The sequence below is a fragment of the Canis aureus genome, chromosome 1 (assembly GCF_053574225.1).
Source record: "Canis aureus isolate CA01 chromosome 1, VMU_Caureus_v.1.0, whole genome shotgun sequence".
Taxonomy (NCBI): domain Eukaryota; kingdom Metazoa; phylum Chordata; class Mammalia; order Carnivora; family Canidae; genus Canis; species Canis aureus.
Window position 1 is genome coordinate 38,259,590 of NC_135611.1, and position 201,969 is coordinate 38,461,558.

The 201,969-nt window shown below is 36.8% G+C and overlaps 1 protein-coding gene and 1 pseudogene across 3 annotated transcripts; both read left to right on the plus strand.

Annotated features, from left to right (window-relative positions):
- The first annotated feature begins 275 nt into the window (after positions 1 to 275).
- ADGB (androglobin) lies at positions 276 to 161,488 on the plus strand. Of its 3 annotated transcripts, none has more exons than XM_077896293.1 (36): positions 276 to 432; positions 24,554 to 24,698; positions 29,381 to 29,473; positions 31,935 to 32,006; positions 34,019 to 34,228; positions 44,865 to 45,004; positions 47,681 to 47,767; positions 54,195 to 54,424; positions 56,502 to 56,642; positions 58,181 to 58,275; positions 66,365 to 66,539; positions 69,483 to 69,573; positions 74,264 to 74,393; positions 81,596 to 81,629; positions 82,504 to 82,687; positions 83,449 to 83,512; positions 85,589 to 85,691; positions 88,484 to 88,625; positions 91,450 to 91,564; positions 95,067 to 95,234; positions 100,243 to 100,378; positions 101,000 to 101,137; positions 102,848 to 102,941; positions 113,929 to 114,063; positions 114,596 to 114,749; positions 118,392 to 118,579; positions 123,693 to 123,877; positions 131,687 to 131,886; positions 133,442 to 133,553; positions 141,572 to 141,741; positions 147,665 to 147,841; positions 148,574 to 148,676; positions 151,327 to 151,536; positions 155,247 to 155,337; positions 156,024 to 156,210; positions 161,045 to 161,487. In XM_077896293.1, exons 1-36 carry the CDS (start codon positions 359 to 361, stop codon positions 161,228 to 161,230), a joined length of 4,959 nt encoding a protein of 1,652 aa, XP_077752419.1. In that variant the 5' UTR covers positions 276 to 358; the 3' UTR covers positions 161,231 to 161,487. The 3 variants fall into 3 exon arrangements, with proteins under 3 accessions (XP_077752419.1, XP_077752415.1, XP_077752425.1); XM_077896289.1 differs by having other exon boundaries at positions 24,551 to 24,698; positions 161,045 to 161,486; XM_077896299.1 differs by lacking the exon at positions 151,327 to 151,536 and having other exon boundaries at positions 24,551 to 24,698; positions 161,045 to 161,488.
- On the plus strand, positions 142,218 to 145,470 carry LOC144294166 (calcium-independent phospholipase A2-gamma-like; annotated as a pseudogene).
- Positions 161,489 to 201,969: the final 40,481 nt, after the last annotated feature.

A 201,969-nucleotide genomic window follows, 5' to 3' on the forward strand; every position in this document is an offset into this window, starting at 1 on the left:
GGGAGAGGCGACATCGCCTAACAAACAGCTTCAAACACTTGTACCCTGTTCAGACAATTGAAAATCCAAGAGAGCATAATAGTATGCCAGCGGTTCCGAAGAGCAACGCCAGGTAGAGTGGACCTGATAGAGCTGCAGCTTACCAGAGCTGCCCATCAATCCTAGGGCCACGCTCCTGCCTGGCCCCGATCCCTCCCCAGACACCCAGCCCCCAGGCCGCCGCGGGGGACCCGCCCCCAGCCCCGCCGCGCCCGGCCGCGGTCTCCTAGCAACAGCCGACGCGGAGCGGGTCCGCAGCCCTCCTAGCTCAGAGCTCAGCCCCGCCTGGGTCCGCCAGAGCCCTGGGTCAGCCTCTACCATGACCTCCAAACAAACCAAAAAGAAAGAGGTGCATCGTATCAACTCAGCGCACAGTTCGGATAAATCCAAAGAGTAAGCGACCCCTGCCTGCCCACCCGACCCCTGGCCTAACCCCTGCCGCTGCTTCCCTGCAGCAAGCTCTGCCAGGGAGGCGTGGGGCTGGCCTCCTCGCAGTTTCTCTACCTTCTCTGGGATCCCAGACCCCCGGAGAGTCTTGCTCCCATTTCTTCCCCATGTCTGGCTCCATCCGCCCCCGTCCCAGAGCCCCTGCTTTGCCTGCCCTCACCTGCCCATCTGCACCTCTTCTGGTGTCTGCCCGTTTGTCTCCCACTCTGCCCTTCTCCATAGCCCACCCAGGCACCTTCTGGGGTGCAGGTGCCTGAAGACAGAGGCATGGCTCAGAGGATGGCCACTAAGGGTCACATCTTGCTGGCCCCAGTAATGACAGAGAAAGACAGAGACAGAGATAGAGGGGCGGAAAGAGAACTTTGACCTTAATGCTTAAGGCCAAATGGTGATTCCCTAGTTACTGTCTGCCCCAGTTCAACAACTAAAGACCTTTCATCAGATGACATCAGACGTAAAATGGTTTTAAAAAATTAAACTATATAAATTTAGTTTATATAAAGTTTAGTAGTTCATGTTACTAATATAACTTCTTTCCTACCTGCATCCCTGTGTTCCTGATTCTCTAGTTCCCAGTTCTGTCTTTGCTCATCAACAGGCTTCCTGCTACCTATAGATAATCCATTCATTTTATTAACTTAAATTTCAGGTACTATATTACATAAGTGATTTTAACAAGTCTTGTAAGTCAGGTCATTTCAACATTTACTAATGACTTCTATTCTTATAGGGCCAAGTCTACAAAGCCCTATGGGATCAGACTCTTATTACCTTTTAACTTTATCACTCTTTTGTTCATATACTAGTCTCCTCTCTACTCCCTAGAACACCCTTGTGTTGTTCCTACCTCAGGACCTTTGTACTTGCTATGTCTGCTGCTGGAAAACTCTTCCCCTCAGGTTTTTATATGGTTTTCTTTCTCACCTCCTTTAGGTGTGTACCTAAATGTCATTTCTTCATGTCAGTTTCTTTGGCCAACTGGTTTAAAATCACAACCCCCATTTTCCTGCTAAAACCAAAAAAAGCCCTTCCTATTTAACTTTGCTGCTTTATTTTTCTTGAAATTTTTGTTCATTTAATGTACCATATATTTTACTTTTTAAAAATCATGTTTATTTATATATCTTCCTGATAGAATGTAACTTCCATAAGGGCAGAGCTTTTTCTTTTTCTGTTTTATACACTATTGCCTCGTTAGTACTTAGAGTGATTCCTGGATCACATAGCAGACACTCAAAAATGCTTATTCAATAAATGAATGACAGTGATTAAATAAGAGATTATAACAGAGTTGTGAAAGAATTTCTGAATATATATTTTTTAAAAAGCCCTTAGTCAATGATAGTTATAAATAATACACGTTGAAGGCTCACAACTCTTAAGGAGCTTTGGGGAAAATCCTTGACTTTAAAGAGTTTATATCCTGAAAGAGAAGAGACTGTTAACTCCCCTGGGGGGTGGGGGGGACGATCAAACCAGGTACCATAAATTGTAGTACATGGTCTGGGCCAGTGATGATTGTATCGCACGAGAGACAAGATGCTTGCTGGTAAGATGTTAACTCTTTCCTTGCCAATGCTTCCTTTTTTTTTTTCTTTTTGATGATAATGTTATTTCTAGCATGTTTATTTTTTTCCAGAAAATATTTGAGTTGAATTATATCAATAAAACTGTATGCATATATTCATGAGCATAGAAGAGTCAAGGCAAATAGTCATACAAAATTTAGACTTTGCTAGAAACTATCTGTTGAGCATTAAATATCAAATCATTAGATTTTGCTGTAGCATTATATGATAAAATGTGAAGTTTATTATAAATCAAGTCTGTCCTCCAAGTTTTACTCAAAATCCAATTACAGATGCCAGGCCAAATCATCATTAAAAGATAAGTTGTCACCCAGCATGAGGTCTAGGGATCAAAGTCTATCAAGGTTTCAGTGTAATTGTCATTTGAAATGTGCTAGGAGCATTAACAGCAAGTTTTTATATATCATTTTACCATATTTTGTGGTTGCACATCTAGTAAATGCAACCAACTCAAACATTGTCCTAGATATGGAAATGAGAGAAAAGGATTTCAGAGCCTTGAAAATAACAATCTCCAGCATACCTCTTTTGTTCCCTAAAATTGTGTGTCATAATGCAGGCAAAGATCATGTCTGGCTCTTGCTTAGAGTTGTGGCTAGTACTGAGCACTACCACTTGATTAAATGAGCTCATAGTTTAGTGACCTAGCTTGGTTTCCATTCCTTCTGGATTGTATTAAAGCCCAGTTCCCCCTCCCTTTCTAATCTGACCTGCTGTTGGCAAAGTGCAAAAACGGAGATATTACAACTGAGAAAACAGTCATCTATGTCCAGCTCTGACCAAATTCACATGTAAATATGACATTGAATCACCAAGAAAAGTTATGCCAAGTAACTGAGTTGTTAGTCTTTACATTAGATTCACTTATTATCACTTAATCTATTTTCCTGGGATGCCTGGGTTCCTCAGTGGTTGAGCTCCTGCCTTTGGCTCAGGTTGATCCTGGACCGAGTCCCATAATGGGCTCCCTGCGAGGAGCCTGCTTCTCCCTCTACCTATTGTCTCTGCCTTTCTCTCTGTGTCTCTCATGAATAAATAAATAAAATCTTTAAAAAATATATTTTCCTGTATCAGGAAGAATAGAATCTTTGTTATAGGATTCATCTGGCACTATTTTTTTGGTGGCTTTGGACATGTCATTTTTATATTCTGACATTCAGTATTTTTCTTCTTTAAATGAAGAACCACCTAATTAAAATTACTCCTGATCCAACACACTCTGTCCCTACTTCTCTGCTTTATTTTTCCTTCCAGCTCTAAACTTCCATTACTTCATCAGATTAAAACAAAACAAAACAAAACAAAACAAAAAAACAAACTCCACTGTGTCCATAATGGGTGAGGGAATTTCATTACAGTTAAGTGTTTAAAACTTTGATTTATTTCATTTTTAGTAGAAGTTATCTTTTTAAAATTCTGTTTTCAGGAACAATAATTGTCATAACAACTGTCACAAATTATAACTTTCATTATCAAATATCTAATGATAATTAGAAAGTATGAACCAATCTAACTTAATTTGAAAACTAACAGGCATGGCAAAGATACTTTCATTAGTCAGATGCTATGAGAAGGATTTGCAATGACACCAAGTCAAAATTTAATTTTCTTGGAAGTACTAAATATAAGCCTTTGTATAGATCATGGCTAACTTGAAAGAAAGAAAATAAAATATACATTTTAAGTATTAGTGGTTATTAGAAGTGTTAAAGCTTACACTTTTAAACACCACACTATTTGGAACTTTTTTTTAAGATTTAATTTATTTATTCATGAAAGACACAGAGAAAGAGGCAGAGATATAGGCAGAGGGAGAAGTAGGCTCCCCATGGGAACTCGATCCCCGACTCTGGGATCATGACCTGAACCAAAGGCAGATGAGATGCTCAACCACTGAGCCATCCAGGTGCCCCTATTTGGAACTTTAATGGACAGTTGAGATAGGGACTGTATAGTGTTTATAGTCAACAAAATTTTGTTTCACTTCCAAAATAGTGCATTCAAACTAAGCTCAAACAGATAATCTGTAAACTCACAAGAATTATACAACCTTCTAGATTCTTAATGATGATGAAATATCATTAAACCTCTTTCCAAAACAGAATGATATCTATTTCAGAGTGCTCAATAATCTAACCTTACCTACTGAAATGCACATCTAAATTTTGTAGACTTTCAGTCCTTACGAAAATTTGAAAACAGGACTATTACAAAATCCAAACTGTGATCAGTGTTATGAAAGCAACATAAGATAGAAGAATAAAATATCTTACTGATGGTTAAATTAAGTGGGTTCTTGGTTCAAGAGGGAGAGCAGATTAAATGAAAGCATGCAATAGAGGTTGGTAGAGAATATGTTCCTCCACTTTCAGAGATCAGGGAAGAAATTCCCCATAAGAGAGTGGGAAGGTACCCCATAGTGCCACCATGTTCAGTCATCACAGCTCCACAGAGGAAATCAGAGGTAAGAGGGCCAGCTGAGGATGAAACAACTCATGGCTCATACTGAGTTTTGTGATTTCCCTGGATGACCTCTGTGGAGCCCCAACAACTAAGGTCAATTAATTAATTTAAAGGTCAGCTGACAGAAGCTTCCGTGGAGGAAAGCTTATTCTTTATGTCCATTTCTCAACTCTTCAATGGCATGTTTCATGCCCAAGTCACTGGTAGGTCTGGGAGAACAAGGAATTGTGAAACATGGTATCTTCTCTCCAGTGATATATGATCTGAAAAAAATCCCCTAAGATTAACACAGAAGTAACTAGGAAGTATGTGGTCAGGAGGTATGTGTTGGAAATAATGGAAGGAGCTATATGTTGGCATGGAATTAGATGAGAGCCATCATGAGATTCCTACAATGAGGGCTCCATGAGGGAGAGGAGAGGAAGATCACTTCCAAATGGAGCGGGTCTGTCCTTACTCTTCTACCAGCCAATGCCCAATTCAAAAGGCACAGGTGAGCGAGACAATCAGTGCAGGCAATGGGGGTGTGTAAGGCAGATAGTCATCCAGATGGCTGGTGTAGAGAGTCTGTGTCTGAATGGACTGGCCCATAAAACATCTACAATAAATATGCAGCAGGGACAGATTCAGGGGTTTAAACTTTATTAAGGGATTTAAACTGTGAGGGAAAATACAGATGTTTTTCTATGTTAAAATGATATATGAGGAATGATTTGGCAATTGTCTGTGTGGACTTTATGCTGGATTAAAAATCTTAGTAGTAAGAAATGAGTGCTAGTCTGAGGTAATGGGGAATGCTTGATTTGAAGAAATCTGGATGTAGTGAGGGACATTTTTATTATTTTATTTAATTTTTGAAATTATTTATTTACTTGAGAGAGAGAGAGAGAGAGATCACAAGCAGAGAGGAAGGGTAGAGGGAGAAGCAGGCTCCCTGCAAGACTCAATCCAAGGACTATGAGCCAAAAGGCAGATGCTTAACCAACTGAGCCATCCAGGTGCCCCGTGAGGGACATTTTTAAAGGGGAACTCTCCATGATAGTGAGGGACATTTTTTTTTATTAGTTTCAGAGGTAGAATTTAGTGATTCATCAGTTGCATATAACACACAGTGCTCATTACATCAAGTGACCTCCTTAATGCTCATCACCCAGTTACCACTTCCCCCTACCCACCTCCCTCCAGCAACTAGTGAGGGGCATTTTTAAAGATGGGTGCAGAGCTGATCTATAAGGTGATTGTGGTCAAAGACTATAAAGGTCAAATTTCTGATCTTCAGTTGCAGTGGTAATATTTGTGATGTCCAGGTAACGATGCCACCCTGTCTGAAAAGACAAAGAGAAAAGTGTAAATAAAATTCAATGTCAATTTCTGAAGGCCTTGGCTGGTTTATCTTTGCATTCTCTCAGGGCCTGGTACAATGTGTGTTTTTAACAAATGTGTGTATACTTTACTTGAGTTGAACTGGAACCCTGGTGTGGCTTTTTGGCCATTAAACCCTCTGGGTCAGAACCAGGGTGAAACTGTGAGAGTCCAGAGGGAAGAGGGCCTGTCAGTCATCCCCAGAATGCAGGGTAACACTTGGCACACACTAGGGCATTATATAAATGTCTGTTGCATATTTTTAAATATAAAACCTCAGCCCCAAAGTTCTGCTTAATGAGTATAGAAGTACAGCATTCATCTTGATGGGGTCTTCCATCAGTGCTCCCTTTAAAAGAAACCTAATCTGAACATTTAATAATTTTTTAAGACTTGATATGGTTTAAGAATCATCTCTGGCAATGAAATCTTTTTTTTTTTTTTTTTACATCACCTAATTTTTGCTTGTTTGGTTAGAAATGGTTCCCTCTAAAGTTGATTCAGTAACATTATTAGAGAAGTAGAAGTTACCTTAAAAAGATTTAAATTTATAAACTCATGGAATTTGAAGGTTTTTTTTTTCTAAGATTTTATTTATTTATTCACAAGAGACACACAGAGAGAGGCAGAGACATAGGCAGAGGGAGAAGCAGGCTCCCTGGGGGAGCCTGATTCAGGAGTCAATCCCAGGACCCTGGGATCATGACCTGAGCTGAAGGCAGATGCTCAACCACTGAGCCACCCAGGGTGCCCCAAACTCATGGAATTTGTATTTCATTGTTCCTTAAAAACATAATCAAATGTGTACTTTGAAACCAGTAGTATTGTTGCTAATGCTTCTAGATGTGCAAACTAATATTGCCTTTATCAAAAAATTATTTAAAAATATTTTGACTTTAATTTTTCTTTGACATTTCCAGGTCACAGCTTATTTACTTCAAAGGATTAAATAATCTATAAACTGATTATTCTACTTGGTTTGAGATAAAATGACTAAAAAGTGTATCTAAGACTGATTAAAAAGAAGTCTTTGATATAAGTTGTACACTTTGGTATGATTTGTATACTGTGAAAGATTGATAGAAATATGTCTAATATTTCTCACTTTCACACCCCCCCCCCCCCGCCGCTTTCACTTTCAACAATGAAGATTCGCATATGTTGTCATAAGAAGTATCCTACTAGGTGCTTTGAAATGGTATTAACATTCCTTCCCAGGAGGATAGGTCCAGGCTAATTAATTCCAAGTTCTGGGATTACAAATCTGCTAATTCATAGGGCTGAATTAACATATGTTATATGTTTAAAGCAAACATATACTTCTATTTTGAATGGTTTTGTTTTGTTTTGTCTTTGTGTTTGCTGATGTCAGCACAAATGCGGTGGTCCAAATATTTTGTAATTATATTCATACCAACCTTCTGATATAACGAATATCAGAATTACATATATTACTCCAGTTGAAGCTCTGAAAATAATTACTGTGCCCTTTCTGCCCTCATTTCCTCGGGGTGCGTGGCTGCCATCCACAGCCTCAGTGGAGACTCTCAGAGGCCCTGTCAGCTCAGAGCTTCTCTGTTCTCTTCACTGTCAGACCTTCTACAGCATTTGTTTCTGAGTAGGACTGCTTAGGAGGGCATTCAGAGGAGCTCTCTACTGAATCAGAGAGGAGGATGTATCAAGGTTAGTTATAAATTAGTGGGAAAGCCTCCAGCTCATAGAATCTTGTAGGTACAGAGGCAAAAGGAGAGGAAGCAGGAACTCTGAGGTGTTTTGCTTGCTTTGTCCCAGATGAACCAGAAGCACAGTTTAGTCAGGTAAGTCAAGGTCAAAGATGAAGGCTGTACTGCACACACTGCCAACAGGGCCCTTTCTACATACTATTATAATGAATGAATTAGAAATTAGAGACAAAGCCTCATTGTTTGCTTCACCTTGGGTCAAAGTCTAGGAGGAATTTAGGACTGGTTTGCACCATAGATGAAGAATGAGGTCATGAGGTAAATAGCTGGAGTTGCAGCTAAAAAAAAAAGTCATCTGGAACCTGTGCATGTAAAAGCCTGTGGGTCCTGCACACCTGTTATTTGCTTATTTTTTTAAAAGATTTTATTTATTTATTCATGAGAGACACACAGAGAGAGGCAGAGACACAGGCAGAGGGAGAAGCAGGCTCCCTCCGGGAAGCCCATTGCAGAACTCCCTCCCAAGACCCCCTCCCAGGACTCCGGGATCACGACCTGAGCCTGAGGCAGACGCTCAACCACTGAGCCACCCAGGTGCCCTCCAGCTTTCTTTATGTGCAGTACTATTAGTCATCACCTTTTTTTTTTTTTAATTAGTTATCTTCTTTTTTAAAAAATAAATTTATTTTTTATTGGTGTTCAATCTTCTTAACGCACTACTCTACTAGTGGGATGTTTCTGCTTTACAAAAGAAAGCAAGAAGGAAGTGGGGAAGGAAGAGAGAGAGAGAAAGAGAGAGAGAGCTAGTCGATGGGGCCACAGCCAGCTGCAACTCCCTCTTCTTCCAAACCCTAACATACGATGTCCATTCTTCCTCTGTGCCTTCCCCATCCTCTTGTCTCTGCTTATAGTTGCTTTTACCCCAGCCCTACTATTCTATGAATATCTTAAGGCCTACTTTTCTGTGCAGCCATCATTTAAAAAAAAATAATTTAAATTCAATTTGCCAACAAGTAGTATAACACCTAGTGATCATCCCCATCAAGTGCCCTTAAGTGCCGGTCACCCAGTCTCACCGCATCCCCCTACCCTCCTTCCTTTCTGCGACCTTTTGTTCATTTTCCAGTTAGGAGTCTCTCATGGTTTGTCTTCCATCATTGATCTGCTAAGTCGGAAACCATTCCATCCCCTCTTCTGTGCTGATAAAGCTTTTAACTTTTTTAAAAACCCTTTCACTTTTGCCTTTGTAGCTTTCTTACTGTGTGTATTGATTCTCACTAATTTTAAGTTATTTGGGAACAGAAACCAAGTCTTACCAAACTTCGTATTTACTCAAGCGCAATGTATTGAAAAAAAGGATAAATGTTGAACTCTTAAAATTCAGTGTCCAATTAAATAATTTTACTAAAACCAAGAGAATAAAAGGGCAGCATGACAACCTGGCCTTAACTATTTTTAATTGAAATTTTTTTTAAGATTGCAATTTATTTCCTTACATATTTGATATTTTTGAAGAGTACAGCTCAGAATGCCCCAACCCAAATTAAGTCAATTGTGTAAATCTGTTCATATTCTGATTCCTTCCGGGTATTAGCTGACACAATTTAAGAAGGCGTGCTGATTGCACAGTGGACGAATAAACTGCCTTCCACTATGAATAAAATCGTGTCTTTACTCTGACCAGCATACTTGAAGAAAACAATGGCAAAATTCCAGACCCTCATTTTATTGAAGTTTTAATCCCTTGGGTGAAAAATAATCTAATTAAAGCACATATAGGACTATGTATATGTAAATCAGGTTCTGAATTTTTTTTTTTTTTTTGCTTAGTCTCTAATGATTTTGTACTAGCTAAAGTTTTCTTTGAACGTTTTCAGCTCTTACACATTTTCTATTGTATTATTTAATCTTCTTAATTGATTTAAGAATTTTCAAGAAATCATTTTGTCATCTTTGCAAGGTATGTGATTATTTGTTTTTAAGTTTTAAAAAATTATTTTATTCATGTTGTATTAATAATTGGATTATAAAATACATTTTAATACAATTATGGACTTCCTTTATTAAATATAAAGATGGTTTTGACTTCTTCCCAACTCCAAATTATTCAGGGTATTTAATTTATCAGGAATACGTATACATGAAAGAATATGTAGACAAAAGATGTTTTATTGCATATGACTCAGTAATCAAATATATCATACAATGTGGATTGAATTTTACTATATATTATCACTCTAGGAACAATGATATTGTTATTACAGTATGTTGTTTGGAATTTCCTTAATTTGTCTTTTATAATCCCTGGGCTTGTTTTGTTTCTTTTTCTGAGATCAGGCCCTGAGCCAAGAGCAACCTTAATGCACTGAGCCACCAGGAAGCCCTCTTTTTCTTTATTTTTTGCAAATGTGTTTACTTTTAAAATTTTTAAAAAAGATTTTATTTATTTAGGGGAGAGATAAAGAGAGAGTGAGTGCACAAGGGGGGGAGGTAGAGGCAGAGAAAGAGAAAGAAACAGACTCCCCACTGAGCAGGGAGCCTGAAGCAGGGCTGATTCCAGGACCCACAGATCATGACCCGAGCCAAAGGCAGACGCTTAACTGACTGAGCCACCCAGGTGCCCCTAAAAACAGATATGTTGGTGTAAATGTGACATACAGTAAATTACATGTATTTTACGGATATGTTTCAATGAGATCTACAGTACATCAACGCACATGAAAAAAAGACCACACACACACACACACACACACGAAAACATCAACATGAATGAAGACCACAAGCAGATTTATTATTCAAGAAGATTTCTGTGATTTCTTGGTGATCCCCCACTTTCTGTCCCTTCCTCACCTGTCTCTGGACAACCACTCTTTTGTGTTCTGTCACCATAGATTAGTTTTCATTTTCCTAGAGTTTTATATAAATGGACTCATGTATACCTTTTGTGTGGCTTCTTTCATTCATTTAAATTATTTTCATATTCTTCCGTGTTGTTGCTAGCAGGTGGTATAGAATTGGCGTTATTTCTTCCTTGAGTAGTAGACTTCACCAATGAAGCCATCTGGACCTGGACTTTTCTTCATAGGGAAGTCTTTAATGATAAATTGATTTTCTTTAATAGATACAGGGATATTCAGTATCTCCAGTCCAACCTATCTCTTCTTTTTTTTTTTTTTTAATTTTATTTATTTATGATAGTCACATAGAGAGAGAGAGAGAGAGAGGCAGAGACATAGGCAGAGGGAGAAGCAGGCTCCATGCACCGGGAGCCTGACGTGGGATTCGATCCGGGGTCTCCAGGATCGCGCCCTGGGCCAAAGGCAGGCGCCAAACCGCTGCGCCACCCAGGGATCCCCAACCTATCTCTTCTTTATGAGTTATTCTTTGTTTATGTCCTTTAAGGAGTTGTTCCATTGCATCTAAGTTATTGAATATATGGACTTAGAGTTGTTTGTAATATTTCTTTATTATCTTTTTAATGTCTAGAATCAGTAGTGATATCCTCATACTGGTAGTTTCTGTCTTCTTAGATCAAGCTGACTAGACTGATTAATTTTGATGATCTCGAAGAACTGGATTTTTTGATTCATTGCTTTTTCTCTATCATTTTTCCATTTTCTATTTCTGTTGATCTGATTTAATCTTAATTTCCTTACTTTATTTCCTTTAGATTTTACTAATTTAAGGTAGAAACTGAATATGTTGTTTGAGACTCTCTTTCCTAATATAGGTGTTTTGTGCTATAAAATTTCTCCTATATATTGCTTTAGTAGCAATAAATTCTAGTGTTTTTTTTTTTCATTTTTATTCAGTTCAAACACTCTAACCTCCATTTTTATTTCTTCTTTAACATATTGGTTAGTCATAAGTATTTTGTTTAGATTCTAAATATCTTAGAATTTTTCAGATTTTTTTCTTAGTGATGTCTAGTGTAATTCCATTGGTCAGAGAAGATACTTTTTTATAATCTGAATTCTTTTAACTACAACATTGCTGAAAGAAATTAAAGGCATAAGAGAATGGAAACACATCTCATGTCCATGGATTGAAAGACTTCATGACTTTTTAATGCCATTACTACCCAAAACAATCTACAGGTTAAATCCAATTCCTACTAAAATATCAGTGATTTTTTTTTTTTGCAGAAATGGAAAAATTCATCCTAAAATATATGTGAAATGGATGACCCTCTGAAGATCTCAGTAGTTCATTCTTTGAGGCTTTCTGTTCTAGTCTCTGTCCTGCAAGGCCTAGCTGTTTTGGTGTCCCCTAGACTCTGACCTCCTGCTCCTCTACCCAAGGAAACTGCTGAGATATGCCTGGATTACTTCTCCTTGCATTGCAGCCCCAAACTCTCACAGCCCAAAAGCCGAGGCAGTAATAGGGCTCACCTCATTTGGTTCCTATCTTTTCAGAATCACCATCCTTTATCACTTGATGTCTGTCTTGAAGACCAGTTTCATGTGTTTTGCTCATTTTTTTGGTTGCCCTAGGGGGAGGATACATTTGGTCCCTGCTGCTTCAACTGAAAGAACATGCTATCTCTTAGGTTTCTTTTACCTAAATTTTGCATTTTATTTCTAAATATTAAGATGGGAGGGTTTAAAGCAGTATTTACAAATATATGCCCACAAATAATATATGCAAGTATGGATACAATTCATTCCTTAAAAATGAAATCCCAAATCACATGTAATTGCCAGTATATATTATCTTCTTAAATATTGGTTTTTGATGTAGTAGAGACATCTTGTTATAAGCATTTTAATTAAAAGAATGCAACTCACAGATATGATGATTACCTTAAATCATTTTCATAATTATTATCATTGTGCTCATTTTTGAATTGTATTGAAAATTCAGTATTCCTCAAGCATCCAGTTTTTTGAGTTTTTCTTTTAAAGATTTTATTTATTTATTAATGAAAGACACAGAGAGAGCGAGAGGCCGAGACATAGGCAGAGGGAGAAGCAGCCTCCATGCAGGAACCCCAATGTGGGACTCTGGGATCACGCCCTGAGCCAAAGGCAGACGCTCAATCACTGAGCCACCCAGGCATCCCAAGCTTCTAGTTTTAAACCAATAGTCCATTATGGGATGATCCATAATATATATATCATATATATATGAATATATGAATATATCATATATTCATGAATATATGATATATTCATATATATATGATATATATATGAATAAAATGATCATCTTTATACAATGGGCAAAGTCAATACTATCTAGAAAATAAAGTCCAAGCTCAACAGCAAGACCCTCAGTGGGGAGCTGGCTGCCTGCTTGCCTTGTATTTCTTTCTAACCTAATTTCCTCACTGGTTTATACTATATGCTCATGCAGTTCTGAAAAGCTCATAGTTTTCTGTACTCTGCTATATCTTGCCTCTGTACGGTCTCTTCTGCCATTCTCTTTTCTTACTGATGCCCTTTCTGCCTTTACAACCTGGAAAATTTCTCATTATCTTTCAGAACAGCTCAGATGCTATTTATCGCAGGAAGTTTTTCCTAATTGCCTTACATTGGGCACAATGCCATCTGTGAATACTTCCATCTCTGCATATACTACATTATATTGAAATCATCTGTTTACCTGTTTGAGTTCCAAAATAAACTCAAGAGCAGAGACATGTATTTATGAGCCTGTAACCCTATCATCTAGCACAGCGCTTGTCACAGAGCAGGTGTTCAATAAATGTTAGTTAAAAATAAGTGAACTGTTGGTTGAGTGAAATTCCTTTCTCATTCTGAAACAGTATTTTTCTAAAATGTCTTAGTCTCCAGACAGATTGGTTGATTTGATCTTACTTAAAAGAATTCTGCATTCTCAATTCCCTGTCTACCTAAGGCAGAGTTTACACTGAGTTATTCCCTAACGTCAGATCCGTTCTTTCTAAGTTCGGAAGTTTTATATTTTATTTCTTGAAGTATCTTTGCAATGAATTGAATGTTTGCTTACCCTAGAAGTTGCATATAGAAACCCTAATCCAAATGTCACGGTGTTGGATATGGGGCATTTAAGAGGTAATGAGGTCATGAATGTGATGCTTTCATGAGTGGGATTGGCATCCTTTTATGAAGAGGACTGAGAGAGGGGCACCTGGGTGGCTCAGTTGGTTAAGAATATGACTCTTGGTTTCGGCTCAGGTCATGATCTCATGGGTTATGGGATTGAGCCCCATATGGGGTTCCATGCTCAGCGGGGAATCTGAAGATTTTTCTCTCTCTACCCATCCCCCCACTCGTGTGCACACCCTCTTTCAAATAAATAAATAGATCTTTTTAAAAAACAGAAGAAGACAACAGAACTATCTAGCCCTCTTTCTACCATGTGATGATACACAGAGAAGACTTGGACATATGCAACCCAGAAGATGTCTCTTATCAGAATCTGACCATGCTGACACCTTGATGTCAGATTTCTGGGCTCCAGAACTATGAGGAATAAGTTTCCGTTGTTTATAAGCCACATAGTCCCTGGCCCAAACTGACTAAGACAATCTTTACTTTTAAAACACATTTATCTTCAGATACTTTCCTATGTAGTCAGTCTACAGTTACTCAACATTATTCCTAAAGCAAAACCAGGCACCTTAATGTCCGTCAGAACTCCCTTTCCGACTTCATTTATTTTTGATAGCTTTTAAAAACATAAAGTTATTATCATTATTTGCTAGTGGGAAATACTTTTTAGAATTTTACCAAATGTTATATTGACACATTTGTTTACCATTGCTACTTGTAGCCCACACTTTCAATCTGGGTTCATTTCCTGTTTTTCTGAGAGAAATCCTTCAGTAAGTATTTTTATAGGAATCTATTATGGGAAACTCACAATTTTAAATGTTTTTATTTAATTCAAGATAAATGTTTCTACCTCATTTTAAAATAAGAGTTTAATTGGATCTTAATTTCAAGATTAACAGTTATTTTACATCATCAACTTTGATGACATCATTTCCTTGCTTTGCCATGACTGTTATTGCTGTCAATTTGATTGTTTTTATATTTAGGTAATTTGTCATTTCTTTATGTATAGATTTTCATCTTTATCATTTATCCATAATTTTCAGTTGATGTGTCTAGATGTAGATTTCTACCCCTTGACCTCCCTTTTATCCTTTGTTATTGCTTGATGTACTTTTTTCCATCTGAAGACGTGCCTTTCAATTCTGAATATTATTCAGCAGTCATATTTCCAGATATTTCTCCTCATCCTCATTCTAGCTATTTTATCTGTCTGGGCCTCCTCATAGGCATACACTAGAGTTTTTCAATCTATCCACTTGTGTAGTTCACATTTTCTATCTTTTAATGCAAACACTTGATTTTATTTTTTTAAGCTTTTATTTAAATTCTAGTTAGATAACATATAGAGTGATATTAGTTTCAGGAGTGCAGTATAGTGAATGATTCAGCACTTCCATGCATCACCTGGTGCTCATCACAAGTGCCTTCCTTCATCTGCATCACCTATTTAATCTCTCTCCCCCCACCCCCATCACCTCAATTAGGTCTCTGTAGTTAAGAGTCTGTTTCAAACACTTGATTTTAAACATTCTACCTTCTAAATCATTAGTCCTCTCCTTTCTTTGGCCTTATTTAGTCTATTCTTTCAATAGCTGAACTGTCACTGATAAAATTTCCCAATCAATATCTCTTTGTTCACATTGATCTCATTTTTTGTTTGATTGCTTAATATCTTTCTGTGCTTGTTGCAAAGTAGAACTTTCCCTCCTTTATCTTTTTGGTGATTCTAAACATATTTAAATACCTTTTTGTAGATATCTGCAAAATATGAACTAAAAACATTAAAAAGAAAAAAATTAAAATTATGAAGAACTATCAGTAAATAAATTACAAAAAAAGAAATCACACCCAAGAAAAGAGAAATAAAGTAGCAAACTTACCAAGTATTTAAATATGTTTAGAAACACCCTTTCTAGTATAGCAAACTCTATATCCTTTTATATTGCTTCATTTTTCTGGCACTTGGCAGTTGTCTCACTAATCTTTCCGTGTTTGTCTGCTTCCACAGGTAGGCTTTGTAAATTCCATGGGTAGGATCACAGAAACAGTGCCTGGATAACATAAGAAATCTGTCTCCCTGTCTCTCTGTCATCTCTTTACATGAAGTAAAGGGATGAATGCTCTTATGTATATGTCTATCATTTCTAATTAGAACTGTTTCAAGGTTTTACGCATAGGTAGAGATTGATCAGATGGCTCACCAGTCCTGTTTTCCATTTCTTATGTTTCCCATGTTTCCCATACTCCTTTGCAATTTGGCTAGTACTTTGTGGTGGTGTTTTGGACAATAGCATCTGGGAAGATGTGTTGTATCCCACCTTTAGGCTTATAAAACATCCTGTGAGGCACTTGTCAGCATGGCTCAAGCCTTCAGAGAAGATCTTAGAAAATGGTAAAGCCACAAGATGGAAGGAGCCAAGAATGCTTATTTAGCACATACAGAGCCACTACAAAACTCCTGATCATACCCTAGTATACATGAGAAATATCCTTTATTGTGTGATTGGGGGTTTTGTGATATTGTAGCTAGCATTGATTACTTCCTACTTGCTTCTTTGATATTGTAGCTAGCTTTGATTGTTAATGTTGACAAATATAAAGGGTATAATTCTTCTTTCAGGGATTGAATTTCTTCTTTTATATCATTATAAGCATATACATGGTAAATTACTTATAGATTATTTCTCTACTATCTTAAATTTTTGACGCTCGATTCTTTTTTGTTGTGATTTCTGAATATTTTTGTATATTCTTGCCTTTTAGGACACTTTTATTATGAGCCCATCCTTCTCAGGGTATTTTTTTCCTCCAATCCCCTCTCCCCAAGGTAATCCTGTATTGAAAGATTGTTTTTTCAATGTAATATGGAATTTTCTTCGTTCAGGTATCTCATGTAAATAAGCCATCCAGAAACCCATATGACTTTAAAGTCAGATCTCAAACCTACGTAAGTTTTAGTCCAAAGGTTTCCATTTCTCAAGGAAGATTTTTTTTATTTCCTTTTTCAGCCAAACACTAAGCATAGAAAATCTAGCTTTCTTATCATCTAAGATTATAGGGCAGATTTTTTTATTCACCTTTTTACAAAGAATTAAACTGGGGAACCTGGGTGGCTCAGTTGTTGAGCATCTGCCGTTAGCTCAGATGGTGAATCCTGGGTCCTGGGATCGAGTTCCGCATTGGGCTCCCTGCAGGGAGCCTGCTTCTCCCTCTGCCTACGTTTCTGCATCTGTCTTTTTGTCTCTAATGAAAACAAAAACAAAACAAAACAAAAAAATCCCACCACCAACAACAAAAACAACTTTGAAAAAAATAAACAAAAATAATTAAACTTTTGGAAAGTCGTGCCTTTATCTAAGGTTGGAGCACTCCCTTTCCTCGTTTGTCCTATGTATGTTAAAACAAAAGACTCTACATTCATAAGACTGCTAAGACTTCCCCAGGGAAGCTACAGCTTCAGCTTAGAGTTACAACATTCTGACTTTCAGTTCCCTCTTCATTTCTGGATCCTGAAGATTTTTATTTCTTTATGTAGGCATTTGTAGGTAATATTTTTTTATCTTAATCCACTCTGCTGGAAAAGAAAGTCTAAAGACATATACATTTAAAGGAGGATTTCTATATAGCATGTAAAACAAACTGAGAAAAAGAAGACTAGAATAGTTTTCAGGAAGGAAGGGACATTTTTCATAATATTAATAGAAAAATCAAGGCATAAAATAGTACATTATAGGACCTCTGTTTTATGGAGTGTTCCTACAACCATACAGATAAAAAGAAGTTGGTGACTTTGTATCCATCAAAATCATGGTAAAATTTAACTCATTTGGGAAGTTCCATATCTTAAAAGCTATTTTTGTAAAAGGAGTATCTAATTTCTTAAAAACATAAAGAGTCTGCTAAGATTATATTTTGCTTCCCTCTTCATTCTGTCAAGTGTAAGTAAATGTGCTGGCTCCTTCCCTTAAGCTATTAAGCTTTATCACTAATTGGCCTACTTTCCTTGTAACATGTCAAATTTGATTCCATCTATATTGAAGATCACTTAAAAAAAGACTCATTTGAGGTAACTTATACCAGCCCAATAGCTCACCTACAGTGTTAAACACAATATAAACAATAGTCAAATATAGCCCAATGTCAAATATACTGTAGACTTCAAAAGATCATGCACAAATATGTTGCATTTGAAACTGTCAGCGCAGTATGCCTTTGATGTTGACTGAGAGAATGTGTCTACTGCTGTCGTACAGCCGATACCCTTAAATACGCAAAGCACATGACTCCTGGTCTCATCAATTCTGAGAGCAAGCTAATCTTTAAACACAGAAGCAATTCAAGACTTTTGAAGATTTAGGAACTGGTAATACCAGGAAATAAATGTTCCCAAATTCTAGAAAATTATATAGGCCAAGAAATCAAACTTGACACACTGAAAAATCAGGGGGATACACTATTTTATTCATATAGCAATATATTCAAGGACTAGTAAATGATTCAATACATTAAAATTAAAAATTGCATAAGATTTGAAATATAAATATATCCTCAAAATATATGGCTAAATACTCCCTTCTACACAGTGAGTCTAAATACGCTATTGAGACAGGGGAAATGGCACTGACACTTTTAAAAGAGGCTATAAATTTGTAAATAAAATATATTAATGGAAATTTATTGTTTTTTAAAAACTTAACACAGTCAATGCGGAGTGCTTATAATACACATCCTGTATATCATACACATTCTGGTATCAAAATGCCAAATGATATTCTAAAGGAAACTGATATTTGGAGAGAGAAAAAAGTTCTGCATAACCAGACAATAGGCTGATTTCCAGAGTAGAAATATAAAATATAAAGGTGCTCCTGGGGAAAAGAGAAGCAGCAGCACAAGCAAATTTATAACAGCAGGCCAAGTTGGACAGAAGAGTCTGACACGAAAATGATATATTAAGTAAGCAACAATACAAAGGTGTTAAGATGATTATATATATATATATATATATATATGTAACTAACATAGATATATAAATAAATATACTGTGTATATTATATATTTGTGACTGGAATGAATTTATCATGATTAAAAGCCTTTGAAAAATGTGAATGAGTGTTTGCCAGAGGCAGGAGTTAGGCAAAAATGGGTGAAGGTGGTCAAAAGGTATAAACTTCCAGTTATAAAATAACTAAGTCATGAGGATGTAATGTACAGCATAATGACTATAGTTAATAATACTATATTGCATATTTGAAAATTGCTAAGAGAGTAGACTTTTAAAATTCTCATAAGAAAAAGATTTTGTAGCTATGTGTGGTGATGAATGTTAACTAGCTACAATACCAAAGAAGCAAGTAGGAAGCTAATCAACACTAGCTACAATATCACACAACCCCCCAGTCACACAATAAAGGATATTTCTCGTGTATACTAGGGTATGATCAGGAGTTTTGTAGTGGCTCTGTATGTGCTAAATAAGCCATGCTGACAAGTGCCTCACAGATGTTTTATAAGCCTAAAGGTGGGATACAACACATCTTCCCAGATGCTATTGTCCAAAACACCACCACAAAGTACTAGCCAAATTGCAAAGGAGTATGGGAAACATAAGAAATGGAAAACAGGACTGGTGAGCCATCTGATCAATCTCTACCTATGCGTAAAACCTTGAAACAGTTCTAATTAGAAATGATAGACATATACATAAGAGCATTCATCCCTTTACTTCATGTAAAGAGATGACAGAGAGCCAGGGAGACAGATTTCCTATGTTATCCAGGCACTGTTTCTGTGATCCTACCCATGGAACTTAAAAAGCCTACCTTGAAAAAAAAAAAAAAAAAAGCCTACTTTGGAGGCACACAAACACGGAAAGATTAGTGAGACAACTGCCAAGTGCCAGAAAAATGAAACAATATAAAAGAATATAGAGAGTTTGCTATACTAGATAGGGTGTTCCAGAAAGTCCCTCCCACCCCAGCCCCAAAAAGTGAAACCAGGAAAGACCTTTAACCTTCTTGTTTATTTTTTCATATTTCAATTGTTGATCTACTACCAGCATTTAGATCTGTTGTGCATTTTTTTACTTTAAAAAATGTTTTACTTGGCACCCAAGGTAAAACCCTCTACTGTTTTATTCCTACCACTGTTTCTCAATGCTGTCATAATAAAATACCACAAACTTAGTGGCTTAAACAATATAAAACTGTTATTGTGCAATTCCAGAGGTCAAAAGTCCAAAATGGGTCTCACTGAGCTAACATTAAGGCACTGGCAGGGCTGCATTCCTTTCTGGAGGCTCACAGAGAGAATCCATATCCTTGCCTTTTGCACCTTCCAGATACCACACCCTCTTTTTGGCATGTGGCCTCCTCCTTTTGTCTTCAGAACCAGCAGTTTTGCATTTTTCTATTCATGCTTCCAGAATCAAATCTCCTTCTGACTACTTCTGTCTCCTTTCACTTTTGAGAACACCTGTGATTACATTGAGCCCATGCAGATAGACCAGGATAACCTCCCATCTCAAATACTTAAAGTTGTCTACACACTCTCTCTTGCCATGGAAGGTAACAGATCCCCCAGTTCTGGAGATTAGGGTGTGGATGTGTTGGTGGGGCCAGGGGTGGGGGGGCGGGGAGAGAGGATGCATTATTCTGCCCACCACTCATGGACTGCTTTTCTGTTTTCTTCCTACTCTTTCTGACTTTTCATGTGGAGTATCAGGGCAAGTAGACAGCTGTATTGATAGACTATTGAAATATTTTAATATTGATTATTGAGTAGCCTTACCAATAACCTTACTAATAACCAGGAGCCCCAGACATTTCTGCCTCTTTCCTAGAGTCCCTGACCTACCCTGAGGTCCTTACATCCCTGATCCCATTATTAAAGTAAATAATGTCTGGCATATCTGGAGGCTTTGAGGGTTGGTCAATGCTCATTCCTTACCAGTTGTTAGGTGTTTTGATTAGCCTTCCTGGGAGTGCCTGTTCCTTAGGTATAGGCACTTTGTTGGTGATTTAACCCAGTCTTAAGACTTTAAACATCATCTAAATGCTGATGGTTCAAATTTTCACTTTTAGAAAAATCCTTTCTCCTAAAGTCTCAGAATCCTATGTCTAACTAACTACTCAACATCTCCACAAACATGTGATAAACATTTAAAACACAATCATTGAAAAGTGAAATGCTGCTTACTCTTAATCTCAGGTTTGCCCTATCCCATAGTCTTCTGTTTTGCAGGAAATATCAACTCAATCTATTGGCTTTATCTTAAAAACAGGGGACTCTCTTCCCTCCTCTACTGTTAGCAACCTGGTCCAAATCACCATTAGCTCTCACCTGTTATTTCAGTGCCTTCTATTTATTTATTCATGACAAACACACAGAGAGAGGCAGAGACATAGGCAGAGGGAGGGCGAGGGAGGCGCCCCTCAGTGCCCTCTAAATTCTCTGTCTTGTTTCCTTTGGCCTCTTCTCAATAGAGCAGCAAGAATGATTACAAAATTTCCTGCTTGGGGCACCTGGGTGGCTCAGTCTGTTAAGCTTTTGTCTTCGGCTCAGGTCATGAGTCCTCTTGTCAGGCTTCCTGCTCGGTGGCGGGTCTGCTTCTACTTCTGCCTCTGCCCCTGCTCGTGCCTGTGCTCTCTCTCTCTCTCGTTTACTCTCTCTGTCTTTCAAATAAATAAAATCTTTAAAAAAAGACCCAAAACAACAATAAAACCCCACAAAATTTCCTGCTCAAAACTCTCCGTTGGCTTCCCTTCTCACCTAGGGAAACCCATGTCTTTTCTCTGGCTTAGATCACCTTCATAATCTCTGCATCTCCTGTTACCTCTCTGAAAGTATCTCCTTTTACGTTCCTTCAACCACACTGAATTTTTATTCTTCAAGTAAGCCAGGATGCTTTCTGCATCTAGAAGGTTCTGCATTGCTGTTTGTACTTGCTGTTTCCCGTATCCAGAACAGTTTTCCCACAGATCCACACAGCTTAATCCTTTATGTTCTTTTTTTTTTTTAAGATTTTATTTATTTATTTATTTGAGAGAGAGAGAGAGAGAGAGTGATTGAGACAGACCGAACATGAGGAGGGAGGGGGGTAAAGGCAGAGGGAGAAGCAGACCCCCTGCTGAGCAGGCAGCCAGATGCAGACTAGATCTCAGGAACCTGGGATCATGACCTGAGCTGAAGGCAGACACTTAAACAACTGAGCCATCTGGTGCCTCAATCCTTTATGTTCTTTCACTATTGACTTACCCTGTATTACCCTGTAATACTTACCTGTATTACCCTATTATGGAGTGCTTTCTTTAACCACTGTATTAAAAATTGTGTATCAACTCTTCAGTTCTCCTTCCTATTTTATATTTCTGTTTAGTATTTTTTGCTTTCTAATATACTATATATTTTACTTATTTTATGCTGTGATTTTGTGTCTCCACCCACTAGCATATGAACTCTATGATGGGAGAACACAGGGCTAGCTGAGGACAAGACCCGAGCGTGGGGCAGCACATCGACAAGTCCTTGAAATAGGCAGAGGGACATTCCCCTATGGACTCAACTGCCTCAATGTTCATACTTTGCTAAGGGCAAAAGACAATCTTAGCCCAACCCCCAGGAGCCTGTAAGCCTACTTTAACATATAAAAATTCCTTTAGAGATTTCCTTTATCTCTAAACCCCCAAGATACATGTTGGCAATCATCCCCCAAGCACATGGTACATCTGAAGGGTCTCATGACTCAGGTTTTATTAGACAGTAATAAGTGACCTTTTCCCAACAATAGCTAGCCCTCCCAAGGTTCTGGAAACCTTGCTTCCAAAATTCCTTGGAGAGTACACTATCCTCAAACTCCTCCCAACTCCCAGGTATATAATCAGCCACCCCTCACAGGCCCAGGGCAGCACCTCTCCCTGCCTATGGGTCCTGTCCCCGTGCTTTAATAAAACCACCACTTTGCACCAAAGATGTCTCAAGAATTCTTTCTTGGTCGTCAGCTCCAGACCTCACCTATTTCCCAAAACTTCATCACTCTAGAAGGGTAGATATTTTAGTTGTTTGCTCACTGCTTATCCCAGGGTCTGGAGTAGGGTTCCAGGCTCACTCATAGTTAAAACTTGAAAAATTAAACAAGGCACATATTTTAGACTTTAAAACTTACAATAATAAAAAAGTAGGGACAGGGATCCCTGGGTGGCTTTAGCGCCTGCCTTCCACCCAGGGTGTGATCCTGGAGTCCCGGGATCAAGTCCCACATCAGGCTCCCTGCATGGAGCCTGCTTCTCCCTCTGCCAGTGTCTCTGCCTCTCCCTCTCTCTCTCTCATAAATAAATAAATAAATAAATAAATAAATAAATAAATAAATAAAATCTTAAAAAAAATAAGGATGCCTGGGTGGCTTAGTGGTTGAACGTTTGCCTTTGGCTCAGGGCATGATCCTGGGGTCTGGGGATTGAGTCCCACATTGGGCTCCCTGAGAGGAGCCTGCTTCTCCCTCTGCTATTGTCTCTGCCTCTCTCTGTGTGTCTCTCATGAATAAATAAATAAAATCTTAAAAATAAATAAATTTTAAAAGTTTAATTTTTAAATTTTTTAAAAAGTCAAAGTTTAAAGATATGAAATTGTAACATTTTGATAATAAGTGTATAAAACAAGTCCAACCTCTCTGTAGTTAATTAGTAAAAAAAAAATCACAAACTTTAAATATGTATATATTTGGGCACTGTAAATCTTCTTACTAAAATCTATCCTAAGAAAAGAAATAATAATATATGCAAAGATTTGGCAATAAGGATAGCCATCAAAGTCTTGTTTATGATAGTGAAAAATATTTTAAATCAAAACCTTCAAGTTTTTAAATATAGAAACTTAATTAAATGAGAGGCAGTATATTTATACAATGGAACAGTCTACAATAATTAAATTTGTATTTTATAAATTCTCATTGACAGAAGAACTATTTGCAATATGCTGATAAATTGAAAGAAACAGTTTATAAGAAGAATATGCTGAATGATATTATTTTTGAAAAAGAAATATATATCCTTCCACATTAGTCTGAAAGGATGGACAGTGGTTTAAGAATGTGGTTTATAAATGGAGTGGGCCTGTCTTTCTTACTTACCTAATTTTTTAAGAAGATTACTTTTTTATTTTATTTTTGAAGATTTTATTTATTTATTCATGAGAGGCACAGAGAGGCAGAGACAGGCAAAAGGAGAAGCAGCTCCCTGCAGGGAGCCTCATGCGGGACTGGATCCCAGGACGTTAGGATCATGACCTGAGCCAAAGGCAGATGTTCAACCACTGAGCCACACAGGCACCCCTAAACATTTTTATTTATTAATTTATTTATTATTTATCTTTTTATGATGAGAGAGAGAGAGGCAGAGACACAGGCAGAGGGAGAAGACAGCTCCCCACAGGGAGCCCAATGGGAGACTTGATCCCAGATCCCAGAATCACACCCTGAGCTGAAGGCAGAGGCCCAACCACCGAGCCACCCAGGTATCCCAAAGTTTAGTTTAAAATAATGATCACATAATACTCTCATACTGGCAAAAATCAAAATTCTATTTGTACGGATCTTCAAAAAGCCATTAATAACATACACGTAAAGGATTTTAAGTGTGAGTTGTATATAAATGTTCCCCTTTATGGCATTTTATGTATTTATGATGAGGATCCTGAATTAGTAAGTAGGGGCTAAGGCTCAGAATTTGTATATGGAATATTCTCTCTGGGTATTTTAGTTTTTTAACCCTAGCCTGTAGAAGCTGTCTGACTACAGGTAAGACTATCGAAAAAGGTCTTTTGCATGACCACTGACAAGATCACTTACTTTATACCATGCAATGAATCCAGTATTTTGCCTCAGAGATTTAACTTAAAACTAAACTAACCCACCTCCCTGCTCTATCTCTAGTAGTAATATACAACCCAGTTCCGTTGAGCAGAAGAAGGGGAAGTTCCCGATCTGGCCAGAATGGAGTGAGGCTGACATAAATGCTGAGAAGTGGGATGCTGGCAAAGGTGCAAAAGAAAAGGACAAAGCAGGAAAAAGCCCTATATTTGTAAGTTCACTTGACTATGACTGGAGTTCATTTGAGTCTTAAATTTTAGAATAATATTTGTTAACACAGGAATATACTCATTCTTCTCCAGAGCCTCCATTCAAAAGAGAAATTTTCAATTTTGTCTTGGTCCATCTGTCTCCCTCCTTCCTGCCTGTCTTTCCCAGCTGTGGACCTGAACTTTGCTAATCACATTTGAATAAGCAGAAGGAGAGACATAATGAAATTAAGGGGAAATTGATAGAACAGGTTAGATAGTAGATTTTGGACAGAATTGGGAACCAGGCATTTAGAGAGAGGCCCCAGCACACCTGTGAGCTATAATCTGGAGATTATAGGAGACTTATTTTTAAACAATGTTACTGTGAGATTAAAAGATTGAATCTTTCTTAATATCCCCCCACCCCCAAGATCTATTTGGTAAAAATCTCAGGTACTCTTTGTTTATCGATGGACATTTAAACATAATAGGCCCCTGAGATTGGAGCTGAGAATGATGTTCCTACATTTTCCAACGATATGATTTTAGTTTCTCTTGCCCATTTAAAAATATTCACTCTATTTCTAAGGACTTCTTTGTTGAAGATATGAATCTGGGTTGCATTTTAAATAGGACCCATTTATTTGGTGCAGTGATTCATTCAATAAAAATGTTTATAGAACACAATACAGTTTCAAAACACTAACAAAATTGCCAGAATGACCGTGTTGAACTCTGGTGTCTTTATTTGCATAGAGAATTCTAGAATGGTACTTATTAGCAATTACATTTTGTTCACAAAATGAAGAATTGTAAACTGCATGATTCATAACATAAATTTGTTTGCAAAAGATAATAAATGTAACTAATTGCTGATTCTGTTAGTACTTGAACAATTTCAAAATAGGAACCTGTGAGGGAATACATTCTTTGTACCATACCGAGAATATTGTGGAAGTTTTAGATGAAAAGGGATTTTGAACTCTCTGGGTTCAAATGAAAATGGTCATATGCTATGTATTGTTAATAGAAGTTTACAACTAATGGGGGTTGAGTGTGAATTTACATCAGAAAGATAGATGCTGCAAATCCTCAGTTAAGCATTGAGCTCTAGAAAAGACCTAAAGAGGAGTCACTCCAAAGTGTAAAGTAATATCAGGGAAGAAAAGAGCAGAAGTGCCTGAAAACTTTGGAATGGGAAATAAGATATAACCTGTAATATGTTGGGGACCCTTGGAGAGCAAGTAAGCCTTTATTAGATGACTATGAAAAAATCTTGCAGATCTCTGGAAGGTTAGGCATCAAATTCTGGAACTTATCAATGTTACTGAAACAAGGCCAAGTCTGTTGGAAGAACATTTATTGGAGGAAAACCACTGAGACTGGAGCAGAAACCTGTGTGCTGGTTACTCGATGCCCATTTCATTTGGGGGCAACATATAGGAACATTGCTAGCTGAACATCAGACCCCAAAATTGATTTTGTGGCCCTTGGACTATGGAGATGTATAAAACTGCATGATTAGGGAAGCACCAGCTCTCCTCCTGGTGAATCAGGGCTATTCCAATCGAGTGGGATACATGAGAACCTTGGTCAACACTCCGTTCTGCCTCTGCCATCTTCATAAGGTAGAAGAGCAGCAGGTCAAACCCTGGTTATTACAGCAGTGCGAAGGTACCTTCTGGGATGCAACCTTGCTTCCCACACTCAGTTCTGTTCTACAACACCATTCATGGCTCAGGTAGCAACAGTCCTTCACAGGAGTGAGTGGTGGATACCCCAAACCTGGTGATCACACTTCTGTGATGTAGCAGCATGGTAGATCTTAGCCATGATTTGCAACATCCATGTTTTACCAGGATTAATTACCTTAAGCATCCAACCTTTAGCAAGTAGCCTTGGAACTTTCGAGAAAGTCTCTTCCTTAGATGTGAGGCTAATGATCAGGGAATCAGCATCAGATAAGCTAACCCATTCCTGTAATTCCAGAATCAGGTCTCATTTCTTTAGCTAAGTGACAACAACAAACAGACATGATGGGTAAACCAAAATGAGATATATTTAATGAAGCACTGTAAGGTGGATATAAGAAATACAACTAAGGCAAAATGATATGGAAAGATTACCATTAATGTAGCAATAGGAGAAAAGGGAATCATACCAGATTATGATATGATGATTACCTTTTTTTTTCTTCTCAAAGACATTTAATAATTCAAGGTGTGAAAATTAAAGGCCAAGCAGAAAGTAATAGCCTTAGGGCTTATGTCAGTTTCTCTGGGCTGGAGAGAGAGAAGATATTGTCTGGGACTGCAAAAGCAGCCAAAACTTGAAATCCCAGAGTTAACTACAGAAACACAATCTGAAAGTTTTGCATATAATTTTACTTCGAGACATTTACCCAAATCCTAAGCTATATGTGTGAGGATTTTGCTGCTGAGAAAATGAGTAAAAAAGCAGTAGCTTGGAAGCTAAATAACTTAGAAATGGTGCTATGGCAAGAGTTTGGAATTTAGCGTATACCAAGGTGAAGGGACTTGGACACTTCAACCTTTCAGTTAGTGCCCCAACATAGCTATAGCATTCTGTGTTAAGTAAGGGAAAACCAAAACTACACCAGCCCTACCAAATGCTGAGGCTCAGTGTTGATGGGGTAAAGTTCATTTTGTACTTCATCTGTCAGAAAGGAATAAAGTCCTCCTCTTTGGAGGAAGACATCATTACTTAGTGCTCATATACATTTTTATATGTGATGTATATCATACAACCAAAATTTACCACACATGAACAGAAACAGAACTAAGTGGCTGAAAAATAAGAGGAAAAATTAAGTAATAGAAATAGATCCACGGGTAGCTCTGATTTTGGAACTGTCAGATAAGGAACTTTAAAATAACTGGATTAATAATTTGTAAGGGGAAAAAAAACGACACGAAGCAACCCCAGAATTCTACTGTGACTCTTGGAAACTTCAGCCTATTTTTCAAGGACTCATTCTTTGATCGTTTTGACTAGATGTTGGGATTACCTTTGTCTTCATCCAAAGTGTTCCAGTCTCTTAAATATGCTCCAGATACATATAGACACTCTGTAAAGCTCAGACAATACCCTCAAATATAAACTATTTCTCAGGTTACACTAGCATTAGGATAAAAATATGACTACCATAAAAAATCACAAAATGGTATTTATCTGCTCATGTCACTATTAAGTCAGGTGAAATTTAGTTGTCTCTTTTTTCAATAGCATTGTTTTTGTACTCCCAGCACTTTCTCTTTTTTTGTAAGGACCACCCCCACAACCTGACTACCTTATGAGCTGTGAGAACTTTTACATAGTAGCTACTTAAAGTCTAATGTACTATATTGCTGGCATCTGAGAGTAGACATTTGGATATTATTCTTCCTCCAGAGCTCACTAATTGACCCACATTAGGGTCTCAAAAATTAATAAATTAATTGCATACCTGGGCATTTATCTCGGAGAAATGGAAACTTATGTTCATATAAAAACCTGTAAACTGTATGCAACAATTTATAGCAGCTTTATAAGTAATAGCCCCAGATAGGACAGATGGTAAACAAACAAATATCTGTATCATGAAATATTATTCAGCAGTAAATAAGAACGAACTATTGATACATGCAACAGCTTGAGTAAATTGAATATCCATGGAATTAGGCAGAGAGGGAAAAAAGCCAACCCGCAAGGTTACGTGCTATGTGATTCCATTTGTATACCATTATTATTTTTCTGAAGATTTAGTTATTCACTTGAGAGAATGTGTGAGAGAGCAGGAGAAGGGGCAGAGGGAGAGGGAGAGAGAGAATCTCAAGCAGACTCCATGCTGAGAATGGAACCCAACACAGGGCTGGATCTCACGACCCTGAGATCATAACCTGAGCTGAAACCAAGAGTCGGATTAACTGGCTGAGCCACCCAGGTGCCCCTCATATTACATTATTGAAATGATAAAATTAATGAAAGAGAGACCAGATAAATGATTGCCAGGTGGTAGGGATAAAACAGGTGGTAAGGAAGTTGGAGGGTGGGTATGCCATAAAAGCGCCTGGGAAGGATCCTTGTGCTGCTGAACTGTTCTATATCGTGACTATGTCAATGTCGGTATCCTGGTTGTGACATTGCACTATAGTTTTGTAAGATTTTACCATGGGAGAAACTGACTAAAGAGAACACAGGAAATCTATTATTTCACATATGATGTGGTGAATCTATAATTATGTCCCAATGATGTTTAATTTTAAAAATTAATAAATGAAAGTCAGATCAAAAGTACAAATTTCATTGGCATAATATCATATTTATGATTCTTAAAAAAATCTTTTTATTCAGGTAAACAAAAGAAATCACAATATTTTTAGTGCAAAATATGTCCATATCTGGCTCATCCAAATTGTCTTCCTACTATACCTACTTCACATTTCGAAGCAGCTCATGCTTGTTTGGACTATTTCTTCTGCAATAAAATGTTACTCAACAAAGTTTCTCATTAAATACAGTATGATTAACTTCAGTATTCACCAAATACTCCACGAACTAGCTCTGAGAGCAAACACACAAATTGCTCTAAAATGCTTATTTACTGATCGAATCTATGTGCTTACTAATTTTTATTAGGATTAAGCTGCTTTCATTTTAATAAAACCGTATGGAGAAAAAAATCAATATATTTTTTATATAGCATTTTTTTGAAGACCCTGAAGGAAAGATTGAATTACCACCATCACTGAAAATTTATTACTGGAAACGTCCACAGGAGTTTTTAATTAATCAGGTAAGAAATATCTTCACTATCAAATAAAATACATATTAACTATGGGCTATAATATCTTAGTTGTGAAAATTCTCATTTTAAAAACAATTCAGGGTAAATTTTTCACATGGTATTCAGTAAGAAAAAGGAATTACTTCTTGGTATTTAACAGAAATAAATGTTTGTCAGCATAGTTTAATATTTCTTCTACTGGCTCCCAAGAGAATATTGAAATTTTTGTTTAGGGTCTTGAATTTTCCTTTTCTACGTGATATCAAAGCATAGCTTAAAATGTTTGGGAAGTTATTCCTTAATTTCTGACAGACTTTCCCTTTAAAGTAATTTTATTCTTTAAAAGTTTTAGCCTTCATAAGCACTGCTACTAATGCAATTTATCCACCGTATTTCCAATTACAGCTACTAGTTGAGTCTAATAATCTGAAATTCAAAGATATTCGGGAAAATGAGAAAATGAGAAGATATATTTATTGAATGCCTACTTGTAAGACATTTTAAATAATATAAATCGAATGTACATGAACCATGCCTTTAAATTACTTGTAACGTTAGATTATATTGACATGAAGAATATAAATTCTATGGTGTTAATAAAGTGCACTTAGTAATAATGTATTATTAATAATATTCAGGCTCTGTGCAATGGAAGTTGAGAGTTTACATTCCATGAAAATAAAGGATATTAATTCCCTGCAGTGAGAGTGTTTCAAATGTGAATAAGTGGCAAAGTTTTATACCATCTCTTTTTCTTTTTAACATATCTTAGTTCTGAGAGATACACTTATATTATAAATTCATCCATGTTGTTAATGGCACCTCTCTCTACATTTATCATAATGCTTCTGCCCATCTCAGCACCTCTGCACTCCTGCACTCTTTATTCTTTTTCTTGATCCTGTGCACAGACTTCTCTTGGGCTATGGACCAGAACAGTCACAACCAAAAGTCTAGCTAACTAGGAAAACCTCAGAATAGTGTTTTTCAAGTTCTAATGTCCAGATTAATGGTGGTAAATACGTTTTACATTGAAACTCTCTAAATGTGGGCATATATAAAGGTTAGATAAAAATTTAGCAAAACAATAATGACCTTTCTGTGTGAGATTTACTCTATTCTACTCTAAGCAAAAGATGAAGTCTTTTGTGAAATCAAGTGGACATGATTTAAGTCAGAGAGAAGCTAAATTATGAAAAAACTAAAAAGCCTGGATTTAGGATAACCAAAATCAACATGGACTATTCCAACTGAGGAGGTTAACAAGCCCTGACCACTAAGGGAATGATCAGATTTATTTCTGAGAATCCGGTATTGATTGCTCAGGCCCTTGAACGTTGATTATATTGAACAGACGTAAGATGTCCAAAGATGTATTCTGTCTCGGGTACAGGCATAGGGAATAGAGACCTCCATAGAGACTTCTACTTAATATTTGCTGTTTTTTACACACCGTCAGTTTCTACTTTACATTTGTTGGTAGGCAACTATTAAGTTTCACTCCTCAAATTTTAGTTATTCAACATTTATTTAATCTATACTCAATTTTAATGTTGCCAAAGAGTATGGGCATTTTAGAAGTGCAATTAGCCAAACTGGAATTTAAATATGTATTTTTGTATAAAATATTTTATGCAATTTATATATATGTAATATATATATGTAATCATGAATTATAAACATAAGATTCAATTCAAGCCTTCAAGGTAGTTTTGGGTTAATTTTTTGGACATAAAATATTTTACTGAGTTTTCAAGATGCTACTTACCATATGTGATTGAGAGTAGTTGGTGGTATTAGTTTCCATGAAAATGTTTTATTAATCAAAACCAGATTTATGTTAATTTTATATGTTAAGTATATAAGCTTGATATGAATTTTAATGAATTTTAAAAACCTGTTGTGAATCATATTTTCCCTTATTATGTTTATTCCTTAGTGGTCTAAATACATAAAATCATCTTTAGGTATGTACCACTTAAATAATGACCATCAAATGATATTTTTTAAATATAAGAGGATTTGAAATTGGCCAAGATTTTAAAAACCTGTCATACCTAATATTTTTATCAAAGGGATGAAGATATCTTTCCTGCTAGCATGTATTAACTAAGCTTCAGGTTTAATTTGAAAGGTTAATTTAAATATCAATTCATTTTTTAAACTCTGAGATTGTGTGTGTATGCATGCTGAGATTATCTGCATATATTATATCTTACGACATTTCATTTGTATATGAAAATGCTGTGTTTGATAGGCATTACCTTATTAAGTGAATGTCACCTGTAGCTCCAACAGGGTTATTTTATGGAATAATGAGCTTTTTTTTTCTTTTAATTCTTCTGGTTGTGAGGAATTAAATCAGGTTTGACTTGTTTATATCACATGAAACTCTTATTTCATTCAGCTACATTTCCTTTATTTTTCCTAAGAAGTAATATTCCTTTTTATATATATATTTTAATTTCAGGCTCCAGTAGTTGTGAAAAATGAAATCCTGTTTGACTTGTTTTCAGCAAATGAACATTTACTCTGCAGTGAGGTATGTAGGGAAGTTTTAACTGAAGGTAATTGCAGAATAACTCACAGGCCTGCTTCAAACAATTCCGACGGTCAATTTCAATTCCTTTGCTCACCTCTAAGTTTTGATATAACTCAGGATTTTATACACTAGATTTTCAAAGAGGAAGAGAAGCCTCTTCAATTGAGTTTAATGGAGGGAAAATGTTAGTATTAGCATTGCTGTGCCCTATTCTCCTTCCCACAGACCTATGGTAGCTGGGATCTCATAATCTGAGAGCACTTCTGCTCTTGTTTTACATGCCTAACAATTGACAAGTTGCTGTGGAACTTGCTCTGTACTGTGCTCAAGAGCAGGTTTTCCTGATGTTGTTTGGGTTGCTAATGCAGGGAAAATCTCCCCTAAACATCTCTCCACTCTGGATTTTACCCATCAGAAACAGACCTGTTCCACTCCCCTAAGGCGGTTATATCAGAAGCAGGGCAATTTTTAAAAAATTATTTTCTCCCAGAAAAAAATTCGTCCTCTTTTTTAAAAAAAGATTTATTTATTTATTCATGAGAAACAGAAAGAGAGAGAGAGAGAGAGAGAGATAGAGAGATGCAGAGACACAGGGAGAGGGAGAAGCAGGCTCCTCACATGGAGCCCTATGCGGGCCTCAATCCTGGATCCCAGGATCACTCCCTGAGCCGAAGGCAGATGCTCAACCGCTAAGCCACCCAGGCGTCCTCCAGAAAAAAATTCTGACCCAGTCAGAATAGTCATTATTGATTCAAACATTTTGTTTTTCTTATCTTAAATATCTTGACCAGTATTAAGGTCAAAACATTGATTTCTTTAAAAACAAAAACAATTGATTTCTTCAACTTGTATGGGTTAGTGTAATGTTATCTCTAAATTGTTTTATACTTTATATTTTAGGCTAAAATATGCTCATCTGATGATCCAAAGCATGCATAGACTTTAGCTTTTCATTTTTTTAAGGAAGTATAAAATATTCAATAGCAAAATTCCCAGATATACATACAAGAAGATATTTGATTTACCTTTTTCAACTAAACTAAACTTGAAGAAATGTCCTAGATAATGTAAATTAAGGAAAACATGAATCTTATAAGGTTAGTCTCAAGTATTTAATCTTCTTATCAACCAGGCAATTAAACATGAGATGATTATTTCAGAAAATCCGATACTACTAAGGGTAATATCTTACTTAACACCCACTGTGACGCAGAGATTTTTAATGCATTATTTCTATTACCTATAAAATGCTGAAAAATAGATAGTATAATCTGCATTTTACAGACTGCACTACATAAACTGCAATTTAGAGACAGTGAAATGACATGCCCCAGAGCAGAAGGATATGAAGAAAGATCCAAATTCTGGTCTCTGTTTCTGCTCTGAAGCTCAGCTCCCCACTGTGCCTTGCTGCCTGTTGAAAACTCTGCAAGTGGGAGTTTTACTTAGAGCATTTCTGTATGTACAGATTGGCATATGAAATATGAGACTTAGGGAATATTTAAATGTGTGTGCAATTTTAATTCTTTCTCATATCTCATTCATTGTCGAGCTGATCCTATCAACATAAAAGAGATAATTTTCTTCTCAAACTTCTCAACATTTACAGATGAGTAACTTAATCATTTATAAAAAGTTAATTCCAAAATAAAATTATGACAACTTTCAGAAGCATTCAGTCTCCCCGCCCCACCCCACCCCCCTCAAAGCTGAAATGAAAATCAATGTCAAAAGGAGGTCAATGTCAAATTGCTGATAGTTTACTCTGGATAACAGCTCTTCCCTAAGAGTGTATTTAGCGTTAAGTCTTTTTCACTTGTACTGTGACTATATTTCCTGACAACAAAGGCAATAGATACAACTTTATTCTGTAAGTCAGAAATCAAAATATGGAGCATGTTATGTGCAGAATTTAATATTACCATTGGAAGTAGATTTTTGACTGGTTCCCTCCTAGATTACATACCAACAACTGAAAACACTTGATTAACATTAGTGGCTTTTGTCTCTAGCTGATGAGATGGATTATCAGCGAAATCTATGCAGTGTGGAAGATCTTCAATGGAACTACTTTGAACAATTATTTTAAAGGGACTGCAGCAGAACCTCCTCTTCTTACCTGGAAGCCCTGGGAACACATCTACTCTCTGTGCAAGGCTGTGAAAGGTCATGTGCCTTTATTCAATAGCTATGGAAAGTATATTGTGAAACTTTACTGGATGGTAAGTAAGTTCACATTCATGTGCATTAAAATGTGTCCTTCATATTGACATATATTTGTCTTACACGCTGTTTCCTAGGCTAATACAAGATCGTGCAGTTTATACAGGACATCAATTGTGCAGTTACTTGGAAGACGTGCCCTACATATGTAATTTGGGACCAATAACAAACATCGTTGTTTGTCTTGTGACACCCACATGCTCTTTACATTGGTGTATCTTGGAACATGGAGGGGTGGTCCTCTGCATTCTTTGTCCTCCCAGGCAGGTGGGCTGGGGAGGTAGGTGATGCACAGGGCTCTCTTCTTTCCTCCTCTCTCTGTGATGTGATATGAACTCTTGAACAGAGGGAGTGTTCGAGCATGGTCTGTTCTTTCTTTCCTGGTATTTGCTGCTACTCAGAGGCCTGGTCCCACCCAATCTTTGCCCTGAACTTGAGATTTCTTCTCATGCTAACAAATCTTACCATGACAAAAAGTTTTTGCTTCTGCCTGAAAGGGAGCAAAAGGAATAATAGAAATAGAGAATTAAAAATCCCCTAGTTAATAAGGCAAGTAGGCTCACACCACGTTTAGCAACACTCGACTATGAAACACCTTTGAGTTTTTGTTGATGGAGTGGTCTTTCTAAAGGCCCAGACTCAGAGGCAGGGACAGCTATATTATTTGCAGGGCTCCTTGTTAAAAAATTATTAGATGATAGCAACACTTAAAAAAACGGGCTCCTTCTTAGTGTGATGTTCCTTGTAACTATACAGGTTGTATACCCATGAAGCTGATCTTGGTCACTAAAGAAGAATGCTTTTGAACATTTGAGGATGTGGGGGAGTATGAAAAGTTAATCATTCCATTCTATATATCTAAGAGCATGACTTTTCCCCCAGTGAGCCAGAGCCATTCACTTTTCTTGGGATGGGGAATACTAAAAAGCCAATGCTTAGGAATTGATGGGCTCATTACAACAGAAAGGTAAAAGTAAAGAAGGTAATATTAGCCTCTGATCTCTAAAATAGGACTTTTGGTGTTTTGATGTTCACTGCAAGATAATAGACTTTGAAAGTCAAAACTTTATGAGGAGAGAAAATGATTTCCTAAATGCCTTTATCTTCCGTATTTACCAATCAGAAGGCAGATTTGTCAGACAAGAGTTCAAAGTTTTAATGTGCACTAAGGGGTGAGAGAGAGGATAGGGTATTAGAAGGTGGATGCACTGTGGATAAGGTTGAGAGATTACAGAGTGAAGGCAAATGTGGGAAGAATGAGGAGCTCACATGCCTGGGTATTTGCTTCCCATTCTCCCCTTCCACACATTTGCTTACACTTGAGATGGGAGTGAGTTCAAAACCATTAAGAATTACAAAGCAGCATCAGTAGACTATTAAACCAACCCCGTTAGTTACTTTCTCTGTTTCTTGACATCCTTCCTTCTTTGCAAATTTCCTTTTGGACAGAGGCCAACATTTATTAACGCTGCATTCCATTTTACAAGGAAACTGTGATTGATTTCTCTTTGTACTGATTCCTCATAAGCCCAAACCCACTTGGATTCAGAATTTTAAAAAATATTTTAATACAATTTGAAATTTCATTCTGAACCAACCATTTAAGGAGTCTAGATAAGGTAGTCCTTGGGAGAAGAGGCGCCTGATGTCCAGTGGCTTCTTCTGGTTGCTCACTCATCTCACCTGAGGAATGGCTTGTGGGAGCTGCCACTAAGCTGTTGAGCACTGAGATACAACTTGTTACATGTGGATTATTTTTGTGAGCAATTTGTTGGTGCTGGTGGCTGAAGTGCCAGACCATATTCCTGCTCAGTGATACTAAAAAAAGAAAAAGCTTGACTGGCTCTCAGCATTTCTAAATCTACTTGTTGGTCCACAGACCCTTTAGGATCCATTGCACACAGAGGCAAAGGGACCACATCACTCAAGATAATAGACACCAAATATGACATGGAATGAATACAGATGAAAATAAAATATGGTGACCATGTAGAAGAATCTAGAGAAAGTTCTGACAAAGAGTACATTCTCAACACTATTAGTGTCCTCTCATTCATTTATTCCTTCCTTCCCTCTTTCCCATTGCTACTGCCTTCCTCTCTGAAAGCCAAAGGAACAGATCCTTCCTCTCTCTGCCTCTTACTAGCACCAGGGGAAAAGCACCTGATCAATGCACTGGGTGCTTCCTGCCCAGCAACTATTCTTACGTGAAGGTGTGAAGATGAAGGGACATATAGAGATGGTGGCAATGCTGTGTCCCACTGCTCCTGCAACATGGCCCTGCTGTGTGTCCTTTGCTCAAACTTGCTTGATTCCTACCAAGTTCTGATGCACAGTCCTCCAGTATCACGTCAAATCTGTATATCCCTTATACACCTCTTGAATTGCCTATGTTGTGCCTACTTATAAAACAGGTTAAGGTTTTGTTAACACTTACAGTTGCAAGTGTTCTTTTATATGTTGCAGATAATCACATAATGTGGGTGTAGAAGAAGTGCTTTGAAATTTCTTTTAACCTTACATCTTCCATCCAAATTGAGTTTTGTAATTTTTATCTAGTCAATTATGTCATTATTTTTCTTTATTGAGTGTAGGATATTTATGTGATTTAAAGTAAGATATCACTGGGGGCCTGGGTGGCTCAGCCGGTTAAGCATCTGCCTTTGGCTCAGGTGCTAATCCTGGGATCCTGGCATAGATCCCCCCCCTCCCATGGGGCTCCCTACTCAGTGAGGAGTCTGCTTCACTTCTTCTCCCTCTGCCCCTCCTCCCTACCCATGTACTCTCTCTCAAATAAATTTTAGAAATTAATAAAGTAATATATCACTATCTCAAGAATATAAAAATATTTCCCCTTATTTATCTATTATTTTAAGCTATGTTTTAAAATTGGTCCTTTGATTTGTTTATCTACTGCAAGACCTGGTTTATTTTTTACTTGAAGTCTCAGCTAATTGCCCCAGGATTATATATTGAACGGTTTACCGTTTATCTCCTAATTTAAAAAACCACTTGATCATACATTACATTACAATATGGACTTGTGTTTCTTTCTGGATTCTATTTTCTTCTATTGTTCTTGTCCTTTTTTGTTTTTTGGGAGAGTGAGGGGGATTATGGGACAGGAGGGGTAGGAGAAGAGAGAGAGAGAGAGAGAGAGAGAATCCCAAGCAGGCTCCACACCCAGTGCAGAGCCTGATGTGGGGCTCAGTCCCACAACTGTGGGATCATGACCTGAGCAGAAATCAAGAGTTTGACCCTCAACCAATTTAGCAATCCAAGCACTCTTTTCTTAATTGTTATGAATTTATCGTTTGTTTTGATTTTTTAGAACAAGATCCACCTAATATTCTTTTGCTTTAATATTTCCTTGGCATATATGCTTTTTGAATAAACATTTTTATTGGTATTTATCTTTGAACACATTTATAATTATGTATCCTTTATTCTCTATAAAAAAGGGTTTAGTGCTTATTATCCTGCTACACCTTCTCCTCTCTTGAGTATTTTATTTTGATTCATTTTTAATTCAGCTGGAATATGCAATCTAGAATTTTATTTATATAGGATATATATATGCTGTATATTTTGGGTAATTTTAAATATTGAGGTCTATTTTCTTTTGTTATATGAATGATAATTTGCTTACATATGGAGTACTTAGATAATACTTTTTTGTTTTAGAACACAACAGACAATACCTGAGTATCTTTTGGTTGTAACGTTAAAAACACTCATTTTGAGGCCTTTACTCTACACCATATCTGAAACCCTGACAGTTTATTCTCACCTGTCCTTGCTTCATTTTTCTCTAGAGTCCTGAGATTGGAGCATCCCATGCCCCATCCTCTTAGGAAATTCATTAGTGTATGTAAAAAAATGTAAGAAGCTATAGTCCTCTAAATGCTTTCTTCAGGCATTTTGCTTAAAGGTACATTTCTTATATTCATATATTGGTCCAATCTACAGGTTTTTAAAAGGTTATTGAAGTATAGATGACACACAAGTTACATTAGTTTCAGGTATGTAAGATAGCAGCAATTCAATAAGTTTATACATTATGCTCTGCTCACCACAAGTGTAGCTACCATTTGTCACCTTAAATGTTGTTACAATATCATTGACTATATTCCCTGTACTATTTTTGTCTACCCACATGACTTATTCATTCCATAACTAGAAGCCCGTATCTCCCACTCCCCTTCACCCATTTTTCTCGTCCTTCCACTTCCTCCCCTCTGGTAACCACCAGTTTGTCCTCTGTATTTATGGGTCTCTTTCTACTCTATTTATTTGTTTGTTTATTTGTTTTGTTTTTTAGATTCCATGTATTAGTGAGATCATATGGAATCTTTCTTATTTCATTTAGCATAATATCCTCTAGGTCTATCTATGTTGCCACAAATGCCAAGATCTCATTCTTTTTTATGGCTGAGTAATATTCCACTCTGTGTGTGTGTGTGTGTGTGTGTGTGTGTGTGTATTCCACATCTTCTTTATCTATTCATATATTGATGGACATACTTTGTTTGCATATCTTGTCTATTGTAAATAATGCTGCAATAAACATAGGGGTGCATATATCTTTTCAAATTAGTGTTTGTTTTCTTTGTTTTTCTAGTAGTGGTATTACTGGATCATGTTGCATTTCTATTTTTAATTTTTTAACCTCCATACTATTTTCCACAGAGGCAGCACCAATTTACATTCCCACCAACAGTGCACAGGGGTTTCTTTTTCTCCTCTCCAACACATCTTATTTCTTGTCTTTTTTATCCTAGGTATTCTTTCACATGTAAAGTGATATCTCATTGTGGTCTTGGTTTGCATTTTCCTGGTGATTAGTGATGTTGAGCACCTTTTTCTATGTCTGTTGACCTGTATGTCTTCTTTGGAAAAATATCTATTTAGAGTCCCTGTCAAATTTTCAATTGGAATATTTATTTTTTGTTATTGACTTTTATAAATTCTTTGTATATTTTGGATATTAACTCCTTATTGTATATATCATTTGTAATTATCTTCTCTCATTCAGTATGTTGCCTTTTTTTTTTTTTATAGTTTTGTCTGCTGTGGAAAGCTTTTTATTTTGGTATAGTCCCATAGTTTGTTTTTGCTTTTGTTTCCCTTACCTTGGGAGATATATCCAGAAAATGTTTCTATAGCTGAAGTAAAAAAAATGACTGCCTATATTTTCCTCTGGGAGTTTTATAAATTCAAGTCTCACATTTAATCCATTTTGAGGTCTTTCATCCATTTAGAATTTTTTTGTGTGTATGATGTAAGAAAGTCATCCTATGTCATTCTTTCACATGTAACTGTCCAGTTTTCCCAGCACTATTTATTTAAGACACTATCCTTTCCCCATTATATAGTTTTGCCTCCTCTTTTCTCATAGGTTAACTGACTATATAAGCATGGGTTTACTTTTGGGCTTTCTATTCCACTTCATTGATCTATGTGTCTATTTTTGTGCCAGTGCCATACTGTTTTGACTTCCATAGATTGCAGTCTACTGAAATCTGGGATTGTGATACCTCCAGCTTTGTTGTTCGTTTTCTTTCTTTCTTTCTTTCTTTCTTTCTTTCTTTCTTTCTTTCTTTCTTTCTTTTTTTTTTAAGATTTTACTTATTTATTCATGAGAGACACAGAGACACAGGCAGAGGGAGAAGCAGGCTCCATGCAGAGAGCCCGACGTGGGACTCGATCACACCCTGGGCTGAAGGCAGCGCTAAACCACTGAGCCACCCGGGCTGCCCTGTTGTTCTTTCTTAAGATTGCATTCGCTATTTGGGGTCTTCTGTGGTTCCATACAAATTTTACTATTATTTATTTATTCTAGTTCTGTGAAAAGCATTGTTGGTATTTTGATAGGGGTTGCGTTGAATCTGTAGATTGCCATGAGTAGCATGGACGTTTTAACAAAATTAATTCTTCTAATCCACGAGCATGGAATATCTTTCCATTTGTTTGAGTCATCTTCAATTTCTTTCATCAATGTTTTATAATTTTCAGAGTAGAGGTCTTTTGTTTTCTAGAGGTTGCACTAGGGATTAAAATATACATGCTTAGCTTATCATAAACCAGTAATAGCAGCATTTTCCACTTAAATTGGAATATAGACACTCTTCCATGATTTGAGGCCCTTTCTTTCCCTTTCTTTATAGCATAGCTATCTAGATATTTTCATTATACATATTCAGAACCTGCTCATAAATGTTGCTTTTAAATGTGAAATGTAATTTTTAAAGCTCAAAAGCCGAAGAATACTTTATTGTATTTAGTCATATGTGTTTATATTTTTCTTTGCTCTTTCTTCATTCTTGATGTCCTAAGATTTATTGCATTTCTTTCTTTTTTTTTTTAATTTCTTTTCACCATCTTTTTTGGTACTGGTCTCTTGGTGATAAATTATCTTAACTATTTTGTCCAAAAATGTCTTTTTTCTTTAACTTATTTATTTCAGTGAGAAAGAGTGCAGGGGAGAAAGGCTGTGGAAGAAGGAGGGAGGAACTCAAGCAGACTCCATGCTGAGCAAAGAGCATGACATGGGGCTCAATCTCACAACCCTCAGATCAGACCTGAGCCGAAACCAAGAGTCAGATGCTTAACTGAATGAGCCACCCAAGCATTTCCTTGTCTAAAAATGTTTTATTTCATAACACTTGATATAGTGTTGTGGGTTGGCAGGCCTTTTTCTCAGCATTGACAACTAGTTGGATCCTTCTGGCTTCTGTGGTTTCTGAAGAGCAATCCAGTGTTCTTTTTCTCACTAGCTGAATTTTAAGGCATTTTTCTTTGTCCTGAGTTTTCAGAAGTTTGAATTTCATGTGTCTGGGTGTAGATTTCTTTGAGATTATCCTCTTTGGGATGTTCTGAGCTTCCTTGAAACTGTAGTCATATCTTATGACAAATTTGGAAAGTTTTCAGCCATTATTCATTTAAATATATTTTCAGCTCCACATTCTTTTTTCCTCATTTTTGGGGACCCCGATGACATGCATGTTATATCTTCTTTCATTGTCTCACAGATCTTTGAGGTTCATATCATTTTTAAAAATCTATTTTTCCTTGTTGCTCATAATTTCTATTAAAATAACTTTCAGTTCTCTAATTTCTTTGCCATTTATATCCTGCTATTGTTCTTTCCCTATGAAGGTTTTGTTTGTTTAAGTTCAAAATTTCTGGTTATTTCCTCTTTTACATTTTTTATTTCTTTGCTGAGATATTCTATTTTTTATTTTTTTCAAGAGTAGTCATAATTACTTCCTGGAGCATGTTTATGACATCAGCTTTAAATTTCTTAACTAAAAATTCCACATTCCCTGTCCTTTTGGCATTGCACTATGTTGATTGTATTTGCTCATTGAAATTTAGATTTTCCTGGTTTTTGCATGATGAGTAATTTTGAACAGTTTCCTGGACATTTTTAGTGTTCTATTTTATGACTAGTTTCTAATTAAATTTTTTATTTTAGCACGTAGTCAACCTGTTTAGATTCAGAGTACACATCCTGGCTCATTCTGTGGGCTGTGTTTCAAATGTTAATTTAGTTTATAAAGCCTGTGCTTTGCTACTTCTCTCTGCCACTCTTGTTTGTTATCCAGATGATAAGACTCAATCCTGCAGTATCCTGAGCACCACCAGGGGAGGAGGTGGTATACTGCTTCATTCCTGCCTGGGTAGAGTGTAGAAATCAGAGTTCCTCCAACAGTTTCTACAAATTTTACAGTTTCTAATGCAGAAAGCACTTCCTCTTTACTGCAGGAGAAAGATAGAGGTCATAATTCTGCCCACTGACTCCCCTGGGGAGGGAAACTGCCTTGTTTACTTCAGGAAGTCACAGAGGTCAGAGTTCCACCTTCGGGCCCATATGGGAGGGGCACCACCTGTTACTGCGGAAATGGTGGAAGTACAGTCAGGGTTCTGTCTACATAATTATGCTCATTTATGTATTTGCTCAAATCACTGTCCTTGATCCTTTGTAATTGTGATTGATGCTGTTACTTAAAAAAAACATTTTTTATTATCCCTTCAGCATGGTTGTGGGAGGGAGAGGATATAAATTTATGTGGCCATTTAGTTATCTTGATCTAGAATTCAGGTGTGGAAGATATTAAAGTTTGAACATGACTATATTCTAGAGTAACTTGGTAATTTATATTTATTTTATTTTATTTTATTTTTTAAATAAATTTTTTATTTATTTATGATAGTCACACAGAGAGAGAGAGAGAGGCAGAGACACAGGCAGAGGGAGAAGCAGGCTCCATGCACCGGGAGCCCGACGTGGGACTCAATCCCGGGTCTCCAGGATCGCGCCCTGGGCCAAAGGCAGGCACCAAACCACTGCGCCACCCAGGGATCCCCCTATACTTATTTTAATAATAGAGGTGTCCTTTTTCATAAGCATGCTAAGTAATTAGTCATTTAAAATTATGTCGTGTTAACACAGTAAACTCAATAGAAACTGCCCGATGTACATCATTTACATGTAGTTTAAAAAAAAAGTATACAAATGTTTTCAGTGTTCTATGATAAGGTCTCAAATAAACTCAGTGTTCTATGATGGCATCTCATATATATATATAATATTTATGTTATACATATATTTTAAAGATATTATTTATTTGAGAGATAAAGAGAAGGAGCACACACATGAGTCAGGGAAGGTCAGAGGGAGAGGGAGAAGTAGACTCCCCACTGAGCAGGAAGCCCGAATCAGACTCTATCCCAGGACCTGGCAATCATGACCTGAGCTGAAGGCTGACCCTTAACCGAATGAGCCACCCACGTGCCCCTATATATATAATATTTAATTTCTTCATAAGCTTTAAGGAAGCACCCCAACCAATATACTAATATTAAAGAATAAAAAAGTCCTAAGAACGTTATTATGTCCAGTTAAATTATGTTTTAGATATGTAATATTGAACACTTATCCCTTTGTATTTTTCACAATAGCGGTTTTGAGATGCAATCATATGCCATGCAATTCATCTATGTAGACTTATAGTTCAATGGTAATTAGTAATCAAAGCATTCTCTTTTTTTTTCCAAAGCATTCTCAATTGAAATATGTTATTGATCAGATGGAAGCAGATGATACTCATTGAACTGGTTTAACTTAAGTTCTTATAGCAGCTTAAAACTTTTCCTTCATAGGGATCCAGTTGGTTCCTTCAAAAATTTTTTTTGAAAATTAAAATAAAGAAAGGGTACTGCTATTATCACTTTTTTATTGTGGTAAAATATGCATAATGTAATATTTAGCATTTGACCACTATAAATGTACAATTCAAAGGCATTAAATATTTTTACAATGTTGTACAGCCATCACCACTATTTCTTTCTACAACTTTTTCATCATCCCAAACACAAACTATACCTGTTAAATCTATTAAACAATAATTTCTCAATCCCCTCTTCTCTCAGCCCCTGGTAACCTCTATTATGCCTTTTGTCTCTGTAAGTTCACTTTTTTCCGTATATGTCATATAGGTAGAATTATAAAATGTTTGTCCTTTTGTGTCTGACTTATTTCACTGTGTATTCCTTTGGGTCATATCATTTGAAATTAGAAGAGAGAGTGGCCAAACACCTGTGCTTCAACCCTGTCTTGCCCTATATCATCTCTTAGGGAAGAAAGAAAGACACTGCAACCAGGAAAGAAGGCGTATCAACTCACAGTTATACATGCCATACAAAGAAACCATGTTTCACCCTATTGTTCCTATCTACTTGGGAACTGTAGACTGTTTTTTGAATCTGTAGTTCAGATGTTACCTTCTTGTGAAGCTTTCCACCAGCAATATTTGTCACACTTTCTTTTCTGGTCCTAGAGCACTTTGAACACATTATATTTCATATTGTTTGCATATAGGTCTTCCCTCACTAGATTCTTTGCAAGTCAATGGTTTAGGCCATGTGTTGTGCAGGTCTTTAGGTTCACAATGTCTGTATCACTACTGAAAATATTTCTTGCTCAAAAGAATAAATCTATGATAAAATTTTGCATGTAAAACCAAAATTAAAAAATATATAGTTTTTGACATAATTATTAATATTATCATTTGTCTTTTTAAACTTCTAATTGTGAAGTAATATGTATACAGATAAATATATAATGATTTTATTAAATAAAGTATTAACTTCATCAGATCAAAATTAGATCTTTAATTAGGAGTAGAAGGAATCTGGCAATTGGAAGTTTAATATCACTTAGTCTAGCAGGATAAATAATTACTTATATTTGGAGAATTTGTGTTATGACTATATGGAGTTATTAATTACAGCCAAAATTATCCATGGCAGTATAATGTTTTGGTTCTGCTATTTGAAACACTTTAACAATAACACATTACTGCATGATGCAGGTGGGGCACCCAAAAATGTGTTTGCAAGAACACATAAATAGTGATGCTATTGATATAGTTACGGATGTGCTGATATTAAATAAAATGGTCAACAAAAATTCTCAGCTTCAGTAGAACTGAAAACCAGTATGCCAGGCTTTAGATGTAAGAAGATAAAGTAAAATTTAAAAAGCAGTAAAGAGTAACATCAGTGGTGTACAATAATGGATGAGAAAAAAGAATGTAAATCACTGACATATTCATTTTTTCTTATGTTTAGGGTTGCTGGAGAAAGATAACTATTGATGATTTTCTGCCTTTTGATGAAGACAACAATCTATTGCTTCCAGCCACAACCTATGAATCTGAACTCTGGCCAATGCTTTTGTGTAAAGCTATCATTAAGCTGGCAAATGTTGAGTATGTAGAAGGAAGAATGATCACTCGTATAAAAACAAAAAGACAAACAGCAAACAACTATACAGCTATATTACATAGCTTTATTTTTTAAAAAAAAATCAATTTAAAAGAGCTTTCCAAACAACATGAATATTCTAATATAAAAATGAATATGCCAAAACCACTAATTTGAAATATTGGGTTAGCCAGCAAAAAGACAAAATTCTCTCAAGAGACAATACTCAAAAATTATTCTATATCCAATGCTTTCTTATGATGAATAGCAAGTAATCATGAAAAATAATGTTTCAGCTTAATGTGAGAAAGAAGCTGTTTTGTAGGAGATAATATTGGTTCATCTAAATACTGAATAATACATCCCAGAATCCAGTTCAAGGTTTAGCTTCTGCATATGCAGCAAAAATTTACTAATATTGAAAACCTGAACTCTTCTGAGGGATGTCAGTTGCTCCTCATGTAACATTGGTTCCTTTTAATACATTTGTGATGAAAACTACTCATATTTGCTTCAATGCTCTTGTGAAATTTGCTTGTGTCTTCCATTCCTGTAGGTCTTGTGCACCAACATAGAGGCCATGTCTGCCATGCTTATTCTCTTGGCTTCCATCTAGAGACCCTAGGTCAATCCATCCCCACCCTAACCATGCAAAAATAGCTTAGATGCTTAACTTGCCAAAGCATGGCAACTTTGTATCATTGCTGACTGGGAGAATTTTCACATCCAGCTTGCATTTGATGACTTTTGCCCTCCTGCAGGGTGTGGGAGCATCTCATTCTCAACTGAACACCCACATGCTCTAACAGAGACTACTTTGCTCAAAGCTCAGCCTTCTCCCCTTCAGTAAACAGAGCCTTGTCCATCAGAAGCCTGCTCAGGTTTTCATGGATTTTCCTTCCCCCCCCCCCCCCCCCCCCCCCCCCGAAGGCTACACAACAAAACCAGCCACTCCTACTGCTATCCTTGTCATCTCTGTTTTCTATGTCAACCCTTGATTTCTCTGTTTGGAATTTGTTTCACCTAGTTCACAGCTCTTAATTTCAATGATTTTTTAAAAGAACTCAGCCCAGATCTTTTAGGTAGCTGAATTGTACTAAGTATTCACACTGGTGACAGGTATGTTTGTTTGTTTTGAAAGAACATAATGTTTCTCATGTTCCTAATTCTCAGACCTAACTTGAAGTTCTGAGAATTAGAGCTGAATTAACATCAGTGAAGTGTTAAACATGTGACCTGGAAAGTTGGGAGTGGCATTGTGTCTTTCTTAAAGAGATAGTTGCATAGAATTTTATAGCAACCTAAGAAATAGAATTATTTTTATTTAAAAAAAAAAACCAGATGAATCCAGCATGAAAATAAAGGACCACACTAAATGTAAGACATTTCTGAAGCTTTCTAGTGGACACCTGTATTGTGTTGTACAATTTGCATCTGTCTGTGTATTTATTTTTCACAGATTTTATAGTCCATAGTAATTATTTTCATATGAGTTTTAGCTTTCTACATTAAAAAATTAACATGTAGTAATTATGTCAATATCATTGTGAGCTATGAAAAGGACAGAATATTATCTTTATGAGGTTTGCATAGTTGTTCCTAAATATGATTTTCCACAGAGGAGTTTAGACTAGACTGTGAAATGCCCCAAGAGATTTTTGTTATCTCTGATATATTATAGACACATCAAAATTCATAATCTATAAACAATGAACCTATGCAAATTTATAAATTATAGAACATGTGACTATGGTAATAAGATTTCTTTCTGAAAAAGCACATGTATGGTCAATACCACCAATCACCACTATTGCTACATGATGGACTGAAGTTGTGACCCCTGGCCAGAATGAGCACATTTATATGTAAATAGATTAATCACTTCAGAAAACAGGAGGACTCAAATGGAAAGAGTGATATTTGGTCATTCACAATTTTATTTGACCTTATGCTATGATGGCATATCTACTCTTTTGTATAGGATAGAACAGATGTTTCTGGTCTCTCTGAAATTATCTAAGAATTTATTTAGGGATATCTGATGCCTATCTTGACCTGCCAGGTATGAGACTGATTTAATATAGAGCCTCAAAGGCATCTTAAAATAACTGATATCAGAAAGATAAAAGACACTGTTTTATTTTTTAAAGACCATGTTAATATATTGAATATAAAAATATATATAATCTAAATTCATATATTTTATAATATATTTGTGAATGTTTTGTGTATATGACATGATTATTAATTTGTATCTCTTAAAAATAAGGCTTATAGCATATCTTTTTTAAATTATTAACTCATGAGAGAGACAGAGAGAGGCAGAAACATAGGCAGAGGGAGAAGCAGGCTCTTCACAGGAGCCCTATGTGGTACTCAATCCTGGATCCCAGGATCATGACCTGAGCCGAAGGCAGCTGCCTAAACACTGAGCCACCCAGGCATCCCTATAGCATATTTTTATAATAAATATGAAATTCTATCTTTGAATCTCCTTAAGTGCTTTAACAAAACAAATCTGTTTTGTTAGAATAGTATTTTCTTATATTTTAATATGTAATAACCAATGTTACATTTTTTATCATCATATCATATCACTGTTTATTAAAGATTCTTAGTCCTTATACCTCTCTGTGTTTCTTTTCAAATGTTAGTAACTATACTTTTGTTTGCTTTTTTAGTATCCATGTAGCAGAAAGGAGAGAACTAGGGGAGTTCACTGTTATCCATGCACTTACAGGATGGTTACCAGAGGTGATTTCTCTCCAGTAAGTTTTACTGTTAAGTTCTTCATATTTGTTTTTCCTTCGTCTCCAGTAATGTTTGCTTAACTAAGATATTCTTAATCTTTAACTAAGATATTCTTAGTCTTTAAGAAAATGTCAAGAAATGACACATACTACAGAATGTTTGTGAAAATAATATTTTATAGTATTATATATAATTTCTGGAGAATTTCAGAATAAATTCTGTTTTCTTAAAAAGACTATGCATTTAATTAATCTTTAAATATCTGAATTACAAATATTAAAACAATGTTAATTTTTTATTATGGTAAAATATTTATATGCATCCCTTTATACTTACACAGTTGCTACAGAAACATAAAGGCAACTTTTAATTAACTACACATACTAGGAAATAATAATAATGAAACACCTATTAGGCATTAGACACTTTAATGTATCATTTCTAATTAAAAAACACAGTCCTGAAAATATCCTTTAATCATTCATGTGATCTCATCAGCTGGGTATGTGTCATTACAAATGAGGACAGCGAAGCCCAGAGCTTTTGGTTTGGTTTTTATAAGATCAAATCTATAGCACAGTTATCAACTTGGATCATCTCTGATCTTTGATTCATTTTAGGAAGCTACCATTCCCAAAAGGTTCAGGTTAGAGGAGATTGAATTCAGTCCCCAGCAATTTGGATCCTACCATCTGAAGCATCTTTTCAGCAGGATAAACTGGCTGTTGCTTGGTTCAAATGAACATATCTGCGGGGGAAGAAAAATGGAAGGGGAGATCCCTTCCTCCAAGGACTGCTTTCCTGAAGGGAGAGCTGATCTTATGTTTTTATTGTAGGAGAAGGTCTAGATAACACCCTTTTCAGTCTTGTCATGGAAAATCCTTTTCTGATATCGAAGAGAAGAGAATATTTCTTGACATAATATGGGCAATGTTAATGGAGGGAAGTAGAAATGTAGTGAGGTTTAAAAGTATGGACTTTTCTAAATTTTTATCTCTATCTAGAGTTTATGGAATGCTTATAATCTTGCCTTAATTTTTCCTGTGTGATAATGAATAAAGAAAGCAGAGATGTGAAAGTCCATTGGGCAATGGTAAAGAAATAGATCAAAATAATTCACAACTAGAAAATCGGTCGATTAGAAATTGTGAATCGTCTCTTGACAGAATCAGACACTGAAATCATAGATGATAATGGAAAAATGTTCATATACTTTCATAATTATAAGGAGGCCACCTTAAAATCAATAATAAAAATTTTGAGCAGTTTTAGATATTCAATTTGCATGAATTTGTGGTTGCTTATGAGATTTATGAAAATAATATAAGGGGAGAAAGCTTGAGCTTTGGAGTTAGCACCATAGCTAGATTTATGTTCTGACACTTCCAGTTTCAAGCTATGTGAATTTTGCAAATTATGTAACTTCTCTAGGTAGGCCCCCTTTTCTTCGTATGTACAATGGGGATAAAATAACCAATTCTATATAGTTGTTCTGAAGATAAGTGAGCAGGTGATAGAAAAAGTAGCTACTGTATGGTGGTACAGATATAATTACTATAAGTTTCTTTCCTTTTCTAGTGACTATCACTAGATTATTTAATATTATCTAGATATATGTGTAATAGTAATCAACCTTTGAAAATAGGGAAAAGTCTAAAGATGAATAAGTGAGACTAATACAAACATTCAAATTTCTCAATTTTCTCCTAAATACAACTAAAAAGGAAAAAATACACATTTTGATCTATGCATGTCATGATTTGTAGAGTTTTTTCCTATGAACGTTTTACATTATTCATATACTTTTAAATTACAATTATACTTTAAAATTACAAAGTTAATTTGTGCATACATATGCAATATTAACTGTAAAGGCTGTCATGAAATAGTGTATAGATGATTGTCAAGAAACATTTAAGTTGAAATATGGAAGCTATCTTTATCAGCCAAGGTTGCAGGCAGGGGTCAGGTAGGGGTTCATGGAGATGTTCCTACTTGGTCTGAGCCTTTATTGTTGACTGATTTTGTTTGAAGGAAGGAAGGAGCCATCTAGTGAAAGCAGGAGAAGGATATTTCCAGAGACACATGGTATGTTCGGAGTAGGATGTTTCTGTTACCAAGAAGGATGAGAATGTAAAGAGAAAGCCTCTTAGGGATCTGTAGTTGTGTTCATGGTTTTACAGGAGTCAAGGAGATTTAGAGTGCTGAAGTTTCAAACTCATGTTGGTTATTAGAACTTTTTTCCATGTTCAGTTAGGACTAAATCAGTTGGGACTAAAGTGTTCTGTGGCATTTCCAACAGACACCTTCCCTTCCACTCTCCTGTGGGAGTACCAAAGGGAAGCACTGGTCTACGTGCAGTTCTTGACCTCATCTCTTGTGTGTTCCTTCAATTAGTGCAGTTGTACTGTTTGAAAAGGAAAAGAAAAAAACTCTTGACTCTCTATATAATAGAAGCACAATCAATGATATGTCTGCATGGATATAAAAAGACAATTTTAAATGAAGAGATGATTAGTTTCTAGGCACATTTCTCTGATGTTGGTATAGTTCATCTGGAATAGAGAGCACTTTGCCACCTTGCCTTTTTAAACTGAAATATAATTGACATACCATATCCTATTAGTTTTAGGCATACCTCATGGCGATTCAACATTTTCATATGTTACTAGATAATCTCGGTGACTATCTGTTACAATATAGTTATGACAATATTGTTGACTATACTCTCTATACTGTACACTCCATCACCATGACTTATTTTATAACTGGAGATCTGTACCTCTTAATCCCTTCATCTACTTTACCTGATCCTTAATTTCTCCCCCTCTGATACCCAAAAGTTTATTTCTTGTATCTATATGTCTGTTTCTATTTTGTTTTTGTTTTGTTTTGTTTTTTTAAATATTTATTTCTTTATTTATGATACACACAGAGAGAGAGGCAGAGACACAGGCAGAGGGAGAAGCAGGCTCCATGCCGGGAGCCGGATGCGGGACTCCAGGATCGCGCCCTGGGACAAAGGCAGGCGCCAAACCGCTGAGCCACCCAGGGATCCCCTCTATTTTGTTTTGTTTTGTCTTTTACATTCTACATATAAGTGAAATAATATAGTATTTGTCTTTCTCTGTCTGACTTTTTACATCTGGCATTTTACCCTCTAGATCCATCCATGTTGATACAAATGGAAAGATTTCAATCTTTTTTATGACTGAGTAATATTATACACACACACACACACACACACACACACACACACCCCACACCCGACACCTTCCTTATCCATATCTTGGCTCTTGTAAATAAATCTGCAGTAAGCACAGTTGTGCACATACCTCCTCATATTGGTGTTTTCCTTTTATTCAAATAACACAGAATTGGAATTGCTGGATCATATGGTAGTTTTTTTTTTTTAAATTTTTAAAAGAACTTCCATACTGTTTTCCCTAGTGGCTGCACCAATTTACAATCCCACTAACAATGCATAAAGATTCTTCTTCCACATCCTTGCTATATTTGTTATTTCTTGTTTTTTTTTGTTTGTTTGCTTGTTTGTTTTTGATAACAGCCATTCCAACAGTTATGAAGTAAAATCCAATTGTAGTTTTGACTTGCATTTCCCTGATGATTAGTGATGCTTAATACCTTTTCATGTACCTTTGGTTATCTGTATGCTTTTTGTTTTGTTTTGTTTTTTTGAAAATTATCTGTTCAGATCCTCTACCCATTTATTAATTGGAGAGTTTGGGTTTTATTGTTGTTGTTGTTTGTTTTGTTTGCTATTGAGTTGTATGAGTACTTTATATATTTTTAATTCCCTATAACATATATGATTTGTAAATATTTTCTCTCATTCAGTAGGCTGCTTTTTTATTTTGTTGATGATTTTTTTTGCTGTGCAGAAGCTTTTTACTTTGATATCATCCTACTTTTTATTTGCCCTTGCCTTTAGAGTCAAATCCAAAACAAACAAACAAACAAACAACAACAACAACAACAAAAAAACCAGTATCAAGACCAATGTCAAGAAGCCTTTTTTTTTTTTTAGGAGTTTTATGGTCAAACAGTATAATGAGCTTTAATCCATTCAAGTATTTAATCCATTATGATCTGATTTTTGTGTATAGTGTCAGATAATGTTCCAGTTTCAATCTTTTGCATGTGACTGTCCAGTTCTTCCAACATCATTTCTTGAAAAGGCTTTTTCACATTGTGTATCCTTGACTCTGTTGTTTTAAGTTGATTGACTATATATGGGTGGGTTTATTTCTTACCTCTCTATTGTTTTCCATTGATCTAAGTGTCTGTATGTCAATAGTATATTGTTTGATCATTATAGATTCCTAACATAGTTTGAAATCAAGAAGTGTTGCCTCCAGCTTTGTTTTTCTCATAATAGCTTTGGCTATTAAGAGATTTTTGTGGTTCAATACAAATCTTATTATTGTTTTTCCTATTTCTGTGAAAAATGTCATTAGAATTTTGTAGGGATTGCATTCAACCTGTAGATGACTTTGGGAAGTATGGATATTTTTACAATATTAATTCTTCCAATAAATGAGCACAGAATGTCTTTCCATTTATTTGTGTTGTCTTCAATTTCTTTTATTAATGTCCTATAGTTTTCAGTGTTCAAGTCTTTCACCTCTTGGGTTAAATTTATTACTGGGTATTTTATTCCTTTTGATACGAGTTTAAATGTGATATTTTTCTTTATTTGTGTTTCTGATGATTCATTTAGTGTGTAGAATGCAACAGATTTTCGTATATTGATTTTGTATCCCGCAACCTAACTGAATTCATTTATTAGTTTAACAGTTTTTGGTGGCATCTTTTGGGTTTTCTTCAAATAGTGACAATTTTTTTTCTTCCTATCTGATTTGGAATATCTCTTATTTCTCTTTCTTATCTACTTGCTTTGGTTAAGACCTGCAATACTATTGAATGAAAATGATGAGAGTTGGCATCCTTGTCTTTTTCCTGATATCGAGGAAAAGATTTTAGGTTTTCACAGTTGAGTATGATGCTTGCTATGGACTTGTCATATATAGCCACTGTTATGTTGATGTATGTTCTCTCTATACCCACTTTGTTGAGAGTTTTTATCATAAATGGATGTTAAATTTTGTCAAGTGTTTTTTCTCCATCTATTGAGATGACTTTGTGATTTTTATCATTCACTTTATTAATGTGATGTATCACATAGATTTGCAAATGTTGAACCATACTTACTTGCATCCCTGGAATCAATCCCCTTTGTTCATAGTGTATTATCCTTTTAATGTATTGTTGAATTCTATTTGCTAATATTTTGTTGAAGCTTTTTGCATCTATGTTCATTAGAGATTTTGGTCAGTAATTTCCTTTACTTGTGGTGTCCTTGTCTGGTTTTGTTATCAAAATGATGATGGCCTTGTAAAAGAATGTATTCCTTCAGTTTTTTTCAAAAAATTTGAGGATTGGTGTTAATTACCTTTTAATTGTTTGGTAGAATTCACCAGTGAAGCCCTATCATTCTGGAGTATTGTTTGTTGGGATTGTTTTTATTGCTGAGTCAATCTCCTTGCTAGTAATTGGTCTATTCAGATTTTCTATTTCTTCATGATTCAATCATGGTATGTTTCTAATTTATGTTTCTTCTGTCTGATTTGTCGTCATACAATTGTTCATAGATTGTATTGTGATCCTTTGCATTTCTATAGTATTAGTTTTAATGTCTCCTCTTTCATTTTTGATTTTGAGTTTTCTCTATGTCTTTCTTAGTGAGTCTAGCTAAAGATTCATCAATTTTGTTCATTTGTTCTTTGAACAAATGTTTTGCTTAGAAATGTTCTGTTTCATTGATTTTTTTCTATTGTATTGTCAGCTCCACTTCATTGATTTCTACCCTGATCTTTGTTATTTACTTCTTTCTGATAGTTTTGGGTTTTATTTGCTCTCCTTTCCTAGTCCTTGAGGTGTTAAATTGTTTGAGATATTTCATGTTTCTCGATATAGGCATTTATCACTATGAACTTCCCTTTTCAGGAAGCTTTTGCTGCATCAGTGTGGGTTTGTTTTTGTTTTTTGTTTTTCTCATTTCCAGATACGTAGAAGCTACTCAGCTAGTTATAGGCTTGTTTGTTGGAGAAAGTTATTCCATATGTAGCTCTAGACTCCATGTGCCATGGGAATTGTTAAGCTCAGAACCCTATACCACCATCTTGAAGCAGAGCTCTGTGTTTGGTCTCTTTCCATCAGCAAGGCCCAGCACACAGTAGACATTCAATCAAAGCTTATTGAATAGATAAATGTATAACGGTGTTTTTAACTAAAATTTGAAGTAACTGTTGAAATTAGTCTCATGGAATAGAAAATTGATTTTTCTGTCAATAATTTCTTGATGTTCGATAGTGGTGTTAAAAAATGTAATTTGGAAGTTAATGTGGTTGTGTTCTATCTAAGCCCAGGATATGTGGACAAAGTATGGGAGCTCTTGAAAGAAATATTGCCTGAATTTAAGCTGTCAGTTGAGTCCAGCTCTGAAAGCAAAATAACTGTGATAGATAGCAAATTAAAAGAACCAGGGAAAGAAGTGAAGGATGGTAAAGAAGTAAAGGATGGGAAAGAGTTCAAACCTGAAGGTTCATCGACAGCATTAAAGTTACCTGAGAAAAGTGACAAAGCTCCAAAGGGTAAGACATTTTATATTACAATGTAATTCATATGTTTAATATGGATATAGTATATAAATGCTCTATAATCATTGCTGAATTTAATGATTATATATTGTGATTATCATTTAGTAAGTGTTGTGAAAATAATTAAGATCCTATCTTTCTAGGATTTTAGAACTAGTAATGTTATTTACTAGATGTTAGTTATTAATATTTTACTGTCTTTTTAAAAAAGATTTTATTTATTTATTTAACAGAGAGATAGCACAAGTAAGGAGAACAGCAGGCAGAGGGAGAGGCAGGGAGCAGGCAACCCACTGTAGGGCTTGATCTCAGGGCTCTGGAATCATGACCCTAACCAAAGGCAGATACTTAACCCACTGAGTCACCAAGGCACTCCATATTTTGCTGTCTTTAAAAATCAAGGGCAATTATATATTTTGATGATACTGAAGTAGTATAGTATTAATATAGGAAGAGACATTAAGCTTTCAATTTCCATCAAACACACTTCCTTATGTTATATGTAGAGTGGGATGGAGCAAAACTGAAAAGGGGAAATTTGTCTTGTTTTTTTGTCTTTTTTTTCTCCCTACCAAGGAAATGTGAAATAGACACAGATTGGATTATGATTTGTTGACTACTTATTGTAAGGTGGAAGTTCAAATTTGGAAATAAAATAACTTCAAGTTATTTTACAAAGTGTAGGATCTTGTAGTGACAAACATTGAATAATTATTTTATATTTTCTAAAGTATTTCACATAGCTATGCATATGAATTATAATGTTTTTATAGTAAAGTAGAATTAAATATACTCAGCTTTTTTATATACCTTGAGAGCATCTATAATCATCTTTCAAATATCTGTTTTATTTTTTTTAAGATTTTATTTATTTATTCATGAGAGACAGAGAGGCAGAGATACAGGAAAAGGGAGAATCAGGTTCCATGTAGGGAGCCCGATGTGGGACTTGATCTCTGGACTCCAGTATCAAGCCCTGAGCCAAAGGCAGACGCTTAACCACTGAGCCACCCAGGCGTCCTGTCAAATATCTGTTTTAGAAAATATTGATATTTTGTCCCAATTTTTCCTTATCAAGATCTTACCTACCAGCATTTGAAACACAGAAATTATTACTCTAAATGTTCCTCAAGAATTCACCAAGATCAAGTGTATGAGTGATATCTGCCTATCATAAGCTCTTCTTTAAATGACCTGATGTGCATTAGTTTACGAAAGAAAACAAAACAAGAAGGCTGATTAAATTTGTTTTACCTAGCATATCTCAAATTAATTGGAACTTAAAAGGCTTTTTTCATGTATCACAAATTAACATCTGTTCATCCATCCATTCAGATGTAGTACTTGCTGGGTTGAATACCAATAAATGTTCCAGGAATTAGCGATAACCTGGTGAACAAAATCTGATGTGGAACTTATCTCCTGGTGCTTATGATCTAGTGTGAGAGAGGAACATTAATTTTAATTTTAAAAGCCATAACCATATACTAAGACATGAGATTTGAAGGAAAATACAATAAACTATGGGAGTTCATACTTAGTCTAGGTCATCAGAGAAGAATTCCCTAAAGAATTTTGAGCTATGTTTGCAAAGACAAGAGATTTCTTGAGGAAGATGAGCGATTTTGGAAAGAGCATTTTATGGGAGAAAACAGCAGATATAAACCTAGTGATGCAGTAGGAGGAATGAGAAAAATAGCCTAATTCTAAATGGAAAAATTAGCCTAAAGTTATATATAATATATAAAGTTATATATTAATATATAATGTAAATTATATTCAAATGAATATAATGAATATGCAATTATATCCATCTCCATTTAACAAAAAATGTGTAGTCAATAATCAATTCTTCATGTCTTTGACAGTACATTGTCAATTTTCTAAGTTTTCTCTTGCTTTATTTTGATGTTTCTAATTAGAGGGGAGTAGTGTTTTGGGAAATTTGTGGCTATTGTTTTTCATTTAAATAACTATTGTTTTGGCCTTCTTTGAATATAATACTGAATAAATAATATAGCTTGAAGTTCATAGTTCAAAGATTTATCATATATATTTTTTAATATGTTAGAAAAAGCAGATGCAAAAGACATTGGGAAGAAGAAGAGTAAAAATGGAGAAAAAGAAAAGGAAAAAGAAAAATTCAAATGGTCACTTCACACTTCAAGACCCTCATCAGATGTCCAGTACTCTCTGCAGTCTCTGTCAGATTGTAAGCTTCCAGTATCCTAGAATAATAACTATTTTAGCTGTTTCCTAAAATGTTGGGAAACTTTGGAGTTTATAAAATTGGAATGCAGCTTTGGGACACAATAGTGTATTTCCTATTTTGGCATACGTAAATAAACTTGCTCAAGTTTGCCCATAATTTTTAAACTCTCAAGGTGATATTCATATGGGGGCAAAGTCTTACATATGAAACAGAAGTCTGGGTTGTCCAAGTTCTTATGGTACAACAGTCACAGAAGTGTTTGCAGGGAGGAGGATATATACTAGTAAATGTATATATTATGTATTAGTGAGTGTATCACAAATAATATATTATATATTGTTATTATAGTATAATATAGAAAACATACTACATAAAATACAATAGATATATGATATATAGTATAACATCCATAAATATTAATATGTAATCATATAAACTATATAAATAAAAAGTAGAATTACATATTAGTGTATATAAATATATATTAGTATATGTCTTACTCCAAATAAACTATATACATAAATATACTATATATATGTGTGTGTATATATATATATTATATATATTATGTATATGTATATATATAAAATTAGCCTAGATTCAGGTCTGATGCTCCATGAAAAATATACAAAGTTTAATTTTTAAATGTAAAAATATGTTTTCCTACGTTTGGTATATTTTACATCTTAATCTATTCTAGAGACAACCTGGGTTCGCATCTAACTTATATTTTGTAGCTCTAAAATATTATTCTTTAATAAATATCTAATATAGTTCAATATTAGTGCTTGGATTTGTAAAGGGATTAAACAAATTTGTAATTAAAAATAAAAACAATAGAAGAAAATTAATTAATCCATTTTAGCCAGAATCTTTAAAGAACAAAAGCATACTGAATCAAATATAGTAATTTCAGGTCTGTTAAGAAACATGTGAAAAACTAAGTGATACTCAGAAGCACTAAATATTAAATAATCCATATTATATACCTGAAACTAAAAGAACACTGTATGCTAACTATACTGGAAAGGAATAAATACATTCACACATAGGAACTTCCTGGCCTAATATGTATGTATACATGTATATGGCAATTGAAATTAAGTTACTTAGTTTTCTTTCTTCATGGAAGGATTATTTTGTTTATGTTTTCTTTCTTCTGGAAATAACATAGAAAGTTCTGGACTTCTTTAAATTCAAAATAAGTTTTTATCTATGAAAGCTAAAATATTTCAATTTTAAACTATTTTAAGTGACATTGACTGATAGCTAGAGTTTTTGTGATAACTTTTTTTTATAGTGACATAAATAATTCTTAAGCAATTAGATGGTATTATAATGAAGGTAAAAACTAAGGTGTTCTATAAAACAGATGCATATGTGAGATTTAACATTTGTTAAATACATGTAGTCATTTACCTATTTTTCACCAGCAAAAATATGTTCATTAAGGAATTTAAACAATCTGAAATGATTTACTGATAGACCCATTTGGCTAGAATGATATATGACATGATATATGTTTTTTTTTTTTACAGGTTCTTCAGCAACACAGTCTCCTCACATGGTTGTATATGCTACCTTTACTCCTCTCTATTTGTTTGAAAAGAAAATCTTTTCATTAGAAAAAATGGTAAGCATTCAAGGCCGGGAAACACAGTACCATTTATGGGGTGTTCGTGTGTGTATGTATATGAGTATGTGTGTGTGTGTGTGTGTGCGCGCGCGTGAGAGAGAGAGAGAGAAAGGGAGAGAGAGAGAGAGAGATTATTTGTTGTAGAAGGTATATCAGAATTTAACTAAAATTCTATTGCTGGATTTCAGTCTACTTATCTTTAAAAAATTAGATACTTGAACACAGGCACCTAAAACATTCAAAATTATCTTAAATGATTGCAAAAAGTTCCTCGTTTAAAAAATGTAGGGATCCCTGGGTGGCGCAGTGGTTTAGCGCCTGCCTTTGGCCCAGGGCGCGGTCCTGGAGACCCGGGATCGAATCCCACATTGGGCTCCTGGTGCATGGAGCCTGCTTCTCCCTCTGCCTGTGTCTCTGTCTGTCTGTCTCTCTCTCTGTGACTATCATAAATAAATAAATAAATAATAAATAAATAAATAAATAAATAAATGTAGACTCATGTATTAGTATCATTTTTTCCATTCTAAGCAAAAGAAAGGCATATGAGTTACATATTTCAGTAAGAATCATGTAAATGTACCTAAATGATAATAAATTACCTTTCCATAAACAGATCATATCAGATCATGTTTTTTTTTTTTTTTTTTTTTCAGATCATGTTTTCTTAACATGAGATGATTTAAGTGAACTCAGATCCACAGTTGGTTAAACTATTCTTATAACCTCCTTGTATCTTTAGACAATACACACAAAAATTGTTAATTGATTTTTCTAATAAATATAACAGCTTAGAAAAAATTTAGAAAATGTACACAAAGACATTGAAATTAAAATATTCATAGTACAAATACCTAGACATAGGCAATGCTAACATTTTGGCACCTATCCTTTTATTTTTTTCTTCTGTGCACATATTTTGTGTATATATGTATGTACTTTTTTTACACAATGGAATTAAAATTTATGAATTTATTAAATTTTGGAAGCCAGCTTTTTCACTTGATACTATATCATTAATTTTTTTCCATGATGTTAAATATTTAACATAATATTTCATACTGGCATGGCATGTATAGATTTCTCATAATTTAAAATTATGGGAATTTTTATTTATGTATATATATATATATATATATATGTAAATTTATACCTCTTTTACCCATTTCTCCTACCCCCCACCATCTGCCTCTAACAATTCTACCAATCTGTTCCCTTTCTCTGGGCTTGTTTTGTCTTAGATTCCCACATCTGAGAGATCAGATGGCATTTGTCTTTCTCTGACTTATTTCACTCTACATAATGCCCTTGAGGTCCATCCATGTTGCCATAAATGGAAAGACTTCATTCTTTTTATGGCTAAGTAACATCCCATCATTCTGTTTTCTTTTTTGCTGCTCTAATAGGGTGAGTTCCACTGCCTTGTCTCTGTGTTAGTTGATCCTTTCTTCTGTTTCATCTAGTCTGCCATTGGACTTTTCTAGAGTATTTTTCAGTTTTGGTACTGTATTATTCAGCTCTTTGACTGTTGTTGCGTACTTTCTTATGTTTCCAACTCCTTGTTGAAGTTTTCACTGTGTTCATACATTTTTATCCCCTGTTCAGTGAACATTTTTATGACCATTACCTTGAACTTTTTACCAAACTGATTACTTAGCTCTCTTTTATTAAGATTTTCCTCTGAGTTTTTATCTTGTTCTCTGTGTGTGTGTGGGTTTTTAAACATATTCCTCTGTTCTTCATCTTGCTTAATTATCTGGGTTAGTTTCTATATAGTTGACAAAACAATCATCTCTCCCAGGGTTGAAGGAGTGGCTCCATGTAGTTGATGAACCCAGTCTCGGTTCTGATTGTCTCTTAAATCTTGTGCTTGTCCAGGCAGTCCATTATATTTTTAATAGCTTCCCATCAGTGAGGATGTGCTAAGACCTGTCAGCATCTCTAAGGAGAGGATCTTAGCACTTGGATTCAGGCAGTTTGGAAGCCAGATCTATAAGCAGCAGCTTTAAAATTATGCAAATATATACTGTTCTAGGGCATACAAATGTCCAGACTATCTGGTGGTATCCCCTGATTGCAGACACAAAAAGTTGGGGTTCCAGATAGTAAAAAAGCTATTTTCTGAACTCCTGGTGAGCTGCAATAAGTCAGAGGTAGAGTGCCAAGATAGTGTCCACAGCTTGCACTTCTTGAGAGCATCTCCATAGTTCACTAAGTGTGTGCCAAGCCTGAAGTCCACCTCAGACTGCAGCTCCAGGACAAGCCAAGAGTCCTCCTTAACAAAAAGACTGGGGATATGGCTCAATTTGCTATCTGTGCAGTACGCTGGGAGTGGCAGCCAGCCAAGGACTGTCTTACCAATTGCCACAGTCCTGTGGCACCCAGAAATGCAAGCTCCCCCTTGCTACCAGAGCCAGACAATCAAAAGACTTCCTCTGAGCTGTAGCTGCAAAATTCAGAGTGCCAGACATAAAACCAGGGCACCAGCCATGTATAAATCTCCCCTCCAGAAGACCTGCTATTCTCGAGTGTGATAGAGGGAAAGCACAAAGATAATGCTTGCTCTCTGAGGTCTCTGGAAAGGATCACAGGCAGACCCATGATTGTGTTTAATTAGAAATCTGTCCCTCAGGCTACAGCCATGAGGATTACTTAATAGGCCTCCTCCACAGAAAGACTGAACTCCTGGATCTGTTGCCTCTTGTGCCCTGGGGGTGGTAGTGATGGTAGCTGTTAATGACTCTCCATTGGTTACAGTCTGGTGGGACCCACAAGCGGAAGCTCCACTGGCTGCCAGAGCCTGGTGAGGCAGAGGTGTCCCCTGACAGCAGTCACAAAATCAGGGCACCAGACAGGAGCTCCTTGCTGGGTATCACTAATTGTTATAATCCCATAGGACCAGGAATGCAAGTTTCCTAGGACTCTTGGCAGTCAAGAGGCATTCCCTGGGTGGCAGCTCCAAAGATCAGGCATTAGAGGCTTATAAAAAGCTTCCTTCTGGGAGATACTGGTGTTCTGGAGCAGGGCAAAAAGAGAGTGCAAAGCTGGCTTCCTCTGGTCTCTGTTCTGGGAGAGTGTTCCAGCAGGCACCTATCTGTGTGTGTGAAATAAGATGCCAGGCCCTCAGGACGAGGCTTTAATATAAGCAGGTTAGCCTCTTTCACTTTGCCTGGGTGCATTCAGCCAGACTTTGGGTATAAAAAACACTTTTCTCTTTCCCCTATAAAGGGTAAAGTCCACCAGATTACTTACTTTTCACTCTACTTAGAGAAACACAATTTTGCATTTGGAACTTATCAAATCCTAACCCTTTGGGGACACTTAGCCATCTAGCACTTTAGTTATAGAATTTCATATGCTTTGAAATCACTGCATTTAAAATATGAGAAGACTCTAGTCTTCTTCTAGTAATATAATTACACATAAGTGTTCAGTGGGTTAGTTAAAAACAGCTGGGTATTAAAAATTCAATGAAAATTTGGTTGAAGTGTAAATGATCCAATTGGATGCTTATTGCACTTTACAGTATATTTTTCTTCTAGATAACCTGCCCAAGCAGCATAACATTATCACTCCTTCTCTCTCCCTCCTCCTTCCTTCGGTCCCTCCTCCTAGGCCTCTTCCTCCCTTTCCTCTTCCTTCTTTGTCCTTTTTTAATAGAAACCATTTCTTCATATGAAAGTCTGCCATTTACCAGGGGTAATATTGTCAGGGTGACAAGGCATAATGTGCCATTGTGAATGTAGAGATAGTGGCAGTTTTTCTGATTTTAATTCAAAGTTAAATAACTTTAGTCATTGACTAAATCCAAGTGTGCTTCCTTGGCCTCCCACCAGTTTAAATTTCTTTTTTTTTTTTTTTTTCAGTTTAAATTTCTGATTAAGATTTGAGCTGGTCGTCTATCTCAGCCCTGAGTTTTGTTTAAAATGTTTTATGTGGCACTGCCCTAGCTGCAGTCTTAAATATTCCAAAGATCAAATGCTCTAACACCATGGATTTAAAAATGACCTGAGCTGTGCTTTGTTGAATGCCATGATCTCATCATGGGAAGTACTTAAACACTTTTTATAACTACAAAATATGAGAATGGGATGAATACATCATACACACATACACAACACACAAAATAATCCTTCTGAACACGTGGCTGTCCTACTTAGAAATTAATATTTAAACACAAAGTTAGTTTTGAATTTAAAGGACAAAAAAGGTCACCTATGTTTGTTGTTAATTCAACATGTTTATTGGTTATCTATTATGTGCTAAACAATGATTGAGACTTTGAGGAGCTTGTAATGAGCAAGACTAACAAAACTCCCTCCTTAGAAAACTCAGAGTCTAATGAAGAAGACAAACAAGGCAACAATAGTAATAAAGTTAGAAAACTGGTGTAACAGAGATCATACAAGGTATTTGGCTGGTAGAAACAGTGTTCAAATAATGTGTGTTGAATGAGTAACCAAATGAATGAATGAATAAGTATAAAAATGGATATGGCACACGTAGCAGCAACACATCTTTCTAATGGTTGACTAAGGAAGTCTTCTCAAAGGAAGAAGTGTTTAAGTGATGGCCTTAGAAGTTAGCTTAATAAATGGGAAAAAGTATGCTCAAAGCAGAGGGACACTTTTATTGGAAAGTCTGGAGGTGAAGGAGACCTTGCTGGGTTCAGAAAAGAACCCAGAAAAGAAGTTGAGCAAGTAGTAAGGGGAGAAGTCTCAGAGGCAGTTTGAGATGTGGGAGGGAGTCAGCACATACAGAGTGTTATAAATCCTTCCTCTGGGGCATGAAAATGGCTTATGAGACCAGAGGTTCAGGAATTAGCCCAAAGTCTGTAACAGCAATTAAATAAACTATTTCACCCATCTCTCCACCCACCTCCCATCTAGTAACCATCAGTTTGTTCTCTATAGTTAAGAGTCTGTTTCTTGGGTGAAATAGGCAATAGGGATTAAGAAGCACACTTATTGTGATGAGCACTGGATGAACTACTGTAATTCAAGTAATATACTGGAATATATTACTTTGACTATAGTACAAATTACTGTATTGTACACCTGAAACATGTAAAAAAATAAATGAACTTCAAGGCTATAATGAGCTGGCTATAGCCTCATGTTCTCCCTAGTTTACTTGCTAATTCTTTTACATTAGTTATTAGGTTAATCTAGTTCTCCTGCTCAAATCAGAATATCAAGAGATACAATGTTTTAAAGATAAATCAAGAGAAAAAATTTGTATTCAAATGGAATTTTGTTAAATGCTATACATTTAGCAATATATACTGCTAAAAATTATAGACCCAAAGACAATGAGGCCAATATGTAAAATAAAGTCAATACCTTACATTTCTTGTTCTTGGACCTTCTAAATAGTTTTAGTTTTATTTAAATAAGCAATCTGCAAGTTCTAAGAAAGCCATTCACTTGCTCAAACTACTACTCTTAGACTGTTAGAGGCATGTCTGGCTGGCCCAGTGGATAGAGCACTTGACTTTTGATCTCAGAGTTGTGAGTTCCAGCCCCACCTTGGGAGTAGAGTTTATTTTTAAAAAGAAGAAGAAAAAGAAGAAAGGAGAAGGAGAAGGAGAAGGAGAAGGAGAAGGAGAAGGAGAATGTATAAGTTGGGATGGGGCAGAGAGTAAAAGACTCTTCTGGGCAAGGAGCCTTCTAATAGAAGTCTATTTTGAATCATTCAAAAATATTTCTTGAGTGCCTACTCAGGGTTTCACCTGAGTGAAATTTTACTATTCTAAATCTCTCTTTGCCCCAACTCTAATGTAAGAAAACTTGAGGTCCTTTTTTCTCAACATCAAACTGCAACTATTATTAAAAGCATTAGTTTACATCATTCAGAAGTATCCTAGGGTAGGCGAAATAAAATGATGAATGAGAAATCAGCTTACTTACCTTAAATCCAGCAAGTACTTATGTGGATTATTCAAACAATACAATAGGTGTTAATATCATACTTAGTTACGTGACACAAAACCTTACATTTTCAAACGCTTGAAATCATTTTATTTTCTGATACTCTGAGGATCCAAAAAGAGTAAAGAATCTATATATATTTGGTTGCAATTATAAGAAGGATTTGAGATATGTAGACCAAATTTGATGAATAATAAACCATCTGGAAATGACTCAATTTATAAATATTACTTTGGTCATGGCTTCTATTTTGAAGAGGAAGTATAAATTTTATAATGTACTTTTTTGGTTACTATATTGAGGCATTGTCTTATTGAATAATATCAATAAATTCTCCCATAAATTTCCATTTTGAGTGATGGGAGATTTCAACTTGGCAGGGTCAAAGTTGTTTAGACTTTAGAACATCTATGAGAAAACATTTATTAAGTCATTATAAGGCATAATACCAGAGGTTTCCAATTTTTTTTCAAGAAATTGCTAACATCCACCAAAGGGGTTAAGAGGGTATAACCATTTCCTCTGCTTTTTTAAAATGTGGGTTCTGATCCCAGTGTGGAGCCCAACACAGGCTTGAACTCACATCCCTAAAATCAAAGCCTGAGCTGAGATCAAGAGGGAGATGCCTAACGAACTAAGCCACCTGGGCCCCCTTCCTCTGCTTTTTAATTAGGCTTCCCCCACTCCTTGAACATTGAATCACTTTCCTTTTTATTTTGCATATTTATAACACTTTTGGTGGCTTTTCTGGTCTCAGTACACTGATTAGTTCCTTCCAATTATTGATTAATTGTTACAATCATTAGTTAATCCCTGTTTTCAGAAACAACTGTTTTATCTTACAGACACCCCCACCTATTTGGCACCTTCCAGAAGTATAGATTGAGCTGTAGAGAAACAGTCACGAGAGCAAGACATGTTCTGGCAGAGGCAATAATTTAGAATAGGCTAATAAGTGGGTTTCTGGTCCTAATTTAAATGACTTTTATAAATTTACATTTTCAAGCATTGCTATTTGCACAGAAATCAATGATCCAAAATCACTAGGAAGAAAAAATAGTTACTGGCAAATCTGACCTAAATGTAGTTATTTTGTTTTAATTTAAATGTTTCAGCATTTAAGCTGTGAATGCCAGCATTTGACTATGGAATATATTACTTTGACTCTCACAGACTTTTTGATTTCTTATGGCATATTTCAGCCAGCAGTTAGTAACTGAAGTGCTCCTCAAACAGGATTCTGAATTGTCCCAAAACAGTGTGGCTTCAGGAGATCTGAAGGGTCGCCTAAGGGAAGCATCTTCCTGGAGAATTACTTGATTTGGCAGGATTTAGGGCAGCCTCTCCTCTGCCCTTCTCTGACTGGTTCCATTGTCCAGAGAGATCATGGGGATTTCCTGTGGGACAGCCTCTGTTTGACGGTGAGGGCATAAGCTACAGACAAGACAACCACTTATTGCCACATTGACCTGACCTACTAAATGCATTGGATTTTTTCCTTTCTTTATTTTTATTTTATTTTTTAAATATTTTATTTATTTATTTATTTATTTATTTATTTATTTATTTATTTATTTATTTATGAGAGACACACAGAGAGAGGCAGAGACATAGGCAGAGGGAGAAGTAGGCTCCCTGTGAGGATCCCAATGGGGGACTCCATCCCAGGACCGCAGGATCACGCCCTGGGCCGAAGGCAAATACCCAACCACTGAACTGCCCAGGCGTCCCTGGATTTTTTTCTTTAATATTACATAGCAATTGCTGGTGACTAAACAAAGAAACAAAAACTTCAGATGTTAAGCACTTTTATCAAAGATTTAGCTTATAGTAATAATAATGATTGATTTTTGGACCAAAACTGATATGTTGAGATTTTTTTTAAATCTCAGTGGATCTGAAACTTTTAGAGCTGAAAAATGGCTTCTAGTTCTAGTCTCTCATTTTGTAAATAAGTAAATGGGGGCCTCAAGAAAATAAAAACAGGAAGCAAAATACAAATTGTAATGGAGCTTATGGTAGGAGGTGGAAATATGGGTTATTTTTCATTTATTACCACTTTATTGTGGTAACCATATTTTTATAATGACAAGAAGTGGTTTATTTAAATTCACAAGGCAATGGCATGTGTCCTTTTAAATGAGCCTTCCACTCTTTAGGCTGATTCTGCAGAGAAGCTGAGAGAATATGGCCTTTCCCACATCTGTAGCCATCCTGTGCTGGTAACCAGGACCAGGTCTTGCCCCCTCATAGCACCTTCAAAACCACCTCCCGTACCTGCCTGGAAACTCTTTCGTCAAAAACAGGAAACTGTGATAACAGATGAAGCTCAAGGTATGGTTCGTGTGTTGTCTGAAAATCTTTCTAATGAGCATTTCTCTATATGAAGGCCTAATAGTTTCATTTGTGATGAGAGATGTGTATCAAGGCAAACCCCCCAGCAGCATGCCTAAAGTCTACATTTAATTTTATGTCTAAATTTTACTTCTTTATAGGAAGAATTCTCCACATTTCAGAAACTAAGCAGTTTGGTTTACATCTAAACTGACCATTCTTTGGTTGAGGGTATCATTGTCATTGTGATAGAAAATAGTTTGTAGTAAATGATAGAAAAAAAGATTTAAATAGTATATCTAAGTGAAATCACTCTAGAGTGCCCTGTGGCACATAGTCTTTGAAGTAACTGATTTATATTTAGAATAGAAACTGACCTTTACTTAGAATATAAGAATGGAACTTCTACCCTGGACTGGCTCCTGTGTGAACATTGTCATAAGCCACCATGAATGGCTGTTGTGCCAGAAATACAGAAGTTCCCTTGGGCTGAGGGTGGGGTGGAGGACTGTGCTTGCCTGGCTCTTATTCTTAGTTCACTTCTAACTTCCTCACAATCTTCATCTCATCCTTCACTCCTTCACTGTTCTTTCTCTCCAAGTCTCCAGTCTTAACTCCATTTTTTCATGAGCACCAAGTTTGAATGGCAAAAGAAATGAGTGAGGGCATTAATAATAAAAAAAAAAAATAACACAGATGTATGAATCTGAGGAGACAGGATTAAAAGAAAAAAAAAAAAACAATACTTTAAAAATTATGGCCCAGCAGAATAACACACGATTTTTGTTCAGGCAACATCTGCAGTGTTTCTGAGGCTAATTTAGGCCTTATGGAGATATATGCTTGCGTGCGTGCGGGTATATATATATATATTTCTCATTCCAAAAAACTTAAATTGTCTTTGTTCAAAAATGTTTTTTTTAAGTCCTTTGTGTTTGCTTGCTTTTGAATTTTCTCCCTTTGTCTTTGCTGATTGCTCATTGTTTTCTAATCATATTCATCCAGCCACAGTAGTTCTAGGGGTTATTGCATTAGAGGCTTGTGTTCATGGGCCTGTTACCTGAATGAACAATGAAGGCAAAGCCACAATGAACATAGCTAGGCCGATTTACTGATGGCATTGCTGTGAAGCTTCTAAGTATGCTTTAAGCGTTTGGTCCCATGCAGCAAGTCTTATCCCCCTCTGGATGGTGCTTGCTGCAGCTCCTGCTACTGAATCAAGTCATCCATGGTGACCTGAGAACCTTGTCTTTGTCACAATGTGATATGTAAGTCTCAGTGGTACTCAGGATCCTAAAACAGCAATGGCCACATAGATGGGAATATTTACCTGGTTCCTGCCTCCTTCTTCCAACCATAATTTACATGTTTTTAAAATACAAATTACAACTGTTAACCATGTAATTTTCCTTACATTTGTTTTCTACGTACATGATACAACCAGTCCAGCTGGTAGTAAAGGTTTTCTAGCACAACATGTTAGATCTTTGCCAGAAAAGAACAAAGATTAAAGAAATATCTGATTTGGATGGAAAGAAGAAATGGTCAATTCGTTTTTTTTTTTTTTTAATTAGCCTATCTACATCTCTCTCCTGCTTGATTATTTCATTTCTTTATATCCTCTGAGCTTCTGTAGTAAGCTGTTGGTGCCAAATGCTGCTTTATAGGAACTGTCCAGTTTTTATTCTTCCCTCCCTTCCTTCTATTGTCTTTCCTGTTCTGTCTTTCTGAACCAACGATCAGCATTCACAGATGCTGGAAAGGAAATCTTTTGCTTTTAAATGCTGTATTTTAATTCAATGTGTAGAGCCACACTTAAAATGGTTGTTCATTCAGAGCATCAAATAATAGTCGAATGAAGGGGAAAAATATTGAACATACAGGCCTTTGCTGATTTCACTACCCATTGTAGTGTAATCCTAGGTAAGTGATGGCTCTAGTTGTTTGTTTGTTTGTTTTTTTGGTTTTTAGTTTCTTTCTTTCTTTCTTTCTTTCTTTCTTTCTTTCTTTCTTTCTTTCTTTCTTTTTTTCATGTTGGCTCTAGTTTAAGCTGGGTTAGAAAACCTGAAATTGGTGGGATTCCATAACTGTGGTGTACCACCTGCAGGCTCACCCTGTAATTATCTTTCTTCTTTCTATTTGGCTTAATATTTAAGGTGAAAATTAACAGGAATTAGCAGGACAATTAACAGGGAGGGGAAGAGAGAGAGAGAGAGAGAGAGAGAGAAAGAGATTATTTTAGAGGTTACTGTGGAAAAAGCAGAGAAAAGTATGTATTTGTGTCAAAGCTTCACTTTTTTCTCTCCCAATAGTTATCCTTCCTACTGTTGGAGGAACTTTTGTTAAAACAATCATCTCTATGTGAGTGCTTGGGCTCTGTGCCATATCCATGGAGAATTTCTTCCTCCTCGATCAATTTCAGACTCCTTTAGAAGGATCCACAGAGTATTCACTCCTGTAGGAGTGGATCCTTTCTTGATTCATTGCTTTCTTTTCTACCTCTAACCTCTACTTTGTTATATTTTTCTGTTCTTTTACTACCATCTCCAGGTAATAGTCTGCATTTCTTCTTCATGTTTCAGCAATTGTGTTGCAGAAGTTAACTCAAAGAATGCAGATTTTAATGAAAAACTTTTAAAGAAGTAGCAGTAAATGTCCAGCAAGGAGACATAGCTAACTTCTTCCTTGAGACTTCATTGTTTCACATCATGAGTCTGGAAAGCAACGGAGAAGCAGACTTTAAAAATCTAATATCGTCAGGATCTATATGGCCTTTCAATAAAAAAAAATATATATATTTATCCTAGTATAGTCCTAGTTACTTCTTTTGAGATTTGCTGGATAAACAGCTAATCTAATCAGCACTACAATAGATGTTAAGTTATGTGTTTAATCTTGGAAGATTAAAAAACAAAAGAACATCATACCACTTGTTTCTTTTAGAACTAATAATAAAGAAGCCTGAACAATTTCTTGAAATTTCAAGTCCATTTTTGAATTATAGAATGACTCCATTTACAATTCCAACAGAAACGTAAGTATGTTAACATTCTTTCCCACAAATACATCTTGCTGACAAATGAAGTATTTTGTGAATTGTGTGGTTAAAAATTTATGCCTTGGTCACAGGTAGACTAAAGCTTGTATCACTGCAATGATTATAGGAAAACAGTATTCTTAGATTCTTTTTCACAGTAATAAATAGCTAAGATAAATTCTGAATACATTAAAATAAAGCTTAACTATGCCTGGCTCTACAGCTTTGGCTACTGTTTTAGAACAGTAAAGTCTTTTGTTTTATGTAAACATTAGCACTAACAAATGCTTTTGGTTATTAATTGATACTGAAATTATAAGAGCAGATGATTGCCATAGAAACCAGGGAGATGAAGTGTGTTACTCTTAGGGGGGAAAAACAACTTAAATAGAACAACAAGGATAATCAAGAAGTAAAAGGAGGAAGTGGAGGAGAAGGAATCCAAATATACTAATGTTTGACTATGACAAAAGAGTTAGAAAGCAAGACTGTTGTCTTGGATTTAAAATTTCTAATGAGTTCAGAGAAGCAAACAGAAGTCTGCAAGTAGCAATAATGAAAAGAAAGAGTGAGTGACATCAGTGGAGGATATGATTATTACCACTAAAGTTATGGTAATTTGTTACACAGCCATAGGCAACTGATACATGGGCATATACATGTGTCAAAGATTACTAAATTTATACTTTGAATTTATACTGTTAACTGTACATCAATAACACTGTAATACATAAAAACTAATAATAATATGTAAATATGTAAATGGTTTTAAAAAATCGAATAGGGATTCTAGGAATTCAAGAGTTCACAGAATACAATAATAGCTGAAAATAAGAATTCAGCGGATGTGTTTCATCAGACACTAGATACAGCAAAAAAGACAACTAGCAAAATGGAAAAATAGATCAGAAACAATATCCAGACTGAAGGATGAGACCAAACATAAATCAATAAATGAGTACAAATGCAGTAAAAACAAATGGGACAAGTTGAAAAAGACCAACATACTAGCAAGTGAATCTCAGAAATAAAAGACGGAGAGATGGGGGAATAATCACAAACTAAAAATATAATGGGAAAATATCCCCCCTCCCCCCAAAAAAAATCAGGTCAAGATTCAGGCAGTTCTGAAATCAAGCAATTTAAGTACAAAGAAAACTGCAACTAGACACAGAGTAAAACCGAAGACAGATACGGTACAGTGGTCTGTAGGTATAAAGTGAAAGGAGTTCTGTCTTACAAACTAACATGCATGAATGTCACACACACAAATATGAGACCCCAGAAGTCTGGTGTGAAAAGTACACAGTTGCTTTTAATTATTCTACTAACAGACACTATGCAAAGAATAAAAAGCAATCCATGGTATTGGAAGTCATGATGGTGATTGTGGTGAGGAGGACTGTCCATGCTTGGGACACACAAGGTAGGAGGAGGGGGTGCTGACACATTAGCATCCATGATCTGAATAATGGTGACATGGCCATGCTTACTTTGAGATTTTTCAGCTAGTTTTACATTTATGTTTTGGTCCTTTTTTTGAATGTCTTTTAAACATAAGTAAAATTTTATGACACATTTTGAAGGGCTTAGATGAGAGTGACCATTAGCTATGGGTTAGCCTTCCTTGAAGGTGTTGAGATCCATGCCAGGAATGTCAACTGATGAAAAAAAGCAGTCAAAATTGAGATCAGTTCATTGTATTGTTTTACTTTTAGATCCTCTTGACATCACAACCAGTTAAGTTACATTTTATGAACTCTAAGTTGAAAATATTAGAGATTCTTCAAATCGTTTGCCTTCAAGGCTCTTGTCAGTTCTATGCACCAACAAGTGACTGCTGAGAAGTGGGTTAGGAGGGACCTCTAGGCAACAATGTGACCGGATGGCTGGCAGTTAGCAACCTCAAGTTTTGAGGGACAGCTTTATCAATCAAAAAGACAGTTTGCTGCTACTTTGACTTCCAAAATTTGTTACTGTTACTAATTTGTAGATCTACTTTTCCTCAAACTTCTGTTTGAATTTTTCATAAAATCTTATTTTATACCTAGAGCTACTAATTTCCATTAAAATCTTAAATAAATTTAGTTTTGCCAAATTTAAACATTTTAAATGGCATTTACTACAACACTGTTTTGTTATCTCCCTAAGTACTTTAAAAGCCAAAAATCATAGCAAATAAAATCTTGCCTAGTATTTAAATCCTTATAGAAGTTTAAATAATCAAGCATAAGTATTTTGAGAACCTTAGTTTTTCTTATGTATGTTATTAGTTTTTACAAACCAAAATTTTCTTGTACCTTGTAATTTAATCATGAAGCTAAAATTAAACATGCTATACGTTGAAAGCCTAATTTGCTCTGAGCCACCCAAGTGTCCCTAAATGATTTTTCCATTCCCACTGAGTTTTAATTATTATCTTGCAACTGATTGAGATTGCATACTAATCAGAGATTTTGTGGATTTTGAGAACCAGAGCTGCAGACCACCAGGACAAATTTTCTCATGATCCAAAATGCCATACCCAGACTTCTAGAATTTCTGTGCCAGTAGGCACCACAAATGGATTGGTTTCATAGTCCGAATTCCCTGAGGTATTCCCTTTCTTGATTTCCTTAGGTCTTATTTCAGCTTTATTATCCGGTCAAGGTGAAAGGAAGTCTACAATCCAGATGTAGGTTATAGACTTTGACACCTGATTGGATTCAACTAATTTATTTTTTTTTTTATTTTTTTTTTTTTTAAATTTTTTTTTTTTTTTAATTTTTATTTATTTATGATAGTCAGAGAGAGAGAGAGAGAGAGAGAGAGAGGCAGAGACACAGGCAGAGGGAGAAGCAGGCTCCATGCACCGGGAGCCTGACGTGGGATTCGATCCCGGGTCTCCAGGATCGCGCCCTGGGCCAAAGGCAGGCGCTAAACCACTGCGCCACCCAGGGATCCCGGATTCAACTAATTTAGTTACAATTTGAATCTGTAATGAATTTCCTAGCTTATTTATTCAATCTAGCAGAGCCAAAAACAAAAATATGTGAATGACATTTCATCCTACACAAAAGAAAGGTCCCTTATCCTGCTTTGCTGTGCAATCAGAGTTCTCAGGTCAACATGAGTGCAAGCTCTTTTTTTTTGGCAAGTCTTTGGGAGTGACTGTATCACAAGTGCTTTTCCCTGGAACACTGTCTCTGTAGCAACATGCCAAATCTGCCCCTTCCTGGCTCCTGGCCTAAAGGGAATCCAAGCTCACAAATATGTTTGTGCTACCCTCTAGTGGCAGTTTCAGGTAAACCAGAGATGCTTAGCTTGAGGTGAATTGAGAACTATGAACACTAGAAGGGGAAAAAAAAAGAGAAAGTTTAGGAAGTCTGTATACATGAAACTTAATTTTATCTTTGAAAAATACTTAACCTAAAATGTATTTACTATAACAAATGTCTTTTTATTGTGCCTATAAACTTTTAGGTATGACAATGGCAATTCAAAAGGTCATATCAAACAATTAACTTGAAAGGAAATACTGTACACTTCAGTAGCTAGTATGAAGGTCACAGTTAAAAAGTGCTCAAGACTCATAATTAAATTTCTGACTCTGAGCCTCATTTCACAGATACATTACTCAGATGTTGAATTAAGTCAAGTCCAAATGTCAAATCTGATTGCCAACATTTAAAAATGACCACCATAGTTTTAAAAGCATATCCCAGAAAGTTTTTACACCAGTGCGATGACTGACAGAGATATTTCTTCAGTAGTGTAGAAAGCAAGTACATTTTTTTAAAGATTTATTTATTTATTTATTTATTTATTTATTTATTTATTTATGTATGAGAGAGAGAAAGAGAGAGAGAGAGAGGCAGAGACACAGGCAGAGGGAGAAGCAGGCTCCATGCAGGGAGCCTGACAGGGGACTCGATCCCGGGACCCCAGAATTGCGCCCTGGGCCAAAGGCAGGCCCCAAACTGCTGAGCCACCCAGGGATCTCCCCAAGTCCATGTTTTTAACATGAAATAAAAATTTGTTGTTGGATGTAAAAGGAGGAGATGATACAATGAAAAAAATCAGAATTTTCCACTGTTGACACAATCGTTGCTACTGGATATACAATGCATTATCATTCAGCCATAAAAAAGAAGGAAATCTTGCCATTTGTGATAACATGCATGGACTTTGAGGGTATCCTGCTAAGTAAAATAAGTGAGACAGAGAAAGATGATTACCATGTGATCTCACTTATATGTGGAATCTAAAGAATCAAAAACAAAAGCAAACACCCAGGATACAGAGAACAGATTGATGGTTGCCAGAGGAAGAGGGTGGGTGAAATGGGCAAAGTGGGGTCAAAAGATAGAAACTTCTAGTTATAAAATAAATAAATCATGAGGTCCAATGTACAGCATGATGCCTGTAGTTAACAATGCTGTATTGTATGTTAGAAAGTTGCTAAGATAGTAGATCTTAAGAGTTCTCATCACAAGGAAAAAAACCCTACAACTATGTGTGATGATGGATGTTAACGAGACTTGTGTCATCTTACACTATATACGAGTATCCAATTACCATGTTGTACACCTGAAACTAATACAATCTTATATGGCAATTATACCTCTATAAAAACTGCAATTATTTATTAGTAACTTTAAATAAGAAATTAAGGTAACAGAAGTTTTGTTTTTTTTTTTTCCATTAGTCATTTTGTACAATCTTTTATTAAGAAAGGTGTGCCTTCAGGGTTTGGTTTATCATCCCTGACTGAAAATGATGAAACCACCATCATTAGCCAGCCAGACATAAGCCAATTGACAGGAACAGTATCTCAGGTAACTATGTTACTCTTATTATTGATCCAATTATTTATTTTTTTAAGAGAAGATTTTATTTATCCATTTGAGAGTGATTGAGAGAGAGAGAGCACAAGTCATGGGGAGAGGCAGAGGGAGAGGGAGAAGCAGGTTTCCTGCTGAGCAGAGAGCCACATGGGGCTCGATTCCAGAACCCCGGGATCATGATCTGAGCTGAAGGCAGACGCTTTATAGACTGAGCCACCCAGGTGCCCCATTAGTAAAATTCTTAATTATAAAATATTTTTTCTTAAATTATGAAATATACACAAAAGACTGTATAATATGCATCTGGACAGAATAAAGAAAACTATGAAAATAAACTTTTTAATTAGAAAGTGGCATATTCATTCCTTACAGAAGTCCCCTGTGTCTCTTCCAGATTGTATCTCCTAACTACTATTCAGAGTTTGGTGTTAATCAAGTCCATACTCTTCTAATTTTGCCAATTATGTTTATATTTATAAACAATATAACCTTAGTTTAATTGTTAAATAATTTTATTTAAATGGACTCTTATATTAATACTTCTGGGGCTTCCTTTACTTAACATTGTTTACGAGATTTGCCTTTTGTTGTGTGTCATGGTTTATTCATTTGACTGGTTGAAGGAATTTAATATACAACCAACCTACTTTTTTCTTAATCTTTCACACTGTTAATGAATGACTACATTCATTGTTTCTTGTTTCTTTTTTCCTCTTTCAAATTTAAATTCTAGTTAGTTAACGTAAAGTGTAATGGTTTCAGGAGTAGAGTTTAGTGATTCATCACTTGTATGCAACACCCAGTGCTCATCACAAGTGCCCTCCTTAATGCACTTGTGATGCATTCAACATTGCATTGATGCATCACCCATCTAGTCTGTTTCCCACCCACATCCTTCCATCAACCCTCAGTTTGTTCTCTATTAAGCATCTCCTATAGTTTGCTTCCCTCTCTCTTTTTTTCCTTTTCCCATATATTTATCTGTTTTGTTTCTCAAATTCCACATATGAGTGAAATCATATGGTATGTCTCTCTGACTGACTTATTTTGCTTAGCACATAATACCTCTAGCTCCATCCATGTTGTTGAAAGTGGCAAGATTTTGTTGTTTTCACTGGCTGAGTAATAGTCTATGGTGTGTGTGTGTATGTGTATAGTGAGTGTATCTGATAGATAGATAGATAGATAGATAGATAGATAGATAGATACCTATCTATCTATGTATCTCACATCTTCTTTATCCATTCATCTGTTGATGGGCAGCTTGTCTCTTTCCGTAGTTTGACTATTGTTGATGCTGCTGCTATAAACATTGGGAGATTCTTGTTTCTTACTCCTATGAGCAGTAATACCACAACTATTCTGGCATGTCCCTGTACACATGTCTCAGAGAGTTGCCTTAGTTCCAGGGTTTGTGAACTTCTTTGTATCATGACTCCCTTTGCCAATTTTGTAGAACATTAACACACAATGAAGACAGTGCATCTGTGTCTGTATATTAGTTGATTATTGATGATAGGGAACAGTGGAAAGCAAAATAGCTGTTTGGGTTAGCACCATGAGAACACATAACTTCACTGTTTGGTACTGAAATGACCACTAAGTATAGTTGCCAAATGGTTGGCCAGCTACAGGTCACAGGATTATCTGTAGCAAGTAACACATGACTACTTGAAACCTAACAACAGGCCTCATAACTGCAATTTCAGAGTAGTGATCAACACATGTGACATTTTAAGACGTTTGCAACAACTGTAATAATATGTAAGATACTGTGATTTCTTTCATAAGTAAGGCCACAGTTATTACTAATAACATTGTGACTATTTACCTGGATTGATAAATTGAGGACTGAAGAAAATACTGAACTTGAACTGAAGATGAATTTTTTTCAACCATCCATTTTCCTGAATTCCTGAAATCTTAACCATGGGCCCCAAGGGACACACTAGACAAGGAAACCCTCTCCAGGATATAAATCTGGGAGCATGATCGATGAATCATAGGGCATTCAGCAATTTAACATGCCAAACAATTTTCTAATACAGGTGTATCAATATTTACTTCTGTCAGCCCTGGATAAGAATTTTCTTTGCACCACATCCTGGCCAACGCTGATAATGCCTGATATTTCAACTTTTGCTAGTGTGGTGGGTGTAAAAGGGTGTTTGTTTTTTAATAGGTAATATGTTCACATATTCAAAAATAAAAATATAAGGGGTGCCTGGGTGGCACAGTCAATTAAGTGTCCAACTCTTGATTTCAGCTCAGGTCATCATCTCAAGCTCATGAAATCAATCCCTGCTTGGACTCCATGCTCAGCAGAGAGTCTGCTTGGGATTCTCTCTCCCATTTCCTCGGCCACTCTTGCTCATGCAGTCTGTCTCTCAAATAAATAAATCTTTAAAAAAATTTTAAAAATAAAAATATAAGGCATACATGAAGAAGTCTTGTTTCCATTAATATACTTCTCCATTTTCACTGCTGTGGGCTCTGTAGGACACTTTCTGGGTTTTATTATGTAAATTCAGAGAAACACACATGCAATATTCCTTAACCTCCCATTTTCTATTCAAAATTTAACAAAGGAGTTTTTACTTAATACATACTGGAGATAATTTCATATCTATACATAAAGAGTGTCTTTATTCTTAAAGTTGCATAATGTTTCATTATGTGAATGAACCATAGTTTATTTTGCTAACTTCTCTAGATGGCATAAGATACCCTGGGTGGCGCAGTGGTTGGCGCCTGCCTTTGGCCCAGGGCGCGATCCTGGAGACCTAGGATCGAGTCCCACATCGGGCTCCCGGTGCATGGAGCCTGCTTCTGTCTCTGCCTCTCTCTCCCTCTCTCTCTCTCTCTCTGTGTGACTACCATAAAAAAAAAAAAAAAAAAGATACCTTGCAGGGCGTGCCATTGCATACAAGTAAACAAATTTTTTTTTTAGTATTAGTTGAAAAGCAGATTAACAAATGATAATTCTGGTAAGAAGAATTAATAGATTTTAACATTTTTAAATTTTTTCTTTGGTTTTAAGCTATTCCATGAAATCATTTTTAAAAGTCAAAAACATTATTAAAAATAATAAATCTGTCTTATCCCTCCTCAATATTGGCCTTAGTCTTCCCCCCTAGAGAGTCAATTACTTTTATTTTTTTGTATTTCTTCTGGTATGTATCTATTTGTAAATAGTAGGCCTTATGAAGACAGAGATGATGATTTTATCATCATCACACTGTTTTTCTCTCAACACTGGCGAATATGCCTAGCATATGGCAGACACCATTACATATTTACTGAATGATGAGGTTCTTTTATTTCTTGATCTGTCAATTTAGATATTATCCATTGCAGAAGATGAGGATTTAGCACTCCTGTCCTCACTCACCATGGCAAATCTCCACTTCCTTCTGTCTTCCAGATTTATTTGTTGAATCAATATTCTAGCTATGTAAGGATTATTACTGTGGAGGCAAATACAATGGCATTTCTTATACAGCCTTTGTACAAGCTAATTACTGCATTTTTCCATTTGATTACTTTTCTATGAAACATTAGTAAACCTTCCCAAATATGAAAGAGAGAAAGAAAGAAAGAAAGAAAGAAAGAAAGAAAGAAAGAAAGAAAGAAAGAAAACTAATTAATTTCCTCTAACCAAAAAAAAATAATAATAATTTCCTCTAAAGACTGCTGGGCACACACAAACACTAGGTGTTCTATAAATGCCAGTGTGTTCCTGGAGACAAACCCCTTCACCCCAGAATCCTTTGCTGTCTTGCTCCAGTTCAAATGAATGCAACCTTATATCTGTCATCTTGAGACCTTCTTTTGTCTCTCCCTGATGGATTTCTTATTTCCTGAAAACTATGTTCTTCTTCTAGATTATAACCTAATTTTCAAGAGGTGTATTTTCCAAAACTTCTGGAGAAAAGATGTGTAGAAAATGGAAATAATGAGAATTTATATGCTTGTAGTAGTCTATAATCCACCTTCCACCTGATTTATATTTTGGTGGGATATAGATTCTAGTTCAGAAGTCATTTCTTTCAGAATTTTGAAGTTCTTCCTTAACCCCTTGTTCTAACTTCAAGCATTGCTTTCCTTTTTTTCTTCTTTTTTAAAACTTTACTGAATATCACCACACACACACACACACACACACACACACACACAAAGTAGAATAGGTTAACTATGTTAGGTGATGAGTTTGTAAATTATCTTTTTTTTTTTTTAAGAGTTAGGGGAGGAGCAGAGGGAGAGGGAGAGAGAATCCTAAACAAGCTCCATGCACAGTGTGGAGCCCAATGTGGGGCTCAATCTCACCATCTGAGCCAATATCAAGAGTTGGATGCCTAACCAACTGAGCTACTTAGGCACCTCAAAATTTAAATTATCTTGATCTTGGTATCATTCTACAATATTTATATACAGCATGTAAGAATTGCTCTTGAGAATACAAATAACATTGGGATTCTTAATCATTTATATGTGACTTTGTTGTCTTGGAAATTTTTAGGACCTTCTTTTCATTGGAATAAACTTTGCAGTGGTTGGCCTTGGCATGAATCTTAACTTTGCTGAGTGTTCCATGAGCCCACTCAACCTGGAAACTCATGTTGTTCAGTTCTGGTAATTTCTCTTAATACTCTTTCCTGAAGGATTTCTTCAGTTTTGGATGATTTTTCTTAATTCTGTTTCCTGGAGAATTCCTTCTTCTCAGTACAATTTTAACTACATTCACATTGTCAGGCAACCAATCTCCAGATCTTATTTCATTTTACAAAATGAAAACTCTATGCTCAATAAAGAGTTGCCTATTCCTCCTTTCTTAGTCCCTTAGAATCACCATCCCACTGTTGTCTCTATGAATTTGACTACTCTAGGTACTTTGTGTAAGTGGAATCTACAGTATTTTTGTGTATTTTTGTGACTGACTTATTTTACTTAGTATAATGTTCTCACAGTTCATCCCATATTGAAGTGTGTGTCAGAATTTCTTCCTTTAAGGCTGAATAATATGCACAATATATTATACTATATAATATATGAATATTATATATTCATAATAATATATTCATAATATTATGCAGCCTTAAAGGAAAGAAATTCCTCTATCTATGTATCTATCTATGTATCTATCTATCCTTCACATTTTGTTTATTCATTCATCCAGCAATGGATGTTTGGTGAATAATGCTGCTATAACCACAGGTGTACAAATATCTCCCTGAGATACTGCTTTCAATTCTGTTGTGTTTATATCCACATGTGGAATTGTTGGATCACATGGTAAGTGTACTTTAATTTTTCAGGAGCTACCATGCTGTTTTTCATTTTATGTTCTCACTAAAACTGCACAAGACTTCCAATTTCTCCATATCCTCACCAACATTAACTCCTGCTTTTATTTTATAAGAGTAGCCATCGTAACGGGTATGAAATTATATCTCATTATACTTTTGATCTTCATGTCCCTAATGATTAGTGATGTTGAGCATCTTTTCATATGCTTGTTGGTCACCTGTATATCTTCTTTGGATAAATATCTAAGACCTTTGCACATTTTTAAATTGGTTTATTTGGTTTTTGTTGTTCCTATTGTTGATGCTACCCTTTTATCAGATACATGATTTACAAATATTTTCTCCTATGCTGTAGGTGGCATTTTCACTGTATTAGATTTGTCCTTTGATGCACAGAATTTTTTTATTTTGATGTAGTCCAATTTATCTATTTTTACATTTGTTGTTGTTGTTGTTTAGTGTCATATCCAACAAATCACTGCCAAATCAAAGTCATGAAGCTTTCTCCAATGTTTTCTTTTAAAATATTTATAGATTTAATATCTTTGTCTTTTGTGTCAACTTTGTCATCCAGACTTTCTGTTGAGTTTATTTCACTTTCCTGTTTTTAGTTTCTAAGAGCTCTCATTAAGACTCCATCCTTCATTGTCTGGTGATACTTTGTTACACATATATATCTAAGGAATTCATGGCATTAAAGAGCTGCTGATTGGAAGTGGCTTTATAGAAATGATAAGCTTGTCAGCTGGCAGGATAATTAATTTAGGATAATTGGGGATAAATGAGCTTCATCTGGGGGTAGGATTAGCTCCAAATGTAGATTCCTTGAGGTTTTTCCCTGGCTTTGGTCAGTTTCTCCAGTTAGGAGTCCTCTAATCTCCCTCCTGGGGTAGAATGGGTCACAGAGTTTGGTATACATTTATCCATCAGTGTTACAGAAGCCAAGCAGCACAGAGGAGCTGAAAGTCTCAAAGTTTAGCATGTGGACTTTCACTTAATTCCTCTCCTCTCTGCATAGTAGCTTTTTTTGTTTCCCACGGTACCTGTGAACCCAGATCTGGAGAATTCTCATTTAATTTCTCCTCATGAAGCAATTTCTAGTGTTCTGTTTAGGCAGAAGAAGGCTAGATGCTAAACCAGAAAGGATTAGGGCAAAGTAGGGATTTATCTGTTCCTTAATCATTCCTATATTTTGATATGGGTCCATGTATCATTCTCTTCTTCTCAGATGCCTGCTAATTATTTCTGGGGCCCTAAGTCATGGATGGGCTTGCTTCTCACTTGCTTCTCAGTTAGCTTTGCTCTGTTATCACCTACCTTTACATCACCCAAAATATTGTTGCTATCATCAATCATTTGTCTGTATGAGTTTGTACATTTTACTTTTACACATATTTTAATTGTGTTCCAGAGAAAGCAGAGTTGCACAAAGCAAAATCAACTTAATTTCCCTGTTAAAATTTGGAAGAGCCATTTTTATAATTTGAAATCCACCTTTCTAGATTCTGTATATTACTTGCTAATTATAATCTCATTATATTCAGTCCATAACAATGCCGGGTGCTTCATACCAAGTAGAATAACTACTTAAGGATACTATTGTTTTAGTTTAACTTTTAAGACTCAATCGTTTAATAAACTCTCATGTTCTAATGTTTTAATGTCACAACTTTAAACCCTCAGCCAATTATTTAATTAAATTCACATCGTTGAACTTTAAGGTTAAAAACAAATTTCTGCTTTATCATGTTTTAGTAACATTTGCAGAAATCTGTTTCTTCAATGATTAAAAGAAAGTATTGACTTAAAAACATTGGTGCTTTAGATAGCTAACATATTTTGCTGAATTTATAAATGGTTTCTTAATGTGTTCCTTTCACTTCACAGAGTAATATTCTTTCACAAGTTATCCTTGGAAAAGGTAAATTAATAATCTTCTCATGACTTCTATTAACATCAAAGCACAAAGGGACCTCTGCTTCTTGACAGCTCTTAGCTCTCCCTTCTCTTGGCTCTCAGGGGCCTCCTCTGATGTGTTAAATTTAATCTACTCTGGGCTAGAAAAATCAGATAATCTCACTTGTCAAATTCATGCTTAAAGTCCAAATAAAAGATGATCTGATTAAGGGCTCACAAGTACAGTTCGTGTGTTTTAATACATGCATGTGATGATCAAAGCATGGAAACCATTGCCAATTCCCCAGTTCCTAAACAAAGATTTGGCCAATCCTCAAATCCAAAAAAACGAGTTTTGTGGCATGTGCACATGTAACATTATAATTCAAGAAGCCTCTAAGACCTTCATGACATTATTTGATCAACCTAAGATAAAATGCAGAATCACTAACCGTGGGGAGCAGTTCAATGGCTTCTTGAAATATATTTATTGCAATAGCTCTCCAAGGTTCTACCTTCTTCTGGTGCATGAGCCATTCCCTCTTATACGAATATGTCTGCCTAGAGCAGGTGTTAAGTACCTAACCTAGCTAATTTCTGCTAGAACTTTATAATCTGTAAAGAATTGGGACGCAAATTTGTGAGAGCGATTTCAAATTTTGAACACTATGCCATTTAAGTTAGGATTAAATTCTTCCAAGTGTATGAAAATGTGTCTCTGCATGGATCTCCCCATATATGAGGCTTGGATGTAAAGGATTGCCTCAGGAAGCTTTTTTTTTCTTTTTTCAAAAATAGACTTCACTATGCAAGCTCTGCTCTATAATTTCCCATATCTCAGGAACTCCCTATTTAACAACATAGGTGAAATTGACATTTTTGTTTTCTGCTACGCACAGACGAACTGATGGAACTTGGGCTGAATGACGGAGCCCATCAGGGTGAAGGATATAGTTTGGAAAGAGATTTGGTCAGCCAGACAACAGCAACACAGGAGAAATCACAGGAGGAGTTTGCAACAATAAATAATAGTGTTTCTAAAGAAATATGGTTGGATTTTGAAGACTTTTGTGTATGCTTTCAGTGAGTATAAATATTTTGTGTCCATTAGTTATAGTGGATATGTAAACCATTAATTTTTAGCTATCATTCAAAAGAGTTAAAGCAATATTAGTCTGGTGTTGATCTAATATCAAACAAAAATGTTAGAAAAATAGGTGAGTTGATTGTCCACAGAATATTAAGAGCCAGATCTCAGGCCAGTTTCAGCTCACCCTCAGACACTTATTTGTTGATCAGAATAAAGATAGTTTATTCACTGAGAGGGATCATGTTTGTCTCTTTTGGACAACTAATTCAATGCAGTTTTTATTATTTTTTGCCCAGCTTAACTGACATAATTTATAAATAAAAATATAAAATATTTAAAATGTACATGGTGATGAAATGATATACATTGTGAAAGATTCTCCCCATTGAGTTAACACATCCAACACCTCACACATTTACCAATTTGGAGGGTGGAGGCAGACACACGTAAGTTCTACTCTCTGTAAATTTCAGTGATACAATCCAGTATTAAGTATAGTCACCCTGCTATCCATTAGATCCTTGGAACTTATTCAGCTTATAACTGGACATTTGCACCCATTTACCAGTGTCTTCCCATTTCCCCCACTCCCAGCCCTTGGCAACCACTTTTCTTCTAGGTTGTTACTATTTTTAAAATTTTTCGTCTGTCTTTACCTCTGCCTGTAATTATTTGATTCTAAGAAACTTATTAACATATAGTACTGGTCTGTTGCATATGACAATGGTAACCTGTTATAAATAATGTTTTTCAGGAACATATATATTTTTCACAAGCCAAGTTCATATTGCTTTAACTTTCAAAAAACAGAATTCAAGGTAAATATATTATGATCTCTTCTCTTTTCCTTCTTTTATGTAAATTTTTTATTAAATCATGCCAGTGGAAAACACCTTCAAATCTATCAAGCATTTCTAAATTCGTAATTATATTAAACAAAACAAAATCAATTCTTTTTTTTTTTTATGATAGTCACACACACAGAGAGAGAGAGAGAGAGGCAGAGACATAGGCAGAAGGAGAAGCAGGCTCCATGCACCAGGAGCCCGACGTGGGATTCGATCTCGGGTCTCCAGGATAACGCCCTGGGCCAAAGGCAGGCGCTAAACCATTGTGCCACCCATGGATCCCCCAAAATCAATTCTTAATTCCTTACACAGCCAATAAGCAAAATTCTGCTACCTCATATCTCCAAGTGTGATTCATCTGATTATGTTCAATCCTGAGCTTCATTGTATAAATTCACATTAAAAATGTTTGATTTATGAATAACTGAAGCACAAATAAATTCATTATATTTGATTTCAATTAGCATCTATTGAATTACATGCTATTCCTAAGACAAAAGCACATTTCTATGCTCTCTACCCCTTTCTGCTCCATTGGTGCTCAGTATGTAGGTGGGGCAGGGGACACCCAGAGGTGCCCTGTGCAGACACTAGACCAGGGTACCTCCCTGTGACCTCCAGGGTCATACTGTCCCCAAATTCTCAGACTCTCAAAAATAGCAGCAGATGAGCTCTGTGCAGAAACTCCTCCTCTGGCACGCACACTGGGCTGGCAACCCTCAGCTTCCTTCATAATTTTAGAGAGTGAATACTTGAGTGCTTGAAACAACCATCTTTATAACCAACATGTGGCAGCTAAAAGGAAACAAAAAAGATAAATGACAAATGCTTACTATTGAAAAATATTGGGGGAAGCAATCATTTAAAACATATTTATGTTGTCTGGAGCATTTCTAGCAATCTTGTCATACTTGATTAAATAACAAGGTTGCATTTTTCACAGTATCACTAGAGGTTTTTGTATCATATTTTAATTGTTTATTTAAATATTGTGTAAAATGATATGAAAGCTCTTAATGTATAATAGCAATGAAATTAATTTAACACACTTACCCTTTGCCATCAGTCATTGAAACAGCAAGCAGTTGAGAGACAATAAAAGTACAATAGTTTCAAAGACCAGCCCTGTTGCTGGCCAATAGACAGACCTACTTTTGAGTCTCAGCTTTGCTACTTGCAAGCTCTGTGACCTTTCGCAGATTACTTATTCTCTTTGTGTTTCAGTTTCTTCATCCATGATTATAGATGTTAACAGTACCCATACAGGATGGATTGAGTTCATGTTCATGTAACCCTTATGTGGCTGTCCTTTAAGGGTAGTTCTGGTTTTACTCAGTACTCTCCTGCACCTTCAAAACAAAAATCCAGTCTGGTGCATTAATGTGCAATGGCTAGGGCAGCCACGGTGGCTCGGCAGTTTAGCGCCGCCTTCAGCACAGGGTGTGATACTGGAGACCCAGGATCCAGTCCCACGTTGGGCTCCCTGCATGGAGCCTGCTTCTCCCTCTGCCTGTGCCTGTGCCTCTCTCTCTCTCTCTCTCTCTCTCTCTCGATTAAATAAATAAAATCTTTAAACAAATGTGCAATGGCTATATTTCTGAAGATCTTGTAAAAAAAGGGAAGAAAGTGTTTATATCACATACTGCCCTATAAAATACCTTAATACAACCCCATTAGACATTTCCATTCTCTGCCAAAGTTATCAGGAACCTGCATTCTCAGAGCACTGCTCAGCCATCAGCCCAGTCTCCTCCATTTGTTATTTCTGGAACAAGCATACTCCTTTACTTTGTTCATGAAGAGTTTTGACTCTCTCTGACAGAGCAGTCAGTTTCACACAGATCCTATAGACCCAGCTTCCATAGACTATTGCCAACATTTACCCAGCATGATTTTCTTTATATCATTAAAACTGTAAAGTACTTATTGTGGTGTCTAGAGCACAGTAGGTCCTCTATAAACGAGGTATTGTATTATTATTAAAGTGGCAAATACAGCATTGATAGACTAAATATTAAGTTCAATGATTCACCTGATTTCTTGCAGTTCTCAGATGAACGTGTATCCTACTATTTATTTGTGGATAGTCTAAAACCTATTGAACTACTGGTTTCCTTTTCTGCATTGGTACGATGGGGAGAATCTGGAGGTAAGTGAGATATGAAAAAATTATAGTCTTAAGCCCAGCTTACTTTCATTCAGTCTAGGGGAAATACAAGATTTTTTTTTTTTTTTGAAATACAAGATTTTAAAGCTCTGGATAGGAAACTATTTCCTCTCCAGAGTCTCTACAAGAGTCACCCTTATACCACCTTCTATGATGCTCTTGCTTCTCAGATATCATTGGTGATGCTCCCTCTTGCCACCTCTGCCTCTCCTTGTTCAGTCCTGTGTTTATGTCTCTGGCATGACTAGTCTCTCTGTGTTTCTTTCTACCTCTATACGTCATCATCTTGGGTCTTTTAAAATCTATTGAAAAACATACATTCTTTCTTACCTGTGCATACATACACCTTACCTGTGTGCATCAGAGTAGCTGAATGCAACTGGAGGAAAAATAATCCTGTCAGCTAGCCCCACTTTCAACTGAGGGCTACACATTTCAAAGGGGCCCCTAAGTATGGCCATGCACATGGTTCCCTGGTTCATGCACTGCCCGCTCTTGTCCTCATGGATGACTATCTCAAACCTCCAGATTTCCCCAACCGTTGCTCTCATCCTCTTGCATTTTCAGGGGATGACCTTACTGCTATCTTCACTGGACAGATAGACAAAAATCAGGAATGACCCACCTCATCTTCCCATAAGGAGCTCTTCACAATTCTAGTCACCTTCCCTCTTGCTCTCATGGATGGACTGTTCTTGCTTCTCTCTGAGACCAGCCCCTTGAACATATGCATAAAACACCATTCTCTGGCCTGTTTTGTTAAAGTTAAATCTGTTTATTTATTTATTTATTTATTTATTTATTTATTTTTAATTTTTTAAATTTTTATTTATTTATGATAGTCACAGAGAGAGAGAGAGAGAGAGAGAGAGAGAGAGAGGCAGAGACACAGGCAGAGGGAGAAGCAGGCTCCATGCACCGGGAGCCCAATGTGGGATTCGATCCCGGGTCTCCAGGATCGTGCCCTGGGCCAACGGCAGGCGCCAAACTGCTGCGCCACCCAGGGATCCCAAATCTGTTTATTTAAAAACAGATCAAGAAACATTTTTTTCTTATCAGTCTATAGTTTTACCTATGGTTTGTTTTCAATCTTACCTGTAGTTTTATTTTTAATTAAGATAAACTTGGCTAAACAGATCACATTATCCATTTTAAAGAAAATATGGGGCAGCCCGGGTGACTCAGCAGCTTAGGCCACCTTCATCCCAGGGTGTGATCCTGAAGACCCGGGATCAAGTCCCACATCGGGCTTCCTGCATGGAGCCTGCTTCTCCCTCTGCCTGTGTCTCTGCCTCTCTCTCTCTCTGTGTCTCTCATGAATAAATAAATAAAATCTTTAAAAATATGCATAATTGAAAAGTTTTCTTTATTTTTGGTAAATAAAATTCAAAATATTACCTCCTATTTTAGATGAAATAAATATTTTTACTGGATTTCCCAAGATCAATCATGTTTATCCTATGTGATCAAAGAAAAGCTATGGCTCTTATAGAAAAAGCAAAGCGTAAACAGCAAAATCCAATTATCTATAATTCAAATTTATATTACCTGGCACTGTGGAGGTACCATAAATATTTGCTGAATGCTTACTATTAAACGTACTACCAACTTTGATCACAGGGACTATGATTTTCCACCCAGTTATAGCCAATGTTTTGAATGGTATCTAGTGTATAGTAGTAGACAATAAATATTTGTTGAGTAAACTTGCCAAACTTAATAGTGTAAGCTTAGTATATATACTAATAACTCCTAAGCCACAGCATGTCCTAAAACACTATAGTTAATGACACTGTATTGTATATTTGAAAGTGGCTAAGAGAGTAAATCTTAAAGATTCTCATTAAAAGAAAAAAATTGTAATTGTGTGTAGTAATGGGTGTTAACTAAATGTTGTGCCCTTATATCCTCAGCTTGAGTGTTATCTGGAAGTAGGGTAAAAATATAAGGTAAAATAATTCCTGAAGCTGTAATGTACACCAGAGTCACTATAGTTAATGACACTGTATTGTATATTTGAAAGTGGCTAAGAGAGTAAATCTTAAAGATTCTCATTAAAAGAAAAAAATTATAATTGTGTGTAGTAATGGGTGTTAACTAAATTTTCATGGTAATCATTTTAAAATATATGCAAATACCAAATCATTATATGGTACACCTAAAATTAATACAATAACGTGTCGGTTTTGTCTCAATTTTTTTTTAAATTTAAAAAGTGTTTTGGTCTTGCTACTGATGAAGAATAGTCTATGTTCTTTATTCATTTTAAGAGGAACATATAATGTTAAAATTAAATTTTTGTTCATTATTTGCTATTTCTACACATAGAGCTGAGAGTTAAAAGTAAAAACGTAGATTAAACAATGGGATATTTCCACATTGCTTTGTCACTATCTTAGGAAAATCTATTATCCCATGTGTGGTGCTTTTCTTCCTTAAAACTGCATCTCTAGGGGCATTGTGATTTGTGCTCAGATGATTAAAGTGATGGGTTACTCCTATGAGACAGTCTTGTCTGTCCTCTTACTAACTCTTCTGTTCCTTGTTTCTTTATGTGACGGATTATTCTGAGGAGGAAAATAGGACAGAGAGGAAGACTTGAGTCTCACTTCAGTATTATTCCCAATAATTATTTACCCAGAGTATTTTCTCCAGGTTTTACGAGTATTTTCAGAAAACATCTAATTCCTGATATTATTATTATCATTACTAAAATGTTGTGAAGGCCAGCTAAACTTTCAAAGTTAAATTTTAACATTTTTCCCTCTTCCTAGCTTTAACAAAAGACAGCCCCCACATAGAGCCTGGATTGCTTACAGCTGAATCAGTTTCTTGGAAATCTCTGAAACCACGGGAACTTGTTAGGAAGATTCATACATATGCTACCAAGGCTACAGTGGTTCGCCTGCCTGTTGGGTACGGAGTGACTTTATTTTTCCCATATGAAGAATTTTTTGAAGCCTTGTAAACCATTGGCTACTACATACAATATGGGATTTAAGATATTGTCTCCTAAAGTGATTTTGTAAGAAACAGATCTGTTATTAAGATTCTTCAGAAAAATAATTCTATGAACAAATACATTGAAGAAATGCTGTTCAGTGAATCTTCTTTCGGGAGATTCAGAATTGTCAAAGTTCGATAATTTCTTATGAAAGAATATGGTTTAAATCAGCATTGCCGGGAATCCCTGGGTGGCTCAGTGGTTTAGCGTCTGCCTTACGCCCAGGGCGTGATCCTGGAGTCCTGGGATCGAGTCCCACGTCAGGCTCTCTGCATGCCTCTCTCTCTATGTCTTTCATGAATAAATAAATAAAATCTTTAAAAAATAAAATAAAATAAATCAGCATTGCCTAAAATTAATGTATTAAACAATCTTTTTGTTTTCTTGTAAATCTTATATTCCTTGGCAAGAAGCACTATGATATTTAAAAACAAATGGAGAAACAGCATTTTTTTCCCTATGGTTTCTATTTTTTTAATCTGTGGTTTGTTTTTAATCTTACCTGTAGATTTATTTTTAATTAAGATTAACTTGGCTAAGCAGATCATGTTTTTCATTTTAAAGAAAATATGCATAATCAAAAAGGTTTTTTGATTTTAATAAATAAAATTCAAAATAGTACCTCCTGTTTCAGATGAAATAAATATTTTTGCTGGATTTCCCAAGACCAATCATGTTATTCCTATGTAATCAATGAAAAGCTATGGCTCTTAAAGAAAAAGCAAAGCCCACAGCAAAATCAAAGGCTGAAATAATGTGTGGCAAGCATCCAGTATTCCTAGAAAACATTAAATCTTAGAACTTCTTCAATATTTCTCACATCAAAAAAAAAAAATATTTCTCACATCTACCCTAGAGAGATAGGGCCAGATAGGGTTTTCCAGGCGCAGCCAACACTGCTGCATCACACAGACCTCGAGCTTCTGATAAGACGGCTGGTTGGTGCTGGGCCCAACCCATGAAGGTTGGGAAGAGGCAGCAGGAATTTGTTAAATGCAGCTGTTCCAGGCTCTTCCGTGTTTTTGCTGGCCAAATAAAGTATTTTGAGCACCACAATGGAGGAAATCCGGTCAGCCAAATGCAGAGCTCAGACTTCACTAAGGGCTTTTCTTCAGCTTTTACTTGAATGTTGACAGAATAGATACCTGGATGGAGAACTCCTGGTTGTCCTACTGCCTGCTCTGCCTTGCACTGTGGTTATCAATTTTGCTGACATCAAATGTAGGCAGGTACTAGTAGTAGGCTCACAACGTTTGACCTCGACTGGTTTTTCTTTTTTCTTTTTTTTTTTTTTAATTTTTATTTATTTATGATAGTCACACACAGATAGAGAGAGAGAGGCAGAGACACAGGCAGAGGGAGAAGCAGGCTCCATGCACCGGGAGCCCGACGTGGGATTCGATCCCGGGTCTCCAGGATCACGCCCTGGGCCAAAGGCAGGCGCCAAACCGCTGCGCCACCCAGGGATCCCTCGACTGGTTTTTCTAAGTTATTTTGTACATTTTTCAGCAGCGAAACCAAACTGGGTCTTCAGCTTTATCCCCATTTCTTATACGGGAAGAGCCTTTATACAACTGGACACATTTTGGTTTTTCCTCATTGAGAATTTTAACCCTTTTGTATTCTTTCTACAATAATTTGTAAACATATTTATTTTTACTTTTTTTTCTTTTTTGTTTCTTTTACTTTTCAGGCCGAATATTTTATACTGCACTTATTTGTCAAAATAAAGATTCTCACTTAAAAAAAAAAAAAATAAGGCCCTATTTTTTTTTCTTTTGCAAACATCTTTATTAATCTTGTATAAAAATAAGGTCCATGGAGAGTTCCCGGAGCTAAGGGTGGAGCACGAGGTTGCACTTTATAAGTTAAAGGCCAGGCTCCGGCTGAGGCTAAGTATGGCTATTAGAGGGTGAAGGGTGCTGCAAGCAGCATTTGGGGGAGCAGCCGGCGATGCTGCACCTCCACCACGCCCCTTCGCCCCCCCATCCCCACACCCACCACCTGGGGTGGGCCCATCTCAGAAGGTGGCAGCGCCAGAGGGGGTCGCCCAGGCCCAGCCGAGCTGAGGGCCACCTTCCTTGGCATAGAGAGATTATCCCAGAAGTCATTATTTTGAGTACCCCTCCATCAAGACAACCAAGAACAGGGAATAATAAAGATATATATATATATATATATATCTATGTATATCTTTCTATCTACGTGTTTCCCCACAGTATCTAACCTATCAGCATGAATGTTTTGTTTTGAACATATGCTAAGTGCTATGTAACTGAGGGGAAATGAATGTCCCTGCTCTAAATGATACCACAACCTGATAGAAGAGACACAAACAACATACATAAAATTATGCATTTGTGAGGAAATGACTATGAAATGACTCTGAAATCTATAAAGCCCTGTAGCACCATGAATTATTGTTGTAGGGAAAAATCGGGACTTAGTCTCCTGCAATGTGACTGCAGTGTATGGGAAGATACCTCCATCATGTGTAAGTTTGTCATTCAGTGTAACCATTTTATGTCCTATATAAGTAATACAATAATATTCCATGATCTCTGATGGTTCTTTCAGAGTGCTAATTCAAAGGTCTTTATCCTGTCTGTGTTAAAGAATTCAACTCTCACTAACCTTTGACTTCATTTGAGCATAAATTGTCACCAAACAACTAATAGAGGCAAGGACTACAACAAAGGTGCCCATTGGTCCTCATATATTTTCCATTGTCTTTAGGAGACATATGCTGCTTTTCACCGCATACTCCCCCATAGGGCATTCCATACACCTCTGCAGCATGGTGACTTTTGTCATTGGAGATGAAGATGTTGTACTACCCAACTTTGAGCCAGTAAGTATGCAAGCAACTGTGATTCTTTTTTTATATGTGCCTTATTTTCAAAGATTTTTTTTATTTTCAGATTTTGATCTAAGTCATATTCCTGTTTTTTATTCAACTTGTCCATGTTTTTACTTTTAAAACTAATAAGTTTTCTATAAGAAATTCTATAAGTATTCTATAAGAAATTCCCCCAAGTGACATGTACAATAAATAAGTTAAACTCTGCAGGGCTACAAATAAAATAAATTTAGTTTTCTCCAACAACTGCCTCTGCTCTGTGGAATCCCCTTTCACATCTGTTAGAATCTCAGTTAAGTCTCCTAGCATATTGGTCTTTGGGAATAGAGGATCAGTACAGTCCTTTTCATTACAGTTTAAAATGTGGTATCATATGGTCCTTTTACCCCTTCCTTGTCCTAAGGAATTTGGAGTGTTTGGGATTCGGGGAAAGAGGATCCATGGAAAATTCTGTCATTCTTGTTTATCTCCTCTTCTCTTGGCCTCTTCTTAGTGTCTCTTGCTCCTCTGTTCTGACAGGGCCTGAAGGAAGAAGCAAGGTAAATAGTCCCAGCATCTCCCCTGAGGCCCTGTCTTGGTTTTAGATGTCATCCACAAGACATCTTCTTTAGATATGTGGGCCTCTGCCTTTTTGGAGGCCAATTTGCATGGGGCATTCCCACTACACAGTTCAGTTTTACAGCCTCCTCCAAACCCATCTCCATGTAGCACAGCCTCATATTAATAAGGCAGGATCCTCTTAGCCAGTCAGTAAATCTCTGGGTTAATATAGCAACAAGATGGCTCAGGAACAGCTCTCTTTGCTAATGTTGCTGTGGCCCAGAAATGCTCAGTCATGGATTCTTGCCTCTTCAGACAGTGGTTGTGCAGGATTCCCCATGACTGCCTCCTCTCTGCTGTGCTGTTTCTCACCAGTCCTCTCCCTCCTGCTTAATAGAAGGAAGATCAGTAAGCCCACCTTATAAGTACATGTCTCTTATTCCCTTAATTATATTTATCCTGATTATTTTAAATTCTTGTTTTATCTTTTCTTCATTTTCTTTAAAAAAAAATTCTGCTTTAGGTAGTATGGATTATCCAGTTTGCTTCTTTCTTTAGGTGACTTGACTTCATAGGTGTCTACTTATTTTGGTCTGTGAACTCATCTTTCCCTGGGGTTATCAATTCCTCCATCTTGTAAAAATGATTGAGGCTGAGGTGCAGAGGTAACTCAGTGGTTGAGAGTCTGCCTTTGGCTCAGGTCGTAATCCCAGGGTTTTGGGATTGAGTTTTGCATGGGGCTCCCTGCAGGGAGCCTACTTTTCACTCTGCCTATGTCTCTGCCTCTCTCTCTCTTTCAAGAATAAATAAATAAAATCTTGAAAAAAAAAATCCTTGAGGCTGAAAGTCAGACCCTATTATTCTTCAGTCCTAATGAAGAAGCAAGAGGAGAAAAACTAGTCCAAGAGCAGAGAGACTCAAGCTCCTCAGAGCTGTACGTGATCACTTTCAGAGTTGCTGCTTGACCAGACAACTTTTCTGGTCATGGTTTCACCTCAGAGAGAAACACCATTGAGAGAGGCTTTTTCTAGGCTTTGGGAGGTTGAGAAGAAGGTCATAGAATGGTAAATGCATTAAGGGGACAAGTCAGTTGCATCTGTCTTCATTAGCTCACCCCAGCAGGGAATCTGTACTATTTACACATAGCTGCTGGGCCATTCCTCAAAATTTCTGCAGGGAACCAAGGAGCAATGATGACGCCATAGTGCTCCCTAGGAAAGGAGCAAAAACAGTTTTACAAAGTTTTGTTCCAACTTCACCCTCTTAAATGCTGTCTCAAAGCACCCTCTGCTCTGGGCAGCCACTCCTCTATCCATTAATTACCTACCACACACCAACCAAAATAACCTACAAATTCCTCAGGGTTCTTTTTCTCCCTTTCTCTCTCTTTCTCCCCACCACCCCCCACTGACTCTCTTTTTGGTTTTGACCTACAGATTTGCAATTTGATATCCAATTTCTTTTTTTTCACCAGTTTTATTGAGGTAAAGTAGGCAAATTAAATTTTAAGTTATATAAACTGGACATTGTAGTGATTTGATATACATAAACATTGTAAAAGGATCCCTACCATCTAGTTATTAATAATTAACATAACTATCACCTCACATACTTACCTTTTTTTTTTCTTGGTGACAGCGTTTTTTTGGTAACATTTGAGTTCTATTCCCTTAACTGTATTGTATAATACAGTGCTATCAACTATAGTCACTATGGTTTACATTTAGATCTTCAGACCTTATTCATCTTATTGTTGAAGGTGTATATCTTCTCACTAACCTTTCCTTATTTTTCCCACGCCCAAGTCCCTGACAACCATTCTACTTGTTTTTGAGTTTGTTTATGTGTTTGTTTTTAAATATTCCACATATAAATGATATCATGCAATACTTGTTTTTCTCTGTATGGTTTATTTTACTTAATGCCTTCAAAGTCCATCCATCTATATTGTAACAAATGGTAGGACTTCCTTTCTTCTCATGGTTAAATAATATTCCATTTTGTGTGTATGTATGCATGTATATATATATATATATACACATTATGTATATATATGTATATATTCAATATATACACACATACATACATACACACTACAACTTCTTTATCCATTCATCCACTGGTGGATACTTAGGTTGTTCCCATGTCCTGGCAAATGAGTATAATCCTGCAATGAATATGGGGGTACAGCTATCTCTAATGTCCTATTTTCATTTCCTTTGGCTATATACCCAAAAGTAAGATTGCTAGATTAGATGATAGCTTTGTTTTTTATTTTTAAAGATTTTTATTTATTTATTCACAGAGAGAGAGAGAAGCAGAGACACAGGCAGAGGGAGAAGCAGGCTCCATGCAGGGAGCCCGACATGGGACTCGATCCCGGGTCTCTAGTATCATGCCCTGGGCTTGAAGGCAGAGCTAAACCTCTGAGCCACCCGGGCTGCCCTCTGTTTTATATTTTTTGAGGAACTTCCATACTGTTTTCGGTATCCCTGTCTCCTTTTTTGCTTTTATTGTTTCCTCAGAGTCAATAGCAGTCCCAGAAGCAGGAGGGAGCCAGTTCACTTTCTTGTCTTTGTAATCTTTATCATTGTCTCCCTGAACTCTTCACTATCAGCTCTCCACTCCTACTAACTTTTATCAAACTAATTCCTAGACACCCTTCAGAACTAAGTCTGGGTATTAATACTGTAGAGGAATTTCCCCTGGCTCCCAATGTGAACTAGGTGTTCTTTCCATGTGTTTCCACTGCAGCAGGAATCATATCCCTTGTTTTATATTGTTGAGATCACAGCCCCTAGCAAAATGCCTTGATCAAGCAAACACTTCATAAAGAACTATTGAATCAACTATATAGAAGTTTAATATATTAACAGAAATTAAATTTTTGTCAGCTTAATTAGACTTAAATTTTTAAAAAAGTGAATCTGGCTGCTATGTTTTGTCTTCACAGGAGAGCTACCGATTTACAGAGCAGTCTTTAACAATTTTGAAAGCTGTTGGAAATGTGATTGTTAACTTCAGAGATAAGGGTAAACTGTCTGTGGCTCTGAAGGATTTACAAACAGCTCACTACCCTATACCCCTCCAGAATAAAGAACTAACTGCACAGCACTTCAGGGTAAGCATGTTCAAGTTATGATGTTCCTAGAAGGATAATTTCTGTTTGAAAAAAATATATATCTTATATTAGGTAATCCCCAAAATTTAGCCATTAAAAAGACTTACATACACTTCAAAGAGAAGGAGAAAGAACTTGAATTGCAAGTTTTCTAAAGTGATATCTAAGAAAAGAGGAGATAAAGTGTCTCTTCCTTTATTTTCCATAGAGAGAACTAAGCCTTGCTTTTGAAATTTGTATCTGCTCACCTAGAGCATGAGTAATCTACAAGAAATACCTGCCATGATTTATTCTTCAACCAATCTGATTGCCTCCCTTAAGTGAACTCTGTTATCCATTCTTCAAGGTGAGGCTCTAGATAGCTTAAGGTGGTGTTAAGCTCTAAAAATAAGCAAATAATTAAATCATCATATGACAAGAAGGCTCTGGTCTCCACTGCTACAGCTGGCCCTCAGGCCATAGCTGGTATTCAACATCTCTCTCCTCTACCAGCCATTTTAGATTTCCCCTTCTTCCAACCAAAGCTTCAGCTGTTCTTGTTGCCTGGTGGGTGACCTAAACCTTCAATCCTGATGAGCACAAGACCTTGATTGCCTTACTCTTTCTAGGCCATGATTAATCATTCACTGCTGAAGCACCAGGAAGTGTCTCAGCAAATTCAGGCATGATTCTTCCTGTCCCATCATGCAGCAGAAACCCTAGTACCTCATGACAATCAGGGTAAATTCTCCCCCCACACCAATTATATTAGTTTCTTTTTTTTTTCCTATTTGTATACCAGAATGAGGAGCTCAAAGCAACCAGGGATATATCATAACTTAGGTTTACTGTAAATCATACTGTGTTCCCAGATGGAAACATTCCTTGACATCCATCCCCAGGAATTAGGTCCTCCAATTTAGCGAACTACCTTTTGGGACAGAGAACACTGATTATTGCAAATGAACCACTGGAAATAATGGTGAGAGATATCCATCCTACTTCCAATTTTTGAATCCTAGGCCTGTATGACTTAGCTTTTACAGATACATCACTGCATGTTGGTTTCTGGTTCTGTTCATATATACTGTGCCCCAGAAGATACTGTGTCAGTTCTGTCAGGTGTCATCTTCAGGTTGGCCTCTTAAATGAGGATTTTATATGCCATTCCAATTTACCAGGAATTCTAGCAATTATTTTTTTAAGTTTTTAAAAAATATTTTATTTATTTATTCATGAGAGACACACACAGAGAGAGGCAGAGACCCAGGCAGAGGGAGAAGCAGGCTCCATGCAGGGAGCCTGATGTGGGACTTGATCCCTGGATGCAGGATCATGTCCTGAACTGAAGGCAGACACTCACCACTAAGCTACCCATGCATCCCCCCCTCCTTTTTTTAAAAAAGATTTTATTTACTTATTTGAGAGAGAGAGAGAGGGAGAGAGGGAGAGAGAGAAAGGACAAGCACAAGCATGGGAAGGGGCAGAGGGAGAAGTAGATTCCCCACTGAGCAGGGAGTCTGATGGAGGCTCAATCTAGGACCCTGGGATCATGACATGATCCAAAGGCAAATACTTAACTGACTGAACCACCCAGGTGCCCCTTTATCAATTGTGTCTATGGTATATATTAGGACCATTGAATCCCAGACATTCTCCAGTGGTTAAATATTTTCTGTATAATGCGACCCTTGGTCCAAGGGAGTGTTAGGCTGAATATGATGTTTGTAAATCAGATTTTCTGTAACTCCTTGGATAATGATGCTGGCAGAGGCATCAAGGAAAGAGAAAGCAAACTTGTACTTGAGGTATGTGTCAATGCTAGTGAGGACAAATCACTACCCCTCCTTGAAAGAAGCCCACCAACATAAACTTGCCACCAAGTGGCTGACTGGAATCCCCAGAGGATGATATCATATTAAAGTTTCTGCTACTGACAGCTAAGCCTGGGTGAAAGAGCCCAAACTATTGGAACCCTTCATAATTCCTGTCCTTGCCACCCTGTTTACTTATGCATGAGTCTGTTGTCCCTAGGCCAGATCTAATATGTAAGGTACCTTTGTGCATTGCATAAAAAGGAGCTATTTTGGCCGTGAAATACTTTTATATTTTTAAATATTTTTATACTTTTTAAAAAAGATTTTATTTATTTATTCATGAGAGACACAGAGAGAGAGAGAGAGAGGCAGAGACACAGGCAGAGGGAGAAGCAGGCTCCATGTAGGAGCCTGATGTGGGACTTGATCCCAGGTCTCCAGGATCACACCCTGAGCTGAAGGCAGGCACTAAACCGCTGAGCCACCTGGGCTGCCCTATACTTTTATATTACATAGTTATGTGACATTTCTTCAGAGCTACATCCCATACATTGATAGATTCCAAATTTGTCATAAATCCAGATGGATCTAGTGCAGCATACTATAAATATCCCATAGATAAGGATTCTTTCACTAGAAAATAACATTAGTGTGTTTTCTTGGAGCTCTTTCATTAGCATGTTTACAACAGAATTGGACCAGGTGATCTTTTTTTGTTTCCTGGGATGCTCAAATCTCTTACAGATCTTTCTCTTGCTTTGGATCCCACTTAAAGCTGATGGCCTTCTAAGTCACTCAATAAGTGCATTAGAATAATATTCCCCAAAGCAGAATATACTATCACCAACTCCGGGGAAGACTATTAAGTATTGGTCTCTTTTTTTAGTTGCAGTGTCTTATCCTTTACATTTGAGAGGATATCCCAGCATGCCTAGTCCTCTGGATCCCTAAAATCTCCACTGATGTGGTGAATCCATGCATCTGTTGCAGGGATTAATACCCACTCTCTAGCATGCATGTGTGTTAATCAGGAAGTCAGAGTAATGGCCCCTTTCTGCTCACAGGTCTGAGTTCACTGCTGTCATCAACAGTCACATGTAACCCAGAGTGATGTAACATCAACATGATCAAGGACTCTGAGCACTTAAATGTAACACAGAGTAGGAAAATTAACGTAATCATATATTTTTCTTATTTTCATCTTAGATGTTGAAACATTTTACTAACATGTCACAAAACACATCTAACTGATTAAAGTCATAACAAGGAGCTGGATGTGTTAATTTATTTTAAGGATATAGGGAAATCTTGACACCTAAAGATAGGAACGACTCAGTGAGGAACTTCAAAGAGGGGATAAACAGCCCTTAGAACTTATCTTCTTCATTTTCTTTTTCTCCTTATAGACTCCTAAGTTCATATCATAGAAAAACTGACTCCTGACTTATATCAATTTCCCATATGAGGCCAGCTTAGAAATTCTTGATCCTGATTTCAAGTTATTCAACCAAAGTAATGATTTGCTCAGCTTGGGTTAGGTGGTTGCTTGCAGTTTTACTCACCATTGTTAGCTAATGGGGCAGTTACAAATATAGATTATGAGATTAGATCCCTGTCTCTAAACATATGGGGAGGGGTGAGGAATAGTCAGAAGATGTGCACTAAGCAGGAAGTACAATGGTCATATGTCTTTGAAGGGCACTGGATTTCACCATTCTAGGATGCACATTTGTTTTCATCAGAAGGAAGTCAGAGTGTGTCTTTTAATTGGTGATTCTTTACAATCATTGTTGGCCAGGTGGCCTTCAGGATTCTCTGCACACACATGGACTTGTTCATAGGGTTCGTATTGTCACTGCTTCAAAAGAAATATGTATATAGTTTGACAAATGCCTCGTCTTTGTGGGAGAGAATTAAATGACATTATAGAGCCTCTCAAACATGAAAGGACGGGGATTTTCCCTACACTGGACTGACACCACCCTATCCCCCCCAGGGCACAGGGACAGAGAGAAGAAGAGCAAGTAGCTGGTTAAAAATCACCTTAAGTGATGCCCCTGGCACCTTACATCATCCACCAAGCACATTACTCCCTTTGGACAAATAAATAACTAAAAGTAAGATAGCAGCAATGTGCTGAGACTTGGTCATTATTTTAGTGGTATGACTGGATAAATGGAATCCCTCAGTGTTTCAAGATAAAAACCATGAAAAAACTTGGAATAAGGAGTATGTGTTCTGGTTCTAGTCTAAGAACCTTCCATGTGTCCTCTTTGGTAGGATCAGGAATGAGCCAGCACCAGCACCTACTGAATAGGGGTGGTGGCTTGAGCAGCACCCCAGGGATGAAAGAGCACACTTCAGGCCATGAAGCATCTTCAAAGCTTGACAACACAAATGACAAATTTATATAGGAAAATACAGATATTAAGTCTTTTCAGAAAGTGATTTGCAAGAGTAAGAGTTTGAATATGAATGTTTTCAGAATACTTAACCAGCTTATGTAGCTTATTTTATTTTTTCATGTATGTTTAAGTGTGTTGTATGATGAAAAAGCTCTGTCTAAATAAACCCCAAATAGCTTTTTCAGTGGGAAGTAAATACTCATAGATGAAAATAAGAAAGTGATAAAAAAAAAGTATAAATAGTGTGTTTTCTTTTTGGTAACACATGAGACAATAGTGTGTTTTATGGTGGATGGCATTTTAGAACCAATGAAATAAAGAATTTAACTTGCGTTAGCATAAAGCCATATTTTTCATCTCACTCTATCTCTTCAACCAGTTATATTCTGGTTGAGCATATATTATAAACATTGTTGTAGTGGTTAACTTTTATTAATTTAGAAATAAGAAGATGAGAAATAATTCTGGTCTCCTGCTGGGTGAGTGAGACTTTGAGGTCTTCTGTTATATCATGCATCTGAGAAATATGCATTTTTATTTTTAGAGTATCTAAAGGTCTTTAGAGCTTCTCTGGCCAGGTAATGTTGTTTTCTTGGTTTAAAAAATGTACTAACGTTGGGCAGCCCCGGTGGCGCAGCGGTTTAGCGCCGCCTGAAGCCCCGGGCGTGATCTGGAGACCCTGGATCAAGTCCCACATCAGGCTCTCTACATGGAGCCTGCTTCTCCCTCTGCCTGTGTCTCTGCCTCTCTCTCTCTCTCTGCATCTCTATGAATAAAAAAATAAAAAATGTATTTTATCTTTTTCAGGTTTTTCACATTTCTTTATGGCGCTTATTGAAAAAAGTTCAAATAACAAAACCTCCTCCCAACTTTAAATTTGCATTTCGTGCTCTGGTTTTGGATTTGGAGTTGCTCGATTCTTCCTTAGAAGAGGCTTCTTTAGGTACTGAATAATTTTAGATATTTGTTCAACAAAGGACTTTCTAGCCTTATGTAAGATAAGCAAGCTCAAAGTTTTTGTGGAGTAGGTAGTCTTGGACTATACCAACAGGTGGAGAATTCAAGCTGTGCTCTGGAAAGCCCACAGGCTCCAAGGATCTGCCTGGTGTCCCCAAGTTCACATATTTCTAGGGAAGCCCAGAATATCCCTGTTTTATTTGTTTTTGCCCTGAAAGACTATGAAAGTCACTAACACTTATGTATGATTTGAGAAATTCTGGGAAGATCTTCAGATCCATGTAACTCCCCTTTATTCCTCTCCATAAGCTCTATTCATGCAGTTTTAACAACTTCTTTCAATTTTGAAGGAAACCCTTTACTACTCTCACAGAAGAATTAATAGTAGCTCACTCAGGTGTCAATATGTAGTGTTTCCTTTCTCCAGAATATTTAAATTCCAAAAAAGGACCACTTGCAGAGCACAATATTAAATATAAAGATAAATCTGTCATAGTGGCACTTTATATGTCAGGGGACTTAAGAAGTTAAAGGCATTGAAAGCTGGGGAAAGGATTAAATACTTTAACTTAACTTTCAGTTCCAAGCTTTGTTTTTTTCTTTCCAGCGGAATGGGTGGATGTTAAATATTGTCTACCAGTAAGTGATAAAGAATATTTTCCTGAGGAGGTAGCAGCTGCAATTAAAATTCAAGCCATGTGGAGAGGGACTTATGTCAGATTGCTTATGAGAGCTAGAATACCAGGTATCATTTTCCAATCATTTATAAGATGAACCTTGTGTATGTAAGGGTGAATATTTGTGTGCTAAAGAAAAGCATTTTGGAATTATTTTACTTTATTATTTGGCTAATTCTTTTTAATTCTATAAATATTGAAATTCCTTGAGGTCAGAATGAGTGTCAGCACACTCACTCTCTGTTCCCAGAATGCTTGGCAGAGTAAGCACACAACAAATTTGTGCTGAAGAAATAATGAATCAGTGAATGATCAGCTATGTTTTCCCAATCTATCATGAGTCTTTAAAAACAGGGAACCAATGTTTCCCTCTATGTATCTCCAATGTCTAGTAGAATGCTACAGCAGTCAGCTTTAGCTAAGTCATTTTTGCATCTCTAGACCATTTTTCAAAGAAAGAAATGAAGGAATGAGTAAAAGAATGAATGAGTTGAATGAAAGAAGCTTTCATGTGTCCATGTGTCATATATTTAGAAAGCACAGAATGCATTTGAAAGCTATTCTATCTATGAAGTCAAATTATGAGTGCATTTTCTCAAATTATTTTCATATATAAAACTATTTTTGTGAAAAAGTTTTTGTTTTTTATCAGCTTCAAATTAAACACCGCAGAAGCAAAAATTATAATCATTTTCATTCTGCAATTTTTGTTTCATAAGGAAAGTCTTATTTCCAATAAAATTCTTTGAATTCTGTTGGAATTTTTCAAAATTCTTTGAATTTTGTTGTTAAGTGTCTCTTTTTGAAGTAGTTAATGAGAATGATCAAAATGTTTGTCTCAGCAGTGAAAACTCTAAACACACAAATATAAAATAAGTAAACTGCATTGGATAGTTGTGTGATAGAAAAATTTACTGTTGCTTGATTTTGATATTATTCTATTAGAAAAAGTAAATATAGATTTATCAAATTGAATATATATTAAAATATACTTTTTTGTTGTCCACATATGCTGTAAAAATTATATTTAAACAATGATTTTTTTAGAAACAAAAACTTGAATAACTTAATAATGTTTTTAATAGTATTTGCATTTCTTTCACTCAGTGCATATTTATTGAATAACTTGTGTGCACAGCATTGTTCTAAATTCTGACTTTATTGAAGTCAGTTAAACTGACAGAGTTTCCGCTTTGATGAATCTTGTGTTCTAGGATGCTAGGCATATGATAGACAAGTAAATATTTTGAGATATCAATTTCAGATACTGGTAAGTACTATGAAGAAATTGAAATAGAGTAAGTAGGGAAAAATTAGTTTCTGGCATATTAAATTTGAGCCACTTACTATGGATTTGTATTTTTCTTACCAAATCATCTACTCCTAAACCAACATGGATTATGGGATTGAGCCATTGGTTTTTAGAAAAATTGGATGAATTGTTTTTTCTGGCGTAAGAGCTTTCATAAGGAACTTTTGGTGTGATTAAAGATCCCCTGTTGTGAACTCTTTGATGAGAATCTTCAATTAGAACAACACTTTATGATTTTTAAACTGAAGATGAAGGGAAACAGCATAAATTAGTGAACAGAGCTCTCGACCAGAAGTTTATAATTGCTTTATATTTTAAACATGATTTTGCTGTGATCAAAGCCCATGACTTTGGATATCACCTTGTGAATTTCAGCTTCCTTATCTGCAAGGGGAGGGCTTTGAACAAAATGATCTTTCAGGCATCTTATAGTTTTTACGTTGCTATTTTTAATTATTATTTTCAGACACAAAGGAAAATTCCAGTGTTGCAGATACTCTTCAAAAAGTTTGGGCTATATTGGAACTGAATATAGAACAGTATGCAATTTCTCTCTTAAGGTAAAGTAGTATAGTGAAATTTCTTATTGCAGTGTCTTGGTATCCTTCAAGTTCCTTTCACGTGCTACCACATTCACTGACTTTTCCTAGTCACTGCAGCTAGAAATACACTGCTTCTGAACTCCCACAATATTTTATCTGAAACATTTCTATGGTACTTATTAATTTGATTGAACTAAAAGTCTAAACCAAAAACCTCTGAGAAGCAGAGCAAAATTCATTGAAGTCTTATAGTGCTGAGGTGACCAAGGTCAGAGTTTAGGACCCGCTAGGGGAGGGGATTCCAGCAAACATGATTGTCAGTTGAATCCCTGGAGGGTAACTCTAGAATCAGGGGTAAACTGGAAGTAGATTGAGCATTAGCAAAACTGACCTGTAGCCACAAACCATGTCTGAGAGATAGGATAATCTGAACAAACCATGTCTGAGAGATAGGATAATCTGAACAAAACTAAGAGAAGCTATAAATCATAAATTACATATGTATATATACACACAGATAAGTAAAAGATGCAGACCCTCTGGGGATGTTGGAGTTGGAAGATAAAATCTCAAAACATAACTAATGGAAATGCCAAAGAAAATAAAGAATAAGGAGAAAACAGATCAAAAGTTTAGATTAAGAAAACACAGTCAAAGGGAAATTTTAACATAAGTGAAGATTTTAACAACTGAAATTAAATAGTGGGTTTAACAGCAGATTAAGTCATAACATAAGAAGAGATTGGTGAACATGGAGGTAGATCAATAGAAAAGTATCCATACTGAAATATAGGAGAAAATGAGTGGGAAATCAGAAAGCAGCCTAAGGGCCGTATGGAATACACTCAGAAAGTCCAATATTATCATTATACCCTCAGACTGTAAAAAAGATAACTGAAAACTTTCCAAAACTGGTAAAATACATCAACTTATGTTTTCAGGAGACTGCATACAAACTCCATGAGGAAAAGATAAAAAGAAAAGTACACCTAGGTTCATTGCCATCAAACTACAAAAAAAAAAAAAAAAAAAAAACAAAGGCCAAAATAAAAACCTTCTAGGCCCTCAGAAAAAAATAATGCATATTATCTTCAAAGGGCAATCAATAAATAGCTACACATAGGAGTAAATTCATGAGGCATAATGTAGAAGTTGGGTATAAGGTTTTAAAAAGTTCTAAGGTTATAGCATTATTTCAGAAATGGTAAAAGTAATAATTTAGATGAAACTCTAACTGGGAAGGTATCCTTTTTAGCAAAATATTCACAAACTGGTTAGTGAATTTAGGAAGAAATAAGATTAATCTCACAAATCTTTTAGAGAACAGAACCGATTCATAATCTTGATTTAAAAAATTCAACAAGAGCAATAAGAAAATGAAATTGAAAACCAGTCACCTACTTGAAATCACAAACCAAGCACCTTTTAGATAGATGCCAAAAATATGTAATAAAATATTAGCAACTGAAAATTGGAATTAAATAAAAAAGATAATGCCTTGTAATCAAGTGGGTCTCCCATTCCCAATTGTGGTTTAGCATTGGAAAATTTGCCATTTTAATTCAGTACATTAACAGGGAAAAGGAACAAATCATTTGGTCTTCCAGATAGATTCTGAAAAAAGCATTTGACATAATTTAACAAAAATTCAAAATTAATTTGTTTTTGTTTTTAGAAAATTTGGACTAGAGAAATCTTTCATTAATATGTTTTTGGTATCCAGTATTTTCAAAACTTACTACAAACATGATTAGTGGTGAATTTTGAAAGCTTTTTCTTAAGTTTAGAAATGAGACAAAAATGTCTACCTGACAGCTTCCATTCACAATAATCCTGGAATAAGAGGAGGCGGAGCAGGATGGGGGAAGAGCAGGGTCCCCAAGTCACCTGTCCCCACCAACTTGCCTAGATAACTTTCAAATCATCCTGAAAACCTCCGAATTCAGCCTGAGATTTAAAGAGAGAGCAGCTAGAATGCTACAGTGAGAAGAGTTCGGGCTTCTATCAAGGTAGGAAGACGGAAAAAAATAAAGAAATAAAAAAACCTCCAAAGGGGAGGGGCCTGCGAGGAGCCGGGCTAAGGCCATGCGGCGAGAGCCCCCAGGACAGGAGAGCCCAGGCCCGGAGAAGCAGGAGCTTCACCAATCTTCCTGAATGGAAAGGGGCTCGCCGGGAGCTCGGGCAGGACCCCAGGAAGGGGGCGGGGGGAATGCCCTGAGGCTCCCAGAGCACTAACAGAGCACCTGCGCCCGGGGGAGAGCGGCCACACCCCGCAGCCGAGCTCCCTAAAGGGCTGCAGGGCGCGCCCGCCGGGCCTGGAGCAGCTCGGAGGCGGGTCCACACAGAGGGGGCTGCGGGCCGGGAGCGCGATCCAGCAGCGCAGGCTCCGGAGCCCAGGGCGCCAGGGGACACAGCCCAGGATCTAGTGCTCCCCCGCCACCCCCGGGACAGGCGGAGGCCGAGAGGGCACAGGACAGCGAGGACGCTCCTGCCCCGGCGGCCCCGAGCTGTGTAGAGAAGCGCCCCCCGCCCTGGAGCGTCAGGCCCCCGCAGACCCAGAGACTGCGGTGGTTGCTGCTGGAGCTGACTCCAGGGCTGGAGAGCTGGCCGCTGCCACTGTTGCTGTTCCTCCTGGGACACCTTGTGCCTGGGACTGAGCGGGGCCGCCAGGGAGCAGGGGCCTCACAGGATAAACAGCTCCCAATGATCCGTGCACCTGGCAGGGGGCAGGGGGCAGGGCAGCTCCCCCAGGTGCACACACCTGAGAATCAGCACAGCAGGTCCCTCCCCCAGAAGACCAGTTGGAAGGACAGGAGAAGAGCAAGTTCTTGACTGAGCAGCGCAGGAAAGTTCAAGGGAAAGTCTAGGGACTTACAGTATATAGAATCAGGGGATACCCCTCCTTGTTTTTTGTCCCCCCGCCTTTTTTTCCCCCTTTTTCATTCCTTTTTCCAGTACAACTTGTTTTTAGCCACTCTGCACTGAGCAAAGTGACTAAAAGGAAGAACTCACCACAAAAGAAAGAATCAGAAACAGTCCTCTCTCCCATAGAGTTACAGAATTTGGATTATAATTCGATGTCAGAAAGCCAATTCAGAAGCACAATTATAAAGCTACTGGTGGCTCCGGAAAAAAGCATAAAGGAATCAAGAGACTTCATGACTGCAGAATTTAGATCTAATCAGGCTGAAATTAAAAATCAATTAGAGATGCAATCCAAAATAGAGGTCCTAAGGATGAGGGTTAATGAGGTAGAAAAACGAGTGAGTGACATAGAAGACAAGTTGATGGCAAGAAAAGAAGCTGAGGAAAAAAGAGAAAAACAAAAGATGAGGATAGGTTAAGGGAAATAAATGACAGCCTCAGAAGGAAAAACTCTACATTTAATTGGGGTTCCAGAGGGCGTTGAAAGGGACAGAAGTCCAGAAAGTGTATTTGAACAAGTCATAGCTGAGAACTTCCCTAACTTGGGGAGGGAAACAGGCATTCAGATCTAGGAGATAGAGAGATCCCCCCTAAATCAATAAAAACCATTCAACATCCCGACATTTAATAGTGAAACTTGCAAATTCCAAAGATAAAGAGAAGATCCTTAAAGCAGCAAGAGACAAGAGATCCCTAACCTTTATGGGGAGAAGTATTAGATTAACAGCAGACCTCTCCACAGAGACCTGGCAGGCCAGAAAGGGCTGGAAGGATATATTCAGGGTCTTAAATGAGAAGAATCTGTAGCCAAGAATACTTTATCCAGCAAGGCTCTCATTCATAATAGAAGGAGAGATAAAGAGCTTCCAAGATAGGCAGAAACTGAAAGAATATGTGACCACCAACCCAGCTCTGCAAGAAATATTAAGGGGGCCTCTGTAAAAGAAAGAGGAAGTCCAAGGAAGCAATCCACAAAAACAGGGACTGAATAGGTATTATGATGACACTAAATTCACATCTTTCAATACTAACTCTGAATGTGAATGGGCTTAATGATCCCGTCCAAAGGTGCAGGGTTTCAGACAGGATAAAAAAGCAAGACTCATCTATTTGCTGTCTACAAGAGACTCATTTTAGACCTAAGGACACCTACAGCCTGAAAATAAAAGGTTAAGAACCATTTACCATTCAAATGGTCCTCAAAAGAAAGCAGAGGTAGCCATCCTCATATCAGATAAAGTTTATCCCAAAGCCTGTAGTAAGAGATGAAGAGGGACACTATATCATACTTAAAGGGTCTGTCCAACAAGAGGACCTAACAATCATGAATATTTATGCCCCGAGTATGGGAGCTGCCAAGTATATCAATCAATTAATAACCAAAGTTAAGACATACTTAGCTAATAATACACTTATACTTGGTGACTTGAATATAGCTCTATCTACAATCAGCAGATCTTCTAAGCACAACATCTCCAAAGAAAGAAGAGCTTTAAATGATACACTGGACCAGATGAATTTCACAGATATTTACAGAACTTTACATCCAAACGCAATTGAATACATATTCTTCTCAAGTGCACATGGAACTTTCTCCAGAATAGACCACATACTGGGTCACAAATCGGGTCTTAACCAATACAAAAAGATTGGGATTGTCCCTGCATATTTTCAGACCATAATGCTTTGAAACTAGAACTCAGTCACAAGAAGAAATTTGGAAGGAATTCAAACACGTGAAGGTTAAAGACCATCCTGCTAAAAGATAAAAGGGTCAACCAGGAAATTAGGGAAGAATTAAAAAGATTCATGGAAACTAATGAGAATGAAGATACAACTGTTCAAAATCCTTGGGATATAGCAAAAGCAGTCTGGATGGGGAAATACATCACAATACAAGCATCCATCAAGAAACTTGAATACAAAACCTAACCTTGCACCTAAAGGAACTGGAGAAAGAACAGCAAATAAAAACTTCATCCAGCAGAAGAAGAGAGTTAATAAAGATTCAAGCAGAACTCAATGAAATAGAGACCAGAAGAACCTGGAATAGATCAACAAAACCAGGAGTTGGTTCTTTGAAAGAATTAAAAGATAGATAAACCATTAGCCAGCTTTATTAAAAAGAAGAGAGAGAAGACTCAAATTAATAAAATCACGAATGAAAAAGGAGAGATCACCACCAATACCAAGGAAATACAAATTATTTTAAAACTTACTATGAGCAACTATATGCCAATAAATTGGGCAATCTAGAAGAAATGGACGCATTCCTGGAAAGCCACAAACTATCAAAACTGGAACAGGAAGAAATAGAAAACCTGAACAAGCCGATAACCAGGGAGGAGATGGAAGCAGTCATCAAAAACCTCCCAAGACACAAGAGTCCAGGGCCAGATGGCTTCCCAGGGGAATTCTATCAAACATTTAAAGAAAAAACCATACCTATTCTATTAAAGCTGGTCAGAAAGATAGAAAGAGATGGAATACTTCCAAACTTGTTCTATGAGGCCAGCATCACCTTAATTCCAAAACCAAAGACCCCACCAAAAAGGAGAATTATAGACGAATATCCCTGATGAACACAGATGCGAAAGTTCAACAAGATACTAGCCAATAGGATCCAACAATACATTAAGAAGATTATTCATCATGGCCAAGTGGGATTTATCCCCAGGATGCAAGGCTGGTTCAACACTTGTAAAACAATCGATGTGATTCATCATATCAACAAGAGAAAAAACAAGAACCATATGATCCTCTCAATAGATGCAGAGAAAGCATTTGACAAAATACAGCATCCATTCCTGATCAAAACTCCTCAGAGTGTAGGGATAGAGAGAACATTCCTCAGCATCTTAAAAGCCATCTATGAGGGATCCCTGGGTGGCGCAGCGGTTTGGCGCCTGCCTTTGGCCCAGGGCGCGATCCTGGAGACCCGGGATCGAATCCCACATCAGGCTCCCGGTGCATGGAGCCTGCTTCTCCCACTGCCTGTGTCTCTGCCTCTCTCTCTCTCTCTCTCTGTGACTATCATAAATAAATGAAAAAAAAAAAAAAGAAAAAAAAAGCCATCTACGAAATGCCCACAGCAAATATCATTCTCAATGGGGAAACACTAGGAGTCTTTCCCCTAAGATCAGGAGCAAGACAGGGATGTCCACTCTCACCACTGCTATTTAACATAGTACTAGAAGTCCTAGCCTCAGCAATCAGGCAACAAAAAGACATTAAAGGCAGTCAAATTGGCAAAGAAGAAGTCAAACTCTCCCTCTTCACAGATGACATGATACTGTACATAGAAAACCCAAAAGACTCCACCCCAAAATTGCTAGAACTCATACAGCAATTCGGCAATGTGGCAGGATACAAAGTCAATGCCCAGAAATCAGTGGCAGTTCTCTACACTAACAATGAGACTGAAGAAAGAGAAATTAAGGAGTCAGTCCCATTTACAATTGCACCCAAAAGCATAAGATACCTAGGAATAAACCTAACCAAAGAGGTAAAGGATCTATACCCTAAAAACTACAGAACTCTTCTGAAAGAAATTGAGGAAGACACAAAGAGATGGAAAAATATTCCATGCTCATGGATTGGGAGAATTAATATTGTGAAAATGTCAATGTTACCCAGGGCAATTTACACGTTTAATGCAATCCCTATCAAAATACTATGGACTTTCTTCAGAGAGTTAGAACAAATCATCTTAAGATTGGTGTGGAATCAGAAAAGACCCCGAATAGCCAGGGGAATATTGAAAAAGAAAACCATAGCTGGGGGCATCACAATGTCAGATTTCAGGTTGTACTACAAAGCTGTGGTCATCAAGACAGTGTGATACTGGCACAAAGACAGACACATAGATCAATGGAACAGAATGGAGAATCCAGAAGTGGACCCTCAACTCTATGGTCAACTAATATTTGGCAAATCAGGAAAGACTATCCACTGGAAAAAGGACAGTCTCTTCAATAAATGGTGCTGGGAAAATTGGACATCCACATGCAGAGGAATGAAACCAGACCATTCTCTTACACCACACAAAAAGATAAACTCAAAATGGATGAAAGATCTAAATGTGAGACAAGAATCCATCAAAATCCTAGAGGAGAACACAGGCAACACCCTTTTTGAACTTGACCACAGCAACTTCTTGTAAGATACATCTATGAAGGCAAGGGACACAAAGCAAAAATGAACTATTGGGACTTCATCAAGATAAGAAGCTTTTGCACAGCAAAAGAAACAGTCAACAAAACTAAAAGACAACCTACAGAATGGGAGAAGACATTTGCAAATGACCTATCAGATAAAGGGCTAGTGTCCAAGATCTATAAAGAACTTATTAAACTCAACAGCAAAGAAACCAACAATCCAATCATGAAATGGGCAAAAGACATGAACAGAAATCTCACAGAGGAAGACACAGACATGGCCAACAAGCACATGAGAAAATGCTCCACGTCACTTGCCATCAGGGAAATACAAATCAAAACCACAGTGAGATACCACCTCACACCAGTGAGAATGGTGAAAATTAACAAGGCAGGAAACCACAAATGTTGGAGAGGATGTGGAGAAAGGGGAACCCTCTTACACTGTTGGTGAGAATGTGAACTGGTGCAGCCACTCTGGAAAACTGTGTGGAGGTTCCTCAAAGAGTTAAAAATAGATCTGCCCTACGACCCAGCAATTGCACTGCTGGGGATTTACCCCAAAGATACAGAGGCAGTGAAACGCCGGGACACCTGCACCCCAATGTTTATAGCAGCAATGTCCACAATAGCTAGACTGTGGAAGGAGCCTAGGTGTCCATCGACAGATGATTGGATAAAGAAGATGTGGTATATGTGTACAATGGAATAGTACCCAGCCATTTGAAATGACAAATACCCACCATTTGCTTTGATGTTGATGGACCTGCAGGGTATTATGCTGAGTGAAATAGGACAATCAGAGAAGGACAAACATTATAGGTCTCATTCATTTGGGGAATATGAAAAATAGTGAAAGGGAATAAAGGGGAAAGGAGAGAAAATGAGTGAAAATATCAGTGAGGGTGACAAAACATGAGAGACACCTAACTCTGGGAAACGAACAAGGGGTAGTGGAAGGTTGGGGTGACTGGGTGATGGGCACTGAGGGGGGGCACTTGGCAGGATAAGCACTGGGTGTTATGCTATATGCTGGCAAATTGAACTCCAATAATAAAAAAGAATCCTGGAATAATTCTGAGAAGGACAAAATAGCAATAAAGCAAAATAAAAATAGGATTTGAGGGGAAAAAAAATAAAACCATCACTGTTTACAGGCAATATGATTATATATGTAGAAAATGTTTTAAAATCTGCAGAAAAATTATTAGAATTAATGAGATAATTAAGAAAATTTGCTGGAGACAAGGTCAATATAAAATAACAATTGAATTTCTATTTATAAACAAGAGACAAAAAGAAAATTATATATAAAAATATATAAAAATATGAAGTAGCCTAAATATAATGAAAAAATTCACTATGAACCCAATATAAAAATTTTAAACACAGAGAAAATCCAAATCTGTATAGTACTCACCTAACCCTGGGAGTAAGTATCTCATTCACCTCACTCTAGTCCTGACCCACGGATTCCACCATTACCTCTTCATCCAACTTGACTAACTTTTGCTCCAGAACTTATTTTCTAAAAGGGCTACTCTTTTGCATAAGATTCCAGTTGTACAGACAAAGAGCACAACCTTTCTTTTCTAACTTGCTTTTGCATTGTGGGGAAGATCTCTGGGCCAGATTATACCTAATTTTCATGTAAATGAAGTGCTAAAAACATGAATTCTATCAGGGTATTTGAAGGTATCAGGTGTATTTGAAGGTGTAGGTGTATTTGAAACACAGCAGAATTCCATCAGGAAGTTGCTGTTCCTCTCCACGTGCTCTTTCCCCCATAGCCAACAGTATTTCTTAGAAACTCAGCAAATATCCATTACAGAGGCCATGCTCTTTCAATATTTTGAGTTCTACACCCACATCTATTGGATGGATGGAACTGACAAGGCTGTCTTACCTTTAAATTTAAATAGCAGGGGCATCCAAAGCTGTGTAGTCTTGCTACCTGCCTCTTTTTTTAGTCAAGAGCACATCTTTCAGTGTAAGACCTAATGCTAACCTCAGATCTACTAATTATCAGATGTGTGATCTGGGATAAGTCTCTTAACCTCTTGGAAGATAAAATTAAATTTTATTAATAATATTTAATATTTTGTTAATAATATTTAACATAGAGAAATAATTTTTATTTTTTATTTTATTTTTTTTTTGAGAAATAATTTTTATATAGAGAAAACAATATCTACCTCACAGTACTATTCCTTAATGAGGCTGTAAAGATAAATTAAGGTAGATCAAGAAAAGTAGTTAGTACAAGCTACAGATTAAGTCATTATAGAACATTAACTATTATAAATATTACTTTATAATTATTACTAATGAGGAACTTTGAGATCCTGGAATCCAGCTTTACATTCTCAGACCTTAAAGGGCAGAACTTTCCAAAGTGAACTTTGGACGAGGCTCAGTTTACTGATAATAACTTTCTTTCCGTACTATGATACAAAGTTAAAAGAAAACCTTTCAAGTCTGTCAGGAATATTTCTCTGGGTCATTCAAGGTGTTTCATATAGTACGTCAGGATTTTGATGGCCCTATATACATTAAAAATTAAAATTAAAATTTCGTGAGGCTTATGCAAAAGTGTAGAATGTATGATGGCAACAATGACTGGAATGCCTCTAAATCCCTCCCTTATCTTAGAATGGTGGCTGGTCCCATTACAGTCAATTCCCTAGGTAGCCTGTTTAGCTGCCATGTTGCCTCAGCCAACACCCACATTTGGCCAACACCCACATTTGGCCAACCCCATGTGATTGGCAGTGGTGCTCTGCTTTGACAGACCATCATATTACAGTTCCTAACTAGGAAAATCAGGTTATTTATCATTTGAACTGGGGCACTTTTACAAAAGGAACAGAGGGTGCACTATTAATAATTATGACAGGTGTGTGAGTGCAAACCAGGACTGCCCCAGACAAACCAGGATATGTGGTCAATCTTTATTCTCATAACTTAGCTAAAGGGCTTAAAACTCTCCCAAGTATGAATCTGTCAATTTCCTCTCATAATCAAAGATCAGTGATCAAATGAAGCATGTGAATCCTGTCCCCCATAAGAATCTCCATGGCTTTATGTCTCACTGATGGTACAGTCAAGCCATCTACCTTCTGGAAGGCAAGAACACCTTTAGGTCTGTCTAGACCTCTAATACAGAACCATTTTCTATGGTCATTATGGCTTCCATCCCAGCTAATTTTATAGACAGTATACAAAAGATCTATACAGTAGATTCCTGGTGCTACTGAAGTGAGATCCAGTTCCTGGCAGTTGGAAGGAACAAACCTAGAGAGAGCATCTCTCACATCACTTTAATCATGTTCTGAAATATGCCACAGCTTTCAGGGGGGAAATCATGGAGAAACCTCAACCCATAATTCTTTTTACCAGTTATACACACCAGTCTCTTATGGGCCAGAAATCCATTCTGTCCTTGATTATGGCCTTAGTTTTTTGTTTGTTTAAATGGGTTTTTTTGTTTTGTTTTTGTTTTTACAAATCCATTCCTTACTTTAAACTCCATTCTCGTATTGATTCCCTATGTCAATTACAGACCTTCAGTTTTATTGCTACTTTGCCTGTTCCTGTTTTCCTACCCTTAGAGTCTGAGCTTTGGTGATGATTTCCCACCCATAAATTAAAATTCCTTTCTTGATCATGAATTAAGTTCTCATTTGATTAAGAATTCAGATAACTTTAGAGAACTTTGAGATAATCTTTCATGGTTGACCTGGAATGGGCTCCCCTACTTGGGTGCCATGCCCTATGAACCCCACAACCTTTGATCAAGGACTCAATCCAGCCAACAATAGACTGTAATATTTTGTTATTTTGCCTACTTTTTTTTTGGTAAATAAAATTTATTTTAAAAGTTGCCTTTGCCATTGGAAATTAAATTATTTTTACGTTTCTAGACTAATGTTTAAAAGCAAGTGCAAGTCTATTGAATATTATCCATGCTATCAAGATGAAGAAACTAAGATTGTTTTTGCTGACTATACTGTGACTTATGCAGACCAACTACCAAATACTTGGTTTATAGTATTCAGGTGAGACTATCATAAATTGGCATACAATGTCTTCTTCAAATGACATGTAGTAGTATATGTGTAGAGTTTTATTTATGGTAGCAGTGAAAGTATGAACCTCTAGGTTGCTTTCACAACTTAGTACTTCCTCTCCATCTGCTATGCAGAGATGAGATATTACAGAAATTTTATCCATGTTTATTTAACTAAAATATGAAAAATGTGAAGTTAATTAGCATTTTTATGAGTATGATAAACATAGTCCATTGATGTGCTATCAGTATAGAAAGAAATCATTTAATTTCGAAGCAATATCATATTAGGTGACAGTCACAAATTATTATAAAATGGAATTTCTTAAAGGCTTTACATTTACATAGCAAAAGAGTATATTCAAAAAAAACAAAAGAGTATATTCATGATTAAAAAAAAACAACATGTATGCTTTGTAGTTATTTGTAACTTTAAACTTACTTTTTTATTTCTTGCATTAAACCTAATTTCAAACTTTCTGATTCATGCTAAGAGAAAGTTCATGCTTTTGTAATTACAGAGAAACATTTTTGGTTCCTCAAGATATGATTTTGGTTCCCAAAGTATATACTACACTTCCGGTCTGCATGCTTCACATTGTTAATAATGACACAATGGAACAAGTGCCAAAAGTGTTCCAAAAAGTGGTGCCTTATCATTATACCAAGAATAAGGTAGGTACAAATTTTATTCTTTCCATATGATAGAATGGCAGCGAGAACCCAGCACCTTATAAGACTCCAGGAGAAGATAGAACAGATGTGCTTTTTCAACCTACTTATGAGAGGAGTAAAGTCCTGGTCTTTTTCTACAAAAGTCCATTTATTTGACAGCCCAAGGTATTTAATGTGAGTGCTAGAATATTCACCTCTCAGCTCTCTTTTTTCTTTTCTCCAAAGAGGAATATGACAAAAAGAAAGCACTGGAAATTCTTAGTAAAATCAGAAAGTCATAGAAACCCTTAAAACGGGGATCCCTGGGTGGCGCAGTGGTTTAGCACCTGCCTTTGGCCCAGGGCGCTATCCTGGAGACCCGGGATCGAATCCCAGGTCGGGCTCCCTGCATGGAGCCTGCTTCTCCCTCTGCCTGTGTCTCTGCCTCTCTCTCTCTCTCTCTCTCTCTCTCTCTCTGTGACTATCATAAATAAATAAATAAAATCTTAAAAAATAAAAGATTAAAAAAAAAAAAAAAGAAACCCTTAAAACGGAAATGGAGGTAAAGGGCTCAGTGAGTCCTATTCTTCGACCAATCGATCGGTTGTTTCAGTTTCCCACTGGGTTTTATTACATCCCTAAGTATTTCAAAAGATTGTGATTACATCACCACTCACCGCGCCTCAGCCCGTCTTTTCTAGGCTACACAAATTTCTTACAAAGCACTTGGCATATTATTCCTACTGCATGATAGACCCTGATTTCTAGTGATCCCACTCAAATTATGTTGCCTCTCTATTAGAATCTCATCCTTGTGTTTGGGGGGTATTTCCTCTAAGAGGGAAGCATGACCAAAGACAGTATGCACCTCCACTGCAAACTGGGAGATTTGTTTTAGCTCTAATCTTTCATTCTTTACCTATATAGCTTTGAATCTTTTCATTTTTCTCTTTGAGCTATGGTTGTAATTGACATTCAAAGTTCATTTAAGCCCATGATCCTGTGCATTATTGTGCACAAATTAAGACATACCTATCTAATGAATACTGGTTTATAGGGATGAAGGATAGATTTTTAAAAATATAACTTCATAAAAAACTGAATAACTCTTTTGAGTTGTTTTAGAGATTAAAAAAATGAAATTAAAAAAATTTTTAAGACTTGGAAAAGTTTTGGGGCACCTGGGTGGCTCAATCTATTAAGCATCTGCCTTTGGCTCAGGTCATGATCCCAGGGTCTTAGGATGGGCACCCTGCTCAGTGGGGAGCCTTCTTTTCCCTCTCCCTCTGCCTGCTGCTTTCTCTGCTTATACTCTCTCTCTCTCTCAAGTAAATAAATAAAATCTTAAAAAAAAACAACACTTGGAAGGGTTTTAATATTTCATTGCAAATCTTAGGAGCAATAGATGAGAGCAGTTTTAGGTTCACAGCAAAACTGAGAGGAAAGTACAGAGATTTCCCACATATGTCCTGCCCCCACATGTGCACAGCTACCCCCAGTATTGACACATCCCACCAGAGTGGCACATTTACAACGCTGATCATCCTACATTGTGTCCATCATAATCCCCCAAAGTTCATAGTTTATATTATGGTTCACTGTTCATGTTGAATATTCTATGGGTTTGGACAAATGTAAAATGACATGTATCCACTCTCATGGCATCATAAAGAGTCTTTTCACAGCCCTAAAAATCCTCTGTGATCCACATATGTATTCCCCTTCCCCCAACCCCTACCTATCCCTTATCTTTTTTCTGTCTCCATAGTTTTGTCTTTTCCAGAATGAAGTAAAGTTGGAATCATATAGTATGTAATCTTTTCAGATTGGCTTCTTTCACTCAAAAACATGCATTTAAGATTTTCTCGTATCTTTGTATGGTTTAATAGCTCATTTCTTTTTAATAATAATGTTCCACTCTCTGCTTGTATCAAAGTTGGTCTACTTATTCCTGTACTGAAGGACATACTGGTTGCTTCTAAGTTATGGTAATTATGAACAAAACACCTACAAACATCTGTGGACAGGTGTGGACATAAGTTTTTCACTCTCCTGGGTAAATACCGAGGAGCAGTATTGCTGGCCTGTATAATAAGAATATGTGTAGTTTTATAAGAAACTGCCACAGTATCCTTCGAAGTGTCTGTACCACTTTTAATTCCCACTAGGAATGAATAAGAGTTCCTGTTGCTCTATATCCTCACCAGCATTTGGCATTTCAGTGTTAATGGATCTGGGCTCTTCTAATAGGAGTGTAGTAGTATCCCATGCTTGTTTTGGTTTCTCTGATAATAGTCCATGTGGAGCATCTTTTTTGTATGTTTATTTGCCATCTGTATATCTTCTTTGGTAAGATGTCTCTTAAAATTTTTTAATCAGGTTGCTTGTTTTCTTATTGTTGAGTTATAAGAGTTTTTGCATATATCTTATATGTGTCTTTTGCAAATATTTAAATATTATGTTACTATTACTCAAGAGTCTTGAAGTTGTGTAGAATAGTCAGGTCTCTCTTAAAACCCTATCACCTGTTTAGCTTTAGAATTTCACTTACCAATATCCATCTACCATTTTATAAGTCTTTTTTTTCCCCTCTCAAACTTATTCTCTGAGCCTAGACAAATACACAGTTATATAATTTTATTTGCTTCTTAATGCATTAGTACCACAAACTCAAAAAATAATGAAAATAGCAATTATACTTTATAAGTAGAAATACTTTAGCATATATGATTTATCTTCCTTTATTTCCTTGCTCCAAACATAATGTCAAAGGGTCCTTATTGGTACTGCAATTCTCATCTCATTGTGGGTATTATAATTCTGGGTTATATCTGTAGATTTTTATTGCAATGTATTGAATTTGTTCTGTCTTATGTATTTCTAATTTTTGTTTCTGAAAATCTAAACACATCAGAGAGCTTCCTTTGCATTAGAATCAACTGGAATACAAATTATATTTTTCTTCCTTATTAGAAGTGTCTGGAATTATAAACTCAGAATTACTTTGAACTTTTGTATCTCGTTACGATATCATGCTCTTGCTTCACTGACATTTTAGCCAGCTGGATATCCAATTATGTAGAACCAAGTTATTATCCAGTATGATGTTATCCCAGGTTTCTTAGCTGCTTGTTTTCTCCAACCTAAAGAGCTTACCTCCATACTCATATCTGGGTTCCCTGGAACCAGATCTGTTGTTAACTTGATAGCTTTTTCCATCAATTGTCATCCCAAGGGAATTACATTTCCATAAATGTTTCTGCTTTTCTCATCTTGTATTGAAAAAAACAGGGACATCAGGTAGGAAGTTATTGGGCTTCTCTGAGGTGATGCAATGATAAAAATCTGCCTTAGGAAGCATTAGAAGAATTGGAAAAAACATACCAATCATCTATCAGAGTTACGCACTTTGTGTTATAGCTTAAGAAACACACAAACAAAAATGTTAGAGTGACTCATTTTCTCTAAAAACACGTAAGATTCACTTTCTAAGAGGAATTTCAAAATGTAATGCTGATGATTTTTATTTATCAAGAGATATTGGGATCTTTACAAATATAAACATAATAAAGCATTTTAATTTAGTACTATGAAGTCATATGTTGTACCTTTGAGAGAACACTAACAGTATGACTTACTTCTGTCTAATTCTCTTTCCTCTAGAAAGGCTACACATTTGTAGCTGAAGCATTTACTGGTGACACATATGTACCATCCTCACGATGGAAACTGCGCCTCATTGGTTCCTATAATCCACTCCCATGCCTATCTCGAGAGTCTCCATCTAATACCTTCACCATAAAGGAAATCAGAGATTACTACATACCCAATGATAAGAACATTTTATTCAGGTATAAGTTATGACAGAAAGGGAATGCTCAAAATTGGCATTTTTTGCCAGCAGATGGGTGCTGACAGTTTGTCCTTCAGTGACAATGGCTACAGAGGTTGGGCCTCTAGATACACACAGGGCTTGACCACAGTTAACTGTTAATATAGAAGTATATTGGGCAGCCCCGGATGGCTCGGCGGTTTAGCACAGCCTGCAGCCCAGGGCGTGATCCTGGAGACCGGGGATCAAGCCCCATGTCAGGCTCCCTGCATGGAGCCTGCTTCTCTCTCTGCCTGTGTCTCTGCCTCTCTCTCTCTCTGTGTGTCTCTCATGAATAAATGGATAAAATCTTTAAAAAAAAATATATGGAGGAAAAGGTCATCCGTAATCAAACAATCTAGAAAACAATCCTCTTAGTATCCTGTTGTATTTTCTTAGCGTGTTTTTTTCCTAGTTATAGCCTCACATTATTAAAATCATAATATAATTAAAGTTTTAATCTGTCCTTATTTTTAAGATTTTATTTATTTATTCATGAGAGAGAGAGAGAGAGAGAGGCAGAGGCATAGGCAGAGGGAGAAACAGGCTCCATGCAGGGAGCCCGACGTGGGACTCGATCCCGGGTCTCTAGGATCACGCCCTGGGCTGAAGGTGGTGCCAAACCGCTAAGCCACCCAGGCTGCCCAATCTGACCTTTTTGCTTACATTTTAGTGTACGCATTTCCTAGTGCCATTAAGACATTTTGTGAACTCTTGTTCAAGATTACATAGTAATCATTTGTAGGAAAATATTTGTTACACATTTTCCATTTCTACTTTTTCTATAGTATTAACAGAGATGTGATGGGCATATTTTATTGTAAATATTAAATTCTTGATTATTGTCTAAATATTTATTATTTTAAAGAGATTATATGTTTTAAAGATCCCATATGCACTAGTAAATTTGTTTTCTTTTTTTTTAAGATTTTTTTTAAATTTATTTATTCATGAGAGGCAGAGACACAGGCAGAGACACAGGCAGAGGGAGAAGCAGGCTCCATGCAGGAGCATGATGTGGAACTCGATCCCGGGTCTCCAGGATCACACCCTGAGTGGAAGGCAGGCGCTAAACCACTGAGCCGCCCAGGGATCCCCATAAATTTGTTTTCTAAAGAAACACCTAAGTCTATTTGACAATACATGAACAAATATAATTTATTGTATTCTGGTTAATTTTCCCCTCTAATTCCTATTTATTTGGAATAGGGATAAATAAATAAATTTTATTATTTATTTATTTATTTATTTTAAAGATTTTATTTATTTATTCATGAGAGACAGAGAAACAGGCAGAGACATAGGCAGAGGGAGAAGCAGGCTCCCCTTAGGGAGCCCATTGTGGGACTCAATCCCAGGACCCTGGGATCAGGACCTGAGCTGAAGGCAGATTTCAACCACTGAGCCACCCAGGTGCCCCTATTTGTATTTTAAAACTTTTTAAAAAATATTTTATTTATTTATTCATGAGAGACACACAGAGAAAGGCAGAGAAAGAAGCGGGCTCCTCACAGGGAGCCCGATGTGGGACTCGATCACAGATTCTGGGATCACGCCCTGAGCTGAAGGCAGACACTCAACTGCTGAGCCACCCAGGCATCCTCAAAACTTTTTTTTTTCTTTTTAAAAACATGCATACATTTTTCTAATGTAAAATAATCAGTAGCAAAATTAAATTACAGAACAATAGATGTAGTATATCCCAAACATATGTTTTGTTTTTATATTTGTTTCTATATTTTATATGTAGGTAAAAGCTTAGAGAAAATACTGAAAGAAAACTTTTGAACTGGGGGTAGTAGAAGGGACAGAAAATTTTCTTTTTAATCTCTCTGCTTCTTGGCATATATCTGCACTTTGGCTGTTAACAAAGAAAAGGGAAAAAAGGGAAGAAGTAGAAAGGATACATAACGCCAATTAAAAATAACAATTGTGATAAGGTATTTTAACTACTCTGATAGGAAGCCACTGTATCACACTGCAGGGCCACTGCTAATAGATTAATGAGTGATATTTAACCTAATTACTAAATTAGTGCTAGAAGCTGGTCCTAAAACTGTCAATCTAAGTGTTTGGGTGGGGGTAGGGGGTGAAGAGGGAACTGCTTCATGAACATATGTGGAAGTTCAGAAATTAAGGAGTGTATGACCTTTTCAGGGAACTGAATACATTTGTTTGCAAATTGAGGTTCTAGGGGGCTATGGCAAACAGTAAGGTCAGAGAGGTAGGCAGAGCCCTTTCCTGAAGGGCCTCATAAGGCAAGAGATTTAGATTTTATCTGAGAGAAAAATATGCTCTGAGGAGTTTTAAGAGAAATGGCCATAATAGACTTGCATTAAGACATTATGCCTGCAAAGCTTGAATTGAAAAAAAAAATTTTTTTTAAATATAATTCCTAAGAGCAGAAAAGTTGTTATAATCATATTATTGTGAAATTATATGTAATCATAAATGGTACAGAATATGGAAGGAAAAAAAACAACTGCATTCAAAAAAAAAAAATACCTCACTCAAAAGACTGCAGTGTGTTGAATGGATGAAGGGCAGCATAGCTGGAGACAGAGAAACCAGTCAGGGAGAAGCTTTGAAATAACCCAGGTGTATGTTGACGGCAACCTGAAGCAGGTCAGTGGATTAGTTCACTAGGGCTGCCATACATGAAGTCCCACAAACTGGCAAAGCAGGAGGCTTCAACAATTGAAATCAATGTTCTCACAGTCTCACAGTTTGGGATGCCAGAAGATCAAAATCAAAGTGTCAACAGGGATGGTGCCTACTGAGGGCTGTGAGGACAAGCTATTCCATCTTTCTCCTAGCTTCTGGGGGTTTTTGGTAATCCTTGGTGTTCTTTGACTTATAGACTTATCATCATGACTTTTGTATTCATCTTCACCTGGTATTCTCCTTGTGTCTCTGTTTCTGAATTTCCTGTCTCTTAAGGATATCTACCAGTTATATTGGATTAGGCACCCCCCCCCCCCATGACCTCATCAATGACTTGATTCCCTTGGAAAGACCCTGTCTCCTAGAAAGGTGACATTGTGAGGTATTGCAGCTACTCCAGGGCTCCAACATAGCTTTTATGGAGTTACACAACTGAACCATAATAGGCAGTGACAGTGAATCTGAAGAGAAAAAGGGTTTTGAGATACTGAGAAAAGTCAAATTGACAGTCCTGGTTGGTTGGGACTCCTGGGGACTAACGGGGGATCAGTTGATCAACAAGTGTCATTTACTTAGTGGTGACAAGAAGAAAACCCATTTTCAGATTGAGCATTAGGAAGACAATTAGTTCATTTTTATTTATTTTTTATTTTATTATTTATTTATTTATTCATTTATTCATGAAAGACACACAGAGAGAGAGAGAGGCAGAGACATAGGCAGAAGGAGAAGGAGGCTCCATGCAGGAAGCCAGTCGTGGGACTCGATTCTGGGACTCTGGGATCACGCCCTGACCAAAGGCAGACGCTCAACCACTGAACCACCCAGGCATCCCAATTAGTTCATTTTTTAAATGTTAATTATTGGTAAGTCAGTGAACTGTCCAAGTGGTATTGCATAAGGAATTGGGCTAGAGACACAAATTTGGGAACCATTATTCTGTCTCTGCCCATGGAAATGCCCAGGAGAGTTTGCACCATGACAGTCAGACTTCAGACAGAATATTAAGATTCTCTGACACAGAAATGTCAATGGGAGAGAAGGTTAAAAAAGAAAAAAAAAAAAAAAAAAAAAAAAAAAACAGCTCCGAAATAGAAGGTACAGAAGTTGTTACAGTTATAGGAAAAGAGTTTTTGCAGAAGAGGGAAATGAGGGTTGACTCAACCTTGTCAAATTCTCCTAAGAAGTCAAGAAAGATGAGAACAGAAGTTTCTATAGGGTGGTGACAAGCTGCTGGAAGCTGGCAATAACAAGGTTAGCACTTCAGCTCACAGAGTAGAGTGCTGTGAGCCAATAGGAAGAGATGAAGTTGTGGATAATGGCAATCAACAATTCTCCCTAGATGCCAAGCTGGGAAGGAGTGAAAAAATTAGCAGAGGCTGAACCACAGTGTTGGTCAAAGGTTTTTTTTTTTTTTTTTTTTGGCTTGTTTTGCTTTGATTTTTTTGTTAAAAGGTGGGGTGAGACCTGCGCTTGTACAAAAACCAATGACAAGGAGGGATAAAGAAGGCGAGATTTAAGATACAGGAGAAAAACAAAACTCAGAAAACAAATTTCTAGAGAAATTGAAAGTTTTTAAGGTCCTGAGCATTTCTGAGGATTCACCTAAACTAGGAAAAAGAACACCCCAAAAATAAAAAGCCAAACCAAACCAAACCTCTCCGGTTTAATCAAGGAAGGGATTGGGATGGTGTTCTATTGCCTACTGCACATTTTGTTGTTTTGTAAAAAAATTCCCAACCTGTATGGTAAAGATTGAGAATATAGGTGGTGGGTACTAATTTTGATTTCTCTGTATTTTTATGAATCAAAAAAAACTCTGGTAAACAGTGGAACTTTGAAGGATGTTGCCAGTTGTTCAACTGCAGAGGAGGTTATGATGGAGAGGTTTGGTGTGTCAGTAGTTTGCAGATCTATCATATGCAAACTTTTATTTTTTTATTTTATTTTATTTAAAAAAATTTTTTTATTTATTTATGATAGTCACACAGAGAGAGGGAGAGGCAGAGACACAGGCAGAGGGAGAAGCAGGCTCCATGCACCAGGAGCCCGACGTGGGATTCGATCCTGGGTCTCCAGGATCGCGCCCTGGGCCAAAGGCAGGCGCCAAACCACTGCGCCACCCAGGGATCCCTGCAAACTTTTAAAACATGGTTTTATAAGTGTTTATCATATCTAAAGAAAAGTTATATTTCCTGCTTGGGATCTGATGATAATAAATATCCTATACCTGTTTCATTTGACCATAGCATATTGAGATATTTTGTCAAAGTCTGTAATAGTAATAACGTTTCCAGGATTTGGGTCAATTTTACACACTGGTTTTACTTTTAGATTATCATATCATATCAGTAAATTATCCAGTTTCCTTTACTGACTTGAAGAAAAGATCAATAAATTACTTATAAGTAAAATGTTTTTCTTTATAGGTATTCCATTAAAGTTGCTTTGCCACATCCTGTTACAGTACAGGTACGCACATCCAAACCAGATGCATTCATCAAGCTACAGATCTTAGAAAATGAGGAAACTATTGTCAGCTCCATTGGCAAAGGCCAAGCTATAATCCCAGCAATTAACTTCTTGGGGAGTGAAAAAGTTGTGAGCTCCCAGTGTGAGTACGCCTTTTGCCTCTTTAAATTTGTTGTTTAGATCCAGAAATTGATATTTATGTTTACGTTACTGATTTTAAAATGTTCTATTTAAGATAAAATAGCAAACAAACATTTAAATCTATAGAAATTGGTATTATAGTAAAATATTTTTAAAAACTATTGCATTTGTGTGTCAAATTAGTCTCTGAAAGAAGATTGTTATAATTCTACTTTAAATATTTTATTACATGAGCTTTCTTAGAATTCTGAAAAAGATATAACATTTTTTATTATTTTGAAAGAATTTTTCAGTTTTTTTAATCCCTAATTCATTATTTTTAGAAAATATTAAAATTAACAGAATCTTTGAAGTCATGACTTTCAATGTAATAGTCACAATAATTATTAAATAATAAAGTAAAATTGTTTCTGAAGTAATGGAAAACAGAGATACTGAGATACATATCCAGTTATTTTAGTAAAGATTCTGACCATAAAAACAATACGTTGCCCAATGTAGAAAATTTTGAAACAGAAAATTATAAACAAGAGAACAGAAAATCCCTTATGCTTTTCCTGAATCCTGCCATTGTGTTTTTTAAAATAATCGATTATATCTTTTAAAGATTTATTTATATAGTTTTGAGAGAGAGAGAGAGCGCACATGTGAGCGCATATCTGGTGGGGGTAGGGCTGGAGGGAAAGGGAGAGAGAATCTCAAGCAGACTCCCCACTGAGCACAGAGCCCTACACGGGTCTTAATCTCACAACCCTAAGATCATGACCTGAGCTGAAATCAAGAGTCAGATGCTTAAGTGAATGAGCCAACCCGGTGCCCCTAAATAATTGATTATATCTTATAGTTAACCTTTGCATAATAATTTGTAGCCAGCATCCTTCCTGAATTCTCATTCCCAATAGTGCTTGCACTGATTAAGTGTATAAGCAAATTACTAAAAATAACTTTATAGCTATGTTCTGTCCAACACTTGTATGTTTCCTTTTTTTTTTTTTTCTTTTTTCTCTTTTTTTAGAATAGATGCACCCAAAGCAGGGCTCTCTTTACTTTTTCCTATTAAGCTTGGAAACAATGTGTGAGTTGTCATTGCAGCCCAAGGATATTCCCTTCCAATATGAATAAGAATTTGGAGGACCAGAGAATTAAAGACCTCATGCTGTGATGGCACAAACATATTGCTTTAGGCACAGGAAAATGGGAAATGTACTATGTTACATTAGTAAGACTGAGCTTGAGTAAAATTGCAAGTTAAGCAATTCTGTTGATCCTGTCTCCTTTTCTCCCATTATTTGCCCTTCAGCCCTGAATATACCCAGGGTTGTTTCCCCGACTCAATTCACAGTACTACGGGTGGTTTTTCATTCAAATCTATCTGCAATCCATTTATCTTTTCCCTCTGATATCTTAAGACCCCTCAGAGTACTGTTAAATTTTGCTAGTCTGAATGATGTTCTTACTCTTTAAATTGGCTTTGTTTTCTTCATTCTAATCCAGTCTACACAGATTTTATAGCGTGCTTCATGCAAGGATGCATTAATTCCAAAACGTTAACAGGCACTTATGTACAACTGTCCTATGGTATTTGTGGTCTTATGTTTTTCTCTTTATATAACTAGTTAACCCCAACATTCTTCTCCAAATCCTTTGATTCAAATTAGTAGAGTCAAAAACTTTTCATAGTTTGTCACTTAGGTTATCATCATTTCACTTGAAAAATTACTATTTCCAAGAGACTTATGGATAAACATTTAAATAATTTTAAAGAAAGGGACAGAAACAGAGTAGAAGGATGATTGGAACAGAATTCAGAAATCCAAAATTATCAGCCATTATCCAAGATTGCTCTTCTTTTATAAAATATTTCTATTTTCACATTTGTATTCCTAGATGACTTTCAATACAATTTTTTTTGAATTCCCTTCAAACTATGTAAAAATCTATCATTTTTCCTTCTGATTGCCTTGACTATGTAGATAAATTTAAGGAGAAATGACATCTTTATAATATTGAATTTATATGCAAGTAAAGGCCATTTCTTTAAATTTATTCATGACTTTTTGTATGTTTCACAGAATAGATTTTAAAATTTCTCCATAGATATTGGTAAAGTTATTACTGTGAATTAGATTATTTCTTTATTTAGATTTCAAACAGGAGCCATCCTGTTTTAAAGGGATGCTATTAAGTTGTATGTAGGAATTATGTAAGTAGACATTGAAATTCCTTTTTCTTTCTAAATATTTTTCAGTTTCTTCTCTTGGAAACATATTAATTTGTGAATTCTTTACAACTTGTATTTCTGGCATACCCCCACCAGAAGAACATGCAAAAAAAAATGTATGTGTGTGTGTGCACGTTATATTTGTAGTAGAATAGGATATAGCAGACTATAACATTTATTCTGTAAGCAGACATTCTATTGTACTAAAGAATAAACTCTACTGCAACAATGTAGAAGGCTCTGAAGTGACCCAGTAACAAAATCTTAAATATAGGCCTCTTCAGGTTTTGCTTTATCTCATGGGAATTTTAAAGAATGCCAATATATTTCATATAATTTTCAGGAATAAAATCTTATAACAGTGCTCATACTGTAGGGTTAATATCAAATTTATAATTTTCTACATATTTTACAATCTAAGAAATTGAGTCTTTGAGGAAGTGCAATGGACTAGGGATAGTAAAATATTTTATTTGATATGGATGTATAAGGCTCCATTTTATTGATCTACCATTATTAATGTAATCAGTCTCCTACTGATAGTGATTTCTGACAACTTTAATTTTATATTTACACAAAGAATGCTGAGTTGTTTTGTTTAAACCTGTGTATAGAATTTTCTGAACATGTATAGGCATATATATCGGATAAATGCTTAGATGTAGAGCTATGAGGTCAAAGGGTACATACAGTTTAATTTTGGTATATATTGTCAAATTGCCCTCCACTAAGTTTGTGTAACCTTACCTTATTTTATCCTTTATTTTTATATATCATATTTTTGACTTGTCAGTCTGACTGCTAAAAATATTAATTTATATTATACTTAGAGTTAGTGAAGTTCAAGCATGTATGTTTTTATATATCTTATTTCTTTCTTTTGTATTTTCTTTGTAAATTTTTCTGTGTGCTACGCCTGTTTTTCTATTGGAATTAGCTAGGGTTTTTTTCTGATTGATTTGTAGAGTTTCATATATTAAGGAAAATTTTCCCTTTTTTTGATATGTGGTTGAATGAATGGGTTGAATGAAGGATTTAATGGCTGAAGGAAGTAATGAATAAATTACTTCTCAAAGGTAGAAATGTTGTATCATTCATTCTTAACTTTTAATCAAAGTGTAATTTACATAGAGCAAAAAGTGCAAATCTAATTTGATGAATTTTGGTCAGTGCATACACTAGTGTGACCCACATCTCTAACAATATGTAGACATTTTTATTACTCACAAAGATCTCTCAAGGCCGTTTCTATTCAATTCCTCCAGTCTCCAAAGAGGTAACCACTGTTCACATTTTCATCAGAGTAGGCTAATTTTACCTGTTTAGAACTTCATGAAACCATATAAGTTCTCTTTTGGCAGTGGTAATCTTTAGCTCAGGGTAATGTTTTTAAGATACATTCCTGTTGTTGCCACTGTATTTCTTTTTATATTATGGAGTACTTTGTAGAAGTATTATTATTAAATACTTTTCATTTGTTTTCATTTTTCTTGAATCAATACCCAGGAGTTGAATTAATGTGCCCTGGCTTGACATATGTATATTTTATCTTTTTTTAACTTGGCAAAAAAATTAATCAAAAGGACTATATCATTTTATACTACCATCAGCAAAGTATAGGAGTTCTGGCTTCTCCATATTTTTGCCAACATTTTTGTTAATGTTTTTATTTTAATCATTTTGGTGGGTATGTAGTGCTATTTCTTCGTGGTTTAAATTTGTTGACTAATGATGTTGAGCCTATTGGTCATACATGTGCTTTTTGACTATACATATACCATAATGAAGTATCTAATCATTCCAGCCATATATTTTTTAAAGATTTTATTTATTCATGAGAAACACACAGAGAGAGAGAGAGAGAGAGAGAGAGAGAGAGAGAGAGAGGCAGAGACACAGGCAGAGGGAGAGGCAGGCTCCATGCAGGGAGCCTGACAAGGGTCTCCATCCTGGGTCTCCAGGATCAGGCCCTGGGCTGAAGGCAGCGCTAAACCGCTGAGCCACCCAGGCTGCCCTCCAGCCATATTTTTAATGGGTTGTCTTTTTTTTTTATATATTCTGGATATGAATCTTTATCAAATATATACTTTAAAAATATGATCTCTTATCTTTTCATTTCCTTAGCAATGAAAGGTTTTAATTTTAATGAAGTCAGTCATCATTTAGAAAATATTACTAGTGCAGTTTGTGTTTTATCTAAGAAATCTTTCTTAATCCAAGGTCATGAATATTGTGTCATATTTTATTCTATAATAATCTTTCCACCTATGTTTAATTTATTGACTCATTTCAAATATTGGTATATAATGAAGGTAGAGGATCAAGGGTTTTTTTTATTCCCGTATGGACATCCAGTTGTTCTAGCACTATAGGTTGGAAGGACATTATTTTATACATTGAATTCCCTTGACATTTTTATCAAAACTCAATTGAATATGTATGCATGGGTCTATTTTGGAACTTTATTTTGATCAATTGATATTCAATCAATCAATATTCACTCTTAGTCCAACACCACATTTTCTTAAAAATTGTAGCTTTAGATTTTGATTGGGATTGTGTTGAACTTGGGGAGAATTGGCATCTTAACAAAATGAATTTGCTGGTCCCACGAACATAGTATCTCTCTAAACCTATTTTAGTCTTTAATTTCTCTCTCAACTCTGTTTTATACATACAATGTACAGATTTTACAATATTTATTAAATTCATACCTAAATATTTTGTTTTTATAGTATTGCCATGTAGGACTAAGAATACATGTGCTTTAGATCACTTGATATCTGTATTAATTTCCTAGTGTTGTTGTAACAAATTACTCAACCTGGGTGGCTTAAACCAACACAAATTCATTCCCTTACGGTTCTGGAAGTCAAAGTCCAAAATAAAGGTGTTGTCAAGGCCACATTGCCCTCAAAGTTTCTACAAGAGAATCTTTCCTTACCTCTTCCAGTTTTTGGTGGCTCTTGGCGTTTTTTGGCTTGTGATTGCACACTTTTGGCAATCCCTGCCTCTGTCTCCACATAGCCTTCTTCTTTCTATGTGACTCTGTGTTATCTCCTTTTCACACCCATCATTAGATTTAGGGCCTATGCTCTTCCAGGCTGATCTCATCTCAGGATTCTTACCTTTTTTTAAAAAAAAAAACAAAACTTTTTTTTTATTGGAAGTCAATTTGCCAACATATAGCATAACACACCTAGTGCTCATCCCACCAAGTGCCCTCCTCATTGCCCATCACCCAGTCACCCCAACCCCCTCACTTCCCCTTCCATTACTCCTTGTTCATTTCCAAGAGTTAGGTGTCTCTCATGTTTTGTCACCCTCACTGATATTTTCACTCATTTTCTCTCCTTTCCCTTTATTCCCTTTCACTAATTTTTATATTCCCCAAATGAATGAGACCATATAATGTTTGTCCTTTTTCCGATTGACTTATTTCACTCAGCATAATACCCTTCAGGGCCCTCCCTGTCGAAGCAAATAGTGGGAATTTGTCATTTTTAATGGCTGAGTAATATTCCATTGTATACATATACAACATCTTCTTTATCAGGATCTTTACCTTAATCATAGCCTCAAATACCTTCTGTCAAATAAGTTCACATTCTGGATAGGCCTATCTTCTTGAAGGTATCATTATTCTACTCATTATAATATAATAATATTATATTATTATTATATAATAATATAATATAATACCAGGGGCAGTTAGCCTCTGTTCATTTTTTTTTCACTGTCCACTTCTATTTAGATCATTTTGATTACTTATCTTCAAGTTTACAAATATTTTCTTCTGACATGACTATGTGTTTTTAAAGTCCATCTAGGAATGTGTCATTCCAGGTATAGTCCAACCCTAAATTTTGTTTGATTCTCTATTTCGTTTTTCTGTTAATATTCACCATTTATTCTTCCCTTATGTTGATCTTTTCTCTTAAATCCTTAAACATGTTTCTAATAGCTATTTTAAAGTTTTTGTTTGCTAAAGTTTTTTTGTTGGTTTTGTTTTAGTACTAACTCCAACATCTGTGTCAGCCATACCATTATATCTATTGACTTTTTTCTCAAATTATGTTCCTGTTTTTGACTTCTTCACATCATACTGATTGTGTGCTGCACATCATACATGCTACATTGTTGAGTTAAGATTATGCTCTCTTCATTAAAAGAGTTTTAAATTTAAGTAGTTTATTGAGAGGTTAGCTTAATCCTCCCAAGACTTGGTTCTAAGTTTTCTTAAATTGGGTTTATTTTATTTTATTTATTTTTATTTATTTATGATAGTCACACAGAGAGAGAGAGAGAAAGGCAGAGACATAGGCAGAGGGAGAAGCAGGCTCCATGCACCGGGAGCCCAACGTGGGATTCGATCCCGGGTCTCCAGGATCGCGCCCTGGGCCAAAGGCAGGCGCCAAACCGCTGCGCCACCCAGGGATCCCTTAAATTGGGTTTAGAGCTTCCATTACTCTAGGGTTCATTGTAGTACCCTTAAAGAGTAGCCTTTCTTGAGTCTCAACTGATGCCCTGTGTATTCAATTTTCCTTACTTTGGCAGGATTTCAATGTCTCTCAACACTGTGCAAACTTCAGAATCACTAAGCTCATTATCTCCTAGGTGTTGTCTGCCAGGCACCATTAGATATTTGTATAAATGAAGTTTACAATTAAGTTAAAGACCCAAGTCTTTATTTTATTTATAAGCCCTATGCTTATTTCTGGGCTCCTTTGTGGCTCAGATACCTGCCCTCTTGTACCTTGCCTCACAAATTTTAGTGGCCTCAGGAGCCTCAAATTACAATCTTGCTTCCTGAGCCTGACAACATTGTTGTGCACTGTTTGGACTCTACTTCTCTGTGCCACAGTCGAGAAATCTACAGGCAGAAATCTACAGAAGTGGAGAGATCTTTTTGTATGTTTTATTTCTTTCAAGGATTACAGCTCTGAGTTGTATATTATTTAATGACTGAAAACAGTTACTCATAAATTTTGTCTAATTTTATTTTTTTCATGGTTTTGAGTAAATTCAATGCCCATTATTTTGTCCTGCCAAGAACTGGAGTTTCTCTGTGTCATTTCCTTATGTTATCTCAATATATGTTTAATCAATTAATGACATTCAGCACATTTCTCTTTTTATCCCTCCAAATGGTACTTTTATTATCTTTTAGTTACAAAAGAATGAATATAAAAATTAAAAATAAAATAGGAGTTTTACATAAGTGTAATAACACACACATACATAGTGTATTAAACACTGAAGAAGCTAGGGTATATGGTATTAGTTTAGTGTCACTCAAATGACACAAAATGAATGAAAAATTATTGAATTTTTATATATTCTTTCAGCAGTCAGTGGTTGCTCAGAATATGCATTGCTCTCTGCAAATGACATGCTATTATAGTAAATTTCTTTAAGACCAGAATATCTCCCAAAAGCCAGGAATATTGCTTTTTATCTCATTAAAATCAAACAAATTGACCCGTTCCTTTGAATGTCTTATGAAAGGATACACCTAAATAACACAGTTGATCATAACTATGCAATTCACACAATTTAACTGAAGTCTAATATTTTTCCCCTATTCAGCTAGCAAGCAAATTCTTTTAATGCATGCTGCATCCAAGAAAGAGCAAGAATTGTACATTAAGAAGAAATCTACCCAGGGAAGTCAGAAATCCTATAAGGGTAGACCTGCAAGTATAGTAGTAGACACTGGTCAGCCTCTTTTGGACGAGGAAATTATCAATGTGCCCATCACAGAAGAAACTGTTAGCACTCCACAGCAGGTATATTTGTGTTTAAGAGAATCCTTTAATGAATGGTATTACTCCTAAAAATTCAACAAAAATAACAATGATTCTTTTCCTAAAATTTGTCAATGTATATGATACTTTCTATCTGCAATGCCACCAGTGTATATCGGAATCAAGGGATTGAACATCGTTTAACAGTTTCTCTTTGCCAAGATGTTAAAATATATGGCAAGTTTAATGTGTACACTAGCCGTATAATGTAGATGTAAATATCATACATGAGTTATAAGGCTCTATAATTATGAAAAAGATAACATATTAATAAAAACTAATTTGCATATACCGTAAGTTTAAAAATATATATGTACATATAAAATAAGGGACAATTCATGTAATTTCAAGTAACAGAGAAAAAACAAAATGTATCCAGAAATAAAACAAGCAAAAATTAATAAAAATAAAAAGCCAAAAGTTAATCCTAATATGACTGATGACAATAAGTACAATTATTGTCATTAATTAGTTAATTAATAAGTGAATTATTGATCAATGAAAAGAATAAAAAACTAATGTTAGATTAAAAATTAAGATCCAATGATAACTACCCTAAAAGCGACACTTTTAAACAAAATGACACAGAAAACTTAAAGTTGGAATGAGAAAACTGTGATGATATATTAATCTCAGTGCATAGAATTCATGAAGGATATTGTGTAAAAATAAAAGGAAGAATATAACAAGTAAATATGACCATAACTTACATATAGCATAGCCCAGCTGTCCAGAGTCAATGAATAAAAAGCAAAAACTGTTTAGAACTACAGAGAAAAATAAAGTTAGTTAATATTGAAGACTTTAATACACAACTCTCAGAAACCAAAAGATCAAGCTGAAAAAATACGTATGATCACTAGGCTTGAAAAATTTAAGTATAAGCTTGATTCTTTAGATATTTTTATAGAATATTTCACCTAATAGCGAATATACTTTTTCATACACACATAGGAAGCCTCAATAAAAACCAAACTATATTATACTGATGTCATCTGAACAGAGTGCAGTAATATAGAAATTAAATAACAGCCTAAAATCCCATAAATGTGTAAGCAAAATAAAATATGCTGAATAAGTTTTAGTTACAGAGAGCATCAAAAAAAATTATGAATACAAAGAACTCAGTAACAACTAAAAGATACAAATCAAAATTTGTAACCACATCTAAAGTAGCTTTCAGAATTCACTTTCAAATTAATTCATCAGGAAGCACAAATGATTAAAAACAAGCTAAGCAATTGAAGCAAAAAGTTAGAAAAAGAGCAAAAGAATAACTCACAAAAAAAGAAGAAAAAATCTTTAAACATGGATGCAAAAATTTAAATATTAGCCTATATAATGGCAGGTGTTGGTGGGGATGTGAGGACAAGTTTTGTAGACAATATGATCTTGCAAAATTTTGGAGAACTGTGATAGTATTCAATCAAATTATGAATATGTGATCCAGAAAATTATGCATTTATTGTGTGTTTATTAGGCATATACTATGTTTATTCTTTTTGTTTGTGCTTAAACATTGCATTTTATTTCACAGGTCAACAAATATATCATACAGTGTTTGGTATTGTATAACAGTTGGCCTCTTACTGAAAGTCAGCTGACATTTGTTCAAGCACTAAAAGAATTGGAGAAAAGTGATAGCAAAGGTATGTCACCCTAAATGTTAGTCACATACTTTATATTTCATATAAAGTATTTACTAGTAAATTAATCATGTTATTAATTTTTAATAAAACATTATTGCTTAAAATTTGCATTTCATATCTAGTGGCATTTTCTGTTTTGTTAACTGATTATGTTTCAAAATCTTTGCTGCTTCGCTATAAGAACTAAAAATAAATGATTGTTTGGGCCTTGTTTAAACTTTCTTTGTGCAGTTAGTAAAAATTACTTGATGATTATCTAAGAAGCGTACAGAAGACTTTTCTGTTATAAATGATATTTGTGTAAGTTGTTGAGATAGTATAATTCTTGAAGATTAGTTCTTAAAATATTTAATAGAAAGATAATCTCCAAGTGAGAGGATTCAAGTTTATTTTTTCAAATATAAACTACTCTCAATATTCCTGAGTAGGAAATTTGATGCATTAGAAAAAGAAGATCTCAAAGTAGACCCATGCAGGTCAAACCCAGGTTGTTCAAGAGTCCACAGTAGTTCTCACTAGCACATAATACCATTGAGGACAGGGAGTTCTGTGGAGTCTTGCCTGTTTAATCTTGCATTATCCATAGTGCAGACTGTGCACACAGTAATCACTCCAAATTTGTTGAATAAGTGAATGAAAGGATACATCTAAGCTACTCTTACTACTACTATTGCCCCTATTCACTGATTGTCAAAAAACCCTGTTCACACATTTGCTTGCTTATACTAAATGCATGAACCTGTTCATGTAAAGGCTTGATAAAGGTTTATCACCAAAATTAAGAGAAAATTATTATTATTGAACTAAATCTTTGTAAGAAGGGACAGATTCTATGGTGCAACATAAAAGCCAAAGAAAATATATGAAATTAAATGATACTGAGAGTCCCCATTTCCTTTGTCATGTATCTAGTGTGTGTCCATAGAACATGTGGCACTCTATGGGAATCTTAAACTTGTCTGCCTTCTCACTGCCCCTCTCTCACTGGGAAAGGGACTATGCTTCAGCCTCATTATGCATCTCTAGAACCAGATAGAAGTTGTTAGTAAATATCTAGTGAACAAATGCATGAACCTGCTGTGCCAGGAACAGCAAGAGTGTTTAAGTTCTAATAGCATCCTGGCCTGGTGTTTAGCATGGACACATGTAGAGAAAGTAGTGGCACCAGAGCCACTTTGTTACCACCTTTTTGCTATCCACATGTGTTTTGTGCTTAACCTGGAGCAAATTCTGGTGCTCAAAATTTGTTTCTTGAACCAGTAGCTGTGCCACAGGTTACTAATGATGTACATAAAATCCCAAAGGCAGACACCCTTTCATAATCCCCTAGGTAAATTCATAGAATATGAGTTTATCTGAAACATCTCTTCATTCTGCCTCTACCTCTCCTCCCAGAGGCAATAGTACCCCCACTGCCCAGTGCCACTGAGAATATCTGAAATAATCTTAAATACAGAGCAGATAAGACTTCAATATAAAATTCTTGTCTTCCAGAAAAGAACACAATGATAATATGAATAAATGGCATATGGAAGCTGAAAACTCCTTTAACTTAGTCATTATCTCCACTTTCTCTAGAGTACAAATCAAAGTCTCATAGTTTATACTATGCTAAAAAAATCTAGATATTTTTCTGGTATAAATCAATAGAAATCTGCTTGAAATAATGGGTGATGCAAATTACTGGGTGATTTTGTCTCACCCTCCTATAAAGATGTAGATAATATATAATATAGTAGATTATATATTTAATGCTAAAGATCCATGTGCCAATAAAATATTCATGATTATAAAAATAGGTCAAAATAATACAAAAATGGCACTATTTTGTGTGAGCATGTGTGTATGATGCGTGTTCAGCAAAGATAGCATTTTGTTTTTTGTTTTTTAAGGAAAATGTATAGTACTACTAGATTTTACATTACAGTTCTGGGTACCAGTGATTTTAATAGGTCAGAGACTGTGAATAAAATCCCAGGGGTTTTTTTTTGTTTGTTTGTTTTTGTTTGTTTTTTTGTCTGTGTGGGCTCTTTCATGAGTTGTCTGTAGCTCTTTATGCTTCTGATTTCTATATTATAATATTCTGTTATGCCTGTCTCAACAAGCTCAAAATAGTCATGCTACTGTTGTTTATAGCAATGATCAGTGTGAACTCAGATCCACATGACAGGGAATAAATAATCCCAGTTTAAATCATGAAAAGGAAACAACAGAAACAATCTTTCTAAATTCAATTGAGGATCTAGTTCATGGGGAACACCTGTTTCTGAATAATGTTCCAGCAAGATGGAAGAATGCACACTGAGAAAGGAGATAATTGTGAAAACATTTAAGCTGTTCAGGAAAGGTAGCAAGGACATTGAATAATGCTGTTAGAATAGTGAATGAGGTGCTTTCTTTCCAACTCTCCAAGGTGAACTTCTAACGTCTAAAAAGGTGCAAAGTATCTTCAAATACCCTCAAGTCTAGTGAAATGCAAGTTTTTAAGTTTCTGTGTATATTTTCTTCAATAATTAGAAATTTGTTCCCAATATACATAAATTGTGTGAATTATGTAAATTTATGTCAACTGGGGGATATTTGGAAAGAGAAGAAATGACACTTTAAAGTGGAGCTAAGGGGTGCCTCGGTGGCTCAGTCAGTTAAGTGTCTGCCTTCAACTCATTTCATGATCTCAGGGTCCTGGGATGGAGTCCCGTGTCAGGCTCCCTGCTCAGCAGGGAGTCTGCTTCTCCCTTTCCCTCCGCCCCCAACCCTGTTCCTACATGTGCTTTCTCTCTCAAATAAATAAATAAAATCTTGAAAAAAGAAACTTCAAAAAATAATAAAGTGGAGTTGGGGGAAGGGGTATGAAATAGTTTGTATGATTAAGTCCTGAAGAATACCAAGCAGGGGAAGTGAACCATTGCTTTGGAAATGACAATGGTGAGAAGAAGATCATGTCTCAGAAGATATACAGGAGACTGTTTTGACCTTCAGGGCTGGAGAGAGGCTAATGTCTGTCAGAGGAACATGAGGAACAGAGCAACCAGGAAAGCCCTATGCACATGTCTCACTATTCAAGGCCATTCTCCTTCTTGACCTTGGTCAGGAATGATGGGGAAGAAAGATTCAAAAATGTTTTTTTGTGCTAAGTTCACAGAAATTCTTTATTGTTAACATAAGGACTTCATCTGCTGTTAGACATTAGTGATCCTAAAATGTCACTACTCTTCAAAATTATATGAGTGTGTCAGAGAGCAAAAGTGGGTATACAAAGAAAAGAAAATGAAGAGTACATACTAATATGTTAAAGTGGTTATGTCTCATTTATATTTTTTAGTATCTAAAGATAAAATTTCAAATTTAAAATGTATAAATCAGAAGCTTTTACTATTTTAATCAAAGCAAATCAAGCCAAAAAGAATGTAATTGTTATTTTATAAGCAAAAAAAAAAAAAAAAAAAAACCACTGGAGAGATCTAGAAGTTTAGTTATTAAATTATGATCTTTTTAGTGCCATTATGTGCCTCTTACTGTGCTGTTTACTTTTCATATATGATCCTCAATTCTCATGAAAAAAATCTGAGAAGTAGTTAATGACCATCCTGATTTTACACATGAGAAAGTGAAGTTTGGATGCTGTAAGTAACTTGCCTATATTTACACAGATGGAAGCAGCAAAGATTTTCACCTAAGTTTGACTTATTCCAAAGCCCACAACCTTTCCACTATACCATTTTGTCCTTTAGAGACTTTCTAACTAGTAGTATTGACATAGTACTAATGGTGGTAGGGGTTGTACCTGCTAACATTTACATCAGAGGGTTTGTGAAGGCTTTATGTATATTGACCCCATGAATCCTCACATCAATCTATGAGGTAGATGCTGTAACTGTTATCATTTTGCATATGGGAACACTGAGGCAGAACACTCTGTTTAAGGAATATGCCCATGGTCACACAGCTAATTACAGGCATAGCTAGGATTTTGAATGGGAGTTGATTATCTAACAAAGGTTTTGGGATGGAAAAAGTAATATATGATAGTACCAATCCAGATCTTTATTGTGTCCTCAATAAACATCTTTATTTAGGGAACTATCTGTATTTCTTTATTAAACACACAAGTTTGCATAAAGGGTCTTCTCATGTTTTTTCTGAAGATCTTTTAGGTTTCTCAACTTCAAGTTGTCTAACATGGTTGCAGTTCCAATAAACAGACCAATATGACAAACTATCGTATTTCATATATTTTATATATATTAATAGATGTCAAACTCTAGAGGAAGTTAAAAAATTAGTATCTGAAATAAACACAGTAGTATAATTCATCAAATAGTATAATGTAAAGTATCCAGTTGGGTAATGATACAAAATTAGTAATATAAATTAAGCTATTTTAAAATTAGTATTTATTAGACTTATGGTGGTGATCGTTTTTGCAATATGCACAAATATCGAATCGTTACATTGTCTACCTGAAACTAATACAATATTATACATCAATTATGCCTCAATAAAAAAATAAAAAAAGAAGGAAGAGAAAAGGAATTACTAATAAATGGAGAAATACAGCATAGCACCTAGAATGCCTTAGGCTATCTGAAACTGGGTTATTTGTCACCTGAGACATTAGATAATAACTCCTATCTTTCAAGGTTGTTGTGAAGTTTCAAGATAATATGTGTAAAGTTCCTAGAATCTAGTCACCCTCAAAGAAATGGTATTCTCATTATTATGTACCCAACTAGAAAAGAGTTTTTCGGAATAATTGCATCTTCTTTTTTGACATCGCATTTGACAATTTTATGTGTGAATGAACAACTGCTAAAATTAAATTACATGTTGCCTTGTATCATACATTTGCTTCTGAAAGCAGCCACTAAATAAATTCAGAATTGAATTGTATTTCAAATGAACTAGGAAATTTTTTTCTATTTGAAAGCATATGTTGGTCAATCTTATGAAAGTTAAGAAGCTTTTGGATTCAGAATAATCTGTATCATGTTTATAAATGTGGATTTGTAGGCAGCCAGTTTGTTTAAATGAAAACATATCGATATGTCAACTTCTATGTGCCAGTTGTATTTATAGCTCAAGACCTATCAACTTCAATTTTTAAGGGTATGATGTATTTTAGAAAAATTGTTACTAATCTTTTCAATTTTTAGCTTACTTTTTCAATTGTAAGTGCTTTAGATCAAGAAGAAATTGATCAAGTGGCTTTTTTTTCATTAATATATTGGTGTTCTAATTTAAAATTTCATGTGCTTCCTAAATTCAATGGAAATATTGCCACATTTATTGATTTAAATTCAACATTCAAATTCTATGAGAAATAAGATATATAATTTTTTTCCAAAAATTCATAGCTTTATAACCCATGATAAAAAATATGGCCTGAAATATACCTATGTTCAACTTAGAATATTTATGTTATAAATTTTTAGGAAACTTGTCTTCTGGTTAACATGAGACAACAGTGCCACCTTTAGTATATTTCAATACATAAGTTTTAGTAGAAATTGCTTGCTGCGACAGGTGACTTTCTCTTAAGGAAGTACAAATTAGAGGATCTGGAGCAGGTAACACTTTGTGATATCATCTACCTTCATAAATAATTAGTTGTGTTGTTATTTGAAAGTCCTTTTGCCAGTATGTTACATTTTTGTGTTATTGGCCTGCTCCTTTCAAATTCTAGTCTATTTGCAAAGACACATATAAACTTTATCGTTCTCAAAAGACTTTGGTTTTTAAGTCCCACCCAATTTTATTAGCAGGACTATAATATTATTTTCTTAACTCTAATTAACAGTATATTGTTCTTCCTTAGGCACAATATATGCATGGTGTTTCCATTTCAAAGTCTTTGAAGAAACCAAACGTAATCAGATTAGCTAGCTAGCTATCCATCTATCTATTTATCCTGTTTACGGGGTTCCCTGGGTGGCTCAGTAGTTTAGTGTTGCCTTCGCCCTGGGGCGTAATCCTGGAGTCCAGAGATCAAGTTCCACATCAGGCTCCCTGCATGGAGCCTGCTTCTCCCTCTGCCTGTGTCTCTGCCTCTCTGTCTCTCTCTCTCTGTGTCTCTCATGAATAAATAAATAAAATCTTAAAAAAAAAAGATTTTCCTGTTTACATGTACCAAGTACAATCACACTTGGTAAATGTATACTTAATCCTGAGCAAGTATTCTAGTTTAGAAATTATGCTAATGTTCAAATTCCAGCCACTTTTTTAAGTTCCTGGATCCATAAATCTAAGCACTGAATTTTAATCATAAAAATATGTTTCTGTAATTTTTTTATTACCTACTGAAGATTTATGTCTACTGTATTCTGGATAAATGTAAGATAAAGAAAGAGGAAAACTAAAGTTGTAATGCTAAAGGTATTTTCAAGTTCATTTCATCAATAGTTACTGCCCAGGCATTTCTTCTCTGCAAGGAGTATATTAGTTTATTTCAATGGTCATTTACTCTAGAACTCTGCTAATTACATGAATATACAACGTGAGGTCACATTTTTCATAGGTTTTGAATTAGTAGGGTATTTATTCTTATACCTTATTGATAAATATGCTCTAAACACATACAGTTTCCCTATTAAGTTTTACTTATTAACAATCTGATATGAATACATATAATGAATTCAGAATTATACTAGGTGAAGTTAGGGATCAAAATGAAGTATATAATGGTATTACGGCTTTTAAAGGACTTGCAACTTGTGAGAAAGTTACTATATTGTATGCTATTAAAGAATAGGAAATTATTTTATTCTATATTAATAATGTAAAGGAAGACAGTGGTGTGCATCTGCTGTATACCTGACACCATACAATATGTTCACATATGTAAACTTGAATATTAGAATATGTCAATTTGAAGGGAGTCAAATACATCTAAATATATGACTGAAACTCTAAGACCTACGGTTAGTAAGAAAAAAAGAACCCCAGAAATACTTAATGGGGCAGTTTGAGGTTTAATTTCAGCTAAGTTTTAATATCTTAAAAACCCAGTGTGTATGATACTAGGTCCAGTCCTATTTTAAATTCCCTATGTAGTTTATTTTAAGCCCCGTAGGCATGGTATTAACTTCTCCATTATACAGAAAAGAAAACAAAATCAAAAGACTGTAATAAACCTGCCAAAGTAAACCTATTGAATAGTTGATCCAAGATTCACCCCAACTCACTTGGTTATATGACCAAAAAATTTTCCCTAGTGTAACATTTCTCAGCAACTGGGATTGCTGGCAGTAAGACAAGTCGCTCCCTTAGAGAACTGTGGTACTTACAGTCCCTCTGCAGTCATGAGGATGATATACCCTAATTTGAAAATCACTAATAACTGGCACTACGTCATTGATAAGAACTGGATTCCTGACAATTACTATTTTACTTTGCTAGTGGGATGACTTACAGATTCCATTTTTGGAAGGGGCTTACATGTTCTTTGAACTCATGTTTGAATGATCACTCAACTCCCAACATAAGCAAATTGTTGAATATGCCCTGTTGGGGCTTTGAGAATGATAAAAATAAACATAGTAGGGATTCAACAAATATCATTTGTTCCTTTGCCACTTGGATATGTAGTTGTTAGAAACAGGTAATAGAACATAAGGTAAAACCCTTCACATCCTCCTTTGAGCAAGCAGAGGGAAGAGAATAATACATATTATAGCAGAGATAAATAAATTTATTATTGTAGTGGAGATCCTGGCCAAGGAAATTAGGCAAGAAAATTTACTGAAAGGATCCAGACTGGAAACGAATTAGATAGTGATAATTTTTGAATAGGCTTACAAATATCAAAACCTACTGATTTATAATTTCAGTGGTGTACCATGTGTGAATTATCTCTGTTTTGTAAAAGAGAATCACACAGATCTTTATACAATTTTTTTTAAAAAGGAAAAGAAATCCAAAACTCTTAAATTAACAACTTTTTTCCTGACCTACTCCCCTTTTCCTGCGTGACATGATTCTATTTTTACGATTCACTGGTTTCCATTTTTATGTCTCTCTAGCTCATGGAGAGAAACACGAGGAGTTAGTCACCTTAGGAAGCCCGGATTCCCATACTATTAGTGAGGGGCAAAAATCTTCAGGAACTTCCAAAACAAGAAAAGGCAAAGATAAATCTTCGGAGAAAGACAAGACAGCCAAAGAAAAGCAAGCACCTCGCTTTGAGCCTCCGGTGGGTGTAAATGTACATTCATGGGGTCCCTACTTGTCTATCTTTCCTGTGGACAAAATTGAAAATGTCCATCTCCTTGATTCTAGCAACCATCTAGATAAATTTAAGGATGTTCCTTGGATACTTTCTGCCAGCTGCTTTCCCAAGTTTAGAATCAAAAATCTATTAATCAAAATTTTAAGACACTGTGTCTATAAGACACTGAATTTTGGCTTTGGCCTTTAATATTAATATTATACAGTCCTTACCTTCAAAAAGCTTGCAGTCTGATGGAGGAGACTGATGGCAAACAGAGTTTTAATATGAGATGCTGCATGTGAAGTGGTAGGAAGAAGAGGTACTTATTCTAGCTTCTCTCTCCTAGAGGAGCCAAATCCTGACCTGATTCAAAGAGCAAAGACATTCTAAGGTGAAAATTAACACACTCTATGTGGTTTTTTGTTTTGTTTTGTTTGTTTAGCATTAAAGTATGAAAGATGGGGCTGGAGAGGTAAGGGTCAGAAGGAGGAGGACTTTAAGCCTCATTAGGAGGCTAGGACTCTATATCTACAGCCCAGAAGTCATGATTCCAAATTCCTTCAGGACCAGTTAGGTAATTACAATGATTAGGGATAAGGAAGAAGTTGTGGGGGCAAAGTTGAGGAGTGTAAGCACAGTCCTAAACATACTCAAATTCAGATTATTTAAAAACACTGAACTCAAATTACCCATGAGGATAAAATCTTCCGAACACTTGTGATCACTGTCTAGGCTAAGCTGGGCTGGGGGTGGGATGGAAGAAGAGGGATTAAAAAATAAATTGACGGATCAGATTTACATTTCAGATACCCTGGTGGCTTTTAAAGGTATACATTTAAAGGGAAAAAGACTAGGGATGTGGAAAATCATTCAAGAAACTACTGCAGTAATCCAGACAAAAGCCGGCAAAGTGTACCAGGTACAGGTAAGAAAGGAGGAAGAAGACAAAAAAGAACTATCAACGAGATGAACAGTGCACATAGTTCTTAATGCCAAGTGGGTGAGAAGGAACAAGAAGAAACAAAGGATATCTCTTGGGTTTGCAGGTGAATCAACTGAATAGGGTGTTGGTATCACTAGTAAAGGACAATAAAGGCAAATTAACAAATTGGGAGAAAAGATAATGATCAGCTGCCCCACCCTTCAGTAGTGGAAAATCCTGTCCAGTTGCATTGCCAGGATTTAATTTGTTAGTTGGATTCTACCCTTGGAAACATTGGAAAGTAAAGCTTAACCTGACTTCTTGCTGGGGGTGGAATGGAACTGATGAGGGGTGGCCCCTTGGCTGCTGCTCTTCCTTTGTGTTGGGACTCAGCTGATGGAGGCCAGCTCTAGTCAATATCAGTGCTGGGAAGAGGAAAGTTACTAGTGCTGCAGGAACAGTTGCAACCTGCATCCAAGAAGTCTTTTTGGATGCAAGAAGTCTGGTGGGAAGCAGAGAAGCAGCTGCTTTTTTTTTGTGCTCACTCAAACATTATTGGAGGATAAGTCACATCAGTCCACAAAGAGGTTTTCATCCAGGCAAAATAAGATATAAATGGATTAAAGTGAAGCAGATTCTTCAGGACCCTGAGATCATGACCTGAACTGAAGCCAAGAGTCTGACACTTAACTGACTTAGCCACCCAGATGCCTCCATGTGTCCTATTTTAAAAAGAACTTTGAACTTTGTTTCAAAGTCTGTTTTTGGCAATCAGAATGAAATGATTTCACATTTAGCTCAAGTTAAGCCAAGTTCTAGGATATTTTAAAAAGGGTCAGTTAGTGGCTGGTTAAAACAGAAAACCATTAAACCATTAAATCTCTGAAAAAGTATAGTGTTCAATGCAGCAGAAAATAGTTTTCCAGAAAAGAAAAGCCACGGTATGAATGAAGATGAAGATAGGGGGAAGTGAGTGAAGCCTTTTATTATACAGTATAACCACGGAATTTGAAGTCATTGCAGCTTCTATCAAATCATATTAATTCATACTTCAAATGTCAGGGGAAACATGCCTTATTAAAAGGAAAATAAACATTGCTAGGATAAATCAGAAATTGAATATAAAAACACTGAAGAAGAAAAATCCAGTTCTCCAGGTCCTGGCATCCTGACTGACAAGAAGCTATGCTTATATTTTCTTTATACGCTGTGGAAAAGCCTGCAAGCCCCACTGGACAGCTGAGATTCTTCCAGTTTCTACTAAGAAAGTACTGCTCACTTTCTTATCCCATTGGAGGTATGCAAACTCGATAGCTAGTTACACTAGTTGGCCTATCCCCAAATCAAAATCTGATTGGGTCAGGAGAACAAAAACAGGGGATGAAAGCTGTGTGGGCTATGGCAAAGACAAAAAGGCAAAAAAGCAGAGAAAAAAAAAAAAGGATTTGTCTCTTCAGAAAGAAAAGATTATAAGGGTATTAATGACAGAACCCGGGCTTTAGTTCAAACATAGAACAACGGACCCAAAGATCTATGTTAATAGGATCAAAAAACTGACTCTTCATCTACTGTAATTTCTTGAGGGAAAAGAAGTGACTTCCATGGAAAGAATTGGTCTATATTTATTACAATTAATACAAGAATGGTGCTCTTCAGGCCTTAATTGGCTACATGAAAACAATGAAAGGAAGAGCTATCCAAATTCTCACAATTGATGGCAGAAGAGCAAGGGGGTTGTGTGGTTGCTCTTCAGATACTTCCAAAATGAGTTAAGCTTGCTTAGAAGCCAGTTCTTCAGCTCTTCGACTGCATTTGAGGTGTATGCACAGCTGTCATATGAGCTTTCCTATTGAAGTTATTTTGTCGGGACCTAGATGAATGTGAGGAACTTTATCAAAAATTAGTATCACATGTGTTTTCACAAAACGTCATTGTTAAAGCAGTCAAACCGAGTTGGGGCCATGCATTTTTGACTCCTAAAAGGAGTCAAACGTGGGGAAGTACTTCCAAACCATGCATTTTTGACTCCTAAAGGAGTCAAACGTGGGGAAGTACTCTCAAGGATAGAATGGGATATGCACCAATGATTGACCAAGCAAGGAATCCACAGTCCTGAGGGAACTGCAATAAGTACCATGATAAACAAGGGGAAATGCCAAAAGCTTTTCTATTCAGAAACTATGGTCATTTCCCCGGAATCAACTCTTACTATTTGGGTAGCTGTCAGTATAAAATGTGGCAGGCCATACGAGCCTCATCTGCTACTCCAGGATACTTTGTAGAGCATGCATTTGGGAAGTGATCTTCATCAAGGTGAGTGGCAAGTCACCTTCTGAATAGCTCCTAAGTGTTTGTGCTGCATGAGCATAAACATCTTTGGCCAGATGTCCCATTCGAGTGCATAGTATACTACACTATAGTATATATAGTATCTGGGCATTGGACATTATAAGACACATGTGAGAGACACTGATATACACAAGCTTGAAAACCAAACTGTCTAATGATACAAATAGTGCTATAAATACAGCAGTCCATATAGTACTTGATGATTTATTGCTTCCTGAAACATATTTTAGAGTCAGCCCTATAACGTGTGATAACATACCTCTCTCTGGATGAAAATCGAAATGAAAAGCTGCAGCTGGGGGCATTAAGGTATGTAAAAAGAAATGAAGAAAAAAATTAAAAAACTTGTAAAAATATTAAGTCAAGAAAAAGCAATTCTACAGAAAAGCAGTGATTGGGAAAAAAAAACTGGTGGCCCTCCATTCTTTTTCAAATTGTGATGAATGTTCAGAAGATCCATCATTTAATAAGGAGTTGTGGAATTCGACCTGAGTTAACTTTGAAATACTCATGAATTCTGAGGAATCCGAGAAAAGATGGTACTTGGATCAGTTTGCGCAGCACACAATGCATTCTATAACCAAGAATTCACATGAGAATTACAGAACTCACACAAGAATTAGGTTTTTAAGATAATAATAACTAAGCTTTAGGAATCTTAATATTGTGCCAGTTGATTAGTAGGCATTGATGTTATATTGTTTCATATTTGAAGATGTATTAACATATATGCCAAACGAGAAACTGAAAACATATTATACTTTGTATTTTCACTTTAATCACCATAATCTTGTTGAATTTACTTGATCATCGATTTTATTTCATGCAGAAAAGCTAATTTCTTCTTAAATTTATGTTACTTATGTTTTCACTGGCTACATTTTATAATCCAAATGCTGCCCTTTATTGTAATAGCTAAATAGATATAGAAAAAGAAAGAAAAATTTCTTTATCAAGGGATTATTACTTTTGAAAGGACCAGACTCAATTTTCTATTTAAAAGCAGGTTATTTTTTTTTAATCTTTTTTTTTTAAATTATTTTTTAAATGTATGTAGTCATGAGAGATAGAAATCTCTTTCTAGAGAGAGGCAGAGACACAGGCAGAAGGAGAAGCAGGCTCCCTGCGGGGAACCTGATGTGGGACTCGATCCCAGGACCCTGGGGCCACGACCTGAGCCAAAGGCAGACACGCGACCACTGAGCCACCCAGGTGTCCCTGAAATTAGATTATTTTTTAACATTGTTTGGTTAAAAAACATAGGTGAATTGATTTCAATCAACCACTTTCTTTCCTTGAAATGTCAAAATAATGCTGCGCGTTAACTTCTCTAGATGTAGCTCCAGTTTATCATTCAGTTTTATGAAATAAATTATTTGGATTCACTAAGAAAATATTATTATCATCCACAAAATAAATTATTGAGCTTTAAAACAAACTCTTACATGTTTACAAATTCATAAACTCTTACATGTGCCCCTAACCCTGTAGTCCTTCATCATAGTCCCTTTCCTGATCCTAGAGAAGTTTCTGATAGACTCATTTATCATGCAGCATAAAAGATAATAAAATCTTTTGTACTGTGTTGTAAAAGGAAGAAATAAAAGAGCTTTCAATTGTGAGATTTAAGTTCTCATCTGAGCATTAGGGGAATATTGTAGAAGGGAAAAAGATCTCTCACAAGAACTTTATTCAGTGGCCCTACGGATCCCTGCTTCGCCATCTACATTATTTAACATGGATAATTGACATTGTCTCAATAGCGTATGTAAAGTGCTAGTAACCACGTTAGATTCAGCCTCTCTCCCTATCAGATTGTCACCAATGAGCCTCACTTATCTACATATTTCAAGCCCTATGTCAATCTGCTTCTAGCCTATAGTTTGTGAAAATAATCCTATGAGATTTCAAATGTTAACTTTCATAATGTGTATATATCCATTATGGACATGATCAACTATTCCTCCCCTCATTTTTTAAAGAGATGCTGTATACTCCTAAATGCAATTTAGAATTTTCTTTTTTTCTTTGTTGACAGTTGTTAGGTAAAATTTGCATGCAGTGAAATGCAGTAATCTTAATTATACAATTCAATGAATTGTGACAAGGGCATTCACCCTGTAACCCACATCTCTATCAAGGTATAAAGTATAGACCATTTCCATAAGCTTGGAGATTCCCTCAAGCCTCTTTGCGCTGGATTCTGACATCTTCACACACATCTGCAGGCAGCAGTTTTGCCTGTTCTGGAATTTCATACAAATGAATCATAAAAGATGTATTCTTCTCTGCTCAACTTCTTGATCTCAGTATGATGTCTACCTGTAAGATTCATCTGCATTGTGGTTAACCTCAATAGTTTATTACTTTTTAATGTAAGTAGCCTTCAATGATATGGCCAGATCATAATTTGTTTATCTATTCATCAATTGAGAAACATTTATATTGTTTCCTTTTTTGGCTTTTATGAGTAAGGCTATAATGAATTTTTAGTCCAATATTTTTGTGAACATGTGTGTTCATTTCTCCTGGGTAAAAACTTAATAGTTAGATTATGGGTCATGGGCTAAAATCCAGAGCCTTTTGAATGGAGGAGAAAACACCTGACCCAAAGATTTTTATTTTATTTATCAGGTATCCACTGTTCACCCTCAACAAGAGGACCCAAATAAACCATACTGGATTTTGAGGTTGGTCACTGAACACAATGAAGCAGAATTTTTCGAAGTGAAAAAAGATACAGAACGAGTAGATGAAATCCGAGCCATGAAACAGGCCTGGGAGACAACCGAGCCAGGAAGAGCTATCAAGGTCACTCGAGTTTGAAAAGTTGTTCTTTAACTTTCCATTCCTAGGCATTGGTCTGAAGGAAGGGCCATGTTGGTAAAAGTGCCTAGTCTTTCCTTTAGGAATGGTACCTGGAATTTTGTTAGACACTCACTAAATGTTAAGACCACATTTGAATACATTGCGAAATGTGCAGATGACCAATACCAGATGACTCGCAGAAGCGAAGTACATAATGGTGCCACTTATTGGCCCAAACTACAGATTCCCTCATTCTTTCATGTGGTGTGGGCAAATCCATGTCTGTTCTCACTCTCCCAAGTCAGAAAGGATAAAAATATTTAATATGTGCTTTCATGTACTTTGGACAGCCTTGAATGGATAGAAAGCATGTAGAATAACATACTTCGTGTCTCCCATCCTACTCGATTTCACATAAGAATCATTGCTACAGGGAACCATTATTGCTCATCTGTGTTTCATGTTCCAACTCAGGGTTAGTAAGCCAGATGAAAAAGGCTCAGGAGCAACTGGATCTAAGCCTGCATGCCTAGTGTATTCATTTTAGGACTGCTTCTTCATTAGTTCTCAAAAACAACTGTCAGAATGATGGATGGCTCAGAATTTGAGTTTCTTTGATAATCAGAGCTGGCCTCATTCAAACTGCTATACTTATTCACATTCTCCTGCTTCTTTCATGCATTCTTTAAGTGTTGTTGCCTGGACTGTTGTTCATTGATAGCATTTGTTCTTTAGGCTTCCCAGGCTCGCCTGCATTACCTCAGCCAGTTCATTAAGAAAATACCAGATGCTGACAGTGTGCCTGTGAGTGAGAGCCAAACTAAAGCAGTGGAGGAAGGTCAGTGAACCCTGCCCCAACTGCCTCTGAGCATGGAGCTGTGCCTTGTACCTTTTGAAAGATAGAGCATATTCTACAGGATAGGAAAACAGATTCTGAGATGTTTGCTTTTTACCAAGCAGATGTTTGCTTTTTCCACAAGGAGGCAGGGTTTTCTCCATTTAAGAAAAGATGAAACCAGAAATATGAATGCAGCCTGGTTCAAAGGTGGCAGTGTGTGACCTTAAAGGCAGGCCTACTAGTGTCAGTCAGGCACCTTTCTAATAATAATAACTATAAATAATAGCAATAAGATCAAGCTAACTGCTTTTACTGAGTGATTGCTGTCAGCCTAGGACCAAAAATACTAATTATTTCATTGAACACTCTCATGAATCCACTGATCTATAATAGGATTTCCAACTTACCAATAAGGACACAGGCCCAGAGTAATTTGCTCTGTAAATTGCTAAGTTCACAAGAGCCAGCTTGCAGATGGCTCTCTGTTACCCCAGAGTGCCTTTTGATGCTCCTGTCTATCCGCTCATTGGGATGCCCAGGGAAGCTGAAGGCATTCACATCCCTAGTCATGCTTTTCCACATTGACATCTTCAAGAATGTAATTCAATGATTGTTATAAAGATAATGTCCCTTAAGTTTTCATATAAAGAGTATAAACAACAAATATCACCCTGATTTTATTTTCCTGGGATGGGTACTCTTCACAACACTCTTGTTTGTTTTCTCTTTTTTAACCTACAGCAATGAGAGGTTGACAGTGCTATTCCTATTTTACATATAGAGAGACCAGTGCTCAGAGAGTCACCATACTCTTCCTAAGTCACACATCTAAAAAGTGATAAAGTTGGGATTTGAAATATTTCTAACTCCTAAAGTACTCACTTTTCTAACTGTTAAAGTCTGTTACCATATTAATAATACAAAGGTGAATAGGTTTTATTATGATTCTATCAGATTATTATTTTTAAATTTATTTTATTAGATTTTATTATTTTTTAAATGTTGTATTGAGTTATATGCATAAGAAAAATGTTGCACTAGATAACTTGTTAAAAATGGCAAGGAAGACTATTCAAGATTATTGCAATAGGAGTCAAGACCATTGTAGTAGGAGAGAGAGATTGAATTCAGCTTTGAATACAGCAGGGACAAATGGCGCTTTATAGTGACTAGGCAGAGAGGGGTGGAAACTTACTCAGAAAAACTTGGTTAGATATCCAGTAGGGGAAGAGAGGAACTGGGTTCGTGAGTTCTTGATAAATTAGTCCAGCAGGATTCTTTGCTAAAACTGGGATTCACAAGCCAAGGACAAGGCCTCGTGGAGAACAAGGCTGAAAGGAGGGTGACTTTGTCCTAAAACATCTAAGCAATAAATGCGCAAATATTCATTGTATAGCTTGATAAATTTTTACATTTGTATACACTCAGGAACCACCATTCAGATCAAGATATAAACACTTAAACATCCCCAGTCTTCCTCATTCCCTTCCCTCAGCCATGCTCTCCCTCAAGGTAATTACTAGTCTGACCTCTATTACCACATTTTCATTTTGTCTGTTCTTGAGCTTCATGTTTGGACTCGTACACTGTATACTTTCTATCCCTCACTATTTAGCTGGTCTACTTCTACTTGGGTCAAGATTAGTAAGGTACATTTTATAAGAAATTTATTTATTTTATCTAAGTTAAACTTCCTGGAATAAATTTTATTTTTTAAGATATTTTTTAAAGATTTTATTTGTTTATTTGAGAGAGAGAGAGAGACAAAGATAGTGAGAAAGAGCATAAGCCAGTAGCAGAGGGTGAAGCAGACTCCCCACTGAGCAGGGAGCCTGATGCAGGGCTTGGGACCATGATCTGAGCCAAAGGAAGGCAGACACTTAGCCTTCTGAGCCACTTGGGCACCCCTGGAATAAATTTTATTTTAATTGCTTTTTTATTTGATCCTTTTTGCTCTAGAGGTTTATCAATTTTAATAATATATTTATTTCAACCTTTCTCCATGCTTTCAAAAATTATCACCTTTTATTCAAAGCAGAATATAATAGTAATTAAATTTTCTGCACATGATAAATGGGGGGGGGGGCGCTGATGTCTGCATAATGTGGAAGTTGTGGTAGGTTTTACACAGCTTTTTCCTAGGCATTAAAGATCTAGAACACGGGAGTAGAATTAAAGCATTAAGGAAAAACTTTCCAGCTTTGCAACTTCACAAGCAAGAGCTCTTTTCAGCTCTATTTTAAGATAATTTGAGACAAGTGCCTGGACACAGGGCTCCTCCAGAGAGGAGAATCCTACTCACATACATTTCCCCCAAAGCCAGTTAGTTGTACTTCCTCCAGGGCTCACCCTAGCAGTGGCCCCAGTGGTTAGAGATCCCATTTCATTGACAATGCCCCCCTGCCCCTGCTAAAGCGTCCATTTTTATGTGATGTTTTCATATCCTGAGGCACTTCCAGACATGCTAGTTGTCTGGACCATCCATGGTGTTTTCAGAGACTACTAATGATTGTTTTTGCTAGTACTCTGGTTAGAGGTGGCAAAGCTTTCAAGTCTGCGCACAACTGGCTCCCACAAGCCCTGTTACTTTTTTGCATATGATTTTTATAGAGTGCAAATTTTCTTTAGTAATGCACATGTCATGTTGTAGTTGAAATATCTTCGAATGCCATAAAAGAGTCAGACACAAAGGGTTCCATTGGCTCTGAGAGCAAAGATGTCATACTATCGGGGAATATGCTGTGGAAGAAATGGCAAATGAGCAAGGGCTTGAAGGATCTATCAAAATTGATGAGCAGTGAAAGTGGAGGAACATCCCCAGCAGGGAAGGAGGAACAGAGTACACGAAAAGAAAATATCAGTAAGTATTATTCTCATGTGTTAGACAAATATGTACTTGGAAGTAAAAATTCTGGAAAAGACACTAATGTGATGACTAGGGTTATAAAACAGAAAAATATGTATTTTGGATTCATAGGGTTTCATTTTGCTTATCCAGAGTTGATCATTTGCTCAAGGACCTCATTACCTTAAAGATAGATGTGGACCCCCCAAAAAAATGTAGCAAGTGTATTTTTGTACATTTTTCTGTGTCTACAAATACTAAAAAATATGGGATGCCTGGGTGACTCAGCGGTTGAGCTCAGGGCCTGAATCCCGGGGTCCTGGGATCGAGTCCCACATCAGGCTCCCCATGGGGGGCCTGCTTCTCCCTCTGCCTGTGTCTCTGCCTCTCTCTGTGTGTCTCTCATGAATAAATAAATAAAATCTTTAAAAAAAATACTAAAAATAAAATTGCAGTGACCGCACATGCCCTTGTCACCAAACACAGATCCTTTCTATTTTATCTACAATATGCTACATGATATATTTTCCTTTTACCTTTTATAACAAATCTATAATATTTGGATTCTACAATTTTGGAGGAGAGGAGTTTTCAATGGTGCACAATGCACACTGATTTGGTTCATTTCTGTATAATGGGGATTCGTATTTGTTTGCTAAAATGAACCTAAATCCTTAATAGAAGGTTTTACAGAGAAATATCTTTTCATCCTGGACTCTATGAGGAAGGATTTCCCCTAAGCAGTTCCTGGATTCTCTGTTGCTAAGGGATTAAATGCCCTATATGGTTGAAACAATAAACTAGGCTGCCCATAGGGGATCCTGAGTCCCTTGCTCATCCCTGAGTTAGAAGCACTACCTATGGTAGTGACAGGGCAGCAGGGGTCAGCTATCCAGCTGTTAAGTTTTGTGACCATGGCCCGTTTGCCTCTCTCATCGAACTGCATTCTCCAATTATACCTATATCAGTGGCAAAAATCTTACTCTTTATTTCTCTACTTGTTCAGAACCCAGGCAGGAAAGAAAGATATTTTGGAAGGCTGCATCATTAGAAGCAATAACAATGGTTCTCTTCTCAAAATTGCTAAACCAGTCTGAGAATTTTTAAATTAAAAACTGTTTGTGGTTAAAACAGGTCCTTGAAGGATTTCCACAGGGCAGAAGAAAATTCAGAAATTCAAAGAGCTTTTACTTATAGTAACAAGAGATTCAATTTTTTGAACCAATATTTTGAAAGTAAGCACTCATTTAATAAATAATGACATAAATGACGTGACACTAAAACTTAATTAGAATAGCATCTATCACTCTATATTAATATTTATTATGTAGAGTGGCTTTGCATGTATTATCTCACTGGAGCCTCTATGAACTAGCCAAAGCATATACTACTATCTCTGCTTCAAAATTGAAGTGACATAGATGCATCATGTGAGGGAGGGAGGCTGAAACAGTGCAGAGTAAAGCAGGATTCAAACCCTAGTTCTTTGGAATCCATATATTGTGATCTCTAAAGGAATGCAAACTTTCCCCCACACTAGGTTAAAGACCTGCGAAATGAAAATATAATTACATTCGGAAGTAGAACTGTTTATTTATATACTAACAAGGTAAACTTTCAAGTTGTAAAAATGGGATGTAATCAGGATTCTTCACTCCAGCCTTGGGTAGTGAGTCGTGCTGCAGATTTCATTTTTTGCGTAGAGCCCCAGACCAGAGTTGGCAGGCACCACTTCCATGTCAGCTTTTCTGCTCTCATTTTTCACAGTTGATTAAGCATCTGCCTTCAGCTCAGGTCATGATCTCAGGGTCCTGGGATGGAGTCCTGCGCTGGGATCCCTGCTCAGTGGGGAGTCTGCTTCTCCCTCTGCTATTCTCCTGCTTATGTTTTCTTGCTCTCTCTGTCAAATAACTAAATACAATCTTTAAAAACAAAAGATATTTCTAAATGCATATTCTCACTTTCAGAATTTATCCCATAGAGGGCCAGTTTGCAGACAGAGGATGGTATACACACACACACACACACACACACAGAAACACGTACATCCACACGCACACACTTTGGGCTTCACTGTTCTAGAGGTACAAGGCTGTCATAATACACTTTCACCATATTCTGACACAACAGAGTTTTGCAGAACATCGAGATGAACCTTCTTAGCCCCTTTCCTGCACCCTTTTCTGTTTAAATATATGTTATTTGGTAGGAGGTAAGAAAACACAAGATTATACTTTCAGGGATCATTTCTATAGTTTGTTACAAACATCTAATTAACTAGTATTTTCTTTCCAAAGTAAGCACAGTTATGTCTTATAGAAACAACTCATGTTTGAAATGCCAAAAAGATAGCAGTATAAGTAGGTATGTTCATAAGAAAAGTAAATGAACTTTAGAAATCTAAGATCCCATAATAATCAAAATGAAAAAAGAAGTTATAGGCTATTGCTTTCTAAACATATTGTAGAATGTCAATTCTTCAAGAATGTTTTATGTTATAAAATGAAGAATATGATCGAATTTATGTTTTCATCATGGAGCTGAGTTGAGATGGTCACACAACTCTGTAAACATATTAAAAAGCATTGAATTATGGGATCCCTGGGTGGCTCAGCGGTTGAGTGTCTGCTTTTGGCCCAGGGTGTGATCCCAGGATCTGAGATGGAGTCCTGCTTTGGGCTCCCTGTGAGTACCCTGCTTCTCCCTCTGCCTGTGTCTCTGCCTCTCTCTGTGTGTCTCTCATGAATAAATAAATAAAATCTTTAAAATAAATAAATAAATACATAAATAAATAAATAATACATACATACATACAATCTTTAAAAAAAGCATTGAATTACACTTTTAAAATGGGTGAATTTTATGACATGTAAATTATACTCCAATAACATTTTTAAAAGGAAAGTAAATGTCCTGGAAAACCTGAATGGTTAATATTTTAGACTCTAAAGTCTCTTTTTAAGCTTGTACTCATGGGTTCATACGAGTCTACGGAGTAGAAATCTCCTGCTAAATTGATTTTCAGTGTTTGCCCGATGTATGTTACCTACTCCACAGATCTACAAGTTTCTTTTTTTTAATTTTTTTTATTTTTTTTTTATTTTATGATAGTCACAGAGAGAGAGAGAGAGAGAGAGAGAGGCAGAGACACAGGCAGAGGGAGAAGCAGGCTCCATGCACCGGGAGCCCGATGTGGGATTCGATCCCGGGACTCCAGGATCGCGCCCTGGGCCAAAGGCAGGCGCTAAACCGCTGCGCCACCCAGGGATCCCAGATCTACAAGTTTTTTAAAGTAGACTGATATGTCTCAAATATTTTTTATCCTATTCTCATAATGTTTATGACGGCTTTTAACCCTAGACTAAGCATTTTAAATATTGAGTTATTTAGTTTATGATGAAATACAGTATGACTTTTAGTTCTTGTCTCCCTCTTCATTTAACTAGCTTCATGATAAGATTCTGTTACTCTTCTTATAGAATATATTCATTTTTCCATCTCCTTCATGTAACTGTAAGTATAGTAACACCAGCTAGAAGAGAGATATGAAATATAATTATATTTTAATAAAGTTACATTGTGCCACATTAAAATCATATTAAATTAGATAAGTCCAATCATTGGTTGCTTTTTTTAACAGAAGATATTTTTTTAATTAAAATAAGATATAACAGTCATGTAGTAAGTGTTGATTCTTTTTTGAAAGTCTAGGATTTTTTTAACAGGGCCTCCTTCACGAACCCCAACAATTTTGGAAATGTCTCCACAACTTATTAGAAAAGCGCTGGAGTGTGTAGACTTAACTCAGTATATACGGTAAGTTTTAATAAACATAATTAATGCAGACATCTGCGTTCATAGAATTTTGGATACATTAGTAAGCAGATACTAAACAACTGAAAATTTGAATTTAAATGCTTAATATACATCAATGTATTCAAATTTTTAGAAGTACATGAGTTTACATCTCAAATTTAGCAAATGTTTTATTAGGTCAACTATAAAAACATTTGAATATTTTATGTAAAGATTTAATTTGTAAGCTGATTAAGGTGAGTTGAGTACTGAAAATTCCCAGCATTCCTGCTGATATTTAAGTAGGTTCAATTTTATTGAAATCAGACAATAGGATTAATAGAGGGAGATAGTTACTCAAGCATATTTATAAGTTTGCAAATATTTTCAACATTATTTAGCTTCATAAATTAAATAAGGAAAACCTCCAAATATTCTTGTAGTTTCCAACACCAATTCCATGAATACCTCATCACATGGTACATTTGATTTTATTGGCACTTTCCTAGAATTCTTTCCTAAAATATTAGTGACTCAAGAAGTACTGTGTAATCCATCAAAAATTAATAGTTTATCCTTTCTATTCCTAATATTCTATTGGATTCAGTCCACCACACTGTTCATATGATTTTAATTTTTGAATTTTAAAGTAAAGTTCATCCTAGCATTCCAAAATGATTTATGCATCTCTTTGGATGTTTTTATAGAAGAACAGTAAACAAAGACCCTGTGCTACAAACAGAGGAACTGAACCAGCAGCAGGCAATGCAAAAGGCAGAGGAGGTTCATCAGTTCCGCCAGTACAGGACTAGAGTCCTCAGCATTCGAGACATTGACCAAGAAGAACAGTTTAAAGTAAAGGATAAAGTCCTGGAGATGTATGGGGAGATGCGGGTGAGTCTCAACATACACATAGATTACAGTTGGCACATTCTTGTTAAAGTGATATTGTAGAATCATATAGGACCTGGGTGGAAAGAAGTCTTGAGAGCATTTAGTTCCCAGCTCCTCAGTAAAGATGGAGGATTGGTGAAACACATCTACTTCCACTTACTTCCTTAAACCCCTCAAAATTGTAGTATTGGGGATCTATCCACAAAAATAAGATGAAGGAGAGAGAAGACAACAATAAAATATATGAAGTTGGAAGAGAGCTGGGTGAAGATTGTATTAACAGACTTGAGGCAGCCAAATTCTGAGCTTGTAGCAGAAAAACTCTTTAAGAATCAACCCAATTTGCTCCACAGAATCCCTGAAAGTCTCTGAAGTTGGTAGTATCAGCCCTATGAGAAGTGAAGGGGAAGTGGGAGGAAGACAGGGCTGTTGGGTTTGCTTGGCTTGAAGCTATGTAAGAAGCAGTTTGAATTGTAGGTCACTACCTCAACTTTTTGTAATCAGGTGACTGTCCCTTCTCCACCCTAGCAGAAGACTAAAAGTGCTTTATCTAGGCAAGTTCTAAAAACAACAACAACAAAAAATAGGTTGGGAGGGTGGGTTTCTGTAGTGAAAAAGTAAAAAATGGAAGTATCATACTTGCAATGGGGACATTCAATAAATATATGGTTGACTTCCACTATAGAGGATGAAGATTTATTTTCATCCCTCATTCCTACAACACACACACAGACTTCCAAAGACACTGATGGCTACAGGACTTCCTAAATGTATCAGCCTTAGTGACATTAGGTTCTCCATGTCATTTCAGTATTGGCTGACCTGAGGAATATGCTTAGTTGACTCCTCCTCTTGCTTGTCCAATAGGCACCTTAAACCAAACCTCTCCAAATCTAGATTCTATCATTCTTGCCCTCTTTCTCATGTCAGCCCAAACATTTCACCTGCACCAATATTCCCCACCCAGAAAGGGCAGTTTGAAGTCTTTCAGCTGCTCAAAGCACAGACTTTGGAGACATCTTTGACTTCTCTCACCTCCTTCATCTAATCCATTATCAACACTTGGTAGTATCAACTTGAAAATATATCTATAATTCAATCACTTTTCATTCTATCTAATCCTACCACCCTAGTCCAAATCGTGTTTTCTACTCAGAGTATCACAGCCTCCTGACTGATTTCACTGCTTCCAGCTTGCTCTTCTACAATGGAGTCTCTGCTTAAAGCCAAAATGATTGTGACCATTAGGACAAACCATTTTATCCTGTGGTGACAAACAGCCCCAGGGTCTCAGTGGCTGAAGACAGAGGTTAGCAAACTTGTTTTCTGTAAAGGGCCAGGTAGTAAATATTTTTGTCTTTGCAGGCCATATGTTGTATCTACTCAATTCTGCTGCTGTTAACACAAATTCAAAGATAATGCCTATGTGTGTATCAATAAAACTTTATTTAGAAAAATAAGCATGAGCCATATTTTTTGACACGCCTTAATTTACCAAGCCCTGGATTAAAACAATAAAAGCATATTTACACTTCACTGGCACGTCCAATAAAGTCCAGGAGAGGGTCCTTTACATCTCATTTACATTTAATAGTCACATTTCATGGGTCAAAGCTAGTCAAATGGTGACATACAACTTCAGTGAAGGAATTGACCTTGCTGATGCCTTGATTTCAAATTTGTAGCATCAATAAATCTGAAACAATAAATTTTGGTTCCTTAAGCCACCCAGATGTGGCACTTTGTTACAAAAACCCTAGCAGACTAATATGGAGTGCAGTGCTACTTTGTGCTTGGAGGATAACTGCAAATATTTTATGAATTGCACTAATGGTGATCACAGTACATCTCTAAAATGGATAATGGAATTGTTTCACTCCTATAATGGCTTCACATTTCACTAAGAGAAAAAGAGAAAAAAAGTCTTTACTACGGTGTCTAGAGCTCTATATAATCTAGTGCCCACTTGCCTCTCTGACCTTTTCCCCTGTAACTCTGTCTGCTTTGCTTCCTTTGTTTTTTGCAAACTGATTTCACCTTTCCACTAAATAGTCTGACATGTTCCCAACTCTGAGGCCTTTGACTTGCTCCTACCTCTTTCTGGAATATTCTTTCCTCTAAAGAGTCAAATGGTTTATAGCTTCACTTTTTGAGATCTTCCATGCATTGTCACTTTATTAGAGAGATCTTCTCTAGCTTCCCTTTTACAGTTAGCATCCTTCAGTATTTGTATACCCATGCCTGGTTTTATTATTTTCTTTAAAGCAATTATCATGTATGTGTATTCATTCATTGGTTTAACATGGAAAAGTATATTTTATTTTATAGTTATTATTTATAAATATTTATTGATCATATAAAATATATTCTACAATATATAAACATATATAATTATATATAAATATATAATATGTACACATTTTTAATCTCTCTTCTGTAGAATTTAGATAGAATATGAATAGGAACTTTGTTTTGATTCACTGTTGTATACCCCAAACCTGGAAGGGATGTCTATTTCACAAAAGTTTGTTTCAAAAATGAATCAGTGAACCAAAAAAATGAATATTAAAGTTATGCAGATTCAATTTATCATATAGAAAATAGTTTAAGTTATAGTATCATAAGACAAAAGGAAAATTTGTTATTTCCATTCATGTTTTTTCTGTGTTTAATGGACAAGTAAACACAGTAGATGGGAAGGCAATAGGGAAGAAATATTAACTGGGATTTTTTTTTAAGATTTTATTTATTTACTTATGAGAGATACAGAGAGAGAGGCAGAGAAATAGGCAGAGGGAGAAGCAGGCTTGCCTGCAGGGAGCTTGATGTGGGACTTGATCCCAGGACCCCGGGATCATACCCTGACCCAAAGACAGATGCTCAACCACTGAGCCACCCAGGTGCCCCTAACTGGGATGGTTTTTAATTCAGATTTCATTCTGTGTGAGGTACAAAAACTCTAGTTTTGGTTGAAACTACCTTAATAGAAACATTATCAGTACCACATTTCTTATCAGATGGGAGAAAAACATACCAATCCTCAAGAGATTACTGACATATATTAAACTTACATTACACTAAATCATTAGAAGACTTTCTCTCTTTTTTTAAAATGGCACTATTATCATTTTGTACAATTGATTTAGTAAAGCCAATTTTATTGTGGTACTTTCCTTTTGCCAAAAATTTTGAGAAGAGTCTGATTCTGACATTTAGCTCTTCCACAAGCTCTACCAAAATCATGCAGTTGCAAAACCACAGAAAATTTCTTGAAGAATTCCAATGAAGACACAACAGTCATTTCTAGAAGCCTCTCTTCTAGCTAGCATCAGTTAACTAATACTTTTTAAAAAAAATTATATCATTTTTGAAACAAGAAACAATCAACAGGTTGAACCATAATTGTGCCCATACTATCAGAAATGCAAATGAAATGAGAAAGCCAAAGCCTCTTCGTAAAGCTACATTGACCCTTAGTTATATTATTGCTTTATTTGTGAACATTTTTAGAATATTGCCTGGAACTAACATTAAGTTTTAAAAATTACCTTTCTTTTTGAAAATATAAACTATATTTAACTGTAGCTTATATGCACTTTGCAAGTAGAATCAGAATTTCCTGATGGATTGTTGGTATAAGAGAAAGTAAAAGAGTCAAGAAATGCTCTAAGGTTTTTAGCTAAACAACTGGTAGGGCTGAGTTGCCATCAAATCTGATGGCTCGAAAGGAAAGATAAAGATTTAAATTTGGGACATTTTTGGAAATATCTATCATATCCAAAAAAGCATTCTTACCTATCTATTACAGTTATGTGGAAGTATTGAATAGAAGTTAGATATGGTTCTGGAATCTGGGAGAGAGAGCTGGGCTCAAGATCAAAAAATTGGGAGACCCATCAGTCTAGAAATGGAATTTAAAGCCATGGGGTTAGATAAAATCACCAAGGAAAGAGTTCTAGGATCTAAGATGTGGCCACTTCCTCAATAAGAGATGAAGGAGAAGAGGAAAAATTAGCAAAGGCAACTGACAAGGAGCAGCTATGAAGGTAGAAGAAAAGTCAATGGTGTATGATGTCCAGAAAACCTAGTGAATCGGTTGATCCAGGAGGAGAGGGTAGGGGTGATAAGAATAGGACCAAGATGTGATCGCAGATTTAGCATGGTGTCCTTGAATGAAAACTGAACTTACAAAAACAAAGATAACCAGTGAACTGGGTGATAGTCAGGCACATTTCATCAAGTCTAGAACAATGTGGGGAACTAGTAGCTACTGAGCACAACTGAAAAATGCACTCATGAGAGATGCACTGATCAGCATGTTTTATTGATATTATATTCATCTTTCTCTTTCTCCTACTGATGCTTTTATTCACTATTCTGTTAAAATTTCATGTACCGGGGATCCCTCGATGGCTCAGCGGTTTGGCGCCTGCCTTTGGCCCAGGGTGGGATCCTGGAGTCCCGGGATCGAGTCCCGCATCGGGCTCCTGGCATGGAGCCTGCTTCTCCCTCCTCCTGTGTCTCTGCCTCTCTCTCTCTCTCTCTCTTTCTGTGTGTCTATCATAAATAAATAAATAAATAAATAAATAAATAAATAAATAAATAAATAAATAAATCTTTAAGAAAATTTTCATGTACCCTTTGTTGTTAGCTCATGTTTCATATATTGATAAACATTTGAGACTATAACCTAATTTTTGACTCTTTTCAGTAATTTGCTGCCGGAATCTATTGGCATAAGGAAGGGATAAAAAGATTGATTGCTTTTTTTTCCCCCAAATTTTTTTTCTGGAACCATGAGCCTTTAATTGCTTGGGATTTTGTTTTGGAATAGGACTCCTTAGATGAAGCCCGACAGAAGATCTTCGATATCCGGGAAGAGTATAGAAACAAGTTGCTGGAAGCTGAGCGCCTAAGATTGGAAGCCCTAGCTGCAGAGGAAGCAGCAAGTTCAGTGGAGCCAGAAAAGAAGACGCTGGCTCCTGACACACAGAAAAAAAAGAAAGGAAAGAAAAAGTAACCAGCAGGTGCCCAACTTGTACCTTCTTCTGGAGAGGAAACCCCTTATTTTTTTAATATGATCTTTAACCTTTCCTGCTGATAAGGTATTAGGCCAATAGAAAATAGAGAAGTTTTCCTTCTTAGAATGAATTTCTGTATTTTAATATTTATTTGTTGGTTTTTCTCAGAAAAAACTATGATTTGAGAATTTAAACTTTTCTAATTTCAATAAAAATTGCCTCGAAATATGTAAATTGCAATAAAATTTACGTATCTCCCTCTAAATCATTGCATTTTAGATAAGTAGTAAAAACAAGATCATAAATGGGCTAACATGATTACATTTGAAAACATTCAACAAGGAGAAAAATAGCTATGGTTCTTAGAGGAAATTTTGTTTCTAACCTTAGAGACTTTAAAAATTTTTTAAATATGCTTCTGTATTTGTGTTTTTTTTTTTTTTTTGGAAAGGCTGAACTTTCATAAACCTCCTTCACTGAGTAAGAATTGCTGTGGGTTAAACTCCATTGAAGTGTTCGAAGTCTGAATCCTAACACTCAGGCAATGCAGACATAGAGACTTTGATCACAAACACATCCCTTGTCATGTGACCTGGCATCATGGTTTTTTGTAAGACACAGGGCATGTTCTTATATGCCAGTTTTAGAAAATTGCAGTGAGTGTATTAACTGAGGCATGTGATGGGAGATGGGCTTCTCCTAAAAGCACACTTCCAGTTCATGGCTTCCTCAGGTGAAAACTCCAACAGTAGTTTTAATTTTTTAAAAAAGATTTTATTTATCTATTCATGAGAGACAAAGAGAGAAAGCAGGTCTCCATGGGGAGCCTGATGTGGAATTCGATCCCAGGACCCCAGAATCAGGACCTGAGCCAAAGGCAGATGCTCAACCACTGAGCCACTTAGGTGCCCCTCCAACAGTATTTTTTAATCAGTCAAAACTGTTCCATTTTGATAGGTGATTTTCCTTTTTTCATTTACTTAGATTTTATTAAATTTTATTTTAAAAATGTTTAGCGATATGTATATATACATATATATGTAAGTTTACTTAAACATGCAAACACTTGCCCACATTGTTCTTTGCCTAAACTTTCCTTCATCACCCTATGATCTCCCAAACCCTACAAAATAGTACATGATGATGACCCAGAATAAATATTTCCTTGTTTTTCACTTATCTAATATAATCATACATCAATATTTTATATCGTGTCCTAGTTTACAAAATGACATTTTTAAAAAGATATTATTTATTTATTCATGAGAGACACAGAGAGAAGGCAGAGACATAGGCAGAGGGAGAAGCAGGCTTCTCGCAGGGAGCCCGATGTGGGGCTCCATACCAGAGCTCCAGGATCATGCCCTAAGGGAAAGGAAGATGCTCAACCGCTGAGCCACCCAGGTGTCCCCAAAATTACATTTTATACATTCTTTACCATGTTTTGATTTTTCTCACCAAACAACACAAAATTTCTTTGAGACAAAGCTAATTAATTCTTTTTAATTGCTGTGAAATATTTCATGGCGCAAATATATTGTCATTGATTCAGCTAATTCTCCTATATTAGCTTTGTTTCTAGACCTTTTTCTTTTTTAAAGATTTTATTTATTCATGATAGACGGGGCGGGGGGGGGGTGGGCAGAGACACAGGCAGAGGGAGAAGCAGGCTCCATGCAGGAAGCCCGACATGGGACTCGATCCCAGGTCTCCAGGATCAGGCCCTGGGCCGAAGGTGGCGCTAAACCGCTGAGCCACCCCTCTGCCCATCTAGATCTTTTCTATACAAGAAAAACTAGTAAGAACAGAAAAGAATTAGCAATATGGTAAATTTAACAAGGTATTTTCTAATAAATAAAAAAAGAAAAATATAGTGCCTGACCTTTAAAATAAAGGAAAAATAAAATCAAAATATTTTGTAAGAAGATACTATAAATATTACTGTATAAGTGCTTACAGTGACTACACTGGAAATACATAGAACACAGAACACCAGGTACAATGCTTATACCTATATTTGGAATCACTGACCATGCAGTTGATACAAATAAATGCAGACTGATTTACAGGTAGTTTTTAATTGTCACTCAAATATTTGGAATGGGGTTGCCATTGGTGATACATTTTTCAAAATGGTGAACAACTTTGGTAAATTTTCAAAGATAGCAATGTTTAGTCTTCCCTTAATATACACAACTGTTGCAGTCCTTGAAATATTCATTGAACTTTAAAACTGTGCAAAAAATACGTCTGTTTTATATATCTTACAGAGTTAGGTTCTTGGATCATTAATTTGCTTTTAGACTATATCAATGATAGACCATTGAACTCATGGAGAGGTAAGATGATTCTTTGTTGCATGTGACTCTTTGAAAGATTAGGGGATATCTGACATCCTTGACATTTAACAAGTTCTATCACATTCTTGGGCCAACCCAAAATGCCCCCACATGTTTCCTTAATACTCTCTAGAGTTTGTACTGTCCCCACTGAGATCATCTCCATGGAAAAGAATAGTAAAGATTATTGAGAAACTGAAGATAATAATGTCTATGGATCATAGTTAATACCTAACTCCTTTAGAATACACAGCTGTATAAAGACCCTCCATTGTATTGATTGAGTTAACCAGGGTACGTGTATAAAACATACTATAATTCCTACACTTCCTAGATCATTGTCTTAGACAAATGTATGGCTTCCCATTCAGTTTCTTTCTCCTTAGACTCTTATCATCTACCTCTTTACATCCCCTACCAGTTCTTCAAAGTCAACTCTCCACATCCTTTCTCAGGGGCTTTTGTAAGAGCTGAGAAAACACACTTCTCTTCTGCAGTCACAGACCTGTTGCTGAGTAACAACCCCAGGGTGTGACTCTGATGGTAATGAAACATTATTATAAGAGCAATTTAACACTTCAGTGTCTCTGACACCTCACTGAAGAATAGGATGTGGCTTTCCCTTTTACAAAATCAAAGTGTCCACTAAAGTGTTTCTGAAATGTAACAAAGGACAGTCTTCATTTAAATGAATTAGAAAATTGCTGACATATTTGCTAAACTTTTAACTTGCTTTTAGAAATCAAGTTTTCAGGGCCCCTGGGAATCTGACTCTTGACTTTGGCTCAGGTCATGATCTGAGGGTTGTGAAATTGAGCCCCATGACACTCCATGCTCAGCATGGAATCTGCTTGAGATTCTCTCCCTCTCCCTCTCTTTCTCCCTCTGTCCCTCCCCCCACTTGCACTCTAAACAAATAAATAAAAACAATCTTTTAAAAATAGAAATCATTTTCAAATCAAAAAACACTGATTTTTAGTCTCTGAGCCCTCTGTTATTATTATATTAAAAACATTAAAAACACATTGCACGATATTCTGATATTTACCTTGTGTCTCTGTCTCATTCCAATGTGACCCCTGTATCCACTGTCTCTTGGAAAATAGAAAAGTACAAGTGGAAGTGGCAAGAAGAGCCAGATAGTAATGGAATTTGCCTCAGAGAAGAAACTTTATACCCTGGGCCATATCCTAGGTGGGATTATTAAGAACAGATTAATAAAAGTTTTCAATGACCTTCCCAGAACATTTCTGAAATTAACATTATGAAGGAACTTTGTTTTAAGCTGGTACAATATTTTTTGTCTGATCAATTATAGAATAAATTCTATTCTTCTTAATTAGATAAAATAGTTTCCAACCATGGGTGCATTTTCATGGAATAAGACTTAGGCTCTACATCCTCGTTTTTGGTATAAGCACAGATGGCAGCATCAACACATAGTATGATTTATTTTTTAAGTGAACCTGTATAACAAATTACCATTGTATAATAATTTCAATCCATAACTAAAAAATCTAAGTTTATCCAACTAAACCAAGCATTTTAATACATTTTATTAATTATAAAAATCTACTTACCTAACCTGTAAATTCTTTTCCCATCTATCACATAATATAATGATACTCTTTATTTTCAATGCTTATCAAACCATTGATTTCGGAATCACCAATTCAGATGGCATGTGGATAACTCTTTCATTCCATATTCGACAGTGGGTGGTTGATATATATATAATGAGAAAACTCATTAAAAATTATATTTGCCTTCATGAAAAAAATTCCAAATTAATATTTACACAGTAAAGACTTACCAGTTAATAAACTGCTAAATAATATAAATCAATATAGCTCATTGGTGAAACTGGGCTCAGTCGGTTAACATCTCTATATTTTATGGGTTTGAAAAGAAAATTTTCATGCTATTTTCACCAGGAAAATTACATTTGTGCAAATGGCCAAAATTACATTAGATACAACCTCACCAACCAATGACTTATTTGATTATTGGTAGAATTAATGATTATATTGTTATATAATTAATAATATAATACTAAATTGTTGCTGTATGTTTTCTTTCTGAAGGAACTTTGAAATTTTCCTGTACTTTTTTTCATAAACTTAGTGGATTTTTAACTCAAGTGCTTCTGGAGTAGCAGGTGCCCAAAGTCTGCATATTTTACAACATAATGTGTGGAAAACAACCTTTGGCAGACATTAAAGTTTTGCCTAAGACCATAATTTCTGTTGCCATTAACTATTAAAGCCATTAACTATTAAAATAGGACTCCGTGAGAATAGCTATCAAAATGGTCAACCTTAGGTGCTTGGGTGGCTCAATCAGTTAAGTGCCTTTGGCTCAAATCATGATCCCAGGAGCCTGCCTGGGATTAAGCCTGGCATCAGGCACCCTGCTTGGCAAGAGGTCTATTCCTCCTTCTCCCTCTATGCTTCCCCTCTCCTGTGCTCTTTGTCTCTATTAAATAAGTAAAATCTTTTTAAAAATTAAAAAAAATAGTCAACTTGAATTCAAAAGCTGTTTTCCAGTTTATGATTCATACAGACTGCTTGTATTTACTCTTGCTTTTCATTTATCAACATTTAAATCATCTCTGGCTCTATAAAGACAAAGAGGAAGAAAGCAGGGGGAAATCCAAAGAGTTTTATCTGTGGCTTGCAGATATGACAAAAGAATGTCCTGGAGGGAGGTTAAAATTCCTTTTGAGAAGCTCATATATCATTTGCAGATTTCAATAACTCTTGGCTTTCAGAAACCTGGATGCTTCAAATTTGACTGAGCAGCTTTATTTCTTCTGTTATGCCACTACTATTTAACTAGCTTGTCATAGTAAGACCATTTCTAATACTTTGTGTGAAGATTTCATCTCTCTGTTACATAATGAGTTATATTCTCCTTGAGTGCAAGGACTATATTGTAATTGTCATATACTGTGCATTTCAATCACCCTCAAATCATAGCACAAAACCTCACAGAGTAGGCTTTCAGTGGATTATAATCAAATAAAGTACACTATTTCACATTATGTGAGCTATTAGGCTGATATTAAAACGGGTCTAAAGCAATGCTTATGATCATTTTAAAAAATGCGTCAGATTGGACTTCAAGTGAAAATATTGAAAAATACTGTTTATAGGACCTGAGAAAAGAGTCCCACCATTGAGAGACTGTGATAATACCAAATGGCAGGTTGTCAACAATGGTATTCTGCAGTGTTCACAGAAGATATATATCATAGAGTAGTCAAGACAGCTTCATTTTTCAAATAGGATCTTGATTTATATACCACTAAGACAACCAGGGAGCTCGTCATGTTCATGCAATTAGAGTGAGAATATTCCAAACTGTTAATAGTGCTGTGGGAAACCGAGGCAAAAGAAATGTAATTTAAATTCAAATCTCCTTACAGTTTGTAGCTAGTCCACTGATAGATCCCTGAAACATGCAGCATGACCATTCTCAAGGAACCCATAGCTGCTTTAGTGTCTTTATGTTAAAAAGGAGCCTTGGCAGCAACTGGGCCATCAAAAGTCATCAAAGCTTTGCTTCCAGATTCCTTGAGACTTGTGCTTATCCCTAAATCCCACTAACTAAAAAGTATGTAATCACCCACTCCTCACAATCCCAGTATAGCTCTTTCTGTCCACAGGTCCTGTCCTATGAATAGGGAATGAGTTAAAGTATAGGCAGGAGAGATAAGAGGCCCCTGACTCCCCTGACTACATTCCAAAACTATTTCTGGCAGGTACAGATGGTGAGAGCTGAACAAGAGATAAAGGAACAAACCAAGATGGCACGAGAATCTCAAGGTTTCCCAGTCAGTTCTCAATAAAAAAACTGCCACCAGAAGCCCTCATTGACAACCCAATAGGGACCCCTCTCACTCTAGAGAGCTTTTTACTTTCCTTTCTGCTCTCACTTTTACTTAATAAACTTTCATTTTACCTCACCCTTTTGGGTTTATGAGATTCATTCTTTGGCTCCGTGAGACAAGAACCCTGTAGTTCTGCAACAATAGTATCTGTCTTTTACTGATGTCTTTGGCCAAAGGAGCATCCTTTTTGGTTGTTGTTTTTTGCCCATTGCTCTCACGCAAACCCAACCTGTAATTGTGGATCAGACTCTCAGCATTCATTCAGCAGAGACGAATGGAAGATACACACACACACACACACACACACACACACACACACACTTCACAGCCACTCTGAAATTCCTCAGTGTAAACATGGTGAAGGCCCCCACCAAGAAGTGAGGAAGTCCAGGATCAGGTCTGATTTTATATTCTAAAAAGACATGTTTGTTCAGTTGATGTCCATGGCCCCTGGTTCCATCTTCTGAGAATGTCTTCTTACCTGTTAGACTCTGGCCACATGTGGAGTGGTTGTTTGAAAGTATGTTCTTCTTAGAGGCTGACCAATGTTTGTATCCTGGTTCCTCAAAATTCATATAAATATGTTATATGCAGATGTAAATTACTAAAAAGTATAATTGTGGCCATAAACAAAATAATTAAATGGCAGTGAAGATAAAGCAGTAGTTTCCATTATTACCTTCTCAGAAATCTGTGGCTTCGGTAATAGGCATTTCTTGTTTCTGCCTACCCTGAATCCCTTCTGCTATTTTTTGTTTTGTTTTTGTTTTTGTTTTTGATTTTTGGTGGTAGTAACAAAAGGACTGAAGCAGAGTCATCATGAGCCTCTCAAAAAGACATTAGTATCTGCTAAAGACTTGATGTCCTTTTGAAGTGGGAGCGCTAGGTTCTTGTCTCACAGAGTCAAAGAAGGAATCTTGCAGATAAAGGAGAGTGAGTAAAGTGATAGTTTATTAAGCAAGGGTACAGAAAAAAGCTCTCAGGAGCGAGAGGGGTCCTGACAGGATTGCCAGTGTGGGGTCTTTTATTTAGAACTTAGGGTGCTTGCAGCCTGATCATTCTTGTGACCTCTTGGTTTGAGTAAGGACTGGCAATAACATCTTTAATGACTTACTTCTTTTTTAGGAAGTCCTAAAAAGTTATTTGTTGGTCATGGGTGACTGTCAAAAAAAAGACACCTAGAGCAGGGTGGTCTGGTGTGGTCCCTTGTCTCTGATTTTCTTACACCTCAGAACTTTTGGAATTTTTGTTAACCTGATCACATAACCCCTTATCTATCTCTCCCTACCTAGCCCTGCCTGTTCCTTACTCAATTTCTGGTTGGGTTTTTCTTCAAAGCTACTCAAAAATATCTCCAGTGACTTTATTTTTTCTTAAGTTAACCAGAGTTTCTGTTACATAAAACCAAATAATCATAATTGATATACTTGAATTTCATTTTAGATTCTACTCCTTGAATAACATCCTATTTGAAGGATTCAAAAATTTAGAAGAGACATTTCAGAATTTCTCAGAGAAAATTACCTTACTGCAGAGTAAGAGCTCTTAACCCAGGGGCTTTGGGTGGATTTTAGGTGACCCTGTGAGCATCCTGCAATTATATATATCTTCTTTCAATGAAAAATAAATTTAATCAGATTATTAAAGGAGTCTGCAGCCCATAAAATTCTAACAATTACTGCTCTAGAAATGTACTTTCAATTTTTAATTAGCATAAGGGATAGTAAAATATTTTCTTCTACTGATATTATTCTTTTTCTTTGAAGAATGCCTTGATGCCTATAATACTTACAGAAATTTACTTGGAAATAAAGCTATTCAATATTAGAATGTATCTTCAAAAGATAGCATGAAACTTATTTTTCTGGACGTTCTTAAACACAATGTAAATTGTTTGGTTTAAATTTGTCCTTAAAAAGATTGAGTTGGACATCTTGTGAATTCTGTTTTTAAGATTCTATATTTTGGGGAAAAAACAGGGTGGCATTTAAATGCAAAATACTGCATGGTGTCAGAGCTTTGGGCCAGCAGTTATTAAGGACATATGAGCAAAGAGATTGAACTGGAAGGTGTTCATTTGAGAAGTAAAGGTGGAGATTCTTTCCTCAGTTCTGCTTATGGGGAACAAAGGCTGAAGAAAATATAGATAAAATTAAACATCTTTATAATCTACAGCCCATTGATAAATACTTGAGGCAGGCAGAGTTATTTTCTCCAGGAAACTCTCAATTGTCTTGATGTTAATACTTTGCTAGAGGGAAAAACAACCTTAGCTTGAATGTACCTTGGCCTCTAGGATCCTGAGAGTTTTCTTTAACAAGTGAAAGTCCTTGTGGAAATTTCCCTTTGTCTTCACCTCCCCCAGCTCCAAAGTATATAATCATCCATTCCTCACAACCCCAGTGTATCTCTTTCCTGCCCATGTTTCCTAGTCCCGTGCTTTAATAAAACCACCTTTTACTCCTAGAATATCTCAAGAATTCTTTTTTGGCCATCAGCTCTGAACCCCAACATTTTCTACATCTGAACTACCATGTGGGAGGATAAAGGTAGGTACAGATTCATTGGCAGGAGCTAGTACACTCATCCAAATGTTGCACTTGTAAATGTCAACATGATTTTTTTCCCCCAGCAAACAGATCTCTTTATTTTTCTACAAGTATTAAACAGATTAAAAAACAATAGCAAGGAGAAAAAAAGAGGGGGGGATTTCAGTCAAGGAGAGAAACAGAATGCTGATTCAAGTACACAGTCTGCAGGCTCTGGTGATGTTATAAATCCGGTGGGGTAATTAATTAAAAGGTGTTTCATCTCCAGGCAGCTCGCAGAACTCGGCATCTATCTCAGGGTGCACAGCCATCCTGTTCCACTAGTTAAAGACAGAACATGAAGAAAACTGCATGTGATTTACACTGCCAAGGGAATTTGGAAGATCAGTGTACTTATTCAAATTGGAATTTAGCCCAGACTCTATTTTTGTCAAAGGAAAAAAAAAAAAAAAAGAAAGAAAAGAAAAAAAAGTTTAAGCATTTTAATAAGGCACAAGAACATCAGTTAATTGGGGATATGGCACACATTTTCCAGACTCTGAAATTTCTGTTCAATTCTGCATAAAGGGTCAAGCGCTGCTCTTTGATATACCAGTATCTTCTTTATTGAAATAAGTAATTGCTTATCTATTGTCTTTTAAAACATCTATGTGATAGATTCTGACCTGATCTTATCCTTGCTCCTCCTCACTAAGCACAACTGTAAAGTCTGGAGATGATGCCCTAGACAACCAAAGTTGGTCTCTGGGAAGGGATAAGAAGGTAAGTTGGTTTTGGACTTTAGTACCAGAGACACAGTGAGGCAGCATGGCATCTTTCTTCTCCCCACACAACAGAGAAAGGCCACCCAGACTCATTGTTTTCTGATCACCAAATTAGCAAAAGAGGGCAGTCAGGTAGGTGTATTTGTTAGGAGTAAGTTGGACAGTTTGGTAGTCAGGGCCAGGATCCTCAACAAGAATGTATGGAGTCAGGACAGCTAAGATAAAATAGCACTGACATCCTGTTTTGCAGCTTAGACGGGAGCGTGCTAGGATTCCGCTTTACAGCCTTTCCAGAAGTGACTTCTGCATAAAGTAAGACAATTAACCACAAAGCATTTGTCCCTATCACAGAGAGGGGGCAATGAAGACATAAGCCCCCAGATGTCAGCAAAAATGACATAAGCCCCCAGATGTCAGCACATAGACAGATACGTTGTAGATAGGTAGGTAGGTAGGTAGATAGACAGATATGTGACCAAAGCTCCAACTGGCACAACTCAGCTCACCCTGATTGCTGACTATAGTTCCTCAAAAGAAAACCACCTTTAATAAAACCCCATAAAATTAGAAACTCCAAGGGTAACCCTCTTGGGCCCCCTCCCTTCCCTCTCCTGGAGCTTTATACTCTTGCTCAATCAATTTTGCTTTGCTGCTCACCACTCTGTATGGTCAACCTCTTCATTCTTCAAAGTAGTGTGACCAAGAACCACCAACACTCAAGGCAGAAAATTCCTGCAGCACGTTTTTCTCCCTGTTAGAATAGGAGCCTCTCTCATAACCACAGGTGAACTGACACCACTGGAAAGATAATTAGCTGAGAGCCCTACTACAAATAAACAGCTGTTAGGATCATTGTCCTTCCCAATGGGGCTTATGACTCCCCTTTTTCACTTAGATACCAGACATTTAGTGGAGCTGGTAGGGGGAGCCCAACTACAGCTGATACCTGATCAAGGAAGCATCTTTGTCCACATATGCTCAAGATTCTCTAGGTCATAAGCCCTAGAGCAGCTAAAACAATAATGACAGGGGAGAAATTATTACACGGAATATTAAGGCAAATTGCCTACCTATTTGTTATCAAAACAATAAAATACTGTCAACATTGTAAGTAGTAGATCAGCGAAACAGAGAGGAGAACCCAGAAAGAGATCCATACAAATATACCCAGCTGATTTTTGACCGAGAGCCAAAAAAATGCACAACCACATCAGTGGGGAAAGATTGCTTTGCAACAAATGGTTCCAGAGCAAATGGATATCCGCAAGCAAAAAGAAAATGAAAGGAGAGAGAGAAGAAAAATGTAAAAAAAAAAAAAAAAAAAAAAACCCTCAACTTTAATCTGTTGCCTCAGATACAATTTAACTCAAAATGAACCATGACTTTAACTTGGGAACATAAAATCATAAAACTTTTAGCAGAAACATGAGAAAATCTTCAGGATTTTTGGCAAAGACATTTACTTACACTTGACCTCTAATTACAACCTCATGATAGGAATATTTGCTAAATTGTGCTTCATCAAAATGTAAAACTTGCTCTGCAGAGCATTGTATGAAAAGAATAGTCTAACTATCCACTGGGAGAAAATATCTGTAAACCACATATCTGAAAAAGAACCAGTATCTAAAATATATAAACATCTCAAAATTCAGCAGTAAGCAAATGACACAATTAGAAAATGGACAAATAACATTGAAGAGACATCACCAAAGAAGAGAAAATAAGCACAAGCTGTCCAACATCATTAGCAATCAGAGAAATGTAAATTAAAACCACAATGAAATATTATTATATACCTACCAGATGGCTAGAAATATATTGACAACACCAAGTGCTGGTGAGGATAAGAAGAAACTAGATTACTCACATATTGCTGGTAGTAATATAAAGCAGTACTGTTAGTCTTATAAATTGGGCAGTTCCTCAAAAGAACTAAACATGCAACTATCATATGACTCAGCAATTGAACTCTTGGATGTTTACCTCAGAAAATAAAACCTTTGTTCTCCCAAAAACTTCTACATGAATGTTTGTAGAGGCTTAATCACAAGAGCGAAAAATTGGAATCAGCCCAATGGACTTAAACAGTTGAATGATTAAGCAAACAGTGATAGACATATACCGTGGAATAGTACTCAGCAATAAAAAGGAATGTACCATGGATAGGCATAACAGCTTGGAGAAATCTCTAGGAAATGATATTCAGTGAAAAAAGCCAATCCCAAAAGGTTACATCGTGTATGATTCCATTTAAATAATGTTGTTGAAATGACAAAATTTTAGCAATGGAGGACAAATTCATGGTTGCCAGGATTTGGAAAGGAGAGCCTGGTTGTGTTATAAAAAGACATCACAAAGTACCCTTGTCATATTGGAAGGGCCTGGCACCTTGACACTGGTTGTAGGTACACACACCTACACAGATGGTAAAACTGTACAAAACCAAACCACATGCATGCAAAGGAATACAAATAAAACTATGGAAATCTGAGTAAGACTGGTTGATTGTACCAATGTTAAGATTCTCGATGTGACATTATACTACAGCAAAAAGCTATGTGCTTGAGAATTTGGGGCTTGGGATCTGCTTAGAATAGTCATGTTTTTCTTGCTCTGTTCCTGTGTAGGAACAGGGTTGATGAGTACTAGGTTGATACTGGTGGCGTCAGCTGCTCTCACAAGCAGTGAATGGTGCAATGCCCAAGCAAGAGCTCAGTACCTAGGACAGAGGTGATGTTGCACGATGGCCATGATAAAGAACTTTCTAAATGGGGACATCTCCTTAAATGCTCAGAAGAAGCATTACCTGCTGCTTGGATTTTTAATCCACATACCTGTGTTCCAAACCCCAGGGATTTGAAATGCAAACTGAGTTATTTGAAATCAGTATATTATCCCAGCTTTCAAAGAGAAAGTAAAACTATTTCATTAGTGTTTCTTCCCAAGTGACTTTTCCCATCTGTTGTACTTTAATTTGGCTGGAATTTTGTGTGTTGAAGCACACAGTGGAGACAAGTCAATTATGAGGTAACTTGATGCTTCATTTAAAGAGCTGTCGAAGTGTGAAATGATTCTCGAGCCTCAGATACAGGGCTGAGTGACGGAACACCCAGAATAACTCCTAATCTGTGAGGACTGAAAACCAGGCAGGCCAAGGGGGAGAAAGTTTGATGTTGCAAATTGATTTACTTCAGCCTCCAGCAGAATTAAAGTTTGTTATGTAATTTTTGTTTTGAATAAAGCAGGGAATAAAAGCTACGTCTTTATTTATTTTTTCAAAAAAGCTACATCTTTATAAATCTGCAGTGATTCCATGTCCTTCCTTTAGCTTTCCCATACCCTTTCCCATTTAGTCTTCACCTTCCATCTATTCTCCCCCTCACAGTGGCTAGGAGATACACATTTGTCTATATTTCAAGGAAGAGAAGGCCTGTTGGCTCCATGTTCTTTGAGTTCTTCCTACATAGACCACATTCTACCACAGAATGTTGTCACTGAATAGATAATCTAAGTCTAGTTTAGTGTTACTTTGCTTTCCCTTAGTCCTCTTTAGTTTACCTATAAGAGCTCTCTGTATCTGGTATGGAAGTGGACAGGGGTTTGCTATCATATTTACAGGAACTCCCTAGCTTCCTTACCCAGCTCCATTTATCAGCGTCCCCAGAAGGCAGATGAGTGGAAATCATGAACTCAGGGTTTCCACATTACAGTATTCTCAGGACCACATCCCTTCTCTAAATAAAAAAAAAAAGAAAACAAAACAAAAAGCAACATGAGACAGAAGCAATAATTAATAAATGGTAAGTAATTATACCTTATGTGAAAAAATATGTATTCCATTTGCTATTTAAAATTTCAGTACTCAAATAAATAAGTACATAAATAATAAAATTCCAGTACTTAAAATGGTTTGGACAGAATGGGTGAAGATGGTCACAAAAGATTAAAGAATTTGGGGAATCTGGGAGGTTCAGATGTTTAAGTATCTGCCTTCTGCTCAGTTCATGATTTCCAAGGTCTTGGGATTGAGCCTCACCTCAAGCCTCTCATCAGGCTCCCTGCTCAGTGGGGAATCTGCTTTTCCCTCTCCCTCTGCCCCTCCCCTGTAAATACTCTCTCTCTCTCCTCTCTCTCAAATAAAGAAATAAAATCTTTAAGAAAAAAGATTAAACAATTTTATGCTATTCAAAATGAGAACTGCTTTATCCAGAAGTCCAAAACTAGAGAAGCATCTCTATCAGGTAGTAGAGAAAGTGTGGAAATAGAACTAGTATTAGATCCAGGAATTGATCGTTGGGTCATAGAAACATTTATTCAAATTTATTCGATATTACACATTTATGAGAATTATTCAGGACAGTACAGTCATATGTAGTAGAGGAAAACCTGTTCCAAAAGTTCAGCAGAACTTATAGATTTATAGATTTATTTTAATTTTTTTACAAAGTTATTACAACAATTTTTTTTAATTTTTTAAAAAGATTTTATTTATTTATTCATAGAGACAGAGAGAGAGAGAGAGAGAGGCAGAGACACAGGCAGAAGGAGAAGCAGGCTCCATGCAGAGAGCCCGACGTGGGACTCGATCCAGGGTCTCCAGGATCATGCCCTGGGCTGCAGGCGGCGCTAAACCGCTGCACCACCGGGGCTGCCCTTTATGTCAATTTTAATGAGAAAAATTATGATTCCTTTCAACCCAACCTAAGATGCCATAAGGATTTTCACAGGGAAAAATAGATTCATTGACAATAAAATCGAGTTTACATAAGCAATAAGAAGCAATTTGAGGGAAAACGGAATCTGTTTTTCATAAACAGAATGTCATGAAGGCTTAGTGTACTACTCACTGAGGAACAGAGGTGGAAGAGGAGCGTGAGGGAGGTGTTCTGAGGAAGATTGGGGAAGGTAGGTAATCAGATTTTCAGGCTTGCATTATCTACATCCCAATTTGTTTAAGTTTGACTTGGTTTATGGTGTTTTTTCAATATAACATTTTAACATATAAAAATTTTAATATATTTCATAATTTTATTTTTTTGTTGTTATGATATAGCTTAATTTCTTATCTTACTTAAATAGGTTTCATCCATCATTAGTTTATGACAAAACAGTAGCCAGTATTTTTTCTGCCGTGATTATAATATATAATTTATATTATATCTAAAAATTATTTTTATTAAATTATGTGATAGACCTCATTAATGCCTCCCTGATGCCTGATTCTCATCTCCTGCCTAGACTTCCCAGTCTCTAAGTAGATAAAAAAGTCTCTATGGCTAATTGTGGCAAATGGATGTAGTCAATGTGATGCATATGTCACTTTCATGCTGGAACAGAAAACAGCCCCTTTGTGGTTTCACATCTTTTGCATCCCTGTTGGCATCAAGTATAGGGGCCATGTGTTGAATGTCAGAGCCATAAGACCTAAACAGCTTGGATCTCTGAGACTCATTTGGAAGACAGTAGCCATGGAGGTTCACCCTTGCATGAATAAGAAATAAACACTTGTGTTAATTCACTGAAACATTACAGATATTTTACTACCCTTATGTTACTGACATAAACTTAATATACCTTGACAAATACAAAGTAATATACTATGACTTCAAAAAGAACAGATGATAGATAAATAGAATTTTCTTCCAAGTGAATAAGCATCAACCACATGAGTAAACATCACAAAGGTAATGTTGAACCAAAGAATTAATATACAACCGAATACATTTTAAGTAATGTAATTTCAGTAATATAAATTTCAGTAATATAAAGTATGGAAACAAAACTAAACTTTAGTGTCAACATTGGAATACTGGTTACCTTAGGAAGGGGAGAGTTTACCAGGGCCAAGAGATTGTGAGATGACGGTATTAATCTATTTTTTCATTTAGACGATGGTTATATGAGTGTTATCATATATCCAAGAGAGTTTTAAAACTGATTTATATGGTGTCATTATTAATATGCTATAAAAATAATTTGTTTTGCTCAGATGTACACTGATAGGCATAGATTTAGTGAGATTTAGTTCATCCAAATTTTCGTTCTCCAAAATTTAAAAATATATCAAGGCTTTTTGCTGACCTAGGTATTATAAACTAAAGTAAGGAAAATTCACTTTCCAAGTGTTTTCCTTCACTCTGCTCTTTCAGATTCAGGAACAAAATGACATGACTTGAGGATAAAACTACTCTATTTCCTTTAAAAACAAAAGCTCAAACACACTTGTCTTTTTCTGTCACTATTGCTCCTAATATTAGTCTCACTCACTCATACTAATTATAGTTTTTCACCAAAGTAATTGACTTCATTTTACTCAGAGAAACTTGTGGTTGTAATATTGAAGAACTATCATACACCAACATCTCAACAGACTAGCGAAAGTCATGAGTACAACTTAGATTTAAATAATTTGTCTCAGCTCACTGATCTGTCTGGAATTCTGTTCATTCCCTCTGGACTGACTTTTTTTTTATAGTCATAAATATATTCTTCATTTGCTATTTCACAGAGTGATCACATGGCAAACTTTCTTAGCCCTTCTATCACCCTCGCAAGAGAATTTGACCACAAAGAGAACTTTGGCGAGATGACTTCCCGAAGCATTCTTAAGATATTGCTTCATTGACGTCTGGCATCTACTTCTGCTGATAAGTAATCTGACCTCGGTCTAATTGTAATTCTTTTGAAGGCAATGTGATTTTTTTTTTCCTCTCTGGTTGCACGTAAGATGTTATCTTACCCTTATTCTGCAATTCCACCCCATGTGTGTAGTATGACTTTATTTCTGTTTATTCTGATCAGCACTCAGTGTATACTTTCAATCTGAGAAATTATATCTTTGTCTGGAAAACTTTCAGCTGAGGTCTCCTTAGATACAGTGTTTACATAGTGTCAGGAATGATTTTTCTCAGGCATTCTCTCATGCCTTTAACTTTTGGGATTTCTCTGAGATACAAGTTGGAATCCCTCTTTCTACTCACCAGGACTATTAACCATCTGTTTCATATATTTAATTTTTTTTATCTTGCCATGTCAAGTTCTAGGTAAATGACTCAGTGCTACTTCACTCAGTCATCTGTCAACTATATCTTGTTTTGTTTTGTTTTGTTTTTTAGAGAGAGGGAGAGAAGGAATCTCAGGCAGGATCTGAGCACAGAATCACCAGCACAGAGCCTGATGTAGGGCTGGATTCCACAATCCTGAAATCATCACCTGAGCTGATTTACCTGAATTCAAGGGTCAGATGCTCAACTGACTGAGGCACCAGTTTGCAGGCTTAACCTAAATGAAACCTTGTGTGCCTTCATTTCCCTTACTTTTCTGGCCAGGTCTTTTGCTATTGTTCAGTGCTTCTATCTAGAAATTACATCAGAGACATTGAAGGCCTGTGCATGGAGGGGCAGGTGGCTTGGCCCAAGTACTGGTTGTCCTATTACTTTCTTTTCATCATGCAGCTTGGACAAGTCACAGCCCTTGACAGCAAGCAGGCTTATTTCTCAGTCTCCTTTATTACAGAGAGAATGCCATCCGAGTTCCCAATTTTATACCATGACTTTGGCTATGGTTCTTTCCCGTCTGTTGGTTATGTCTGGTCTCCATCGCCCTGCAGAATCAAATGCCTGTTTCTGTTCCTGGAAGCTAATATATCCACAGATTCAGCTCTAGTTTCTACTATGTGTTTCTGTTCTGTTTTTCTTTCTCTCTCCCTCTTTTTTTGTTGTTGTTCTGTTTTTCTTTTAAAAAAGTTAAATTCTGAGTGAACTACATCCTTTCGATTAAAATTTTTAAAACTATATCTGTCATTTCTTATTATTTGTTTCTAGGCAGGGAGTGATAGTGAGGATGTGTGGGGGTGCAGAGGAATTCAGCTTAAAGTAGCTAAAAAGTAAATGCTAAACACCATCTTGACTAGAAAATACCCAGAAGCTTATGACTAAGGACTTCCCACTGTGCCAAAAACAAATTCATACTAAGCTAAAAGATAGTGCATTCTGCAAAGCTAAAATCTCACCAGTATTCCAGAATCCTATACCAGAGTTCTCCCAACAGTGTTAGATGCAGACATGCTTTCCTGACATGTTGTTTTGTCTTTCGTAGGGCTTGATTATCTGAGATGAACTCTTAAGATGATAGCTTACTAAAGATTCTTGAGTTTTCTTTGTATAAATAAAGAACTATTAATCAGCATAATGTTATACAGTTAATTTTGCAGGTTATTTGTACATGTTCATAAATTACACATCTCACCTCCTATATGTTGCAAGTAGTTGAAGTTTTAGGGCACAAATAAGAAACATTCTTCTTTACCCTTACTGGATACTGAAACAATTTGAGAAAAGAGAAGAATCATGGCAGGACCAGTAGCTTATTAGAGAGAGAAGACAGGATTGGAAAGCATGGGTTAATCTCCATCCACAATCAGGTTTCCAAAAACATCTATTCCTCCCTGAGCTTGCCAACCCCGAATCTCAGATGCTTCTCTGCAAAGGCATGTGTGCCCTGGAAATTATCTTATTGGATACACGGAGACTGGGGTCCTCTTGATGACAGGACCTAGTCTGACACACTTATCTCTGAAGAGAGAGCCCAGCCTTGGCTGAGTCACCCATTCTCCAATCCTTTTCTCAAACTCCCCGGTCAGCTCAATCTGTCTTCCTAAAGGGAAAAGAGTGTAAAGGGGGACAGTGAGAAAGTGACTTAGGTCAGGTTTCCTCAGAAGCAGATCCTGAGACAGAACGTGAATACAAACAATTTATGTGGGAATGATCCCATTTCACAGTGGATTGTGAAAGTGAGACCCAGAAGGGACAGGAGTTAATAAGGGGCATCAGTGAACAAGTGGCTACTGGGAGCCCCACAGTTACTGTGGAGAGCACATCTGAAAGCTGCCCCACCCAGTCAGAGAGGCTCCTGAGGTATAATCCACCAACCTTCCCCATCATCAGAGGAGAGCTGCTCCTGGAGGCAAGAACACCCCAGTGTGCTGGTGGCCCCCATTTAGGAGAATAGGCTCCTGTGGCCAGAGAAAGTCCTCAGGCAGAGATTTTCACTTGGCTTGCAGGAAAAAAAAAAGGTAGGACTAGGGGAAGTGGTAGGTGTTGTGGGGATAGGCGTGGGGTATTGTCAGCTTCTGCCACATACAAGCAACTCTTCCTGGTACTTCTCAAAAGGTGAAGTTACTATTTTATAGGCCATAATGGTGCAACAAAAGGATAACTATGACTTCTCTCTCTTTTTAAAAAATATTTTACTTGTTTTATTTTAGAGAGAGAGCATATGTGAGCAGGGGGAGGGACAGAGGGAGAGAATCTCAAGCAGACCACCCATGAAGGGCTCCATCTCACAACCCTGAGATCACCACCTCAGCTAAAGCCAAGAGTCAGATGCGCCTAATCTAGCTCAATGTCTCTCATGAGATTACAGCCAAGATTTTGGTAAGGGCTGCAGCATGTGAAAGCTTGACTGGGGATGGAAGATCTGTTCTTAAAGTGGCTCACTCAGAAAGCTGGTGACAGGATGCTTAGTTTTTTGCCACACGGACCTCTCCAGTGGTTGTGTGAGTATCTTCACAATATGGCAGCTATTTTCCCCCAGAGTGAGTGATTCAAGAAAGAAAGGGAGCAAGCAGGAAGCAACGATGCCTTTTTATGATCTCATCTTGGAAGTCTCATATCATCACTACCTTTCTATTTCTAGAGACAAGCCACTAAGTCCAGGTCACACCCAAGGGCAAGGAAATTAGGCTCCATGTTTCAAAGGGAGGAGTTTTAATGCAAATTATAAACATACTTTAAAACTGCAACAAGTGCCAACAACCTCTATATTCTAAAGTGAGATCTCACTTGCAATTTTACAAGAGATTAAGATGGAGAGGTCCAGAGAACATATCTGGAGTTAGTTGTTATGCTCCCTAAATCCTCCCAACATGGGAAAAGGGATGAGTGCCCCTTACGTAAGCTTCAGTCCAAGTGAAATGGTTTTTAAGGAGATTCTTTAGAGAGTTGCACGTGTATGTCCAGGAATGTAGGGAACATAAGGATCAAATTCGGAGATATGCTTGAGAAGTCTAAAGGTCAGAAGCCATGTGCATAAACCTCCTGAAGGATAATCAGCCAAGTGCCCCTCCTTACGCAGGCAAAGGCTTGAATTTTTTTTTTTCTCACTGAGGGGAGCTGGCTGCAGATAATCTAGAAAAGAGTCACCCACAGTGAATGCTTGGAGCCAAGTATAGCCCCAAGAGGGGGTGGAGCACTAGAGTGCAGGGACTGAGCTGGGAGTCATAGCTGACTGCCAGATGACAGGTGAGAGGCATCTCCCACTTATAGAGAGCATCAGGTCAAGGTCTCCAGAGCAGGACCTCTAAAGACTCGCAAACATCCCACAAGAGACCTTCAGACATCTAGTGTGGTCATGGGTCACCAGCCTAGATGACGGTTATATCTGCCTCTAACCCTTTACAACTCATGCATCTGTTCCCTTGGACCCAATCCCAGAGGAATTAAAAGGCAGCAGTTAGTTAGCAGTGAGGAAGCCGTAAGAAGGTCAACCACGCTCCCACCCTTCCCTCTGGTCTCCACAACAACCTCTGTTAAGCTCAAGTTGAGGGAAGGAGAAACTTCAGATTATCTGAGCATTTAGAAGGTGCATTGTAACAGTCGACTGGAACCCTATAATTATTAGACTGGCCCAGGCTTTTTAATGTCAAATTAGGGAATATATGTTAGTATCCAAGACCTCACCAAAACTGTTTCCCCCAATCCAGGATGGAAAAAGAACTTCTCCTTCCACTCTTACCTACAAACTTCCACATTTACCTAACTATTCCATTGTGTTAAATGTACCAACTGGTATGTATATATATATATTTTTATTTTTATTTATTTATTTTTTTTATATATATATTTTTAAATGCACCAGTTATGTTTGAAATATTAGCTGGGGAGACAACTGATTCTGTTGAATTATGAAGCAGGTCATTCTGAAGTGACTAATAAGACGCATTGTTTTGCTTCAAGCATTGACAGAAACTCTTTGCTATTAATAATATTTTGAATCTAAAAATGAGAAAAGAAACGATCTCAGTTGTTTATGAAAAATTGGTCGGCCTTAAGCCTGGAGACACAATCCCTGAGGGCCAACCTAGTCCTAGCCGAGACCTATTTTCATTCTGTGCGTGTCTTAACCACTTGGCTCCTTCCTAGTGATACACTTGCCCCAGAAGGGCTCCATCTGCTGCCGCACTGCACTGCATAAATTTTAACTGTTTGCAATCCCCTGGAACTTGAAATCTGTCTTTGATTTTTCTTTTAGTTCCCCTATTGTTTACACTCACTTGAGAAACCAGTCCAGTTCCGTGTATGTGGGGCAAATAGAGACTTTCTAGAAAGGGTTTGAAAAAGATACTACTTCTGGTCTCCATGAGTTTACAGCTAAGTTTGGTCTGCATTTGTTTAGACTCCCCAAATGGGTTTTCTTGTTCCTAAGTCTCTTGGATGAGTTTGCATCCTGTCCCCGCTCAACACATGGCCTCTTGGTAGTCTGCTTCAACCACCACCGGGCACCCCGAGCCCACATGTTCTGTGTGCTAAGCAAGGTTCTTCTGGCACATTAACTCCCTGAAACACAGGCAAAGTGGCCATCCTCTATTCTGAGTCAGTTATGAGTCAGCTGACCCATCTTCCTAAGCCTGTCTTGGGGCTTTCCATCCCTAGTTTTTGAAACCACATTATAGTACGGCCTACTCTTAGTTATTTGTTAATTTGCTAATGGTAATATTTCAGGCTATTTGTTATAAAGGAATATACACCTGTTTTTGCCCTTCCCAGTCCGTTCATTCATTCATTCATTCATTCATTCACTTGTTCATTCATCAAACACCTCTGAGTTCTTATTTCCCATAAGATCATGTCCCTCAAGCTAGGAGTGTAAAGACTAGAGCGGTGGTTTTAAACCTTGGTGGATTCATGTAGTCACCTGAGAATCTTAAAAAAAAAAATTACAGATGTCCTGTCTCTGCTCCCCAGAGATTCTGATTTAATTATTCTGGGGCACAGCCTGAACATCAGCAATTTTTAAAAGCTCCCTAGGTGATTCTAAAGTGCAGCCAGGATTGAGAACCATGGGAAGACAAGATCATAAATAACTTGGGCCAAAATTAAATGCCAAGGATTCCCTAAAAGATTCTGAGAGTACACTGCCCCTCCCCTCCTCATTTCTGTCCTACACACCACTGTCAGCCCCTCAATCTATACTCAGCCCGGACACACTTGAGCCACAGCTCAGGTGAGAGATGTGTCACATCTCTCTGAGCAAAGGGAAGGTGATGGTATCATTCACTTTTTCTCAGTTGGACGTTAATGATATTGCCTTTGTGTAGTGCAGGTGCACCGTGGTGTGGGAAACTGCGCTGCCACAGTCCATCCACCTCTAAGACAAGTTAGAGGCAAGACTGAGCACCTCAGACATCTTATTGCTAGTTGAATCTCACCTCCAGGGAGACCACTGCAATTCTACAGGAGCAACGGGCAGTTTGTCCAGCCTGGAGAAAGCCAGGGGAAAGCATAGGACATCCCTGCAGTCTGGGGGTCCTTCGGCTTCTGTGATGCGCGGCGCAGAGGCAGGAGAGCGCTGCAAACCCGCAGCCCGGGGGGTGGGGGGAGTGTGTGTGGGGGTGTGGGGGGTGGAGGGGGCTCCCCCCCCCCCCGCCCCACACTAACACCTGGTCCCTTCTCCGCTCGGTCAGAGGCCTGGCTGCGCCACTGCTCAGCGCCCCGGCTTAGGCAAGAATTGGAGCAACTGGGGGAACTGGCGAGGGTGAGCCCTTCCTCCCAGGGAACGCGTCCACCGACTGCTGCTCCAGGGGATGCTTCCTGCTGCGGGGTTGAGGTTCACCGCTCCTCTTCGCCTGCGGAAAATTCCCTTCTGCTGGCGGCTCGCGGGGAAGAGGCCCCCGCACGCGGGCGGGGGAGGGGTGGGAAGCTTGGGGCGAGCGGCGGAGGGCGGCGAGGGCGGCGAGGGCGGCGAGGGCGGCGAGGGCGGCGAGGGCGCCGTCTCCCCGTTTCTCCAGCAGGGGGAGCCGACGACCAGCGCCGGGCGCCGGGCGGCCCGGGAGGATTCTGCACCGCGGGGGGCGCGGGCCGGAGCCCACGCAGCCCCGGGTGGGGCGGAGAGGCACCTCCGGGGCCCGGGTGACCCGTTTGCCCCGCGGGGGACGGGCTCTCGGGACTGTCCATCCTTCCCGCGCGGCCCTGGACGGGGCTCCGTGGTTCTGGCTGCGTCGCCGCTGCGTGCAGGGCTCCGCTGCCTGCGAGCCGGTGGCCCGGAGACGCGAGCTCGGTGCTCCCGCGGGCTCCAAAAGGGCTGTCCTGATCTTAATTTTTCAGACTAAATCATACTGGTTATGATGGCATCTCCTCTGGTTTGTGAGCATCTCCTCTGCCTTTGCTAAACTAGGTGCTTGCCACGCCCGGCGGCTGCGCTGTTTTCTCCCCCTGGTCCCGCGGCGGGGGGTCCTCCCAGCGGCTCGCGTCAGCCCCTGCTGCTGCGTGGACACAGCTCGGTTGTCAAAGGGACAGAGGGAGGGAGGCAGGGACCAGACCAATCCGTGCCCGAGTTTACTGGATTTATCACACAGAAAGCTTGAGTTTAGAGAACAAGCAGGGAACTGAGTATTGTTCTATTTGCTTCTTTTGAAATCTGTTGCATCTTGCTGCTATTTTGCCGTTTAAGGTGTGTGTGTTTTGCTTTGTGTTATTTTCAATTTCCCTTAAATGCATCAGTGATCTTTTCTGATACCGTATTCTAAGGAAGAGAGTGGTTAAAAGGGAGGCAAAAAGTGCTCTGGAGTTGGTAGGGTCGTAGGGCTGTGTGTTTTATCCCTTTCCTTTCTTAATTATCGTACGGAAAATCATGAAATTATTTTTTTAAAGAAAAACAAGAAAGAGGTCAAAGCCCAGCTCGTTCATTGAAGACATGTTAACTGTAGGAAATTGAGAGAATACAGATCTGGAAAGATAAAAGAAGATAAAATTCACCTATAATCACTTAACCTAGAGGTAATTGTTATTTAATTTAGTGTATGAACTGAAGGCCTTCTGTTCTAACATTTTAAATGCTGTGCTACAAATTATTATAATAGTATACATACTGGTTTATAATCTGTTTTCCCTCTTTAATATATTGTGGTCATCTTTAACACCGGCATAGGATGCCTTATCATGCGCATATAAATGTAGCATAGTATATTCAGTTAATACCATCAGGTTGGACATTAAAGCTATTTCCATTTTTTTTTTTTTACAATGGTAAACATCACTGGGATAATAGTCTTTATATACATTTGTATTTCCTTAGGAAAATTTCTAACAGAGAAATTAAAGATCAATAGATATTCTAAGATTGTGTGTGTCTGCAAATGCCCTTTCAGAAACATGGTGCCAATTTGTCTTTTCACCAATTTTGAGCCAACACTGACATAATTCCTTTTCTGTATGCTTTGCCAGTTTTATAAGTTACAAATAGTATTTTGTTGTTGTTCTAATTTGTATTCCTCTGCTGTTTTCGCTTGAATTTCTCAGATTTTCTTTAAGGATCTTTCTAACGGGCCTAGATTCTGATGTAGGCAATAAAAAATAAGAGTGTGTAGCAGCCAAAGAAACAAGGCCATGCTGTGGGAGGCACTGACATTTAAGGCATCTGAGACTTGATGAAACAATGCTCCTTGCGTAGACTGATGCTTTTATAGAGACTCAAGAACTTTAGTGGGAAGGATTCACAGCAGAGAAAATCAGAGAGAGGCCATGCATGGGGAGCCAGGTTGGAATAATGCTTACATTTGGTTACTCAACTTTAATAACTAAAAGAACCACCATGGCCAGAAAGGCCACACACAAGAATTCTGGTGACTTTTGCTCCCAAGGTGGCTTAACAGAAGGTAAGATTGTTGCATAGGGGAAAGAGATGGCCTTCCAGAATTCTTTCTTTTTTTTGTTTTTAAGATTTTATTTATTTATTCATGAGTATATAAAAAGACAGAGAGAGAGGCAGAGACACAGGCAGAGGTGAAGCAGGCTCCATGCAGGGAGCCTGATGTGGGACTCAATCCCGGGACTCCAGGATCACGCCCTGGGTGGAAGGCAGGCCCTATGCCGCTGAGCCACCCAGGGATCCCACCAGAAGTCTTTCTTCACCTTGGGACTCACCCTCCATAACCAGTTAATGCATACAGGTGTGCATATCTGTCACCTTTCGGCATACACGTATGCATAGTTGGGTATGAATGTCTTCACAGATGTCATTCCTTCTTATTTTAACTGAGTGTGAAAGAGATAGGAGCCTCTGCTAGGAAAGAGAGAGATAAGTAGGAGACAGCTCTGCTTTGGGGAAGGCAAGTCAATGTACTGAGACACCAATTTACTGAAAGGCAATTTGCCAAATGCTCAATTTGCAAAACTTTGGGGACCTTTACAAAGTTTGTTTTATCCTTGCGGGCATGGTGCTTTCTCCTGCCCGCCCCGCCCCCTCCCCTCCCCCCACCCCTTAGAGGTTTGCCCAGGCTGTTTTGTTAGAGAGGCAGAGGTAGGGGCAAGAACTAAACTAAAATTTATAAAGGAGTCAGACTGTTGGTCATTTGTGAAGTTCATTTTAGTAAATTAGCTTCCAACAAACTGGCTCAGAGCAGTGTTTTGGCGCCTTCTTCTAGAGATGATACCTCCTTTTTCTTTTCAGTCCTTGGTCATCCAAAGCTGTATTTCACCTAGACCTTGAGATTGAACTATTTATAATTGTAATCCTAACACTCATAACTTACTTTGGGACATAAAGTGTCCTATAAAATGTCCCAAACCCAAGCTGGCTAAATGCCTATCTGGAACCTTTCAGAGACTTTAATAGTGTCAAATAATATATTCAAAATTTAGAGGATGGTGATAATTTGAAAATAACTTCTCTTACCTATTCTGGCCTGCCTTCCAGTTCCATCTGTGTTCGTTCCTAGGGCCTCAGCAAGCCCCAAGGTTGGACAGAGAAGCTCCTGTTCCTCACCAAGCACGCCCTTTCCTGCAGCCTCTTTATAGACTGATCACCACCCAATGAACAAATAACTAAAAATAAATAACAATGCCTGCTGCCACCACTTGCCTCTGCCTCTGGGGTGAGTTAGCATGTGTTTGATCCACCAGTGGACAAAGGCCTTTGAAAGCTTGGAGACTGGCAAGGAGGGCAGGTCCCTCACGGTGATCTGGCCTGTGGGACAAGAGTCAGGGGTGAGCAGACATTTTGCACTGAGATTAACTGCCTGCCAGTTTCCTCAGAAATTTTCCTAAAATAAAAGTACAACTCTTTCTCAACCAGATGGCATTTTCAAATCCCTCTTCTGCTATGGTAGCCCTGATAGATGCTAGGTGACCTGGCCTGTGGGGAGGAATAAGGTGATGGGGATTGTGGAAAGGATGAGTCTGAGATGAAAGCTGTCCCACCACACATGGGGTCATAGTACATCTTGGGTAAGTTCAGATTACTTGAAGCACACAATTATTGTCTCTGTAAGGAAAATGCAAAGTTTGCTATAGTTATAGTGTTCAGATAGATAAAATTGTGTTTGCAAAAATTTCAATACACTGTGTTATGTACTAAATGGTAAGGTTTTAGAATGGTCATAATCTTAACAGGGCATCAGGGATGTTGGCAGAGGTGTCATAAGAAGCAAAACAGTTAGTTGCTGAAATGATTAAGGAAGATGGTAGGGTGAACTGAAAGACAATGTCAAGGGCACATCAACATATGGCCTGAAATGTAAAAGAGGATATATAATTGAGTAGTGGATGTAGAACACTTTCATCTATTATGTTGGAAATCTAGCAGGTTGACTGTTTGAAGTCAACCCTATAGAACTCTAGAGCTGAGGATAATTTATCTGCAGGGACAAATCAGATTTGCTCTCCATCAAGCATGGAAACATATTAAATATGTAGGCCTTTAAAGAATCTTCTTGCTATATTCATAGATAAGGATACAGGTACATATTTGTGGATTAAGGCAATCATAACCCAATAGATAGTGGACTATTTGTATTCTTTTTTAAAAATCCTCATTCTATCCAACAGAAGGAACAATTTCATGCTTTACAAAAGGCAGTGTGACCTCTGATCTATGAATGATTTTATTTCGAACACAACTTATTGTTACAATTCTGTCTACTGCTTGGTTGGGAAAAGGTCTTTCTATATCTCACTCACTGCAGAGCAATCCAATTTTCTTGTAATATCCATCTGGTGTTTATATCCATCCCTTGAAATGTAGGGGCTATTAGAATTAGATCAGAAATATTCCATGTAGAATGGAGCCAAGATTCATGTCACTGACAACCAGAAAGAGAGAGCTAGAGAGAGAGAGGAAGAGGGGAAGGGAGGGAAGGAGGGAGAGGGTGAAGGAGGGAAGGAATCTATGTAGATAGAGGGAGAGTAGGGAAGGAGAGAGAGAAGCTAATAGCATAACAGGGGCAGAAGGGACTCCCTTATGGATCTCTGGAAGGCTAGCATCACATCCTTCCTGATCTGTCCTTGCAAGGCTAACTCTGAGGTCCTGGATGGTGTCCACTTCACCCTTGGCCCTGACCCATTCTGATGTGGACCATGCAGTTAGCTTCTCTCTGGAATCCCCAGAATAGCTGACTTGGTTATACTGGGTCATTTCAGAAGGCCCACTTCAATTCTCCCCTCATTTATTTGTTGACATTAGGAATTCTCTTTTTTAAGAGGAATAACTCTTTTCATTCTGGTTGGAAATAAGGCTTTAAGAAAAATGGCTGGGAATGGTGACATGTTGCTTTTAGCTCACATTCGGCCTTCCAGGCTCTACAAGGTGGGTATCAGAACTTTATCTAGGAGAAAATTTCCATGCAGAAAAAAAACTGCTCAAGGGTGGTGGATCATGGGCAGCTCCCAGCAGAGGCGGAGCATAGGCTGGAGGTCCCAGACCCATCTCGAGACTTGGACCAGGGCCTGACCTCCTTTACTCTCTATGGTCTATTTCCAAGCACCTTGTACTTTCTAAGAATTCAATATATTTATTAAAAGCCAAACTACCACAACTATATTATTTAGCATTAATAATTTGACTCTTCAAGATTTTAGCGTGTTGAAGGGCTGTATCAGTTTGTTTCTGAAAAGCAAGTGTTTTTCTTTCAAGTCAGGTACTAATGCTGCCCTTGGTGCATGCTGGCCCTCCAGCAAGAGTTATGAGTTATGTGTCCAAACAAGAAGGATCATCTCATTATAGAATTATGGCTTTATCAACTAGAAAGGAAGCTTCAAGGTCACCTAGTGCTGCCTCAGAGCTGTTACGGGAATTCTCTATACAGTGTCCTTATCAGGGGCCTTCAAATCTACCTGCTTCTCACCCAGGCGAGAGCTGTCCGGAACCTTAGAGAAGCCTGTTGTGCCGCCCAGCAGCCTCAATTGTAGGAAACATTTGTGTTATTTTAAGACAAGATGTATCTTTGTATAACTTTGGTTGATTGGTTCCCCTCCAGCGACCCAGAAAACTGTGCATTGCCTTTGACATCAATGCCCTCTGAAAGTCAGCCACAGAAGAGAAAGAGTGTTGGAGAAAATTTTGAGAATCCCAAATTTGCTTCTTAGCTCTGCTAAAAATCAAATGAATGACCTGAGTATTTCCCTAAGGATGTTGTTGTTTTTCCTTCCTGGTGGGTTTCTTTTTAAAAGATCTGTGTCCGCACATTTCAAATGGAGAAAGTTTGTTAGCACATTGAAGTATTTTAAACAGAGATATGGTTTAACTATTACTTTAAAGAATTTTTTTTTAATTTTATTTATCTATTTGACAGAGAGAGAGTGCACAAGTGGGGGGTGAGGGCAGCAGGTGGAGGAAGAGGAGGGAGAAGCAGGCTCCCCATGTAGCAGGGAGCCAGATGCGTGGCTCAGTCCCAGGACCCTGGGATCATGACCTGAGCCAAAGGCAGAGGCTTAACAGATGGAGCCACATAAGCGCACCTATTACTTTTTATAATGCAAAATTTCAAACATATAGAGAAGTCGATGTAATAGGATAATGGAAGCTCCTGTTAGTTAGCACCAAGTATAAATATATCCACTTGCCTTTATCTTCACCCTTTATCCTCACCCAGCATCCTTCCTTCTTGGGTTTGTCTTGAAGCAAATCCCAGATGCCATCCCAAATCATCCATAATGATTCACAGTTTCTCTAAGATATAAGGACTCTGACTTTGTAACACCCCAATACCATTATTATCCTCTCCCTAAATTAAGAACTAATTCCTAAATATCTTAACTATACAGGTGGTGTTCACATTTCTCCGACATGTACAACCCCCAACTCTGTCCCCTGATCTTTCTCTCTGTCCATCTCTGCTTTGATCAAGATACAAATAAGAGCCCATCATTACAATTAACTAAGTCCCTCTTTTTAAGCTACAGGTGGCCCTTGTCCTTTTCACTTCAATTTTTTTTCCTTACAATTTTGTTAAGGAAACTAGGCTATATGTAATTAGTGTACAATTGACTGCTTTGTGAATTTGTGCTCTTTGTTGCTTTTTTCATTTTCATTGGTGTATCTTTGTACTAATATCCTAGAAATGGAATTTCTGGATTAAAGGTAAGCATATGTATAATTTCTCGAAATACTGTCAACTCTTGCAATATTGCCTCTGTGGGTCTTGTACCACTTTGCCTTCTTGCCTCTGGGAAGGCTGTTAAATTGATAATGTTGGAGGCTGCTAAAGCTCTAAAATTATGGAATAATTATTTGATGAGACCTCTCACGTTTCCATGGGTCTTCTCTTTTCCAGGCTAAACTTATTTTGGTTCTCGCACATTTGAGAAATATATCCTTTGTGTCTGCAGTCATTAATAAAATTCTAAACAGGAGTGGATTGAGTAAGACACCTTGACAAGTACCAGGAGACTTGCAGGCTGACATCGGTTGAGCATTTTGAATTTATCTTAATGCGCATCTCACAGTTTTCCATCCAACTATCGTAAGATTATATCCAATGGCACTCAAAATTAAAATACACTCATCTACATCTTTCCTCTAAAGAACAGTGTAGTGTACTTGTCAGAGTGACCTCTGAACTTAGGCTACTTGGGCTGTATCTTGTCTCATTGCTTCATAACTGTGTTCCTTTGAATCAGCTATTTAAACGCCAGTGCCTCAGTTTCACCATTTGCAATGTGAGGATTTTAATAGCAACTCTTGTGATGATTATAAAAGATAATACATGTAGAGTACCTAAAACAACACCTGGCAAGTAGTAAATCTTTCCCAAGCACTGGCTATTAAATAAAAGCTGCTAATCTGATAAAGTTTCCAAATAAATGAAGGTAACTAGGCAATAATTCTCCTTTTTGAATGTGTCTTATCTTTTCTAAAGCACCATTTCCTTCCCTAGTACTTTCAAGGTGACTTAGAATTCTTTCTAAGGTTTTTTTTTCTGGGATGTACACATACTTGTCTCTAGTCCTTGAAACCCATCAGTAGTTTCTGGAAATTTTATCCATTAGGATTAGGTTCAACTGCATAACAGATACTCCATTAATAACATAACCTCATTCAAATAGACATATTTTTTGTTTGTTTGTTTCTGAAATAAGAGTAGTCCAGGGGTAGACAGTTCAGAGGCAGACATTCCATGGAGCCATGAAGAATCCAGATTTAGTGCCATCTTCACTATTCTCAGCACATAACCTCCCTCTCTCAGACTCTGGCGTAGTCCAAGATGATTTCATTACAGGGTGACAGTTGTCAGGACAGCAGAGACAAAAGAGCCACTCTTCCCAGCTCAATGATCTTGGTCAACTTGAAATTATATTAGCACCAATTCTTGTATTTCATTGACCATATTATCACATGGCCATAGCAAACTGGAAGAGAGGCTGAGAAATGCATACTTTTCATCGAAAACATTGCCCTTGAATGAAATAAATTTAGTTTTGTTTAGTTCACTGCAGTTCTGTTACTAAGGAAGAAAAGGTGACTAGCTTTTGGGGTAGGCAACCAGATGTCTCTGCCACAGTATTTTTGCATTTTCTGATACCTTTCTCATTCTCCATGTGTCATCACATGTTGTCAACAATGATGTTGGGATCTCATCAGCAACTTATAAGAACTTGGGATAAAATTTCTCCACATGGAATTAATGAAAGAAACTTGGTGACTCTCACATCACAACAGATGCTGAGTTATGAAGATGAATAAAATAGAGCTGTACTCTACTCCCTTTTGTAAACACTGCCCCATATGGGTCCGTAAAAATTGATTCTTCTTCATGTTCATGCACTGGTGCTTCCATTTTCTCATCTAAATACTTTTGAAAGTGAACAGTAAGCCTTTTCCTATTGTTGTACATAGTTCCTTAAACTGCCTCATTATCAAGGTCTTCCAAGATTGTATCATTACAGTGTTTTGAGAATCTCATTCCTATTTAGCTATCTTTACTTTTCAAAACCTCCAGTCATGGAATTGTTCTTATTTTTCTCTCTGATCCCTTAAAAACCTGTGTATTGTGTTTTCCCTGTATTTCCTTCCAAGTTTATTAGGAAAACTAAGATGATATTATTACTTTCTTCCAATGTTCTTTCTCATTTCCCTTCCCCTCACATTTTATTCCCAGTTGCTCAGACTTCAGTCCAAAATGGTAATTTTATTTTTCTTTCCTCTACCTTCTGAAAAGTGAGCCTTGTGACAAAGTAAGTTAAGAATTTCTCAGAAGACCTGCATTCATCAGGATGATTCTTTCTGCCAATATTCAAATGGTCAAATTTTAAAATTCAGAATTGACTATGACTCAGTTACATTGTCTGCACACAGAAAGGGGAAAAACCACTACTGTGTACATGGGGTAAAAAAAAATCAGACCAAGTGATCATTATGTGATAATGTATTAATAATAGATGGTATAATGAACCAAAAATGAGCTTGGCAAAACTCCCAGGTACTTTTCATAAAATAATTTCCATGATCTGCTTTGCCTTTGAAGAGTACATTATCCCACATTTACTTGGGAGTGGAGAGGCTGGCACAGATCCAAGGACTGGAGCAGTGACTTTATGCTTGGCTCTACACCTCTCCAAAATCCTTGGCCTTTCCCCCCTTAGAATGTGGGTATTTGTTGAAAGGAAACTAAGACCCTGACTGTGCTCCACAGATTGAACTCCCATGTCCCTGAGCTCTTTCCAGCAAACAGGCATGGGAGCCCCTCTGACAGTTACAGAAATTCAGCTCCTGGAAAGAGTGGATGAGTTTCTATTGTCCACTTGAAGTGATGTAGTATAAATGCACATAGCAAACACTATGAGACCTAGTAATGTATTTCCTTGTTACATTATTCAGCAATAAAGTTAACTAATGTTGATCAGGGGGATGAAGCTGATCTTCAGAGGCTCACGGTTGGCAGAAGAAACAGCATGTGGGAGAAGTCACACAGTTACAAAAGGAAAAGCTGGGGCTTGCTTCTCACTCCAAATCCTGTGCTCTATCACACAGCAGGGTTGGTGCCTGCTTCGACTGTACCAGTCATCAGACCCTCTGAGGAGTGGTAGGTAGCATATGTCCCCAAATCTTCAAATATGAATTTATGTGTTAAACTAAATTATATAGGACAGGTCATGGAAAGCACAGAAGAACTATGGCTGGAGTTTCAGGAGTCATCTGGCTTGGACATCAGAAACATGAACTTGCAACACCTCTAGAAGAAGGACCATTAAAGCCCTTATGATACGTGGCATTGCTGACATGTGCCAGAAAGGTTGCTGACAGCCTTTGGCACCAAAAGGGCAGTGGAAGTGAAACGGAGCTAGCTATTCAATGAGAAGCTCAAATCCTTAGTCGATTTACAGTGTTTTTATCCAGGCACATGCATTATAAATTCCATTATTTCAAGACTACTTCCATGAATGGGGTTTTGAATGGGGTTTCATTCACTTCTACACACTCATTTAACCCATTGAGTGGTTCCAAATTATGGGCAAGTATAGTCACTCAAAAAATATTTATGTAAGGAAGAACAGAGCAAAGCTATTAGGGACCTCTTCAGTTATCTGACTTACATGGCATCTCCGAAAAGTATTGAGCAGAGGCTTAGTAGAGGAGTGGAGAACACCAACTTGCCCATCTATCTCAAAATCACAATGGCTATTGTGCTCATAGCTATGGACTTCTGGATTGGAAAAGCTAATTAACATGTTAATAGGTGAGGTCAGAGTAGATATGTTATCCGAGCCTATAAACTAGCCAAGGAAGAAGCCAAAATCCTAAATTATCTTTATTTTTTAAAAAGATTTTATTTATTTATTCATGAGAAACACAGAGAGAGAGAGGCAGAGACACGGCAGAGAGAGAAGCAGGCTCCATGCAGGAAGCCCGATGTGGGACTGTGATCCTGGGACTCCGGGATCACGACTGAGCTGAAGACAGACACTTAACCGCTGAGCTACCCAGGCGTCCCCTAAATTATCTTTATGAGGCCTAAGCTATAGAGTCTAAAAAGCAAGGGAATGCTTAGACATAACATATTTGCCAAATAATCCAGCTTTTATTACATTTCTCCGTGACTTTATCTAGTATGCATTTCTCTTCCCACTAGCCAAGACGGTATTTGTAGAAGTGTATTACATACAATTTTCTGTGAACACTCAAACTGGGCCCCCCAAAAGAAACGTCTTCTGTGAAGTCCAGGGAGCACCTTCATAAAGATGCCGCCTACCTCCTGGGCCACAAGGAGACCCATTTTCCCTGCAGAACTACTCAGGTTACAAACAGGTTCTTTCTATCATTTCTGCTTGAGGATGGCTGCCTCTAAAAGACACCATAACCTATGGAAAAGGAGTTCGAGGTTTTGTTTTGTTTTTTTGTAGGTTTTTAAGAATAACATTATTTATTATTTTATTGAGGAAGGTAATTGATTCACAACAGATGATTTGGTTTAAGTTCCAAAGAAAGTCAGCAGCAAAGTTAATAATGGAAGTAACTGAATAGCTACAGATGTAATGCCAATTACATGGCAGGCTAGTTCAAGATCACAAGTAATCTTCTTACTTCTGATCATTACGAGGTACTATTTGCTTTGTAGCAAACTTTGAATATGTGCAGTTAATGCACCACATGGGGTCAAAAAATAAGTGCTCCTAAAAAGTTAAGGAGAATAAATGTGCAAGAAATTGTTTCACTTACTTACCTGCGCATTAAATGGCATTCTCTTGTCAGTAAAATGAAGCAAGGGGATAGGAATAATTGACCAAACCTACTAAGGTTAAATATTATTTTAATTATATTATATTTCCATTCAAAATTAGGTGCTCATTAAAAAAATAGGTGCTTATTAAATAATTATAATAGAGGCTGCTCTCTGAAGATTCACAAAGTTTCTTCTTTCACTTTTTTCCAACATATTCTTCCCATGCCTATTTCAGCATAGCATCCACCAACACATTTAAAGGCCATGAGCTCTTTAAAATATTGGATTACAGCATCTTAGAATGAGAATTATCTACAGATTACTTGAGTTGATGATATTCATGTGTAGCCAAGATGAGTCACTTTTTTCAGCTTGCAGTTTAAGATCACATCCCTTTTAAATGTTCTACTCCCTCTCAATTAATTTTTAAATATTCACAATTTTTTATTAGAAAAATATCCAGCATCACTTTAATCAGGTTCTCTGTTATCAACTTAACCAAGAACACTACAGGCTTACTCAGTCCAGAGTGTCCACTCTAAACAAGAAGGACATGTGGTCGGTCAGAAAGAGGGGAAAAAATACAAAGTCTGGGCAATGCACTAGCAATGTGGACACCAGGCTCTACTGCTGGAGACCAGATCTGCATAGTCTGAATTGGTTCTTTTTGCCTGACACTCGAGAGCTTTTTGTTACCAGTACAGTTTATCTTATCTCTTTTCATGGGTTTCTTCTTGGGGAACTTGGTGTTGATTCTTGCCTATAGGTCTTTACGTTGTTCAGGATACAAGTTATTGTAATTTCAAATGTCAAAGTTCAGTCTTCAGCCCTTTGCTTCTCTAAAGCCCCAGGGATTCTTATGCAAACAGATGCACCTTCTCTTTAGGTTTTAGGGAGAGGGTAGCCTTTCTCAAGTGGTTGAAGGTCCTTGTATAGTCTTCCCCCAGGACATGAAATGTCTCTCCAACCTATACAGGCATCATCAAGAGTGGCTTCAGGTCACCCTCGGCAGTACCAAGAATATCTGCCCAAAGGTACCTCAACACAGAGAAGGTGATGTGCTAATACAGGGATTCTATCCCCATTCAGCACCTAGTAACATCTGGCATTTCTTTGCTTTGCACAAATTATACAAATGAGGGTAGAAATATTCCCACATCATGTCTTTGCTCTAGCTCCAGTTATTTTTTGAGGCCTTGGGCAAATCAGTAAGTTTCTGTGTAGGAACAGACTAGGCATTGTCAATCTTCTTTAATAGAACAGAAATATTTTTTAAGTTGCAGGATTTTTTTTCACCTGAAATCTTATAAATATAAACTTTTACCATAATATTCTAAGGTGTTACTGAGGTATAGCTTTATTTTCTAAAACCGGTATTTATTTATTTATTTATTTATTTTAAAGATTTTATTTATTTATTTCTGAGAATACACAGAGAGGAGAGAGAGAAGCAGAGACACAGGCAGAGGGAGAAGCAGGCACCATGCAAGGAGCCTGACGTGGGACTCGATCCCGGGTCTCCAGGATCAGGCCCTGGGCCGAAGGCGGCGCTAAACCGCTTGAGCCACCCGGGCTGCCCCTAAAACCGGTTTTTAATGTATGACTTTGAATCCTTAATTTGCCTTATGTAGGAAACTTGATTCAACAAATTCCATTTAAATCTAACAAGATTTGGTGATTTCTCAGTCACTCTGAGGTAAAAATTCAGGTATATTCAAGACCGCTTAACCTTTTTCTACTTCCTCATCTGGAGAGGGACGTGGTAAAATTGAACACAGTAAAACTGAAGACAGTGTTTCCAAGGGGAAGCAGGACACTTTATAATTGCACATTTGTGTGCCATCTCTGGCAAATGTCCCAGGATTTGTTTATACAACTTCCCCTGTGGACACACACAGTTATTCTCAGCTCACCCTCCTCTGTTCCCTTATTCATTCACTCTTTTCTCATCTGTTGCCACTTTTAATTTTTCCTCTAAAAGACAAAGAATATAGGTATTCATTCTCTATCAGAAGAGGTGTGATGGTAAATTTTATGTGTCAACTTGACTGGCCACAAGGTTCCCAGATTTAACATTAGCTTTGAGTGTGTCTGCAAGGGTGTTTCTGGATGAAATGGGCATTTGAGTTGGTGGACTTGGTAAGTTGAATGCCCTCCCCAACTTGGGTGGGTACCTCCAAACTACTGAGGGCCTGAATAGAACATAAGATAGAGGAAGGAAGAATTTGCCACCTTTTTTTGTTTCTCTCTGCCTCACTGCTTGAGTAGGGGCATCTCATCTTCTCCAGCCTTTGACTGGGGTTTGTATCATTGGCTTCCTTGGTTCTCAGGCCTTCGAATTTATGCTTGGATTAGATTACACCATTGGCTTTCCTGGGTCTTCAGCTTGCAGATGGCAGATCGTGGATCTTCTCAACCTGCATAATCATGTGAGCTAATTCTCATAATAAATAAATTTCTACATATAGATAAGTCTACAAATCCTATATAAAGTATCTCTCTATATTATATATATATACACACACACATATGTATATACACACACATATATGTAGGATTTGTGTGTGTATATATGTGTATCCTACTCATTCTGTTTCTTTGGAGAACCTTGACCGATATAAGTAGATTAAGTGAAAAGAGACCTAGCTGTCCCCCTACTCCACCTTCCACAGGACTTTGGCAATTCACCTGACCTCCCTGAGCCTTAGCTTCCTCATTAGTAAAGAAAAGGAATTAGATGATTTCAAAGCTGCTCCCACTTCTGAAATTCTATGACCTTTGAATTTTGAATGCTCAGGCTTGGACCACTCCCAAGGCTTTAGAACCACCCTTATAGCTTCTCAAAAATAAATATCAGCACAACCATAGTCTTCAGTATTTCTACAATTTACATGCAGTTCAAGAAGCCCAAGAACACTGGGCTTGCCGCCACTTACTTTAATGTCTTAGAGCAATCTTTGGACATAAAAGTTTTGCCATCTACTCTAAAATCAACAGCATGAAGTAATACAGCCACAAGGTGACAACCTGGGTTTGAGACTGAAGTGCATTGGAAGTCAGCCAAGCAAGATTTGGATACTCTGAACTCTGAAAATGACCAGCCAAGTTCCCCTGGTTTAGTCATATCCATCTTCCCGTGTCTTATTCTTACCTCCTATAAAATTAACATAATAATATCTTCACTACCTACTTCATAGGATGGTTCTGAGGTGCTAAATCTCAGAAGCTGGTCAGACCAGACCTACTTTCACTTAGTCACCTGCCATCAGACACCATAGTTATAGGCCACCCCAGAGTAGAAAGCCCTTTATTCCTGTTAGGGAAGTGTGACATCGCTGAAGAATTAAAAATCCTATTCTTATCCCAACTTATCTTTGCAGAATCCCTTACTTACCTTATGACACACTCTCTACCTTAGCACCCATTTCATCATATGTGTATGCGTATATATCTATATTGATATCTTAGCATATAGTATAAAATGTAAATCAGTCATTTTTTATTATCATAGGAATCACTTTTGGAATCTTACCTTTGCTTATTCCACTTGCTTCTCCTTGAATGCCTTTTTCTTCAATGAATAAATATCCAGCAAAATCCAAATTATTTTTGTGGAAAAAAGAAGTGAATGTTGTGAGCTCCCATGTTTACACAACTCTTTTTTTAATATTTTATTTATTCATGAGACACAGAGAGAGAGAGAGAGAGGCAGAGACACAGGCAGAGGGAGAAGCAGGCTCCATGATGAAAGAGCCAGATGTGGGACTCCATTCCGGGTCTCCAGGATCAGGACCTGGGCTGAAGGTGGCGCTAAACTGCTGAGCCACCCACCCAGGCTGCCCTGTTTACATCACTATGATAGCAGTTTCCACACCTCCTTTTACTGTGGTTATTCATTGTAAGTAAATTTTTCTACTATGCATATGCTCCTGTCGATCACCAGACTGTGCCTTCTACATGTTTACATAGTCCCAAAGCAGCTAACCTACAACACTTTACTTATAGAACTCAATAAATAGTATATAATTGACAAAGATTTAATGAAAACAGACTCAAGAGCCCCAAAATCATTTCTTAGCTGTGTAGCTTGCTTGATTTTGGCTTGCCATGTAGTTCAGGCAGGGCAGAGAGTATTTCTAGACTTGCCTAAAGTTGTAGTGTAATGTATCTGATGTCATTAAACCCAGAGCCCCAAATGCCCCAGAGTCCATTCCATTTCTGAGCATGTCTGTTGGGCTGAAAGTAAAAGTCTTTATAATAGGACTGGACACTTTAATAGACCCTGGAGAAATAAAAGCACTTTTTGAAGGTTATTTTTTTTTCTGAACAAAAGCAGTCTATGCATAGAACAGCCAGGAAATGTGTAGTAATTAGGAAAATATTGTGTTCTTCCCCTGAAATCATAATATTGGTAAATGACATGTATTGAATTTTTATCATATGCCACAGTATCAGATGCATTATTTCATTTAAGCTTCTCAATAGGCATCATTATCTCAGTTTTACAGACAAGGAAATTGTGATAGATGTCAAGTCAATTGCTCAGGGCAGCAGCACAACTACCAAGTGATAGAATAACATCTTAGCCATGACTATCTGGACATAAACATTTGAGGAATTTAAAAACAAGGTGGTTTCCCTACTCCGGGACTCAATCTTTGGTCTTCAAGATACCTGAATGTGAAAATGGATAGGACTTATCATGATCACTGTATAACCTCTATTCAGTTAGCCTTGAACCTTAGTTATCTCTCTCTCTCTCTCTCTCTCTTTCCTTCTCTCATTTTCTCTGGAGGAAAAAATGAAAATGAATTTGGTTTCCAAGAGTTGTCAACCACTAGAAGAGTTTCCCCAATGCTCCAAAAAAACAGGACCCTATGACTTTTTGCTAGGGATTTTTTGTGCATGACTCAGGCATTAACAGCCATCAGGAGCCAAGCAGCAAAGATACCTTTTGTCAGGTGTCACTGCTGTATGAAGGAGCAGGGAATCTCGGCTCGGCTTGCCTGTACTGCTCTGCCAAAGGCTGGAGGTACAGGGTCCTTTGTGCCACTTTTTTCCCACCAGGACAGGCACCAAATAGCCCATTGGTAAACCCTTTCACCCAACAAGGGACACTGAGAGGCAGCTGCTAATCAAGCCAGGTGCTGGAGAGCAGAGGGAGAGAGGGCCATGGGGAAGAGGGGCATGTGAAGTTTAGTATAACAGTGAACAAGCCTCTTCTTCTCACACATGGTGCACTTCTTATTAAAAGGATATACAGATTAGGAATTCCTGTCATTGAAAAGATCACACATGTGGTACAGAAAATATAACTAGATGTCGAATACTCTACAGAAGGCCTTTTGTGTGACTGAGTGATTTATCAACCATCACATCATGAAAAACTGCTCACCTTTTGTTCTATCGCCTAACTCAACACTAAAGAGCTGAAAGTTGAATGCAGAGAGTGTCTTCTTCAAACAGCTCTGGAGGATCACTTATATTCCTTTTTTTTTTTTTTTTAATCATGACCTGACAGCTCCATCTGTTACTGATCCATAAAAGATGCAGGTTTTGGGGCATTTCATGCATTTTATTCATACCGACAATACTGGGCACTTTCCTGTTTATGCTACTCTCCAGCATTTTTTTCTCTAGTTCCTAGGCAGATGTCTTTTCTAATGACACAGGCAAGGTACACAATACTTCAATGATTGCAGCATAGAAGCCTCCTGCAATACTGAAAGCCATGACCTCATACTGCTCTGTACAGTAAAATACAGAGTGGCCTTAGAAAAAGGAGTCAGCCAAGTGTTTTACAAGAGAAGAAACTATAAAAAGAGTGTTTTTCAGATTTTTCTCTTGCTATAATCCACTCCGGCCATATTTTATTGGTGCTCATTACCAAGGTAGAGAGTGATAAATGTGGAAACCATAGAAACATATTATGGCTAAATTGATGTTGCTTCGAAACCCTAGTGACTCACGCTGTGAAACACTACACATTATCTACCAAGGTGCCTCTTGAACTTTTGTCAGGAGGGCCTTTTACATGCTCATTCTAGGTTCAAGTTTAGCCACAAACACTGGGAGAGCAGATGGGCATCTGAAGTCAAAGGCACTGCAAGTCATCAAAAGTTTCCCAGAACTGATGAAAAGACACCACATATTACATATCATCTTTGATCAATTTTATTCAGTTTAATACCTTGAGTTATAAGAAATATTTGAATATAACTAAATATTTAAGACATATACAGAGCTTGCCGCCACCATCTCTTTTAACTTATTTTCATTATTTATTTATTTTTATTTAAATTTTGTTAGTTAACATACAGTGCTATATCGGTTTCTGGAGCAGAATTCAGTGGTTTATCACTTACACAGCACCCAGTGATCGCACAAGTGATCGCACCCAGTGATCGCACAATGCACACCCCCCATCTAGCCCATCCCCCACCCACTTCCCTCCATCATTTCTATTTGTTGTCTATTGTTAAGAGCCACTTATGACTTGTTTCCCTCTCCTTTTTTTCCTTTTACCTCTTCCTATATGTTCATCTGTTTTCTTTCTTAAATTATATATATGAGGCCACCACCGTCCCTTAAACCAGATTATTTGCCTCTCTGCTTTTTAAAACTTCATATAAGTACATACATTGTCAATGTAAATATGTCCACGTAAATGTTAAGTTTCAATATTCTACATCTGATAAATAAATCACAGTAGGTTATTAAATTTGTGAGTTTCCCAAACTTATGAACATAAAGCCAACACCCCACCTCAAAGAGTGTCATTAAAACAGGTTAAAAATTCTTCTTTTATACATAACCCTGAAGTTAATATATACAGTCTTGAAAGTTAAATCTATTTCTTAATTAATATATGAGCTCAAAATATTACATTATATAAACACAAACCTTTGGGTAGTTTAAATAAAAATGATAGTTTTAAATTCTTGATTACTATTTTTGTCAGAATCAATGATGCAAAGCTT

Excerpts from the sequence above, each read along its gene's own strand:
- ADGB (XM_077896289.1), top strand. The coding sequence starts at position 359 with ATGACCTCCAAACAAACCAAAAAGAAAGAGGTGCATCGTATCAACTCA. Across the intron at positions 24,699-29,380 it reads CAGGAAAAAGCCCTATATTT|CATTTTTTTGAAGACCCTGA; the intron begins GTAAGTTCACTT and ends TTTTTTATATAG. Across the intron at positions 34,229-44,864 it reads TTGTGAAACTTTACTGGATG|GGTTGCTGGAGAAAGATAAC; the intron begins GTAAGTAAGTTC and ends TCTTATGTTTAG.